The following is a 286,880-nucleotide window of genomic DNA, read 5'->3' on the forward strand; positions in this document are numbered from 1 at the left end:
GTCACATTTATGGTCCCAATAGGATTTTGAGCAGGGAGCGTAACTACAGAAGAAACAGACCCTGGAGGTATAGGGGCCCCATGAGACCCTAATTACCTGTCATTCAGGTGAGCAAGTTAGGATGCACCATGGGGTGTAATACCTGTGCACAGGGCAGGCTATTTGCTATCTGCTTTGTAACCGCTCTCCTACACAACAAACTCTTTTATATATATTGTCCTATATACAGGGCCACCATCAGTGTGGAAGGGAAGCCAGTAAAGGTATCTGGAGCCTGTACCCCTTCTGCCCCCCTAAAGGTGGCCATGACATCAATGGGATATTGTTAGTCGTTGATGAGAAGCTGTTGATGAGAACCTGGTATTTTTAGAAACATTTTGGGAGAAAACCATTCAAGGGCTCATTTATGGGGTTTTTTCCCCACAATGCAATAGTGTGTGCATCCAACAACATCAAGATCACTCTATTAAAATCACCAGACATCATGTCTCTCTACATGCAGAATTTGTGCAAAAGGCAGTTATTTTGTTAGATTTTGTTTGTACTGAAATCAGTTATTTGAGTGAGCTCTAATATATCTGATAGGCAAAAGGAGCTCTCACATAACTGATTCTAGTACAAACAAAATCTAACAAAATAACTGCCTTTTGCACAAATCCTGCATGTAGAGAGACATGAGACATTAATAGACTGAGCTCTAATACATCTTCTAGGCAAAAGGAGCCCCCCCCCTATAAGATATATTGGATGTAACTGTCAGTGAATATCTGACACCCAACTGCTGCATGAAGAGAGAATGAAGAGAAACAGATGATGAGAGAGGAATAGTGAAGATAAACTTGATTATTTCAGTATGAGGAAGCTTATATTTAATTTTCGTTTTAGTGATAGTTGCCCCTTTTTTAAGGGAAGTGCATGCAAATACAATTATATGGCTTAGATCTTTGATAAAAAATACGCATATTTGTCTCTTCAAAAGAAACTATAGAAACATGGGAATGGGTGCGGCTGTATAGGAGGCTGCTGGAAGCTGGACAGACGGAAACAGAACCGGCCCATTATTCACAATCGACAAGTTCAGCTTCATTTAGAGAAGGTAAAACCTTTGGAAAGGCCGACATTTCCCATTCACTCATCAGCTAAACACCCTGGGGAACCTACTAGTCAGTGTGGGGACTGGGGAGAGACCAGCTGCTCAAGATTCTGCCCAAAAACATTCTCTTATCATTTCATCCTGATTGTCCCATGTACATGTCCTTAAATATTGTCAGAAATGAAGTTTGGGGAGTAATGGAAGTGTTGGAATGAGTGACAGCCGATGAACTAGGGCTACGGGATTCTTTGCATTGGATTTTCTTCCGTTTATTTCCCAGTACTCTGTAAAGAGGCCCGGTGTGGCCACTGAGTGTGCAGCCTTAGGAGTCACCCAGTCCAGCGCTATGACTTTATTTCATAAGCAGCATCATAAATGGCTACAGTCATAACTAGTAGAACCTTTCATCTCTTCTGTCTAACATTGAGGAGGAACATCTCTGCAGGGAATTATGTTGTACAGGTATGGGACCTGTTATCCACAATGCTTGGGACCTGGGGCCAGTGTCGGACTGGGACACCAGGGGCCCACCCTAAAATCTTACACCAGGGGCCCACCAAAGAACCATAGACCAGGGGCCCACTCTCAGCACTATTGTTATTCTTCTCCTCACTCAACCTCTATTCTCCTAGTCTTTATTCTTCACATAATATAATCTATTATTCCATCTATTTAACCTCTTTGTTCTCAAAGAAATAGAAAATAGCCATGAAATCGGCCAAATCTTTAGCAGCTCCAGGACCCCCTGACACCTGGGCCCACCGGGAGTTTTCCTGGAATCCCAAGATTCTTTAGGGAACCTCAAACATGGAGAAGAAAGATCTGGTTTGAATATCCCGTCTGGTTCTGCTCTTGTTTCCTCTTCCCATACCCCTTACTATTATTCTGGAATGACAAATGATCTTTCTACTTATCCTGAAACATAAGCATTACCTGTACAGGTATAGGATCCGCATGGGGCTTTCCGGTTAACGGATCTTTCTGTAATTTAGATCCCCATACCTTAAGTCTACTAGAAAATCATATAAACATGAAATAAAGCCAATAGGCTGGTTTTGCCTCCAATAAGGATTCATTATATCTTAGTTGGGATCAAGTACAAGTGACTGTTTTATTATTACAGGTATGGGACCTGTTATCCAGAATGCTCAGGACCTGTGGTTTTCCAGATAACGGATCTTTCCATAATTTGAATCTCCATACCATAAATCTACTAGAAAATCATATAAACATGAAATAAAGCCAACAGGCTGGTTTTGCTTCCAATAAGGATTAATTATATCTTAGTTCGGATCAAGTACAAGCGACTGTTTTATTATTATTATTACAGGTATAGGACCTGTTATCCAGAATGCTCGGGACCTGGGGCTTTCTGAATAATGGATCTTTCCATAATTTGGATTTTCATACCTTGGTCTACTAGAAAATCATTAAATAATGCCAATAGGCTGGTTTTGCCTCCAATAAGGATTAATTATATTTTAGTTGGGATCAAGTACAAGTTACTGTTTTATTATTACACAGAAAAAGGAAACCGGTTTTACAAATTTCCGATTATTTGGATAAAATGAGTCTATGGGAGACGGCCTTTGTGTAATTCGAAACCTTCTGGATAACGGTTTCTGGATAACGGATCCTATACCTGTACAGGTAGAAAGATCATTCCAGATTAAAAGTAAGGGATATGGGAAGAGGAAACAAGAGCAGAACCAGACGGGATATTCAAACCAGATCTTCTTTCTCATGTTTGAGGTTCCCTAAAGAATCTTGTGGGACTTAGTAACAGACAGTTTTGGTGATCAGGTCAGATTATTATTGCTGAGCCCCATATCAGCAGGGTTCAGATTCGGCCAATATTTATTGAAACTGTAGATGAATTAGGGCCTCATGGTGCCCCTTAGTGATGTGCGGGTCGGGTTTTACCCTCCCACAACCCGCGCCCGCCCACCAGGGGCGCTCCGCCAATGAGGCGAGCTGAGCCGCTCGCCTCAGGCGGCAGCACCAGACAGGATTCCAGGGGCGGCAAAAAGCCACTCCTGCACCTTTAAGAGCCGAATTTCCGGTTTTTAAACCGGAAATTCGGCTGCGCTATTGCGAGAGAGCGCAATTGCGCTCTCCGCAATCGTGTTCCTGCCTCCCCTCGCAGACAGGTAAGTCGGTGCGGGGGGCGGCATTGCAGGAGCCGCCTCAGGCGGCTCCTTCCCCAGAAACGGCGCTGCCGCCCACATCCGACTTCCGGGTTCCCACCCCGCCGATGATGTCACAAAAGGGGCGGGGCGAGCAGGGGCGCGGCTATAAAGCCGGAAGTTGGAAGCTGGCATTTGAAGGTGGCGGGCGAGGAGAGCAGGAGAAGAGCTCAATCCGCACCCGCCTGCAGTGCACGATTTTGTGGGTGTCCCAGAGGCAGTGTGGTCCTAGCACCCGACAACATACAATTTTTTGCTGCCCTAGACCCGGGCCTATGTGGCCTCACCACAAATCCAGGCCTGGCCACCTGCGAAGAGGAGCGCGAGGTCAGCCTGAACCCACCTGAACCGCGGGTATTGGGCCGGCCCACCCATCACTAGTGCCCCTATATCTATAGCCGCAGGGTCTTCCTTCCTCTATAGTTACACCTAGGGTTGCCACCTTCTGCTGTGGAGACCGGGCAGGGGGCGTGGCTGTGGCCTTGATGTGGATGGGCGGGGAGATGTCATTAGGAGGCGTGGCTATGACACGGCAATTGGCCAACCACCCTGTCAATCATGGGGAATCCTGCCCTGTTTTCCTAATTTGGAAAACTGTGCAGGATGTTTTGACCCGGGCAGCCCTTCGTATTAACAGTCTAGGTGAGCACCCTAATTACGCCCCTGGGGTTGAGGCTACTGTGGGTTTATTTATAACACAGAAGCCATAACAGCTCAGTGTTTATTTACAATAAATAGCACTGGCCTCACCATTCTGCTGAATCACGGGACACAACTCAAAATAAAACCCCCACACTCACGGGAAAAGGCATCTGCCTAGCAACTAAACGTCCTGGATTTTAATTGGTCCAGGATCCAGCCAATATAATAAAATTGTAAGGAAAAAAAAACAGCAGAAATCAGGCCGGGCCTCGGAAGGTTACACTCCAACCAACAAAACACATGAAAAAGGATGTAAAAATAATAGCAATAGTCTCCTGTACTGGGAACATAAGAGTCAGAGAGAAGCCTATTTATAAGTCTGCAGCGTTTCCAAAAATATCTAGTTTCCCCTTTTAGAATTCATTTTACATTTAACCTTTCAATTAAAATTTAGAGAGACTGATATTCTGAAACAATTTGCAATTGGTTTTCATTTTTTTTATTATATGTCTTTTTTTCTCTCCTATTCATATTCCAGTCTGTTATTCAAATCAGTGCATGGTTGCTAGGGGAATTTGGACCCTAGTAACCAGACTGCTGAAACTGCAAACTGGAGAGCAATTGGTTTTCATTTTTTTTATTATTTATGGTTTTTGAGTTATTTAGTTTTATATTCAGCAGCTCTCCAGTTTCAGCAGTCTGGTTGCTAGGGTCCTGATTCCCCTAGCAACCATGCAGTGATTTGAATAAGAGACTGGAATATGAATAGGAGAGGCCTGAATAGAAATATGAAAGATTTCAGCAGGTATCTGGTTGCTAAGGTCCAAATCCCCCTAGTAACCATGCACTGATGTGAATAAGAGACTGGAATATGAATAGGAGAGGCCTGAATAGAAAGATGAAAGATTTCAGCAGGTATCTGGTTGCTAAGGTCCAAATCCCCCTAGTAACCATGCACTGATGTGAATAAGAGACTGGAATATGAATAGGAGAGGCCTGAATGGAAAGAGGAGGAATAAAAAGTAACAATAACAATACATTTGTAGCCTTACAGAGCATTTGTTTTTTAGATGGGGTCAGCGACCCCCATTGGAAAGCTGGAAAGAATCAGAAGATAAATAGTTTTATCATATAAAAAAGTAAAAAATTAAGGCTAATGGATAAGATGCTCGGAATGTGCCATTAAACGTGTAACCCTCCCTGATCACAACTAATTGTTGATTGGAAACGTAAAGGGGTTGTTCACCTCTCAGATAACTGTCAGTAGGATGTACAGAGGGATATTCTGAGATAATTTGCAATTGGTTTTCATTTTTTATTATTTGTGGTTTTTGACTTATTTAGCTTTTTATTCAGCAGATCTTCAATCTGCATTTTAAGCAATCTGGTTGCTGGGGTGCAAATTCCCATAGCAACCGTGCATTGATTTGAACATGAATAGGAGAGGTCTGAATAGAAAGGTGAGTAATAAAAAGTAGCAATAACAATAAATATGTAGCCTTACAGAACATTTGTTTTTTAGATGGGGTCAATGACCCCCATTTGAAAGCTGGAAAGAGTCAGAAGAAAAGGGTAAATAACTAAAAAACAATACAAAATAAATATTGAAAACCATTTGAAAAGTTGATTAGAATTTGTCATTCTACAACATACTAAAAGTTACCTTAAAGGTGAACCACCCCTTTAATTAACACGTGACGCTCCAATAAGACCGTCCTACAATAGCGCCGCAATCACATGACGAGCCGTAATCATGTGATCCAGAACACGCCGTCACGCGGCCTTCTCCGTACTGATTGGCTAATTACCTGTCAGCGAGGGCTGTAAATGGGCGGGGCGCCGCTGATAAAAGTGGAGTCGATCGAGGAGCTGTCAGACTCGCACAGACCGGGCAGCGGGTGAGTTCACGTCTCTAGTGTTTGTGGGTCGGACGCTGCTCGGATTCATTGCTGTAGGGACAGAGGGTCGGACTGTGCCTTTTTGTCTGTTCCTTTGTGGCCCCTTTCTCTCATTCTGACTCTGTCTCTGCCCATTGTTCTGTAGGGAGGCGAGTGGGCGAGTTACTGGGGAACCTGCTCCCCCTGATACACGAGTCACGTGTCAGCCCTTTCATTTAACTCTTATTATCTCACCAACTGCCTCATTTGCAGCAATGTTTCCATAGCTCTTTATTTTCTTTCTTGGTTTTTTTAAATTTGCCTTATTCTGACTCTCTTTCCAGCTTTCAAATGGGGGGTCTCTGACCCCATCTAAAAAATCAAGGCTCTGTAAGGCAACACGTACTGTTGTTGCTACTTTTTATTCCTCTTACTTTTCATATTCCAGTCTCTTATTCAAATCAATGCATGGTTGCTAGGGGAATTTGGGCCTTAGCAACCAGATACCTGCTGAAATCTTTCATCTTTCTATTCAGGCCTCTCCTATTCATATTCCAGCCTCTTATTTTTAGGGATGCACCGAATCCGCTATTTTGGATTCGGCCGAACCCCCGAATCCTTTGTGATAGATTCGGCCGAATACCGAACCGAATCCGAACCCTAATGTTGGAAGGGGGAAAAATGTTACTTCCTTGTTTTGCGACAAAGTTACGTGATTTCCTGCCCCACCCCTAATTTGCATATGCAAATTAGGATTGGATTCGGCCGGGCAGAAGGATTCAGCCGAATCCTGCTGAAAAAGGCCGAATCCTGGATTTGGTGCATCCCTACCTGTTTTAATCAATGTATGGTTACTAGAGGAATTTGGACCTTAGCAACCAGATACCTGCTGAAATCTTTCATCTTTCTATTCAGGCCTCTCCTATTCATATTCCAGTCTCTCCAGTCTCTTATTCAAATCAATGCATGGTTGCTAGGGGAATTTGGATCATAGCAACCAGCTTGCTGGAACTGCATTAACCCAAGAATGAATGTCAAGGTGATGCAGCTTGAGCTGGGCAGGAGGGGAGTACATTAATGGCACTGCCAAAACCATCCAATTTCAGAAGGCTGCATAAATTTCACTCTGAAGAATCTCAATTTTTTTTTTTTTTGATGAGAACCTGATGAAGGATCAGTGAATCTGTTGTGCAGAAAAAACAAACACTGAATATTTTTTGTGGTTCTCCAGAGTGAAGTTTATACAGACTAAGGCTATGGATCACTGAGTGGGCCGGACTGGCAACCTGTCCCATAGACAGTCCCTATTATAATGGGTTACTGGAGGACTATTTGGGCCTCTTTGTACTGGGAATGCCTCAGTCCAATGAGGGGTTAACAGGGACGTGTTGCAGTTTGTCATTCTGATTCTCGTCGCTTCCTCCTCTAGCGACAGTCACATGACTGATTTCTAACCCCCTCCTGCTGTTAAAGGAGCCACAGCCCAGCGGCAGGTTTACAACTGTATTATTCTAATTTGTACATTTCTCTGCACTGCTGCTGCGACTCCAACTAATTGTAGCAAATGCCTGGCCTGCTCCTTCACAGCTTCTCTTTGCTGCTTTCTGCTACTTTCTCTCCAAGTCAGAACTGGAAAGTGTCAGGCTGATCAGCTTCACTTATAATTAACTGAACCGTTTAACCCTTTGTTCCAGTTTTGATTTTCGGGGCTCTTCTCAAGTTTTGGGGTGTGGGGTTCTATATCGGCAGGTGCAACTTGCTGCCCCTCTTGTAGTTATTGCAGCTCCTGATCCGTCTCCCTGCAGAGGTTTTTCTCACCCTGTTCTGTCCCGCTTTCACCCGTTTTCCACTCCCTCAGCCGTGTTGCAGTTGGTCCTTCCCCTCTAGTGGCGCTTTGCTGTGATTGGGCTGGTGCTTGTGTTGTGAGCTGCTCTGTGTTCATAACAAAGCTTTTATTTTTCTCTAAATACCGGCCTGTCCCTGGCAGTGTCTCAGATCTGCTTCTCCTTCACAAACATTAAAGGGCAAGCTACACCAGTCTGGGGCTTTAGTTTTCCCATTACTCTCTTCTGCTTTCAATTCCTTCAGCCCTGTGTCTGGTTGCTATGGGCAGTGGCACCCCCCTGTGGAGGGCTGAAGGACAACATTAAAAATAAGACCAACTGCAATTTTATTGTGCTAGTTGTCTACATCATGCTAACGCTGGCTGTGCTTTTTTCTTTTTTTTTTTGGATAGTCTTTGAATTTAGCATTCCTATTCTGAAACTTCCAGCAATAAAAAAAACATAAAAATAAAAAAGCTTCAGGGTCACTGACCCCAGCAACCAAAAAAAAAATGCATTGGCTGTATAGTTTGAGACCGACTGCAATAATTTCTTGGTGTGTTAGACTTTTTAAGTTAAACACTTTAAGGTTTTAATGGTTTTCTGCTCTGGATTGTCCGTGTTTGGGCTAAAGTTCACGTTGGTGGCAATTCTTGCCAAAATGGGATTTGGGTGAATGAAGCTGCACTGGCGGCTTGTTGGGCTGCTGTGATGGTTGCCGAATTAGCATTATGTGCTGGTTGCCATTAGACCCTTTAAAGGAATAGTTCAGTGTGAAAATAAAAACTGGGTAAATAGGCTGTGCAAAATAAAAACTCTTTCCAATATAGTTAGTGAAAAATGTAATATATAAAGGCTGGAGTTACTGGATGTCTAATAAAACAGCCAGAATCCAACATTCTGCTTTTCAGCTCTCTAACTCTGAGTTAGTCAGTGAATATAAGGGGGGCCACATGGGACATAACTGTTCAGTGAGTTTGCAATTGATCCTCAGCATTCAGCTCAGATTCAAAAGCAACAGAAATGACCCATGTGGCCCCCCCTCAGGTCTCTGATTGGTTACTGCCTGGTAGCCAGGGCAACCAGTCAGTGTAAACCAAGAGAGCTGAAAATCAGGAAGTAGTGATCTGACTTGTTATACATCAAATCACTCCAGCCTTTATACATTACATTTTTGGCTAAATAACTATATTAGAAACGTTTTTTATTTTGCACAGCCTATTTATTTACCCAGTTTTTATTTTTACACTGAACAATTCTTTTAAACGGCCGTGTTCTGCCCAGTTGGCTGAATAATGGGCTTGTCCCATAACTGGGGAGAGGGGAGGAATTAATGGGGCACCAGACAGTGACTCGGGGTCCACGTGTTGCAGTTGGTCCTTCCCCTCTAGTCGCTCTTCACGGTGATTGGGCTGGTGCTTTTTTTTCCATAAAAGGTGGCAACCCTACTCGGGGTGCAGGTGCTGAGCAATAGGTGACTTCCTGTATGTTGTGTGTCAGGTGACTTCCTGTATGTAGTGTGTGTCAGGCTTGCAGGTTCTGCACTGGGACGGGATCAAATGTGACTCGGTGCTGAATGTTCTGTTATTGCCAAATACCTGATATTTTATTGGTTCCTGGAAGCTGTATGAAAGCCAGCGGCTGAGGTTGAATTATTGCTGCTGGAGCCCTTGGGGGTTGTCCAACTGGCCCTTATCAAACTGCCACATTTTCCTTTGAGTTGCAGTAAGGGCTGTAGTGCAGGTCTGTCACGGGAGGAATATGAATCCGTTGCTGTCGGTGCAATTGTGAGACGTCTGCTGATACTCCGGCTGCTGGGTGGGAACCTCTTGCTGGTTTTGGGGAGCCCCTAATGAGCGGATAGTCTTGTTACTAGCCAGGCTTTCTGTACTTCTTCCTGATGCAGAAACTGTTCCTCCACACTGATATAAATAAATACCCGTTACTACTGCTGTGATCCACACTCACTTACTCTACTCTCATTATTAACCCTTCAATATCTGCTGCTCCCCCCCAGGATGGCTGCAGCTTGGTTTCTCCTGCTTGTGATCTCAACTGTCAGTGCCACTCTGTGCCCGGATGGCAGCGCTTGTGGGGAGAAGAGTCTGTGCTGTGAGAGGCCAGGAGAGGAGAAGGGGTACAGCTGTTGCCCTGAGGCAGAGGTAGGTATCGGGGAGCCTGAGGGGGACACAGTGAAGGGTCCAACATTTGGTTAATCCCTCAGGTGATGGTTTTCCATACTAGTAGCCTAGAATTGCTGCAGTTGAGCTGAACTATAACCATTTCTCTAGGTCGTGTCTCACTCGCTTCCCATGATGCTCTCCCAGACCTCCTGCTTTGGGCCCTCCAGTTGTCCTGATGAATATTCCTGTGTGGAGACTCCTCAAGGGGGAAGCGCTTGTTGTCCATTGACTGAGGTGAGTGTTGCTCATGGATACAGAGCCAATGAGGAGACTCCTCAAGGGGGAAGCGCTTGTCCATTGGCTGAAGTGAGTGTTCCTCATGGATATGGAGCCAATGGGGAGACTCCTCAAGGGGGGAGCGCTTGTTGTCCATTGGCTGAGGTGAGCGTTGCTTATGGATATGGAGCCAATGAGGAAACTCAAGGGGAAGCGGTGAGTGTCCAGTGTCATTGGCTCCTTATCCATGAGCAACAGTTGCTAATAAAGGAACAAACATGAGTTTGGAGATCTCGTGTTTCAGCCTAAAATTCAGTTTGTGGCCTAGATAATAAGGGGCTCCTCAAGCTTCAGTATAAAGCCCCCACTATATCCTTATCCTGCTGAGACATTCCCAGTGATGTGTAACTATGCATGGAATCCTTAGCAACGGATTCAGACCCCAGTAAAAAATTTATAAAAACATCACCTCCAAACTGTAATATATTTTATGTCGTTTGGGGGTGAGGAGTATATTATCCAGCTTGGTCCTCTGTGGTGGTAGAGATCTAGAGATATATATATTATACAGTTAGATTGGTCCTTAAGTAACAGAATGTAACTTAATGATCTGTTTTATTGTTTAGGGTAAATCTTGCCAAGACGGCCATCACTGCTGCTCCTCGGGTTCCTATTGCTCAGACGACGGACACTACTGTATCCCAGGTGGGACATCTCTCACTTTTTAACTTCTTCTGTTTTCTGTTTTGTTGCCTCTTCCTCACACTTTGGTTGTTTCCAGCCTCTAACCAGTCGGCCGTCGTCTGTCCGGATGGAAGATCTGAATGTCCCGCTCTCACCAGCTGCTGCCTGATGTCTGACATGTCCTCCTGGGGGTGCTGCCCAATGCCAGAGGTATAGAGGGGGGTAGATCTAGATACAGATCTCTAACCTGTAGTCTCGGATATTAAATGCCACCATTCTGCAGGCAGTTTGCTGTGAGGATCACGTACATTGCTGTCCTCATGACTCTCAGTGTGACGTCACACAAGGCCGCTGTGTCTCCAGACAGGACCACGTCCCCTGGATGAACAAACTCCCTGCCCGTGTGCGGTTGGTCGGCTTTGGTAAGTTCTGCCAACCATTGGCTCAGGGTCACCCTTTAGTTTAATGTAAGGGAATGGGGGAGCTGGAATGTTTCTCTGCAGTGCTGAACTTGTCCGTCACGTGTAGGAGATGAAGAACGATTGGTTCCTTGTCCTGATGGCACTTCCTGTCCAGACGGCTCCACCTGCTGTGAAAAAGTTGACCACACGTATGGCTGCTGCTCCATCTTGTCTGTAAGGATTTCCTCCTCCCTCCATTATAAATGTACACAGGGCTCGGCATTTACCCATAGATGGGCCTATTCCAAGCAACTGTCATTATTTTGTCATCTGCTGCTGTCTCTGCTCCCCCCCCCCCAAGAGAAAATATCATGGTCTAAAATCCTAACGTCTCAACCTTTTAGTTTGTAGGGCCCTCTAAACCTGTTTTACTCTGCAAACCCCTGTGTTATCCACCATTTATTCCCGGTTTGTTATAACAAAAGTAAAGCACTGCGTATCTTGTCAGCGCTATATAAATAAATGATTATCTTAACCCTAATCTGTCGGCTACCCATGCCCCTTTGAAAGGCTTGTACCCCCTTCCTCTGTTCTTGATTGATTTATAGAATATTTTACAGGCAGTCTGCTGCTCCGATCATCTTCACTGCTGCCCTGGTGGTACCACGTGTGACCTGGTCCATAAGAAATGTGTGTCCCGAAATGGAGAGGGCCCCTTGTTGCGACAGATGCCAGCTATCCAGCAGGATTGTAAGTCTGGGTGATGTTTGGAAGCTGCAGGTCATTGAGAATGGCCACCTGTTTAGGGGTACATGGCTGACGTGTGCTCCCTGTGTCTCAGCAGCCAATCTGGTTCCCTGTGATGTCGCCACCACTTGCCCAAATAACAACACCTGCTGCCGCCTGGCATCTGGGAAGTGGGGCTGCTGCCCTATAGAGAAGGTACAAAGCATTGAAATTTTTTTTGGGGGGGGGGGGGAAGTTGGCAGCTTTTCCATTTGCAGTAGCTGTAAAAGTGACTTGTGCAGTTTAAAGGAGAAAAAGCTACTGCAGCAGTTTATTGCCAATAGATTAGCCACAATAGTACAAACTATAACACTATATTCTGTAGAATGCTTTACCATACCGGAGTTAAAAGCCCTAGAAGTTGTTTTAGGATAGCAGCTGCCATATTAGCTTGGTGTGACATCACTTCCTGCTTGAGTCTCTTCCCTGCTCACTCATAGCTCTGGGCTCAGATTACAGCAGGGAGGGAGAGAGGAGCAAACTGAGCATGCTCAAGCCCTAGCCCTGGAGGTTTAAGCTGAAAACAGGAAGTCTGATACAGAAGCCCATGAGTACACAATAGAAGGAAAAATGTGCTGTTTCTGTTGCCGGGACTCGTGAGCACCTTGTCTTTATTTGCAATTGGGAGGAAAGACGTGTGTAGTCTGTCACTTACAAAGGCTTTGTCTCTGAAATGTTTCTCTTCCCTCTCCAGGCCGTGTGCTGCAATGACCATAAACACTGCTGTCCTGAAGGCTATACCTGCAGCCTGGGCAAATGCTCCAGAGAGGAACACTCCATCCCTTGGCTCCTCAAAACTCCAGCTCTGACCCATAAAGGTGGGTTGATCTTTCCAAGCTGTAGGTTTAAATCTAAACTTGAATGACTGCACACGGTGCATATCTGTGGGGTTCCACCTCGGGATAGTGTTGGTAGATCCGGTGTTGGGAGTCTGTAGAGGGGACTTGGGGGTTACGTTTCAATGGTATAGAATGCGACTACTAATGGAACCTTCCACTTAAAGGGGTCACAGGCTGATGTAACTATACAACTCCAGGGGTCACAGGCTGGTGTAACTATGCAACTCCGGGGGGGGGGCTTGGTTATGTTTGGTATAGCGAGCAGCTGGAGCGACTACTAATGGAACCCTCCACTTAAGAGGTCACAGGCTGATGGAACTCCCGTTCAGAAGAAACTTGATAGTGTGGAAGGCATCCTCAGAAATGGAGTAGGGGAACCGAAATTTGTATAAAATGGTAAATCTTTATTGCTCCATATTAAAACACAACATATGAGCAGGCAGGGGAACCAGCTTAACGCATTTCATGACTGTCGCTTCATCAGAAGCTTAAGCGCCCCCTACAGGTACAAAGCATATAAAACTACTCCAATATAATATGCATATTGGGTTAAGACCAAGAGTCACTAGACATATGTAAGTTTATAAACCCTCATTACATTATTTGAAGTAAATTATAATAGTAATAATAAGGCAGCAGGTTTAAACAGAGTACAACAAAAATGGCAAAAATGAAAGAATTGAAATGGTAATATGGTGAATGGATATAAGTAAATATATACAAGTTAATTAAACGTATTTACAAATTCGTTGAATTGAGTAAATTAGGTACATCTAACTAAATATCTAGGAACATGAATAATTGCATGTTTAAAATAAATATCAAATACATGATTACGATGCATCAAAACTCATGTTCCTAAAGTCTTTTTAAATATTTCTTAAGAGTTCATATCGGAAGACCCTATGTTCATTTATTTCTGACTTTAGGTTCTTGAAAGGCCCTGTATTAGTTTCTGACTAGGTACCTTAATCAAGACACTGTATTTATACATTAAATGCCAAAACATGTTAGAAACCAAAAAAGAAACCAGAAATAAAAAAAAAACAAATGACTGAAGGTGGAAATAGTCTATTCTTCCAAAATGTAGATAATTTTGTCTCTATCTATTTATTCAGTCTGATTATTGACCAGTGAAACAACTCAACTCCCTCTCTCTGTTCAAACCATGAGGAACTTTAGTGTCTAATGTATAGATCCAAAATGCCTCTTCTCTCAGAAGAGAGACCTCCATATCCCCCTTTCGAATATTGGACACGGCTCTGTTGATTTGAAAGAATATCCCAATTCACCTGTGTGATTACGCAGCAAATGTTTGGCTACAGCTGAACTAGTGTCTCGTCTAGAGACACAGTTTAAATGTTCAGATATGCGTTTTAGGACTGGTCTATTGGTCTTACCTACATATTGAAATGCACATATGCAGGTGATCAAATAAATGATGGATTTAGTGCCACCGTTGGCGTAAAAATTGATTTATTGGAACTCCCGTGTAGCTTTTAGCAGTTGTATTTATTCACATGGACTGGTGGTGTAGTTGGGTCAGTAGTATGGACTAAACTTGAGAGGAACTGTCACATATCGGTTTTCTGTTCTCACTTTCTTCTTCCATGTTACTTTGTGTCTGTAGCCGGAGATGTAAAGTGTGACGACATGTACAGCTGCCCAGATGGACAAACCTGCTGTCTCTTGGCATCCGGGGACTGGGCGTGTTGCCCTATAGCGCAGGTATGAACTTGTCTGGTTTGGAACCAACCTATAGATCTCCCTCCCTCTGGGGAAACTGTCATATTTCCTTGTCTCCCTCTAACCAGGCAGTGTGTTGTGATGACCATGAGCACTGCTGCCCCCCTGGATACACCTGCTCTGAGGGAGACTGCCAGAAGGGGGCGCTCTCCATCCCGTGGCTCAGCAAGACTCCAGCTCTGAAACAGGAGGGTAAGTGCTGAAATCTGAGGGACACGGGGTACAGAGGTCACCTTAGTGTTGCAAAGCACAAGACCATTTTTTTTTATAGGAAATGTTCCATTCTAGATGTTCTGATGGGGAGTTTCATTTGTTTTTCTTTATATACGGATTTCCTACCATCTCCCCGTCCTGATCTACAGCCGGAGATGTAAAGTGTGACGACATGTACAGCTGCCCAGATGGACAAACCTGCTGTCTCTTGGCATCCGGGGACTGGGGGTGTTGCCCTATAGCGCAGGTGTGATAACTTGGCATCTTATATTGGTCTTTAGTGTCCACTTCATGACTGTCCTTCACAAACATTCATTTTCTTGTCTCCCTGTTTCAGGCAGTGTGTTGTGATGACCATGAGCACTGCTGCCCCCCTGGATACACCTGCTCTGGATCACAGTGTATGAGTGGGGGGCTCTCCATCCCCTGGCTCAGCAAGACTCCATCTCTGAAACAAGAAGGTAAGTGTAGAAGGGGGTGATGGTAGGACCAGGTCTAGCAACACTTCACTTTGGCTCCTGCCTGGAAAAGCATTGACAGTTTAAACCTTCAAGCCTTGTATCCTATAGCAGTATGGAGTACGTTGGTCATTTATAGTACAGATTACTTATAAAGCACCCACACCAATCTTACTGGCCATTATGCAGTTGGTCTGGTTCACATTGCTGGAGCTTTAACTAAAAGATGTAACTCTTTGCAATGTTCCACCAACACCACCTACGTCTAACTGTCACCTATTTCCCCATCCAGATGGTAATTGCTTGTCTCCTCCTTCTACAGAGAAAAATAGTGCAGTGAGCTGAGCTCTGAGTTAATGTAAAGCCCCTAGAATCCTGGCCTTAAAGACATTATGGACTGGCCTGACCCACAGGAGCATGTGAAGGCAACTTACAGACCTTGACATTAACTGTAAGCTCTGTGTGCAGTCTAGAGAGACATTGGTAGAATGTGGCAGCCAATCCCTTCTTGTAGCAATGGCCCTGTAACAATTTGAGTAACACTCCTCCTGACCATGTCTTTGCAGGTACCACAGTGAAATGCGACGACTCTTTCTCCTGTAATGACGGACAAACCTGCTGTCGCATGCAGTCTGGGGTGTGGGGATGCTGCCCTATAGCGCAGGTAGGAGCTGCCATTACCCTACAGAGGGAACTTTGTATTTATGAGGCTCGTACTGAACAGATCAAAGGCCTCTTCTTTGTCCTGATTGGGCCGGCTCTGTCCATAGGAACATTCTGACTGCAGATGGTTGTAGTGGTCTCCTAAATGGCTGCACACATTGTGCTTTAACATCCAAAATCTGGGTGACCCTAAAGGGAGTTGAGGCATATTCTCAAACTAAGCTATTGGGCTCCTTTTTGTCTTGTGAGACCCAAACAGTCCTAATCCTATTGGTGCTGCCAGAAGTGTGATCTAGACTGCTCCTCTGTGGCTACTGAGCCCCCTGACTCATCTTCTGCTTTTTGGCACCTGCCATGTTCCCCTGTAGGCCGTGTGCTGCTCGGATCACTGGCACTGCTGCCCCCAGGGCTTTACCTGTGATACACGTGGCACCTGTGTGCTGGGCCGGCTCAATCTCCCGGGGCTCATGAAGGTCCTGGCTCTGTCCTCTGATGGCAACTGGTGTGACGAAAGCCACTCTTGCCCATCTGGTACCACCTGTTGCCCTGGAGAAGGGGGAGGCTGGAGTTGTTGCCCACTGCAGGAGGTAAGTAAAGGTGTTGCTGTTTCTCTCGTTCTTGTTTAATCCAGTAGACCTTTCACACATTAAGGGGTTGAATTTGAATTTGATTAATCACATATGGTTTTTTTAATGGTCAAAACTGTCATTTGACTATGGGTTGTTTTTTTTGTTTTTTTTTCTTCCAATGATTTTTTTTTTTTTTTTTTTAAAAACTTGATTTATTCTTCTCTGGCTCTTTTAAGAACCTAAAAGCTGCTGAATTGCTGTGTAAATCAATGGGAGAGGTCCAGGGATAACTTGAGTTTGCAGTTTTTAAAAACCCACATTAATTTAACCTTTAATAAATGTGCCTAGAAGTCCCTGAGACTGAATCTTGTGTCACTTCCAGGCGGTTTGTTGCTCTGATCATCAGCACTGCTGTCCCACTGGCTACACCTGTAACTTGGCTGCTGGTACTTGTGACTTGCCCCCCCAAAAAGCTGCAAAGATTTCCCCCAGTGGAACCTCAGCTCAGAGACTGGATTATGTCTGGTGTGATGCTCAGACTTATTGCTCTGATGGACAGACGTGTTGTCGAGGACTTGGAGGCGCCTGGAACTGTTGTGTTTACACTTGGGTGAGTGACGGGCTCTAGATTCTGGGTGAGTGGCGGGCTCTAGATTCTGGGTGAGTGGCGGGCTCTAGATTCTGGGTGAGTGGCGGGCTCTAGATTCTGGGTGAGTGGCGGGCTCTAGACTCTGGGTGAGTGACGGGCTCTAGACTCTGGGTGAGTGACGGGCTCTAGACTCTGGGCAGTGAATAGAATCTATTCCTTATTGTAATGTCTCCTACAGGGTGTGTGCTGCCCAGACATGGTGCACTGCTGTCCCTATGGATACGTGTGTCTGCAACACGGAGCATCATGTGGCCGATCAGGAAGCCCTCGCTGGGACGGAAAACTCTCTCCTCTCCTATGAACGGACGAAGCAGTTGCACTCTATTGTTACTTCTAATGTCATCCTTGTAAAACACTGGAATAAAATCATGTTTTATATATTTAAATACAAATGCCTGTTGGGGGGGTTATGCTCTTCCAAAAAGCCTCTTGTGGGCAGGGCTCAGTTGGCTCTACATTATACTTGAGACATACAGACATTATACTAACTATATACATGGTTTAGAGGCCTTATGTATGGCACTTTTACTAAAAACTAGATTTCCTGCCGATTTGTATTTCTCTAGTTGAGCAATGATGGCTGCTCCTACAGATCTGGATACTTATGTGCCAATGGCAGTTGGTATTTTCCCTGTGAATAGGCAGTTTAGGACCTGTTATCCCATTAGGAGCAAATGCCTGACTCAAGCTTCCTCCCTGTGCTGTATCCATAGCAACCATTGGGGGGGGGGGGTCTCTGCAACCAACCAGCAGGTGTTTTTATGATTATTGTTGTGGTTCATTGTATTGATTCTATGGCGGTGACAAGCTCTTGAGGTGTTGGTCCTTGCACAAGTGCTTGTTGCTGCTGCTCGGGTAAGTCCTCACTCAGGTAAGTGCAGCTGCCCTATGGAGCCAAGGTTGGGCCACTAGCAGACAGGACTTGGTTAGCCAAAAAAATAAAATGTATTTAGTCTCTGATTTTTTTTTTTTTGAGAGAGAGAGAGAGATTTACTTTCTAAGGAGAGATGGTGCCTATAGTAACAGTGGGATAATAGTCTCTGGGAAGGGAGTGTGACTGTGGGATAGCAGGTATAGTAGGGAGAGATGGTGTCTATAGTAACAGTGGATAATAGTCTCTGGGAAGGGAGTGTGACTGTGGGATAGCAGGTATAGTAAGGAGAGATGGTGCCTATAGTAACAGTGGGATAATAGTCTCTGGGAAGGGAGTGTGACTGTGGGATAGCAGGTATAGTAGGGAGAGATGGTGTCTATAGTAACAGTGGATAATAGTCTCTGGGAAGGGAGTGTGACTGTGGGATAGCAAATATAGTAGGGAGAGATGGTGTCTATAGTAACAGTGGATAATAGTCTCTGGGAAGGGAGTGTGACTGTGGGATAGCAGGTATAGTAAGGAGAGATGGTGCCTATAGTAACAGTGGGATAATAGTCTCTGGGAAGGGAGTGTGACTGTGGGATAGCAGATATAGTAGGGAGAGATGGTGTCTATAGTAACAGTGGGATAATAGTGTCTGGGAAGGGAGTGTGACTGTGGGATAGCAGGTATAGTAGTGAGAGATGGTGCCTATAGTAACAGTGGATAATAGTCTCTGGGAAGGGAGTGTGACTGTGGGATAGCAGGTATAGTAGGGAGAGATGGTGCCTATAGTAACAGTGGATAATAGTCTCTGGGAAGGAGTGTGACTGTGGGATAGCAGATATAGTAGGGAGAGATGGTGTCTATAGTAACAGTGGGATAATAGTGTCTGGGAAGGGAGTGTGACTGTGGGATAGCAGGTATAGTAGGGAGAGATGGTGCCTATAGTAACAGTGGATAATAGTCTCTGGGAAGGGAGTGTGACTGTGGGATAGCAGGTGAAAAATCGGGCAGACAGCGATTAGACAGGTAGAAAAAGCCCATAGGGAGCCCTTAATTCACTTTATTATTAATTAGAACAGACTTAACTGCACACACAATGACACTTTGCTCGGCACAGAAATTTTGTGAGCAGCGAATTCTCAACACATTTATCATTTTGTTCCTGAGCTCAGGTTCATAAACGAACCTTTAAGAACAAAAGAATGAGTTGTCTCGGGGTTACAGACAATGTTTCAGTCGTAAGTTTCCTCTTTGCTCTTATTTCGCAACAGTGATTGTTAAAAATAAACAGAGAGAGAAACTGGTGCGCGTTTCGTAACCTTGGAGTGTGCTCCGTAACCGCAGTCTGTAGTCACATCAAGTTCATGTGGAATGAGCACAAGTGGAATATTATATATAAGATGTGCAATATACTTGCAAAGGCACAGTCTTCATTTCCCATCGATTAACACTGGAAGATTGGGAACAAAAGACAAGAAAGGCTTAGGCCGCTGTTTGCACATGCAGATTTCAGTGCAAAAATATTTGCTCAGTGCATTCCAGGCCATTACTCCAGCCTAGGGCACATATAGTCCATGATAAATATTTGGACACAAAAGTCAAACTGAATATTATATGTTTCTGTCTGGCTGAAAAGTAAGGGTGTGAGATCTATAAGGATGAGGAGGCACAATAAAGAAATGGTGGTTGACTTGTTGGTGAACCTTCCAGATGGACTTTAGGAAAATACCACTACTGACTTCTATAACTTGGAAAAATGAAAAGGAATAGAGTGTTCTGCTGGTGCTGTTTGTTCTCTTGGAAGAGAGTAAAACACATTAGGTGGATAGGAAGCATAGAGATGTAGACTGGAGGCCTCCAGTTGGAGTTGGCAGTTTAGCAGCCTGTGTATCTGGTCTTTGGAAGGTCCTGAGAATGAATTTCTGGCTGAAAATGAAGCGAATATGGATCGGGCAGGACCACGTGGGCACATTGATACTGTTCTCTCCAAAAAGGACTCTGTAGGTCCCACTTATGATCCATTTTTTGACCAAAAGATCGGATGAAATCGGGTAAAGCTCGGCTTGTTTGGTGTCCTTGCCAAATAAGTGGATCTTACCATTAATGGGCGGCATTCTATAAGGATAACATCCTATTCCTTGGAAACTGGGCACACAGATTGTAACCAAAAACTGACTGCTATTATGGTTAGTCCTGCTTCTCCTTGAGTTATGTTGCCAATCTCACCTGAGGTACCTCAGGGCTGACAGTTGTTCCTGACAGTAATTTAACTGCAGGTATAAATAGTAACCAATAAAACCACTGTGATGAGCCATGAGCAGTAGTCACCTGTCACTTGCCAGGAACTAAGATTTTGACCTCAATGCAAATAAAATTTAACTGAGTAGAACATTCCCAATTGTCCCTATTTGAAAGGTGTGAATAATTGGGAATGGGAGTGATGAAGCTACATTTCCGACTGTGACGGAGATTCCAGGCAGCTGTGTAATAGAACATGAGTCACATCGGGATCATTGAGCCTCTGAATGTAGGGCTTGTGGCACACAACTACCTGGAAGGGACCTTTTATTGTTTCCTATTACTAGGATGTAGAAAACAATACATCACACTTAACAGCTACATGTTCTTCCTGTGTGGAATATGCCTCAGGGGTTCTAGAGTTTTTATAGACTTGTGAGTTACCTGTGGGAGAGTACAGAGGTATCCCTCCACAGCCCAGAATAACAAAGAACTGCTCTTATAGCCAAGCGGGTGGCTCTGCCCTCAAGGCCAGGTTACAAGTGACCAAGATTAGCTTGAGAACAAAATCCATCCAAGTCAGGAGGGTTCACAGGGGAATCTGCATACACAGATTTTTATTCTCTCTCACTTTCATATATACAGGTACCAGGGATACCTATATAGCATCATCTCACAATAAAAATATACTAGAGAACCCCTTATCCATCACACACAGATATCATGGATTCCCTGTCTCACACCTCCCAACACACAGATACCAGGGATCCCTACCTTTTATGTACTCCTAATACCTGGATAGGGTTGCCACCTGGCCTGTATTTTACTGGCTTGGCCGGTAAAAATGATGGTTGATCCCAATGTTATTATGAGGGAAAAAAGATAAATATATAGGAAGGGCAGTATTTTTTTCCAGAAAATGTGGCAACCCTATACATGAAGAAATAAGACTCATTCTATTTTATGGGGCTACCAAGTTCGACCTCTGTCCCTATGCCGATACACTTTTTGGTCTCTGTGCCAGTGCCAATGGGGTAATAACTCTACTAACGATCCATAGCTTAAGCTTTGTAGCAATTAGATCAATTGGAATCTAGAATTGCTCAGGCTATCACTTAGGGGGGTCTTAACTTGATCCTTTCTTTTGAGCCAAGGGCCTAATAATCACATCGTTCTGATATATATGGCCAGTTTTACTTGTAAAATTGAAAACCATAAATCCAAACCTGAGGACAGTTGTTCCCATCTTGTTCAGTCTCATCACTGGAATGATGATGGCTTCTGAGAAGCAGTACTTGTGTGTTAAGTATGGACACATCTCGGATGTGGTTAGTCCATTCATAGGGCATTAACATTTCCAATCTCTTAATAAACCTATAAAACAACAATAAGATGTGCCTATTAGCGTTTTGTGGGTGTATGTAATTGGTTGACTCCTTACCCAAACAGAAAGTAGACATGTCTAGGAAAGAGCACATTCTGTTATGACGACCTTGGCACAAGTGAATTCTCAGAACGGGTTTAACGTCTCCACGAGCAGCTGCGAGCAATGAAACGGAGACCTAAGATACCTCTAGTAGGAAAGGCAGGGGCTTTCTTATAAAGCCTTGGGGGTTTTCCAAATGTTTCTCAACACTTTTGTTATTTGGATTCTGGAGAATGTGTGCTTCTAGTACTTTTACTTTTGGTATAGCAATAAAAAAAAGTCAAGATAACTAGGAGTACCAAGGAGAATGCTGTATATCTATTCTATCCATAATATGCACTTTTAACTCCACAGATTGCCAGTCCGGGCCTGACTGGGTGCACTACCTCCTGAGGTGCAGGATCCTTATAGTGGAATCTTTTGCCCCTTCAGTCTATTCTGAAGCTGGCTTGTGCGGAGTTGTGTTTGAAGGTTTGGTACCTACAGTACATTGATGATATTCTATTTATATGGAAGTGAATTTAAGTGAAGAACCATCAGGTATGGGATCCTTTACCCAGACGCCAGTTAACCAGAAAGCTTTGAAACATGGGAAGAACATCTGCCACATTTTTAGCAGACACTTTATTTTTTTATACTGATCCTAACGAAAATCCATGTTGGTGGTAAAACAATCCTATTGGGTTTATTTCATGTTTACATTATTTTTAGAAGGTTGATTATCTGGAAAATGCCAGGTCTCCAGCATTCTCGATAACAGAGCTTTTTTTTTTTTAAAAGGGAAGCTAGATAAAGGTGTACAGCATAATAAGCCTTACTAAAAATGTAGTGAAATTTTGGTCATACGTTAGTCCGTTTTATGGATATACACAAAGTACATTTATTTAGTGGCAAACAGACAATACCATGTTCAGTAGGGGGGGACAAGCCTGACAATTCTACATTCTAATTCAGTTGCAGGTATCAAGGGAATAAATCCCCAGGGTAGATGCAGTAAATCTATGTCATGGCCGTTGAAAGGCAATTGTGCTTTTAATTATTTTTCCCATATAGGACTAATGTAACTAAGTGCTAAAAATAAAAACACTTAATTTTTCAATTACATTTTTTAATTTAATGCACCTTCACCAAGCAGACCCGCAGACCTTATGGAACTCTTTTAAAATCCTCATCGTTTACAACAAGGTTTACAGTTTGTGACATCACAGCAAAGTATATGACCTCACCTTTCCTATGTGTGTACATTTTATAGATGATTCATGTCCCTTGTGTATTATAAGTGTTTTTACAAAATGTTACATGTGTTGTGTAAAACAGGCATAACCAGCTTTTACTATGTGATATGCCGTCTTTTATTTTCTTTTTCTTTCAAAGGAAGGTGGAAGTATCATCCTACCGTCGACCTTTCCAGCCAGGAACCAACTTGCAGAACACAACAGAAACAATTGTGATGATTGTATGTAGTTTGCAATCCATTCAGTCACATGCCGTACATTAAACCCTACATGATGTAATATTACAACAGCATTTGGCCTCTGACCTTCATAAGGCACAAAGCGTTTTTGGGTTTCTGGTTTCAACAAGTCAACATAGGCAGCATGTGACGTGCATGGTGTTCTGGGTGATTCGTTACTATACTGGGTTTCCATGCCCCTTCTACAGCTTCTGACTACCGAAAAGCCTGTTAATGATTCATTGCAGTCCTAGATTTCTGTGTGCAGGTTATTTGCCCTTTAAATATAAACTGAGCTCAAAGATTAACAGGTTCAAGCCCTCCAGACCTTCATTTGCTGAATCACAACTCCCAGAATCCTCGGCCAGCTGACAGGTGGATTTTTTTTTTTTTTAATATTTTACATACCTGTTATAATAAACCAGAACAGTTAGAGGTAAAAAGAAACACAAAAATGATGTGCTGTCACTGTGGATTATGAAAGAGGAAGCATAAATATAAATAAAGGAATTTCTAGAAATGAGTCATACACAGGAACTTCTGTGTCGTTACATAAAATACTGTTAGGTCATCATGCTGGTTTTCTAAAACAAAAAAAAAAATTCCAAAATATGATTTCTTCCTGTTTTTTTAAAGAAATCTCTACCAGCTCTGCACTGATTTGAAGTGCTTTGTGTTTACTAAGTTTCTCACAATTGTTTCCTGTGAAGTATGGCCAACTTTAGGGATTCAGCAGAGAGCTTCCTCCTGTTCCCCCATGGGGCCCAAAGCAATAACTGGGGATCAATAATGCTTATTATCATGTAGCTTTTTCAGAGCACTCCTGAGTGCATATCCCCAATGGAGTCAGTTAACTCTTACCCTATTAACCTGCTTGTTTATTTTTGGAGTGAGGTCAAGTTTTATTCTAGGACCCCAGCATCACAAAGCGGCAGCGTTAAGCAGGTACGATGCTCCCCAATTTGTTATGCTTACATTTATTTATGGTATGTTTTGCCCACTGCAGGAAGAAAGTAAGAAAAAGATTTATGAAATAAAAACCATTAAGCATCATTAATTGCAACTTCTCTTCTATAAAAGACTGATACATTTACATACAAGTACTCACAGACAGTAAGCATAGCAACCCTTTCTCTCCTTCCAATAAAGGCCATTATACATCTGATTCCTCTCCTTTTTGACAGAAGTCCAGAATTAGGAAGGAACAATATGGATATTGAGCAATACCAAATCAGCATTCCGCATGAATGTGTATTGTGCCGTTGTGTTTGTCACACTGCTCGCTATTGTCTGTATTGTGTGCTTAAGTATAGAAGACTGAACAAAACTTCCTGTGGGTCTAGAATCCCATCTATACCGAATCACATACCGGGGAATGAAAAATTATTTTATTCCAAAAAATAGTGACACCTCGAAACAAGGTGTCACGTTTAGAGCAGAGCGCCAAAATTATTTATATAATGTTTACATACGTTATATGTTCTAGATGCATAATAAAATACAATTTATTCCTTCCAGGTTGTGCATTTTGCCATTCTACTAGAATAAAATAATAAAAACTGAGTCCAGGCAGTTGTAGCAGTTATGGACGTCTCCTGACTAAAGCTGACCATAGATGTTGAGATTTTTAAAAGTTCCGATCGTCATTGTAAGACCACGATTATCTCGGAACGATCGAACGAATTGTCCATCAACTAAAAAGACCAATTTGCCAGGAAAACAAAGGGGAGCTGCCTGCTTGGCCCTGCAAACATAGATACATTGCACTGGGACCGATAAAGATTTTTTAACCTGGCCGATCAATTTCCTGACCGATGTCGGCAGAAAAATCGTAAGATGTATGGTTGTTTGAATTCCACTAACTTCACGATAATTTTGAAGGATTGGTTGGACTTCGGTAAAATCGGTTGTTTGGCAAGAAAAATCTTTGCGTCTATGGGGAGCTTTACTCATGCATGCAAATGACCTGTTACTTGTAGAGTCTGGGTTAAAAATTAATCCCAATATAAAAAAATGGCTAGGGGGTATGCTTAAGAAAGTGCAAATAAAGTTGCATTCTTTCCCTAAGTGCAATTAGCTTATCAGGCTCAATGGCTGATTGAGGATAATGGGAGTAAAACAACTCCAGTTTGGTGATTTCTACTTTCTGCCATATACCAAACATCTTCCATTGCCTAAAATGTTTCAGAATGTCTCATTTTGTAGAGGGGCATAACTGGGCCACAAAGCAACATTTTGGTGCCCACCCATAAATGAATGAAACCAGCATGAGCCCCATTCAAGCCCCAACAGGGACAATCAGATTAGAATGTGCATCCTGCATACTGTAGTCGGAATCCCTGCAGGGCGCTCTAAACCCTGCAGCTTCCAGTGGCTACAGGCTCTGCTCTCTATTATTATGCATCCACCATCGTATGCAGGTTGGGAAGAGGATTTTGTTGTTTGGGTCAAATTACTGAAAATAAAGCTAAACATTCAGTATAGAAGAACGTCTGAGACTTGAAATGACTTTTGTGATGTGTAGATATTTTAGTTGGAGTGTAAAAAGAGTTTGGACCTAAATCACTGTAATGTGCATTGAAAAGATGGAGAATCTACAACAATACACCTTTACGTAGGTTTCTATTATAGGAAATCTGATGTCCAACCAGCAGGACTGGCAATGTTTAACTGCAGCCTTTCACTAGCAAACAGAACTAAGTCAACGCTTTTGTTTATTACATTGTACTTGTGATTCTATTTGCCGGCTTGGTGGTTGCTAGCTAATGGAAGGCAGTGGAATTTGTAGATTTTTTTTCTAAGCACAAGAGAGTGGCCATTAGCGACTGCGACCACTGTCAGTTCCTTTGGTATTCCTTACAAGTTTATTACCTGACAAGAGTGACAAATGGTAGCTGGCAGTTATTCCAGGAGATGTGCACTGGTATTGTCATTCAAAAATCCACTTCCCAGGCTTTCACACAAGCCAGCGTTCCAGCATTGATCAAAGTCATGAGGAGTCTCCAAACTGTGTCAAACTACAATGTAAAGAGAGAGAGAGAGAGAAACACAGGAACATCAGATCAGAAACATGTTCTTGTTCTTGGTCACACTTACTGAATACAGGAACAATTGCACCATTCCTAAGTGCTATAAAAGTCCATAAAGGCAATGTAGCACATGGTAGTTTCAAGCCTTTTGCTGAACCCTTTTGGGGCAGTTTTGCCGCCCCTGGTGTCAAGAAGTTGGCTATTTCCCCCTGTGTCATTGCTTTGATTGTCAAGTCATGGTACAAAGTGGGCCACAACTTCCTAAAATGAATCATTTGTCAAAAAAATCAGTGTAAAAAAATGGTTAAATCAGAAATCAGTCAAGCTTGTGTATCACAAGCCGTTTAGAGGAAAAGGGTTGGAGATGACTTTATTCTTCTGTAATAATACTATACTATAAACTTTATTGTATGTGTCTGTTGGTTGAGACCTTTGGTATAGGTGGTTAACTGGGTTGCCTGTCTAGGGTTCAGGATTTAGTGCCAGTTTTTCCAGTAAATAGAGATTTGACCGCTCTAGACTCAGCTCCATGAAGTTCTGTGTGTACAGCCACCAGCATCCCCACTGTAGTATAGATCCAATCAGCAGTTAAAATAGGCGGCACTCCGGATCAATTAGAAGAGGTTTATTGCAACAAGAGGGCTAACAGTATCGCCTTTCGGAAAAAAAGGCTCCCTTAATCATGGGATAATTAATCATAAGGCGATGTTGTTAACCCTCTTGTTGCAATAAACCTCTTCTAATTTATCCGGAGTACCGCCTGATTGAATTGTTGATTGGATCCAGTTTTTCCAGTGTTGTGTCGTTTAATATCATTTAGTAAAATACTGCACAACAAAGGCCCAGCTAGTGATACTTACTTGCCACGTGTCTGATGTCGGACTTGGCCATTTGCAGATTATGTCCAGAAATCCTATATTTCTTTGTGTGGAAGTTATTCTGGGGCCGACCGATGTGAAGATCCCATTTAAATTATCTTCCCACGTAGTGTGGCTCTGGAAACCTCAACGTAGGCAACATTATACCAGTCTGCTGGCTGATTGAACTGATTTTAATGGTGGATTTGGCTCCTTCAGGGTCAGTGCAGGCCCGGACTGGCCGCGGGTTCAGGCAAATGGCAGAAGGGCTGCTGTAAGATGCCAAAGACACTCACTATTTATTGGGGCTGTTTGGGCCTCTGGAAAGTGAAATGCCGGGGCCTGTTTTGACTCCCAGTCCAGGTGTGCGTTTCGGGCACCGCTAGATTCCAATACAGGCCTGTTGTTTCCACACAAGACAGACTTCTGTCAGGCAATTGACACCACCATTTTAAGTTGCTATTTGCAGACACAAAGCAGTAAGTAAATATGTGTGTGTTGTTTTACTATCACAGCAGTTACCTCACAATTACACAAGGAGCAAATGCATCTCAAAGTAGGATTGTTTATGGTTAGGCCTGTAAAATTGATGCCAATGTTATTAATAGCATTTCCAATTGAAGTACAGTCCGCTGGGCCAGACAAAGAAGCCTAAAAGCCCTGTTGACTGAAAGCTAACCAGTTCAGACACTCTTAACAAAAGTGACTGGCTAAAACATAACTTTTAATAAATATATTAAAACCATAACACACACCACCAACGTGCTGAGTAAAAACAACAAGACTCCATGGTGTCAGTAATGAAGTCTGGGAAAAGTGTCCCTAAAAACAAATTAAAACCAGGCTATAGGTAGAACGGTGCAAAGCACAAATCCAACTGTCTCAATTGACAGTGTGCTAGTTGCAAGCAGTTTAGAGTAATGGATGCCAGTCGCAATCCCAGAATCCTCCCTTCCACAAGTTCCCCAGGCCAATTTTTCCTACCTAGCTACGTAGGGAGCAAGTGGGAGCTAATCGCCCACCGTCCACCTATGCCAAAAGCCCGACGCGTTTCGCCGTTTGCGCGGCTTCCTCAGGGGCATTAATAAAATGTTATTAATAGAAAAGAAAGGCAAGAATATAGGAAGGCCGGTATTTTTTTCTAAAAAGGTGGCAACTGTATTTCATTCATTGCCATTCATTCAGGCAAGACTACACAAAGCTCAGGAATAGTGACGTTGTTGTTCTTACAGGTTCCCACACAAAATGGCGCCTTCCCTCACATTCTCTTTTAAGTATCATGTTTCATTATGGGCCGCCAAAACGTTGAGACTAGGTTAAGTGTTTATTATTCTCAATTGTATTAATGTGGAAACGTGACAGATTCAGGGCTTCCCAAGCCTCATTGTTGTTGTTATTAGAAAAGCGATCGATTCTGAGGTAAAACCGACGCTACTGGGCGGAAACGCCTGCGCGATTAGGCCGGCCTCGTGACGTCTGCAGGATAGGCGTGGCTCTGTCCCTGTACTACACCGAGCTAATGACGTCAGGGGGACTACCCCTCCGGAACTCCCGGCAGAAAACTTGTGGGCGGGGTCGGCGTGACGTCACGGGCAAGTTAAATGGCTTAGCAAGAACCTGGGCTTCGTATAAGCGCAACGTAGCGGCGATCTGTGTGGATTTATTTCGTGTTATTTCGCCGGCGCCCGAGTTGGATCGGCCATGGGGAACCTTTTCACGAGGATCATGAGCATTTTCGGCAACCAGGGTGAGTCTCTCCCTCTCTCTCCTTTATCTGCTGCTCATTTACCTCTCCGGGTGTGTCTGATTGTTACTGAGCAGCAGCTTCTGGGGACACCCTGCACCCTCCTGGGAGTTGCAAGAAGGGTGCTGGGAGTTGCAAGAAGGGATCAGGGGCTGCTGGGAGTTGCAGAAGGTGTTCAGGGGCTGCTTGGAGTTGCAGGAGGGGAGCAGGGGCTTCTGGGAGTTACAGAAGGGGATCGGGGGCTGCTGGGAGTTGCAGAAGGGGATCGGGGCTGCTGGGAGTTGCAGAAGGGGATCGGGGGCTGCTGGGAGTTGCAGAAGAGGATCGGGGGCTGCTGGGAGTTGCAGAAGGGCATTAGGGGCTGCTGGGAGTTGCAGAAGGGCATTATGGGCTGCTGGGAGTTGCACAAGGGGTTGCTGGGAGTTGCAGGGTCTGCTGGGAGTTGTAGTGGGTGAGGAGGGGTGTTAGTCCACTTTCCCTCCCCGTTTTCCTTTCCTAGTGTCCCCCCCCCCATCTCCTTTTCTTGGACTGCTGCCCCCCCCCCTCTCCCCCCAGCTGCCCATTTCCCCAATCCCAAGTGCCGGCCCTTCCCTCGTTCCCTGCTGCTCCTGGGCTCCTGGGAGAGGCTACTCCGTTCCATGTTGTTGCTGCTGCTGCCGCAGGGGCTTTTGTTCTGCACTGCTGGGTGGGACTGAGTCTCCTCAGTACTGGGGGTCGGACTCTTTATGGACATATTTCACATTCCTTTATTCCCACATCTATTGAAACCCACAGGCGCCTCAGAGAGAAGTTCTTTCTGGATCCAGTAAACTCTGTAGCTCAGGCTGCTGGGAGTTGTAGTTAAACTGCAGCCCATGAACCGGACTTGTTTGGGGACTTGCCATGTGGAATCCTAAATAATTCCGGGGGCTCCTTTAAGATTGGGGGGGGGGGGCTGCATTGTGACTGCTCTGAGCAATGACCAATTGCAACACTATTAGAGGGTGTAGTGCGAATACTGGGGTGCAACAGGCTCACCCATAGGGAACGTGCCGGAGTTCTTGCGCCCCTGAATCTGGCTGGGCCATTATTATTATTATTATTATTATTATTATTATTGCCTAGTTATACAGATACACCTCTGCTGTGCTCCATTGTAGTCGTTGGATGTCATATTCTTTGCATCTTTTCAGTTGGTCTTTTTTAAAATCGTTTTTCATTATTTTATTTGCCTTACTCTTCTGTCTCTTCAAATGGGGGTCAGCAAACCCGGAGTCTCCGAGGCAACAACTTGTGTTGTTCTTCCTACTTGTCATTAGGGTCGTCGCCTTTTCCTTTAATTTCGGTTACATTAAAGGGGTGGTTCATCTTTGAGTTAACGTTTTAGTATGTTATAGAAAGGCCAACTTTTCAATTGGTCTTCGTTATTAATATTTTATAGTTCTTTCATCGTTTGCCTTTTTCTTCTTACTCTTTCCATCGTTCAAATGGGGGTCACTGACCCCATCTGAAAAGCAAGTGCTCTTTAAAGCTACACATTTATTGTTATTGTTACTTTTCATTACTTATGTTTCTATTCAGGCCTCTCCTATTCATATTCCAGTCTCTTATTCACATCAGTGCATGGTTGCTAGGGGAATTTGGACCTTAGCAACCAGATTTGTGAAATTGCAAACTGGAGAGCTGCTGAATAAAAAGCTAAATAAGTCAAAAACCACAAATAATAAAAAATTAAAACCAATTACAAATTGTCTCAGAATATCCCTCTCTACATCATATTAACAGTTCATTTAAAGTTGAACAAGCCCTTTAAGTGCAGTTTATACCGACCAGGTATTCATTGAGTTTTAGCCCTTCTTCTATTTAAGCTTCTACTTCCTTGTTTGAATCACTGCCTGGTTGCTAGGGTAAATTGGGCCTTGGCAACCAGGTCGCTACTGAACTTCCAAACTGCTGGGCAAAATGCTCAATCATCATAATGATTGATATTATTTCCAATTGGTCTTTAATATATCTATATATCTATCTATCTAATATATATGTTAGAGTATCACTGTCTGCATCCTGGGGTTCAGGGGTGTGGCTATATGTGACTGTTGGGGGGGTAGCACCCTAAGATCCAGGGCTCAGTCCAGTTGGACTGAAGTTGGAGATGAAGGTTAATTGGGGAGATACATGACCAGTGAACCCCTACTTCAAGTTTTTCTCCATTCCTATACATAAAACCCTGCATTAGAGTGTAAGCTCAGTTGGCTAAAGACCTTATAGAGGGGATTTAGCACTAGACGGTGCAGCTGCAGCCACTGTTGGGTTCCGTTGATATTTACCACTTTAAAACTGATTGCAAGCAGTGCGGTTCCCATTCACACATTGTATTTCCTCTTTATTGCCTTGTGCTGCGCCGCTGCTGCTGTTGGTGCCATCGCTCCAGTTCTGACTCCCTCTTCTTTTACTTTCCAGAGCACAAGGTTATCATTGTGGGACTGGACAATGCTGGGAAGACCACTATCCTTTATCAATTGTGAGTATTCCCGACCCCCCCCCCACTCCGACAGATGGTCTGGGAAGCGGCAGAATGGGGGGGGCTTTTAAAAAGACAAAGGCATTGTTTGTTTTAGTACATGAGAGTGTGATAAATAGGTCAGTGGGGTTATGAATGTCGTTTGTTGGCTCTGCTGAGAATGGGCTTTGTTATGGGGGGTTCATTGTTATGGGGGGTTCATTGTTATGGGGGGGTTCATTGTTATGGGGGGAAGTGGGGTGCCAGGCTGTGATTGGCCGTGAGTGAATGTGAATCTCCCCTGCAGCCTCATGAATGAAGTTGTGCATACGGCCCCGACCATTGGAAGTAACGTGGAGGAGATCATTTCCAGGAACACCCACTTCCTCATGTGGGATATCGGGGGGCAGGAGACCCTCAGGGCCACTTGGAACAGTTACTACTCCAATACTGAGGTGAGAAGAATGGGGGGGGCGTTTAACATAAACTCAAATTTAAGGAAAAGTTTCCAAAAAGTGTATTTGCACTGCTGGTTCTGACTCTGACCAATGTAGCAGAAGTCTGGATTCAGATGCATGGATTGTGCCTGGTGTTAAAGTTAGAACCCCCAGTGCAGAGCAAAGAACAGGATTGATACTGCTTTCAATAAAGATCACATGTGCAAATACCTCTTTAAAAAGGAAGGAGTATTTCCAAAACTACCCCCCCCCCCTGCCTTGTAATGGTCACAGTTAGGGATGGGCGAACTTGACCCGTTTCGCCAAAAATTCGCCGCCGGCGAAATGTCGCAGACGCCCATTAAAGTCTATGGGCGTCAAAAAAAATTTTGACGTGTGGCGAAATTGTTTGGACGCACGTCTTTTTTTTTTTTTTTTGACGCATGCCGCCATACAAGTCTATGGGCATCATTTTTCCAGCGAAACGAGCCGAAAAAATTCGCCCATCCCTAGTCACAGTCCTATTTCTGTGTTTAGAGGCGCAGCCCCCGTTGGCTGTTTTGCAAAATAAATCGCCAGCAGCGAATCCACCGCGTGACCCGACAACGCTCTTCATCCTGCCACTATTGGGAACAGCCAGTGCAATGTGGGTGCAGAATTGGGGGTTCTGACTCTTGACTCCCCTTCTTTATTTCTTTCAGTTTGTCATATTGGTGATAGACAGCACTGATCGTGAGCGACTGCCCGAGACCCGGGAGGAGTTGTACAGGATGCTGGCGCATGAGGTGAGCGCTACTTCTTGTCTGATGCTGCCCACGATAACCTTCTTCCATGGCAAGTCTTCCTCACCCCCAACCTGTATATGTTTGTGCCGCAGGAACTAAAAGACGCAGCAATATTGATATTCGCCAACAAACAAGATGTAAAGGACTCCATGACGGCGTCCGAAATCTCCTCTTCCCTGGCACTTGGCGCCATCCGAGATCGAGCTTGGCATATCCAGGGCTGCTGTGCCCTTACAGGAGAAGGGTGAGTCCCATCAAACATTTATCAGTCTACAGGCTCTTGGGTCTACAGGCTCTTGGGTCTACAGGCTCTTGGGTCTACAGGCTCTTGGGTCTACAGGCTCTTGGGTCTACAGGCTCTTTGGCCTTGGGTCTATAAGGTCGTCTACAGGCTCTTGGGTCTATAGGGCCTTGGGTCTGCAGGCTCTTGGGTCTATAGGCTCTTGGGTCTATAGGCTCTTGGGTCTATAGGCTCTTGGGTCTATAGGCTCTTGGGTCTACAGGCTCTTGGGTCTACAGGCTCTTTGGCCTTGGGTCTATAAGGTCGTCTACAGGCTCTTGGGTCTATAGGGTCTTGGGTCTATAGGGCCTTGGGTCTGCAGGCTCTTGGGTATGCAGGCTCTTGGGTCTGCAGGCTCTTGGGTCTGCAGGCTCTTGGGTCTGTAAGGTCTTGGGTCTGTAAGGTCTTGGGTCTGTAAGGTCTTGGGTCTGTAAGGTCTTGGGTCTGCAGGCTCTTGGGTCTGCAGGCTCTTGGGTCTGCAGGGTCTTGGGTCTGCAGGGTCTTGGGTCTGCAGGCTCTTGGGTCTGTAAGGTCTTGGGTCTACAGGGTCTTGGCTCTCCAGGTGCAATTCAGGAGGAGGTGCCGTTTGCTCACATTAATAGTAAATATTGCTTCTCCCTCTCTTTCTCCAGGTTACCGGCAGGACTCGATTGGTTAAAATCTCGGGTCACGGCCAACTGACGCCTCCGAAAGGACCTTTATTTATTTCATCAGCGTCGGACACTTTTTTTTATACCGAAGTATTTTTTTAACATCTCAAACTTTTATACAGAAGATCAATATTTTTTGTTGTGGAATGCGCTGTTTCTGCCTCAAGTGGGCGGAGCCTCCTAACGTGCTGGAAAGAACCGACTTACTCATGAAACGTTTCGGTTCTGTTCCACTTCATATTTTCCGCTGACTCGAGCGAGAAGAATTTCCTGCGGAAGACCAACTGCAAGCACGTTATGGTTACGGCTTTGCCTCCATCCGCATCAACATTCTGGGCCTCTGTCTCCGTGGAACACTAGTACTAATGAAATCTGAACGGGTCGGGATATCCACGGGAGTTTCCTATTGGTATGGGGGGTGTCGTATACATATCTTTGTGTTCTTCTCTGTTACATTTCACAAAGTAGGCGGGTCTAAAGTATTGTTCTAATGCTTGCACTCTACACAGCAAGCAACATGGCATCTCCCACCTCCATCTATTAATGCAACTCTCATTCTGTACATACTTTATGGTTCATGGATGGGACACCCTACCTCAAAAGTGTTTTACCCACGTGATTCTCTACATCCCCTTTCACTTCCCTATGAAGTTCTCTATAGGAGAAGAATCTTCCCAAAATCTGCAAGCAAAAAGCATTTCACTTCCTAATTTGTGCCAAAGTCCTCAGAAATTTTCTATTTATGTTTTGATGTGAATTCTGTAAGGGGTTCTTATGGGCAAAGAGCAACACTTGGTTATATTAACTTACCCTTTAAACTGTCACACCGCTCCTGCACCGACTACCTCACTTCCACGTATAGTCCCGCCTCCCGCTGGCATGCTCTGGGCTCTCTCTTAATCTGTCCCCTTTAAAGTTGATATATTTGTTTTAAAATGTATTTAATGTCAATTCCCATCCGTCTAACGACCCTCCTGGTTTTATACTGTGTATATAATAAGCTCTAGATCCCCTTCAACGGTCTATTTATATTTTTATAGCTTTAGCTTTGCCTTTTCCTCAACCAGCTATAGCCTGGCATCCGCATGGGTGTTCGAGCGCTGCCAGGAATCAAAATGGTGCTACTTGCGTCGTGCGAGAGGATCTGGCGAGATTCGCCTGTTCTCTTTCTACTTTTTAATCGCCAATGTAAATAAAGTGTCGATAGTGTTGGCTGCGCGGTGGCGAGATTTTTAGTTGTCAATAATAAAATTGTGTTTGTTTTTTTTATTTTTAAAAAGTCGCGTCTGTGTCTTTAAGGGTGCAGGTGCTTGTTATGCACCCGGGGAAAAGGGAAGTGGTTGGTGAGGGTGCTGGGTGCAGGTCATGTGACCGGATGCAGCTGTGCCAAAAGCTAAAGGGTAACTGCCGGCCAAAAACTGTCAGGCTGTGATCCTATGAAAGTCTGCACCCTTTCTATTTCACTTTAGCTACACAGGCTGGATCTATTATCCGTAATTCTTTTACAGATCATGGATCTTTCTGTAATTTGGATCCCCACCTTCTATTTCAGTTTAACTACAAGGTTAATGGATTTTTTATCCAGAAAGCTTTGGACCTGGGTTTTCCAGATAATGGATCTTTCTGTAATTGGGATCCCCATCTTCCTATTTCAGTTTAGCTTCAAGGGTATAGGATCTTTTATCCAGAAAGCTTTGGACCTCGGTTTTCCAGATTATGGATCTTTCTGTAATTGGGATCCCCACCTTTCTATTTCACTTTAGCTATACAGGCTGAATCTATTATCGGTAATTATTTTACAGATAATGGATCTTTCTGTAATTTGGATCCCCACCTTCTATTTCAGTTTAACTACAAGGGTATAGGATCTTTTTATCCAGAAAGCTTGGGACCTGGGGTTTTCCAGATCATGGATTTTTCTGTAATTGGGATCTCCACCTTCCTATTTCAGTTTAGCTACAAGGGTATAGGATCTTTTATCCAGAAAGCTTGGGACCTGGGGTTTTCCAGATAATGGATCTTTATGTAATTTGGATCCCCATCTTCCTATTTCAATTTAGCTACAAGTGTATAGGATCTTTTATCCAGAAAGCTTCGGACCTGGGTTTTCCAGATCATGGATTTTTCTGTAATTGGGATCTCCACCTTCCTATTTCAATTTAGCTACAAGGGTATAGGATCTTTTATCCAGAAAGCTTGGGACCTGGGGTTTTCCAGATAATGGATGTTTCTGTAATTTGGATCCCCATCTTCCTATTTCAATTTAGCTACAAGGGTATAGGATCTTTTATCCAGAAAGCTTCGGACCTGGGTTTTCTGGATTATGGATCTTTCTGTAATTGGGATCCCCACCTTTCTATTTCAGTTTAGCTACAAGGGTATGGGATATTTTATCCAAAAACATTGGGACCTGGGGTTTTCCGGATCATGGATCTTTCTGTAAGTTGGATCCCCAACTTCCTATTTCAGTTTAGCTACAAGGGTATATGATCTTTTATCCAGAAACCTTGGGACCTTGGGTTTTCCAGATAATGGATCTTTCTGTAAATTGGATCTCCACCTTCCTATTTCAGTTTATCTACATCCCTTGGATTTTTAATCCAGAATGCTCTGGACATGGGGTTTTCTGTATAATGGATCTTTATACCATGAAATACAAGTTATTGTTTTATTGATACATAAATTTTATAGATTACAATGAATTGCTTAAAGTAAACTCTCTGTGTGTGATGACTCTCCTGTAATTCGGAGCTTTCTGGATAAAGGGTTTCTGCAGAACCTGGTTTGGATCATATGATTTCAGTAGAACTAAGTGGCGTGTAAGACCTGAAAACAAAAGTAAAATTGCTCAGAGCACTTTTCTGCAGTTTTTCTCTCGATTATTTTTAAACTACTACAGGTATAGGATCCGTTTTCCGGAAACCCATTATCCAGAAAGCTCAGAATTGCAGAAAGGCCGTCTCCCATAGACTACTTTGTAATCAAATAATCCAAATTTTGAAATATAATTTCCTTTTTCTGTGTAATAATAAAACAGTCACTTGTACTTGATCCCAACTAAGATATAATTAATCCTTATTGGAAGCTAAACCAGCCTATTGGGTTTATTTCATGTTTATATGATTTTCAAGTAGGTATAAAGATCCAAATTACAGAAAAGTCTGTTATCTGGAAAACCTCAGGTCCCAAGCATTCTGGATAACAGGTCCCATACCTGTATAATAATGAATTTGCAACAACTGCGCCACCTGCTGTTCATTTTGGCAAACTGGCCTGAAAATGAATTTAGTGAGAAAAGGAGCGTCGGCTCCTGCTTTGAACTATTATAACAACAATTTCTGCTGAAGGTTTATTCTAAGTACAATATATACTGTATATCCATGGGGGTTGGTTGTCACTAAAGCTGACAATTCAATCCCTGTGTTGGGGCGAAACATTTTTGCTGATCCCACAATGCCTTTCACACTCCTGTTATATTTACAGAACAAGCAAACGGAGTGTTGGCCGGGGACGAGTGATTGTTGAATGTGGTGCCTGTAGTCAGAACCAGCAGTGCAGAGAATAGCAAATCACAAGTTCATTCAGCTCAATGGCAGGTTTGAATTTGCACCTTATAAATAAATAAAACAAGTGGGATAAGATCTTTATTATACAGATATGTACAGAGTATTTACAGGCGGGTCGGAGCACTTCTAGTCGGACCCGAGAATATAAACCAATTCCTTCCTGCAGAAATAGAGCGAGAGGGTTAGTGTGGCCTTGAATGTGTTTATAGTACAGTGTGGGGCTACAATGGATCATTACTTCTGCACTTACAGATCATCTCCCCGTGGTGTCGGGCGCAGCACATATTTGGGGAGCACATCGGTCCCCTAGAGACAGAAGAAGATTCAGTGAGGGGATGAGAGTCATGTTCCCAATCAGGTTGTACAATCACGACTTCAACAGATCAGATCTCGTGCAATTGGACCTGGATCAGCCAATAGGGCTACTGGGTTGGACTGGGCCAGTGAGACACTGGGAAAGAACCTGGTGGGCCACAGACCCGGGTGCTGCACCTATACCTGCACCCTGGCCTCAATTGTGGCTGCAACAAGATCAAAGAAGGAGGGACCCACTCAATCAGGGATTCGGCCTTTTTCAGCAGGATTCGGATTTGGGCGAATCCTTCTACCCGGCCCAACCGAATCCTAATTTGCATATTTAGGGGCGGGGAGGTAACTTTTAGTATGTTATACAATGGCTAATTCTAAACAACCTTTCAATTGGTCTTCATCATTTATTTGTTGAAGTTTTGAGATGATTTCCCTTCTTCTTCTCTGACTCTTTCCAGCTTTCAAGATGGGGGTCACTGACCCCATCTAAAAAAACAAATGCATTGTAAGGCTACAAATGTATTATTATTGCTACTTTTCATTCCTCATCTTTCTATTCTCCTATTCATATTCCAGTCTCTTTTTCAAATCACTGCATGGTTGCTAGGGGAATTTGGACCCTAGTTACCAGATTGTAAGGTAAGGTATGGTATGAAGATCCAAATTACGGAAAGATCTGTTATCCGGAAAACCCAGGTCCCGAGCATTCTGGATAACAGGTCCCGTACCTGTATTGTATCCGGTCCCATCGACACCTTCTCTCTCCCAATGTCCAGGTTAAAGGAAGAAAATATGAACTAAATAAATAAACAAATAAAAGAAATGGCGAATACTCCGAAGAACGAGGAAGTAAAAACAGCGGTTGTTCTGTTATACCAATTCCCGAAGTTTCCTCGTAAGACAACTTCGGAAAACGAAGGGATGCGAGTGATTTACATTGTAGCCGGCGGGAAGGAAGTTCGGGGGGGAGATTAGTCGCCTCGAAGAAGAAGTGATTTGTCAACGGGCGACTAGTCTCCCCGAATCTGAGCAGGTGTCTATGCCCGGAGTATTCTGTTCTTTGTACCCTGTTTAAGGGTCAGGCCACACTGGGCGTTTTGGGGAGATTTGGTCGCCTGGCGACCACTTTGGGCGACTTCGGAAAATGAATTGCCACGTGTGATTAGCGCCGACGTTTTTTCATTTTATCCGACGCAGAGGGAGGGAAGGCGCTTAGGGAGATTGGTCGCCGCAAAAACAAGCCGATTAGTCGCCAGGCGACCAAATCTCCCCAAAACGCCCAGTGTGACCGACCCTTATGCCCCAGGGGCAGCAGGTTCCCCATTTAGATGAATTACCAGGGACTGTCTCTATAAATGAAGATCCCTGGTTTGGGCAACAATGAAGAATTGTATGTAAGAACACATTATGCACAATGGCACCACATAACGGGTCCTGTTCCTCCAGAAATCAAATATATGATAAAAAGGGAATTTTAGAATTTTCTGTTGACACTTGTGTGAGTTGTGGGGGGACGTGTCGCAGGGTACGAGGGTCAGAACTGAAGTGTTCATGGCAGGGAATAGGCAGAGGGGTTAGGTAAGTGCCACTGGTGTCTCTGGCAATGGATCTCAGGCCGTGTTAATACAATGTGTGTGTGTTGCGCCATTTACATTGAATAATTCGTGTCCCTGTGCAACTCCATGCATGCTTGGCCCGTGCTCTTTATGCATGAGATGCCTCTGTACTATAGAGACGTTCCACTGGGAGTCTGGGGGTGATGCTCTGCAGAAAGAGGGTGCGAGGGGATCTCAGGCGGTGTCAGGGAAGTGCAATATCCACATCTCATCAATATTCCAATAAATGATACCACCGCTGATAAACAGGGGGCGCCACCACCAAACACAAAGTCAAAACTCTTTGCAGCCCTATTGCTGGAACAATCAACGTTGTCTCCCCCGTCTTGGCTCTTGTTGGGCTCTACTGAGTGCCAGCGGCACTGCACATGCTCAGTGGGCTTTGGGCGGCTGTCATAGAAGCGGACGCTATTGGGCTGATTGGGAAATTCTGATTCCGCGGGATGAACTGATTTCTGAGCTGCCACATAATGGGAATCTGGATGAGTCACTAATTGTAGCCACACAATTAACACAGCGGCTGATGTCACAGATCTTGCGCCGATTATTCAAAGTGAGAAGATAAATGTCTAATTATATAGCAATCGCCAAATGCAGGTTGGGACGCAACATGTTGCATTTCACCTGCGTTTGGCGCATACATGCGTCTGTGTGAGTACAGCCCCCTTCAGCCCCCTTCAAAATAATTGAGTGCGTCTACTCCTGCGCTCCCCTGCGGCTGACGCATGGTCAGATTCGGGGAGATTTTTCGCCCGATGACAAATCTACCCGAAATGCCTTCCCAGCACTCGGAGCGCTACGTTTTCCAAACTCGCCCGAAGTTTCTTCAAGAGGAAGCTTCAGAAAACAAAGAGCTCCGAGTACCATCCCGCCAGCAATTTACATTCTAGCCGGCGGGAAGGCAGTTCAGGAAGATGAGTCGCACCGAGGAAGAGGAGATTTGTCTCCGGGCAACTAATCTCCCCGAATGTGACCGTGTGTCTCTGCCCTTACACTCCAGTTTGGGGGATACAAAACAATGACGAATAGGTCAGACGTGCCCCTTATTCACATCAGCTGAGAATGGAGATGACATTTGTTAAATATATTTACTCAGGGGCCGGGTTTTCTTTCATTTGTGCAGAACAGACTCATTTTCCAACTTGCTTGGGCTCTCCAGGCAGTTCAACATCAATAATGAACTCTTCCTTATCTGTAAGCCAAAGACACCGACCAAAGGCCTATTTCTTTTGCTGGTGCTGCACACGGGTGATTGTAGCCAGGGAGTCCACCTGTTCTTGCGAGCCGTTGCCATACTAGAGAACGGAGCATTTAGTCCCCTGTTCAAATGGCTACAAACCTGCCGTAAAGCAATGCAACTAATGCCATGAGATTCATTAAAGGCACAAAGCAGCCAGAATAAACCCACAGCATGGCAGCTGGAAAAGGTAAGGGTTAATAAGAGAACAATAACAAAGATCACCACTAGATGGCAGCGCCCCAGTGTGGCTTGGGCAATTCTATTTGCTTCTTCCAAACTGGATTCACCTCCTTCAGATGCCCAGGGAGGGAACAGGACATAACCCCCTATTCTAAAATCAGCCCCTCTGCCCCAAAGGGAGGGCTCTGAGACGGGGAAGTTGCCTATAGCACAAGGGGTCGCAGGAGTGAGTTGTAGTTGGAGAAGTGACTTGATAGGGGATCATGCTCTGGGTGTCTGTCCTTCTTCTGTCCGTTAACTCTCTCTCACAGGGGACAGATGGGATCTGGGACCCCTCACTGAAACCAGGTAAGACCCTGTTACCTTTGCTTCTCATCTGGAGCATTTATTCTCTTTCTGCCGCTACCTGCACTGCTATACACGACTGTAACCCTCGTATGTGCATCAGACTGCTCAGCTGTGACAGGGGGAATGTGGCGGCCACTGCAGATACATTTGTTCTTATTTGGCCTTAGGTTCCCAAGACACGGGCTAAACTGGGGCCCCTTGCCTGTAGCTGGTGGGGAGACGGGATTGAAAATGGGGGACCCTGCTTGTTTAATCCCAAAGCTTGATGAGCAGGTTTCTGCCCTTACAGGGATTGTTCCCCTTTAAATGATCTGTTAGTAGGATGTACAGAGGGATATTCTGAGACAATTTGCAATTGGTTTTCATTTTTTATTATTTGTGGTTTTTGACTTATTGAACTTTTTATTCAGCAGTTTGCAATTTCAGCCGTCTGGTTGGTAGGGTCCAAATTCCCCTAGCAACCATGCACTGATGTGAATAAGAGACTGGAATATGAATAGGAGAGGCCTGAATAGAAAGAGGAGCAATATTAATACGTTTGCAGCCTTACACAGCGTTTGTATCTTTAGATGGGGGTCAGTGATTTGAAAACTGAAAAGAGGCAGAAGGCAAATAATTAAAAAAAACTATAGAAAAAAACGAGCATACTGAAATTTAACTTAAAAGTGAAAATACATTTGTTTTTAAAGGGATCCTGTCATCGGAAAACATGTTTTTTTCAAAACGCATCAGTTAATAGTGCTACTCCAGCAGAATTCTGCACTGAAATCCATTTCTCAAAGAGCAAACAGATTTTTTTATTTTGAAATCTGACATGGGGTTAGACATATTGTCAATTTCCCAGCTGCCCCCAATCATGTGACTTGTGCCTGCACTTTAGGAGAGAAATAGTTTCTGGCAGGCTGCTGTTTTTCCTTCTCAATGTAACTGAATGTGTCTCAGTGGGACCTGGATTTTACTATTGAGTGTTGTTCTTAGATCTACCAGGCAGCTGTTATCTTGTGTTAGAGAGCTGCTATCTGGTTACCTTCCCATTGTTCTGTTGTTTGGCTGCTGGGGGGGAAAGGGAGGGGGCGATATCACTCAAACCTGCAGTACAGCAGTAAAGAGTGATTGAAGTTTATCAGAGCACAAGTCACATGACTGGGGGCAGCCGGGAAATTGACAATATGTCTAGCCCCATGTCAGGTTTCAAAATTAAATATAAAAAAATCTGTTTGGTCTTTTGAGAAATGGATTCACTGCAGAATTCTGCTGGAGCAGCACTATTAACTGATTCATTTTGAAAAAAATTTTTTTCCCATGACAGTATCCCTTTAAGTGGGGTCAGTGACCCCCATTTGAAAACTGGAAAGAGTCTAATTACCCTAAGACCGAGTGGGACTGAAGGGATGTGGGTATTTTCTGTATAAATGACATTTCTCCCCTCTCTGCTGCTTTTGTGCAAATGGGTTTTTATTTGGTAACAGGATCCGGAAAGTGATTTAATTGTATGTGTCCCCCACAAACCCACAATCCCCTCTACCAAAAAAGGGAATGCGCACCGTACAAGGAAATGACATTTTCCTTTATTTTTTGAACCATAGACAGAGATATTGTAAAATGTGCAATTTGTGTCTTTATATCGTTTATTTGTCAGCTACGTTGTTTGCGATTGAATTTCACTTTCACCCTAGTGAACAAGGAAAGTGGTTTGACGGACAGACCGGACAATCCAACGTCTCCTTTTTTTCCCCCAAACTGTCCCTTAAACCACTGCCTGGTTGCTAGGGTGAACTGAATCCCAGCAACCGGGATTTAATCCCAACCTGGAGGGCTGGAAAGCCAAATGACAATTAATTTGGCACGGGCAGAGAATAAAAAGGATACATTAGGGTTAAACCTTTTGTCAGGGGTGATCCTGGCTTATTGCATAAATAAGTTTATAAAAAGACAGAAATTCGGCTCTTAAAGTTACAAGAGGCGGCTTTTTGCTAAGCTGGCCACTGGCTGCTAACTGCCACCTGAGTCAAGGTTCTCATTTTGCCCCATGGAAGGAGCTGCCCTGCCCTTTGCGTGTGTCTTGCATCCAACAATATATTGATTATATAATATTTTCAGGTCCTGGTGCCCTTAAGCAAAGAAGATGGGAGAGGCACATTATGAGGTCACAGCGTGACATCAAGGGGCACAACGGCACCCACGTCAGTCAGGACATGGGTGGCGACAGCTTATCTATTGACACCCTGCCGGATAACCAGACTCAAGTCGTAGTGAGTATATGGGTTGATTTGGATTAATTGTGGAACTAGGGGAGTTTGCTTTAATGACTACGGTTAAGGTCCATGTTGCCTCTTGTAGAGCAGCTACATCACTGTCAGGTTGGGTTTTATACAAGCCAATCCCTGCCCCACCCAGGAGTGATGTCACAATAGAATTGACATCTGCATCAACAAGAAATATTAGCCAGGGACCCCCTTCTGATACCCCCTTCATGCATTCCAACACACACCTTCATTTTTATTTATTTGTAGGAAGGTATTGACTTTGAACCTGAATCTGCCCAACCCATAGGTTTCAAGTTGACCACTGGTGTCCAACATCAGTTTCGGGACTGGCCCACCGTGGAAACCAGGAAACTCCCAGTGGGCCCAGTGGCCTCTTGCTTTTAGCCATTTGGCCTATTTCATGGTCATTGCCTATTTCTATAAGGGGCTTGATAATGGAAGACTAGAATATAGTGAGCAGATATAAAAGAAAAGGAGAATAAAGAGGTTGAGTGAGGAGAGGAGGAATAATAGTTTGGAATGTGGGCCCATAGTCTAAGGTTTTCTGTTGGGCCCCAGTCGGACAGTGTCCACCATATGTAAAGACGTTTGGCTGCTTCATCATTGGAAACAAAAGTTCCTGTTCCTAAAATGGACTTTAAAATGGATTTTACTCTTCAACTTCATTGTAACAAGTTGATTCAGCTCATATGGCAGTCAGTCGGCAGTTAGTCGCCATTGAGTCTTTGCCCGTCGGGCGAATAGTTTCGTTTTAAGTGAACGAGGCATTTAAATCACCATTTTCCAAGTGCCGAGCTTTGGTTTGTGGACGTAACACTCATCCCTCCGCAAGACGTATTACTGCTAAGCATTAACTAACGTAAACAAATATGTCCTGCAAACCTAAATGTCTCCATTTATGGGAAGAACAAGTTCCAGAAAACGCTGAAGTAAGAATAAAAGATTGGGTGATCCTTTTCAGATTTATGTTACTTTTCCATTGTTTCTGTGAGCTCAGACATGAATGTTGTGTGAAAGCTGATGGATATCATACTCACTTGCAAATAATTCTCTTGAAGGCTTCCACTGGAGCTAGGCTCCATTTCTCCTTAAAGGGATTCTGTCATGGTTTTTATGGTCTAGTTTTTATTTCTAGTTTTAGTTTTTATTGGCCTGCTCATGTGCTTTCACAAAAAGCCAGCACTTCATGGCGGAACTGCTTTCTGAGAGGCTATTGCTTCTCCTACTCAATGTAACTGAAGGAGTCACAGTGGGACTTGGTATTGTTATTCTTATATCTGCCGGGGAGCTGTTATCTTGTGTTAGGGAGCTGTTATCTGGTTACCTTCCCATTGTTCTGTTGTTAGGCTGTTGGGAAGAAAGGGAGAGGGTGATATCAGTCCAACTTGCAGTACAGCAGTAAAGAGTGACTGAAGTTTATCAGAGCACAAGTCACATGACTGGGGGCATCTGGGAAACTGACAATATGTCTAGCCCCATGTCAGATTTCAAAATTAAATATAAAAAATTCTGTTTGCTCTTTTGAAAAATGGATTTAATCACCAAGACATGGTGGAAATGGTGGGGAGATATTCACATGCTGAAATAATGGACTGTTATTTGTCTATAGGAGGACAGTTACAGTTACTACACATCCAGGGTGTTCGGCCCGTCGGAACATGGTGGAATGGATCTGTGGGTCGATTTCCAGCAGGAGAAGGGCAATAAGGCCAGAGTACATGGAATCCTCTCCAACACTCACAGGCAAGCTTCGGTGAGACCTCCTCTGTGCCAGGACACACAATGACCCCCTTAAAGACTAAACCTTATCTTTGCGTGAGTCTAAAGTGATCAGAACTCTGACACGTGGTGTCGTATGGTCCAACCTATTCAACTCTGGATGGCAGATATGGAAACATATAGAACAGGCTTATATGAGAGCACGTGGCAGGATCCCTAGTTCAGGCCAAAGCTCTGGATTGGTTCTTCTTTAGATGTTGATAATTAAATCGGACAGGGCGTAAGATGTGCTGCTAGTTTGCAAAGGCATTTTGTGATGTATCCTTCCCAGGCAGAGTTTGATTTATTGATCACTGGCCAACTCTGGTTGAGAGCTTGAGATCTTACATCTCTCTCCGGATGCGCAGTCATCTCCATTGATTGACTTTGATTGATGTTGTTTTATGCTTTTTCCTATGAAACCATCACCTGAGCCAAGGGTTCTTTCTCTTCTCCACCGGCTGAAGGTTTTTTTTTATTTTCTATTTGGTGCTGTCACCTCTATGTGTTATGAAGCCATAAGGTTTCCTAGAATTCTTAAACCACTACAATTCCACGGTTTCCAAAGAAAGACTTATCCCATGTCTGCTTAACTGGACTGATCAAATTCCTGTGCTTTCCACCAGAGATATTGGACTACAGTCCTACAATTCCTTTGTTTTGTGTGTGGCCAAAGCCTGTAGATCAGCTAATAGTGAACTAATGTTCCTAACTAAAAAACTGCTGACCCTATGTTTGGGCTGTCCTGTTCTGGGCTTCTAGACTTTTGTCCTGAACTAGACTTCTATAATTCTGTCCAGTAATAGACTTCTAAATTTCAGTCCTGTGCTAGACTTCTGTCCTGTACTAGACTTCTGTCCTGAACTAGACTTCTATAATTCTGTCCAGTACTAGACTTCTAGACTTCTGTCCTGTACTAGACTTCTGTCCTGAACTAGACTTCTATAATTCTGTCCTGTACTAGACTTCTAGACTTCTGTCCTGTACTAGACTTCTGTCCTGAACTAGACTACTATAATTCTGTCCTGTACTAGACTTCTAGACTTCTGTCCTGTACTAGAAATCTAGACTTCTGTCCTGAACTAGACTACTATAAATCTGTCCTGTACTAGACATCTAGACTTCTGTCCTGTACTAGACTTCTGTCCTGTACTAGGCTTCTAGACCTCTGTCCTGTACTAGACTTCTAGCCTTCTGTCCTGAACTAGACTACTATAATATTGTCCAGTACTAGGCTTGTAGACTTCTGTCCTGAACTAGACTTCTATAATTCTGTCCAGTACTAGACTTCTAGACTTCTGTCCTGCACTAGACTTTTAGACTTCTGTCCTGTTCTAGATTTCTAATATATATCATAGTTGTGTGCAGTAACACTATAAGGAATAAAGTGGAATAATCCGCCTATCTCTGCTGTATCCATACCCATGGCTTTGGTATGCTGTACATAATATATAAGGTCTTATATAATGTTTTCACTTCTACCTACCCCCATGCTCTCTAATTTTCTGTTGTCTCATTTGTCTCCTTTACATCTGGTGCTCAATGTCCCTTCTAACCTCTTCTTTCATTTGCTCTTCTACATTCTTCTTTCTCTAGATTTATGCACAAACTTTACAGTATGACTTGGCCTTTCTTTGCTTTCTGTGTTTTATGACCCCCAAATGCTTTCTCTTCTTTACTCACAGAGACTGGTCCTGTCGTTTGATTTCCCATTCTATGGGCACCCGTTACGTCAGGTCACAGTGGCTACAGGAGGTGAGTCTGAGACCCAGGGGGAGAGACCTTACAGGTCATGTTAGAAAATCATAACTAAAATATCCCAGGTTTGTTTATTTGCCCTTCTTACTTTACAATGGGTCAATAGGTTCTCAAACTGTCAGGGTGGTGGGCTGGGGCTCAGTCTGTAGTGTAATTAGAGTTGAAATCATATACCCTATAGAGCACTGATCCCCAACCAGTAGCTCATGAGTAACATGTTGTTCTCCAACCCATTTGATGTTGCTCCCAGTGGCCTCAAAGCAGGAGCTTATTATTGAATTCCAGGCTTGGAGGCAAGTTTTGGTTGCATAAAAAACATGCATATCTTTTTGGACTACTAAAAATAATCTCTGTGTGTCCTGCAACTTCATGGTTCATATTCCATATTCAGGGTCAAACTGGCCTGCCACAGGATCTCTTGGTGGGACCAGGTCATAATGGGTCCTAGTCTAGTATAATTTCCATCAGTCTTTTCTTATATTGACTATAAACCTATAGGACCTCAATACCATTTGGCACTGTCTCCATTTGATTGTTATGTGACTGGGTCCTGGAGATCAGGTCAGTAAGACTATTTCTTTCCTTGACCCCAGAAATGATTTTGTAAAAGGTTCTGAAACAATTAGCATGTGAACTTGTGTCCCATACAGGGTTTATCTTCATGGGCAATGTCCTTTATCGCATGCTAACAGCAACACAGTATGTGGCCCCCCTAATGGCAAACTTTAACCCCAGTTACTCCAAAAATTCTACAATCAGCTACCGAGACAACGGTAAGTGTATTCCTATACATTCAATGGAGCGATCGCATACATTCAAACTGATGTCTATGAATGTGACCCACAGGCACGTCGTTCGTTGTTCAGTGGGACAAGGTCCCCCTACATGAGAAGGAAGATGCCGGAGGATTCACGTTCCAGACTGCCCTGCACAAAGATGGCCGCATTGTGTTTGGGTACAAAGAGGTGAGAGTCTAATCAATGGCCAACACAACCCTGTTTCCCATCACTAACCTCATACTTCTCATCCATGCCTGAAAACCGTTCCATGCCCAAACTAACTGATGCCATTTGCCGGATTCAAAGCCCTTTTACTGTGCAATTAATTAATTAGCTATCATGCCTGGTGCCAAGGAACGAGGGCTGTTCATTTTGCTGCACATTACTCACCAGGGTCGGATACTGGCACTGCTTATTACACCGACCCCCTTGTAGCAGGAGCTGTTCTGCACCACTACAACTGCCTCCAATGTCTGCCATTCATAGTCAAGGAGATTTATAGCCTTATCATCTGCAGGCCTTTTAGTGGAAAGAGAACTTTTTATATTGAATACATGCAGCCCACTCCATAAAGGAGATTATATTATAAACGCAGAGCAATTTATTCCACCGCTTCATTAGAAAAGCACTGCGTCTAGGCACAAAGAAGTCACATAAGGTCTAAGAGATAAATGCATCCCTTCTGTACTGCGACTTTAGATGCTTGTGCTATAGAAATAATATGACTTTTTGCTCCTTGTTTAGATCCCTCTGCCGGTCCAGAACATTAGTTCTGCTCAGCACCCGGTGAAAGCCGGTCTCTCGGATGCTTTTATGGTAGTGAACAATAGCCCTGATGTTCCAGGTAGGGAATGGATTAGGGAGAGGTTCAACTATGCAATTATGGAGAGGAGTGACCCTTTACTTCCTAAATGGGTTCTCAATGGACCTCATGGACTTCATTTTAGTGGTTTTAGAGGTTTCAGAAACCATTTTACACATGAACCCTTCTTGGAAGGTGCTTGTTTTGTAGAGCTTTGTGGTCTTCCCGATCCCCTTAAAGAATAAAGAAACATTTCATTTTAAAATCCCTACTTGATAGAGAGGTACGTCATTTTGAGGGGCCTGTTAACATTGGTTCTAGGGAGTTCAGGTAAATGTTTGTATGGGGATAATAAGTGGGAGTACAGTTGAAAGTCTATTTGTTCTTCTGATGATCTGTAAATGTATTAATCTTGGTCTCCTGTTCACAGAATCCAGAAGAAGGGCCATTTACGAGTATCACAAGGTGCAGCTGGACATGAGCAGGATCCGTAGCCGAACTGCCGTGGAATTCATCCCTTTACCAAGTAATATAAAAGCACTGAAAATCACAGTAGTCAAGACAGGGATGAATATCCAGGTTGCCAGTTTGGACCTACGTTGAACCATTAAACCTCACCATCCCAAGCAGCCATAGGCTTTCCTTAAGACTAGGGTTTTGTGATGGTTCTGTGAAAGAGTCAAGGTGGAATTCTTATGTTTAGATGCTTAGGCGATGGAAGGGAATTCTCAGAAAGGATCTATAGTTTACTGGTGGGGCCCACACAAACCAGAAGTAACTGAAAAATATAAACTTGGATGACAGATTCTTAACCTTCCTGATAGGGAAAAGGAAAACAGTACCTCCTGCTGTTTAAGGTGGGTCCCCATGGTCCTTGTCAGTGTTGGACTGGGATGTCCCTGGCTCACTAGGGTTGCCATCTCAAGGATCCACTGCCACCACCTTAGATGCACTACCTTACCAAAGACTACTGGCGCCCAAAGCAGATGAAATTGTTTTATGATCAGAGATAAATATGTTTTATCTTCTAACCTTTCACAGCTTGCCTGCAGCAGACCTCTTGTGAGCAATGTGTGAGCTCCGTCCCAAATCTCAACTGCAGTTGGTGCCATGTATTAAACCGGTAAGTCATTCCTTCCTTATCTTCACAACTGTTTGGTCATGGAACTCCTTAGTAAACTGGGCCACTAGAATCAGACCTGAAGGATTGTTGATATAGTTCCATGAGGAGCTCCACACTAGGAAAGAGGTGGTGTAACATTTTATCACCAATGGCATCTCCAATGCAGTAATCTCCAATTTATTTGATGTTGTGGGCAGATTGTATGAAATACCCCATTTTTATGGACTGGATTTTATGGAAATAATGTTGTCACAAAAAATCCTTCAAGTCAGTGGAGAACCTGTATAGGTCGGGGGCCTTAAAAATACCTTAGAAGGCACCATCCAGCCCATGAGCCTCCAGACAGTCCTGCATTTCAGCGATCCAATTGAGAACCTGTTCTGATGCAGGTGAAAAGAGAAGGAATTCCAGCCATGAGAAATCTATTAGGTGCGATGGATGGGTGGAAGCCACAAATAGGTCATTTTGAGGAGAGCAGAGAGACATGAAGGTATGGAGAGATAAGGGTTGAGATGTATGGAGATGCAATTGACTGAAGTGATAGGAAAGAAACGATTTATAGGTGATACACTGAATAATGGGCAGTCGTAAGGAATTTAAGCAGATTTTGCTTAATTTTGGAGAAAATACCAGTTGCATAGTTTAGGATGAACAGTAAAAAAATGCATTTCTATGAGTTTACTGATACCAAGAAAATGCGTGTTTTGTTAGTACAACCCTAAAGAGCCCTGGAATCCCTATTCATTGAACTTAAAGAATACATGGCATATTTCTAATTATTTCTTTATAATCAGCTTTGAAAAACTTTTGTTCATTTTTTCCAAAGACAACAGCCTTCCAAGAGATGTAATGGATTTTGCCCGGGTATTGAGTGGAAAGTGTTTAATAAAATGGACCAGATGAAAGAGAAATGAAAACAGGGGCCGGTGGGGTTTCCTGAAATTACATTTTGGGAAAAGCAGGACAGAAAAGCAACATTAGGAAAATTAGAGAAATGTGGTTTTGTTGAATCTGGGATCTGTCCTTGGTTCTTTGCAGTTGGTGCTTAAATATAAAAAACCTTTAAAACAGCTTCAGAGCCTCAGATATTAGATCCATATGTTAATCTCGCTTATTACGCGGTTTCATTCCTTTATCTGCAGATGTTCTAGTGGAATTGATCGCTACCGACAGGACTGGCTCACATACGGTTGTGCTCAACAGGTGAGGACTTGCCAAGCACAAAAGAATATGAACTTTGTTTCTTTATTGACATGACAATATCATTCCATCAAGAAGTGAGTTGAAACCAAAATTACGTTCATTTACTGTCAGAATAATTATGTTTCGTTTTTCATTATTTCCCACAAGTCCCAGTCCACGTCCTGTGAGGTTTTTTCTGACTCTTATACTCCGACCAATGGATCCCTTCTACCCACCTCCTCAGCAGGGGATCAATGGACTCCAACACCCTCAGCTTTTTCCGAGCTTCTAACTACTGAAGGTAGGCACACATAGAGAGGATCCAGGCACCTGCTTGTTTTTAAGAAGGAAGGGGGCAGTATAAAGGTTTTTAGCTTTAGATGTTGTGATTGCTCCTTTTGAAAAAAAGAAATAAAGGTAGAGCTAAAAGGTGGCATTTTAAGATGAATCTATAGAGTAGACAGATATATTCTAAATGTCTCCATACATGACCATATTCAATGAGTGGTCTGGACCTGATTTGGTCACTCATACTGGGCCAAATCGAGCTGATCGGATGGTTGACATAAGGCCATCAATTGGATTATCCATTGGGGCCTGTGAAGCATTGGCACGGTCCAATTAATTTCTTTGATGTTGTGGGCAGATTTTATGAAATACCCTATTTTTATGGACTGGATTTTATGGAAATAATGTTGACACAAAAAATCATTCAAGTCAGTGGAGAACCTGTACAGTTCGGGGCCTTAAAAATACCTTAGAAGGCCACATCCAGGCATTGAGCCTAGGCAACCTGACCACCAATATCATCCCCTAATGATTAGGCAGTGGGGGACTGTCCATAGCACTTGAGGGCCTGGACATGGGGTACACAGTGATGGACCTATGTGACTGATATCTGGACATGCCTGGGTGGGATTGTGGGTGCTATGCATGTGCCTCTTTTGTCTATCCCTAGTTCTGCTCATTCTATGTAGACCTGTTGGATATGTGCCAGATTTTATCCAGATATCAGTTGGGTAGGCCCATCACTAGGCCCAATGCATGGGCAGATAAGCACAGAAAGAAACAGTCAGAAACCCATGATCTCCTACTGTTCATCTATCATTAGTCACTTTGCAGGGCTGTATTGAATCTTTTTTGAATCTTGATTTTTTCTTTTGCAGATGACACTAAATTGACTCCGTGCTTTGGAGAAGGTGAGTGCAGGATTTCGTCTGGGATGAAGCTTTCCAGTACATAGAATTAAACTCGGCTTTCTTATTCCAGATTTGCAACCGGAGATCCCCAAGCAGCCTTCAGGGACCATTGTGGGCATTGTACTGGCAGTGCTCCTCATCGCTGTTATCATTCTGGCTGTGATTTACATCAGCCGTCACTCAGGCAAACAAGGGCGAAATTGCTGTGCCCAGGTGAGAACAACATGGCAATGGAAGACTCTTCTGAGACACAAAGGGGAGGTAAATTCAAAAATCCTACACAAGCACTTGGCACAGTGACATGACTTCTATGTATCACAACTGAAATGTGTTGTTGTTGTGCTCTCCGGTGCCGTTCATTATAGTGTATGTGGTGCGGAAAGCTGAGGTTCTCCATGGCATGGGTGCCAGCAATGTGAAAGCTAATTCTTATTTTTGCATGTGCTGCCCATGTATGTGGTCACCCAGGACAGACTCCCCCAGACTGGTATTTGGCTGAAAATCAGACAGATATTTATTGGGCAGTTTGAATATCCCATTGGGATTGGGATCCAGCTGTGAATCCTCATGATATTGGCGTCAACAATCAAATCAGCCTGATTTGGCCCTGTGCGTGGGTGACCAAATTGGGCAAAGATCCAGATCTTTAAGTGTATGGACTTTACATTCCAGAGATAAGGTTCCATTTCATAACTCCTTCTTTCCAACTATAAAAACTTAAGAGCCTCCTGTCTTATAAGTTTCTTCCCTCAGAGCAGCACAACTTTTAAATTCTGGTGAGTAACGTACTACCCGCCTCCAAATTTGCTCCAGGTCTGGAAACCCACAGCAACTTCTCAGATATTGGCCTTCAAGAAGAAGATGAGCAAATGGTACCTTCTGATTAGTTGCTGTGGGTAAATAGAACTGGCGGATATTTTGCACCTAATTACATTACCCCCTTCTCATCTCACACGTTCCCCTGACTTGTGAATAAATCTACATTCCTACTGCCATTTGTCTAAGGTCAGAAATTGCAGAAAAGCATGTTCTGTAACCTGAAATTGTACTTTTAGGTTTTATATTGACTATAAATGTTTAAGAAACATGGTCATAACTTGTATTTTGTTTGCAGTATCGTCCCCACCAGTGGGCAACAATGAAGTTCCAAAATCACAGCCCGGCTATATACAGGGAGATGGAATCCTCACCAGGACTTGAGAAGGATAACTTTATGGAAACAGAGCCATAAGATAATTTAATCTATGTACAGGATGGAAGGCAGGTCCCCCTACTAAGGGAATCTCACCAAATCCCTGTAGTGAGCCGAGCTTCACAAGAAGACTTATCCTGGGCCACTCTCAGGCCTGTATTGTTCCACTCTCCATTTCCACTGGAGGAAAGTTGAAGTGATCTATGACACTACAGGGGATTCCAGTCAACCTTGAGGACATCTCAAGAACACCCATCTGTAAAAAAGTCAACATTAATCCTGCTTATCATTCTACACCAAGCAAGAACTGCAACACTTGGACAACCAGAAGTCCAGAAGGCATTTTAGTTCACCAATATGAACTTACTCCTAAGCAATGACAGATGAGAGTACTGAAGTTCAATCATTAGAGGCTGGAGGATACTACATTTTAATAATAGTCTTAATAACTAGGGACTAGAGGACCCAGACTGAACTGGATTTCAACAACAGCCATCTGCCAAATATTTTTCCCAAGCTAGAGGTCTGACTTAGCTCCATTTCAGCATCAGTCGGCAATACATTTCACCTTAGCTTCTGATATCTTAGAGAACCTCACCAAGGGTCTTCTGAAAAGTACGGGCATGGGACCTGTTATCCAGAATGCTCTGGACCTGGTGTTTTCCGGATAAGATCTCCATACCTTAAGGCTTAAGTCTACTAAGAAAGCATTTAAATATTAATTAAACACAACAGGATTTTTTTGGCAACCATAAAGACGAATTATATTTTAGTTGGGATCAAGAACAAGCTACTGTTTTATTATTACAATGAAAAAGGAAATTCATTTTTTTTATTTGAAGTATCTGATTAAAATGGAGTCTTCCTGTTTCATGATGGGTTTCTGGATAACAGACATGTATTCTTAAATTGCATTGACCAGGGTAAGCTGCATTTGACCAACAGGCGTCAGGCAAATATCTCAGCAATACAGAATAAAGTGTTCTGCTTCCAAGAATGTACTTTCCATTCCTTGTATAACGAAGCCTCTTCTTACCATAAGTTATGTAGATGAATTTGTTTTATTAAGAGATATCTATAAATGATCTTTCCAAGAAGTGACCGGTGTTTAGTTTGGTCAATGAAATTTAAGGTACCAAAAAAAAAATGTGTACACTATATAGAGGTTGGCACCCCTATTGGCTTCCCAAGAAAGATGCCTGGAGACCATAGGTGGAGGATAATGAGGATTTAGGGATTTCCTATAAAGACCAACTTCTATGCCGGTAACTTGACCTCTAGTGGGTACCCTACATAGGACAGGACCTTGATTTATATTGCTAAATCCCTGTAAACATTGGCAGCAACCTACTTGCTCTATGGTGCATCCCAAGTATCATCCACCATTGTTTTTTTAAGAGACATTATTATTGATATAGACTATGGATTTTAAATATTTGAAACTATTAAAATATTAAAAGTGCTACAATATATGACCAAGCCCTACTCAAGGATATTTGTAGTAATTAGAGCCAAGTTTGGCTGCAACAAATAAATGGATGACATGGAATGGAGTATTGGTATAGTGGTCATTTTCCTAAACTCTTAGACACCGGGCAAGGGACAGTATCTCAAGTGGGTGTTCGAAGGCTGCACCACCCTGGCTTTCTTCTTGTGGCTTTAGGAGAGAGACGCATCAGGCACTAGTTCATATTAGAAAAGGTAAGTGCTGCTCACTCTGTGAATGACTGATAATGAGCATAAACCTCAAAACAAGTTCCATTGAACCACTTCCACCGAGTGAGTCCTAGTAGGCAATAAAGTTTAAAAAGAAATAAAGTCCATTAGTCACACAGTGAGGTCATTTTCAAGCTGTTGGCTATTGGGGGACTTTAATCATCTGAATTTAGGAGACAGTCACAGGAGAAGCAACATATGGGATTGCAGTCCTTTTCCAGCAAGGGGCCTATCTCAGGTTGCACAGGAATGCAGGCAAATTGTTTTTCTGCTTTATTACCAATCTCGAATGCTCTCAAGGGTAGAACACTGTTATATGGCAACTGGCGGGATTGTTGGGAGGGTGTCCATGATGTGCTCTCCCAAAGAGACTTGGGCACCAGGAACCGTAGATTTTTATAGAAATACACCAACTATATAAGGACATAACATCACAAATCTCATTTAAAATGGATATTACTCACACCATAGGTTTCCCAAAAAGTGAGCTAACTTCTACCTGCTTGAGTACGTGGGACACAACTCCATGTTAAGCTCAATAGAGTACCAAGTAGCTGTCTGTCTAACACTCCTAGAGTGTCCTGTAACATGTGCTCTACTGCCAGAAGCTTTATCCCATTCAAAGAATGTAAAAATAAGCACCTGCTTTGAGGCCGCTGGGAACAACATCTATGGGGTTGGAGATCAATATGTTGCTTTTGAGCCACTGGTTGAGGAACACTGCCTTATTGATATCTTCTTACTGAGGCCTCCTACCTCAGGCTCTCCAGTAGCATCAATCTCCTCCATAGAGTGGAGTCCAAAGAGATAATATCATGTGCCACATCCCCTAATAAAGACTATGCAGCCCTTCTAACTGGATTTCTAGATGTCCCCCTGAATTGTCAACTGTTCTGACAACGTTTTACTGAACCGTCTATGCTAGACACAAAATAAGCCAACCCAACATTAGACTTAAGGATCTCTTAGACCAGTGGGGCAAATATTCTTCTATATTGCACAGGAGACAGTTACATGTTGGTGCCGTCCATCTGTAAAGTGCATCCAAGTGGCTTTAACTTCACTATTAAACCAATATTTGAAAGGTAATATTTTCATGCACACAGATGATTATGCTCCCTGCTGAAGCCCAATCTATTGTCTAAGTTTCCTTCTCCTGTTGTCAAAAACATTGCATGACTTAGGGACAGGCCTCATAAGAAAATACAGGCACTGGATGATGTTTATGTTTGGAGAAGAGACACATGGAAATTCTGAAGCAGACTATTGCAGGCCTCAGAAACTTCCTTTAGGATTTTGGAACCAGCTCCAACAGCTCATGAGGCACAAGATATGAAAGTGAGGATTGTACACAAGAGCAGGAAAATAGCTGTAAACAATCCAAAACAAGTGATGATATAATCAAAGGCAAGTGGAGAAACACATTGCAATGGTGCCAAGAAACAACTAAAGCGGAAGCCTTGCCTCAGTAGCGTTTCCTTTTATTTAATAAAACATATGGGTAGCGAGTCTTATACATGTGTATTTATTGATGTATCTAACCCAGGGATCCCCAACCTTTTGAAGCCGTGAGCAACATTCAGAAGTAAAAGGAGTTGGAGAGCAACACTAGCATGAAAAATATTCTTGGGGTGCCAAATAAGTGCTGGTTTGCCCCATGTGGATTGTCAACCTACATTGTGACTCTAGTTGGCAGTACACCTGGTTTTTATGAAACCAAACTTGCCTCCAAGCCTGGAATTCAATAATAAGCCCCTGCTTTGAGACCACTGGGAGCAACATCCAAGGGGTTGGAGAGCAACATGTTACTCACGAGCTACTGGTTGGGGATAGAGGATGCCAAACTTCAGTATCTGGGGGCCCAGGATTAATTAATGAGATTTAAAACAAGTTTTGTTTAAACGGTCAACCTCTGGCTATGTTGGGGGCCCTACAATTAATCATCTAGTTACACCACATTCTACCAGGCAACAAGATCATTAGAATAATTACTTTCAGAACCAATAACTATAAATAAAGTCCTGAAACATATGTTCCGTCCCATGCTATATCCTATACCGTCCTACGCAACATTCTGTTTTATCATTTTTAGAATGTAAGCTCTTGTTTGAGCATCTCCTCATATAATATTCAGACCATGTGTTAAAGGCTTTAGTGCTGATACGGTTAATACATGAGAATGCTCTTGCAACTGCCAGCAGTCTTCTGATATCCACACGCCAAATAATGCTCTCAGAAACATGGAATCCTAATTAATTTGGAATTGGGTCAGGACGGGCAGTTAAATGTTCCTTTGCAACTGGCCTAAATTACTGAAGATTATTTTTTTTTCTCTCTTTTTTAGTCGTGTTTTGGAAACCTTGACAGCGGAGTGGTGCCTGTGTCAGCTGTGGAAATAAAACCCTGCTTTTAAGGGAAAAAGGGCTGTTTTGTTATATTTAACTGATCCTTTTATTTGGAAAAATGGCAAATAGCAGGGTGGAATGGGCTATTACTGTAAGTAGTAAAACAAAGTGTAAACAAGATAGTGATTTAGGTCTATAGGGAGAGTCCATAATACTGACTCTGTGCCAGACGGAACCATTTAGAATTAATGGATCAGTGGAATGAAGAAATGAGATGGGCTCCATCTGTTCTGTTACTTCTACTCCAGTTAAAACAACAAATGCTTCACCGCTCGTTCATGTGGCTTCAACTAAGTGGTGGAGAATTCATCAGCCTGGTAATACCATCTGGGGTTCAAGTGACTGGAGGTGCAAGTGGGTATGGAATAACAAGAATCCAATCATCACGGTGCCATAAAACCCATTAGGTGTTCGAGTTCCATAACTGGAGATATTAACTGTTGTGAAACTGCTTAAGATGTTAGAACAGAATTGTATATGAGTATGGCGGTGCCCTATACCAGGCCTCTGGTGCCACCACCATTGCTCTTCAACTTAGCTCCGAGTTTGTCTAAATGTAGATGACTCTAAGCAAAGTTCTTGGATGTGCTATATTCAATTCCAGATTCTAAATCTTAGACTGTTCTAATATTTTCCTGACCTGGGTCTGATTTGATTACAGTCTGGTGTAACCCTTTTGGATAGCTTTGTTCCTGCCTGTTTCTGCTCCAGAAGGCCTCATGGTCCTGAGACACAGATGGTCCTATGTTCAAAACTACCCATATAAACCAGAATCCCTTTAAGGTCAGAGGGGGCAATTGCTCAATCTGCACTAGTGATGCCGACCAACCTCAGACCACATTAGGGCTGCTGCCTCAGGCAGTACTAACACTTTCACAAGCATAAAAGCTTAAGGCTGTCTTACTCAGCTAAATCAGCTGTGCAACAGTGCCCTATGGTCTGACACTACAATCTGCACCTAATAAAACCCCAGCGAGAAGTGCAGAGACATTTGTCCAGGCACAGGTGCTCCATGCATGAGCCCTAAGTCTCCATTGCTGCACATAGACCGACATGTAAGCACTGGAAGGTGCAACCATTATGTTATGTCAGGAGCAATGTCCCCTTACCGTCTGCCCCAGGTCAACCCATCCGTGCATTTCCTCGGCCGTCTTTATGTGTCATATTCCAAAAACTTCATTGCCTGGCCTTCTTGTGTCATTTATTATGCAAAAAAACTAAAATATTTGTAACTGTCACGCACATGGCCTGGAAAAAAAAGATAAATTGCATCCCTTCCACATTAACGGTGCCTACGGTGTCCTTTTTTGTGCTTGTGGTTTTGCTGAAGTTCTCAGAGAAGCAGCATCTTCCAAGATTTCATGGGTAAATGAGGTTCAACCAACCCATTTTGAGGCCTTTCCAAACTGCCTTCGCTCCTCTGAATATTGTTCACAGCTGTGTGTTCGAAGGCAAAGCAAGATTCTTGTTCTAATTTTTCTTCTCTTGAGGCTCATCGGAGAATTTTTTGTAAACAACATAAAATGGAAAAAGCGTAGCCTCTGTTCTTGCTGTTCTAGTGATCTGTGTTTTGGAGCACAACGAGATAAGTATATACAAAGTGAAGCATAACAAAGAGGGGTAGAGGGTTTCTCTTTAAAATTTAAACATAAATCTCTGCTTCCACTTTAGGCTTCATCCTAAATCCTGTTGGCCTTCATTCAGCAACAACAGAATTGAACCAAAGCCTGGAATATTTCCCAATATTTATCTTTTTTAGAAGTGCTGGAAGAGCTGTTGCATTGTAGTACCATTTGGGCAGGGTTATTTGTACGTGTTTATTCCAGGATGGGCTTGATACTACCTGTGTCATGCAAATCATATCTCACTATTGCAAAGGGAGGAGAACCGTATTGTGTTCCTGACTTTCTCAAGCTGCTTAAAGGGATCCTGTCATCGGAAAACATGTTTTTTCAAAACACATCAGTTAATAGTGCTGCTCCAGCAGACTTCTGCACTGAAATCCATTTCTCAAAAGAGCAAACAGATTTTTTTATATTCAATTTTGAAATCTGACATGGGGCTAGACATTTTGTCAATTTCCCAGCTGCCCCTGGTCATGTGACTTGTGCCTGCACTTTAGGAGAGAAATGCTTTCTGGCAGGCTGCTGTTTTTCCTTCTCAATGTAACTGAATGTGTCTCACTGGGACATGGGTTTTTACTATTGAGTGTTGTTCTTAGATCTACCAGGCAGCTGTTATCTTGTGTTAGGGAGCTGTTATCTGGTTACCTTCCCATTGTTCTGTTGTTAGGCTGCTGGGGGGGGTGATATCAGTACAACTTGCAGTACAGCAGTAAAGAGTGATTGAAGTTTATCAGAGCACAAGTCACATGACCCGGGCAGCTGGGAAATTGACAACATGTCTAGCCCCATGTCAGATTTCAAAATTGAATATAAAAAAATCTGTTTGCTCTTTTGAGAAATGGATTTCAGTGCAGAATTCTGCGGGAGCAGCACTATTAACTGATTCATTTTGAAAAAATTTTTTTTTCCCATGACAGTATCCCTTTAAGTTCAACACCAAGAAATTGCAAAGGCTGATTGTCCTAAAATGCACCCGCAGCTGCAAGGAAAATGAGAATAGCGATATAAGTACTATGACCTAAAGTACTACAGCACTAAGACCATATGCTTTTAATTATCTGTCTCTTTAGCATCAACATTGCAATAACCCACAGTCATAGTTTATATCTGTCCTGAAGGATAACCGTCCACAATTAAGGGCTAAACTCCACGAGTGCTTTTGTAGGAAGGTGTTGGATCGACAAAACGCATCCAACAAGTCTGATGGTGTTGCATGGTTCAGAATATAATGGGACTCATCAGATATAATGCGACTGTCGGATGTAAACGCTGCGTGCCGCGTCTTCATCCGACAAGAAAAGAACGGATGGTGTCGGAAAGACTTTTTTTTCTCATAGAAATATATTGATTGTAGGATGTAAAAAAGAACTCCATCCGACTTTATCTGATCCGACTTTACATTGTAGTCGAGGGGGATCAGATTTTGTAGCATTGTACAAAATCTCGTGCTGTTGCGCGGTGTTGCATTGTTTGCACAGAGGATCAAATCTGACCCACAAAATCTGATGAAAAGAGCTGGTGGAGTTTTACGTTAAAATAAAATTGCTCAGTGTGCTCTTCTGAGAACTCTTGCGACCTACAATTAGTATTTAGCTCTGTTTTCCAAGATATTCACAGTTTTAGGGTAGGACTACGCCGGCGTTTTCTGTGCAATCCGACGCGCTGCGCACAAACGCAGGCGGCAAATCGCATGCAACGGAAATAAGGTAAGCGAATGCATTGTCGGAAGGTGTCGTATCGTTGATCCGAAGCGACTGTCGGATACAGACGCAGCAATTTGACGCCTGCATTTCGGATTGGACAGAAAACGCCTGTGTAGTCCTGTGTAGTCCTACCCTAACTCTACCTGTTGTTTGAATCGGCCGGCTGAAGTTAGTGAGCAGAGAAGAGTCATCTGATGTTTATTTGGTCAGATCTAAGCAAAGCAATCATTTATTTTTCTCCCCTTTAAAGTTTTTATAGCTAAAGGACAGGCAGTTCAACGTTCTGCATCAAACATCCTGGTTAAAAAAAGTGGACCAAAATAAAACAAAATCTGTTCATAATTTCCCTTTGTGCAAATACATCTGACCTGATTTAGCTCCATTTATTCTTCATTTCTTTTTGTACCAATATACACAACTCCTTGTTGTTTTATTTGCTAAACCAGGGTAAATTGCAGAAACTATTTTTTAGATCACTTTGGGGTTATTCACTAAATTTTTCAGTTTTTTCTTTAAAAACTTGAATTTTTAGAGATTTATTAAACCCCGATGCTGCAAAAAAGTCAGAATCTGAAAATCCACTGAAGTTGTATATAAGCCAATAGAAGTCCATATACTTTTTGGAAGTTTCTGTGGTCTGTGCTGAAATCCAGAAAGTTTGGTCTTTTTGGGGAAAAAGCCAGAAAAAAAAATCAAGCAATTCGGGAAAAAACTCGCATGAGTTGGGTTTTTGCTCGATTTTATCTAGTTTTTCCCCAATTTATTAAATTGTGCTTTTTAAATAATAAATGAGGTTTAATTGGAGATTCTAGTTTGGTCTGACTTTGTTTTAATTAAAAAATAATAAAAATTCTAATTTTGATAAATATTCCCCTAAGTGCTGGAATAACATCTAGTTAAAGCAGCGTCTGTAAATCTGTTGTTTGCTGCCACATAGCGGAGATGTAGGAAAGAACCAGAGAATTAAGAAAAAAAAAGCAAAAAAGGAAAAGAAAGAAGCACCTGGGCTGCTGGAAGGACTGTGAGAACAATGATCTTGGGGCACATTGATTAGAGATTGAATTGGGGTATCCAGAAGGAAACACGTAACGTTACACGCGTGTGCATAATGAGCAAAATGGAAGATTGACTTGTGTGTATGAGTGAACATGGGCAGCTTCCTTAGCGTACATTTTAATATATATATATATTGTTTCCCCCAGTCGGAGTGTGAGCTATTTATCATTAGGTGCCCTACATGTATGTTCAATCATCTGCACACGGAGGGCAAGTCCGGACAGAAATTCATTTCAAGTAAACTGAGGCCCAAACACCCGTCCCCCATGTAGTTGTGGTTCAACCAGAGAATCAGTCATTGGCAGTTCAACTCAGAACCCTCCATAAACACATCTAAGCAGATTTCTTAAGTATAAGGATTTTAAAAATGAAAAAAATGTGGGTTATAACTCTTTGCAGAGCTTACAAAGAGAGACCGTTAAGGATTAGATTGTCAGCCCTTGGATCGTGACAAATGGCAGAGGGCGGGAGCATATCTGTGGCTGCAGGGGGGCCCAGGAGGTATAGGGGCCCCATGAGGCCCTTATTTTTATACAATTTCAATAAATATTGGTAAAACAGATCAGCCTACAGACATTTTGGGGGCCTGAAAATAATTTGATGTGGGGCCCAGTAATATGTAGTTATGCCACTGGCAGAGGGGCGCCTGTAAGATGCCACAGACTAGTCACTAGTTATTGGGCCTGTGAGCGGCAGTTTGAGCCTCTGTGTATGTGAAATGTCACGGCCAGGGGGGTAACTATAGAGGAAGCAGACACTGCGGCTGCAGGGGGGCCCCACTAGGTATAGGGGCCCCACATGACTCTAATTCATACACAGTTTCAATAAACATTAAAAAAACAGGTACAACCGCTAGAAATTTTGGAGGCCTCAAAAATAATTTGCTGTGGGGCCCAATAATATCTACTTATACCACTGCTCACGGCCTATTCAGAATCCCAGTCCGTTTCTGGTGGAAGTCTCATCCAACACTAATACTAGTGGTGCCCTTCTCCTAGAGACATCAACTTACAGCGGCATGGAGAAGCAGGAGGAACCAGATAGACCAGGAGAAACCAGGAGGAACCAAGAGAAACCAGGAGAAACCAGAGAAACCAGGAAGAACCAAGAGAAACCAGGAGAAACCAGGAGGAAACAGAAGAAGCCAGGAGGAACCAGGAAAAACCAGGAGAAATCTGGAGGAACCAGAGCAACCATGAGGAGCCAGAGAAACCAGGAGGAACCAGAGAAACTAGGAAAAAACAGGAGAAACCCTGGGGAATGGAGGGAGGCTCTTGGAGGGACCCCATGATCTAAAATGATTTGACAACTATTGTCTCACCAATATTTCCAGTCAGCTACAAACAGATGAGACCAAGTGCTGATATAAGGGGCTCGGGTGGTTCAGGGCCAAACTGATAGTGGAAAGCAGACAGTTATGGCAGAGGGCCGATTTTGTGGAACCATAATTCTTATTAATAATGTCGGCCTTGGCCCGAGGTAATATTTTACCAGCTCAACATATAGACCTGAAACAGCAGCAACTGTAAACACTGCAGATAAAATCATGGGAGTTCACAGACTGGAAAAGGGACCCCCTGACAGACTTTGCACTTTATCTGTAGCCCCTCTATAAACACTGGACTCTGCCTGATTCACTCGAAGCAAATGGCTGCTGACTGCTCCTTCAGATGAAGTCTCTCCAATTTGCCTCAGAGGGGGAAAAATTCCTTCCTGACTCCAAGATGCAATGGGACCAGTCCCTGGATCAACTTGTACTATGAGCTCTCTCCCATATCCCTGTATTCCCTCACTTGCTAAACACCATCCAACCCCTTCTTATACCTATCTAATGTATCAGACTGTACCCCTGATTCACTTCCCAGCTCTCCCTGTAACACCCCTTTCCTCTAATCTCATTGGCTCCCTCCTGTCTGCTGGGAGGAGCTACTGGTGAATAAAGCATCCGACCCTTCCTTGTACCTATCTAATGTATCAGCCTGTACCACTGATTCACTTCCCAGCTCTCCCTGTAACACCCCTTTCCCTCCTCTAATCTCATTGGCTCCCTCCTGTCTGCTGGGAGGAGCTACTGGTGAATAAAGCATCCGACCCTTCCTTATAACTATCTAATGTATCAGCCTGTACCACTGATTCAGGGAGACAATTCCACATCTTCACAGCTCTCACTGTAACAAACCCCTTCCCAATATTTAGCTGGAACCTCTTTTCTTCTAATCGGAATGGGTGACCTTGTGTCAGCTGGAAAGACCTACTGGTAAATAAATCATTAGAGAGATTATTATATGATTCCCTTATATATTTATACATAGTTATCATATCACCCCTTAAGCGCCTCTTCTCCAGAGTGAACATCCCCAATTTGGCCAGTCTTTCCTCATAGCTAAGATTTTCTCTTTACCAGCTTAGTTGCCCTTCTCTGTCCCCTCTCTAATACAATAATGTCCTGTTTGAGTGATGGAGACAAAACTGTAGGGCATATTCTAGATGGGGCCTTACCAGTGCTCTATACAGTGGGACCCCCTCCTCCCGTGACTCTCTGCCCCATTTAATACAAGTCAAGACCTTATTTGCCCTTGATGCTGCTGACTGGCATTGCTTGTTACAGACAAGTTTATCATCTACAAGGACTCCAAGCTCCGTCTCCATTATGGATTTGCCTAGTGCAGTCCCATTAAGGGTATAAGTGGATATTGTTACATCCCAGGTGCAGGACTTTACATTTATCAACATTGAATCTCATTTGCCACTTAGCTGCCCAGATTGCCAGTTAGTCAAGATCCTGTTGCAAGTGCCACATCCTGGATGGAATTAATTGGGCTGATAGTTTTGTGTCATCTGCAAACACTGATACATTACTTACAACACCCTCCCCTAAGTCATTAATGAACAAGTTAAATAAGTGGCCCCAATACTGAGCCCTGAGGGACCCCACTAAGAACCTTACTCCAAGTAGAGAATGTCCCATTAACAACCACCCTCTGTACCTGATCCTGTAGCCAGTTTCCTATCCATGTGCAAACGACTTCATTAAGCCCAACAGACCTTAGTTTAGAAGCAGTCGTTTGTGGGGCACAGTATCAAACACTTTGGCAAAATCCAAATAGATCTACTGCCCCCCCACTGTCCAGCATCTTACTTACCTCATCATAAAAAGCAATGAAATGAGTCTGACATGACCTATCCTTCATAAAGCCATGCTGATTGCGGCTCATAAAGAGGGATAAGAAGTAGCCATTACAATACATTTGTAGCCTTATGGAGCATTTCTCTTTTTAGATGGGGGTCAGTGACAAACTCAAAAGCGTCAGCGAAAGGCAGATAATTATATATATAAAAAAACAAAAACAAACGATAAAAAAGGCCAATTGAAAAGTTGCTTAGAATAAGCTACTAAAAGTGAGCCACCCCTTCAAGGAGACATTTAAATTCAAAGGCAAAATGCTGTCACGACGACTCCTTTCTTAAAGGACAACTCTTTTATTTAAAGCGACGACTGACATTGTTAAAACAAAAATTCAACACTTGTTATCATAGAATACGTTGCCGACTACAGGATTCTAATGCATTTGCCACAACATGTAAGAGAAGAAATGTATCACAAGGTTTGGCCGCCATCTTGTTGTGCTCCCCTGATGTCCCAATGCATCGCACGGACATCTCCTGCTCTTCCGCACTTCACAGATCCTTCTCCCGGGTTTGAAATTTCTCATTCCGACCCCTTTACGTTGTCATTTCATGTTTCAGGTGCTGCTCGATTTCCGTCTGTTTGGAAAACAAAGAAAAACATGAATCGGGACCAGCGCCAGGCCAAACCATAAGGGCACCCAAGAAAATTACTATCCCCGATCGCTCCCTTACAGACCCCACGATCCACCCCAATCCAGCACTGTGGTCAACTAACCAACCATGGACCCACCCCCACTGTCCAGCCCCAGATACGGCCACTGCACCCCTATCATTTTATAGCTCCATTGAGAGGGAGACAAAATGTTCTTCAGCAACAATCTTCTACAGACAGAATGGCAGAACTTAAAGGGATACTGTCATGGGAAAAATAAACATTTTTTCAAATGAATCAGTTAATAGTGCTGCTCCAGCAGAATTCTGCACTGAAATTCATTTATCAAAAGAAAAAACAGATTTTTTTATATTGAATTTTGAAATCTGACATGGGGCTAGACATATTGTCAGTTTCCCAGCTGCCCCAAGTCATGTGATTTGTGCTCTGATAAACTTCAATCTCTCTTTACTGCTGTACTGCAAGTTGGACTGATATCCCCCCAACAGACCAATGGGAAGGTAACCAGATAACAGCTCCCTAACACAAGATAACAGCTGCCTGGTAGATCTAAGAACAACACTCAATAGTAAAATCCAGGTCCCACTGAGACACATTAAGTTACATTGAGAAGGAAAAACAGCAGCCTGCCAGAAAGCAGTTCTCTCCTAAAGTGCAGGCACAAGTCACATGACTGGGGGCAGCTGGGAAACTGACAATATGTCTAGCCTCATTTCAGATATCAAAATTGAATATAAAAAAAACTGTTCGCTCTTTTGAGAAATGGATGTCGGTGCAGACTTCTGCTGGAGTAGCACTATTAACTGATGGGTTTTGAAAAAAACATGTTTTCCGATGACAGGATCCCTTTAAGTAACTTACACAGGAGGCATCTCTGGAAGTTTTATTGCTTGGTGTGACAAGATAGAACTGAGCAGAGGAGCATCCGAAAACGCTTCCTGCATCAGCCCAAGCAGAACAGCAGGTGGCACTTGAGGTACACGTTCATGACATGTTTGACTGCTAATAATGTGGAAATAAAGGAAATTAAATAATGCATAAGTGCTAAGCAGAGCAGGTCCTGTTCCATTCCTACTTACATTGCATTTACCCCAGCCCTTCCTCTTATGAGCAGGACTTTACTCCACCGATCAGTTGCACCTTTTCTCCTCCAGCTTTAATAATACATATATTTAGCATGTTTATTTGCCCTGCAGGAGCTACAGGATTGTCAGAACTGGGCCAAGAATTCTTATTTACCATCTCCCTGGCCCGTTCCCTAGAGCTACCACTCTGCATCCCATGGAGAAATAGAACATTTGGGTCACCGGATTTCTCCGTACCCATTAGACAACCCCATTAAAGTAGAATGAAAGGGCTCCTAACCACAGCATGAATATATATATATATTGTAAAGCGGAGGAGTCAGAGAACCGGTTTAGCCTGCAGCATTCCATATCCGACTATGCTGCTAAATTTAAATGGCTTTTCAGAGGATGCTGGGAGCTGTAGTTCAGCCTTGGACTATAACGTAGACAATTTGGGCAGGTTAAATGGAGAGTAATTATTCCTTATAATAAACGAGTGATAATATCATTATGAATATGTGTCAGTGGTAATACTGAGAATAGGAAGAACAATTCCAAGGCTGCAGATACACAGACATATAGATATAAATATAGAGATATATATAGATATAAATATAGAGATATAGATACAGTAGAATCAGATAAAAGACCGACTGTCTGTCTAAGGTTAAAGAGAAGGGACATGAAGTCTCTATAAGGGACATCTCTTAGTTTCATTGAATGGAAAACAAAGGACCCACCTGTGATGAAGGGTTAATGCCTCACAATATGTAGATGATGTAGGAGAGCAGGACGAGGCCTATAATGGCAAAGAACATCAGGAGGAAAATGTCCAGCATCTTGTGGCCTTGGGAAGCTGAGGGACCGATGGGCTTTGGGTGATGGAAGGGGGGTGTTGGGATGTGATTGAAGCAGAAAGGAGAAGGGGAGGGAAGAAGCAGCTGCTGTCACTCTCCTACTGCCCCTCCTCCCGTCTCTCCATGAAAGAACCAATGTGAATGGCTCGGGGGCACTACAATGAGACGCTGCTGCTGCAGAGGTGGCAATGTACAACAACTGCCTGTTTATAGCATCACCCACACTCACTAACAACCACCCACCCACAGACCCACACTGCCACCCACACACGCTCCCACACTCACTCCCACCCACAGACCCACGCTCCCAACCCACCCAACCACACTCCCACCCACGCTTCCAACCCACCCAACCACACTCCCAACCCACCCACCTTTTCATATTGCAGTATCTCATTCAAATCACTGCTGCATGGTTGCTGGGGTAAATAAGACCCATAGCAACCAGATAGCTGCTGAAATAGCCAACTCCTGAACAAAAAAAGCTAAATAACTGGAAAAGGGCAAAAATGAAGATCAACTGCAAATTGTCTCAGAATATCAACGTTCATATGAAGTATTCATGTGGAGGTGACCCCTTTAATATAAGTGGCTCAAACACTACTTTCTACACCAGTGATCCCCAACCAGTTGCCCTAAGTAACATGTTGCTCCCCAAGCCCTTGGATGTTGCTCCCAGTGGCCTCAAAGCAGGGGCTTATTTTTGAATTCCAGGCTTGGAGGAAAGTTTTAATTGCATAAAAACTAAGTATAGTGCCAAGTAAAGCCTCCTATAGGCTGCCAGTCCACATAGGGGCTACCAAATAGCCAATCACAGCCCTTATTTGGCACCTCAGGAACATTTTTCATGTTTGTGTTGCTCCCCAACTTTTTACATTTGAATGTGGCTCACGGTTGGGGACCCCTGCTCTACACAGAGGGAACATTGACATTTCAGGGGTATTTCCAGCTTCCTAATAATTACGGATGCGCCAAATCCACGAATCCTTCGTGAAAGATTTGGCCGAAAACCAAACTGAATCCAAATTTGCATATGCAGGAAAGGAAAAAGTGGAAAAATTCTTCTTTTGTGACATGATTTCCCTACCCGCCCCTAATTTACAAAATAGTATTCAGATTCAGTTCGGTCAGGCACAAGGATTCAGCCAACTCTGAATCCAGCTCAAAAAGGGCGAAACCGTGATTTTGTGCATCTCTAATATCAAAAATGAAATCGGAACACGCCGTTCTTCTGCCCAGACGCACCCTTAATAAACTTCCTGGAATAAAGTAGGCTTTCCATTGCAAGTTAAAGCGAGTATAAGACATTAATGGTCTTTTTCCGATGGTCTTAAAGTTATTTGCAAATGTACAACTGAAAGCAGCTTCGGCCCGGCTGTTAATATTCTATGCACTATCGGTCCTGACTCTTGAAACAATGTAGCAGAAGGCAGTGGATTTGCAGCCTTAGAAGAAAAGGGGCGTCCGCTTTATTGTATCGAGAGTAGGGATGCACCGAATCCACTTTTTTGGATTCGGCCGAACCCCCGAATCCTTCGTGAAAGATTCGGCCGAATACCGAACCCGAATTTGCATATGCAAATTAGGGGCGGGAAGGGGAAAACATTGTATACTTCCTTGTTCTCTGACAAAAAGTCACGCAATTTCCCTCCCCGCTCCTAATTTGCATATGCAAATTAGGATTCGGCCGAATCCGAATCCTGCTGAAAAAGGCCGAAGCCTGGCCGAATCCCGAACCGAATCCTGGATTCGGTGCATCCCTAATCGAGAGTCAGAACCCCAGGTCTTTTCATTGCCTTTTAAATCGATTCCATCCACCAACATTTTAAACCTCCCTGATGGGGTACAATGTATGTATGAGGGAATGAGCAGCCAAAAGGAACACACAGACTGCACAGATTAAAAATTAGATTTTTATTTAAATTTGAGTAACCGAGTAAGCGTTTCTTGGTAGCGCATGATTGAGATTTTTTTTTCCCCATGTTTAAGTGGCTGATTATAGGCCCAAGCAATTAATACAAAGGCTTTCCAGCTGGGGGAGGAAAGATTTTTATAAAATAAACGTAAAAAGGCAAAGGAAGAGCGCGGGGAGGAGAGCGATTGGTGGGTACGGCCCCAAAAACACAGTAACGTTTTCTCCCCTTTCCTGGTGAGGACAAAGTGCATTGATTGAGGAAACAGCAGAGGATGAAATGTTTGGTCCAGTGGGTTTGGGATCCGACGTTGCTCCTATGGAATTGTCTTTACTCCGGCCCCTGGTCCCTGTGGTTTACGGGTACATTAGGGGGGGTTCTGCTGCTCCGTTAAGGAATGTTTTAAGTTTTGGAAAGGATCATGTGATGTCCACATCTTTCTACTCTTCATTGTGCTTTGGCTATTGCCAATCACTTGTGCTTCCTAAAGAGATCTCAGCCCTCTCCTACTACATATCAGCACTTGCCAATCCCCTCGTTCCACTGTCTAAGCTCCTGCAACTCCCAGCAGGCACACGCGGCTTCACTGCAACTCCCAGCAGGCACACGCTGCCTTTGGACAATACTGGGAGGAGTAGTTCAGCAACAACCGGCGACAGATCTAAGCATATTCCCTTCAGCATGGATTTAGAACAGAACAATGTTGTTAGATAGAAAGAAAGCGGTCTATACGTTTCAGAGGGGCACTTCTGCTCAATACAGGCCAAGAGCTAACGCTCGGGTTGTTCAAATCATTAAGGGGCCGATTCACTAAGGGTCGAATATCGAGGGTTAATTAACCCTCGATATTCAACTAGGAATTAAAATCCTTCACATCGAAGTCGAAGGATTTAGCGCAGATAGTTCGATCGAAGGATAATTCCTTCGATCGAGCGATTAAATCCTTCGAATCGAACAATTCGAAGGATTTAAATGCAACGATCGAAGGAATATCCTTTGATCAAAAAAAGTTAGCCAAGCCTATGGGGACCTTCCCCATAGGCTAACATTGACTTCGGTAGCTTTTAGATGGCGAACTAGGGGGTCGAAGTTTTTTTTAAAGAGACAGTACTTCGACTATCGAATGGTCGAATAGCCGAACGATTTTTACTTCGAATCCTTCGATTCGAAGTCGAAGGTCGAAGTAGCCCATTCGATGGTCGAAGTAGCCCAAAAAAAACTTCGAAATTCAAAGTTTTTTACCTTCGAATCCTTCACTCGAAGTTAGTGAATCGGCCCCTAAGTATTTTCTCAAAAATGTACATTTTTAACCCTTGCTGTATTGAGAAGTAGCAAATGGCCGTGCTGTATCCAGACATGCAACATAAGGAAATGAGTTTAAAAAACAAAAAACACATCTTTAAAAACGGATGCCCTATTTATTGACCATTTAGGTTCCACAAAGCACGGTTTAGGTTGCCTGTGAATAAGCAACATGGCCGCTCCAGGTACTGCTCACACCTGAAATGTTATGCCCAATAAACATTGCCCTCATTGTATATATACTACAAAAGGGGGATTTCTTTCCCCATACCAACTGCATGCTGGGGAATAAGCATAAGCAATACGTATGCCATGGCTAGTGCCAGCCGGAGAGAGTTGCATGGGCAAATGTTAGTTTAGGAGCTGGGAAGAAATTGGCACATTGAAACTGCAACACGTAAGGCATCTGCAAGGGTAGCGAAGTACAAGAGCCGTCTGCACCACGGCATAAGCCTATGGCTCTTGTAAATAGCCAACAAGCACTTTGGGCTGCCTAAACGTTAGGCAATGCATTGGCACAGTTTAGGCAAACGGCACAGCTACCGATCATAGACAGGACTTTCTGCACAATAAGTGTTGCCTGGAGCAGCTGAAAGGACCCCGGAGCTTGCAATCTCTGACATGGAGCGGCTGCTGGAACGGTTGGTGAGACTGGAGCCCTAATAATGTCATGGAGGCTTCCAGCATGAGGAGATGGAGGGTGCGGAGCAAAGTGTAAAACTACGGACATCAACCCCAACTGTTTAACAACAACAACACAAAAAAAAGGTGCGTCATTTTACACCCTCGCATTTTTTTTTTTTTAAGTAATAACAAAAATGGGAGAGAAATATATATATAAAATATACAGAGGGGAAAAATCTCCAATGTAAAAATATTAGAATTAAATCTGTTTTTCTTATGCCGTTTACTAATTAACTACTCTATCTACCTACCTATATATAGTTTTTTTTTTTTCCTTTTTTTAATGTTTTGGTGTTGATGTAAATGTCATTGAGTGGCGCATGCCATGACAGGGACTCACAGCCAGACCATCGCCTGATTGGCTGAGCAAGAGTGATTGACACGCGGTGGGACGACGCCCATTTTAATCATAATCAATTTAATTGAAACCGCTAATCACGTGTGGTTTCTGCTGATGGATTGTAGCAATACCCTCCTGCTTCTATTACTCTTCAGCTTTGATTGCGCTGTAGAGTCACAGCAAGGTCATCACAGCTTTTCTGAATACTAAAAATCCTAAATCTTCTTCTGGTAAATAGAACAAAGTGTTATTAACCCCGATCAAGGGGAGATTGAAAAACAAGGATAAAAATATGTAGAAAGAGTATCCAGGAGTGGGAAATAAAACCTTTACATTGAGCCGCTGCCTGAATAGACTTCTGGCTTGAAAGGATGGAAAAGGGATTGACGCGTCTGAAATGACATAAGAATATCAGGTTCCTTTGCCTTCACTTTATGGTGATCTAGTTTTATTATATATAATAAATGTTCTTTATTATATATAATATTCAATTTCAGTGCAAAGCGCTAATGGAGAAATGTCATTATAGGAATGGAGAAACTGCTGTGGGAACAGAGATATTTCCCAACTGAATCCCGTCAGAAAACAGATTGAAGCGAGAGGTAATCAGCCGCTCTACAGCCAATGGGGCAGCAGAGAGGATGAGGAGATTGCCGAAATACAGAGATGGAGCCCATCCTTCCCAAAATACGCAGGAGAGGGCTGCACTGGAATGCTTGATGATTTTGGGATGAGGCCGGCTCTTCAGGTCAGATGGCTTCCACGTAATTTGCAGGAAGCATTCCCGTGTCCCCCGTGCGTTCCACGGTCCCGTACATCCAGCCGTCGTCAATCTGCTGAACGTTTAAGATGGTGTCGCCATCTTGGAAAGACACCTCGTCTTCATCGGCTGCATTGTAGTCGTACACAGCTCTGTATCGCTTCTGAGGAGGAACAAAAGGATAAGTGAGTGATGGATTGAGCAACGGGATACAGTATTCTTACTACTGGTGCGAAAACTGCACTCACTCCTCCTCCTCCTCCTCCTGCTGCTGCTGCTGCTGCTGGGGCACTGCGTTGGGACGACACAGGAGCAGCAGGTTCCTGGTAGCCATACTTTGGTTGTGGTTGATGCTGCGGATAGGCTAAAGGAGGACAAACAACAGAGAGGTAGAGATGAGTGTGCATCACTTGCAATATAACATCATAATATAGCATCATTTGATTACTGTATATACTCGAGTATAAGCCGAGTGTTTCAGCCCCCAAAATATGCTGAAAAACTCTACCTCGGCTTATACTCGGGTCAAGCGCAAAAATGGTCGCTGGCGTCCAAGAATGGTCGCCGGCATCCAAAAACGAGCTGCCGGCACCTCCAATGGGAGCAGAAACCCTCAATTTTTTGATTGAAACTTACCAGAAGCTGCTGCATTTCTCACCCTAGGCTTATACTCGAGTTAATAAGTTTTCCCAGTTTTTGGAGGTAAAATTAGGTACCTCGGCTTATACTCGGGACGGCTTATACTCGAATATAAACGGTAATACACAGCTATCTGGTTAGAGGTAGAGTCCTGCACTGAACCAATTTATGAGACCCGGACCCGACCCGCATATTTACCCACTTTGATCCGCTACCCAACCCCAACCGGCAACTGCCTTATCCGTAAACCGACCCCTAACCCTTAAAAATGATGTTGCTGCAAACTAGAAGTGATGGGCGGGGACAGAAAAAAGGTTTGTAAAATTTTAAAAGGAGTAAAATTTTAGACAATTATGACATCAGATAAGAAATTTAGAGGAGACCCGCAACTATACTCGCACCTGAAAATCCTACCCTCATCCAGCAGGGTACCAGCTTTTTTTGTGGATAACCCACGGGTACCCGACCGGCTGCAGGACTCTAGTTGGAGGCTCAAATGGATAGACTGTATGTTCTCTGGCCTGATTGGCTGTTACATATTCATAACTGAATTTGCTGCTTTATGGGTCGTCACAGCCCACGGCCAAATGAAAAGGATCTTTTTGCAATGGGAATGTCTCATGCTCGGGATATTGCTTCTTTGTCAAACAGGAAGGAAGCTCCCAATGGTTTTTAAACGCAAAAGGGCAGATAAATTAGGCCCACTTTGCAGAATATCCTTGGCACAAAAACAAATGTGCTCTTAAAGAGCATCATATTATCTTGAATATTTTAGGCAGAAGAAAACAGAAAGCAATAGACATTGGAGAAAATAAACAGCTGCAGAATATGATCAACAAGAGGTCACTCCGAGGAGCATATAAATCAGTAAACACAGATCCAATCCTAAAATTAGAGAGAGAAACATAATTCCTCTGCAGAGACACCGACACACGTTTATATCAAGTCTTGTGCCTAAATAACCAGCGTCAAGCACTAACAGCTGCCCATATGCTTTCCAATTCTGCTGCTTAGTTTCTATGACAACCCGATTACCAGAATACATCTGGCCCTGAATAATTACATTAAAAAGGCTGAAACCCCTGATCAGAAACAGTTATTGCAAAACAAAAAAAAGGCACTTTAGTGTCCAGAGGAAAGAGGCTAAACATGTTGATTGCCACTGGGGGGCAGTGCTCTCCATAAACTTCCATTGACCCAAAGTTCACAGGGTAATGGTGGCCATAGACACACAGATCCGATCGTACGAATCGAGGATTCGTACGATTTTTGGATCGTGTGGGGCGTGTGCCGACATCTTTCGTCCGGCGGAGATCGGTCGTTTGGTTGATTTTGACCCGACCGATCCCGCTGGAGCCCATTGCGCATCGTAATCGGATCGTTCGGCCATATGGCCGAACAATCAGATTACCCCCGATATAGCCATGCTCGTTAATGACATATCGGGGGAAAGATCCGCTTGTTTGGCGATGTGGCCAAACGAGCGGATCTTTGCGTCTATGGCCACCATTAGTCTCCAATTTAGAAGATAATGTCTGACCCTCATAAAGCTCCTCTCTCTCTAGTCCAGTGATCCCCAACAAGTGGCTCCAGTGGCCTTAAAGCAGGTGCTAATTTTTGAATTCCTGATTTGGAGTCAAGTTTGGTTGCATAAAAATCACATGTACTGCCAGAGTCTCCCATGTGGCTGCCAGTCCACATAGGGGCTACCAAATAGCCAATCACAACCCTTATTTGTCATCCCCAGGGACCCTTTTCATGCTTGTGTTGCTCTCCAACTCTTTTTATATTTGAATGTTGCTCACGGGTATAAAAGGTTGGGGATCTCTGCTCTAGTCTCAGGTGATGCATCTGAAACGTATTTCTTCTGTTGACAATGATACCTGCCTATATGGTTTTGGAGCTTCTGAAGGAAACCCACACAGGCATTGGGGAGATCCATACAAACTCCTTGCAGATAGTGCCCAGGCCAAACTCAGGAGCCTAAGTGTTAACCCCTGAGCCATTGTGCTGCCCAAACTTGAACATCAGAGCCTTTGCCAAAAAAAGGCTGAAACATGGACCTTTAAAAGAGGACAACTTAAAACCTCTGTCAAATTTAAAGAAGACCCCAACTGAAAACTGCACCTCAAATGAATGATACTGAAGAGGCTAGGAGTAGTAATGTGAATTCCAAGGTCATCTTGGAGACACAAAGCGTGGCCAACCGGTATTTATTTGTATAAATGGAAATGTCAGAAGAGAAAAGCGTCTCTCGAATGTTGCAGTTACCTGAGCTACTGGCTGGGGGTTGGTGCTGCTGAGAACTCTGTGAAGGTCTGCGGTAATTGGCACCATCATCGGATCCTCGACGGTCAAAATCATCACCATCCACCAATGGGTTCCCCATCCGGCTCTTATCAAATTCTTCATGATATTTAATCTGTATGGAACAGAAACAAAGGAAAAGTGAAGGAGCTAGAATAAAAATTCAAAGAAAATCACTGAGGGCTCCAGTCTGTTCTGACCCACCTGTTTATAAGATAACCCTTGCTTGTGTATGAGAAGAGCTCTCCAACTCTTGTAAGAGGACATAGGACAGCAAGATATTTCTTGTAATTGTGGCAAACCCATATATCAGCACATTAAAAGTTAAATTAAAGGTGAACTACCGCTTTAAAGGAGAAGGAAATCTACAGAGGCAAACTATTGCCAATAGATTAGCCACTATAACACTATATTTATACTGTAGAATACTTTACCATACCTGACTAAATAGCTATAGAAGCTCTCTCTGTTTGTTTAGGATAGCAGCTGCCATATTAGCTTGGTGTGACATCACTTCCTGCCCGAGTCTCTCCCTACTCACTCATAGCTCTGGGCTCAGATTACAGCAGGGAGGCAATGAGGCAGAAAGAAGAATGCTCAAACTCAAGCCCTGAAGGTTTAGCTGAAAGAAAAAAGTCTGATACAGAAGCCTATGTGTACACAATAGAAAGAGAAATGTTGTGTTTCGACAGAGGAGTCTATATATATATATATAGTATATATTTATAGTATATATAGACAGCATGGCCCTCCTGTGGTTACTCTCTACTTGACACCTTTAATAATGGGTCTCCCTGCAGCCCAATCTATATATCCTCTAGACACGTCACCCTTACACAAGCTTTTCTCTCTATGTTCCCATTGAATGATTGTTAATAGCATATCAGGGAAAGATCCGCTCTCGATTTACTTGTGGCCCTGACAGTTTAAACAGATGTAACTGAAATACTCACATTGCTGATCTGATCCTGGGTTTTCTTGATCCTTTGCAGTTCAGGGGTGTCGGCCACTACACTGAATCCCTTGCCCTTATTCTTTTCAAAGTCTTCCTTGTAACGGACCTGGTGATAGCCGGGCAGGAACAGATTCACAATTAGCAATCACGTAAAGTAATAATTTAAGTAATAATTGCTTTTTGATACGTTTGCAATAACCTTGACACATAATTTCCCCAGCACTGTAAAAATATACCGAGCTGAGGATAAAGTATTTAATATAAATATATTCAAAGCACAATATGATCCTCTGCCCTGTGTTCCATAATTGCACCATTTCTACTCACTGTTTGGCCTTGCCTGTAGGACCAGCGGATCTACAGCTGATGGAATAAGAACTGAAGGGTACACAGATAGTGGAGCTCATTTATAAACACAGGGCAGATTTGCACCTGGGCAGTAACCCATGGCAACCAGAGGTTTTCCTTCATTGCTCAACTTGCAGGTGGCTGAGAAAAGCCATTGGTTGCTATGGGTTATTGCTCTGTGTTTGTAAATGAGCCTCACTGTACATTGTTCTTTGGATTATCCACAGTTAAATCCAAGTCTTGAAGCAGAGTAAATCTTGCTCTCTGTGTTGTCTATAATGCACATTTCTCAAATGTCCTTTTATATGCAAGCTGTAACAAGCAGTGGCTATTGTTTATAGTGGAAGGACAGTTATATTACTGTGGTCATCATCCTTCCCTACCAAGGTTCTAGTCTGCCTGCTATTAAAATTCTAAATGCACAGCCACATATCATGCCACCCCTAGGTCTGCTCCCACCCACCCCTATAGGCACTTCCAGGCCTGCTCCAAGTCCTTAGTAAGACCCCTATAGTGTTCCCCTGTGATCATGTCCAATAGTGTAGGGTTATGTTGTGCCCCCTGATTCCCCTGAAGCCTTCCAGCCTGCCAACCAGTGGCACCATATTGCTTAGAAAATCAGATATACCCATGTATGTGCCAAAACACATAGAAAAACGCCAAGAATAGAATATTTTGTGAGCAGCAAGCTCATTACCTGGCTCTGTAGCTCACTTTGCTGTTTTAGGCGAAGGTTTTCTGGGGTGTCGGCCACTGTGGTGAAAGACTGCTTGGGGTAATGCCTAAAATTGAAAAGTACAGGAATAATAAATGTTGTGGTCTCTGGAAAAAAAAAATCTACATTTCCACCAGTCAGAAAAGAAAGGACAACATCACTTCTGCTACTGCTTTACTACGCTGCAGTAAAAGCATTCGATGGCTTCAAAACCAAGGGCCGGGAGATCAGCCATCCTTGAAATGTGAACAATTCTTCGGTCTCCTAAACATTATCATTATTTACGTACAAGGTATGCGGTGCTGTACAATCCTTCTGGAACAAATTGGCTCTTACAATAGGATTAGATCTTGCCTCATGCTAGCAAGTGCTTGGGTATAGGTAGAAGATGTTGCCAACAGTTTCTATTACGGATGCACCGAATCCAGGATTCGGTTCGGGATTCAGCCAGGATTCGGCCTTTTTAAGCAGGATTTGGATTCGGCCGAATCCTTCTTCCCGGCTGAACCGAATCCAAATTTGCATATGCTAATTAGGGGCAGGGAGGGAAATCATGTTACTTTTTGGTCACAAAACAAGGAAGTTAAAAATATTTTCCCCTTCCCATCGCCGAATCTTTGGCGAAGGATTTGGAGGTTCGGCTGAATTCAAAATAGTGGTGCATCCCTAGTTTCTTTGACTTATTTCTCTCTAGATTTGCTTCATAGGCTGGTGATCATTGGGCCCCTGGTTGTTAGTAGCACCAATAACCATAACATTGAATTTACTGCATTTTACTTGCCTTTAGAATCTAATCAAATAGTAGAAGATAATGGGATAAAATCCCTTTCAATCCCTGCAATTCACTAGGGGAGGAAAGTAATGCTGCACTGCTGAAAACACACATGTATCCCATCCAAAGCCAGCACATGATCACGTACCCCCCGTCAGGGGACAGTTGCAGTGTGGTAGGTGCAGAGACACCCCATTACTTGCATGTGTGTGTGAGGGGGTAACAGAGAGCAGCAAGAACTGCAAGCAAGTTAGTGCTTCACTTTCAAGGCCTCAGTATGAGAGCAGTTCCTTTGTGACCACAACTATATCCTCTCCAGACTTTTATGCCTATTTATAGGCAATTGTGCACAGTGGTGCTTAGTCACTGCAGTTTGTCACAACCACAAACTATAGGCATCCTGTGAGCAACACAAGCAGGTAGCGACAGAAATATGGCTGCACATAGAATGTCAAGGGCCACTGACCATTAATATAGTTCAAAAAACAGTACTTCTGGTGTGTATATAAATATATATTTGTGTATTACATGAGACATCTGGCAGAATGCCACGGCTCACTATAATATACACAACACCAAATGTGAATAGATTAGAGGAGGGCTGCAACCTGCATTTGTAGGAATTTTATGACCCGTCTTGTTACACCCCACTTGCTCACTTTGAGGGGTGCCTGTTGCATGGGAGATACTTGCAGTCAAGTTTAGCTGTAGTTTATGGAGCTGTCACTGATAGGAATGCAGGCCCATGACCTGAGCTTTAGGGTCAGAGCACACAGATTCCGAACTGCCTTCCTGACGGCTAAAATATAAATTGTTTGTTTTCCAAAGTCGCCCCAAGTTGCCTGATGGGGAAACTTTGGGCGAATTCGGAAACGAGTGCCATCCCGCCAGCGATTTACATTTTAGCCGTCAGGAAGGCAGTTTGGGGAGATTAGCCGCCCCGAAGTAGAGGAGATTTGTCGCCGGGTGACTAATCTCCCCAAATCTGCCAGTGTGCCCTGACCCTTAGGATGTAGCAAAAAAATTTGTAGCAGCCTTAAGGCATGGGGATCCATATTATGTAAGTTCCTGTATCTGGAAAACCCAACCATAGGTGAGGAAAGGGGAAGTAAAGTAGTGCAGGTAAATGGCTTGACATAAGGAGGGAGCACAGATTACAGACAGGGATGTGGCAATGGAACAGAGGAAAGGTGGCCATAGACGCACTGATGACATCTTACAACACAAATTTTTGTATGATATTCAGTGCGTGTATGGTGGGAGACAAGCCGACCGATAATGACAGAAGACTTGGATATCGGTCGGCTCGTTGATCGGACTGGCCGGAAAATTTGATCAGGCGCCTTTGAAGGCCACCGAACATGGGCCACTGTTAGTGCTGAATCATCAGATACAGGTAGAATTCTATTGTTTCTATATGTCTATCTGACCATTCAGCTCTGCACGTGTGTATTGAAACCAACAAAGAAAGATCTTTTCCAGGAAAGAGCGTAATTGTAAGGTCTATGGGCACCTTAAAGGAGAAGGAAACTAAGTCAGCTTTATCAGAAAGGTCCATCTAAATATACCAGTAAACCCTCAAAGTAATGCTGCTCTGAGTCCCCTGACAAAAGAAACAGCACATTTCTTTCCTTCTATTGTGTACTCATGGGCTTCTGTATCAGACTAACTGTTTTCAGCTTAAACCTCATTGCCCTGGGCTTGAGCATGCTCAGTTTGTTCCTCTACCCCCAACCCTCCCTTCTCTACTGTAATCTGAGCCCAGAGCAGGGAGAGACTCAGGCAGGAAGTGATGTCACACCACATTAATACTGCAGCTCCTATTCTAAACAAACAGAGAGTTTCTAGAGCTTTTTACTCAGGTATGGTAAAACATTCTACAGAATAAATATAGCGTTCTAGCTTGCACTATTGCAGCGACTCTATTGGCAATAAAATGCCTCTGTAGCTTTCCTTCTCCTTTAAGTGGAAGCAAGAGATGCTAAGAAACTGTGCATAAATAAGGAAAGTGGAACAGATGATAGATTGATAGAGGGGGCACCATGAATCTGAAAGGAACTATGTATGCCTGGAAGCCATGGACACTTGCCATGCTCTTTCCTTTTAGGGCCTGCAAACGTTCTACAGGTCTCAGCCAGGACAATTGGGTGACCCGGGAGCGGATAGTGACCCGAATAAACTGTGAGAGAGAGAGATGTCATGTCATGTTTGTGGAATGTCCGGAATCTGTCGCTTCATTAGCCTCTCCGCCCTGGTTTCCTTTCCTTACAAAGTCCCAGCAGAAAGCAAAGAAAAGTCACCCCAGCCTCGTTAATACGACTGAAGCGGCAGACTGGTTAGGCAAGTGGCTCTGGCACAAAAGACCAGTAAGAGCAGCAAATGAATTTACATAAAGCTTATACTGTACATGTAAACATCTTGTATTCAAAGCAGAAATCCTGTTTTTTGTATCGGAGAGGGTTCGCACCAGTTATGTCTAAAGAAAAGCTCCGCCCACTACATACTATTATAGTCTTTTATTCATACTACCGTGTCCTGCTGTGACTGGCCCTTTAAGAATAGAATTGGTATTTTACACCAGCGAGCTCTTCCGTTCCCTCCTACACACACCTCAGTGGTCTGCAGAGATATCACAAGGCAAACTGCTGCCTACACTACTCCTGACTCGTGTGTGTGTGTGTGTGTGTGTGTGTGTGTGTGTGTGTGTGTGTGTGTGTGTGTGTGTGTGTGTGTGTGTGTGTGTGTGTGTGTGTGTGTGTGTGTGTGTGTGTGTGTGTGTGTGTGTGCGCGTGTGCGCACACACACTCGAACTGCAATTAGAGTATTTTTGCTGCCTCTTTCCTCACCTACAAAAAAAAAAGCTTGAAACAATAATGAGTATTGTTGGCTTTAGAATTTTTTAAAGGGAAAGTACTGGCTTTTTTGGACTTTTCTCAGCAAGCAGAACTCTAGGGCGAAGTGAGAAGGTTAAATTAGCAGTCTCTTGTTTTCCCACAGGGCCTGTCTAATGGTGGCAATACACGAGAAGATTAAAACTGCGGATATTTCTCCTTTAAACTGATTCGGCAGTTTATCTGCCTGTGTGTGGGGGTCTCCCCGATCAATATCAGGCTAAAAATTGGCCAGATATCGATCAAGCAGGTTTGGTTTTTCCTGAAACAGAGGATCTCATTGGCTAGTTGATGCGGTCCTACAACATATCGACTGCCATTTGCTTCACTGTAATCCGAACGCTTGGCCCTAGGGCCGAATGACTGGATTAACCAGATATCACCCTGCCTTCGGTGGGCATTTCGGGTTAAGATCCACTCGTTCGGCAACCTAACCAAACAAGTGGATCTTATCATGTATGGCCACCTTAAGAGTGAAGTTGTCTCATACTTGTACAATGCAGTGACCGTTTGGGCCTCCAGGGCACAAGAGAAGACCTGGAATCCAGGGTCCAGTCTCACATCAATTTAATGTATATATTATAGGTGGAAACAAAGGAATGCTGAAGACTGCCTTTGGCTGGGGTGTGTCTGTAGATACTCCAGTCCTCTGACAATCCAAACATTACAAGAGACACAAACTGAACCTCTTTCAAAAAAAAAAAATAAAGGGTAAAAAGTGGATTTAAAAAAAAAAAAAAAAAGTAATCTCAAAAATGCCTTATGCATTTCATAGCCCAAATGGCATTTGGTCAAAGCCTGTTACAACTACGTTAAATAAATGGTATTTAAAGGGAAACTAACCAATGAAAGGGGAAAAAAATCATTACTAATCAGAAATGCTAGACCAACCAAAAATACTGGATTTGAATGAAGGGCGGCAGTAAGTCCGTGTGCTAGTAAAACATATTATGGGGCAGAGACACTGGCTAATGTGACAGTTTGTACTTACGCATTGCAGTATGGTTTTTTGTCATATCCCTTGTAGTTCTTCATGTTCAGAGTCATCTTGCAGATCTCACAGTGGAAGCATGCTTTGTGCCAGAACTAAAAAGGAACAGATACAGGTCAAACCTCTGCTAGAAATAGTGAACAGTTGTCTAAGATTAGGAGAAGTAACAACAACAACGCATGTTACTATATACACCAAATAAAAGGGGGATACTACCCATTGTATAAAGTAACCGGTGCCTTAAGTGAAGAGGCAGCCACTGAGATAGATACCCCCATGTGACTTTCCTTTATCTCTCTTTATGTCCCTCAAACAGCATGAGGTCTTCAAAAGTATTATTTCAATTTGTGGGTATTTGTCATGTCTGAGCATGCCCAGTACAGAACTTCTTAAAGGGGAACTCGCGAAAATGAAAATTTAATATCAGCTTTAGTATACTGAAATATAAAATCAAATATTCTGTACTGTTTCTGAAATAATAAAGTTCATCATCACTATTTCTCGTCATTCTCTCTTCATGCAGCAGTTGGGTGTCAGATATTCACTGACAGTTAGATCCAATATATCTTATAGGGGGTACAAACAAAATAACTGCCTTTTGCACAAATCCTGCATGTAGAGAGACATGATGTCTGGTGAGTTTAATAGAGTGAGCTCTAATACATCTTCTAGGCAAAAGGAGCCCCCCTATAAGATATATTGGATGTAACTGTCAGTGAATATCTGACACCCAACTGCTGCATGAAGAGAGAATGAAGAGAAACAGATGCTGAGAGGGATAGGGATGATGAACTTTATTATTTCAGAAATGATGCAGAATATTTATTTGACTATATTTACAAATTTTCTTATTTCAGTATGCTGAAGCTTCATTTAAAGTTCCCCTTTAAGCAGTTTTAGTAAAGCGCATGCACGCAGCCTCAATAGCTGAATGGTACGACTGGAACACGAGGGTGGCGGTGTATCATCAAACAGTGGGCCAGTCTGCTGGTGTTTTGAAGAAGAGGAGAAGTCGCTAGCAACGTATGTTGTACTAAATACTAAACACTACAGAACAGTGGGACTGAAAGCACTTTTATTTTACAATAAAGCCCACCCTTCCTTGGACCCTCTGGAAGAAGAAGTCAATGAAATGGTCTCCTTTAGTTAAAAACCCTGGTCTAATGAATTACCCCTTATCAGTAAACCGTGATCTTTACACTCTCCTGATTGCAGAGGGTGGAGGAAGCAGCAGCGACAACAAAATGATCAGAGAAAATAGATTTTATTAAAAGAATAAGGCTTATTTATTTAGATCATGTTGAACACAGGTACATCATCATCATCATTTATTTATATAGCGCTGTATATATTGCTCCTTTATCTGTCTCTGCCTGAAGCTTTCCGGCTTCGGCTGAATAATGAGCATGGAAAGTCCCCCTCAGTTCCCTATCGTGCAGCATGTTTTTGAGGAGAACTCCTGGCTCCTCTCCCCAAGTTAAAATTCACAATAGAGGCCAGGAAGGCTTGGGGAGACGATTATAGCTTATCCCAAACAGGCTAGATAACATTGGGCTTATTAAGGAGTCCCTGTTCATGGCTCAGGAATATAAATTAGGCCTAGACGTATCTTCTCAAGCTTGGCCTTTGGCAGTGTCAGACTGGGAAGCCAGGGGCCCAGCAGAAAACCTTAGAGTGTGGGGCCACCAGAAAACCAACTGTGGGGCCACCAGTAAACCTTAAGGTGGCCATAGACGCACAGATAATATCGTACAAAACGAATTTTCGTCCGATATTCGTTGCGTGTATGGTGGAAAAAGAGCCGACCGATATCGGCAGAAGACTTGGATATCGGTCGGCTCGTCGATCGGGCTGGATGGAAAACTTTGATCGGGTGCCTTTGAAGGGACCCAAACATCGGCCATTGTTAGTGCTGAATCGTCAGATACAGGTAGAAATCTATTGTTTCTTCCGTATATCTACCTGTATATCTGACATTCAGCTCTACACGTGTGTATTGAAACGAATGGTCTTTCTATGGCCACCTTTAGACTGTGGGGCCACCAGCAAACCTTCGACTGTGGGGCCACCAGCAAACCTTCGACTGTGGGGCCACCAGCAAACCTTAGACTGTGGGGCCACCAGAAAACCTTAGATAGTGAGTATACTTTCCAAACTATTATTCATCCTCTCTTCACTCAACCTCTTTATTCTCCTAGTACTGGGAGTTTTCGTGGTATCCCGGTGGGCCAGTCCGACACTGGCCTTTGGAATGTAAAGCACAAAATTGTTACAGGTACGGAAACTTATCTAGAAAGCTCGAGACCTGGGGTTTTCCGGATAACGGATGTTTCTGAAAGTCATGAAAACATAAAGCCAATAGGCTGGTTTTGCCTCCAATAAGGATTATTTAAATATTAGTTGGGATCAAGTACAAGTGACTGTTTTATTATTACACAGAAAAGGGAAATCAGTTTTAAAAATTTGGATTATTTAATTATAACGGAGTCTACGGGAGACAGCCTTTCCATTATTTGGAGATTTCTGGATAACGGGTTTCCGGATAATGGATCCTTACAAACACCCGCACGCTCAGCGTGCACAAGCATTTACAGTCATTTACACCTCAGCGTGGCAATTGGCGTGAGCTTACCAACAAACACAGTATTCCGTCCTAACACTATAAACTGACAGTTAGAATCCACTGGGACTGGCCGGCCTTTTATCATTGTGAGCAGCAAAACAGAAGTGCAGAGTATCACCTGCAAAAGAATGAATCCCCGACAAACGGATTTGCATAAACGAGTTTAACTGAAGATTCCTTGGGAATCTGCTCTAACTTGGGGGACACAATGATAGAATTAGCTGGAGGAGGCCGTTCTACTGACATGAGATCAGAGGAAATTGCAGGAAGGTAATTTGGGGGCTTGAGACTGTAAATGGTCGGTGGAAGTTATGTCACCAGTTGGAAGAGAATTCACAAAGGGAAAGGATGAGTAGGAAGGTAAAATAATACCATTCATTACACAAACCTTCTTTTCAAAGGCAACAGATACTAAAATACCTGCCAGACATGCGGCATTGTGGATGATCCCGGCCCTGTCATTACATTTTTAAGCTCTTCAGCAAAAACACGGGTCTGTTCATTAAAGGGATACTGTCATGGGAAAACGCATCAGATAATAGTGCTGCTCCAGCAGAATTCAGCACTGAAATCCGTTTTTCAAAAGAGCAAACAGATTTTTTTATATTTAATTTTGAAATCTCACATGGGGCTAGACATATTGTCAGTTTCCCAGCTGCCCCCAGTCATGTGACTTGTGCTCTGATAAACTTCAGTCACTCTTTACTGTGATATCACCCCCCAGCAGCCTAACAACAGAACAATGGGAAGGTAACCAGATAGCAGCTCCCTAACACAAGATAACAGCGGCTCCATAACACAAGAACAACACTCAATAGTAAAATCCAGGTCCCACTGAGACCCATTCAGTTACATTGAGTAGGAGAAACAACAGCCTGCCAGAAAGCAGTTCCATCCTAAAGTGCTGGCTCTTTCTGAAATCACATGACCAGGCAAAATGAGCTGAGATACACCTACACACCAATATTACAACTAAATACACTTGTTGGTTCAGGAATGACATTTTATATTGTACAGTGAATTATTGGCAGCATAAACAGTGTCATTTAGAAATAAAAACGACACCATAAAAATCATGACAGAATCCTTTTAAGCTGTTTAGCAAGAACACGGGTCATTTCATTACAGATAAACAGACAACTTCCTTTGCTTTTCTCACATACTAAGTCACTCCTCCCAACACAACCTCCTGCTCAGATAGAGGCACAAATGAGACTGTCCCAGGGGCTAAAGCCACATGGGCAATATATACCTTGACTAGCACTACAGTGGATAAGAAAATGATCATGGCAAATGGAAGGGCGGCAGAATACTGGTGCCAAATGGAGAAAGAAGATGCACGACCAACATCAACTTGTTTCAAGCTGCCCAAACCCGGACTGCCATGAAGTCCACACTACACTGCAGTATCCTAGTGAATAGAATGGCACAGGATGGGTTACGTCAACTGTTCTCAAGTTGTAGAGCGGTTAGAAGACAAAAACATTCTTATCATGTACCTTTCAGCTGCCCAAACACCTAAAGATCTGCTCGTTTGGCAAGGGCAACAAAAAATGAGGATCTTTCCCCAATCTGCCCATCTTGAGCTGATCACAACTACAGTAAATTCAGGAGAACCATGTCAATGACCAAAGCTGTCCTCACCCCGAGAGGATTGATATCTGCCCAATTTTCAAAGATATCAGTTCGGCAGGCCCCATACTAGGGCCGATGGAAATACTTTTCTGCAGCAATAGATCTAATTAAGCGAATATCTGACATTGTCCTGTATCCATTTAAAGAGGCAGTTCAGTTGGTTTCAGATAGTTCCCCAGAAATAAAGATTTTTTTTTTTTCCAATTACTTTCTATTTGTTACCATTTTTCTAATATTGAAGTGTAAAGTTTTGCAGCTCTGGGAGGGGTCGCCGACTCTTTAGCGGTTTTAAATGGATACATTTAGTGGATACATTTGTTATCTTTGTCCCTGCTAAGCAAAATCCATGAGCTTCATTAAAGGCAGCTGTTAGAATGGATACAATAGTTGCTTATATTTATTACACAGAGAAATATATCAACTAACTGTATCAACTAAATGTAGCAAATAGTAAGTTTATATTATGATCATGACCTGCCAGACTCAAACACCGGATACAGGAACTAGAGTCCTGCGCGGGTCCACTTTTTGGAACCCATACCCGATCCGTACCTGCAATCCGCAACCCGGACCCACATTCTTACCCACTTGGACCCGCTACCCGACCCGGAAGTACGTTATCCGCAACCCGGACCTGCTGTCCATCAAGAATCAGGAAGTGCCGTCATCGGAAGTAGGCGTGATCAGAAAAAAAGGAGTAAAAATCGTTATTGAGACGACCCGCGACCCACAAACCTGCGTCTTTACCCACAACCCGCAGCGTACCGCAGGTTTTAGCGGGTAACCCGTGGGTACCTGACCCGCTGCAGGACTCTAACAGGAACATTAAACTTTAACCTTCAATTTTGGGAAACCAGTAAAAAATAAATGCAACGGAAAAAAAGCCTTTGTTTATGGAGAACAACCTGAAAACAACTGAACTGAAAAAAAAAGTGTTTGGAAGGTGAATTCCCCTTTAAGATACAAAGTCAGAGACCTTTTCTTTCCAGCAAAGGGATAGAATGTCAAAGTGCTTTTAGGCTATTTCTTTAGGGCCACGTGCTTTATAGATTCACTAAAATACTCTCCAACTACAACAAAAGAAGGGAACTAAAAGCTGCACTGGCTATTCGTGAGTACAACACAATAGAATAATATTGCTGCATCGTGGTATTTATCTGACTTTTAAATAGCCGTTTAAAAGGGGGCACAAAACTAATCTTATTGGCATGTCCCTGTATATATTCTGTGGATATCTATGATCCAAGTGTCTATTTATTGTGCCCATTATTTTTAATCATGGTTGGACTGGGACCTGAGGTTAGCCCCCCTATTATGATCCGAACATTGGCCCACATACATATCCAGTGTAGGCCATTCTTTATAAAATCCAAGCAAGAAAATCAGTTGTTCAGCTTAGTGTTCCAATCTAAAATCAACTTGTGTAGGCACGTGTTCTCATTGAAGGGTGTAGGAGCTTGCGGTCCTCCCCGCGCCGAGGGTTTATTTTCAGGGTGTCTCATTTGGCACTCCAATTCAAACACTCCTTTATCTCTCTATAGGAATGCGGCTGCTCCGCGTGACTTTTTCTAACTACGGCTAAGCCGATTAAAAGAAAACCTGCCTTTTCACAAATTATCAGTTATTATCGGAACGGCTATTTATTGTTTCTAAATGTTCATGTTGTACAATTATCACTAGTGATGGTGCAGAACAGTAAGTGCCTCCAGCTGTCTCTGGTCTAGGTAAGTGCAAGAGACAACAAGATTAGGCGAGACACAACCTGTCTGAAATTGGGAAACCACAAAACAATACACCCCTATGTGCCATCAGCCTTATACCAAGGAATTGCCCTGAATAGATGCTGCCATGCTGCTTATTTCTTGGTAGTTAACCGACTATTTAGCTCCAGAAATGATCAGCAATTCAACAGGTTTCAGATCAGACTGGTTGATTTCTGACCAGAAGGTGCTACTAGTTGAACTATCAAACTGCCAGGCAGCTGCTTACCTTGCACACCATGTGACCTGACTAAATGCCAGTATCCCAACTTTGGTCACATGGAAACTGCATGTGAAGCAATGTCCGTGTGCGATCTGGGTTTTATTTTTTATTAATAAATAAACATAGAAAAGGGCATTACATGTATGGGACCTGTTATCCAGAATGCTTGGGACCTGGGGTTTTCCATAATTTGGATCTTCATGCCTTGAGTCCTAGTACTAGAAAATCATGAATATATGAAATAAAGCCAATAGGCTGGTTTTGTCTCCAATAAGGATTAATTATATCTTAGTTTGGATCAAGTACAAGCTACTGTTTTACAGGTATGGGACCTGTTATCCAGAATGCTCGAGACCTGGGGTTTTTCAGATATACGTCATTTGGGTCTTTATATCTTAAGTCTACTAGAAAATCATATAAACATAAAATAAACCCAATAGGCTGGTTCTGCTTCCAATAAGGATTAATTATATCTTCGTTGGGATCAAGTACAAGCGACTGTTTTATTATTACACAGAAAAAGGAAATCATTTTTAAAGATGTGAATTATTTGATTATAATGGAGTCTATGGGAGATGGCCTTTCCGTAATTCGAAGCTTTCTGGAAAACGGGTTTCCGGATAACCGGCCCCATACCTGTACAAGCTAAACATTGAGCCCAGCACAAAGAAATTCATCATCAATGTTCATTTAGCTGGTTCTGACTCTGGAAACTACTTAGCAAAGATCAGCTCTCCTCTGGACAAGACTCCATGTTCCACAATGACTTGCAGGCTTCTGAACGGGTCTTTTTATCGGCTGGCTACTGCTACACAGTTGTTTTAGCCAGAACCAGCAGTGCAGAAAGGGGAGAGACATACGGCTATCACTTGTAGTTACAAATAACCTTAAAACCATGGGAAACGTGTGCAAAATATGCATTGAAAAGTTGCTTAGAATTATGATGTTTTGTTAGACTGTACAACCCCGTTATTAATTATTCATCCCTAACCATAAACATTGTAAAACTATTCTGTGTATGGGTCACCCAGCATAAAGGAGTACATTGCTCAGTATGCTTGTAACGTCAATTTAATGCAAAACAATACCTAAAAACGGGAATATTTTATCCCCTAAGACAGGGAACCCAAACCTTTTGAACCTGTGAGCAACATTCAGAACCAAAAGGAGTTGGGGAGCAACACTAGCATGAAAAATGTTCCCGGGGTGCCAAATAAGTGCTGTGATTGGCCATTTGATAGCCCCTATGTGGATTATCAACCTACATTTAGGCTCTGTTTGGCAGTACATATTTTTTATGCACCAAAATTTGCCTGGAATTCAAAAATAATCTCCTGCTTTGATGCCACTGGGAGCAACATCCAAGGGTTAGACCAGTGATCCCCAACCAGTAGCTCGTGAGTAACATGTTACTGTTGCTCTCAGTGGCCTCAAAGCAGGTGATTATTTTTTAAGTATAGTGCCAAGTATTGTAGACTGCCAGTCCACATAGGGGCTACCAAATAGCCAATCACAGCCCTTATTTGGCACCCAAGGGACTTTTTCATGCTTGTGTTGCTCCCCAACTCTTATTTCATTTGAACATGGCTCATGGGTAAAAAAGGTTGGGGACCACTGAGTTAGAGAGCAACATGTTACTCATGAGCTACTGGTTGGGGATCACTTTACTAGTGGATAGTTTTCAGGTCCTATTGAGTATGGAGTCAGATGTAGGGTTGAGAGCCCATAATGAGAAGTGGCTAAACCAGATATAATTCATTCAATCGATTCAGCAAATAGAAAAAGGAGCAGTCGCTGACCACCACCACCACCAGGTTAGAGAGAGTGTGTGAGGAGTAATACACACTACTACTACTACTACTAGACTACTAATAAAAGTAGCAGGGGAAAAGAAGAAACCACAATGAAGGAAGTTGGTGTTGTGACAGTTGCTGTGCTGGCAGAGAGCTCCAGCTCTTGCTCCATCTATAGCAATCTCCACTCAAAAAAGGGGTTGTAGCAAGACTCAAGGAAGTAGAAAAGAAGGCAGGTTGGAGCGGAAGGAAAAGGCCTGTGAATGGTCACACTAGAGAGGAAGCAATGGGGAGTGATAGGGCCCGACATGCTGGAAAGAACCAGCGCCTCCTCCTACATGTTTCTTCTGATGCTCCTCATGTCTTCTGGGATACGTACAAGGGAACTGGCAACGAAAGGAACCAACTGTATAATTATAGGGATACGTATTTTGGTAACCACAGGCACTACATACATACTGACAGCACAGACACACACACACACACAGACACACACAGAAACACAGAGGCACACACGGGCACTACATACATACTGACAGCACACACACACAGACACAGACACACACACAGAGACACACACACAGAGACACACACACACACACACAGACACACACACACACAGCCATTGAGTGGAACGGAAGCCGGCCACAAAAGGAGACCATTTAGAAGAAGAGGAGGGGGAGAGAGTTTCTATCAAGATTTTTAAGCCCTGGGAAAATGAACTTCAGGGGTCAAACTCGGGCAGGGTGGGGTCTCTCCGCACTATTAACCATTTCCTCTATCTGCAGCTCTTAAGCTTCCACCCCCATTTGGTTAAATTAAAACTATTTTACATGCACATTGCTGCTCTAAATGCAGATTTTTTTTTACTTTTCCTGACCAATCGGAGATGTCGGCATTCCTCGGCTTTTGACCTGCCCAAGAACGTTGTGTGTGGCTGGTGGTGTTTGGAGAAGGAGGGGATTCCAGAGCTTGGAGAGACACAAGAGGGAGGCGAGGAGTTAATGTTGGGAAAATAAAGCTGTGCAGTAGTAGATGCCAGGACTCATGGACTTCCGCATACATGGCGGATAGAATGGGAGGGGGGCAGTAGGAATGCAGGGTAAATATACACTCCGTTTTACACTCCAGCTCCGGCTGCAACAAGGCACAGACATGGGCGACACCCGCCAGAATGGGCACATTACAATACTAAGGGGACAATAAAGTGCAGAGAGGTGGGATTCAAACACAACCTCCCCGAAATGATTCTTCATGTGCAGCTCCTGTGTAATAATCCAATGCTTCATGGGAAGTAATACAGACAGCTGTGTGCTTGGGACTAGGAATGATATCTCATATATATCTCATATACATCTCATATATATCTCATATACATCTCATATATCTCATATAAGAGCCATTCGTTTACAAGGCAGAACTAATGTAGTGGGTGTTGCTTTAGGGTTAATGTCTCCCCAATAACACAAGTGCTACCCCTTTTCACAGTTGCTGGCTAAATAAATGTGGCGTATTCAGAGGAGCTCTTCTATATCAGCCAAACAGTATCGTCCATCCAACAGACATGACAGTAAAGGCATCAGGGAGCCTGAATTACTCTATGAACTGCAATGGGAATTTAAGCAGCAGCAGCAGTGCGAGTGGGTAGTGACTGGGCATGACATTCCCACCAGCACATCACAACACTATTAGATATATATATATATATGTGTGTGACAATCTATTTAGGATAATATATATATATATATACAGCATGTATAGCACTGACAGTCAACACTTTGCTGCACCATTGGGTGTTACTTATGCGACGTTACATGGACTGATCACTGACATTAGTTAGAGCTGCGACTTCCCCAACTTTAACACAAACAATATCCTCTGTCTGACGAAGGGGCCAGGCCCCCCAAATGTTACACCTGACCTGAATACAATTGCTGGGGTTTAACCTGCTTAAATAGACTCAGTATCTGTTTTCCTTCCCCAACTTTAACACATCGCAGCGAGTCATGTAACAGCATCCCATTCCCCTGTGAGGAGAAGGAATGTGGGAATCTCTAAGGAATGTGGGAGTCTGTAAGGAATGTGGGAGTCTGTAAGGAATGTGGGAATCTCTAAGGAATGTGGGAGTCTGTAAGGAATGTGGGAGTCTGTAAGGAATGTGGGAGTCTGTAAGGAATGTGGGAGTCTGTAGGGAATGTGGGAGTCTGTAAGGAATGTGGGAGTCTGTAAGGAATGTGGGAGTCTGTAAGGAATGTGGGAGTCTGTAAGGAATGTGGGAGTCTGTAAGGAATGTGGGAGTCTGTAAGGAATGTGGGAGTCTGTAAGGAATGTGGGAGTCTGTAAGGAATGTGGGAGTCTGTAGGGAATGTGGGAGTCTGTAAGGAATGTGGGAGTCTGTAGGGAAAAGGAATGTGGGAATCTGTGAGGAGAAGGAAAGGCAATAGAGATGATGTGAATATGACAAGTTGTTACATTTGTGCAGCACAGTTTGTAGGAAGGAATATTTCAGGAGTTTTGTGGCTGAATCTGGGGATTATATTTGGACCCAATACTTACACTGAAATACATAATGTGCATAATGCAGCCAGGATGCCTATGCTGGGAGTTGTAGGAGGGATGCTGGGAGTTGTAGGGGGATGCTTATGCTGGGAGTTGTAGTAGGGATGCTGGGAGTTGTAGGAGGGATGCTGGGAGTTGTAGGGGGATGCTTATGCTGGGAGTTGTAGTAGGGATGCTGGGAGTTGTAGGAGGGATGCTGGGAGTTGTAGGAGGGATGCTGGGAGTTGTAGGAGGGATGCTGGGAGTTTTAGGGGGATGCTGATGCTGGGAGTTGTAGGAGGGATGCTGGGAGTTGTAGGAGGGATGCTGGGAGTTGTAGGAGGGATGCTGGGAGTTGTAGGAGGGAGGCTGGGAGTTGTAGGGGGTGCTGGGAGTTGTAGGAGGGAGGCTGGGAGTTGTAGTGGGGATACTGGGAGTTGTAGGAGGGATGCTGGGAGTTGTAGGGGATGCTTATGCTGGGAGTTGTAGGAGGGAGGCTGGGAGTTGTAGGGGGTGCTGGGAGTTGTAGGGGGATGCTGGGAGTTGTAGTGGGGATGCTGGGAGTTGTAGTGGGGATGCTGGGAGTTGTAGCGGGATGCTGGGAGTTGTAGTGCAAGTGATATGTTTGGGGCAGGTGCAAGTAGAGTAAATGAGTGACTGTCAGTGCTTAGGTGTATATAGGTGTATATGGATGTATATAGGTGTATATATGTGTATATAGGTGTATATATGTGTATATAGGTGTATATAGGTGTATATAGGTGTATATAGGTGTATATAACTGTATGTTGTGTTCAATGTCTCATTGGTGATAGGGGGGTGTAGAGGAGAATGAGAGAGGAGAGAGGTACAAGGGGCAGGTGAGAGACACTAGTGTCAGCAGGTGAGACGTGTGTGGGGTCGGCGACACTGGCTGTGGGCGCATTGGTCCCATTACCTTATCCAGACAGTTGACTTTCTCGGTGGGATACACAATCTTGCCGCAGCGGCCGCAGCTCGGGTTCATGTTGCCGGTGAGTGTGTGACAGAAGCAGGAGGATGTTCAGCTCTCCCAGGCGACCCCTGTCCGTCTCTCGCTCCGGGTCGCCGCTGTCTCTCAGTCTCTCGGCCGCGCTGCTGTCGGGTGACAAACACACAGGAGGGGCGGAGGCCGCGGGGACGCGCGGGGCACGGAGAGAACGGGGCGGGGCCTAGCGGGAGCGCGCGCACATTGTCACTGAGGCGGGAGCGCGCCTCGATACTCAGCGGGTGAATTACGGCCTTTTACTGAGGCGCAAAAGAAATCTATTTATGTTATAATTTATACACCGTCTGGCGCAGGCAACACGCCCACGTCCGAGCACGTTGCCTTGGTAACGCTTCAATACCGTAGAGCCTCGGCCACAGAGTAGTGAATGGGCCGGATGCGCGCACAGCGCCCTCTCCTGGTGCCACGTAGGCGCGTCCGTACGCAAATGTGCGTGAGCGTTCTCTATGTAATACGAGGGAAACTAAGGCTAGAACTAAGTAAAAGTATCAGTATGGCCTGTAGGCGGCTACTTTCTATTAGAGACACTACGGCAGGCCGTCTAGAAGCGAGCGGGGGTATAGCTCAGTGGTAGAGCATTCGACTGCAGATCGAGAGGTCCCTGGTTCAAATCCGGGTGCCCCCTTCACATGTTTTGTTTTCCGGTTCTTGTCACGTGACTGTATTTCCTCCCCCTTCCACATGGATTATTCCTTTCCATAAAACATGTTCCTTCCCGGTCTATTTTGTCACTATAAGAAATCAAGCTCCTTCCACAGGGAGTCCCCCAGGGCCCTGACTCCTCCCACCTCCCACAGGAATGTTCCATGTTTAATATATAAGGGGGGGAGGCAACGGAATGGTTCCACTTTATAAAAGTAGAACAGATGTGGGGGGGTATAGCTCAGTGGTAGAGCATTCGACTGCAGATCGAGAGGTCCCTGGTTCAAATCCGGGTGCCCCCTTCGACTGTTTTCTTGTTTCAAGGGAATGAGCCGTATTTCTCCTCATAATATTGTTCAGTTGGGCTCCATGAACAGAGTGGGACTGAGGGGCCACCAGGCTGCTGTCTCAGAGCCCCACTACAACCCACCTTTAGAACCTACAACCCACATTCAGAACCCTCGCACACACCCCGCCCTCGCACACACACCTTCAGAACCTAGAACCCGCCCCGCGCACACACCTTCAGAACCCGCCCCTGCGCACACACACCCCGCCCCGTGCACACCTTCAGAACCCGCCCCCGCACACACACCTTCAGAACCCACCCCCGCACACACACCTTCAGAACCCGCCCCCGCACACACACCTTCAGAACCCACCCCCGCACACACACCTTCAGAACCTGCCCCCGCACACACACCTTCAGAACCTGCCCCCGCGCACACACCTTTAGAACCCACCCCCGCGCACACACCTTCAGAACCCGCCCCCGCACACACACCTTCAGAACCCGCCCCGCGCACACACCTTCAGAACCCGCCCCTGCGCACACACACCCCGCCCCCGTGCACACCTTCAGAACCCGCCCCCGCACACACACCTTCAGAACCCACCCCCGCACACACACCTTCAGAACCCGCCCCCGCACACACACCTTCAGAACCCACCCCCGCACACACACCTTCAGAACCTGCCCCCGCACACACACCTTCAGAACCTGCCCCCGCACACACACCTTCAGAACCCACCCCCGCGCACGCACCTTCAGACCCACCCCCACATATAAACCCTTTCAGAACCCACCCCCGCGCACACACCTGTATTTTGATGCAACCAGCCTGGAGAGGGAAGATGACGGCAGGAACAACTGACTTGGTCAGGGAGCAGGTCTGGGCCCATGAGGTTTTTTCCCAGTGTTCCACCATCCCAGTCCGACCCTGGTTGTATTTTAATGATGACACACTCTGCCTATTTTGCCCCCACCCTGTTGCACTCACTGCTTCTCTCCCCTATTACCCCCAGGCATGAGCCTCTTCTGCTAAACCCTACATCCATTCCTGCATGCCCCCCAGCCCAAATAATGTCCTTACCCTCAGTACGAGGGTCAGACTGGGCCGGCAGGACACCAAGAAAAATCCTGGTGGGCCCCGGAACTAAATAGAACCTAAAGCAACCACAGCCCTTTAGCCGGGGAGATCTGTGCCTCCCAAAATGCCCCATTAGCTCCCCATCTTCTTTTCTGCTGATTCAATACATGTGAGCCCTCTGTCTCTGGAGTCCCAAGTTTGGGCAATTCAGGTGCCTGAAGTAGAATGTCAGTGCAAAATCTTTATACTACTGCCCCACACCCATAGGGAAGATTGTTTTGCACATTTCGACCATCAGTCAGAACACCCAGGATACTCGGGACCAGGGGCTTTCTGGCTAAGAGGTCTTTCTGTAATTTAGATCTCTGTTCCTTAAATCTACTAAAAAAGAATTTCAACATTAATGAAACCCAATAGTATTGCTTTACCTCCAATAGGATTCATTATATCTTATGTTTTATTATTACACAGAAAAAGGAAATTATTTTCAAAAATGTGAATTATTTGATGAAAATATAGTCAGTGGAAGAGGACCTTTGCGTAACTCTGAGCTTTTTGGATGATGAATTTCCTGATCATGGATGGTATACCTCAATACACTAAGCAAATGTGCTTTGCTGGATTATTAGTAAATATTGTATATTTGTCACTAGGCAAGTTCTCCTGTGCAAGGTGGGAGGCAGCTGTTGCTAAGGCCGGGCTGGTCTCCATAGACCTTTCCAGACACACACTCTTGTCTTGTACTTAAGGCTTGAAATACATTTAACAATCTGTTTGAAGAAAAATACAACCAGGCTAAAAAAGAAAAAAAAAAACAACACAAGGCTTTTGTTTTGACAGAAGCTTCGACGCTGATACACAATCGGGCTGATTCCAAACACTCCACCTCCATAAAACATGCAAATTGCGTGAAGAATGTTCTACAACTGCTCCCAAAAATCACAATGTATAAAATTAGACATGGCAGTGATTTTGTTCTTCCTTTCCGTGCCATTACAGGCAAATCCTATGAATAAAATTCACTAAAGCCTCCGCTTACATCCACGGTGTAAATATGATGCCCCTCATCTCTGTCTCATGCTCATTCCTACTGTCCAGTTAATCGGATTCATGGAAGATTCAGTGGCAATTCTGGGATATTGACAGTTTGTACTTGGGATTCACGGAATCCACGATTAGGTTAAATCCTAACACGTTTCAAGTGGAGGCCCCTGGGCCTGATGTGGCCGTTCAGGAAATTGTTCAAGAGCTCCATGGATGATGTTGTGTAGACTTTAGCCCTGTATCCAACGAACGATCTTATATTGAAATCTTCCGACCTGGGCTTCTGATGAAGTGGCCATGAAACGCGTTAAGCGGGCAGCCCAAATTAGAGGCATTTTGGATTTTTTATTTTTAAATACTGGCTTCCTTGGTGCTACGTTTTTTGCACAAAGTCTGATATGAATTTGCTGCTTGGGATCACGGTGGACGTTTAGTACAATGGAGCCAGTTTCTGTCCAGTAAGTGCCCCCACTGAAATATTCTTTACTGGACTCTAATCTTCTGACCTGCCACTAACCATTCAGATTAAAAAAAGTAGTAAAAGAACAAATCAGACGATGTTCTGGCTGTGACATCAATCGTAGCAAAGTGACATACCTCCCAACATTTTGGAAGTAAAAAGAGGGACAAAAAAATTTTCTCCGCACGTAGCGCAGCAATTGTTTGACCCCACCCCTTTCTGTGGCCACACCCCCTAATTACCATGTTTGTTTTACAAAATTTGGCAGGTTATGAAAGTTTGAAAATATTTCTCCTTATCTAAACTGTGTTTCTGTGTCTCAAAATTGTTAGAAAGTATCTTAGTTGCACCTGTTAGCTGTTCTGGGCTCTCTGCTAAAAGCCAATTAAGTGAGAAACTTTGTTTCTTTTTCTGGCTGTTCAGTGCAGAGAAAAGAGGGACTTTCCAGTACAAATGAGGGACTGCGGGTTGAGCTGTCCAAAGAGGGACTGTCCCTCCGAAAAAGGGACAGTTGGGAGGTATGAAGTTAAGTCCGACAAATAGAAGTGACAGTCACCCATTGAGATCATCACAAAGGCAATACATGCAGAGAAATTATCGTTAGCCAACCGAAATCTTCCAACCTGTCCAATTGACTAAACAACGATATCCATGGCCTGAAAAATGTCAGGGCGAGCCACACGCGGTCTGAAAATCGTATGAAACTTCGGTTGGTACAACTACATCTTTGCATCGATGGCCAGCTGAACATCATTTTATCCCAACCTGGAAATCCAGTATGTGGGGTAATGGCCCAACACACTGACAGTTGGAACTGTATATAAAATGCATTTGTTTGAATGACATATAATGTCAGATTTATCTTGGTCACATGTAATTGTTAAATTACCGACGGGTTCTGTTCCTGTTAGTTGTGCAACTTACTGTACATCCTTCCTGTAATGTTCTGTGACACCCAGGCAGCCATAATGTAGATCCCATCTCTGATCATCTGTCTGATAAGTCCGGGCTTGTTCTCTCTTTTGCAGCACTACAGCAAATTAACACAGTGGGCAGAAGGGCAGGGGCGTCTGGGTAACTTATGATGCCACAGGTTGATATCAGTTGCCTTCTGCCCCACTGCCTGGAGAATTTTACATAGATGCCAAGGGGGTCATACCCCCCCAAAAACATCTCTTTCCTCTCAATATTGACTGTTCCTGAACCCCACTCCTCTCACTCTCTTCCTCAGCACCTCTTTTGCTGCTCCAGGGGGAGGTGGGATTCGTCAGTGTAGCACCTTCTATGTTTCTGGTAGAGAGAAGACAGGCAGGGATCTGGAAACAACTTGATTTTCTGTTTTTTCAGCATAAGAGCAAGGGGACAGCTCTATGGGTGAAGACACACAAGTAGTAGCAGCTACTTATTACAGCTACAAAATAGACAATAGTGGTAATTGGCTTTGCTAAGACGCTACATGTGTTTTAGTAGAGGCAATTCTCAATATTGTCTATGGCAGGGCATTTTGTAGCCATAAAAATAGCTGCTACTAGTAGTTCTGTGTGTCTTCACCCTAAGTGCAGAGACACACGTGGAGATTCGGGCCCAGCGACAAATCGTCTGTTCTTCGGGCGACTAATCTCCCTGCAATGCCTTCCCACCGGCTAGAATCTATATCGCCGGCAGGATGGCACTCGGAGCGCTTCGTTTTCCGAAGTCGGCTGAAGTTTCCATGTGAGGCAACTTGGGGCGACTTCAGAAAACGAAGCAATCCAAGTACCATCCCGCCGGCGATATAGATTCTAGCCGGCAGCTATTTTTTATGGCTACAAAATGCCCTGCCATAGACAACACTGAGATTTGACTCTACTAAAACATGTGTAGCGTCTCAGCAAAGCCAATTACCACTATTGTCTATTTTGTAACTGTAATAAGTAGCTGCTACTACTTGTGTGTCTTCACCATTAGAGCTGTCCCCATTGCTCATGCTGAAAAGACAGAAAATCAGGTAGTTTCCAGATCCCTGCCTTCCATTTCTCTAACAGAACCCGAAAAAGGTGCTACACTGACGTATCCCACCTCCCGCTGGAGCAGCAAAAGAGGTGCTGGGGAAGAGTGTCTCTGCCCTTAAGGTGACACTTGATACATTCAGGCCCGGATTTGCGGCAAGGCCGCATAGGCCCGGGCCTAGGGCGGCAAAAAATAGGGGCGGCATGCCGCCCAGCCGCATTATGGGGATGTGTGCGTCCCCACGCAATTACAGCAGCTGCGCCAGCGTTTTTTCGCCGGCGCACTGGGAAGGGGAGGTGAGGTGGGCGCTAGGACCGCGCGGCCGCCTGGTCAGACTGCGCGGCCTAGGGGCGCCCGACATTGAAATCCGGCGCTGGATACATTCTCCATCTTTTATTCCCACCTTTCCAGTTCTTCTTTCTTATCTTCTCTCTCTCTCTCTCTCTCTCTATATATATTAGGGATGCACCGAAACCACTATTTTGGATTTGGCCGAACCCCCGAATCCTTCGTGAAAGATTTGGCCGAATACCAAACCGAATCCTAATTTGCATATGCAAATTAGGGGTGGGAAGGGGAAAATATTTTTTACTTCCTTGTTTTGTGACAAAAAGTCACCCAATTTTACTCCCCACCCCTAATTTGTATATGCAAATTAGAATTCAGATTCGGTTTGGCTGGGCAGAAGGATTCGGCCGAACCGAATCCTGCTGAAAAAGCCCGAATCCTGGCCTAATCCCGAACCGAATCCTGGATTCGGTGCATCCCTAATATATATATACAGTATTTGCATCTTCTGCCTTTTTATCCCCAAACCATTCTTTATCAATATGTAGATTATGATAGAGTTAAGATGAACTAATTGTGTTAATGGGCAGTTTATTACTACCATGCAAAGTGCCAATACTCATGCAACAAAGTCCTATGATGAAACTGCTGCAGAGAAACAAAGGCTGGAGTTGCAGAGACGGGAAATTCTGACTCAGGAAAAATCCGCTGCGACTCTCCGCACGGGTCAACGCTCAGAATCGCCTTTGTTCAGAGTCAGTCTTTCTCTCTATTGTGAGTGGACGATTTCTGCGATTGTCACCGCATCAAACCACAGCAGAGCCTGTTAATAACGACAAGAATAAAGCGTTAGCTGGGTGGTAGTACTTCAGGCACAAGATGATTTTAGTTATTTAGTTCAAAGGGAAATAAAAGCTAATTTTGCTCTTATGTAAAGGGGAAGATCATGGATTTAGCACAAGCCTAGTTTTAGCGTAACCAAACTTTACAAAAAATACTGACGCATTTCAGATATTAATAGGAACGTGTCAGTGTCATTTGACCAAGCAGGCAAGTATTTTGGGCCTACCACCAGCCAACAGTTAAGAAAAAGGCCAGTAATGCACTTAAAGTGATACTGAAATGTTGCATTTAAATACTGGAACGTTTTGCTTCCTCGCAGCTGATTCTATAATGCAGTCAAGATAATGGTTCCTCAGTTTTCCTGACAATATTCTGTTCAATGTTTTTGTTTTGCTGGATATTATAGAACTCACATCCATATTGTTCCTGACTGACGATCAGACTTCCTGTTTCTTGGCTCAGATCTCCTGCTGTATTTACCTCTGCTTCCTTTTCAGCAACCGAGAACTGGAACATCTGAAGCTTTTAGCATTTCCCTGTGTTTGGTAATTGGCTTGTGGCCTGTACCTACACTAGTGATCACAGGGCAGCCATCAGGGGGGGATAGGGGGGAGAGTTGTAGGGGGCCCCGAGGGTAAGTGGGGCCCTGCTACGCCACACTTACTTGATTAGCCGGGCCCCCCATCTTTGTGAGAGCTGCTGACTTCGGGAAGGCATGGATGTTTAAGGGGCCCTGGCCACCAATTTTCTTATAATGTGTGGTGGGGGGGGGGTTCTAGCCACCAATATTTTTTAATGGAGGGGCCCTGGCCACAAATGTTTTTTTATGGGGGGCCCTGACCACCAATATCTTTTTATTAACATGTGGGAACCCTAGCCACCAATATTTATTTTGTTTTTTTACTGTGTGGTGGGGGGCGGACCTGTGGGTTGGGGAGGGCAGACCTGTAAGTGGGGCTTGCGGTGGGCGCAGCTCAGGGGGCCCAGGAAATTTTGTCGTATGGGGCCCTGCGATTTCTGATGGCGGTCCTGAGTGATCATACTGGGAGGTGGAAGAAGGAATCAGGCTAGACATATAAAAGTTCAAAGTCGGAAGCCGGCATTTGTAAGGTCGTGGGGGGGGGGGAGAGCAGTCAAAAGCTCAACCCGTGCCCGTGACCCGAAAAGGGGGGGTGTGAGGTCGGCTCGAACCCTTGGGTATTGGGCCCGCACATCACTATCAAACAGCCATACACAGGCCATTATAAAGCAACAGTCTATGGCAGCTTAATGCAGCCCCCAGTTTCCAGATGGCCAGTCTGGGCAGGGTTGCCAGGTCTTGTTTTTCAAAACCAGCCAAAGTCGGCTACAAAACCAGCCCCAAAATTAGCCAAGAGGCACATCAAAAGTAGCCAAAAAATAGCACAATATGCGCAGTTAAAAAAAGTCTAAAAAGTAAATGAATATATATGTGAATATACGCCATTTTAAAATTGTCTGTTTTGCAAATTTTTTGATGATGTAAAATGGGACAGATTCGCCCGTCCCCAGGGTAATTACAGAGGGGGCCCAGGAGGTATAGGGGCCCCATTAGGGCAATTTCAATAAATATTGGTAAAACAGCTGAACCTCTAGACATTTTGGTGGCCAGAAGACTTTTGCCCCAAAATTGTCTGAAATTGAGGAAAGTCACTGGAAAATGTGAGAATGTTTAAGAGTGACAGGAGACTGGGGTACAGAGACCCAAATCTGGTAATTTCAGACTTCTACACAAGTCAGTCCCATTGCATGCTGGGTATTGTAGTTTCCATTCAACTTGGCAAATTGTTACACAAAAACAACATTACCCAAAATGCATTGGGAGACACAGGCTTGGCAACAAAAAACTTTGGCTGATTTCTAAACAAACCAGCCAAAGGCTCAAAAAGTAGCCCAAATCTGTCCCTTGGCTAGTTTGTACTTTCAAAACCAGCCTGGCCTTTAAATTAGGAAAACTGCCAACCTGGAAACCCTGAGTCTGGGCAGGTCGTACCCTTTCATGTGTGAATTTCATATAAAATATCACTTACTTAGATGTAACCGTCACCCTGATGGATAATGAACTGGAGACGAATTCAGCTCATGACCAATAGAAAAGAAGGTTTTATTGTCATTTATCAGCCAGAGGCGACCAAGGGAGAGAAGAGAGAATGAAAAGAAAATGAAGCGAGAATGAAAAGAGAATGAAGAGAGAGTGAAGAGAGAATAAAGAGTGAAGAGAGAGAGTGAAGAGAGAATAAGAAGAGTGAAGAGAGAATAAAGAAAGAATAAAGAGAGTGAAGAGAGAGTGAAGAGAATGAAAGAGAGTGAAGAGAGAATAAAGAGAGTGAAGAGAGAATAAAGAGAGTGAAGAGAGAATAAAGAGAGTGAAGAGAGAATAAAGAGAGTGAAGAGAGAATAAAGAGAGTGAAGAGAGAATAAAGAGAGTGAAGAGAGTGAAGAGAGAATAAAGAGAGTGAAGAGAGAGTGAAGAGAATAAAGAGAGTGAAGAGAGTAAAGAGAGTGAAGAGAGAATAAAGAGAGTGAAGAGAGAATAAAGAGAGTGAAGAGAGAGTGAAGAGAATAAAGAGAGTGAAGAGAATAAAGAGAGTGAAGAGAGTAAAGAGAGTGAAGAGAGAATAAAGGGAGTGAAGAGAATGAAGAGAGTGAAGAGAGAGTGAAGAGAATGAAGAGAGAATAAAGAGAGAATGAAGAGAGTGAAGAGAGAATGAAGAGTGAAGGGAGAGAATGAAGAGAGAATAAAGAGAATGAAGAGAGAGAATGAAGAGAGAGTGAAGAGAGGATAAAGAGAATGAAGAGAGAATAAAGAGAGAGAATAAAGAGAATGAAGAGAGAGTGAAGAGAGAGAATGAAGAGAGAATAAAGAGAATGAAAAGAGAAGAGAATGAAGAGAGTGAAGAGAGAATGAAGAGTGAAGGGAGAAGGGAGAGAATGAAGAGAGGATAAAAAGAGTGTATGAAGAGAGAATGAAGAGAGAGTGTTTATAGAGGAATATAGTAGAGAGAGGAATTATGGGGAAAGTATTTGAGAAGTAAATAATAGAAATAACAGGAAATAAAAGAGAAGACAAGTGAGAGGGACTGGGACTGTCACTTATTATTTCACTACAAACAAACTCATTACAACTGTTTCTAACGCTCTGGCTTTTTTGTACAAAAACTGAAATATTGGGAAAATGATAAATAAAACGATCCCAACCTTTTCCTTATTGTAACTGACAGACTTTCTACTTTCTATAGGTGATAACGTCACAAGTAGCCATTAGCTTCACGCCACGCCTCCCATTTCCTGGTCACGTGGCTGCGCCGTCCAACGTACGGCACGTCCAATCAGACTGACGATATCACGTGGTGCCGCCCCCCTGTCTCCCTCCCTTGCTCAACTGGCTGCTATATCCCGGCATCCCTTGCGCCCGCCTCTTTCTCTTTCCGGTAACCAAGATGTCTAAGAGAGGTGAGGGCTGAGCGCTCGTGACTTAAATCCGTCGTCATCTGCCGCTTTGTTCGCGTTGCCGATGGCTGAAATGATGTGAGGCCTCTTTCTGTTCCCCACTCTCTCCCCTCGTGTCCATATGAGCGATAGTGGGAAGTGTGGGAGCTGCGGGGAAACCTTAAATGTCCCGGGAATCTCTTGCTGATCCTCTGAGGGGAAGCCATGTTTTATCTACCGTCACTTTTCTCTTACATTCATTGTCTCTGCTAATTCTCTGCTTATTCTCTGCTAATTCTGATCTCTCACTAATGTCAGACTGTGTGACTGGGCTACAGTGACTTTATATTGACTTGTGTATTATATATATGTGTTATAGTGTGTGTAATGTGTATATAATTGTGTGTGTGTGTGTGTATGTATATATATGAAGTTTATGTATTATAAGGTGCTGTCAGTGCATGCCATTTTTCTGTTGCCCCCTCTCCTACTCTGTTGCCCCACTTTACCTCCTCTATACCTCCGTTGCCCCATCTATGCCCCCTCTGTGCCTCCGTTGCCCCCTCTATGCCTCCGTTGCCCCCCTCTGTGCCTCCGTTGCCCCCTCTATGCCTCCGTTGCCCCCTCTCTATGCCTCCGTTGCCCCTGAAGGGTTACGAGGTTGTGACAAGCAGAGGGCAGTGTCACACAGTAGTTAAGGGGTGCCATATTTATATATATATTATACATTTATTCAGCGCACTCCCCACTAACAGTAAAGGTCGGTGATCACCAAAGAATCACATCGTCCAACTGTAGAAACAGTCGATTTTGACAAATGTGAACAGTGTTTATTCGTCTCAATCTGTAAATGTTTCAATCCACACGGGACCGACATCACGGGACAGTTTTGTCTCTCTATTAACTGTTGCTTGGAGGCACCACTGGGCTTTAAATGCTGCTCGGCGCTAATTCAACGTTTATTCTCTTGATTTTTACTTTAGTGGTGACACCGGGGCTCAAATACTGGGGCTGGTTATTGTACTTGTGTAAAAACTGCCCATTGCTACTAAATCTCCCATGAGCTTTTATCCCTTGTGTCCTATAGTTTTACTTACTGATCATTGTACTTTGCTCTCAGGAGTATATGCTGCTCTCTTTTATGTGTGTGTGTGTGTGTGCGTGTGTGTGTGTGTGTATATATATATATATATATATATAATAATGAGCGAGAAAACTTTGAGGGATTACTGGTGTATTTATATAGATCTTTCTGATACAACTTATTTACATTTAGCTTTTTCCTCCTCCTGCTTTCCCTGAGTGTGTAAAGTGTAGAAACAAATCCCTCTTCTCAAAGCACTTGCAGTGTCTGCCCCGTGGCACCATGAGTTGTCGTGGAAGAGGAGAGAAAGACATGACTTTTGGGTGAAGAGGCAGCGACATGTGCTGTTCTACTTCAATCAGTCATGTGACACTTTATACATTCTCTTTCTCTTCAAATATTTTTGAAGGGTTCTGATATTGTTTTCATTCACTAACTCGGCTTTGTCGCCTTTAGGACGCGGAGGTTCATCCGGTGCGAAGTTTCGCATCTCCCTTGGTCTCCCCGTGGGAGCCGTCATTAACTGCGCTGACAACACAGGTAAGGGCTGCAGTGCAATATTTCTCTTCATTGTATCTTTAAAGGACAAGTAAACCTTCAAAATAAGTGAGTGTAAAATTGACGAGGGTTTTATTCTAAGCACTTTTGTCACTTGCATCATTTTTTTTTTTTTTTTATTCCAAGATATTAAGGGATGTTTGTACCCGCTGATCAGTTTCTGACCACCAAGCAGCCAATGAAGTTGTCAGGAGAAAGAAAGCGGCTGATGTTCTTCTGCTTAGGAATAAAATTAGAAACCTTTCTCACATCTTTCCTAAGCAGAAGAACATCAGCCTCTTTCTTTCTCCTTCCTTGACTACTTGCTGGTCAGAAAATGAACAGCAGCTGGAGCTCTTGGAACAATTCATATTCTCTTAATAACTTGGAATAAAAAATAATGGATGTAAATTACAAAAGTGCTTAGAATAGCCCCCTCATCAGTTTTACATTCACTTGTTTTAAAGGTATTCTGTGTTTTCCTGCTTTTACAGTAGCACTGCTACTTCTTTTTTAACTTGATAACATCATTAAGTCTTTCAAACCACCATACGGCCAGATTGGACAATTTAGCTTCGTCTCTTCTATTAAGCGTTGCTTGGAGGCACCACTGGGCTTTAAATGCTGCTCGGCGCTAATTCAACGTTTATTCTCTTGATTTTTACTTTAGTGGTGACACCGGGGCTCAGATAGCCACACTGGGAAAGTGCAGTATCCGCCAATCAGCAATTTGCTTTCATGTGTCTGTGGCAAGTTAGAAGCTGAACGAAAATCCCTGATTGGTTGTTATGGGTTATAGTACCTGTGTAAAAATTGCCCATTGCTACTAAATTTCCTCTGTGTCCAAAGTACTCTGGCTCAGTGAAAGCAAAATTATTTTAATGAACAAGAAAGAACATTAGGAATTTTGTTTCTTGTTCTTTAAAGCAGAATGAAGGCTACAGAAGCAGTTTATTACCAATAGATCAGCCACAACAGTGCAAGCTATAAGACTATATTATGCAGAATTCTTTACAATACCTGAGTAAACCGCTCTAGAAGCTCTGTTTCTTTAGGATAGCAGCTGCCATATTACCTTGGTGTGACATAATTTCCTGCTCACTCATAGCACTGGGCTGAGATTACAGCAGGGAGGGGAGGGAGAGGAGCAAACTGAGCATGCTCAAGCCCTAGCCCTGGAGGTTTAAGCTGAAAACAGTTAGTCTGATACAGAAGCCCATGAGTACACAATAGAAGGAAAGAAATGTGCTGTTTGACAGAGGACTCAGAGCAGCATTACTTTGAGGGGTTACTGGTGTATTTATATAGATCTTTCTGATAATGCTGACTTACTTTTAGCCTTTCCTTCTTCCGCTTTCCCTGAGTGTGTAAAGTGTAGAAACAAATCCCTCTTCTCAAAGCACTTGCAGTGTCTGCCCCGTGGCACCATGAGTTGTCGTGGAAGAGGAGAGAAAGACATGACTTTTGGGTGAAGAGGCAGCGACATGTGCTGTTCTACTTCAATCAGTCATGTGACACTTTATACATTCTCTTTCTCTTCAAATATTTTCCCCCAGTGTTTTATATATGGTTGGTGTTTGGTGGGGAAATATATTCTGTTCCGTGCAGTGTCTCCATATTGACTGCAGTTCCCCTTTACTAGAACAAAGTTACGTGAACAAAATAAGTGGTTGGTGCTTTTAAAGCAAGGAGCTTACTATTCAAAGGATAGTGAGTTCTGTTTTTGTTTTTATTTACACAATCACAAATAACCTGCATTGCTGAGTACGTGGTGCAGCCTTTGCTAATGGGCCTAATGGTGTCCCCCCCTTCTAGGTGGAAAGAACTTGTACATCATCTCTGTGAAAGGCATCAAGGGACGTCTGAACAGACTGCCGGCCGCTGGGGTTGGAGACATGGTGATGGCCACAGTGAAGAAAGGAAAACCTGAACTGAGGAAGAAGGGTAAGTGGCCTGTACACAATCATTACACGGAGCATTTTGCCTTAAACTGTAACATTTCCTGAAACATTACTGCATCACAGCCCATAAAGCCTGTCTGCAACTGTGGATTAGCTTTCCTTCTATTACTAACTTCATCTATGGTTAAAGGAGAACTAAAGCCGAACTAAAGAAGTAGCTAGAAATGTTGTACATGATGTTTTGTGCTTCTGTACCAGCCCAAGGCAACCACAGCCCTTTAGCAGTAAAGATCTGTGTCTCCAAAGATGCCCCAGTAGCTCCCCATCTTCTTTTCTGCTGATTCACTGATTCACATGCTCTGTGCTGCTGTCACTTACTGAGCTTAGGGAGCCACTCACAATATACAGTACACATAGAATAGAAATGTCACAATATAAGGCTGATTAGTAATTAATACACATAATTACTACATGGCAGCACAGAAACCAGTGCAATTAGCATCAGAATTGAATAATCAGCAAACCTGTAGCATCAGCTTATATTACAGCCAGGGAAGCTCATTTTCTGCTGGATAATTAGTGACGAGCCCTAAGCTTAGCTTCTCAACAGCCAATCAGAGCCCACTGAGCAAACAATCCCTCTTCTCAAAGCACTTGCAGTGTCTGCCCCGTGGCACCATGAGTTGTCGTGGAAGAGGAGAGAAAGACATGACTTTTGGGTGAAGAGGCAGCGACATGTGCTGTTCTACTTCAATCAGTCATGTGACAAGTGGATCTCTTCTTATTGGCTCTCCTTTGATGGGGGTCCCAAATCCTTGCCTTTTGCAGGAGAGACGAGTTCAGACGGCCTATGGTCTATTCAGAGTTTCTTTGGCTACAAACATCTGCTTCAGCCTCCACTAACTGTCAGTTTGTTCTTATCTGCAGTGCATCCGGCAGTGGTTATACGGCAACGGAAGTCGTACCGGAGAAAAGACGGGGTGTTCCTGTATTTTGAAGACAATGCGGGGGTGATAGTGAACAACAAGGGGGAGATGAAAGGTAAGAGATTTAGTTGTATGTAAAGGTACTTTCTAACTGCCATGATGTGTGGATGGAGGTAACTGACAGTGAAAAATGAACCCACCAGAGAACTGTGTATAAAATTGCACCAAATTAGGGTGTTTCCCTTACTGACTGAATTGCTTGGTGTTTGATCACATTGAGAATATTCAGCTGGAGTAGTGAATAAATGGGGCTCCCTGCTTAAACCGACCCCTCTTCTCAAACCGACCCCTCTTCTCAAACCGACCCCTCTTCTCAAAGCACTTGCAGTGTCTGCCCCGTGGCACCATGAGTTGTCGTGGAAGAGGAGAGAAAGACATGACTTTTGGGTGAAGAGGCAGCGACATGTGCTGTTCTACTTCAATCAGTCATGTGACAAGTGGATCTCTTCTTATTGGCTCTCCTTTGATGGGGGTCCCAAATCCTTGGCCTTTCCAGGAGAGACGATTTTAGATGTGGGAATGTCCAGATGTTTCTACAAATCTTAAACTTGCTGTTAAAATGATGATTCACAAAGCAGAATGTAGTATTCATAAATATTTACTAGGGATGCACCGAATCCAGGATTCGGTTCGGGATTCTGTCTTTTTGAGCAGGATTTGGATTCGGCCGAATCCTTGTGCCTGGCCGAATCTTAATTTGCATATGTAAATTAGGGACGAGTAGGGAAATCACGTGACTTCTCGCCACAAGATTTTTTTCCACTCTTCTTTTCTGCCCCTAATTTGCATATGCAAATTAGGATCCGGTGCGGTATTCAGCCGAATCTTTCAACAAGGATTCGGCTGAATCCAAAATAGTGGATTCGGTGCATCCCTAATATTTAACCCTTTTAATTCCAATGAGTGAGTGCAGGAGCCATATATTCTAAAATATTGATCTGGGCCACACCAGTGTGTTCTCATAGCAACACACAGCCTAGAATCTAGGCATAAGAGCTGACCATCAGCACTAAAAGGGAATATCCCATGTTTAGTAATGGGGCTGCAAGACTTAGAAAGGAAAGACATTTCCAAGGGAGATTTCAGTAGTTTTGCCACAAGAATGTAAATTAAAACGTTTTTTTCTCTCTGCTTCAGGCTCGGCTATCACAGGCCCTGTGGCAAAGGAATGCGCCGATCTGTGGCCCAGGATTGCGTCCAACGCAGGCAGCATCGCATGAACACCTCCTCCCTTGTAAAAATAAAAAAGATGTAACAAACACGGGAGTCTGCTGGTCGTGATTTGGGTTCATTTTGAAGGTCAAACCTTAAAGGAAAAACAAAACTCTTGCCCTGACTCAATGGAAGAAATTCACAGTCCGACTGTTCTGGGAATCTCCATGGTAACACTGTGCCTTTACAAGCTGGGGTAGGACAATGTTCCGTTGAGGTCCCAGTATCAGAGGGTCCCCCTATACAGTATTTTCAGTTCCTGAGACCAAATCCTTCCATTAAATGTCGCTTGTGTAGGAAAGTCCGACTGCCCCCGACTCCATCTCATCCGACTCCCCTCAAGGCCCAATACATGAGCCCTGGTACCCCCCAGTGTGTGGGTTGGGGAATAGGGTCAGTAGCCTGGTTTACACTTTCTGGGTCTACGGCAGTTGGACATTGTGGGGGTCATTTATCAACACTGGGCAAATTTGCCCATGGGCAGTTACCTATAGCAACCAATCAGTAATTAGCTTTATAAAGCCAGCTGCAAGTAGAACAATGAAAGCAGCAATTTGGTTGCCATGGGTTACTGCCCAGTGTTGATAAATGACCCCCTGTGCGTATGTATTGGCAGACCCTGGGGGCTCGACTGATAAATACTGAGTGACACCTGGTAAATATGTGCCATTATGTGGAAGATAACACCCCTCCCCCTCATTAAATTGATTGTTTGGTTATTAGTGATTTACAACAATTGACGAAGATACACTGGAGTAAATGCCCCCATTGTGAATTCTACTAAGTGTAGAGATGCAGTGGATTCGGGCAAATCCTTCGTGAAAGATTGGGCAAGAACTGAATCCAAATCCTAATTTGCATATGTAAATTAGAGATGGGAAAGGAAAAAGTGGAAACATTTTTTTTACTTGTTTTGTGACCGTCATGCGATTTCCCTCCCCACCCGGAATTTACATATGCAAAACAGGGTTTGGCTGAATCCTGGATTTGGCGCATCCCTAACTGAGTGACACTCGCCATTGTGATGTGGCAAATAGAGAAAAGTAAAGCTGATGAGAGCAGGGCGCAGCACAAGATGATGGAAGGAATGGGAGCTGCCATAGAGCAGGCAGAAGATAGTGAGTTGCACCTCTATTACTTCTCTTTGCCCCCAGTCTGGCTGTGGTACCACAATTGTGTGCTCACGTGTCTGGTCATTAAGTCTGGTCTGCACTACTAGTCAATCTTTGCGGCAGCGCACTCCGGACCTCACAGGAAAACCACCGAGCCCAAGGTCTGATGCACCAGAGACCTTTGATCTGGTCAAGTTTGTGAATAAGGAGAAACTGAGAAGGGGCTGCCTGAGAACAGACCTTTATCTTGGATGGACCCAATCCTAGTCTACTACTAGCCCAATACTAGTTTAAGGCTAGCCCAATACTAGTTTAAGACTAGGCCAATACTAGTTTAATACTAGCCCAATGCCAATACTAGTCCAAGCCATGGACCTTCAAACCCTAGAGACCTTTGATCTGGTCAAGTTTGTGAATAAGGAGAAACAAAAGGGGCTGCCTGAGAACAGACCTTTATCTTGGATGGACCCAATACTAGTCTACTACTAGCCCAATACTAGTTTAAGACTAGCCCAATGCCAATACTAGTCCAAGCCATGGACCTTCAAACCCTAGAGTCCTTTGATCTGGTCAAGTTTGTGAATAAGGAGAAACAGAGAAGGGGCTGCCTGAGAACAGACCTTTATCTTGGATGGACCCAATCCTAGTCTACTACTAGCCCAATACTAGTTTAAGACTAGCCCAATACTAGTTTAAGGCTAGCCCAATACTAGTTTAAGACTAGGCCAATACTAGTTTAATACTAGTCCAATGCCAATACTAGTCCAAGCCATGGACCTTCAAACCCTAGAGACCTTTGATCTGGTCAAGTTTGTGAATAAGGAGAAACAAAAGGGGCTGCCTGAGAATAGACCTTTATCTTGGATGGATCCAATACTAGTTTAATACTAGACCAATACTAGTCCAAGCCATGGACCTTCAAACCCTAGAGACCTTTGATCTGGCCAAGTTTGTGAATAAGGAGATTGATTGGAACATCCCAATAGCCAATGAGAAGCTGTTCAGCAGGATGCAGATAATGTTGTCATTCAGCCGGCAGGGGAAAAAAAGGAAATTTGTTTTGCAGCGCTACCATCTCACTTTACTTTCCCAGTGTTCTCTTGTTAGACTTGTACAGAAGCATCAAATCTGAATATTTACTGTACGTCACATGTAATAGTCTAAATGTAACAACAGAAATATCCATGTGCTAATGTGTTTCTTTTAAAAGACATATAGGATAAGTGAAAAAAGCCTAATTGTGTAGCCAATTATAAGTAATATATGGTGTCGCTTTTACATTATTATCTTTCAAAATAGCCCCTTTATTAGAGCTCCCTATAGATGTTCTCTGGTCCCTGTTTCAAATGAGGGGTGGGCGTGTCTAGGAGGGGACAGCCAATCACAGCCCTGCAGTCACACAAGCACAGACAGGCTTCAGTTCCCTATCAGGTCCTGCTAGCTGCTGATTGGTTCCTGTCCTACAGTGCAGTGAGCTGAGTGCACAGCCTGGGAATTCAGGGAGTAGCAAGTGGAAGAGAAGGGAGGGATTATTAGGGGTTTTGCAGAAATATTCAATAAATCAGCCAGAAAAGCTCAATTCTTCTATATCTAAATGAGTATAATGCACTGGTACATTCTTATTTTTTTAAACAATTGTCAAGTCCTTTATAAGGATTAAAGGCAAACATTTTAAGTATAAAAGAGAATCCTTTAATAAAAAATTAAATTGTGTGAACAAAGTAAAAGCCGAGTAAATACACACAGTGTGAGATCAGCACCATTTCATGGAGGAATGACAGAAAGAACTTTGAGGATATTTCATGAAATCCAAGAGGAAAGCTCCTCCCACCAGCAGGATCAGTGGCCACATGAAGGGCTAATGAAAGCCGTGTTAGTGATCCAGGCTCAGCACCAAATATAAAGCCTCTCTGCATCTTCCCCACTGTTAAAACTAGGGATGGACCGAATCCACGATTTTGGATTTGGCCGAATACCGAACCGAATCCTAATTTGCATATGGTTTTGTACAAATTCAGATCCTGCTGAAAAGGCCGAATCCCGGACTGAATCCTGGATTTAGTAGATCCCTAGTTAAAAGGGACAGATTCTGCCCGGTTATTGCGATTGGATAGAGTATAAAATCCCAGTTAAAAAACAAAGTATTTAAACATCTCGTTGCAGCAAACGATACATTTTTGATCGATTTCTCGCCTGTTGCACTCGAAGGAGAACGAGTTTTGTGAGTCGGAAACAAAGGGGAAATTCCAGGGACTTTGGGCAATTTACTGTGTCACAGCGAGAGGGAGAAAGAAGGGGATTAAATGGTTCCCTTGTTCTCTCTGGAGGAGATAAAGAAACGTCCGTGAGTCATTATAGGAGCCACGTTTAATTGCTGGAGGCCACGGACGAATGAGAATTCATCGTTTCATAAAGTTCCTTTCCAGGGCGGCAGACGTACGTTGGATCCCGTGAATGTTTCGTTTGACTCGATCCTCGACTGATGACGAGGCCGCGCTCTCGAGCTTCATTTGACTGCGGGACAGACGGATACAGAAACCAAACCGTTAACAAAAAGTCCCTGAATTTAGCCAAAAACATCGTTTTCCAGGGAGGTGCTGCGATTCCGTCTCATTTTGCACCACAAATAAATAACTTGGAAAGTGGAGACAGGATATAAGTGGTCGTTACTGAATAGAATGATCCATTAATATTTATTCTTTTCATTAAATACAGGTGTGGGATCCGTTATCGGGAACTCGTTATCCAGAATTTCTGTCTCCCACAGACTCCATGATAATCAAATAATACAAATTTTTAAAAATGATTTCCTTTTTCTGTGTAATAATAAAACAGTCGCTTGTACTTGATCCCAACTAAGATATAATTAATCCTTATTGGAAGCAAAACCAGCCTATTGGCTTTATTTCATGTTTATATGATTTTCTAGTAGACTTAAAGGGATACTGTCATGGGAAAAAAAATTTTTTTCAAAATGAGTCAGTTAATAGAGCTGCTCCAGCAGAATTCTGCACTGAAATCCATTTCTCAAAAGAACAAACAGATTTTTTTATATTCAATTTTGAAATCTGACATGGGGCTAGACATTTTGTCAATTTCCCAGCTGCCCCCAGTCATGTGACTTGTGCTCTGATAAACTTCAATCTCTCTTTACTGCTGTACTGCAAGTTGGACTGATATCCCCCCAACAGACCAATGGGAAGGTAACCAGATAACAGCTCCCTAACACAAGATAACAGCTGCCTGGTAGATCTAAGAACAACACTCAATAGTAAAATCCAGGTCCCACTGAGACACATTCAGTTACATTGAGAAGGAAAAACAGCAGCCTGCCAGAAAGCATTTCTCTCCTGAAGTGCAGGCACGAGTCACATGACTGGGGGCAGCTGGGAAACTGACAATATGTCTAGCCCCATGTCAGATTTCAAATTTGAATATAAAAAAATCAGTTTGCTCTTTTGAGAAATGGATTTCAGTGCAGAATTCTGCTGGAGCAGCACTATTAACTGATTCATTTTGAAAAAAAATTTTTTTCCCATGACAGTATCCCTTTAAGGCAATGAGATCCAAATTACGGAAATGGTCAAACCCCAGGTCCGGAGCATTCCGGATAACAGGTCCCATACCTGTATCTAATATGTTTCAGTATAAAGCAATAGCAGATCTTTATTCTAGTTTACCGTTACCCCCTTTCCCCTGTAATAAGAAGAGCGAATATGAACAAAGGCTACGGGATCAGTAGTATCCCGACTGCAACAACAGGAGAAGCGGAATTGGATGAACTGCCTTCGCTCACTGCTGCTTTGAAGAACCAACAGGTGAAATAAAAGTGTCACAACTACAACCAATAGACATTTTAAAGGAGAAGTGGCAAATGTTAGGGCACCCCAAGGATTGTAATGAGCCAATACCCCGGGCTGGTGCTCCAGTTACCAGAAAACTGCTGCAGTCGGGAGATTTGTGAGCGAGGGATTCTCTTCCTTCTTCAAAATCCAGCAGTCGCACATGTGCATTAAAGTGAAATCAGTTTTTATGTTGTTGTTAAAGTCCAGGGTTTAACTCTACTGCACACGTGCACAAAGCAAGAGGGTTGCCCACTAGCGAGTGTCACTGGCCCAGGGTATCAGGTAAAACATTAGAATCCCTGACATTCCCTTGGATTGGAACTGGATTGGTCTAATACAAGTCCACTCAGGATACACTGCAGCTAAGTGCAATGTGTTTGAACAAGACAACAATATGTTGGTGCAAGTGTTTTACTCCCAGATGGATCTCTAGTATTGTAAAGAATAAGCAAGAAGTGCTACTTGGGCTCATTTATAAACACTGGGCAGTAACTCAGAACAACCAATAAAATCTGAGCTCAACCTGCAACTGGCGCTTTTTCATTGTTATTTTTAAGCAGAAATTAGTTGCTCCTAAACCTGAGGTTTCTTTGTGTTAGAAGGTTTTTGAGATTCCATAAAGGTCAAATATATTCTGTTTTATTCCTTACTGTATAAACTTGCTCTCCTTCGGTCTGTCCTTCTCCTCCTCCTGATAGAACCTTCTGACATTGCGCTCTCTTTCCTTCTCCCGCTGTTGGGCATCTTCCATCATCTCCTGCCTCCGCCGTTCAAGCTCCTCAGCTGAGAGTTTCCTTAGGGAGGAGATAAAGCAGAACTGAGACTGCGCCCCAAACCACTCAATACACGGGCACAGGAGGGGCATGAAGCCTGGCACTTGCCCTTCAACACAAGGCGCCTTTTTCCCCATTATATCTAGGGATACACTGAATCCAGGATTCGGTTCAGGATTCGGCCAGGTTTCGGACTTTCTCAGCAGGATTTGGATTCGGCCGAATCCTTCTGCCTTGGCGGAACCGAATTTGCATATGCAAGTTAGGGGCGGGGAGGGAAATCGTGTGACTTTTTGTCACAAATCAAGGAAGTAAAAAATGTTTTCCCCTTCCCACCCGGTTCGGATTCGGTTCTCGGTCATAAAGGATTTGGGGGTTTGGCCGAATCCAAAATAGTGGATTCGGTGCATTCCTAATTATATCCCTGTATTTAGTGAGCATCATAGGGATTAATCCAGCTTCACAGGGAAACAAGCAGTAGTCTCAGTAGCTCCTCCACTAGAATTACCTTACTCAGAACATATACATTTTTTTTATATATATATATATATATATATATATATATATATATATATATATATATATATATATATATATATATATATATATATATATATATATATATATATATATATACATATATATATATATATAAAATGTGTATTTTTTAGACAAAGTTAATGTTCCACTACAACAAGGGACATATATTTAGTTTAATATTTATGGGGCTCCAGCTGCTTTAAACTCCAGCCTATAACATCTGAGAGCACATGGGAGTTGCAGTTCACGAGAGGAACATATATGCGATGAGTAATATAAATGGAGTCTCTGCTACAGTTTGGTGCAAAGCTCTTACTTGGTATAACCCGAAGGCCGCTGTCTCCTGTACGGCTCTTGTTTCTGTGGGGAGGGGCTCCTTTTCCGGCCTCCGTATGAGCCCCCCGTCTTAGACCTGCGTGGGGAAATGACAAAAGATAAAGTGTCACTTTATTAGAAAACGCGGCTCTTGTTGTCTCGAGTTCAGCCAGAGAGATCAAAATCAACTGAGCAGTCTCCAACTTTCTTTGTGGTCCCAATATGTGACTGCACCTCTCAGGGATCAACACAAAACATTTTTCTTTTCCCTGGGAGACTCGGCCGAGTCGAGAAAAATGTGCCGAATGCAGGAGTTGTTTTGGGAATTGAGCAAATGAAATCACTGATTCCAAGATTCAGATTTGGCTGAAACTTTTGTGTTTAGTAGAGTCAAATCTGAAGCCGTGATGTCTGGGCAGTCTGGCCAAACCTTTATTTCTGTTGCTATTGGGATAAAAGTTAGGGATGCACCAAAAAAACTATTTTGGATTCAGCCGAACCCCCGAATCCTTTGCGAAAGATTTGTCCGAATACCGAACCGAATCCTAATTCGCATATGCAAATTAGGAGTGGCAGGGGAAAATATTTTTTTCACGCAAGTTCCCTCCCCGTCCCTAATTTGCATATGCTGGGCAGAAGGATTCGGCTGAATGCGAACCCTGCTGAAAAAAACCAAATCTGGAACCGAATGCTGGATTCAGTGCATCCCTAATAAACGGGTTGTCAGAGGATTTAGTACTCGGTGTATCATCACTAGTACAGATATTTCCCTGCAGGTTTTGCACAGCAGCCGACAGATATTTATAATGTGCCCTGTGCCGGGTAGTTGGATACTTGCCCCTTGTTGTCACGGTGGGGGCTCTGGGAATGTGCCCGGGCTCTGTCCTTATGTGTGTGGCCTCCTCTGCTGACTTGTCCATGATCTCTGACCTGTGAGACAAGTAACACTGCTCCGTGACAATTATGTGGCAACCTCCGATCCTTGCCCCTTGTTCCCAGCATGCTTCACTAAACCCTGAAAGTTCTTTTAGTCTGGCAGCTCTTGGCTTAATTTATTGAATATCAAGGAAAGTTTGTCAGTAGAGGATACTCGTTACTTACCCGGATACTCTCTGAGCTGCTTGGTGCAAATAGCAATGAAGGCCGATTTATTCCCAGTCAAACCTACTACTACTTGTCCTCCTGCTCATCATCCTCCTACTTATCCTCATTCTCCTCTTCCTCCTCCACCTCGTCCTTCTCCTCAACCTCCTCCTCAACCTTCTCCTCCTCCACCTCCACCTCGTCCTTCTCCTCAACCTCCTCCTTCACCTCATCCTCCTCCTCAACCTCATCCTTCTCCTCAACCTCCTCCTTCACCTTCTCCTCCTCAACCTTGCCCTTCTCCTCAACCTCATCCTTCTCCTCATCCTCCTCCTCCCCCTTATCCTCATTCCTCCTCCCCCCTGTACATCCCCAGCGTATGAGCAAGTCCAGCAACTGGAGGTAAGTGACCTGGAGGCCGTATCCAGACTCCCTGTGTCGAGCTTGGGGGGAAGGAGAACGTTTGCGTTGCTTGTGAGACCTGAGGGGAGAGAATACGACCGACATTAATAAAAGTAAATAAAGAGGAAACAAATGAGTAGAAGGGTTGAGATTATCTGTGTAATAGTTTTATAGTGGCAGGACCAATCAAAACGTTGTTTTATTGGGAGCTGCAGTCAATAAACCAATTATGTTTAACCCCTTAGCAGATGTATCAAATGTTGTGGAGTCATTTCTGTGTGAGAACCATTAGATGGCACTAAATTAACCCTTCTCTCGTCTGAAGCTTTGAACTCTGAACTGTGCCATAAAGGCATTTGGATTTCACAGCATTTCTCACCCACCTCTTCTCTTTAGCAGCAAATTCCCTCTGGCCTAACACAGTATCCAGCCCAGCAACCCTCATACTCACCTTCCTCACACTTCTCTTCTTTCACATCAGACTCCTTATTCCTCCCAAAAATCCTCACTCCGCCTCTCTTCTTACCTTCCCAACCATTATCACTGTAACCATTTCTTATGTTGTCCAAATATTCTTCTCGTCTAACCCTTCTCCATATACCAAATACTCCTGTCTGATGATTAAGGGGTAACTTTGCAGTTTCTACAACCATCAACCCCTCCAGGAATTCCTTAGTGCCCAATGTTTTCCTTTCTAGAATCCATAATGTCTCCCAGTCCATTGTGTTTTCTCTAGTTGAACCCTAAAGCCCTACCTATTCCTGCAATGGTCTTCCTCTTCATCACCGCTGTCCTCCTCACTGCTGGACTCTGCCCTTCTCTCCTTTCTCCGCTTCTTTTTCTCCTTCTTCTTCTTCTTGCTCTTTTGCTCCAGGCTGTTCTGCAGCTGTGAGTTTAAAGAGTCGGAGAAGTCAGGGTTCCGTTGCCTTTACTTAAAGGATATTTTTGAATTCAGGCAAGTTTATTGAGAAGTCAGCACAAGCTACGTTTACGAATTCACAGGAAGATTGAAAGTGAATCCAGTTTATCAAGAAGTCTTGTCCAGTACAGAGTTAGAGCAGTCCCAGTACTAAAAGGATATTTAATGCTAATTAAAGCCTTGCTAATTAAGAGAAGCCAAAACTTATATAAATATTGTTTCTATGCAGCAGAGATAAAGTCATTTAAGTAGAAGCAGAATCCGCTCACCATTTCTCTAATCTTCTTCATCTTCACAGGATTTTTCAGAACTTCTCTCTTTTTCTCATCTTCTCTCTTCCTGTAAAATTCAAAGTGCAACCAAGACGACAAGTCATTACATTTTATGCAGCGACTCGGACTAATGCTCCCGGGCTGATTTGTGAAGGTTGTTCTGCTTCTTTACTGGATTGAGACCAAAGCTTCAGCTCAACTGGATCTAATGCAGCTTCATCGGACGTAGCACTTACTCAAACACAAACTGAGACAATCCTGGGTTTAAGGGTCAGGACACACAGGCGGATTCAGGAAGATTAGTTGCCCCGGCAACAAATCTCTTCTTCGGGGTGACAATCTCCCCAAACTGCCTTCCCGGGATGGCACTCGCGGCACTTCGCTTTCCGAAGTTGCCTTGGGAGGAAACCGGAAAACGAATCGCTCCGAATGCCATCCTGCCGGCAATTCCATTCTAGCCGACGGGAAGGCAATTAGGGGAGATTAGTCGCACCGAAGAAGAGGAGATTTGTTGCTGGGCTACTAATTTCCACAAATCTGAGCGTGTGCCCTGACCCTTTAGCAGCTCTGGGAGGGGGTCGCCGACCCTATAAACTGTTCTAAATTGATACCTTTAGTTGATACATTTCTTATCTTTGTCCCTGCTGAGCAGAATCCCTGAGATTCATTAAAGGCAGCTGTTAGAATTGATACAATACTTGCTAATACTCCAGAGATGCTGCTGAGAAATGTATCAACTAAATGTTGCAACTTAACGTATCAAATAATTGTAGCAACTAAATGTAGCAACTACTTGTAGCAACTAAATGTAGCAGCTAAATGTAGCAACTGATTGTAGCAACTATGGGTTAGTTCACACAAGGAGATTCGGGGAAATTTTGTCGCCTGGCGACTATTCGCCTCTTCTTCTGGGCGACAATCTCCCCGAACTTCCTCCTTGTGTCTTCCCATCCGCTATAATGAAAAGTCGCCTGCGCTAAAGCATACGCGGCGCTGCGTTTTCAGAAGTCGCCCGAAGTTCGAAGACACGAGGAGGTAGTTCGGGGAGATCATCACCCAGAAGAAGAGGCGAATAGTCGCCAGGCGACAAAATCTCCCCGAATCTCCTTGTGTGAACTAACCCTGAGGGTAGGGGCACACGGCGCGATTTCGCCGCGATTCTGCGCTAAGCGAGTTGTCGCTGCGTTTTTTAAGCCGAAATAGCTTTGCTAACTTTGGCGCTGGCGTCAATGCAAATCGCGGCGAAATCGCTGCGCTAATTCACACGCGGCGATTCGTTTTCTATTGTCGTCCGAAGTTGCCTCGCTGGGCGTTTCCGGGCGACAGTAGAAAAAGAATCGCCGCGTGTAAATTAGCGCAGCAATTTCGCCGCGATTTGCATTGACGCCAGCGCCAAAGTTAGCAAAGCTATTTCGGCTTAAAAAACGCAGCGACAACTCGCCCAGCGCAGAATCGCGGCGAAATCGCGCCGTGTGCCCCTAGCCTTAATGTAGTAACTGATTGCAGCATCTAATTGCAGCAACTAATTGTACCAACTAAATGTAGTAACTAAATGTAGCAAATTGTAACAGTTCAGATGCTCCTGGATCACTGAGCTGCCAGACTGAGACACCAGAGACACAAATATTAAACTTAAATTTTTGGAGAAAGGTAAGAAAATAAATAATGGAAAGTAATTGAAAAAAAGACTTTGTTGTTTTCAGATTGTTCACCATAAGCAAAGTGTTTGGAAGGCGATCAATGCCTTTAATGTAAAGTTGAACTACACGTTTAGACTTGTAATGTTGTGACCGGAGAACAAGAATTACCGGATCATGAAGAGCGGATCCTCACGGATCTTGTTGGCCATGTCTAGGGTGGAATTGGCTCCGGCTGCTGAGAATATGGAGCCGGGGAGGAGTCCGGTCTCAGAGGAGGGGCCGCTCTCGGGGTCCTTCATTTTATCCAGGATGTATTTGTCCACGGGTCTCCCCAGCAGATATTCCTCGCGATTCACTGCACCCCCCGGGCCTTGGTACATCCAGTCCAGTTTATCATCTTTTTTCCTGAGAAGAACAAAGAACACGGCTCACCCAATGGGTCACTGCCCGAACAAAATGAAAGCATCGTTGGGTTTCCATCTTACTTAACCGCGCCCGTGTCCTCGGCGTATCGCTGCATCTCCTCCCTCGCTCGCTCCTCCCGCAGCTCTTTCTGTAGCTCCTCGATCTTCTTCCTCTCGGCCTCATGTTTCTGTTCCGCTTTCCACACCTTCTCCACGTTACGGAGGGTCTGGGGGTGCCAGCTCTTCTTCAGGTTCTGACCAGGGACAGGCGGAGAAACAAAGTCAGTAGGAGCCAATGAGACAGAGACATAATCCAGTAATAATCCAGTATGTGCTGCAGTCATGGGTTTCAAAGGGTTTGTTCCCCTTTAAATTAACTGTTAGTACGATGTACAGAGGGACATTCTGAGACACTTTGCAATTGGTTTTCATTTTTTATTATTTGTGGTTTTTGACTTATTTAGCTTTTTATTCAGCAGCTCTCCAGTTTGTAATTCAGCCGTCTGGTTGCTAAGGTCCAAATTCCCCTAGCAACCATGCACCGATTTGAATAAGTGACGAGAATATAAATTGGAGAGGGACTGAACAGAAGACAAGTGATAAAAAGTAATAATTATAAAGTGCCACCTTACAAAGCATTTGTTTTTTTGTTTTTTTTAGATGGGGTCAGTGACTCTTGTTTGAAAGCGACAAATCAAAAACTACAAAAAAATAAACAGGGATGCACCCAATCCAGGATTCAGTTCGAGATTCAGCCAGGATTCGGCCAAACAGAATCGGAATCCTAATTTGCATATGCAAATTAGGGACAGGGAGGGAAATCATGTGCCTTTTTGTCACAAAACAAGGAAGTAAAATCTGTTTTTCCCTTCCCACCCCTAATTTGAATATAGAAATTAGGATTCAGAATTTGGCCGAATCTTTTGTGAAGGATTTGGGAGTTTGGCCAAATCCAAAGTAGTGGATTTGGTGCATCCATAATAAATAATGAAGACCAATTGAAAAGTTGCTTAGAATAGGGATGGACCGAATCAGGATTCGTTTCGGGATTTGGTCTTTTTTCAGCAGGATTCGGACGAATCTTTCTGCCCTGCAGAACACAGCAAGGCAACACTGCATTATATTTTTTATTACCTTAAAAAAACTTTCATTTTTTCCTTTAAAAGGTGAGCCACCCCATATGTTATAGAAAAGCTGATTATTTGCAGTATTTCAATTGGTTTTCATTTATTATTCTTTTTTAATTCTTGCGGAATCAAATGATTTGCTTATTTTCCTGACTCTTTCCAGTCCTAATTGAGGGTTAGGGGTTGCAGGGAGTTGCAGGATAAAGACGCCGCTACACTCCTGCCACTGGATCGCTCTATAGGTCGGGAGAAACCTATGAAGGAAATCTAGAGAGTTAAAGGGGTGGGTTCACCTTTATGTTAACTTTTAGTATGTTATAGACTGGCCAATTCCTAGCAACTTTTCCATTGTTTTTTATTTATATAGTTTTTGCCTTCTTCTTCTGACTCTTTCCAGCTTTCCAATGGGGGGGGGGTCACTGACCCCATCTAAAAAAACAAATGCTCTGTAAGGGCAGAGACACACGCTCAGATTCAGGGAGATTTAATCGTCTGGCAACAAATCGCCTCTTCTTCGGGCAACTAATCTCCCCAAACTGCCTCCCGTCTGCTAGAATCTAAATCACCGGCGGGATGTGATTTGTTTTCCGAAGTCGCCCGAAGTTTCCTCGTGAGGCAACCAGACTGCCATCCCGCTGGTGATTTACATTCTAACCGGCAGGAGGCAGTTTGGGGAGATTAGTCGCCCGAATGAAGAGCCGATTTGTTTCCAGGCGACTAATCTCCCCGAATCTTCATGTGTGTCTCTGCCCCAAGGCTACAAATGTATTGTTATTGCTACTTTTTATTCCTCATCTTTCTATTCAGGCCTCTCCTATTCATATTCCAGTCTCTTATTCAAATCAGTGCATGGTTGCTAGGGGAATTTGGGCCTTAGCAACCAGATACCTGCTGAAATCTTTCATCTTTCTATTCAGGCCTCTCCTATTCATATTCCTGTCTCTTATTCAAATCAATGCATGGTTGCTAGGGGAATTTGGGCCTTAGCAACAACATAGCTGCTGAAATCTTTCATCTTTCTATTCAGGCCTCTCCTATTCATATTCCAGTCTCTTATTCAAATCAGTGCATGGTTGCTAGGGGGATTTGGACCTTAGCAACCAGACTGCTGAAATTACAAACTGGAGAGCTGCTGAATAAAAAGGGGGTCACTGACCCATCTAAATAAACAATTGCTGTGCAAGGCTACAAACTAATTATTATTGCATCTCCTATTCATACTCCAGTCTCTGATACAGCTCAATGCATGGTTGCTAGGGGAATTTGAAGCCTAGCAACCAAATGGTTGACATTACAAACTAGGGAGCTGCTGAATAAATAGCTAAATAAGTAAAAAACCACAAATACTAACAAATGAAAAGCAATTACAAATGGTCTCAGAATCCCCCTCTGTACATGAGACTGACAATTAATTTAAAGGGGAACAAAAAGCAGAAAGAATAAAGAATAAAACATAAAGCGTCAGACAATCGGTCTGTACAGGAGACTTGACAGTGGAGTCTAATAATAAGTAAGTGAAGGAGACTGCGCAGACTCAGTGTATGTCCCGGTTATACAGATATATAAGTCTATATTGTGACCCCGTTATACTTTACCAGATCTCCCCCTCCCATGGCTCCAGCGACTCTTTATCCCTCAGTCCCTCTCGCCTCTCCAGTCAGCATCAAACTAAACGGCGCGCTGTTGGGGACGTCATCACGCTGCGCCCGGAAGAAAAGGACATCAAAATGAGGCTTGGAACCCCCAATGGGATCACGTGGGATTTAAAGGGACTTCTTAAGCAGCAGCAATGACATTGACATTGACATGAAGTGGGCGATAGGGGCTCATTGTTGGACAGTAATAAGGAGATGCTGATGTGTAATACAATTGGGCAAAGAAGATGTTAAAAATAAAACAAAACATGTGAGGGGGCACCCGGATTTGAACCAGGGACCTCTCGATCTGCAGTCGAATGCTCTACCACTGAGCTATACCCCCTCTGCTGGATTTGCGCTGCTCTTACCCTCGTGTAATAAATGTAAGTGTCACATATTAGTTTATCTGACTGAGGTGTCACAGACATTCCTACAGTCACTCATCATCTGTGTCATTAGCCCAAAATTCCAACTTCTTATTCACAGACTCACTGCTTCTCTATTCACACACATACTGTATTTATTATAGTGTTTTCATATGAGAGAGATATTATATATATATATATATATGTGTATGTTTTCTCTACAGGGTTCATTTGACTTACTTTAACCAATACTTAACCTCAAATAATGTCAATATTATAAAGAAATGACTATTTATGTTTTTAATCTGCCACTTTAATCCCAGTTGCCCCTCTCTGTCCCGTCTCACTGATTCTCCTCTACATCCTGATACTCACTAATATAATCAAATATTCTACTCCCCCCCACTCCTAATCTTATTCTATCCCCCAGTTCCTTTAAATCAATCAGCTGAGTGATATAATAACATTTCCTAAATATCCTAATCCCTCAACCCCCAATTCCTCTTCTCCATCCCCCCAGTTCCCATTCCTTTCCGCCCCAATTCCCCTCCATTCCCCCTTTGCTCCTTTCCCCTTCTTATCCCCCCAATTTACCTCCTTTCCCCCAATTCCCCCTCTCCACCCCCCCAGTTCCCATTCCTTTCCACCCCAATTCCCCTCCATCCCCCCCTTTGCTCCTTTCCTCCCAATTCCCCTCCTTTCCCCCAATTTCCCTCCTTTCCCCCAATACCCCTCTGTTCCCCCATTACTCCGTTCCCCATATTTCCCCTCCTTTCCCACCAATTTCCCTCCTTTCCCCCCAATTCCCCTTCTCCATCCCCCCAGTTCCCATTCCTTTCCACCCCAATTCCCCCCTTTGCTCCTTTCCCCCCAATTTTCCTCCTTTTCCCCAATTTCCCTCCCTTCCCCCTAATACCCCTCCGTTCCCCCTTTAATCCTTTCCCCCAATTCCCCTCCTTTCCCCCAATTCCCCTCCTTTCACCCAATACCCCTCCATTCCCCCGTTCCCCATATTTCCCCCCAATTCCCCTCCTTTCCCCCAATTCCCCTCCTTTCCCCAATTCCCCTCCTTTCCCCCAATTCCCCTCCTTTCCCCAATTCCCCTCCTTTCCCCAATTTCCCTCCGTTCCCCCTTTACTCCTTTCCCCCCAATTCCCCTCCTTTCTCCCCAATTTCCCTCCTTTCCCCCAATACCCCTCCATTCCCCCTTTACTCCTTTCCCCAATTCCCCTCCTTTCCCCCAACAAAAAAGAAGTGACTGAAAGAAGTAAAATAACGAGGAGCAGTGGGAGTGACTGACAGAAGAGATGAGAGAATAATCATTTCTCTGTATGAAACCCAATAATAAGGCAGTGAGTAAACAGTTGCTATGGTGACCAGGTGACTATATGGAGACTACGGGGTCCCGGTGGGATCACAATCTCTTCCCTGAGGCAGATCCCAGTCACTGTCCGTCAGTGTGGGAGATAGGGGAGGAGATGTGTCAGTATAAGAGTCAGTATTAGTGTCGGTATAAGAGTCAGTACATGAGGGGAAGTCACACACGTTGTTCCAGTGAGAAGAGAAGGAGCCTGTGGAGCCGCCTGTCACTCAGGGACCTGTCACTTTGCTCTGGGACGTACCATTACACTGCGGCTGGCGGGGGAGCTCACCCTCCTCCCTTGTGTCACTGCTTTTATCAGACCCGGTTGTGGCTTCCACTAATTACTCGGAGGCCTCCCCCTAATGTAGCGCAGACCAGTTCCACCTCCAAACGCCCCTTGCCCTTCTCCCCCCGCACTCGCGCGCCCCCGTGTTAGTTGTGAGGTGCCGCCGCCCGCCCCGCCTCTCTGCTGGCCGCCATCTTGCCCGGATCTGGGGGCCGGACCGGAACCACTGGAGCGAGACTTGCGCTGCACCGGGAGGAACCGACGGACCTTCACCATCAGGAGCGACAGCCGAACGGACTGGGCGCAGTGTTGTGGATTAGCGGCTGCTCCGGGGCCTGTGAGAGGGAAAGCGGCGGCGGTTGGGAGAGGAGAGGCCGGGGGACCGGGGGTATGAGCGGCTGCTGACAGAGGCCGGTTCCCCGGGAGGGAGGGAAGCGCGAGAGTGAAGGGCCGGCAGCAGCGGAGGGATCTCGGGAGAACGTCATGGCCTCGAACGGCGGCGGCGGCGCAATTTCCATCATTGGCAGCGCCAGTAAAACTAAAACCAAGAAGAAACATTTCGTGTGTCAGAAAGTGAAGTTGTTCCGCGCCAGTGAGCCGCTCCTCAGTGTCCTCATGTGGGGGGTCAACCATACGGTGAGGGGCAGCCGCCTGGCAATATAATCCCTCTGATCCTCCAATCCCTGTACCTCTTAATCTGCCCCTCCAATCCCTGTGCCCCTTCCAACTGCCCCTCCAATCCCTGTGCCTCTTAATCTGCCCCTCCAATCCCTGTGCCCCTTCCAACTGCCCCTCCAATCCCTGTGCCCCTTCCAACTGCCCCTCCAATCCCTGTGCCTCTTCCTCTGCCCCTCCAATCCCTGTGCCTCTTCCTCTGATCCTCCAATCCCTGTGCCCCTTCCAACTGCCCCTCCAATCCCTGTGCCTCTTAATCTGCCCCTCCAATCCCTGTGTCCCTTCCAACTTCCCCTCCAATCCCTGTGCCTCTTAATCTGCCCCTCCAATCCCTGTGCCCCTTCCAACTGCCCCTCCAATCCCTGTGCCTCTTCCTCTGCCCCTCCAATCCCTGTGCCCCTTCCAACTGCCCCTCCAATCCCTGTGCCTCTTCCTCTGCCCCTCCAATCCCTGTGCCTCTTCCTCTGATCCTCCAATCCCTGTGCCTCTTCCTCTGCCCCTCCAATCCCTGTGCCTCTTCCTCTGATCCTCCAATCCCTGTGCCCCTTCCAACTGCCCCTCCAATCCCTGTGCCTCTTAATCTGCCCCTCCAATCCCTGTGCCTCTTCCTCTGCCCCTCCAATCCCTGTGCCTCTTCCTCTGATCCTCCAATCCCTGTGCCCCTTCCAACTGCCCCTCCAATCCCTGTGCCTCTTAATCTGCCCCTCCAATCCCTGTGTCCCTTCCAATTTCCCCTCCAATCCCTGTGCCTCTTAATCTGCCCCTCCAATCCCTGTGCCCCTTCCAACTGCCCCTCCAATCCCTGTGCCTCTTCCTCTGCCCCTCCAATCCCTGTGCCCCTTCCAACTGCCCCTCCAATCCCTGTGCCTCTTCCTCTGCCCCTCCAATCCCTGTGCCTCTTCCTCTGATCCTCCAATCCCTGTGCCTCTTCCTCTGCCCCTCCAATCCCTGTGCCTCTTCCTCTGATCCTCCAATCCCTGTGCCCCTTCCAACTGCCCCTCCAATCCCTGTGCCTCTTAATCTGCCCCTCCAATCCCTGTGCCCCTTCCAACTGCCCCTCCAATCCCTGTGCCTCTTAATCTGCCCCTCCAATCCCTGTGCCTCTTCCTCTGCCCCTCCAATCCCTGTGCCTCTTCCTCTGATCCTCCAATCCCTGTGCCTCTTAATCTGCTCCTCCAATCCCTGTGCCCCTTCCAACTGCCCCTCCAATCCCTGTGCCTCTTCCTCTGCCCCTCCAATCCCTGTGCCCCTTCCAACTGCCCCTCCAATCCCTGTGCCTCTTCCTCTGCCCCTCCAATCCCTGTGCCTCTTCCTCTGATCCTCCAATCCCTGTGCCCCTTCCAACTGCCCCTCCAATCCCTGTGCCTCTTAATCTGCCCCTCCAATCCCTGTGCCCCTTCCAACTGCCCCTCCAATCCCTGTGCCTCTTAATCTGCCCCTCCAATCCCTGTGCCCCTTGCAACTGCCCCTCCAATCCCTGTGCCCCTTCCAACTGCTCCTCCAATCCCTGTGCCTCTTAATCTGCTCCTCCAATCCCTGTGCCCCTTCCAACTGCCCCTCCAATCCCTGTGCCTCTTAATCTGCCCCTCCAATCCCTGTGCCCCTTCCAACTGCCCCTCCAATCCCTGTGCCCCTTCCAACTGCCCCTCCAATCCCTGTGCCCCTTCCAACTGCCCCTCCAATCCCTGTGCCCCTTCAACTAACCCCTTCCAGATGCCCCTCCAATCCCTGTTCAGTAGAAGTAAATGAATTTCATGGAGACATTTGGGGGGTGTTTGTTGTACTGCGCCACTGACATACCACCTCTACATTTCCTAATTGCCTCCTTAACCTGGATCATTAAGACCCCCACCCCCTTGTATGGCTTGATTTAAGTGATTAAGTTACCCTTTATTAAGACTTATTATCCTTTAATGCTTATTAATAAGCTTTATGTTCATCAATTCTCCACTTTGAGGTTTCAGCACCTCACTGGTTGCTAGGGTTGCAGTTACCCTAGTAACAAGGCAGTGCTTTGAGTGAGAGACTGGGAGATAAATCAGAAAGGGCCTGAATAGAAAAATAAAGAATAAAAGGTAACAGTAAAATTGTTGCCTCGCTGAGCAATAGGTAACGGTTGTCAGGGTCAGTGACCCCCCATTTGAAAGATGGAAACAGTCAGATGAGGCAAAACTATTAAAAATAACTAGCAATAGACAAAACTGCTAACATAATTAACTTAAAGGGGTGTCTGCACCCCCTGCTCAGTATAAAAGCTGAAAATGAAACGTATTTCCAGTTGGTGAAGAACGAGAGAGCTACGTCCCATGATGCTTTGCTTCATTCATTTCAGGTCAATGAGTTGAGCAATGTCCCCGCTCCTGTCATGCTGATGCCGGATGACTTTAAAGCCTACAGTAAAATTAAAGTGGACAATCACCTTTTCAACAAGTAAGTTAGAAGAGCAGGGGGTCCATTGGTTGCTAAGCAACCTGCATCCTGAATGAGGTGCAGATAAAGATGCTGCTATAGAGACGGGCTCTGACTCCCCAATAATCCAGGGCAGGAGGGATGTAAGGAAGAAAGCGATGCTGATGGGAAATAAATCCCTTCTCTGTACCTGAGGGGGGACAGTAAGTGATGACTAGGGCACTTCTTGGATCTGCTTAAAGGGGAACTATCTCGAAAATGAAAATTTAATATAAGCTTCCTCATACTGAAATAAGAGACTTCTAAATACAATCAAATTAAAAATTCGGCATCATTTCTAAAATAATCAAGTTTATCTTCACTATTCCTCTCTCAGCATCTGTTTCTCTTCATTCTGTCTTCATGTCTCTCTACATGCAGAATTTGTGCAAAAGGCAGTTATTTTGTTAGATTTATTCAAGCACAGGATACCCGGTAGATAACATAAGTTCTGAAGAATCCCATTGTATACTACAGAGCTTATCTGTTATCTACTGTGTATCCTGTGCTTGAATGGCTGCCCCCATGGCTACACAGCAGCTTGTTTATATAAATTATAGTAGTACTTATCTGTTATCTACTGTGTATCCTGTGCTTGAATGGCTGCCCCCATGGCTACACAGCAGCTTGTTTATATAAACTATAGTAGTACTTATCTGTTATCTACTGTGTATCCTGTGCTTGAATGGCTGCCCCATGGCTACACAACAGCTTGTTTATATAAACTATAGTAGTACTTATGTTATCTACTGTGTATCCTGTGCTTGAATGGCTGCCCCCACAGCAACATGTTTATATGAACTATAGTAGGGATTCTGTGCACAAATTTTTTGGTGTTACTGTTTCTTTAATCCTACATATAAACCGCTGCCAGGAGAACATAGCTTATAACATGATCAGATAACCAGGCCTTTAATAAAATCGAATTTTTCGAATGAATTTTAATGAAGACTGTCCTGATGAAGCCTAACCACCCCCTTATCCGTAGGGAGAACCTGCCAAGCCGTTTCAAGTTCAAGGAGTACTGTCCCATGGTCTTCCGAAACCTGCGAGAGAGGTTTGGAATCGATGATCAGGATTACCAGGTGCGTGAGACCAATTGCAACTCTGCCATAGACTCCAATTATACAGCAGAACTAAAGCTAAAATTGCCGGGAGGGATGGCAGTCTCTCCAGTGATTCCACTTGTTCTCCTTCTACCCGAGACTGGAATCACACCGGGATTTCTTGCTTTAGTTCTCCTTTACTGAATTATTGATATTCACTCCGTAGCTGGGATTTTCAAGCAGCTTTGGGGTTTCTTTTACGATAAGATCTCTCTAAGATATCTATCTGCCTTTTAGAACTCATTGACCCGCAGCGCTCCAGTAAACAGCGAGAATCAAGGGCGGTTTGGCTCGCGTTTCCTCACCACTTACGATCGTCGGTTCGTCATTAAAACAATATCCAGCGAGGATGTGGCAGAGATGCACAATATCCTAAAGAAATACCACCAGGTAGGTGCTCGCCTCCCAGAGATATAGGGATGCACCGAATCTGGATTTGGTTCGGTATTCGGCCATTTTCAACAGGATTCGGATTTGGCCGAATCCTTGTGCCTGGCTGAACCGAATCCAAATTCTTCAAATCATGTGACTTTTCGTCACAAAACAAGGAAGTAAAGATTTTAGCCGTGCACGAAAATAACCTTTGCCTTCTCTTGCACTCAAGTTTATAGTGGAGTGCCATGGAAATACTCTGCTGCCTCAGTTCCTGGGGATGTACAGACTCACTGTGGATGGAGTGGAGACCTACATGATTGTCACCAGAAATGTATTCAGTCATCGACTTGGGGTTCATCGCAAGTACGACCTGAAGGTAACAATGTATAAATATCTGGGGAGCAGACCGCTTAGACTGTCTAAAGGACAAGGAAACCCACCCCCTTCCCATATAACTGAGCTTTAAACACAGAGTAGCATAGGACTGGCCGTGTCATATGATGCAGCTCTGCATTTAAAGGGATTATGTCATGATTTTTATGGTGCAGTTTTTATTTCTAAATTAGTTTACACTGCAAATAATTCACTCTGCAATATAAAATGTCATTCCTGAAGCAGCAAGTGTATTTAGTTGTAATATTGGTGTGTAGGTGCATCTCAGCTCATTTTGCCTGGTCATGTGATTTCAGAAAGAGCCAGCACTTTAGGATGGAACTGCTTTCTGGCAGCCTGTTGTTTCTCCTACTCAATGTAACTGAATGTGTCTCAGTGGGACCTGGATTTTACTATTGAGTGTTGTTCTTAGATCTACCAGGCAGCTGTTATCTTGTGTTAGGGAGCTGCTGTTTGGTTACCTTCCCCTTGTTCTGTTGTTAGGCTGCAGGGGGGAAAGGGAGGGGGTGATATCACTCAAATTTGCAGTAAAGAGTGATTGAAGTTTATCAGAGCACAAGTCACATGACTGGGGGCAGCTGGAAAACTGACAATATGTCTAGCCCCATGTCCGATTTCAAAATAAAATCTAAAAAAATCTGTTTAAGTACAGAGGTCTGCTGGAGCAGCACTATTAACTGATTCACTTTGAATTTTTTTTTTTCTTCCCCATGACAGTATCCCTTTAACGTACGGGAGAAGGAGACTGCACTGGGAAATCCCTTTTTGCAATTGGGAAGGGACCTCTGGGATTGTTTGTTTTTGTGTGTGTGTGTCTACTAATTTGGGGAAAAAACTTTTTTTTTTAGGCCACCAACAACATGGTGGGAAATGCTTCAAGCTCCCTTATATTTATCCTTTTTTCCCTCCTCTACAGGGCTCCACAGTGTCTAGAGAAGCCAGCGGCAAAGAAAAGGTGAGCTCAGATGCACATCATATTAATTGTAAGCCACAATACTATTTATACATCCAGTGCAGGCTTGTTAACGAGTGTATACACTGAAAAAGAATACTTATTTGCTGCAACATAAACCCTGAGATCTGCCTTAGTACCCGTATTAAATGATCATTCCATGTGCAGCGCATTGCTCGATGCTATTTCTGAGCTGTTGCATAAAACTTACAGGCCAAGGACCTGCCTACGTTTAAAGATAACGATTTTCTGAACGAGGGGCAGAAGCTGCACGTTGGGGAGGAGAACAAGAAGATGTTCCTGGAGAAGTTAAAGCGAGATGTGGAGGTAAGAACGCTGCAGATCATATAGGTTATAGGGATGCACTGAATCCAGGATTAGGCCGATCCGAATTTGCATATGTAAATTAGCGGCGGGGAGGGAAATTGTCAGAAAATAAGGAAGTAAAAAATGGTTTCCCTTTCCCACCCCTAATTTCATTATGTGAATTAGGATTCGGTATTTGGCTGAATCTTTCGTGAAGGATTCGGGTGTTCGGCCGAATCCAAAATAGTGGATTCAGTGCATCCCTAATAGAATATATATAAGGAAACAGAGCAGGTATGCAGCATGGGGTGCATTTACTTTCACACAAGAGCCCCTGTCTGAATCAACGGCCAATTGCTCTTTACCCTGAGAACCTCTTTCTAAAAATGTTTATTCTCCTCCCCTTAGTTTTTGTCTGTGCTGAAGATAATGGATTACAGCCTGTTAGTTGGGCTGCATGATGTGGACCGGGCAGAGCAAGAAGAGATGGAGGTGGAAGAGAGGGCAGAAGAGGAGGAGTGTGAGGACAGCTCAGGGAACCCCATCTGCTCCTACGGAACCCCCCCGGACAGTCCTGGAAATCTTCTCAACTTTCCACGGTTCTTTGGACCTGGAGAGTTTGACCCGTCCGTGGATGTGTATGCGATGAAGAGCCATGACAGTGAGTTGCACAGGGATGGAGAATTGTCTAGAAATCCTTGTTTGTGTAATAAAGTGAGTTGTACAGGGATGGAGAATTGTCTGAAAAGCTTTGTACTGCCGGGCCTTATAATCACCCAGGGAATTGTAGGCGGGTGTTTAAAAGTGACCGCCTTTAGCTACGACATATAGTGAACTGGGTGGCTTTGCTGCGGTGGCCACTGTAGTATTAAATTGGCAAAGAGGAAGGGACAAGATCTGTTTGATATCATTTAGCATTTGTTTTTCCTTTCTCGCCTCAGAGGTTACTGGTTATTATGTATTATCATTTGCAGATGCTCCCAAGAAGGAAGTGTATTTCATGGCCATTATAGACATTCTTACTCCCTACGATGCCAAGAAGAAAGCTGCACACGCCGCCAAAACTGTAAAGCACGGGGTAAGCTTGAGCCCGGCTCGTACAAATCCAACCCCCGGCCCCCGGGAAATCTCAATTCAGACCTACCTTGTGTAGCCGACTACTCTCTCTCACTCTTTCCTTTTTGTTTCCCATAAACGATCAGTGACCAGGAACTACTTCTGTTTCCATTTCCCCATTGCAGGCTGGAGCAGAAATCTCCACGGTGAATCCGGAGCAGTATTCCAAACGCTTCATCGAGTTTATGTCCAACATCCTCATGTAGCGCCGTCCTCTGCACTCCTCCTTCCTCCTCTTCCTCACACCCTTTTGCCCGGAGAGATTAGCCTGACGCCTTGAGCCGGAGTGTGAGAGTCTGCATGAGTGTGAATGAACTGCATGTCCTGTTTCTAGCAACTCCCGGTATCCTGGGAAGGATCTCGTTACTTACCCCTTCTGCATTTTTACATGATTTTAATATTGAAAGTAAAGGTCATTCTGATGGGTCAAATTAGTTTATAAATTAGAGTGCAGTCAGTACTTAGTGCCCTGTTGCTGAACTATAATTTACTGGGTCCTCCAACTGCCAGTCCCTTACATGGAGGATTTTGAGTGTTGTAGTTCAGCAAGGATTTCAGACAAATTGTCCCCTTACATTTTTGTAGTTCAAGTATTCACCACCACATATCACCCTTACCCCCTCAAAATAATATCTGCCATCCGGGGAGATCCAGAGATCAAATATTGAGAAATATCATAGAAAATATACATAGCAGTATAGTCAATGTCTGGATACAAATGTTTCATATTTTACTTGTATTATTAAAGGGGTTTTTCACCTTTAAGTTCCATTTTAGTATTATACAATGGCCAATTCCAAGAAACTTTTCAATTGGTCTTCATTATTTATTTTTTAAATTATTTTCCTTCTTTTAAATGGGGGATCACTGACCCCATCTAAAAAAAACGAATGCTCTGAGAGGCTACAAATACATTGTTATTGCTTATTTTTATTACTCATGTTTCTATTCGGACCCTCACCTATTTATATTCCAGTCTCTTATATATATCAATGCATGGTTGCTAGGGTTATTTGAACCCTACCAACCCGATTGCTGAAATTGCAAACTGGAGAGTAGGGATGCATGGAATCCACTATTTTGGATTAGGCCGAACACCCGAATCCTTTGCGAAAGATTTGGCTGAATAGCGAACTGAATCCAAATCCTAATTTGCATATGTAAATTAGGGGTGGGAAGATGAAAACATTTTTTACTTCCTTGTTTTATGACAAAGGCAAGCAATTTCCTTCCCCACCCCCAATTTGCATATGCAAATTAGAATTCGGTTCAGCTGGGCAGAAGGATTCGGCCAAATCTGAATCCTGCTGAAAAAGGCCGTATCCTGGCCGAATCCCGAACCGAATCCTGGATTCAGTGCATCCCTACTGGAGAGCTTCTGAATAAAAAGCTAAATAACTAAAAAAAAACACAAATGAAAATGCAAATTGTCTCAGAATATCCCTCTCTACATCATACTGACAGTTAACTCCCAGGTGAACAACCCCTTTAAGGTTTCTAGAAGGGCAATGCTTATCCAAATCACCCAATAAGTGATTAATATTGCCATTTACATGTCCTTGAACTTCATGCAGTAACTTCAGTAAATCCAGTGCACTTTTTGGGGAGATTATTTCACCTTAACATTGGTTCCAACCTTGATCTTTAATAAGTCTTTAGATTCCTTGGACAGGAGTCCATAGGTCACCTCTGAATATAATACAGATAAATGAAAGCCTGTGTTTTGTGAAAGAGCTTAAAGGGATACTGTTATGGGGGAAAAAAAAAAAAATCAAAACACATCAGTTAATAGTGCTGCTCCAGCAGAATTCTGCACTGAAATCCATTTCTCAAAAGAGCAAACTGATTTTTTTATATTCAATTTTGAAATCTGACATGGGGCTAGACATATTGTCAATTTCCCAGCTGCCCCAAGTCATGTGAATTGTGCTCTGATAAACTTCAGTCACTCTTTACTGCTGTACTGCAAGTTGGAGTGATATCACCCCCTCCCCCCCCCCCCCCCAGCAGCCAAACAAAAGAACAATGGGAAGGTAACCAGATAGCAGCTCCCTAACACAAGATAACAGCTGCCTGGTAGATCTAAGAACAACACTCAATAGTAAAATCCAGGTCCCACTGAGACACATTCAGTTACACTGAGAAGGAAAACAGCAGCATCTTCTAAAGTGCAGGCACAAGTCACATGACCAGGGGCAGCTGGGAAATTGACAAAATGTCTAGCCCCATGTCAGATTTCAAAATTGAATATAAAAACATCTGTTTGCTCTTTTGAGAAATGGATTTCAGTGCAGAATTCTGCTGGAGTAGCACTATTAACTGATGCGTTTTTAAAAAAAAACATGTTTTCCGATGACAGGATCCCTTTAAATGTGACAGGAAAGGGTGACCGAGCCAATAGGATAAAAAAAATAGTGTCACTGTCCAAATATTTATGGAACAGACTGTTTTCTACACTGACAAGCTGGCTGGATTTTAGAAAATGTAAAACACTGCCAACAACATATTCCTTCTATAAATCATCCCCCAGCAGAGAAGGTCCCAACCGTACAGGCACCCGTTGTGTTTAACCCATCACTCCCCCTAGCGGAAGGCTGCAGAATAGCGAATTGTATAAAAGGAAGCAGTTTTTCCTGTCCCAGGTCTTTAATGTAAAGTGTTCTGTAATCTGTTTACATATAAGGTAGCATTCTGTTACAAATGCTCATTGATTAGACAGTATTGTTTTATTAACATGATGCTAAATTGTTTTTTTTTTTTTATTTGTAAGAAAAAAGGGATTTTTATGCATTTTTTTTATGTTTAAATCTCTTAGGTCATCTTTTACTTTGGAACTTGTATGTATTTAAGAAATATTAATCATTGTATATCTGGTTGTCAGTTTTCATTTTTTAAATAATGATGTGAGCATTAACCATTGGTCCTCCCCACCTTTATCCTTACAACATGTGGGGGGATGGGGATGCACCGAAGCCGGGATTCAGATTCAGCTGAACCAAATCTGAATCCTAATTTGTATATGCAAATTAGGAGCGGGCAGGGAAATCGTGTGATATCGTCACGCGTAAAAAATGTTATCCCCTTCCCACCCCTAATTTGCATATGCAAATTAGGATCCGGTATTCGGCCGAATCTTTTGCGAAGGATTCGGCCCAAATCCAAAATGGTGGATTTGATGCATCCCTAGAAGAATATGCCCCTGCAATAACCATGGGGGATTAAGCGGGGGATATCTGGACACCACAGTGGTATTGGTGTCTTGTGTTGGCAGTGAACAGGTTAATATTTCCAGAGATGATCATTTTGCCATGTCTCCTAACACCCCCCCCCCTTCAAAAAATGTACAATTTAATAAAGTGAGTGATATTGTTTTTCCTCTCTCTGCAGCTTTGTTCTACAGGGTAGATAATATAGAAGGAATACACAGCACTTTCCAGTTTTTCTTCTACTTATTTAAAGGGTAAATGGAAGACAAACACTAGGCATTCAGAGAAGATTTGTTTTTTTTTAATAAAAAGAAAAAAAAATGATATGACAGAGGCAGAATCCAGGGGCAGAGAGTTAGTCCATACGAGCCTTTAGTGTCCGTGTGGTTATTTTATCTTTCTCTCTGTAAAAAGTACAGGTCATTTAGTCCCATGAATTAATCAGTAAATATTTAGCTTACTTCCCCTTTAAATGAAAAGGAAAGTTGAAATCAGTTGGCAAGGTAGCAAATGTCAGGCAATTCCCAGTCATTATCACTTACCTGATAACCCTGGGCAAGTGCTCCTGTTAGCAAGAAAAATCCCCAGCCTGGGGTACTCGTGGGGCGTTCCTCTGCTCTTCTTTGCTCCGGGCCCCAAGCACAGTAAAGTGAGAGGATGAACTTTAAGCAAAAGCCGCCTCTTTCACTTTACTGCACATGTGTAAGCCTGGGGCAACAGGAGTAGGAAAAAATACTGCCTCTTGGTGCACCTATAGAAGTACCCCAGCCTGGTGCAGTTTTCTGTTAACTGGGGTATCACTTAAAGGGGTTGTTCACCTTCCAACACTTTTTTTTTCCAGTTCAGTTGGTTTCAGACAGTTCACCAGAAATAAAGACTTTTTCCAATTACTTTTTATTTTCTAATAGTGAAGTGTAAGTTTCATTTTTCACCTTCTAAAGTGCCGACCCTGTTAAATATTCAAAATTGATTCACATTTAGTTGATATAGTTCTTTGGCTCTGCTGAGCAGAATCCCTGAGTTTTAGTGATGTGCAGGTCGGGTAACACCTGACCCTAACCCGCCCGAGCCAGACTTCCTACCACTTTAAGGTTGGCGCCACCCCGCCGATGATGTCACAAAAGGGGCGGGGCAGGAGGCACATGTCTTTAAAAAATCAAGTAGGAAGCCGGCAGTTCCTGGTGGCGGAGGGGAGGGCAGGAAGAAGAGCTCAACCCGCACCCAACATTAACCTTAGATTTTGAAAAAAAATTGTAAATAAAAAATGGAAAGTAATTTAAAAAAAGTCTTTATTTCTGGGGAACAATCTGCAAACAATTGAACTGATAAAAGTGTTTGGAAGGTGAACATCCCTATTAAAATCACTGGGACTGCCTAACATTAGGGCACATTGATTATAACTTTCCCTTCTGCAGACATGCATTAATATATACCCATAGGTGCTAAAATGAGATCTAAGTCAATTAGATATAAATGTGGAAAAATCTTTGCACACAATCATCCTGACTGATGACGAGTTAGACAAATGATTTCATGTTCCCTACATCTCCAATGATTCCATTCCCTCTGACTGAATGAGGCACATATACAATATTAACATTGCAGCAGAACCGGACGTTATTCCATTAGCTGCTCTTTAACGAATAACATATTCCCCCGTGTGACCCCAAATAGAATATTGGCCTCATATGGAGCAAGTATTTGTGTGCTACTTACATCACATGTACGACCACTCCCATACCCGACACTGCGTCTCTATCCACTGCGTTGAGCATGGCTTGAGAGATTGTTTCAAACAAGTCTTCTGGCTCCTTTTAGAGACAAGAAATGAATCCTTGTGAAGATAAACGTCTCCCCACACACTGGCCCAAATAGCAAAGCTGCTTCATCCCTCCCAAACCTTGGGCACAGTTATGTTTCAGCACCAGAAACAAACCCTGGAATATTCTGAGCTCTCAGGCTGTACTACTATTATGCCGCTGCATGCATTCCTTTTATACACAGCAAGAACCAGTAGGGGTTACTCGCTGCAGAACATCTGCCTGCACAATATATCGCCTATTAAATAAGAAATGCAGACGTCTCTGTACAGCAATGGAACTCAAGCCAATACTCACCATATCTGGTTCCCACAAGGACTCACACATTCCATACATCTGCTCCGAGCACGTTCCGCTCACCACAAAGTCTTCAGTCTCCATGGGGCATCCAATCAGATCCAGAGAACAAATGAAAGGCTGAAAGGTTTTGGGGTCCAAGCCGGCAATTACAGGTTCTATGTAGTAAGGGCCAAACCTAGTGAATATAAAGATCAGTAAAATACAAATGGCCTAGTTCAGTACATTTGTTGCTCCAGAGTAGACTTTATTTAAAGATACAATACTTCTGTAGCCGTCTAAAATAAACGAAATTCTAGCATATTAAAAAAATTCCTTAGCAACTTTTCAGTTGGTCTTCATTTTCTACACCTTTAAAAATTATTTGCGGCCTTCTGCCTCAATCAGCTGTTAAATGGAGGGGGGGGGAGTCACTGACCCTGGCAGCCGCACAACTATTGCTCTGTGATGCTCTAATGTTTGTGATACTTTCTATTCAATCCCTCTCCTTATCATCGTCCAGTCTCTCAGTCAAGCTACGGCCTGGTTGTTCACAGACAAGCAAACAGTAAGGCTCTTGAGTTGGTGAAACCCTAATGGGCAGCTAATGGCTCTTTAACTCCCAGCATCCCACTCATGGATGAGGAATGATAACGTTTTTTTATCTGAACTAAAGACATTTGAGCAAACGTGGGACCATAAGACAGGCACAAACCCAAAAGGTCTAAGGAACTTCCGGTTCATAAGGAAGAGGGCGTCTCATAAAACACAGGTGAGCCACAAATGTTACTACAGTTATCGGATCTATTATCCAGAATGCTCAGGACCTGGGGTTTTCCAGAGAACAGATCTTTCCATAATTTGAATCTTCATACCTTAAGTCTACTAGAAAATCACCCAAACATTAAATAAACTCAAAAGGCTAGTTTTACCTCCAATAGTTACATAGTTAAATTGGGTTGAAAAAAGACAAAGTCCATCAAGTCCAACCCCTCCAAATGAAAACCCAGCCCCATACACACACCCCTCCCTACTGTCACATAAATGATATATACCCATATCTATACTAACTATAGAGCTTAGTATCACAATAGCCTTTGTATTATGTCTGTCCAAAAAATCATCCAAGTCCCTCTTATAGTCATTAACTGAAGTGCATTCCAGAACCTCACTGATTAATTATATTTCAGTTGGGATCAAGTACAATTCCACAGAAATCAAGTACTATTACACAGAAAAAGCGAATCGTTTTTAAAAATTTTTAAAAATTTAAAAATTTGGATAAAACGGAGTCTATGGGAGTCTATGGGAGACGGCCTTTCCGTAATTCGGAGCTTTGTGGATAACTGGTTTCCATAGCTGTACTGGACGTTCCTTACCTTCTCTCATACAAGAGATTAGCCACCATGCTCATGAAGGTCTTGGGCTTAATCTGACGTCCTTCCTTCAGCTCATAGAGGTTGAGTCGGAACTTCAAGCGCTGGGCCCTGGTTGATATATATTGGGCGAAAGAAAACGACACCCATTAAAGTTTTGTTCTACACAAGGCCTCCCATTGCATGCTGAGCTGTAAATATCACTGCTCCCCTAATATCTGCACCCCCACTTACACAGTCTGAACATCTGTAGCCAGGCCAGCCAATCCAATGTACAAGCGCTCCCCCATAGGGAAGATCTTCTGAAAGTCGGTGGTTACCATCTGTGCCTGTACCCCGAAACGTCGGTCTGCAGCAATGGCCACACAGTCTTTCCCTTTCATGGCCATGATGGCCCCACCATTATACGACATAATCGACTGATCAGGAGAGAAAGAACAAAAAAAAAAAAAGGTATCATATAGCCAGAAAATACAGAGTTTTAGTCACTGAGACCCCCAATACTTTTAGAACTTCCTATTCTTTGTGATCTACGTCTACTTACCATTCAGTATCTTAAATATGCACCATTCTATCTAGTAACACACAGTAGAGTCCTGCACGGAACCAATTCCGAATTTTCGCATTTTCAGCCCGCGACCTGAACCGCAACCCCCATATTTAGCCACTTTGATCCGCTACCTGACCCGAACCCGCAACTGCCTTATCCGCATCCCGACCCGCCAACCACCATCAAACAGGAAGTGACAGTGTTGCAAACCGGAAGTGACGTCAAAAGTGAGACGGGACAGAAACAAGTTTCGTAAAACTTAAAAAGGGGTAAGTTTTACGATGAGACCTGCGACCCCTGAAAATCCTCCCTTCATTCCGCAGGGTGCACGTTTTTTTGCAGGTAACCGACCTGCTGCAGGACTCTAACACATGGCTTCACTCTAGGACCCTCAGATATGGCATTTGCTTAAAGGGATTGTTCACCTTCCAAACACTTTTTTCAGTTCAGTTGCGTTCAGATTGTTCCCCAGAAATAAAGACTTTTTTCAATTACTTTCCATTATTTCTTTTTTAACGTTTTTTTATACAAGATCTAAGTTTAAAGTTCCTGTCTCTGGTGTTTGAGTCTGGCAGCTCAGTGATCCAGAACATCTGAACAGTTACAATTTGCTACAAGTTGCTACAATTAATTGATCCATTTCTCAGCAGCATCTCTGGAGTATTAGCAACTATTGTATCAATTCTAACAGCTGCCTGTAATGAAACTCAGGGATTCTGCTCAGGGACAAAGATAAGAAATGTATCAACTAAATGTATCAATTTAGAACAGTTTTACAGGGTCGGTGACCCCCCTTCCCAGAGCTGCTTTAGAAGGTAAAAAAATAATTACATTTTACACTTAAATATTAGAAAAACAGTCTCAAATTGAAAGTAATTGGAAAAAAGTCGTTATTTCTGGTGATCTATCGGAAAACGACTAGTTGTTTGAAGGTGAACTACCGCTTTAACTCCTGGTTGTTACTTTTTAAATAATGTAGCAAAAGCCTGTGTCCTCCTGGAAAACAAGTCTGTTCGTTACGTTACACCAGGGCAGACAATAGAATGGGGCAGAAAAATACAAATAACTTAAAACCCATAGAAAATGTGTAATGAATGTATATTGTAAAGTTGCTTAGAATTAGGTTTTCTTTTATTAGGCAAAACATTTTTTTTGGGACAGTCCTTTAAGGAAGGTCCCGGCTTGTCAGCAACATGATTGGCCATCAATGGTCACGTTCCTGATTGTCATGTATCTCCACCAGTCAGGTTGCTGGAAACTGTAGAAGGGTTTCCTAAGCATCGGTGTTGCAGTTGGTCAGGTGCCAAGTCTAGAGACCCGACAGCATAAAATAAACATTAGATTTCCATTGCTTTGGGACACTTTCATGGTTTGGGTTACTGTTCCGTTTAAAGCAAATCTATTATTGGCATTTACATCAATACAGTCTCTGTGTCACACACACATTTATAGTTACAGGTATTTGTGTGCTGTTTGAGTCTGTGTGGTATTTGTGTGGTATTTGTGTGGTGCTTGTGTGGTATTTGTGTGGTGTTGGTATGGCATTTGTGTGATGTTTGTTTGATACAGAGCCGGACAGTCACACATCCCTCTAGTTGTAACTCGCTTCCCTAACCCCCCAAATATCCCTCACTCACACCCCAATTCCCACCCGCCCAGTCTCACCATGTTGGCGACGCTTCTCTGCCTCCCTCACGATACAAAACCGAAAGCAGCAGCCGGTTCCTTCAACGCTGAAGAACTCGATAAGCCCCTCTACGGCGCTGATTGGTGGCAACACAACAGAAACCGCTTGCTAATTGGCTACTGTCTTCCTTCCCTCTGCAGTGATTGGTCGGCTGCCCTGAAGTTGGGAAACGGAGATGGAAATGCGCAGTCATGGGGAGGCGCTAGGCATGGCGGGATGCGGGAGGACTATAGAGAATTGCGTTGCATGATGGGATAGTGGAGGATTGAGTGATGTAAAAAAAGGTACCATTGCTTTTCAGATCCTGTTTGTACTTGTAATTTACTCACAACTGATTTTATTGAAACCTACTTGCAACGCCCCTGCTATTTTTGTAAATCTTTTTGCTGACTGACTCTGTGACTGACTGACTGACTTAGTGACTGACTGACTGACTGACTGACTGACTGACTGAGTGACTCTGTGACTGACTGACTCTGTGACTGACTGAGTGACTGACTGAGTGACTGACTGACTGACTGACTCTGTGACTGACTCTGTGACTGAGTGACTGAATATGTGACTGACTGACTGACTGACTCTGTGACTGACTGACTGAGTGAGTGACTGACTGAGTGAGTGACTGACTGACTGACTCTGTGACTGACTGACTGAGTGAGTGACTGACTGACTGAGTGACTGAATATGTGACTGACTGACTGACTCTGTGACTGACTGACTGACTGAGTGACTCTGTGACTGACTGAGTGACTCTGTGACTGACTGAGTGAGTGACTCTGTGACTGACTGAGTGACTCTGTGACTGACTGACTGAGTGACTGACTGACTGAGTGACTGAATATGTGACTGACTGACTGACTGAGTGAGTGACTGACTGACTGAGTGACTGAATATGTGACTGACTGACTGACTCTGTGACTGACTGACTGAGTGAGTGACTGACTGACTGACTGACTGACTGAGTGACTCTGTGACTGACTGACTGAGTGACTGACTCTGTGACTGACTGACTGAGTGACTGACTGACTGAGTGACTGAATATGTGACTGACTGACTGACTCTGTGACTGACTGACTGAGTGAGTGACTGACTGACTGAGTGACTGAATATGTGACTGACTGACTGACTCTGTGACTGACTGACTGAGTGACTCTGTGACTGACTGAGTGAGTGACTCTGTGACTGACTGACTGAGTGACTCTGTGACTGACTGACTGAGTGACTCTGTGACTGACTGACTGAGTGACTGACTGACTGAGTGACTGAATATGTGACTGACTGACTGAGTGAGTGACTGACTGACTGAGTGACTGAATATGTGACTGACTGACTGACTCTGTGACTGACTGACTGAGTGAGTGACTGACTGACTGACTGACTGACTGAGTGACTCTGTGACTGACTGACTGAGTGACTGACTCTGTGACTGACTGACTGAGTGACTGACTGACTGACTGAGTGACTGAATATGTGACTGACTGACTGACTCTGTGACTGACTGACTGAGTGAGTGACTGACTGACTGAGTGACTGAATATGTGACTGACTGACTGACTCTGTGACTGACTGACTGAGTGAGTGACTGACTGACTGACTGAGTGACTGACTGACTCTGTGACTGACTGACCGAGTGACTCTGTGACTGACTCTGTGACTGACTGACTGACTGAGTGACTGAATATGTGACTGACTGACTCTGTGACTGACTGACTCTGTGACTGACTGACTGAGTGAGTGACTGACTGACTGACTGAGTGACTGAATATGTGACTGACTGACTCTGTGACTGACTGACTGAATATGTGACTGACTGACTGACTCTGTGACTGACTGACTGACTGAGTGACTCTGTGACTGACTGACTGAGTGACTCTGTGACTGACTGACTGAGTGACTGACTCTGTGGCTGACTGACTGAGTGAGTGACTGACTGAGTGACTGACTGACTGACTGAGTGACTGACTGACTGACTGAGTGACTGAATATGTGACTGACTGACTGACTGAGTGACTCTGTGACTGACTGACCGAGTGAGTGACTGAGTGAGTGACTGAGTGACTAACTGAGTGACCGACTGACTGAGTGACTGACTTAGTGACTGACTGACTGAGTGACTTGACTGAGTGAGTGACTGATTTAGCAACTGACTGAGTGACTGACTTAGCAACTGACTGAGTGAGTGCTGCTGGAGTGTGATGGGTTGGTATGTCTGAGCAGTATGTAGGGAGACTTACCCTGCCACTCCACACCAAATCTAAAGCTCATTGCTACAATTATACCTGGTTGGGGGTTTGCCAAATATTAGGAAGATCTAATAATAACCCTCCCAATATTATAATCTTTTACCTGAAACTCTGAGCCAACGCTCCTGTCAGACAATGGCACGAGTCAGGGGGATTTGTGCAAAAGTTCTTTTGCCTCCATTGTACCATCTGGTGAGAATTGCAAGTGCCAGTCTGATTGTTCCACCACTAGGTGCCCAAAACATACCTGTCCAACCTTCCAGAATTCCTGGCAAATGCAAAAGTAGTCGCTGGACAAATGCCTGGTAGGGGAATGCTGAGTGCACAGCCTGGGAATTCAGGGAGCAGGAAGTGGAAGAGAAGGATTATTCTCAGAAATATTCAGAAATATTCAATAAATCAGACTGAAACACTACTTTTTTTAAGCACAACTTGCCACGGAGAAAGAAACAAAGAAATTGTATAAAGAATAAAGGACTCACAGTGGTGGTGGATGGAGCACAACAGAAATTAAAAACGGTATGGACAATGGCCGAGAGAGCTTCACCATAAGAACGACAAATGTAATCAACAAGTAGTGCAAACCACTGGACATATCAGACATCACGTAGGATCCCCAAGAAGAGATGCAGAGACTTGAGAATTTAAAAAAAGGAAAAACTTTTATTGATTTAGTGTGGACACAAGTGTGAGGGCAGCAGAGTGGCCGGCAGAGTAGCGTTGTACACAGAGCAGCACGTCACGTGGAACTTCACGCAGAGCACTGTGGAACATCAAGCCGTGCCACGTATTACATCTGTGTCATGCAGAGCACATCACACAATGTTCTGCACAACCGCCCCCCCACTCACGACAACGCCACCAACCTGACAATTGTGGGAAGACATTGGACCAGCGGAGCCAGAAGTACAGATGTGGTTACGCAGGCTCGGTGAATATACACGAGTAGATATTTTACTAACAAATATATCTATGTGCGTGCATATACATATATATAAATATATATATACAGACACATATCACACACAGGATTGGGGCTGAGGTATAACATGTCCGGGAGACATGACTCCCTTAAGGAAGCTTAATATTTAACCCCCTATATGCCATAGCCTGGCCAGGATATTTCTCTGCATGCAAAGGAGAGGACTCACGGCAGTGCTCATCAGGCTGATCTGGCAGTGAGAGGGTTAACAAGACTTTAAATTGCACATTCGTTATTTAGTGATATGGTCTCTTCCTTGTTTGTGTCGGCTCTTCACACTGCTACTCGTCCGAGGGTATTTCTGCCTCCCCCAGACAGCCGCCACAATACAAGGTAGCGAGGACCTCAGTGTATCTTTTGTCCATTGCAACGTTTCTGGTAGGGATGCAGCGAATCCACTATTTTGGATTCGGCCGAATCCTATGTGAAAGATTTGGCTGAATACTGACCCGAATCCGGTGGGAAGGGGAAAACATTTTTTTACTTTAACAAAAAGTCACGCGATTTCCCTCTCTTCCCCTAATTTGCATATGCAAAATTAGGATTCGAATTTGGTTCCGCCGGGCAGAAGAATTCAGCTGAATCCTGCTAAAAAAGGCCTGGCAGAACCGAATCCTGGATTCGGTGCATCCCTAGTTTCTGGAAGGCCGGTTTCTCCTTTTCCCAGGAAGATCAGATTTCCTTCCCATGGGCGACACAGCAGGAGATATTTCCCAACCTGACAGAGAACAGAAGCAGGACAACTCAATCAGGCACAAGAAGGGCTCCTCCAACCCAACTTCATGGAGAGGAGGAGGCAAGAAATAATAATAATAATAAGTAGAATAATACAGCACACAGTGCCACTATCTTCAAGATTCTCCATGTCACTGTACAGTGCAGAGAGTCCTAACGTTCCGAATCTAGTTGAAAAGTGTCGTACGTCCATTATCGGTGTTATTCCAGTTTCTTATGTTGTAGTCAGTGATCATAACACAGTGTTGTGCGTTCACTATGGGTATGCAGATGCTCAGCATCTTATACAATGCATAATAAATGTATAGAGATACTCGGCATCATTATACCGTGCAATGTTAGATAGAAAAGTAGTATTTTACAGTGTGGTGTGTTCACTATAGGCCTATAGACAAAGGCAGAGTGTTGTGATATTATTTATTACTTGGTACCCATTCCAACGTGTATATATCTAACCAGATTGTGTTCTACTTTGTCTTGTGTTTTTAATCAGTGTCTAGTTTTAGTGTCGCACCTCACTGGGCCATGACTGGGACTTTCTCATGTAGGATAAAAACACCTTTACTTTAGATCTTGCTGTTCTCCAGGTGGGAGTCTATGTGTTTGATTAGAACATCATCTGGGTACCCGACGGGAAAGGCCAGCTGGCAAAGAGGGCAGCTTCTTACTTCCGAATCCACCGTTTCCATCAGCAGCTGTAGAAAAAGGTATAATAAGACTTTTAGTAGGGAGAATAGTACAGAATGAGATTTTAAATACTGAGGAGAAGGCAAAGAGGGCCCAAGCTAGATATGAGGATAGAAAGACTTCTTATTATACAAAGGACTAAGACTACAGTAGTAGTTCTCACATTGATAGATGGCCAGGATTGTGCATGCTCTGCCCGTGAATATGATGCCGACATCCTCCTGCTGCCAATGTCTGGGATGGGAAACCCTGCACAAAAAGATGCACAGCGTACTGTTCCAGTTTCAGGGCTAGGAGGTGATGGGGGGCTCCATTCCTCTTCATCGGAGGACTGCTGCGAAGCATCCTGGAAACAATTGAGTGCTGGGGGGCTGCCTGCATAGCATTCATTGTAGGAACGCTGCTTGGGCAAGGTAGCAGTGCCAGTGGCCATCCACAGGGATCGAGGTGCTCGTGGGTACAGGGTAGCCTCACTGATCTCCGAGTAGCTCCGGCGGGCCTGGAAAGAGGCCTTCACCTCATGGGTTGCCGGCTTGGGATATGAAACATCAGTTGGTCCAGGGGAAGGACAAGAGATTGGGACAGGAGACCGTCGTGATGGAGAAGATGGTGGCACTGGGGAGCGTCGCTGGTGGGCTGGAGATTGAGGCACTGGGGACCTCCGCTGATGGATTGGAGATGGGCACTGGGGAGCAGGAGAGCGCCGCTGGGAAGAAGGGGAGTGCCGCATAGAGGAAGGGGAATGTCGCAGGGGACAAGGAGGGTGATGATGTGGAGGTGAATGCCTCTGACCTGAAAAAATGTTCAGAATAAAGAAACCGAGATTACACTGCAGTAAAGTAATACACATAAAGCCTTGTACAGCTATACACAGCAACATGTTTCCAAATACAATCTCTCTCGTGTTTCCTGTTAGTGATCAGTGGATCTGATATTATTCAAGAATAATAAACACAAGTGTCCATCGCTTTGTATAAATTGAGCTATATAAATATCCATTCACATACGTGCTGCAACTTGTTATTATGCATTAGGGTCATTTTGAACCTTTCTGCTTGTGTAGGACAATTGCAGCCATTCACTTCTATCACCTTCACAAGGATTGGGCCACTATTACTACTACTACTGTTTCTTCTGCTCAAATATATCCCTGACTGACGAACATAAAATCTATAAGTATTTGAACCCAGTCACTTGGAAGTTCATTTCTTTGGTTAAAAGGTACCAGTAAGACCTGTGAATTTTGCTTCTATTGGCTGCATGATCCTACCTGCTTGTTCCTCCAGCAGTGTCCTCAGGAACCGACTCTGTAAAGCAGCGAGGTCTCTAAGACGGTACAACTCCTCTGTGAGTTCAGTGTAAGCCAGAGCTAGATTCACCCTAGTAGTAGGAGACAGGAAGATAGAACATTTACACACTGGCAATAGGCCTGCTACTAGTCTACTAAAACTAAAGGGGTAATAAAATGCATACTATTCAAATTTGTAATATAAAAAAGGGTAATTATTGATGGCACTATCATTCTACTGTATCTAATAGAATTAAGTCAAAGGCAACTGGACAGTCAAGAGTTTTTCCTTGAAAACGTTTCACCCCTGAGTGGCTTCTTAAGTTCAACAGAAGTGGTAGGGACTTCCCCGGCATTTAAACCCTTGAGGTAGTAAAGTCACAGATATCCAATCACAATGGTTCCATTGAACGTCAGTAAAGGTGGCCATAGACGCACAGGTAATATCGTTTGAAATGAATTGTCATACAATATTCGATGCGTGTATGGTACCGATATTGGCAGAAGACTTGGATATCGGTCGGCTCATCGATCGGGCTGGACGGCAAATTTTGATCTGGTGCCTTTGAAGGAACAAAAAACACCGGCCATTGTTAGTGCTGAATCATCAGATACAGGTAGAATTCTATTGTTTCTATATGTATATCTGACCATTCAGCTCTACACGTGTGTATTGAAACCAACCATCTTTCTTGGAAACATCTTTTCCAAGAAAAATAGTAATTGTTACATCTATGATCACCTTAAGGTGTTGGCTGAAACTCACAGACTTCTTGTATTATGTGTACGGGTACTAGACACCACTTTTGGAGGTACATAGACAAGGTGGTTGTGCTGGGATACTGAGATAGAACGTTCCATTATGGACAGGGGCGAATCTGGGCTGGTGGGGCCCAGGTTTTTTCCCGGTAGCCCGCCGGCCCAGTCCGACCCTGATTGTGGATGAAATATGGGAAATTTTAACAGTTTGCGCTTGTTTAGTAAACAAGAACTCTGTAGTTTTTGCTTCCCTTTCATTGGCTGTAAGTTACCATTCCACTGAATACAAACATTGCTTGCAGGAGAGAATTTTAGGGACCACTGTGTAATCTATGGCAATATCACAATATCCTTTCCAAGAAAAATGGCAGGTAAATGACTTACTGGTCATCCCCAACTTCCTTCAGCCAGGCCATCTCCCTCTGGGTCTGTCCAGTGACCAGCTCCTGCATTAACAACAACAAAGACTCAGGTCAGACTAACTAGCAGTGTAATAGGGCTCCATCTACTGCTTCTCCTCTCCGGAATTGTTATTCCGTTACCCGGAAACCCGTTATCTAGCTCTTGATTACGGAAAGCCAGTCTCCCATAGACTTCATTTTATCCAGGCAAATCCAGATTTTAAAAAAGAATTTCCTTTTTTTCTGTAATAATAAAACAGTCGCTTGTACTTGATCCAACTAAGATATAATTAACCCCTATTGGAAGCAAAACCAGCCTATTGGCTTTATTTCATGTTTACGTGATTTTCTAGTAGACTTAAGGTATGAAGATCCAAATTACAGAAAGATCCGTTATCCAGAAAGCCCCAGATCCAGAGCATTCTGGATAACATGTCCCATTCCCGTAGTTTGTATCTTATTTAACCCTTTAAGTGTCAGCTACCATAGCTGCTCTGTGAACAGCTAATTGCAGGGCTATACACATATATAGATATAAATATATATATGGCACATTACAGCAGTTCCTACAGTTTCAGTGGCATTTGATAACATACTTGTATTTTTTATACTGATGAATTGTGCTTCCCAATTGCTTGAGAGGTTGAGGCTGCAGTGAATAAAATAAGCCAAGCTTTCCTGACACACTTGTTTTGTCTGTGAGCACAAATATCAGTGGGAGAGTTGCTAATGGCCTGATATCTGGGTCACTAAGGCTTCCTTATGGGCAACCTGCTGTTTATCATATGAATAGTATTAGCACATGAAAAACGAAGAGTAAGGGGGTTATTTATTAAATTCTGAATGCCAAAAACCCAAAAAATTCATGTTTTGTTTTTACTATAAATTCAGAATTTTTAGTGGAAAAAAAAAACCACACATTTTTTGGGATTTATTATGCTGACTGGCCCGGCTGGACACCGGGAAAAACCCAGTGGGCCCCCTCTCGCAATCTCCTAAAACTAATTTGCGGCGTAGCGCCATTCAGCATGCGTGGCACACGGATCGGTTTGCTCATGCGCAGCGTCGCAGTAGGGGGTCCCTGGACAGCAGTCCCGGTGGGCCCCGGTCCCCCCAGTCCGACCCTGTACCCCAAGGATGGAAAAAGAATCCGAAAATCTGGCATCTCACAACTGCCGAGGTTATATGTAAGTCAATGGGAGAACGCCCGAAGATATCCGCTGGGTTTCGTGCAATAGTCCTAAGATTCCGTGGTTTTCGGGCAAAAATCATGAAAAATCTGAGTTTTCGGGTGGAAAATCCATGAAAATGGTACGATTTGTTTTTTCGTGATTTTTTCCGCACAGAGAATTTTCTGGAAAATGTATTGATAAATAAGGGGAGAAACCTGTGCGGATTTGGTCAGAGTAGTTTTCAGAAAATTCAGAAAATAATGAGACAAATTCGGACTTTGATGAATGGGCCTCCCTGTGTAGAACTAAGGGGATTATTTATCAAAGTCCGAATTTATCTCAACATTTCCAGCCACAAACTCCGATCTAATCCGCACAGGTTTTTTTCGGCGTATTTATTAGTAGATTTTCCCAGAAAATTTGCTTTGCGGGGAAAAAAAAAACAAATTTTTCACATTTTTTTGGGATTTTTCACGTGAAAACTCAGATTTCGTAGGCTTTTTGCCTGAAAACTTTGGGGTATTGCACAAAACCCAGCGCACATCAAAAAGTCATTGGGATTTCTCCCATTGACTTATATACAACCTTGACAGGTCTGAGATGCCGGATTTTCTGATTCTGAGTTTTTCCATCCTCAGGGTATAATAAATCCTGAAGAATTCGTGATTTTTTAAAAAGTCCGATTTTATACCAAAAAAAATCACACATTTTTTGGGATTTTTGCTTTCGGAGTTTAGTAAATAACTAAGGATGCACGAAATCCACTGTTTTGGATTCGGCCGAACCCCCGAATCTTTCGCAAAAGGTTCGGCTGAATACTGAATCTGACTTTGGATATGTAAATTAGGGGTGGGAAGGGGAAAACATTTTTTCCCTCCCCGTCCCAAATTTGCATATGCAAATTAGGATTCGGATTTGGTTCAGCGGCAGAAGGATTAGGCTGAATCCTACTGAAAAAAGCCGAATCCTGAATTCGGTGCATCCCTATAAATAACCCCCTAAGTCTTCTACGAGGCTCTGGTTAATTTTTGGGGAGAGGTCAGGAGCAAGAGGTTTGTATCAATGAGCTGTAGGTTCCCATAGGTACCAGTACCACTGCTTTCAGCAGAATACTTAGAGTTATCCCATTACTACTTTCATGCTTAGTGGCCTGAGCCCCCCATCATTTATTGTCCAGTAATCCTGGTTATCCTGATTGCATTTCACTCTCAGCTAAAACATTGTTTATATTTAACCCGTCCTTGTTTTGCTTCCCGGATTTGCAGCCAGGAAGGAAGGGCGGGGAGGTCTGGATATTGTTCATAACATTTTCTTACACAAGGAACATTCCTGAAATGTTAAGGTAAAGAGTGCGTATTCTTTATGTGAATCCCGGACAGTCTAACTATATCACTGGGTCTATGTGACTCTCCGGCTGTCAGAAAGTAGCTTTTGTGTTTGATAAAGGAAGGCAAATAGTGTCTCTTTTATAGCAATTTGCAGCTGTCTCATACAAGCGCATGGGAAATAAAGAGGAGCTGTCACTTAGCGCTTCCTGAACCCCGGAGAGGAGACCCAGTTATGTACGAAAAGCTGAAAGGATGAGGGTCAGTTCCTGTTCTGTTTCCAAATATCAAATCAAGCCCTGGCTCTCACACAAGCTGAATGAATTCATTAGGAACCTTTCCAGAAGAGGCCTATGGAATGACAGCCAGGGCACCTGGGAGCTTTCTAATGCCCAGAACGGAAGAACTTGGAAACGATATTACAGAATATGTAGATCACATCACAATACCCATCACCTCTCACACTTCACAAATAGTCTGAAAACGACAGAATTCCAGAACCGATGGGATGCCAGGCTGAGGAACATCTTGCTTGTAAACCATAGTGTAACTAAATCTACATGAGCTGCGTGGTCTTTATCTGGTGTCACCAACATGGTTCTATGTTCAGTCCCATGTACCATATATGGACCCAATGTGAGGCAGCTCAGAGACGTTCCAATGGGAGAAGAGCACATACAGAAAGAATGATGAGGATGATGAGTAACAGCATGCATACCCCATGGAATCAGAACATAATGCAAGGGTAATAACATGAAGTAGGAGGTAATGTCAGGAACATGCACTTCTGCACCGGCTGTTGGGTCTAATCCAGTTGGCTATGGATTGACTGGAAGTGAGTGGTAGGTACAGAGGAGGTTGTCTGTAGTGAAGGATAGTAACACAATCATGGGAGACTTGTGTTCTTCTGACCTGGTCCCGGGCCTCCTGTAGCTGCTTCAGTTCTTCCTCCAGACGCAGCACATCTTCCTTTAGTTGTTTTTCTCTGTGTTGTGCATTTTGCAGATCCCTCCGCGCTTCCTCCAGTTCATCATCTCGCCTCTGTGCCCCGATTTCCCGCTGCAGGTCTAGGCTACGGGGGGCTTGCCAGTTCATGGCATGATCAAGCACTAGTGAAAGGAATAGGGTGAGAGCCATCTCAGTAACGCCCTAATGCTTCTGTTCCTACTGATAGTCTGGCTCAACACAGCCTTCTCTAACTTTTAACTTCAGTAAGTCTTCTGTAGGCCATGGACTTCTATGCTATTAATTGAAAATACATTTAAAGGAGAACTAAACCCTATAAATGAATATGGCTAAAATGGCATATTTTCTATAGTGAACTTATTGCACGAGGCTAAGGTTTGAGCTTGTCAATAGCAGCAATGATCCAGGACTTCAAACTTGTCACAGGGGGTCACCATCTTGGAAAGTGTCTGTGACACTCACATGCTCAGTGGGCTCTGATTGGCTGTTGAGAAGCTAAGCTTAGGGCTCGTCACTAATTATCCAGCAGAAAATGAGCTTCCCTGGCTGTAATATAAGCTGATGCTACAGGTTTGCTGATTATTCAATTCTGATGCTAATTGCACTGGTTTCTGTACTGCCATGTAGTAATTATGTGTATTAATTACTAATCAGCCTGATATTGTGACATTTCTATTCTATGTGTACTGTATATTGTGAGTGGGTCCCTAAGCTCAGTAAGTGACAGCAGCACAGAGCATGTGCAGTGAATCAGCAGAAAAGAAGATGGGGAGCTACTGGGGCATCTTTGGAGACACAGATCTTTACTGCTAAAGGGCTGTGGTTGCCTTGGGCTGGTACAGAGGCACAAAACATCATGTACAACATTTCTACCTACTTCTTTAGTTAGGCTTTAGTTCTCCTTTAATAAGTAAGTAGATAAGTAGAGGCAGGATATTAAACATATCTAATCAATTTAGGAAATCAAATAATCATACAAAAGCCTCATGAAAAGTTTGTGCAAATCTCTCATGACCGTTAACCAGCTATATTGGTTTATATATTGGCAATATGAGCTACAATCTTTGTAAAACTGTAACAATACATTGTAGACCCTAAGGAACAAGAAAAGATGGATAATCGGTGCTCACCGTGTGACATGTTGTGGCCGTGATGAAGCGACAGATACTGCATGTCTGGATCAGTTAGGGCCGAGCCAGGGAAAGGATGAGGCTCTGTGCACATCTGTAACTGCTGCTCCAGAGACTGGATGTGGGCCACATGGGTCAGAACCAAACCTTTCTGGAAAAGAGTAAAAGACTCACTTGTACCTTGCGACATTATATACACTCACCATCCCTCTGGTAAACTGGTAATCTCCCCGTTATGCTCTGATATACTCCGTGAGTCACACACACTAGAGGTTAGTAGCACAAAAATAAGGTTTATAAACTCACATGGGAAATACCATGAACTTATGACAAAAGTGTCATATTTAATGTTGTTCCTCATCCACTTACCAACACCCTGGACACACTCATATTGCTACATTTACTCTGAATTATAACCCAATGTTGTGCCGACTCTAGTTTAACATTTCCGCTTCTTTTGTGATTTCCCATTATTGAAGGGTTGGTAATGTATGGATTTGGTCAGCGGAGGATTGGAAAGTATGGAGCCGATTAAAAATGTGTCCTTTACACTAATTCATAGGAATCCAGTTCTCTCTATTATTGTTTATTTGTATGTCACCAGTCCATTCTCCACTATCCTCCCATGGCTGCTTGATAAGTCCCCTTCTTCCTATGTGGTAGCCTGACCTGAAAACAAAGATACATATGGTTTTGATCCTCGCACACAAGGCTAAACAGAGATGCCTGGTGCACACAGGTGGATGTCCGGCCACCGCCCAATGGTACCTCAAGCAAAAAAATCCAATGGCACACTGGTCTAATTCAATACCTTAAGTGTTTATTGCGGAGTGCGGTGCAACGTTTTGGGGCAGACCCCTTTGTCAAGCATTTTTTTGCTAAAACCAAAGATCCTAGAGAAGGTCCCCAATCTTTTCTACCAGATGTAAAAGGAGTTGGGGAGCAACACAAGCATGAAAAATGTTCCTGGAGGTGCCAAATAAGTGCTGTGATTGACCATTTAGTAGCCTCTATGAAGACTGACAGTCTACAGGGGCCTCTGTCTGACAGTATTCAACCAAAACTTGCCTCCAAGCCTGGAATTCAAAAATAAGAACCTGTTTGGAGGCTATGGGGAGCAACATCCAAGGGGTGAGAGAGTAACATGTTGCTCACGAGCCACTGGTTGGAGACCACTGCCCTAGAAAGACAGCATTCAGTCCACATGTATAAGTAGGTCTCTCACCAACAACTACCTGCATCTCTTACCATTTCACTCAGCTCCTCCTGTAACTCGCCTCGCTCTGCACACATTTTCTCACATGTTCGGACCATCTCTTCTATCTTCTCCTCATTCTCCTGACACTTTTGAAGCTGCAAAAGTAAAGTAAAGAAGAGGCAACCCATAAAAGAAATGGATTCAAGCAGAGATAGAGGCCCGGCTGCTCAGCTCTTTACTTCAGGAGCTGGAACGTGGAACCAATTAATTGGGTAGTGGTTGGAGACTGTGGACAGTCAAAGGAGACTGTGCCCTAGAGCTAACAGTTAAAAATGCCTGTGAGGATTTATAACTCTGACTGGTGAGTTGGCCTACACCCTTGTGTTGGACCTTCTTACCTCGTGTTGTGAGGTCTTTGTCCTCAACAGTGAATCTTCTTTGGAGTCATAAGGTGAGAAGTTCTGATCATCATCAAATTCTGATATAATGGGATACTGGGGACAAGGGGAAAGAAAAGACAAAGCTGAATACTATGTGACACTTTGAATGGTGACCATTGAGATGCGTCCATAGACAGTTTGATGGACTGATTATTCACTGGCATTGGGCGGATGAGTGAATAACTGGGAAGTTAACCTTAAAGAAAAACTAAACTCTAAAAAAATGACATAAAAATGCTGTATTTTATTTTATATATTAATGATTCAAGCGTTCAAAATTATCCACAAGATCTTAGATCTTATTACAGCATTTTTTGTGTCCGTGGCACTGCACATGCTCAGTGTGTTCTAGGCCAGAAGCTGAGCACATGGGTTATTGTAAGTCATTGAAATATTAAAAGGGGAGGTTACATCTGTCATAGAGGCTACTATTTCATCACCCAGAACTAAATAATAAGTAATGTTAATACTCTATTTGTTTAGGGGGGCTAAAAGTTTAGGGGAGTCCTAAATTGAGTTTGCTGTAGGACCAACAACTTCTAGTAAAGTCCTGTAATAAACTGTAACATTCTCTGCTGAGAGTGTTTTACCCACTGAATTGAATGCGAATAGGAAGAAGCTTTTATTAAAATTGGACCAGATGAGCTTTTCTCTTCCTTTACAATCTCGTCAACTGCAAGTGAAGGATTATTTTGTATGGTGTGGCCATACAAAACAGCTGTTGACTGGTATTGAATAAAATGTAAAAAAAGGTCAATTGTTATGGATATTCTTTTGCTATAGTAATGAAGATCCCTCCTATATGAGTCATAAACGGAAAGTTGCGGCTGCCTGTTTGTACATGAAAGTAGAGATTTGTGTTTTTTTGTCCTTTTTGCATGAATGCACTGTTTGTGTCTAGCAAGGTGTTGCCAACAGATTGTTCACTTTCCTACCATCCATCATCGGGACAATGCTTTCTCCAAACATAATCAGGGTAATAAAGCAGTAACGTTCTCTTCCGAGAAATATTTGAATTGGCAGTAAAGGTGGCCATATACGGGTGAGATTAGGCCGACAATATCAGTCCTTTAGACCAATTCTGCAGCTTATCTGCCCACGTGTTGGGCTTCCAATGGGTCCCCCCGATCGATATCAGGCCACAAATTGGGCAGATATCGATCGGGCAAGTTTGATTTTTTCCTTCAATCCAGGACCTACGACCCGTCGACGCCCATTACGCCCAAACATTCGCATTAACTGGATATTACCCTGCCATAAGTGGGCATATGGGGTTAAGATCCCCTTGTTTGTCGACTTTGCCAAATGAGCATATATAATAGTGTATGGCCACCTTTTAAGGTGGTCATACATGGGCCGATAAAAGCTGCAGATGGACTGAGTTGGCAGCTTATTGGCCCGTGTGTGGGGCCCTCCCTTGATGTGGTCCTGAGATTCGACTGCTTCTATTCCTATCATTATAATTCAACTGTTGGGCCCTAGGGCCCACGATCAGATCAGCCCGATATCAACCAGCTCAGGGTGGCCATATCAGGGAGAGATCCGCCCGCCATCTGTCAGGATATTGATCGGCAGGTCAAAAAATCTTTGTGGGTCCCAGTGCAATGTATCTATGTTTGCAGGGCCAAGCAGGCAGCTCCCCTTTGTTTTCCTGGCAAATTGGTCTTTTTAGTTGATGGTAAATTCGTACAATCGTTCCGAGAAAATCGTGGTCTCACGATGAGGATCGCATCTTTTAAAAATCTCAACATCTATGGCCAGCTTTAAGATGGCCATAGACACACAGATCCTATCGTACGAATCGAGGATTCGTAATATTTTTGGATCGTGTGTGGCGTGTGCCGACATCTTTCGTCCGGCGGAGATCGGTCGTTTGGTTGATTGGTCAGGTTTGATTTTGACCCGACTGAGCCCATGTTTTTAACGATTTCCAATAAATGAAGATTTTAAGATTCAGTGACCGACATGCTCCGCAATTTTTTGGTTTGTTCCGACTGAGCCCATGGCACATCATAATCGGATCGTTCGGCCATACGGCCAAACAATCAGATTACCCCCGATATAGCCATGCTCATTAATGGCATATCGGGGAAAGATATTTTTGGATCTTTGTGTCTATGGCCACCTTTAAGGTGACCATAGACACAGACCGTGTCGGCAGCTTATTGGCCCGTGTATGGGGCCCCCCCGACGGGCTTCACCGATCGAGATCTGGCCGAAAGTCAGCCAGATCTCGATCGGATGGGACAAAAAATCCCGTCGGATCGCGGCCGCATCTATTCGTTGATGCGGTCCCGCGATCCGACCGCTCGTTAGGCATCGTTAGGATCCGATCTTTGGGCCCTAGGTCCCACGATCGGATCAGCCCAATATTGCCCACCTTAAGGTGGGCATATCGGAGGGAGTCGCCAAACGAGCGGATCTCTCCATGTATGGCCACCTTTAGGCAGTAACATTTGCTTTGGAGAAATATTTGAGTTGTCAGTAAAGGTGGCCAGAGGGAGATTAAAGCTACAGATATCAGTCCTTTAGACCAATTTGGCAGCTTATCTGCCCGTGTGTGGGGGCTTCCGACGGTCTCCCCAATCGATATCTGGCCAATTTTTGATGGTTGGGCAGGTTTGAATTTTCCTGCTATTGACGACCGTAATGGCTAGTTGATGTGGTCCTAAAACTGTCGGTGCCTGTTGCTATTATTCCAATCCAATTGTTGGGCCCTAGGAATTCAGATTAACCCAATATCGCCCTGCCTTTGGTGGGCATATAGGGGATATATTGTGATGTCATATAGTGTATATATATAGTGTATGGCAGATCAGTTCCATACTACACAAATAACTGAGCAATTAGTATTGGATTCAAGAGAAGGAGAAACCTTAAAGGATTTTTCTTTGTTTCTGACATGCAGCCCCTGACCCACAAGACGTTCCACAGGGAGCCATTAGCATTAGTGAAGAATGTGAAAGAGACGTATAGAACATTCTTTGAGAACAGACACAGATTTTGGGTCAGCCAATCCCAGTACAGTTCTCAGGGGTTTAATATTATAGCTATACATAGATTTGCTATTTATACCCAAAGATGTACATGTGGGTTGTTTTTTTTTTCAGGAATGATAAAAGAGAGATTTAGCAAAACCTGGAAAAAGTTTCTCACCCAGGATTATTTTTTCCAGAGAAGCAGAAACGAAGGAGCAAATGTGACCGGTGGACTCGGGCCTCATGACTCTCCTTTAGTTAGTGGGCCGCCATTAGAGTCCTGCAGCGGGTAACCGCGGGCAATGACAGCACTTCCTGTTTGTTGATGGTCAGCGGGTGGCGGATCGGGTTGCAGATAAGGCACTTGCAGGTAGTGTTGCCACCTGGCTGGTATTTACCGGCCTAGCCGGTAAAACAACAGCCAAGGCCGGGGCGAGTATTACAAATTTACCGGCAATGTAGCTGCCGGTAAATATGTAATACATCAAACAAATGCCCGTGGCCTGCCCCCAACCTTTTTGCTGCTGGCTTGAGTCCAATTGCGCACTGTGGCCCGCCCCCTTTGACGTCACGATCGGCCCAGCCAATCACGCGCCATGGATCCACCCCCTTAATTGTCGCGGCCCGCCCCTTTGCAGCCAGGGCCCGCCCTTTTATTCCCGCCCCCTCCACCGGCTGGTAGAGATTTTTTTAAAAGGTGGCAACCCTACGTGCAGGTCAGGTCGAGTAGCGGGTAAGAATGCAGCTTGCGGGTCCGGATCGGTTTTTAAAAACTGGTTCCGTGCAGGACTCTACCCTGGGCCCGGGGACTGATCACATATTCGGGGGATATGATCCCATATCTGCCCTGGGCCAATCCATTCCCTGATACAGGATTCCAAACCAGTCCTGGTCCTGAATGAGCCTCGGTTTTAGGGTTGACACCTTTTCTGGAAAAAAATACTGGCCTTCTTATATGCTTATCTTTTTTCCCTATTAATAACATTGGGAACAACCATCATTTTTACTGGCCGGGCCAGTAAAATAGCGGCCAGGTGGCAACCCTACTCTGTTTACATGATGCCACTGCCTGTGTTGTTCTCAGACTCAGATGCCTTTCCTCCCCGTTTGCTCTGCAATATACACTGGGCTTTCTCGTCACCTTTCTGCCCACCACAAGTATTTTGCACAGTAGGTGGGTGGATCCATTCCAGCTTTGCAGCGCCAGAAAGCAGCCGCACACAGATAAGCCCCAGATCCAGCTGTCTGAGTGGGCTTTGTGGCTTCCCAAGCAAATAAATCCGCTTAACCAACAGCACTGCATATTGTTAGAGATATTATAAAGCTCATGATTTGAATGCTCATTATACATTATAACGGGATAAGACAGAGGTCTGAGGAGCAGACAGGCAGGGTTCCTATACGGATCTGCTTTATGGAGGAAGAGAAAAAGATGGAGAGGGAAGGGTAACAGCAGTGTCATTTCTCTGCTCCTCTCAGTTCTCCTACAGCAAATAGAGCAGGAATAGAGAATTGTACCAGTGGGAGGTGCAGTTCAGTGGAAGGGGAGCCCAGTCTGAAGGAAAGTTTATGTGTGAACGTTTAGTAAACCTACAATACCTGCAACATCTGCAACATCTGTTATATATTTGTTATATATCTGTAATTATTATTAGTATTAACATGTATTTATATAGCGCCAACATATTGCGTAGCACTGTGCTAATATATTTGTTCTATATCTGTTCTACATCACTTACCCTCTAAATACCCTCTATACCTGCTTCATACCTGTCTTGTTTCATCCTCCTCCTCCTCATGAATCTATAGCTCCACAAGTTATTCATTTCTTTACAATTATTAATTACAATCATTTAACAATGTTTTGTCATAAGTACTTCTTACCATATCTATTACTCTATATTCACACCTTGTTCTATAGAATATGCTCTGCACCCGATACCTAGAACCCCCAGTATTAGGGTTAGTTCTACCCTCTATAGCAGAGGTCCCCAACCTTTTTTACTCGTGAGCCACATTTAAATGTAAAAAAGAGTTGGAGAGCAACACAAACATGAAAAAGTCCATGGGGATGCCAAATAAGGGCTGTGATTGGCTATTTGGTCGCCCCTAGGTGTACTGGCAGCCTAAAGGAGGGTCCGTTTGGCAGTACACCTGGTTTTTATGCAACCAAAACTTGCCTCCAAGCCAGAAATTCCAAAATAAGTGCCTGCTTTGAGGCCACTGGGAGCAACATCCAAGGGGTTGGAGAGCAACATGTTGCTCGCGAGCTACTGGTTGGGGACCACTGCTCTATAGTATATTCTCTGCACTCGATACCCAGAACCCCCAGTACTACCCCCTATAGTATATGCTCTGCACCTGATACCTAGAACCCCCAGTACTACCCATTATAGTATATTCTCTGCACCAGATACCTAGAACCCCCAGTATTTCCCCCTATAGTATATTCTCTGCACCCGATACCTAGAACCCCCAGTATTTCCCCTTATAGTATATTCTCTGCACTCGATACCCAGAACCCCCAGTACTACCCTCTATAGTATATTCTCTGCACCCGATACCCAGAACCCCCAGTATTAACCTCTATAGTATATTCTCTGCACCTGATACCTAGAACCCCCAGTATTAACCTCTATAGTATATTCCCTGCACCCGATACCCAGTATATTCTCTGCACTCGATACCCAGAACCCCCAGTACTACCCCCTATAGTATATTCTCTGCACTCGATACCCAGAACCCCCAGTACTACCCTCTATAGTATATTCTCTGCACCCGATACCCAGAACCCCCAGTATTCCCCCCTATAGTATATTCTCTGCACCCGATATCTAGAACCCCCAGTACTACCCTCTATAGTATTTTGTCTGCACCCGATACCCAGAACCCCCAGTACTACCCCATATAGTATATTCTCTGCACCCGATACCTAGAACCCCCAGTATTAGGGTTAGTACTACCCCCTATAGTATATTCTCTGCACCCGATACCCAGAACCCCCAGTACTACCCCTATAGTATATTCTCTGCGACCGATACCTAGAACCCCCAGTAGTACCCCCTATAGTATATTCTCATTTCGCAGTTCACTCTCCTGTGTCTATAACTGCTTTAAAGCAAAATGTAAATCCAAACATATTTTTTCCCTAAGAAGTTGTTGTAAGCAACTCTGCAACACTTTACATTGTTACTAGTAGACATCTCTGTTGTTGAAAGCTTGATCTCTCTGCTACATTGTTTCAAGAGGCAGAACCAGCAGTTCAGAAACAAGCCAATTTCAATAGCAGTTGTATTAACCAGTGAAAACATTGAATGAATGTGTATTAGAAAGTTGCTTCGGAATGAGGCAGATTTTTTAGTTTTAGGTTTGTAAATATTAAATACAGGAACTGTGAGTTAAAAACTACCCTGCACCAATGCCAATATTCTTACACTTAAATAACACATTGTCCTATTATTAGGAGTTATTATTAGGATTATTATTAGGATTATTAGGGTGCCATTTGCACTGTAGATCATGACTGCCGATCCTCTGCATTTTCTGCTCTTCGAATACAGAAGCACCCACTTAAAGGGATACTGTCATGGGAGAAAAATTTTTTCAAAATGAATCAATTAATAGTGCTGCTCCAGCAGAATTCTGCACTGAAATCCATTTCTCAAAAGAGCAAACAGATTTTTTTATATTCAATTTTGAAATCTGACATGGGGCTAGACATATTGTCAATTTCCCAGCTGCCCCTGGTCATGTGACTTGTGCCAGCACTTTAGGAGAGAAATGCTTTCTGGCAGGCTGCTGTTTTTCCTTCTCAATGTAACTGAATGTGTCTCAGTGGGACCTGGATTTTACTATTGAGCGTTGTTCTTAGATCTACCAGGCAACTGTTATCTTGTGTTAGGGAGCTGCTATCTGGTTACCTTCCCATTGTTCTGTTGTTTGGCTGCTGGGGGGGAAAAGGGAGGGGGTGATATCACTCCAACTTGCAGTACAGCAGTAAAGAGTGACTGAAGTTTATCAGAGCACAAGTCACATGACTTGGGGAGCTGGGAAATTGACAATATGTCTAGCCCCATGTCAGATTTCAAAATTGAATATAAAAAATCTGTTTGCTCTTTTGAGAAATGGATTTCAGTGCAGAATTCTGCTGGAGCAGCACTATTAACTGATTCATTTTGAATTTTTTTTTTTTCCCATGACAGTATCTCTTTAAAGGCACATTTATCAAGGGTGGAATTTCCAATTCATGTGAGTTTTTTTTTAAACTCCCCTAAACTAGTCGAAATTCATTAATAAAATAGTTTTTTTTTTTAAACGACCGGAAAACTTGAATCGAATTCGATAAAGCTTTGAATTTTTGATTCTTTGAACAAACTTGAATGTCAGGAAGGCCGCAAATCGATCCCTCTCCTATTGACTTAAACAGCAATTCGGCAGGTTTCAGGTGGCGAGTAGTCAACTTCGAATTCTTAAAGGGGCAGAGTATGATACATCGTGATATTGGAATTCAATTTTTTGAATCGAGTTGGGATAACTCTGTAGTCGAATTTGACAGTTTTGACCACAACAAAAATGTGCAAATTGGAATTGGTTATCGTGGATCGTATCAAAGTATCACAGTCCTATCCCTACTTTTGTACCACAGGGCTAGCAATCGGTACGTATCATGTGCTCTCACCTTGACTTCATAGACTTTGAGTTTCCTCCGTAGCGCGGCGTTCTCTCTCTCCAGCGAGCTCAGACGCTCCTTGATGTCGCCGTAGGCGGTGATTAGGGCAAAGTGAGAGGCCGAGCACATGTCTCCGGACTGGTCAGTGTTGGGACTGTCCACCCAGTCCTCCTCCTCCTCATCGTCGTCCTGCACAAAGGTCTCTTGGGCAATGATACTGATGTCATCGCCGAATACTGAGTCCATGACCAGGCGCAGGGGGAGGAACCAGCCAATGTGGGTCCCTCTGCGCTCGGCAACCTGTGGGGACGGCAGTTTTCCTCCGGACGTTTCCCTCAAACAAGAACAAGGACAAGGCAAGAGCTTAGATTAGTCCCAGTGGATATTGTTTCTTGTGTGTGAGTTCCTGCAGTCAGATGCAGAAGGATCAGCAGAAGGATCAGCAGGGTCTTATTGCAGCAGTAAAGGCTGAAGGCCTCTGTCTAACCCTGAGCTGCAACAGACATTGAGATGTGCACAGAAGCTGACACTTCTCCTATTTCCCATCCCCACGTCTCTGGGTGTTAAATTCAGCCTCTCTCCCTCAATCGCTTCGCTCAGCCACTTGCCTTGTTATGATGAGCTCTGGCTGATATTGTCCTGCTGTATCACCAGCCTCCCTCCTCCTCCTCCTCTTCCCAGAGCCCCCCTCTCCTCCATTCAGTCCGTCACACAGTGACATCACTTCCTGTGAATCACAACTTCAGGGGCTGCCGAGTGCACAGCACAAATCCCAAGGAACATCATTATTCCTCTTATTTCATGGGCCCCACACATCCCAATATAAATACACTAATGTATCAGGGATGGACTGAATGCTGTAATGATGCCTGGAATCTGCTACATTGATTCAAGGGATAGGACCAGCAGTGCACAATAGGAATTATTAACATTTATTAATATAGCGCAAGCATAAAGTAAATGTGTATATACAACTAAATCACATTAATTACATAATGTAAATACCGTTATTTACATAAACATTTGGACAAACAACTTCCCTCTCCAGTTTTCGTTCTGTAAATTAACACAACTAATTCCAAATTAAACAACTCAGATGCAGCCTTCCTATATATTTATCTTTATTCCCTATTAATAACATTGGGATCACTGACCTTCCTATATATTTATCTTTATTCCCTATTAATAACATTGGGATCACTGACCTTCCTATATATTTATCTTTATTCCCTATTAATAACATTGGGATCACTGACCTTCCTATATATTTATCTTTATTCCCTATTAATAACATTGGGATCACTGACCTTCCTATATATTTATCTTTATTCCCTATTAATAACATTGGGATCACTGGCCTTCCTATATATTTATCTTTATTCCCTATTAATAACATTGGGATCACTGACCTTCCTATATATTTATCTTTATTCCTATTAATAACATTGGGATCACTGACCTTCCTATATTTATCCCTATTAATAACATTGGGATCACTGACCTTCCTATATATTTATCTTTATTCCCTATTAATAACATTGGGATCACTGACCTTCCTATATATTTATCTTTATTCCCTATTAATAACATTGGGATCACTGACCTTCCTATATATTTATCTTTATTCCCTATTAATAACATTGGGATCACTGACCTTCCTATATATTTATCTTTATTCCCTATAATAACATTGGGGATCACTGACCTTCCTATATATTTATCTTTATTCCCTATTAATAACATTGGGATCACTGACCGTTCCTATTATATCCCTTAAATGGATCCCTTTTATTCCCTATTAATAACATTGGGATCACTGGCCTTCCTATATATTTATCTTATTCCCTATTAATAACATTGGGATCATTCACTGACCTTCCTATATATTTATCTTTATTCCCTATTAATAACATTGGGATCACTGGCCTTCCTATATATTTATCTTTATTCCCTATTAATAACATTGTGATCACTGACCTTCCTATATATTTATCTTTATTCCCTATTAATAACATTGGGATCACTGGCCTTCCTATATATTTATCTTTATTCCCTATTAATAACATTGGGATCACTGCCTTCCTATATATTTATCTTTATTCCCTATTAATAACATTGGGATCACTGACCTTCCTATATATTTATCTTATTCCCTATTAATAACATTGGGATCACTGACCTTCCTATATATTTATCTTTATTCCCTATTAATAACATTGGGATCACTGACCTTCCTATATATTTATCTTTATTCCTATTAATAACATTGGATCACTGACCTTCCTATATATTTATCTTTATTCCCTATTAATAACATTGGGATCACTGACCTTCCTATATATTTATCTTTATTCCCTATTAATAACATTGGGATCACTGGCCTTCCTATATATTATCTTTATTCCCTATTAATAACATTGGGATCATATCACTGACCTTCCTATATATTTATCTTTATTCCCTATTAATAACATTGGGATCACTGGCCTTCCTATATATTTATCTTTATTCCCTATTAATAACATTGGGATCACTGACCTTCCTATAATATTTATCTTTATTCCCTATTAATAACATTGGGATCACTGGACCTTTCCTATATATTTATCTTTATTCCTATTAATAACATTGGGATCACTGACCTTCCTATATATTATCTTATTCCCTATTAATAACATTTGGATCACTGACCTTCCTATTATATTTATTCTTTTATTTCCCCTATTAATAACATTGGGATCACTGGCCTTCCCTATATATTATCTTATTCCCTATTAATAACATTGGGATCACTGACCTTCCTATATATTTATCTTTATTCCTATTAATAACATTTGGATCACTGACCTTCCTATATATTATCTTTATTCCCTATTAATAACATTGGATCACTGACCTTCCTATATATTTATCTTATTCCCTATTATAACATTGGATCACTGACCTTCCTATATATTTATCTTTATCCCTATTAATAACATTGGGATCACTGACCTTCCTATATATTTATCTTTTATTCCCTATTAATAACATTGGATCACTGGCCTTCTATATATTTATCTTTATTCCCTATTAATAACATTGGATCATCACTGACCTTCCTATATATTTACTTTTATTCCCTATTAATAACATTGGGATCACTGGCCTTCCTATATATTTATCTTTATTCCCTATTAATAACATTGGGATCACTTGACCTTCCTATATATTTATCTTTATTCCCTTAATAAATGGATCCACTGTGGAATCACGTGACCTTTCCTATATAATTTATCTTTATTCCCTATTAATAACATTGGGATCACTGACCTTCCTATATATTTATCTTTATTCCCTATTAATAACATTGGGATCACTGACCTTCCTATATATTTTATCTTTATTCCCTATTAATAACAATTGGATCACTGACCTTCCTATATATTTATCTTTATTCCCTATTAATAACATTGGGATCACTGACCTTCCTATATCTTTATCTTTATTCCCTATTAATAACATTGGGATCACTGGCCTTCCTATATATTTATCTTTATTCCCTATTAATAACATTGGGATCACTGACCTTCCTATATATTTATCTTTATTCCCGCTATTAATAACATTGGGATCACTGACCTTCCTATATATTTATCTTTATTCCCTATTAATAACATTGGGATCACTGACCTTCCTATATATTTATCTTTATTCCCTATTAATAAACATTGGGATCACTGACCTCCTTTTTTTCCCTATAATAATTGGATCATGACTTCCTATATATTTATCTTTTCCCTATTAATAACATTGGATCACTGACCTCCTATATATTTATCTTTATTCCCTATTAATAACATTGGGATCCTGACCTTCCTATATATTATCTTTATTCCCTATTAATAACATTGGGATCACTGGCCTTCCTATATATTTATCTTTATTCCCTATTAATAACATTGGGATCACTGGACCTTCCTATATATTTATCTTTATTCCCTATTAATAACATTGGGAATCACTGACCTTCCTATATATTTATCTTTATTCCCTATTAATAACATTGTGATCACTGACCTTCCTATATATTTTCTTTATTCCCTATTAATAACATTGGGATCACTGGCCCTTCCTATATATTTATCTTTATTCCCTATTAATAACATTGGGATCACTGACCTTCCCTATATATTTATCTTTATTCCCTATTAATAACATTGGGATCACTGACCTTCCTATATATTTATCTTTATTCCCTATTAATAACATTGGGATCACTGACCTTCCTATATTTAATTCTTTATTCCTATTAATAACATTGGGGAATCACTGACCTTCCTATATATTTATCTTATTCCCTATTAATAACATTGGGATCACTGACCTTCCTATATATTTATCTTTATTCCCTATTAATAACATTGGGATCACTGACCTTCCTATATTATTTATCTTTATTCCCTATTAATAACATTGGGATCACTGACCTTCCTATATATTTATCTTTATTCCTATTAATAACATTGGATCACTGACCTTCCTATATATTTATCTTTATTCCCTATTAATAACATTGGGATCACTGACCTTCCTATATATTTTATCTTTATTCCCTATTAATAACATTGGGATCACTGGCCTTCCTATATATTTATCTTTATTCCCTATTAATAACATTGTGAATCACTGACCTTCCTTATATATTTATCTTTATTCCCTATTAATAACATTGGGATCCCACTGGCCTTCCTATATATTTATCTTTATTCCCTATTAATAACATTGGGATCACTGACCTTCCTATATATTTATCTTTATTCCCTATTAATAACATTGGGATCACTGACCTTCCTATATATTTATCTTTATTCCCTATTAATAACATTGGGATCACTGACCTTCCTATATATTTATCTTTATTCCTATTAATAACATTGGGATCACTGACCTTCCTATATATTTATCTTTATTCCCTATTAATAACATTGGGATCACTGACCTTCCTATATATTTATCTTTATTCCCTATTAATAACATTGGGATCACTGACCTTCCTATATATTTATCTTTATTCCCTATTAATAACATTGGGATCACTGACCTTCCTATATATTTATCTTTATTCCCTATTAATAACATTGGGATCACTGGCCTTCCTATATATTTATCTTTATTCCCTATTAATAACATTGGGATCATATCACTGACCTTCCTATATATTTATCTTTATTCCCTATTAATAACATTGGGATCACTGGCCTTCCTATATATTTATCTTTATTCCTATTAATAACATTGTGATCACTGACCTTCCTATATATTTATCTTTATTCCCTATTAATAACATTGGGATCACTGCCTCCTATATATTTATCTTTATTCCCTATTAATAACATTGGGATCACTGACCTTCCTATATATTTATCTTATTCCCTATAATAACATTGGGATCACTGACCCTTCCTATATATTTATCTTTATTCCCTATTAATAACATTGGGATCACTGACCTTCCTATATATTTATCTTTATTCCCTATTAATAACATTGGGATCACTGACCTTCCTATATATTTATCTTTATTCCCTATTAATAACATTGGGATCACTGACCTTCCTATATATTTATCTTTATTCCCTATTAATAACATTGGGGATCACTGACCTTCCTATATATTTATCTTTATTCCTATTAATAACTTGGGATCACTGACCTTCCTATATATTTATCTTTATTCCTATTAATAACATTGGCATCACTGACCTTCCTATATATTTATCTTTATTCCCTATTAATAACATTGGGATCACTGGCCTTCCTATATAATTTATCTTTATTCCCTATTAATAACATTGGTCATATCACTGACCTTCCTATATATTTATCTTTATTCCCTATTAATAACATTGGGATCACTGGCCTTCCTATATATTATCTTTATTCCCTATTAATAACATTGTGATCACTGACCTTCCTATATATTTATCTTTATTCCCTATTAATAACATTGGGATCACTGCCTTCCTATATATTTATCTTTATTCCCTATTAATAACATTGGGATCACTGACCTTCCTATATTTATCTTTATTCCTATTAATAACATTGGGATCACTGACCTTCCTATATATTTATCTTTATTCCCTATTAATAACATTGGGATCACTGACCTTCCTATATATTTATCTTTATTCCCTATTAATAACATTGGGATCACTGACCTTCCTATATATTTATCTTTATTCCCTATTAATAACATTGGGATCACTGACCTTCCTATATATTTATCTTTATTCCCTATTAATAACATTGGGATCACTGGCCTTCCTATATATTTATCTTTATTCCCTATTAATAACATTGGGATCATATCACTGACCTTCCTATATATTTATCTTTATTCCCTATTAATAACATTGGGATCACTGACCTTCCTATATATTTATCTTTATTCCCTATTAATAACATTGTGATCACTGGCCTTCCTATATATTTTTTATACCTTTGTGAATCCCTAATTTGCATCTCAAATTAAAAATGGCGTCATCGATGAACGTTAAAAAATGTCACATGACTTGCAGTGTTTCCTTGCTGGTCCCAAATTGAATTGTGGATCTGGTGCGCCGCCAGCCAGTGGCTGGTCAGCTATTGGTTGACTGTTTCTCCTTGTATCCCAGCAGCCAATGACTTTGCAGCTATTTCTAGTCTCAGTATCTGGACTGTAACTCTCAGCATCCAATGGCAGCCACCCCCTCCCTTAAGGCTGGAACTACACGATGCGTCTTCGAGAGTCGTGTTGTATGCACGCTGCGACAAGGTCCGACATTTCTAATACTTTATTTTCGTCGCATCCGTTTCCTCTCATCGCGCCGGATCTGATGAAGACGCATCGTGTAGTTCCAGCCTTAAGTCTACTAGAAAATCATATAAACATGAAATAAAGCCAATAGGCTGGTTTTGCCTCCAATAAGGATTAATTATATCTTAGTTGGGATCAAGTACAAGCGACTGTTTTATTATTACACAGAAAAAGGAATATGGATTGGGATCAAGTACAAGGCACAGGTATGGGACCTGTTATCCAGAATGCTCAGGACCTGGGGGTTTTCGGATAATAGATCTTTCTGTAATTTGGATCTTCATACCTTAAGTCTACAAGAAAATGATGTAAACTTTAAATAAACTCAATAGGCTGGTTTTGCCTCCAATAAGGATCAATTATATCTTAGTTGGGATCAAGTACAAGCGACTGTTTTATTATTACAGGTATGGGACCTTTTATCCAGAATGCTCAGGACCTGGGGTTTTCTGGATTATCTTTCCATAACTTGAATCTTTATTCCTTAAATTTACTAGAAAATCATATAAACATGAAATAAAGCCAATAGGCTGGTTTTGCTTCCAATAAGGATTAATTATATCTTAGTTGGGATCAAGTACAAGCGACTGTTTTATTATTACACAGAAAAAGGAATATGGATTATGTGTATAAAATGGAGTCTATAGGAGACGGCCTTTGCATAAGTCGGAGCTTTCTGGATAATGGATCCCATACCTGTATTGTATCCCTTATGTTAAGAAAACATACCCTTTTACCTAATTAACACAGGCCCTGGCATTTCATGGGCCCAATAAATAGTGAGTAAATGGCAACTTACAGCCTGAAGCCACAAACTGCCAGTCACGGGCCTGTTGTTTACATCTATAGCTTGAGCCGCCATTTTGTGCTGATCTGCCTCACTCACTAATCACCTGACAGGAAATGATGCAGGCTCTCACTGTAAGAGGAAAAGACAGAGCTCTGTGCAGTCATTGGCTGGTGTAAGCTAGCATGTTTGTGTGCTCTGAGTTAGTGTGTGAGCACGCGCTTCAGTCTCTCAGGGTGTCACACAGTAATGGCTTCCCTGTGCCACATTAAGACAACGCACCGTACACTATATTTAAACCCGGATTTCAGACTTTCCTGGACTTTATTTTGTTTTTCACAGTCCCTTCATGTTCTGATGCATTTCCAGAATTGGACACTACTCTTTTAGTATGTCATAGAATGGCTAATTCTAAGCAACTTTTCCATTGCCCTTCACGTTTTCTTTCTTTCTTATCGTTTTTAAAATGATTTGCCTTCTTCTGGCTCTTTCCAGCTTTCAAATGGGGGTCACTGACCCCCATCTATAAACACCCAGGAAGGCTACAAATGTATTGTTATTGCTACTTCTTTTATTCCTCCTCTTTTCAGACCGACCCCTATTCATATACCAGTCTCTTATTCAAATGAGTGCAAGGTTTCTAGGGGAATTTGGATCCTAGCAACCAGATTACTGAAATTGCAAATTGAAGAGGTAAATAAGTCAAAAACCACAAATAATAAAAAGCAACAGCAGATTATCTCAGAATATCCCTCTGTTCATCCTACTGACAGTTAACTGAAAGGTGAACAACTCCTTAAGTGCAGCGACAAACGGGCAGATTAGTCGCCCACCTTCCCGCCGGCGATTTTCATTCGACCCGGCACTCTGATCACTTAATTTTACGAAGTTTCCTCGTGAGGCAACTTTGGGGAAACGAATCGCACCGTGTGCCATCCCTCCGTCGATTTTCATTCTAGCCGGCGGGAAGGCAGTTTGGGGAGATTAGTCCCACCCCGACTAATCTCCTCGAATCTGACCCTTAATATGAGTAGACAGAAGGGCCTTTCACTATACAAACCAACAGGCAGAGGACAGACTTTGCTGAACAAATCCCCCTTGTTATTTAGTTCAACGCGCTCCAAGCAGAGAACTGCAGGCCAGTAGCTCCACTGACTTGTATGACAAATAATAATGTGCTCCTTGAAGGTGTGGCCTGTGATAAATCAACCCCTAAAGTGTAGGGATGCACCAAATCCACTATTCTGGATTCAGCTGAATCCCCAAATTCTTTGAGAAAGAAAATATGCAAATTAGGAAAAAGTGGAAACATTTTTTGACAAAAAAAAAAAAGATTCACCTAATTTCCCTTCCTGCCCTTAATTTTCATATGCAAATTAGGACTCGGACTGGCAAGGCACAAAGATTCGGCAGAATCCTGGATTCGATGCATCCCTAATAATATGAAACTGGGCTCATCTTCAGCAGAACTTTTGTTGGACTCTTGTATGAAAGGTCTAAAGGTGCAACACGGCCCTGATGAAAAGGTAGTTCATAGAGACGCGCGTCCTACACGCAGTCACCACACGCGAGTTCGTTTCTATCACTGGGTCACTGTTTATTCTCCTCGCAGTCTGCACATGAAACAACGGAGTGGAAGCACCAGGACCACCGAGTCCACCAGTAGAAGCGCCGGGCAGCATCGGTTACTGGCAAAGATGGCGGCCACGTCCAATTTACTGGATTAAAAAGAGGACGACTCAAAAATCAATGCTGCCCAAGTCATGCGGCTGCCAATAAACAATGGTACAACGGCCAAGATTTTTATCCTTTAATTGATTAATTGCTGTTGCTATGGAGGAGCCGTTGCTATGGGGACTTCCAGGACGACACACAGCTCTGTACTCTTTAAGAAGATTCAAAAATGAATGAACGCATTTGGCAAGTCTCTATCCCCTCTGAGAAGGGACCCCAATTTCTTCTTGCAGGGCTATGTTATTGCAACCACTGTACAAGACATTGGATGGGGGGCCCCCAAGCACTTTTTGTTAGAATCTGCAACCTATTAAATTCAGTGTCCTTCACACTAGATCCCATGAGACGACATATTCAGGGCATATTACACCGGCACCGATATTTTGCACTTCAAGCCAAACTGGTGAGAACTGAACCCCCAAAACATACGGTTTAGAAGACTGGCCAGTCCACAGCGGGTCAAGGGCACACCCAGAAAAGTACAACACCCCAGTTATGATCCTACTTCGCTCTCAAACTGGTCCACCCACTTACATTATGAAATTGCATGAATATTCCACCCCCGCTTGAGAGGGGTGAAGATTTTAGCCAACATTAAAGGGATACGGTCATGGGAAAATGTTAATAGTGCTGCTCCAGCAGAATTCTGCATTGAAATCAGTTTCTCAAAAGAGCAAACGGATGTTTTTCTATTTAATTTTGAAATCTGACATGAGGCTAGACATATTGTCCATTTCCCAGGGGCTCCCAGTCATGTGACTTGTGCTCTGATAAACTTCAGTCACTCTTTACTGCAAGTTGGAGTCACCGCCTCCCTTTCTCCCCCAGCAGCCTAACAGAACAATGGGAATCTAGTATAGGTAAATCTAAAATTCCAGTTGTTTTGAGATTTACCTATACTAGATATACCATGACCTGGATGAATGAAAATCTTCATAGTTAGAACAATGGGAAGGTAACCAGATAGCAGCTCCCTAACACAAGATAACAGCTGCCTGGTAGATCTAAGAACAGCACTCAATAGTAAAATCCAGGTCCCACTGAGACACATTCAGTTACATTGAGTAGGAGAAACAACAGCCTGCCAGAAAGCAGTTCCATCCTAAAGTGCTGGCTCTTTCTGAAATCACATGACCAGGCAAAATGAGCTGAGATGCACCTACACACCAATATTACAACTAAATACACTTGCTGCTTCAGGAATGACATTTTATATTGTACAGTCAATTATTTGCAGTGTTAGTGTAATTATGACAGAATCCCTTTAAAGAAAAAAAAAAAAAAGATTGGGTGGGTCATCACCAATATCATGAAGAACACAAGATGGAGGGCTGGGGATGTTTGACACCATTTTATTTATCTTTAACTGCAGTGAAAAAATAGAACCTTGTACAAGTGCCATGGTCCAACGCGCATCCAGTCTGTATCTAGAATATACTTAGAAACTTCTCTTTTAAACTATGATTTTTTTTTTTTTTTTGCAATTTTTTTTTTGCAATTTTTTTTTAAGTTTAAGTGCAGTAGGAGATGGAAATATCACATGTCAGTGAAATAAAAGTCAGCGTAGCTCTGGCACAGAGTCACTGTTTGTTTGTAACCATTTTACAGCTTAGAGGAGGCCACTGTAGCGAACTGCATAGCGAGAAACGCACCCCCCGCAGAGCAAAGCTCCGCAAGGCCCCGTCAGTGCAGAAAATTAAATTCACATTCCAGACTTGAAGGATTTGATTCTTTGGCACATTAAAAGGGACAGGGCTCGTAAGGAGGCATTTCGATGCTATTCGTCACCCTCGTATGCAAATTATACCCTTTACATTTAGCAACGGTTTAAAAACGTTAGTAAAAAGGGTGAGAGGCCCTCGCTCCAAGACAAGTTTTTTTTCAACTTCTTTCTAATCCTTTTGCAGTTAAACAAAAGGAAGTAAATGCCAAAGGCAGCTTCGCTCGCTACTTTACTATTGGACATCCACATGAGGGGTTTTCCTTGCTGAACTTTCCTGCCATAGGTTCCTGAATCCCTCATTAAATAACGGAGGCCTGTGGCAGGAGAAGTGCCAAGAGCTACACTAGAGAAGAAGACCTTCTATTTGTAGGAGCCTTGCTCTGTGCATCTGGTGAAAGGATCGCTTGGTTCCTCTACATCGGCCCAGATGCACGGAGAGCAATGGATCCGGATCCGAATAGACTGCAAATGAAGCCGTTGTGTAGACACTGCTGTACCTCTGCACTCACACACACTCACGCTGAGAATCCTTCCGCTTGGGGGCCCCCCTGCTCTCTGGGTGTGCACAAGTGACAAGGGGCACCCACATTCTTAGGTTGTGGAAAAAAAAAAAAGTGGAAAGTAGTTAAAGGGGCAGATGTTAAGGAAATAAAATAAAAAGTTATACTAGTCACTTCTGTTCTGCCCCAGCCACAAGGCAGTGAAAGCAGACGGCAGTAAGTGGAGGTCCACTGTGCTCGCTCCTCGAGGGGCCACACAATGTTATGGCTCTCCCTTGCGCTCTCCCAGGAAGTCTGCTCTTCTCACAGCACTGCTGTGGTTGCATCATCCATGCGCTATGTTTGAAGCCTCACTCACTCATCCTCTCATTCCCAAACATTCACGTATCCGCTCATACTCCTCACTTCCGGGATATAATTTTGTTTTCAAATAGATTGGAGATTTCCAGTGGGATTTTCGGGGCTCCGTACAGCCGGCGAGGTCTAAGGAAGAAGAGAGGAGGGTTAGGAACAGATATTCAAGCGGTTAAAGCATAAGTAAACCTTTTTAATGTAAGTAAATGTAAAATTGATGAGAAATGTACATTCATTAAGGATTTATTTTTAATTCCAACAGATACGTGTACTGTTAATATGAATGAATTTTGTTACAACAGCGCCACCTGCTGGTCTGACCACCAAGTAGTCAATGTTCTTCTGCCTAAAGGTGGCCATAGACTAAAAGGTGGCGACAGAGCGGATCTTTCCCCGATATGCCACTAACGGCATGGCTATATCGGGGTTAATTCGAACGATCAAATTACGATGCGCCAAGGGGCTCCGATGGGTCAGTCTATTAAAAATCAAACCTTCCCGATCGAGATTGTGGCCAGATATCGATGGGGAAGACCCGTCTGAAGCCCCCATACACGGGCAGATAAAGCTGCTGATATGGGTTGTTTGGACCGATTTGACAGCTTATCTGCCCGTGTATGGCCACCTTTAGAATAAAATTAGAAACCTTTCTCACATCTTTCCTAAGCAGAAGAACATCAGCCTCTTTCTTTCTCCTGACAACTTCCTTGACTACTTGCTGGTCAGACTGGTGGGAAACTGACCAGCAGGTGGCGCTGTTGTAACAAAATTCATTCATATTAACAGTACATGTATCCCTTAATATCTTGGAATTAAAAATAAATAATGAATGTACATTACAAAAGTGCTTAGAATAGTCCCCTCATCGATTTTACACTCACTTATTTATAAGGTTTACTTATCCTTTAATTACACAGGGTCACTAAACACTTGACAATTCTTACCAGGCTTGGTTTTTCAGCTTCCTCAGTTCCTTGGTCGCCCAGGTAGCAAGTGTTTTTGTCTTGTTTGTCTTCGATCTCCTCCCCTCTGTAAGCAGCTCATGGATCATAGGTCGAGCCTCTACCAACTTCAGGACGTCCTTTCCAAAGGCCGTGCACAAGTCTCTGTTAAAGGCAAACAAAAACCCTCACAAGTCTGATTTACCATCCTCTGATGTCACAAAGATTCCCACAATCTTTCAAGACTGGTTAATGAGACATTTTGTTACAGTTACAATTATTCCCCCCCACGGGCGACAAAACTTCCGTTGTTTTTTTCCACTGACCAACATGTAATTGGCATTGGTGAAATACACAGGGCTAAGTTGCCCTTTGCTAGTTTCGAAGGAAAGTCTAGTATGGATGTTCATTTACAGAAATGGTAATCTTGTCAAAGGAGTTGTCCTTCATGTTTTATGGGCAGTTTAGGCAAAATGTGAAAGTAATTTAATACCATGATTTGGTGCAACAAGTTTGCTCTCACAAGGTCAATGAGAAACGTTTGACCCTTTACATGATGTTGTAAAACGACTTATAATGGACAAGGAATGTTGGGAGCATTTCATGTAAAAATTGGTGAACAGCATCTTCTACAAGTCATATTGTTGTACAGGTATGGAACCTGTTATTCAGAATCCTTGGGACATGGGCTTATCTGAATAAAAGGTCTATCCGTAATTCGGACCTCCACACCTTTAATCCACTAAAATATAATTTAAAACATTAAGCCCAATAGGATTGCTGCGACACCAATAACCATTAATGATATCTTTGTTAGGGTCAAGAACAAGGTACGGCTTTATTATTACAGACAAAAAGGAAATTTCTGTTTACGAATGAGAATTTTTTTGATTAAAATAGATTCTATGGGAGGCAGCCTCTCTAATTATGAGCTTCCTGGATCCCACACCAGTAGTCCAATATAAATGGAGTCAACATCTATTATACATAAGACCGGTTTAAAGGAGAAGGAAAGGTTAAAACTAAGTAAGCCTTATCAGAAAGGTCCATCTAAATATACCAGTAAACCCCCAAAGTAATGTTGCTCTGAGTCCCTGTCAAAAGAAACAGCACATTTCTTTCCATCTATTGTGTACTCATGGGCTTCTGTATCAGACTTCCTGTTTTCAGCTTAAACCTCCAGGGCTAGGGCTTGAGCATGCTCAGTTTGTTCCTCTCCCCCCATCCCTCCCTTCTCTACTGTAATCTGAGCCCAGAGCAGGGAGAGACTCAACATGGTGTGACATCACTTCCTGCCTAATACTGCAGCTCCTATTCTAAACAAACAGAGTTTCTAGATCTTTTTACTCGGGTATGGCAAAACATTCTACAGAATAAATATAGCATTCTAGCTTGCACTATTGCAGCTAATCTATTGGCAATAAAATGCCTCAGTAGCTTTCCTTCTCCTTTAATGGTTTGAATATGCACTAACTTTCGAATGAATGTGCAGTAGATGATGAGGACGACTTACCCTATAAGACCAGCTCCGCAGGCCACCACACTATCTGTATGATCCTCATCACCCGCAATGTGATCAATAAAGGACAGGATGAATTCTACACGAGGCTGCACCAACATCACATCGGCTGTAAGAGAGGTTACCGTGACCCCCTGTGCCATGAACAGCAGCAGAACATACAAAACTACGACTGCTACATAACTTGCAATAGACACAAATGCAAGAGACAGCCCACAGCGTGGTCAGAGCAAAATAGAATGCTCCTCAAAAAACATAATGGTTGGGAAATGTACCATTTATTTACCTATGCAATAAGAACTAAAGAATAAAAGGAAGATTTAGACCATTGTTTTCACATGTTGCTTTAAAGCTGGTGCTTTTGATGCACAACATTGTGCCAGTGACCCCAAGCAAACAAGAACTCTCCCAACTGTTACCACACAATTACTCACCAGACTTCCAGCTTCTCAGATATCCAGGCTGCCCCAATATGTACAAAAAAATGGCTCCTTGGTGCTGCCATGCAACTCATCAGTTACCGACTAGAGCCTGTTTGGCAATACTTACGGTGGACATTTTCTTGGTCTCCCTTGAGCCCCTGGATTATTCCTGTATAGGCTTCTATGCAGCCCTCTCGCAGCTCATTTAGATAATCCACCATATCGTAATCTGACTGCAGGGGAAGAGACACAGAGGGTTGGGGAGAGTCACTCCTCGAACCCATAACAGACACAGTTTTAAAGTGTTATGGTTTGGAGGAAGTTACAAATACAGGGAGGGAAAGGATTTTCTATTCTGTGAATGGAGTGTTGTATAAAGCGGCCGCTTGTTCTACTGCTCTGGACTGTGGAGAGAACTGTTGCCGCCGCTCAGATGTTTTCATGGAACAGCGTTACTTACCTTGTCTACCTGAGCTTGTGATGCTTGCTGCAGTGTATTAAGCACAACATCGAGGTATTTCTTGAACTCCCCTCCAATGGCCAGAGCAACATCCCCAAACACAGAGAGGATCTGAGGCTTCACGGAGCGGTGAACGTTTTCATTCTGGTAACAGACCACAGCAAAATCAACATTAAAGTGATACTAAAAAACTACTTTCTAAAATATGAACGAAGATTTAAAGTTACCTATAGGTCATGTTTGTTACTTGAAGTTCCTAAACCTGACTGTCCCTACTCAGCCTGTCAGTTAAAGTTTCTAATGCGACGGACTTCTGCTGCACAAATATGGCAGCCCCCTCATAGAGAAACATGGGACAGGTAATGTACAAGCATCTTGCAAATACTTTATGGCAAAATTATAAGTAGCATGCCAAGTCAATTTTATTATAGATGTAACTGCCCCCAGTCATGTGACTTGTGCTCTGATAAACTTCAGTCTCTCTTTACTGCTGTACTGCAAGTTGGAGTAATATCACCCCTCCCCAGCAGCCTAACAACAGAACAATGGGAAGGTAACCAGATAGCAGCTCCCTAACACAAGATAACAGCTGCCTGGTAGATCTAAGAACAGCACTCAATAGTAAAATCCAGGTCCCACTGAGACACATTCAGTTACATTGAGTAAGAGAAACAACAGCCTGCCAGAAAGCAGTTCCATCCTAAAGTGCTGGCTCTTTCTGAAATCACATGACCAGGCAAAATGACCTGAGATGCACCTACACACCAATATTACAATTAAATACACTTGCTGCTTCAGGAATGACATTTTATATTGCACAGTGAATTATTTGCAGTGTAAACAGTGTTTAGAAATAAAAACGACATCATAAAAATCATGACAGTATCCCTTTAATACGCATTCATGAAATGACAACTACATGAGCTTTCTAACAATATCCTTCTGTGCTCCTAGTTGCAAAGTATGGTCAAACAAAACGTTCCCATCATGGTGGTTCATTTCCCAAGGTTTACTTGTCAATATTAAAGGAGAAGGAAAGCTACGGAGGCATTTTATTGCCAATAGATTAGCTGCACTAGTGCAAGCTAGAACGCTATATTTATTCTGTACAATGTTTTTCCATACCTGTGTAAAAAGCACTAGAAACTCTGTTTAGAATAGGAGCTGCAGTATTAATGTGGTGTGACATCACTTCCTGCCTGAGTCTCTCCCTGCTCTGGGCTCAGATTACAGTAGAGAAAGGAGGGGGAGGGAGGAGAGAGGAACAAACTGAGCATGCTCAAGCCCTGGAGGTTTAAGCTGAAAACAGTTAGTCTGATACAGAAGCCCATGAGTACACAATAGAAGGAAAGAAATGCAGTGTTTCTTTTAACAGGGACTCAGAGCAACATTACTTTGGGGGTTTACTGGTATATTTATATAGACCTTTCTGATAAGGCTTACTTAGTTTTAACCTTTCCTTCTCCTTTAAAAGAATTGCAATGGCTGTATACTCTGGTATTAATTCACAATTTCATCATTCCCGTCACCGATACTTACGCCCAAATTCTCTAGTAGAAACTGCATCATTTCATCGCAGAATGGCAAGATGTTGGATTGTAGAGCACGGCACAGGTCACCAACAAGTCCAACAGCAGCGAGACACACCTGGGAAAAGGAATAGGGTTTACAGAAGCCTGTTCTTACACAAATACTAAAACAACTGCTACGGTTGATGGGTCAGCAATGCAAATACAAGAAAGGGGCACTAAAAGTCTAATGTGACACAAACATCCAAAAATGCTAGAGATCGATATCTTCCTACAGTCTGCAAGGAGTCTTCAGTAATTCATAATCAACAGAACATGTATTCTGTGTGGTGCATGAACTTGTCATCCACAGACTCCAGCAACCAGACATTTCCAGGACTTCACAGAGAACACAAGGACTAGAAGAAAGTTATATTCTTTGCCATTTGATCTCTGTTTAGATTAGAAATGCAATAAAAAGCCACAACTTTAGCACAAGAGCTTTGGATGGGAGAAAAGATATTACACTGCTAATGGCAAGTTCTGAGTTTCAAAACAGGCTCTGGCATTTCAATAGACAGATGCCCAATAAATAGTGTCGGTCCATGGCATCTTACAGCAGCCTCTGGCTACATTGTAAATGCCAGTCCGGCTCTAGGTAGGAGAAGAAAAAAAAAAACACCATCTTACCTGATACTCTGCATAATTTTTTAGTCCAATGGTCAGGAATGGTTTAAATGCTTCCATGTACTTGAGGAATTCTGCTCCAAGCACTAAAAAAAAAAAAAGACAGGAACACAAAGCCCATACTTAATGAAACATTTAGAACAAGTCATTGTGCCATTTGTTTAGTGTTATACGTTCTAAATAAATTGATTCTGCTGAGAATTTTACTTTAGAATAAACCCTGTTGCCTTGGGTGAGAATTTGTGCCGTACTTTGCAATGCTGTACAAAATGGTGCCCAAGAGCTGCCCCGTGGATTTGCAAAGCATCTATCCTTAAAACATGGATTTAATGAGACCACATGAGACACCATTACCTTCCACTAGGGTACTGACTGCCATGAGGGCATCTTCCTGTACCCCCCCTGAACCTGCAGTGCTCTGGAACATGCGCAGCAATGAGGCCATCACAACATCCGATATCTGTAGGGCATCTTGGTGTTGAACCTTCCTCAGCACATTCTACAGAAAACCAAAGACATAAGGAATGCAATTACATTAATTGGGACAATATCAGTCATTTATCACCACTTGAAAACAAAAAAAATAAACCAAAGATTTCTAGTTAAATTGTTGGAACCACATGCAGTTTAATCTATGGTTTTGTCCATGAAAACTAATCGGGTCTCGTTCACATCTTCAAAGATGTTGGATTTATATGGGAGTGAGTTGCATGAAACTAAATACAGTGCAGAGCGTTTACACCTTTTAAAAACAGGGCATAAAGAACCTTATTAAATCAAGGACTGACATCCTGTTAGAATGGATACACTTGTTGCTAATGTTGCAAAGATACTGCGGATAAATGTATCGACTAATGTAGCCACTAAATGTAACAAAACTAACAGTTCACAATCTGCTCACTGAGCTGCCCGACTAGAACAGCAGAGACAGGGATATTAAAGGGGTTCTTCACCTTTGAGTAAAGTTTTAGTAGGATGTAGGGAGCGATATTCTTAGACAATTTGCAATTGGTTTTCATTTTTTATTATTTGCGGTTTTTAAGTTCGTTTTTTTTATTCAGCAGCTCTCCGGTTTGCAGTGTCAGCAATCTGGTTGCTAGGGTCGAACTTAACTTAGCAACCATGCATTGATTTGAATGAGAATATGAGATTAATAGGGGAGAGTCGGAACAGAAAGATGAGTAATAAAAAGTAGCAATAACAACATTTATAGCTTTACAAAGGATTTGTTTTTAGATGAGGTCAGTGACCCCATTTTGAAAGCTAGAAAGTAAGGAGAAGGCAAATCATTCATAAACTATAAAAAAAAATGAAGACCAATTGAAAAGTTGCTTAGAATGTTTCATTCTAGAACATACTAAAAGTTAACGTGAAGGTGAACCACCCCTTTCAACTTCCATTTGGGAAAAACAATAAAAAATGGATAGAAACTGAATTATTTCTGGTGAACAACCTGAAAACAACTCAACTGAAAACGGTGTTTGGAAGGTGAACAACCCCTTTAAAGAATCTTAACACTGAAAAAACAGGATTTTTGATACTCACCGTTAAATCTGTTTCTCTGTGGTCGATAGGGGGACACAGGGACTATGGGGTTAAGCTCCACCCTCCAGGAGGCAGGACACTTATTCAAATGAAAAAAGGGGCGTGCCAGTACTGTGGCTTAACCCCAGGCTAGAGCCAATGTATTCAGTTGGTACCAAAGACCTGCTAACCAAAGAACATAAGTAATGCTCATAAAAATATATTAACGGCAGAACAGATAACTCAGGAAGAAATTCCACACAGACCAACATGGTCAAACTCGCATAGGGCGGGAAGCCCTGTGTCCCCCTATCGACCACAGAGAAACAGATTTAACGGTGAGTATCAAAAATCCTGTTTTCTCTGTTGTCTCAAGGGGGACACAGGGACTATGGGGACATAACAAAGCAGTCCCAGAACAGCAGGGTGGGAGCGAGAGAAAAGACACATTATTGCACCACAGAGTGCAACACCTTGCGGCCAAAAGCGGCTTCCGCAGAGGAAAACGTGTCAATTTTGTAAAATTTTGTGAAGGTGTGAACGGAGGACCAGGTAGCCGCTCTGCAGATCTGGTCCAAAGAAGCCGAGTTGCGCCAAGCCCAGGAGGCTCCCACCGACCTCGTGGAATGGGCTCGGACGCCCTCCGGCGGAGATTTACCTTTGGCTAGGTAAGCCTGACGAATGGTCTCCCGTAACCATCGAGCAATGGAGGTCTTGGATGCTGCCAGACCGCGGCGGGCCCCAGAGGGCAGTACGAAAAGATTCTGAGACAGTCGAAAATCCTTGGATCTCCGAATATACCAGCGAAGAGCCCGGACAACGTCCAGACCATGAAGTCTGCGTTCCTTGTCGTTCTTGGGATCCGGGCAGAGTGAGGGTAGAACGATCTCCTGATTTATGTGGAAGGATGAAACCACCTTAGGCAGAAAGGACGGTAAGGTGCGGAGCACCGCTTTGTCTTTGTGGAAGACGAGGAAGGCAGGATCGCAGGATAAGGCACCGAGTTCAGACACTCTCCGAGTTGATGATATTGCCACGAGGAAGACAACTTTCCAGGTAAGCCATTGTTCAGAGACAGTCCCGAGAGGTTCGAAGGGGGGATCCAAGAGAGCATCCAAAACAGTATTCAGGTCCCAGCCGGGGACTGGTGGACGGAATGGAGGACTGATGTGTGCTACACCCTGCAGAAAGTGCGGACGGAATCATCCAGAGCCAAACGGTGTTGGAACAAGACAGATAGAGCAGAAACTTGAACTTTCAAGGAACTGAGCTTCAGGCCCAACTGCAGACCCCGTTGGAGAAAAGACAGCACTCTAGGGATGTTACAGGCCGTGAAGGAAAAGGGGCTGGAGATGGGAATGGCGGTGTCGTTGCACCAATTCCAATAGTTGCGCCAAACTCTGTGATAAGCTTTAGACGAAGTGGGATTGCGTGATTGCAGCATAGTAGCAATGACATCCTCCGCTATTCCCTGTCGTTGCCAGATGGCCGCCTCAATAGCCAACCCGTCAAAACGAAGAGGCCCGGGTTGTGGTGGGAGATGGGACCCTGGCGGAGCAGATCGTGCCTGAGGGCTAAGCGAACGGGCGGTGCTATGGACATGTCCCGGAGATCCGAGAACCACGTTCTTCTGGGCCAGAATGGAGCTATGACAATGACTGACAGGGGACCGCTTGATCTTCTTTAGCACCCGCGGTAACATGGGAAGAGGCGGGAAGATGTAGGCCAGGTCGAACAGCCAACGTTGTGTCATGGCGTCGACTCCTGCAGCGAGAGGATCCCGGGAGCGGGCGAAGAAAGTGTTGACTTTGCGGTTGTTCCTGGAGGCCATCAGGTCGATTTGCGGATGCCCCCAACGACGAACGAGATCCGCAAAGGTTTCCGGGTGAAGCTCCCATTCCCCTGGGTCCAGGAGATTGCGGCTGAGGAAGTCTGCCCTGGTGTTGTCGACTCCCGGGATGTGAATGGCGGACAGCCTTGCCGCATTGGATTCTGCCCAACTTAGAATTTGCTGAACTTCCGCTAGCGCTGCTCTGCTGCGGGTTCCTCCCTGACGGTTTATGTATGCGACTGTGGTGGAGTTGTCGCTTTGGACTCTTATCGCTTTGGCCTGGAGAAGAGAGGACCAGTGAAGGACCGCCAACTTTACGGCGCGGAGTTCTAGGATGTTGATAGAGAGTTTGGACTCCGCGGGAGACCACAGACCTTGTGCGGACAGGGAGTTGAATGTTGCTCCCCACCCCAGGAGACTGGCGTCGGTCGTGAGAACCGTCCAATCCGGTGTGGCCCAGGATTGACCCCTGGAAAGATTGCTCTTGGTGGAGGGTAGGAGAGTCATCTTCTGAAGGAGAGATCCGCCCTTCCAGGCAGCTAGAATGTTGGCTTGAAGGGGGCGTAGGTGAAGTTGAGCAAAGGGTACCGCCTCTATGGTGGACACCATGGATCCCAGGACTTTCATGGCCAGATGAACAGTAGGAGACTGAGAGTGCAGAAGAAGTTTGGAAAGAAAACGTATCTTCTCCTGTTTGTCGAGTGGGAGAAAGACCCGTTGTGTCAGAGTATTGAACTCGAGACCCAGGAAGGTCATCTGATGACTGGGAACAAGGATGGATTTCTTCCAGTTGATCGTCCAACCGAATTCTTGTAGAAGGACAATCGCTCGACGGAGATCCTCTTCGCTCCTCTCTGCTGTGCTGGCCTTGAGGAGCAGATCGTCCAGATAAGGGGTCACCGAAATCCCCTGAAGCCGCAATGCCGCAGCCGTCACCGCCATGAGTTTGGTGAACACCCTGGGGGCTGATGTGAGACCGAAGGGGAGAGCCACAAACTGGAAGTGACGATTCTTGAAGGCGAATCTCAGGAACCGATGATGAGGAGGCCAAATGGGGACGTGAAGGTAAGCATCCTTGATGTCTAGAGACATCAGAAATTCCCTCGACTCCATGCCCCGAATGACTGATCGCAGGGTTTCCATTTTGAAGCGAACTGAGCGGATGTACTTGTTGAGGAATTTCAGGTCCAGAACTGGCCTGAATGATCCGTCCTTCTTGGGAACAAGGAAGAGGTTGGAGTAGAAACCGGAGAAGGTCTCTGATGGGGGTACCGGGACGATCACCCCACTTTGCTCCATCTTGTTGATGCAATCCAGAAAGGCCTGGGCCTTGGTGGGACTGGTTGGAATTCTGGACATGAGGAATTTTCTTGGGGGAAGGGACGAAAAATCGAGATGATAACCCTCTGTGATGATCTCGTTGACCCAGGCGTCTGAGGAGTGTCGACTCCACACCTCCCGGAATTGCAGAAGTCTTCCCCCTATGGATTGCTGCGATTCCGGAGGGGGTGGCCCGTCAGCCTGATACGGGCTTGTCGGAGGAAGATTTGTTCTGGAATTTTGAATTCTTCCAATTTGGGCGTCCCTTGTCAGAAGGTTTGGCTCGAAAATTGGAGCGTCGAGGCGGACTGTATCTTCGTGAAGATCGAGCAGATTGGCCTCGAAAAAATTTTCTTTGACGAAAGGACTGAGTAGATCTAGCTTTAGCTTGTGGGAGGAATGTGCTCTTTCCCCCAGTGGCTTGGGAAATAATTTTCTCGAGTTCCTCACCGAATAGTCTCTGTCCCTTAAAGGGTATAGAAGTTAGGGACTTCTTAGAACTGAGGTCAGCAGACCAATTCTTCAGCCAGAGGGTTCGCCTAGCGGCTACTGATAGAGCTGAAGTCCGTGCTGTGATCTGCGCGGTGTCCAGTGTGGTTTCGGACAGATAGGCCGATGCCTCAGCTATGGATTGAACAGATGAGACGAGGTCTACTCTAGGAACACCCTCCTGAATATCCGTAAGGAGGGAGTCAGCCCATGCTTGAATCGCCCTGGCTACCCAGGCCGACGCTAGAACTGGACGCAGGGTAGAACCTGCTGACGAGTAAACGGCTTTGAGAAAACCTTCGAGACGTCTGTCGGATGAGTCTTTGAATGCAGCCGCGTCTGTCACTGGAAGTGTAGTTGATTTTGACAAACGAGAGACAGGAGCATCGACTGTAGGGGGCATAGACCATTTGTCCACCAAATCCTTGGAGAAGGGATAGGATTTGGAGAATTTACGAGTGGCTTGAAATTTTCGTTCCGGAAAATTCCACTCTTCTTGTATGATAGCTAAGAGCTGATCGTGAGATGGGAAACAAACCGAGGATTTGTGTTGTCTTTTGAACAAGCTGGAAGTTTGCGCCTGTTCCTTTGACTGAGAAACTTTTAACACCTCAGTAACACCTTTGATGATATGTTCGATATCGTGTTGAACATCGTGGCCTTTAGCCTCATCCTCAAGTTCCTCTTCATCCTCCGACGACACCTCTGAGGGGAGAAGTTCGCCCTCTGAATGGGAGGAATCCCCTCCCACAGTTGAACCATCAGAGGGAGTGTGGGTCCCTGTGCGTGGTCTGGAAGGCTCTGGTCTCTTGCGTTTTCCGCTGGACTTATGCCCCAGTCTGGTCAAGGCTTTACCCAAATTATCTGCGAGGGCAGGTAGATTTTGCAGGGAGGCCAGAGACTGTGAGAGTTGCAGAGCCCACAGAGGAGCAGGGGGTTCTGAAGATGGCCCGGCTGCGTTGTCTTGAGGAGTGTCGTCTCCTGATGGGGGGCCCGATAGTTCTGTGTGAGGGAGGTGAGAGCCCCCTGAACCAGGTACAACAGAAGCTCCCTTGGAGCAAGATCTGCAAAGGGGTTCCCCCTGTCCCCCTGGGATTTTGGATTGGCAATTCTTGCAGGCAAAATAGGTGATTTGTCCTGCTGTTGCTGGTGCTCTGCCCCCCCCCCGCCCTGGGGAATAGTCCCCCAGACTTACCTTCTGCCATAAGCAGTGTCTGTGGTACCTGCTGAATAACTGGCTGTGTGCACTGGAGTAAAGTAGCTTTGTCCCCAAAAGTATAGGCTGCTGCAAGGGCAATGCGCTGCAAAAACGGACTCTGTAGAGGCACTAGAGAGAAGGATGCGCTCAATAGTTACTAAAGGGAAGGAGAGAAGCGTGTTGAGGAGCGCAAAATGGCCGCCGCAATGGAAAGGGCGCGAGATGCAGCATGAGAGAGAGGCTTGGAACGCGGTTCCGCCCCCTCCTCACCCATGCGTTCCAGGGGAAGCGCGCTGAAGCGCTAATGGCGCCAACAGTAAGGAGACGCCTAAACAGTACCCCTGGAGCAGCGTGTTCCTAGAAGATAAACCTTCCCCACATGCAGCACAACAGCCAGAGCAGAAATAGATTGGGTAGGGGGGAGAGCAACCACAGCGTGAGGTAAAAGTAGCCTTTATACTCACATGCAGCCACACTGTAAGGCCCTCTGCTCCCCCTCAAGGAGTGCAGGCATGCCTAACCGAGTCTGTTATAGCCTATGGGCCAGGGAATGACTCCAGTGGGCCTCCCACGGAGGGGGTGTACACAACAGATACAGGTAACCCTGATTGTGGTAGCACCCCTGTCTACTTGAAGCTTGAAAACTTGGAGCTTGCAGGTTGTCCATCCTCCTAGTAAGCAGGACACTTAAAAACTGAATACATTGGCTCTAGCCTGGGGTTAAGCCACAGTACTGGCACGCCCCTTTTTTCATTTGAATAAGTGTCCTGCCTCCTGGAGGGTGGAGCTTAACCCCATAGTCCCTGTGTCCCCCTTGAGACAACAGAGAAATGAAAGTTAATTTTTTCTGCACTGTTAAAACTGGTGTTTGCGCTTCAGAAACAATACTATACGTTAAGGGCAGACACATATGCAAAGATTCGGGGAGATTTAGTCGCCCATTGACAAAACGCCTCTTTTTCGGTGACTAATCTCTCCGAAAAGCCTTCCCGCTGGCTAGAATCTAAATCACCGTCGGGATGGCTTCGTTCTCCTAAGTCACCTTGTGAGGCAATGATATATGAAAATGGTTTGATTTCTGGTGTCAGTATCTCTTAAGTTTAAAAAAAAAATTATCTTTAATCCAAACGAAGAATGAACTTTTGTTAAATTGACTCTACGGGAGATGTACTTCATGGATTCAGCGCTTTCTGCATAACAGGTTTCTAGGTAAGGGATCCAATATTTGTAAACTCAATGGGATAAAGATTAGAATAACTCCAGCCTAACTTACATTGAATTAGTTCTTACCTGAAGGGTAGCGCAGAGCAGGGACTGCAAGTCATTGAATTGGATTCTATCTGAAGTGCTCTGTATGTGGGACTGTGAAGAGAAAGGAGGGTGGAATTTAGAACATATCTACTGGCTACAAAACCAACTAGTCTCACGCAGCAGATGCTTTCAACTCCTACCTCCATCTGAAGTACTTGCTGCAGCCGCTCCATTATTACTAGAGTGGTTTTCTGTACTGCGGGGTAGCAGTCCTTGGCACTGTTCTTAACTATCTCCATTAGAGCTTCATAGGCAGCACTTCGCAGGTTGTTTTGATGTCCATCAGGCCTGAGATGGAGAGATTAATACGCAGTTACAAATTTGAAATACAAAATGGATCCTTAATGATTCCATAAGCCTCCTTTTAGGATCATTACATGGGACAGTGATCTGAAAATATGTAGATAAAATATGGAATGCAGATATGGCAAGTTTTTGGTGCCTTCAGAGAGTCATAATCAACACAGGAGTTTCTGTGTGGTGCATGAACTAGTCATCCTCAGACAAGCGCAAGTGCATCCTATACATTATTGCAGAATGTGGTGTAAAGGATCTAACCTAAACACTGGATATCTTTAGCCATACTATCAGTGGGCCTGCTTTTTGCTCTCCAAAATAAAAACAGAACAGCTACCACCCACCTGTCCGTTGTCTCAAGCAGTTTCTGTACAATCACCTCAAACGAAGAGGACAGGCAGTATGAAGATGGCTCCTCCTGATCATCAGCTACATCAGCAGCTTCATAAGCAGCCTCAGCTAAACTAGAGAAAGCCTGAAAGAGCAAAAATCCAAATTCTCTAAATCTACCTTTACACCTCATGAAATATTCCCCCATATGCTGAATCAAAGACTTAGCAACCCTCTGGTCTTACCCAGCAGACATTTGATGCAACTCTAGGTTCTGCTCCAAGGCCTTCGATGAGACACTGAAGAAGAGGCGCCAAGTACACGTCATTGATGGCGGCTTCAGGTAACAGCTCACATATTCGCCCCACTGTCCAGGCTGTAGTGTCTCTCACAACTACACTGGGGTCCTTCATTAGCTCAATGAGAGTAGGCATTGCCTGTTGAAAACAGATGGGCAATGTTACATCCACCTAATCTGAAGAGCTGTGACTTAAACAGCCAAGGCCTATGCCAACCAAGTGTCAAAACTTGATCTAGACCCTAGATCTAACAATTAGTTGTATTTAACGGTGTGATTCCCCATGGAGTTAAGAAAAGAGCTCCAAAAAGTCTGGCTAGTGGAAGAGAGAAACCCCTCCCAGGAGACAAGAGTGTCTTGAGTGAGCCCCAGAGAGGATTCTGGGACTTGTGTCCAGTGAAAGCAGCGAGTGCTGGAAACATGAGTTTATTTGAACACCAGTGAGGGTGTTAGAGCAAGACTATTATTTCCTTTGTGCATCAAGTGTGCTGAAGATTGTTTTGTGCCAAATAAAAGCCAGCCAAGCTGCATTTAAATGTTAAAGGTTGTGTCAGTCTCCATTTCTATGCTGTGGCTATGATTTGCGCTACCTGAAGGTTACAATATATCTATCTATATATATCTATCTCATCAAATTACTTGGTCACCATGTCTTCAGAGAGTCATAATCAACACAGAGTATTCTGAGTGGTGCATGAACAAGTCATCCTCAGACAGTTGAAACACTAAAAAGCTAACAGGCCGAAAAGAAGTTCGGGCTCCTTACCTGAATAACAAGAGGCTTTAACTGACATGACTCTGGCCCTTCCAGAATGCAGCCAAATGCCATGACTGCTGCATCTCTGTAACGCCAGTCTGGATTTTTTATGTGCTCTTTAATAAATGGCAGCACATGGGGGACAATGTCATCCTCGCAGCAGGTTGCAAGAAGCATGAGACACACACCAGCAGCTTTACAAGGGTTCCAGTCATCGTCATCATCATTTTCATCCTAAAAAACATAGTAATGGTTTGGTATTGGCCTTGTCTGATCTATTTCAAAGTGGTTTCCTTTATTAAAAAAAAAATCAGTCACAGCACAATCTGTTACCTGTTTTGTGAGCGTTTGTGTCAGAATAGGAACCAAGTACTGCAAAGCCCCTTTAGCATAGAATTTGCTTGTGTGCTCTGGAGGCCTCCCTTGTTCCGCTGCCTGTTATGAAAATTGCAAAATGATGTCAATAGCACTGCAGTCACTTCACATCTTAATCTTACTAATCACAGTAACCTAGAGTTAAAAAATAGTTACCTCTGATGCCTCAATAGCCAGGTCCATTTCTTCATCACAGACATTGGACCAAAACTCAATACCTTGCAGAGCAACTTCATCGATCTCATTCTTCATTGCCTCTACAGTGATCTTTGAGATGCAGGAGGGAAAAAAAAAAAAATAAGTCGGTGGAAGACAAAACAACACCCACCTAGAAAATGCATTCTTCAGTATAAACTTACTGCAAACAGTGCAGGACCCATGTAGGTTTCCATGTATTGATAATACAGAGACATAATCTTAACCAGGTTTTGCAGTGCAGCCACTCGCACCTGTAACAGGAAGGAAAGAATAACTGTCCCAGGGAGCCATTAAAAAAAAATAAATACATTTTACACAGAGTTTAGTTCTATGCCATAGAGAAAGGCATTGCTGAAACAGACCGACTCTTACAGGACTAGGATGAATGCACAATAAAAACAAGACATTTTTCATTATAAATACAATGTACATCATTTAATCAGTTATTGATGCTTCTAAATCCTTCTAAGATACCACTACCGTATATACTCTAGTATAAGCCGAGTTTTTCAGCCCCCAAAATATGCTGAAAAACTCTACCTCGGCTTATACTCGGGTCAAGCGCAAAAACGGCCGCCGGCGCCTAAGAATAGTCGCCGGCGTCCAAGAATAGTCTCCAAGAATATTCGCCGGCATCCAAAAACGAGACGCAGGCACCTCCAATGGAAGCAGAAACCCTCAATTTTTTGATTGAAACTTACCAGAGGCTGCTGCATTTCTCACCCTAGGCTTATACTCGAGTCAATAAGCTTTCCCAGTTTTTGGAGGTAAAATTAGGTACCTCGGCTTATACTCGAGTATATACGGTAATTAGGATTTAAAGTTTCTATACTGCTTACATGTTCCAATCCTTTTTTCTTAACTGTAAATACTTACCCTGGTGTCAGGACACTGAGTAGCTTCGCAGACCACTTGCATAATATAGTGCCTTTCAGACTGAAAACAAAGCAATAAAAATTTTATTTTTGTGAAATTCATAGTAAAAACTATCAACTGGCATGCATTTAACTCAGGAGGTGAGCACCAGCTTTTTTAGGGCTAATGCCTAAGATGTTCCTTAGAGCAACCATTTTTTTATGCTGTTGGCATCACCCTTTTCAAAAAAGCTCCAGGGGACAGATTAATTTGCATCTGCTGCTGGAAATGTACAATAAACTGCTGAATAAGGCTGTGACTTTAGGTCGATAAAGGGACATGAACATGTCGATTGAGACTTCTGAATTTGTTTACAGACCCAAACAAATGGTGCCGGCTCAGCAATTACACACATTCTACACATTCCCAGGCATCAGGTTTGATAACCAACAAGCTACACATAAAGGAAGAATCTTCAGTAACCCTGGCTCTCCTATGTGAAGGATTTGACATGTGCTGCACATCTATCACGGGACATGCGTATTACCTCTTTGTCAAAGTTGGCTTTGGTAAATTCCAGGGAGTTAAGAAGAGCATTGGTGGCTGCCAGTCTAACATTGTTGCTCGGCTCCTCCTTTCTCATGCCCTGTATAATGGCAGTCAAGATCTCGTTTGACTTGTGCTGGAGCTGTTCTGGGTCCTAACCGAAATGAAAGAAAGCAAATTAGTGGAATATTTCTACAAATGCAGTCTACGGATATAAATCAAAGCGTATAGATTGCAGAATCCATGGACCTATTGTCTCTGATTACTTTTTAACATAGATAAGGTGACTTTATACTGAAAGGGATGGTTCACTTTTAATATTTAAATATTTGTTTATTTTTAATAGTTTGTGAATTATTTGCCTTCTTCAGAGTCTTTCCAGCTTTCAAATGGGGGTCACTGACCCCATCTAAAAAACAAACGCTCAGGAAGGCTACAAATTTATTGTAATTGCTACTTTTTATTACTTATTCTTTCTATTCTGACAATCTCCTATTCATATTCCAGTCTCATTCACCTTAATGCAGGATTGCTAGGGTAATTTGGGCCCTAGCAACCAGATGGCTAAAACTGCTGCTTAATAAGCTAAATAAACCACAAATGATAAAAAATGAAAGCCATTTAGAAATTGTCCCAGAATATCCCTCTCTACATCATACTTAAAGGAGAAGGAAAGCTACGGAGGCATTTTATTGCCAATAGATTAGCTGCAGTAGAGCAAGCTAGAATGCTATATTTACTCTGTAGAATGTTTTACCATACCGGAGTAAAAAGCTCTAGAAACTCTCTGTTTGTTTAGAATAGGAGCTGCAGTATTAACATGGTGTGACATCACTTCCTGCCTGAGTCTCTCCCTGCTCTGGGCTCAGATTACAGTAGAGAAGGGAGGGGGAACAGGAGCAAACTGAGCATGCTCAAGCCCAGGACAATGAGGTTTTAGCTGAAGGCAGGAAGTCCGATACAGAAGCCCATGAGTACACAATAGAAGGAAAGAAATGCAGTGTTTCTTTTGACAGGGGACTCAGAGCAACATTACTTTGGGGGTTTACTGGTATATTTAGATGGACCTTTCTGATAAGGCTTACTTAGTTTTAACCTTTCCTTCTCCTTTAAAGGTGAACAACCCCTTTAATGAAGTATATAAGCCGCAGCATGAATTTATAGAAATAGGGACCACACTCACTATGTCCTGACAGATGTATCCTATGGCTTCCAATGTGGATTCCTTCATGTGCTCTGTGCTGTTGGGGTCGGTGACATTGGCAACCAGCTGCGGTATTAGTTGAGGCCATTGGTTTACGGTTATCTCCGCACATGCTATGCCCGCAACACACTGTGATGCTGAACTTGGCCTGTAGCTCTCGGTGCCCAGTGTTCGTAGAACCTAAAAATAAAGGTCATACATAGCATTCAAACAGAGCAACAATCCACATAGAATATGATCTAAAAATCGTTTTACACGTGAAAACAGATGCGAGACATATACAACTTAAAGTATTGTTTCTAGGACAAAGTAGAGTATATATATTATATTGGTTGGGCTATAAATATCTTACATAAGTTTTGATTTCTCCACGGGCACTGGCATCTATTGCTAGCCATCGCTGCTGATACTGAGCTTTCACATCGGGATCTTTCGACGTCAGGGAGTTCTTGATCTGTAATCCGGCTGCAACTCTGGCCACCTGACTGTTTGCAGGGTTTGCGAGCACTTTCGAGAGCTCCACCACAAATGTAGGCTGAAAAGACGACAATAAATACTCGTAAGGCTTTAGGATATCAGTCCTAATAACTGCTATGTCTTTTGATTGACCAAAAACATCTGCCCAACATTCAAAATAAGCCCCGTCACTTAACCTACACAAACAGCCGTCGTCTGGCTCAAGAACATCTTACAACAGCCACTCGGCAGACACTAAAAGCAATTGCCGTCTTGTCTCCAGAATTCTTCTTGGCATATGAATGACATCTCTACGGGTCCACTCCATCAGCCAAACTATTTTGCCACTCAAGTAAGAAGTCTGGCTATAGAGCACAGATCAGATAACTGCAAATATTGACCCAGTTTTAGGGCCACTATTTTGGATTCAGCCGAACCCCCGAATCCTTTGCGAAAGATTCGGCCGATACCGAACCGAATTTGTATATGAAAATTAGGGGTGGAAAGGGGAAAATATTTTTTACTTCCTTGTTTTGTGACAAAAAGTCACACGCCCTCCCACCCCTAATTTGCAAATGCAAATTAGGATTTGGTTCGGCTGGGCAGAAGGATTCAGCCAAATCCCGAACCGAATCCTGGATTCGGTGCATCCCTACCCAGTTTACAGAACTTTAGTCTCAAATCCCTACCTTTAACCCAACACTTAACTTTTCATAGCCAATTATATGGGACGAACATTTAAAAATGTGTGTGTTTGGCAGATCTGTGCCTGATTTGGCTTCCCTCATGCTGGGCAAAAACTGATCAAGGGCCAATGATTCAATTAATACTTGTGACCTAAAGGTGGCCATAGACTCCAAGATCCGCTCGTTTGGCGATCTTACCCCGATATGCCACTAAACGGCATGGCTATATCGGGGGTAATTTGAACGATCGAATTACGATGCGCCAAGCGGCTCTGACGGGTAAAAATCCAACCTTCCCGATCAATATCGTGGCCAGATATCGATCTGGAAGACCCGTCGGAAGCCCCCCATACACGGGCAGATAAGCTGTCAAATTGGTCCAAACGACTGATATCGGCAGCTTTATCTGCCCGTGTATGGCCACCATAAGGAAACCACATCATCATCATGCTGGTCAATTTTTAGAAAAAATTCAGTTGGGTAGATCTCACAGAACTCCCCTTGACAAAGGCTTATTTTTTACGGTTTTCCCAAAATTGAAGATTAATGTGTGTGTCTCTATTGTTTCAGTCTGGCAGTTCAGTGATCAAGGAGCAGGTTACAATTTGCTACATTTAGTGGTGACATTTATTTGCTACAATTAGTATCTATTGATTAGTATCTATGGAATATCAGCAACTATTGTATCAAGTCTAACAGCTGCCTTTAATGACACTGAAGGATTCCATTCAGCAGGGACAAACGTAACAAATGCATCAACTAAATGTATCAATTTTGGAAAGTAAAAAAAAAAAAGTCAAGCCACTGCCCCTCCCAGAGCTGCTTTAGAAGCCGAAAAATGACACTTATAATTCATTAGAAAAATGGTCACACATAGAAAATAATTGGGAAAAAAAAAAAAAAAAAGTATTTCTGGTGAACTGTCTGAAACCAATTGAACTGAAAGTGAACAGCCCCTTTAAAGAAGAACTAAACCTTTAAAGGAAAAAAAACCCTACATAGACCTCCCCCCCGCCTAGCTGCTACCCCTGGAAATGCCCCAAACTATTTACTTAAGACTCGGTGCAGATTCAGGTTTTTTTTAATTAAGGGTTGAATTGTCCTTTGGTTATGAGGGGTCTATGCTGGGAAGACTCATGAGATCAAATAGCTTAAAGTGATACGGACGCTAAAAAACTACTTTTTAAAATATGAATGTTCATTAAAAGTGACCTATAGGTCCAGATATAAAAATTCTGATGTGAACTACACCTGTCAGACGCTTCAGTCATCCAACGAGGTCAAATTTAACAGTATCAAATAGGGAGCATCGAATCCAGGATTCGGCATGGGTTTTGGCCTTTTCCAGCAGGATTCAGATTCGGCCAAATCCTTCTGCCTGGCCAAAACGAATTTACATATCCAAATTAGGGGCGGGGAGGGAAATCCCATGACTTGTCACAAAACAAGGAAGTAATAAATGTTTTCACCTTCCCACCCCTAATTTGCATATGCAAACTATTCCCCTAATGTCACTTTGCATATGCAAATTAGGATTCGGTCCGGTATTTGGCCGAATCTTTAGTGAAGGATTCGGTGCATCCCTAGTATCAAGACTTATTTTTCTTTCCCCTCATTGAAATCCACTAAATGGCAGATACATGAACAAAATACACCGTCCTGCTTATCATTATAGTTAGGGGGCTCTGATTTCGTAGGATCCTACAAAGTCTCATTCGTTTGCCTGACAAGATCAGATAAAAAAAAAAAACGCACCCGCTAAACCCGAACAAATCAGGTTCAACCCTTAAAGGAGAAGTAAACCCCTCGTTAAAAACAAAACAAAAAGACGTACCTCCAGGGGCGTAACTATAGAGGAAGCAGACCCTGCGGCTGCAGGGGGGCCCAGGAGGTATAGGGGAACCACGAGGCCCTAATTCATATACAACTTCAATAAATATTGGAGAAACAAGTCAACCTCTAAACATTTTGGGGGCCTGAAAAATAATTTGCTGTGGGGCCCAGTAATATCTAGTTACGCCACTGCGTATCTCCCACCCCACAGAGCGGGCAAATGCCCTTAACTCTTTACTTATCCATCAGAGCAGATTGACGGTATCAGAGTTCACGGCAGCCATCTTCTTCTCTTAGGTCTTTATCGGGAATTAAGTTCCGTATCGGCGCATGAGCAGTTGGCGCAGTCTTGTGGGTTTTGTTAACTGCGCATGCGCCGAAGTCATGGAAATTACTGAAGCGCCAGACGACGACTCGATGAAGGAGGAACAAGATGGCTGCCGTGAACACCGAAGCCATGAATCTGCACCGAGGGGTAAGTCGAAAGTTCAGGGCATTTGCCTGGGGTAGACACTAGGCTGGGGCAGTCTATGTAGGGTAGGGGTTTTTTAAAAAAGTGGTTGACTTCTCCTTTAAAAGGCTGTTGCAGTGAGTAGGCCGTCGGGGAGCCATTGTCTCGCTCTCGTACTAAACTGACCAAAAACTTGCAATTGCGCCAGGTTGTAAACTTAAACTAAGCTCAGCATTAAAATGTGAGTTTGTGGAGCAAGGAAATGAAGAAGATGTGGGAAGAGAAGCCAGTGGGGTTATAGGAGGCCATTTATTAGAAGACAACAAGGAGAATGAGGCCCAGACTGGCAGTAAAAACAGGCCCTGACATTGCAACATAAATAACAGGCCCAATAAATAGTGACTGTCTGTGGCAATATAGAAAAAATAAAGAAGCAAAAGATTAGTGAGTAATGTAAAGGAAGAGGCAAATGTGCCAGAAGAGGCCTTTCAGTAATGGAGGAATGTCCATGAGGTACTTCATTAGCCCCTTCCACTGAACTGTGCAACGCAACGTGCTTTAACACCGCCCCCCGCGCCGCTCCCTCAACTCGCTCTCTCATTGGACGGATGACACCCGGCTAACTGGCTCTCCGCCTCCCCATTGGCTGACGCACCGCGGCGGGCAGGTTAGGCTGCGCCAGTCTTGGCGGTTTCACTGAGGCTATTTGAGGCGGGATACGCGCATTTTCAGCCCCAGCAATTGCTCCGTGCGATGTGGGGAAGGGAATCGTGTCTATATCAGACGTTTATCCAAAGTAAAACCCAACCTGCACCTCCCCTTGTGTAGTGGCACTTCTAATCCTTTACTTCTTGTCAGTGTCACTGTTTTCTGCCTCTTCTCTACGGGAACCGGCGTGGCCAAAATAAGTCTGCGCGCGCCTGTCATGGAGCCACCCTTACCGGCTTCCGTCACAAGCTCAACTTATATTTCTTACCAGATTTTCGACTGCCGCTTGTTCCAGGAACTTCTGCGCCGCCTCCAACTCATTGCGGTCTAAGGGAAAAGAAAGATAGAGACCGGGGGGGTCAGGGCCCTGACGTTCTATCTGGGGAGCCCAATATATTTCCCCTCGTTATCCCGCTCAATAATAACCCCAATAACCAGGCGTCCGTACCCGGGGACACGGTCTTCTCGAGGATGGTGACGAGCTCCATGCGGGCGGTGCCGGGTCTCACAGCTCAGACGGGCAGCCGGAGGGAGCGAGCGTGGCGCGGAGGGATTCGAGCGCGCTTATGTCAGAAGGAAGAAGAAGGCGGATGAGGAGGTGTGGCTCCTCTGCGCACGGATATCTGCCGGATCTAGTTGTACGTCCCGGAAACCTATTGGTTGACGGGGAAGACTTTGCTTCGACTGTGGAGAGCCGCTAAGGATTCTGGGTGCATCCTGATAGGGCGAGCCAAGTGAAGGGCGGGTCCGTTAGCGAAGTCCTCGCACTGTGTGGAGCAGTGTGTATATATTTATATATGTGTATATATATATAGCGTTCCCTTTTGGAGCCTCACGTCACTTTGCCAAGGAGAAGCTGTAGTTTCATTGGAAACTCGCATTCCCTTCAATAGGCCAACGCTGTAGCCAAAGCTTCCCCTCGCGAGGCATTGTGGGTGTTGTAGTTCTGACTGAATAAAGGAGCCTCATGTTTAGTCACTCAGGGACTTGTTCACTTGGGATTGTAGTGGTACCAGAAGCTTGTCAGGAGCACAAATGTCACACAACTTTAAGGCTGGGCCTAAGGGAGCAGAGGCCACTCAATGTGGGGATTATTAGCACTTTTGTCCCTGACTTCTCCTCTGGTGGATTTTTCCTGCCGCAGTTAACGCAGCCCCTGCTTTTCAATTAGAGTTGTCACCTGGATCTTGTGTATTACAGACCTGGCCCCTAATAGTGATGCTTCATCCCAATGTTATTAATTAGGGGAAAAAGATATATAGGAAGGCTGGTATTTTGTTTCTCCAGGAAAGGTGGCGACCCTGTTATACAGCAGACCCTGCAGTCACTGGGGGCCTAGAGCATGGGGTCTGCTGTATCATAGTCCCTCTCCCCAACCCGACTTTTACCTTCAAAATAACATTGTGATCTAGTTCTGCGAGGGGCAACAGCTCGGGAGAGGACGACTACTGAAACAGGACCCCCCTCAGTAGATGTTTTGCCCGGGGGCTACCAAGGGACACCACTAAATAACTGCTCACCTGTAAGAGGCCTTCCAGCATGTAACAAATAACATCTGTAGTTTATACAACAGGATTTTCTGTACTTATCTGTTATCTACTGTGTATCCTGTGCTTGAATGGCTGCCCCATGGCTACACAGCAGCTTGTTTATATAAACTATAGTAGTACTTATCTGTTATCTACTGTGTATCCTGTGCTTGAATGGCTGCCCCCATGGCTACACAGCAGCTTGTTTATATCAACTATAGTAGTACTGACCTGTTATCTACTGTGTATCCTGTGCTTGAATGGCTGCCCCCATGGCTACAGAGCAGCTTGTTTATATAAACTATAGTAGTACGTATCTGTTATCTACTGAGTATCCTGTGCTTAAATGGCTGCCCCCATGGCTACACAGCAGCTTGTTTATATAAACTATAGTAGTACTTATCTGTTATCTACTGTGTATCCTGTGCTTGAATGGCTGCCCCCATGGCTACACAGCAGCTTGTTTATATGAACTATAGTAGTACTTATCTGTTATCTACTGTGTATCCTGTGCTTGAATGGCTGCCCCCATGGCTACACAGCAGCTTGTTTATATGAACTATAGTAGTACTTATCTGTTATCTACTGTGTATCCTGTGCTTGAATGGCTGCCCCCAAGGCTACACAGCAGCTTGTTTATATAAACTATAGTAGTACTTATGAATGGCTGCACAGCAGCTAAAGCATTTGAAAGGTGTAGGAAAAAATTAGCTAAAGATCAAACTTTTAAACACAAACATTTTTGGTTTTTTTATTAACGCTGACTTTTTTTAAATTTTTTTTGTTTTTTGTAATGTAAAACAATAGCACGAGAGAGAGAACTCAGGTAAGCAAGTCTGATAACCAAGGCTATGTCTGTTAGACTGCACAATTCCTGCCCACGGACTAACCTAACGTTTCATCTGGGAACTGGTGTAACTAGTTGAGTTGAGGAACAAGTTAACGTTTGCACGGTGTCCCTCCAGCAGAGGAGAGAGATGTACAGAAAGGAGACCCGGACAGTACCACTGGGCACGCGTTTCATGTACTGCTGGGGGGAGAACGGTCCAGGCCACTGCAAGGTACAGAGGGGGTTGGAAATGTGGGTTAAAGGGGTGGTTCACCTTTAAGGTAACTTTTATTGTGTTATAGAATGACAAATTCTAAGCAGCTTTTCATTATTTTTTTTATAGTTTTATAGTTATTTGCCTTTTTCTTCTCTTTGTAGCTTTCAAATGGGCGTCGCTGACCCCTTCTAAAAAAAACAAAAACAAATGCTCTATAAGGCTACAACTGTATTGTTACTTTTTATTTCTCATCTTTCTATCCAGGCCTCTCCTATTCATATTCCAGTCTCTTATTCATATCCAATGCATGGTTGCTAAGGGGATTCGGACCCTAGCAACCAGATAGCTGAAATCTTTCCTCTTTCTATTCAGGCCTCTCCTATTCATATTCCAGTCTCTTATTCATATCCAATGCATGGTTGCTAAGGGGATTTGGACCCTAGCAACTAGATAACAGCTGAAATCTTTCTATTCAGGCCACTCCTATTCATATTCCAGTCTTATTCAAATCAGCGCATGGTTGCTAGAGGAATTTGGACCCTAGTAACCATATACCTGCTGAAATCTTTCATCTTTCTATTCAGGCCTCTCCTATTCATATTCCAGTCTCTTATTCAAATCAGTGCGAGGTTGCTAGGGAAATTTGAATCCTAGTTATCAGATTGCTCAAGATGCAAACTGGGGAGCTGCTGAATAAAAAACCTTCTATAATATAAAATTAAAACCATTTTTGACAGTTATCTCAAAGGTGAACACCCCTTTAAGTGTAAGTACACACTTCTGCTGCCCCTCACGTTAAACTCTATGTCCAAAGTAAAGGGAAAGATAAAACTCCAGGACAAACACAACAGCATATGATTCGATTTAGGACACGGGCAACAATAAAGATTAGGAGGGAAGAGAGTGTCTCCTTAGTAAAGACAAAGGGAAGCCAACAATCCTGTTACTTAGTTAAAGCAAATAACTGTTATAACCGCTCCAGTTACAGCCCCTTTACCTGCAAATAATCCTCTGCGCTTGTGTCTGGAACCTTTAACTTACAGAGCTCTCACAGTTCCTTTGTTTATGGGCCGGCTAGTAAAGTGACAGTTGTGAAACACAGCTGTCGGCTGCTTCTTTAGGAAGCCTGAGCAATTCAATACATTCCCTAAGGAGTTGACTGGGGGCCGAGCAGGTGCCGAATGGAGGGGGCTCACTTTTAGCACCCACTCACCTGGCGGGGAGAGGAATATGGGGGAGATTTCAGGAAAGCTAGGTACTGAGCCTCCAATGATGGAAGCCTCGGGTGGAGCCTGTTGGGGTGGAGAGATGAGTGTGCACAATCACACAGTGGAGGAAGAGGCCTTGCGCTGAACTAGATAATGGTGGATGGCTTCTGCATCACGTTTCAGCCAGTCAGCATTCAGCAGAATATTCTCACAGCACTGCTGCACCGTGCGCTCTACAGAGGGAGCTGGATGGGCATCAAAAAATGCCTGCAAAACAAAAATACTGTGAGAAAACGTGGAGAGATCGTGAACGGGCAACACATTTAAGGATCTTAAAGGGATACTGTCATGGGAAAAATAAACATTTTTTCAAATGAATCAGTTAATAGTGCTGCTCCAGCAGAATTCTGCACTGAAATCCATTTCTCAAAAGAGCAAACTGATTTTTTTTTTTATATTCAATTTTGAAATCTGACATGGGGCTAGACATATTGTCAGTTACCCATCTGCCCCCAGTCATGTGACTTGATGAACTTCAGTCACTCTTTACTGCTGTACAACAAATTGGAGTGATATCACCCCTTTCCCCCCAGCAGCCTAACAACAGAACAATGGGAAGGTAACCAGATAGCAGCTCCCTAACACAAGATAACAGCTGCCTGGTAGATCTGAGAACAGCAATCAATAGTAAAATCCAGGTCCCACTGAGACACATTCAGTTACATTAAAGGGATACTGTCATGGGAAAAAAAAAAAATTTCAAAATGAATCAGTTAATAGTGCTGCTCCAGCAGAATTCTGAACTGAAATCCATTTCTCAAAAGAGCAAACAGATTTTTTTATATTAAATTTTGAAATCTGACATGGGGCTAGACATATTGTCAATTTCCCAGCTGCCCCTGGTCATGTGACTTGTGCTCTGATAAACTTCAATCACTCTTTACTGCTGTACTGCAAGTTGGAGTGATATCACCCCCTCCCTTTTCCCCCCAGCAGCCAAACAAAAGAACAATGGGAAGGTAACCAGATAACAGCTCCCTAACACAAGATAAAAGCTGCCTGGTAGATCTAAGAACAACACTCAATAGTAAAATCCCATGTCTCACTGAGACACATTCAGTTACATTGAGAAGGAAAAACAGCAGCCTGCCAGAAAGCATTTCTCTCCTGAAGTGCAGGCACACGTCACATGACTTGGGGCAGCTGGGAAATTGACAAAATGTCTAGCCCCATGTCAGATTTTAAAATCAAATATAAAAAAATCTGTTTGCTCATTTGAGAAATGGATTTCAGCGCAGAATTCTGCTGGAACAGCACTATTAACTGATTCATTTTGAAAAAAATTTTTTTCCCATGACAGTATCCCTTTAAGTAGGAGAAATAACAGCCTGTCAGAAAGCAGTTCCATCCTAAAGTGCTGGCACAAGTCACATGACTGGGGGCAGCTAGGAAACTGACAACATGAGTAGCCCCATGTCAGATTTCAAAATTAAATATAAAAAAAAATCTGTTTGCTCTTTTGAGAAACGGATTTCAGTGCAGAATTCTGCTGGAGCAGCACTATTAACTGATGTGTTTTAAATAAAACATGTTTTCCCATGACAGTATCCCTTTAAATACAACATACAGTTAGAGACTGATGTTTCAAAGTTTCTTACCAAACTCCAGTCTTACCTTAATCTCTGCTGCCATTTTATCACTTGCAAAACCATCCAAAGAAAGCTAAAAGCAGAAGAGCAAACTTCAATCAACACAGGACAACAGGTATTTTACTTTCACCAATGAAATTGTTGTTTACTACATATTGTACACCAAATAAACACACAACACTATTCAGGCCCTCTCCTATTCATATTCCAGTCTCTTATTCAATACAATGCATGGTTGCTAAGGTAATTTGGATCTTAGCAACCAGATTGCTGAAGTTGCAAACTGGACAGCTGCGGAATAAAAAGTGAAATAACAAAAATAAAACACACAATGAAAAAAAATTAAAACCAAATTTCAGAATATCACTCTACATCATACTAAAAGTTAATTTAAAGGAGAAGTAAACCCTAAGTGGCTAAAAATGTCTTTATATAGTGAACCTATTGCACAAAGTTTGAGCTTGTCAATAGCAGCAATGATCCAGGACTTCAAACTTGTCACAGGGGGTCACCATCTTGGAAAGTGTCTGTGACACTCACATGCTCAGTGGGCTCTGATTGGCTGTTGAGAAGCTAAGCTTAGGGCTCGTCACTAATTATCCAGCAGAAAATGAGCTTCCCTGGCTGTAATATAAGCTGATGCTACAGGTTTGCTGATTATTCAATTCTGATGCTAATTGCACTGGTTTCTGTGCTGCCATGTAGTAATTATGTGTATTAATTACTAATCAGCCTTATATTGTGACATTTCTATTCTATGTGTACTGTATATTGTGAGTGGGTCCCTAAGCTCAGTAAGTGACAGCAGCACAGAGCATGTGCAGTGAATCAGCAGAAAAGAAGATGGGGAGCTACTGGGGCATCTTTGGAGACACAGATCTTTACTGCTAAAGGGCTGTGGTTGCCTTGGGCTGGTACAGAAGCACAAAACATCATGTACAACATTTCTACCGACTTCTTTAGTTAGGCTTTAGTTCTGCTTCAAAGGTGAACAATCTCTTTAAAGCTATACCTTTATGAGCCTAGAGATGAGGAAGCCTCCTTGATACCGGTTATGCAGTTCCTCCCAATTATCTTTCACAAAGTTCCAGGCACATTTTCTTCCAAGTTTACTGCCACCTGCCACTCCTCCAATGACAGACACTGTGTCCTGGGGACGAACATCTTCCTGGACAGGTGAAAATACAGAAATGCCATCATTTAAGTGCGGCTGTAGTGGTACAGACAGCAAAACTACGTTATTCTGTTAATCCATGCACACTTTAAAGGGATACTGTCATGGGGAAACATGTTTTTTTTCTTTTCAAAACACATCATTTAATAGAGCTGCTCCAGCAGAATTCTGCACTGAAATCCATTTCTCAAAAAAGCAAACAGATTTTTTTATATTCAATTTTGAAATCTGACATGGGACTAGACATATGGTCAGTTTCCCAGTTGCCCTAGTCATGTGATTTGTGCCTGCACTTTAGGATGGAACTACTTTCTGGCAGGCTGTTATTTCTCCTACTCAATGTAACTGAATGTGTCTCAGTGGGACCTGGATTTTACTATTGAGTGCTGTTCTTAGATCTACCAGGCAGCTGTTATCTTGTGTTAGGAAGCTGTTTCTGGTTACCTTCCCATTAGGGATGCACTGAATCCAGGATTCGGTTCGGGACTCGGCCTTTTCAGCAGGATTCGGATTCGGCTGAATCCTTCTGCCCGGCCAAACCGAATCCTAATTTCAAATTACGGACGGGGAGGGAAACGCGACACAAAACAAGGAAGTAAAAAATGTTTTCCCCTTCCCACCACTAATTTGCATATGCAAATTAGGATTCGGTATTCGGCCAAATCTTTCACAAAGGATTCGGGGGTTCGGCCGAATCCAAAATAGTGGATTCGGTGCATCCCTAATTCCTATTGTTCTGTTGTTAGGCTGCTGGGGAGAGAAAGGGAGGGGGTGATATCACTCCAACTTGCAGTACAGCAGTAAAGAGAGACTGAAGTTTATCAGAGCACAAGTCACATGACTGGGGGCAGCTGGGAAACTGACAATATGTCTAGCCCCATGTCAGATTTCAAAATGAAATCTAAAAAAAATCTGTGCTCTTTTGAGAAACAGATTTCAGTGCAGAATTCTGCAGGAGCAGCACTATTAACTGATGGGTTTTGAAAAAAAACACGATTTCCCGTGACAGTATCCCTTTAAAGTATTAAAACTCTTTGCTCCTACAATAAAAAAAAATCAGAAACCTCGGCATCAGCAGCCAAGGCAAACTACAAACGTGTCCCTTCTAGTTTGCTGCCCTGTAATTATCAGTTTTAATGTTTCCTCCTTCTGTGAGCTCTTGACATGGCTTTTCAGCAATTAAGACTTTCTCCTGCAAATTTAAAGGGGGTCCTCCGTCCAAAAACAATTTGTAATGCAACTCTAATTTTATGCAACATTCCAATATACAGTGATTCCATATTTTCACTGATTTTAAAGCTATATTTTTATTTTATTGTACTTTAGAACAATTATCTGTCAGGCCCTTTTCCCTCTATATTTCTGATATATTCTCACCATTTTTTTTTTAAAATGATGTCCATTGCTGCTAAATCTTACCGACAGTGAGAAGCTCAACACCTTCTCCATCAGCTCCTGTTCCGCGATGGCTCCCAAAACTCGTTCAATGCGGTTTCTCTCCTCCTGCATGTCGGCTTGTTTGTGGAGCTGCAGTGAGAGACACACACACTGCCTGTTATAGATGAGAATCCAAAGGGGACTCACTGCAGAGAAGGAGAGTCTACAACTTGGAATCTATTGACTTTAGAACTTTCAAATCACTGTGGAATGATGCCGAGTGCCTTTATTTATACACAAGACTGACTTTCTCAGGAGGAGAGTGTTAACATTTTCATCTGAGGAAAATTCTTCCACTGGCTTCACCCGTGTCCTATTTTGCTTTTGAGGATCATTTTGCTTTTGAGGAAATACAAGCTATGCACTAAGCACAATATAATCTAATAGACAGAGTCATCATTTCTGTTATACAAAAGAAATATTGTGCATTGCACCATTTGTTGGTATCAGGGAAAGTGGCTCAACTTGCACCCTTTCTAGAGTTAGAGGTTGTCACTGAATTATTGTGGTATCAGCATTCCTTTAGAATTGTAATTGTACTTGCCCTTTAAGAAAAGAAAAGAGTTCTTTGAAAATGTACTTTTATATTTTCCAGATATTAGCAGATTTTTTTTTAAACCGTGCCCCCTTCTATTTATTTCAGCCAACCAGACAAAGCCAGAAGAAAATAAGTGAGAAGTCTTTTGATGTTGCACTGCTCAATAATTTTCTGAGCAAAACACAGGACTTTCCTATTCTCACAAATCTTATTTTTATGCCTACTATGGTGAAAATGAACATCCTGTATTTGTGACTGTTTTTCTAATATTAAAGGGTTTGTTCACCTTAAAGGACCAGTAACAGCAACAAAAAAAAAGTTTTTAAACATTCGTTAGTATGCTACAAAATAAGACACCAACACATATTAAACTTTAAAGTCGCTAAGTCTTTATTAAGAAACAACTTACCAAAACTTCCTCTTCAGAAAAGGCGATCGGCGATCCATCATGCAGCACTCCATTTCTCCTCCCTGCCTAGCTTATAGGAGATAGCCAGGGAGAAGAAATTGAGCGCTGCACGATGGATCGCCGCCCTGTCACCGTTTCTGAAGAGGAGTTTCGGGAAATGATTTCTTAATAAAGACTTAGCGATTTTAAAGTTTAATATGTGTTGGCGTCTTTTTTTCGTAGCATACTTACGTTTTTTTTTGAGAATTTTTTTGCTGTTACTGGTCCTTTAAAGGGAGTGATTCACCTTTAGGATGTTATAGAATGGCCAACTCTAAGCAACTTTTCCATTGATCATTATTTATTTTCTATAGTTGTTTAATTATTTGCCTTTATCTTCTGACTTTCTAGCTTTTAAAAGGGGGTCACTGACCCCATCTAAAAACAAACACTCTGTAAGGCTACAAATGTATTGTTATTGTTACTGTTTATTCCTCCTCTTTCTATTCAGGCCTCTCCTATTCATATTCCAGTCTCTTATTCAAATCAATGCATGGTTGCTAGTGGGATTTGGACCCTAGCAACCAGATAACAGCTGAAATCTTTCTATTCAGGCCTCTCCTATTCATATTCCAGTCTCTTATTCAAATCAATGCATGGTTGCTAGGGGAATTTGGACTCTAGCAACCAGATGGAAGAAATTGCAAACTGGAGAGCTGCTGAATAAAAAGCTAAATAACTCAAATATAATAAAAAATGAAAACCAATTGCAAGTTGTCTCAGAATATCCCTCTGTACATCATACTAACAGTTAATTTAAAGGTGAACAACCCCTTTATAGCACTTTTTTTTCCAGTTCAGTTGGTTTCAGGCAGTTCACCAGAAATAAATACTGCTCCCCTTGTAGCTCTGGGGGGGGGGGGGGTTGGCTACTCTTCTAAATTGATAAGTTTAGTTGATACATTGATTGAGTTTCATTACAGGCAGCTGTTAGAATTGATACAACAGTTGCTGTTGAGAAACGTATCAACTAAATGTAGCAAATTGTAACAGTTCAGATGCTCCTGGGAGACTGAGTTGCCGGACAAACATTAGAGAAATGAACATCAAACTTTAAACTTAAATTTTGGGAAAACGATAAAAAATAAAAGCTGGAAAGCAACTGAAAAAAGTCTTTATTTATGGTGAAAGGAGACATTCTGTGTAAAAAATAAGAACATTATACTCATTTAGATATAGAAGAATTGAGCTTTTCAGGCTGATTTATTGAATATTTCTGCAAAAACCCCTAATAATCCCTCCCTTCTCTTCCACTTGCTGCTCCCTGAATTCCCAGGCTGTGCCCTCAGCTCACTGCACTGTAGGACAGGAACCAATCAGCAGCTAGCAGGACCTGATAGGGAACAGAAGCCTGTCTGTGCTTGTGTGACTGCAGCGCTGTGATTGGCTGTCCCCTCCTAGACACGCCCACCCCTCATTTGAAAAAGGGACCAGTGAAACATCTATAGGGAGCTCTAATAAAGGGACTATTTTTAAAGAGAATATTAATTTTTAGCAACATGTAAAAGCAATACCATATATTACTCATAATTGCCTACACAATTGGAGTTTTTTCATTAATCCTGTATGTCTCCTTGAGCAATCTGAAAACCACTGAACTGAAAAAATTGTTTGGAAGGTTAACAATCCCTTTAACTGGTCTATTGGTCGGGGTACACAGAAGTTTTTTTTTCTGGTGTCAAAGAATTTATGGGGGGGGGGTGAACCTATACACAAGTTTCTATGTACGTTTCTATATACAGTAAAAATCACTGACCTTCATCATGGTCTCCAAGGTTGAACTATCCCCATGTTTCAGAACGGTCACATAAACCTATAACAAAGATTAAAAGATTTTTCTAAAGCTCTAGAAAGAGAAGCGAGCGTATTGGATATTAACGACAGGAGACCACTGACCGGGCTCCGCAGATCAGCACTCAAAGCATTCCGTCCCTCTACATGTTCCTTGAACCGTCGCCTGGCTTCTTCAAGAGTCGGTTGGTGGCCAGCCTTCCCCAGCTTTCCTAAGACAAGACCCCTAAGGAGAGCATCTAAGTGCCCTAAAAAAAGGAAGCAAGAAAAATTAGGAAATTATCAGGGGGTCTGCCTAGCGTGAGGCATGCTAGCAATTAGACATTTCCCAACCACCCTCTTTTTGACAATACTATGTCCAACAGATTCTTACAAAATAAAACAGTTTTGCAACTATGCAAAATGCAACTTTGCTATGAATAAAATAAGTTGATAAAATAAAATCATACAAATGATGATAAGTGGCCCACCTTCTCCAGGTTTGGGATCCCAGCCCAGGCGTTGGCCAATTGGGGAAAAGACATCCCTGACAAAGCACTGTATTTCCTCATGGAAGTCTGTGTGGGAGAGCAGTGTTGAAAGGATCCCCAGGTTGCAGCTCAGGTCGCTCCACACAGTGTAATTAGGCTCATTTACAAATGCCTCCATAACTTTCAGGACCTCAACTGTATTGATCATGCCTGCTCGAGCCTACAAGACAAAGATCAACATTTCAGTTTGCAAAAAGCTTTCTTCCCTCTTCAGAACATCTTTAATAGCATCAGTGCATTATACTTTGCACAAACTACAAGCTACAAGCTTTACACTCACCAGAGAGAAGAGGTCGTTCTGTAAACCAAGCCTGTCAACGGGCTGTAAAGAGAGGTCTTGTATGCCAGGTAAAAGGCTCTCCAACATCTCAGTACTATATCGAGTGCGGTAAAAACCCACTGTGCCAGGATTCAACTATAAGCAACAAAGTAAAACAGTAGTAAAAATAAAATTTAATATAAAACGTTCACCACCTTTAAGACTTTTTTTCCCAATAAAGCATCTCGTGATCGCTACCAAAACTTTCTCACCTTCACCCACTGGTGTGGCTTAACTCCTTCCAGTACCACAGTCATCTCTGGCTTATCCATCAGAATTTTCACTGTTGCAGATGCTGGCGACTCACTGGTGCAGATGCTAATTGGTACCATCCATTGGTAGCTGTCATCAACTGAGAAGGGCAATACTTTTATATAAATATCAGAAATCGGCTGCTATAAGAAATCACGGGGCCCACACAACAAAATTATCTGGGCCCCCCTCGCCACCCCTCCCTCACCCATCAGTATGAAGGCCACACAAGACACAAGCGTTAAAACATTAAGTGACCCCCTGCAAGTTAAAAAAAAAAAAAAGAACTTTGGTGCTCAGGGCCCCCTACATGTTTTGGTGGTAAGGGCCCTCTACAAGTGGCCAAGGACCACCTACAAGTTATTTATAAAAAAAAAACAAACAAAAAAAAAAAACAACTGGCCAGGGCCCCTACACATTATTTGTAAAATAAACAATTGGCCAGGGCCCCTACAAGTTATTTAAAAAAAAAAAAAGCATTAGTGGTCAGGGCCCCTACAAGTTATTAAAAAAAATAATTAAAAGTTACAAGTTAAAAGAAAACCGGTATCTTCGGTTTCCTGTGCTGATTCGCCAATGAAATTTAAGTCCCGGTAAAGCCGCATGTCGATTGGATAAAGTAGAGGGGTGGTTTTACCGGGACTTGCACTTCATGGCGAATCAGAGCACAGGAAGCAAGGGCAGTCATCGGAGCTCCACCCAGCCCTCCCTTCCGAAGTCTGCAGCTCACTGATGGTAGGGGCCCGGCTATGCAAGTAAGTGCAGCACGGCTGGGCCCCCTTAGCTCCCCAAACCATACTGGCCCGGTGCAACAGTACCCCCTGTCCCCCCCCCCCCCGATGGATCCTTACAGTGGAGCCCTCTTCCACCAGCCATACTAATAAGCCTGGATCAATCACAAACACAGGTTTGTAAGGAGAGGCTGATGGAGGAAGCAGAAGACGAGGGGGTAGTTAGCAACGTGATTGTAAAACACAGTATGTGTTCTTTTTTTTTTTCTTATATCAGATTATAGGTAATGCAATTGCACCCTTACTTCACAATTATTGCTGATACACAGTATTTTTTTGCTTACCTATACAAGCTTACATTAGTATCTAAAGAACTCAAGGCACAAGAGTGATGGGCTGGACAACCCCCTCAACAGTTTGCTTGATGAAATGAGAAACTAACAGAATAAGCAGATATTGCGTCAGCAATGTACAGCTATACTCAATATAACCTTTTCATAGCTTTTTACTTAAGCTTATTACATGATAGGCATACAGTCAAAATTTAGCACAGTACTTCATTGTGAAAGGTTGTTTTTTAACCAACAAAAGTTGCTTTCAGATTTGAAATGCCTGAAAAAGCTTGAGCCCAACATTGCTGGCCATCCGAGAATTCCTCATGTCCAAGTGCACTCCGTTTTCCTTAAATAATGAATGTACTTTTATCAGCTAGAATAGTTTTCCCAACAAACGGACAGTTCTTACTGTTCTGAGCTCCACTGGCACAAAATTTCTTCTGGGAAAGCTTCAGGACAACAGAATCTTCACTCTACAAGATAAGTGGCACAGGTAACATATATTACATCTAATATTACACTTAATCATTGCTCCTGCTTCCTGGAACTATATTTGCAATAGGAATTTAAAGAAAAAAAAACATTTACCTCCTGGGATTCAACACAGATAATAGGGAAGCCCATCTGTTTGGTCCAGGTGCTCATTACTGCAGCAATAGGTTTCCCACTGGCTTGTTCCAATGATTCCCAGAGATCCTCTACAGAGAGAAAGAGTACTGGCTAAACTTTATGCATAAACAGAGGAATCCACAAATATACAGTGAGTTGGACATAGATTGTGTAATCGGACATAGCTGGGAAAAGACAATGGGGGTCGCGTACCTGTGGCAGCATTCTTCTCCTGGAATTTGGTGAGGTACTGATTCATGCCCTTGCGAAAATCCTGCAGAAAAAGGTAGGTGTCAGCGCTTGCAGGCAGTTACTGCAACAGTGATAAAAGAACAACCCTTAATTAACTACATATCAAATCCATGACATTTTTTTCATCACGAGATTGTAATACTAGCCATATTTGTAATTTACACATGTTTTTACATTTAATTTAAACGTAAAATGTACAGAAAAGTTCTAATAAATTTTGCAATTTACATATTTTTCATTTCAAGAATAACGTGTACTGTAAACGGATATTAAAGGGGAACTATCACGAAAATTAAAATTTAGTATAAGCTTTGGCATACTTAAATACAATCAATTTAATATTCTGTACTGTTTCTGAAATCAAGTTTATCTTCACTATTCCTCTCTCAGCATCTGTTTCTCTTCATTCTGTCTTCATGCAGCAGTTGGGTGTCAGATATTCATTGACAGTTAGATCCAATATATCTTATAGGGGGGCTCCTTTTGCCTAGGAGATGTATTAGAGCTCACTCTATTAAACTCACCAGACATCATGTCTCTCTACATGCAGGATTTGTGCAAAAGGCAGTTATTTTGTTAGATTTTGTTTGTACTGGAATCCATTATTTGAGTGAGAATAAAGGTGGTCATACACTATTAGATCCGGTAGTTTGGCGAGGTTGGGTGCTATCGGGCGAATTCGAACGTTTGGCCCTATATCCTGTATCGGCAGCTTTAATCTGCCCGTGTAGGAACACCTTTACAATAGGATAAATGTAACTATTTTTCATATTTGAAAATATATAATAATACACAAAAGCCATGAATATCCTGTAAATTATATCCTTATAAACGGTGAGTTCTGATGTCATCAGTTATAAACGGTGAGTTCTGATGTAATTTCTGTCACATGACTCACTGAAACTTGTGTATTATAATAAATAAAGTACCCCCAGTTGCAAAATATGAGGATATTAGAAGTTACCTTGGAGTTCCATGACCTGTATAAAAACACTCGGCCTTCAGCCTCGTGTTTTTATATGGTCATGAAACTCCTCGGTAACTAATAATATCCTTATATTTTACAAGAGGGGGTACTTTATTCAATGTGTGTGTGTGTGTGTGTGTGTGTGTGTGTGTGTGTGTGTGTGTATGTATGTATATATATATATATATATATATATATATATATATATATACACACACACAGTTGATGTCTTTAAGAAAGAAGTGCATTATTTACCTCATCCCCAATATAATCATGTAGCATGCGGATGACAGAGGCCCCCTTGCTATAGGATATAGCATCAAAAATCTCATCAACTTCAGATGGGTGGCCTACATTGACCTAAATGGGGAAGAAAATACGTATGTTTTTAGTATAGGGTCAGTATTTGATCCAACAAAATTGAATCCTATGAAATAACTGTAAAGCCTTAATTCTTTATTACTCGGTGAGTGAGAATGTGGAAGCTGTAGTTCAGCATCAAACTGTCAACTGCAAATGTAAGATTACCAGCGGAGGAATCAAATTAAAAAATACCTCAATGGGATGGCTGTTTTCTAGTGCATCGAGTTCCTGTGCACGGGTATAGTCGGCAGAGACAAACTGCGTCCAGATGTCATACTCTGGAAAACAATGGTCTACGCAAAGGTACTCTATCCAAGAAGCAAAGCCTTCATTCAGCCATAGGTGGGTCCACCATTCCTGTCCAGACAAAATGTACACAAGGGATAAGCAAAGAAAGAAAAACCTTCACCCCACAGGTGCTCTTAAGATTTGTAGCAGCTGTTAAAAGCAGTGTACAATGCAAAGTGTTTAGATGTACCATGGTGACTAGGTTCCCAAACCATTGATGTGCCAGTTCATGTCCCACAACTAATGCCACCCACTGGCGAGAAGAAGAGCAGGAGTTCTTGGGGTCAATCAGCAAAGCAGTCTCCCTAAGGGAGAATAAAGACACAATCTCAGCTAATAACATCACCAGGAAACACAAGGCTCACATGAGAAGATAATACAGATTGAGAGCACACACCTGTAGGTGACCAAGCCCCAGTTTTCCATGGCTCCTGTGAAAAACAGAAAAAAAAATGAGAAAAGGAAAAGCCACCTCGAAAGGGTTTCCCGCTCAACAAAAGCAGTTAGTGGGAACATTACCAGCTGCAAAGTCTGCAATGGCGATAAGGTCAATCTTGGGGAGGGGGTAGGGTACGTTGAAGTAATCCTTGTAAAAAGGCAGGGTTTTAGCAGCAACCTAAATAAGGGAAGATATATACGTTAGGAGGCCTACCAAGATCTATTTTAAGAAACTAACATTTTTGTTAGGGTTTCATTATCTTGAGAGAAAATGAATTATTAAGGGAGAAGCAAAGAGCAAACCAAATGATTGTGCAATATACTGTAGCTTTATGCTTATACCTCCAAGGCAAACTTCCCCTGTTCTGCTTTTCCAACAGGTGTATAAACACGGACCAAAACTCCGTCAGCAGACCTTGTTTCTACAAAATCATACTCCCCCACGACGAAGGCTACAAGGTATGTAGACGTGATAGGTGTGCGTGCAAATTTCACCTCCACTAGGTTCTCATCATCTGGGTATGGCTTTCTATCAATCAAGTTCTACAGAAGAAGAAAAAAAAATATACAACAATGTCAATAAGTAAAAGGGTAAGAAAAAAAAAAATCTATAAAGGCAGGACCCTATGAACCCTACATAGTTGTGCCTTGTGTAACGGACTTCTAACGATTGAATAACATCTTACGGTGGTTAAAGTTTAATTGAAAACCATGTACATGGATATTTGATAATTACTGAATTTTAATATGACATTTCTGAAAAGTTTCTTATACTCCATATGCCTAGATACAACTATAAAACTATTACTCCACCCAAGTACGATACACCTCTGCAAAGGGTTTAAAAAAAAAAAACCTAATACTAATGAATGCTATAATCCTAATTCAATATATAAGCAAATAACGTCATCTCCTTACAGTTATGATGAAAGCATATTGAGAATTAGAGTGCTAACAAATACCTACCATATTAGACAAAGCCACTCTATCCTTAGGTACAATTAAGATGACATCAAAAGTGGCCTTTATAGCAGGTTCGTCCCAGCATGGAAAGGCTCTGCGTGCATCTGTCGCCTGGTAAAACAAGGTTTTCGGACAAATTTTAAGCAGCTATTCAGCTAAACATTAAAAAAAGAAGTGCATGAATAAATGTGGGAACAATACACGTGGATCCAATAAATATTTAGAAGTAGGGATGCACCAAATCCAGGATTCGGTCATGATTCTGCCTTTTTCAGCAGGATTCGGCCGAACCGAATCTGAATCCTAATTTGCATATGCAAATTTGGGATGAGGAAGTAAAAAATGTTTCCCCTTCTCACCCCTCATTTGCATAGGCAAATTTGGATTCGGTTCGGTCAAATCTTTCACGAAGGATTCGTGGGTTCGGCCGAATACCTATTTAGAAGCCTTCTTTTTCTTACCTCAAATTGAGTAACGGCTGCATATCGCACCACTCCGGCGGTAGTTGTGTATTTGCTGCGGTAGAAACCTTTCATCTTATCATTCAGCTCCCCAACAAAATCAATCTTTAGCATCCCCGCACCTAGTACAGCAAAGACACAGACAAAAAAAAGAAATTGAATGAACACCGGCTGTAGAGAAATGTTAAAAAGACCCGACATGACCCTAACACTGGCATTGCAGTTCATGCATTTAGGCAACATGCAGTAGTACTCCTAAAAGCACACATACATGGTTACATTTCGGCATGCGGTTGTAAAGAGAAATGTCTCACTGGATTGAGAAAGGAATTCTGACAATAAGTGGAATGTTTTTTTTCTTTACAATCCGTGCAGTAGTGATCAAGGTTACAGTTTATGGACTGATTCCACCCGCAACAGTTTCTCTGGTGCATCATATACGGAGGAGAAGCTGCAGGTATGTGGCCAAGGTTAAACAGAACACTTCTTACCCTTCTGTAAAGTGCTGGGAAAGGACAGAGTAACCTTTTCATCTTCATTCTGGTAGTTGAACCCAGTGGCATGAACTTCTGTGACAACAGGAGGAAAGCAACATAAATTAGTATTACCAGTGGGGGGGAAAAAACATGCACCCAAAAAAACATTTCTCTCTATATTTTTGGCATATACACATTTTCTTAAAGGAGAAGGAAAGGCTAAAAGTAAGTAATCTTTATCAGAAAGGTCTATATAAATACACCAGTAAAGCCTCAAAGTAATGCTGCTCTGAGTCTCTGTCAAAAGAAACAGCACATTTCTTTCCTTCTATTGTGTACTCATGGGCTTCTGTATCAGACTAACTGTTTTCAGCTTAAACCTCCAGGGCTAGGGCTTGAGCATGCTCAGTTTGCTCCTCTCTCCCTCCCTGCTGTAATCTGAGCCCAGAGCTATGAGTGAGCAGGGAGAGACTCAGGCAGGAAGTGATGTCAAACCAAGCTAATATGGCAGCTGCTATCCGAAACAAACAGGTATTCAGGTATGGTAAAGCATTTTACAGAATACATATAGGGGCAAATTCACTATGCGCCGAAGCGCCCAACGCTAGCGTCAATTCGCTAGTGTTGGCCATTTTCGTTACTTCGCAAATTCACTAACGGACGCTGGCATAACTTCGCACCCTTACGCCTGGCGAATTTGCGCAACGGACGTAACTACGCAAATTCACTAACGCGCGCAGTGTACTGAACGCTACCTTTTACGCTAGACTTCATTTGCCACCTCAGACCAGGCGAAGCGCAATAGAGTAGATAGGGATTGCTTCAAAAAAAGTGAATTTTTTTTCTAAGTCCCAAAAAACGCTGGCGTTTTTTCTATATTATGGGTGATAGGCTGAAAACATTTTTGGGGTTCCCCTCCTTCCCCCCTACATTTCCTGACTCATGGCAACTTAACTATACAGTGGGCACATGTGTAGGGCAAAATAAAAATTTTATTTGATGTTTTGAAGGTTTTTCCCAGCCATTTGTAGTGCTGCTACATATTCCTCCATTGAAATTTGGAACCGTATGCAAATTAACCGTCGCTAGCGTAACTTCGCTTCACTTAGCAAATCAAGGCTAGCGCAACGTCACAATCTTACGTTACCCCTGATCGCAACTTTGGATTTTAGTGAATTTGCGGAGCACTGGCGCAACTACGAATCTTCGTGAATGTCCCACATAGTGTTATAGCTTGCACTATTGTGGCTAATCTATTGGCAATAAACTGCTTCGGTAGCTTTCCTTCTCCTTTAATGGAATATTTGTAACTAGCACTACAGTGTATACACACAGCAAATAGCTTTTATATGTAGATAACATGCCCTTTACAGTTTACCTTGTTGGGTCTCAGAAAAAGTACAGTAACTTTACAGACGCGTAAGCAATTTCAAATGGAGAATAACACAATAACGCAACACATTGCAAAAGAAAAAGCCCAGGCTGTCGCAAAATTCAGTGAATTATTGGAAATATGTCAAAAGCAAATTGTTGACTGGTCTGAAACTTAAAGGGATACTGTCATGGGAAAATCTGTCATATTGTCAATTTCCCAGCTGCCCCAAGTCATGCGACTTGTGCTCTGATAAACTTCAGTCACTCTTTACTGCTGTACTGCAAGTTGGACTGATATCACCCCCTCCCTTTTCCCCCCAGCAGCCAAACAACAGAACAATGGGAAGATAACCAGATAGCAGCTCCCTAACACAAGATAACAGCTGCCTGGTAGATCTAAGAACAACACTCAATAGTAAAATCCAGGTCCCACTGAGACACATTCAGTTACATTGAGAAGGAAAAACAGCAGCCTGCCAGAAAGCATTTCTCTCCTAAAGTGCAGGCACAAGTCACATGACCAGGGGCAGCTGGGAAATTGGCAATATGTCTAGCCCCATGTCAGATTTCAAAATGTAATATAAAAAAATCTGTTTGCTCTTTTGAGAAACGGATTTCAGTGCAGAATTCTGCTGGAGTAGCACTATTAACTGATGTGTTTTGGAAAAAAACATGTTTTCCGATGACAGAATCCCTTTAAGAGATGACTGACCTCATACCTGGCTTCAAAACACATACAAAATGGCACCAGAACAAAAAAAAAAAGTTCTCTAGCAGACTCAAGCAGAGACGCAGTAAGACATTAAAACAAAACTAGGATCAGAAGTAATATCTTGGCCAGATGCTTGTGTAGAACTACCCTCCAGGGATGTAAACACCTCTGCTAACGATGCAGGCCTCGACTAACGATAAAGAGCACATTTAAAGCTGAACACATCAACCTTGTATAGAAACGAACGTTCTCTGGCCTACTTCTGTGGAAGAATGCCTTGTGAAGCTAATATTACGAAAACCCCAAAACAGCTGCTTTCAACGTAAAAAGCAATAGCTGTTTCCTCCCAGAATGCCTGTATTGTCAAATAACTCATGAAAAACACCCCCGAGTGCTTATAATTTAAAGCACTTACAGTGCACACTTATTTTTGCAGTTGGCATGAGAGCAACTTAAATGGAGACATCCAAATATTAACCCTAGTGAGCAGGTAGGGCTCCAAATAAACTTATAAATGAGTTACTTTTATTTTTAGGGATGCACCGAAACCACTATTTGGGATTCGGCCGAATCCCCGAATCCTTAGTGAACGATTCGGCCGAATACCGAACCCAAATCCTAATTTGCATATGCAAATTAGGGGCAGGAAAAGAAAAAGTGGAAAAAATTCTTCTTTTGTGACGAAAAGTCACGTTATTTCCCTACCTGCCCCTAATTTACATATGCAAACTAGGATTCGGTTCGGCTGGGCACAAGGAATCCTTCTCAAAAAGGCCGAATCCTGAACTGAATCCTGGATTCGGGGGATCCCTAATTATTTTAGCCTACGGGACCACTAGACTAGGACACACGGGCATTAGAAAAGGATGTGAAAAGTTATATAAATGCATAACATACAGAGAAGGGCACAAAACATCAAATTATTCTTTCCGGCTCCCCATTACATGCCACTAGCCTTCACTACACTGTAAAGACAGCAGGAGGCCTTAAAGGAGAACTAAACCCTAAAAATAAATGTTTTTATATATTCTATATAGTGAACCTATTGCACGAGGCTAAAGTTTGAGTTTGTCAATAGCAGCAATGATCCAGGACTTCAAACTTGTCACAGGGGGTCACCATCTTGGAAAGTGTCTGTGACACTCACATGCTCAGTGGGCTCTGATTGGCTGTTGAGAAGCTAAGCTTAGGGCTCGTCACTAATTATCCAGCAGCAGAAAATGAGCTTCCCTGGCTGTAATATAAGCTGATGCTACAGGTTTGCTGATTATTCAATTCTGATGCTAATTGCACTGGTTTCTGTGCTGCCATGTAGTAATTATGTGTATTAATTACTAATCAGCCTTATATTGTGACATTTCTATTCTATGTGTACTGTATATTGTGAGTGGCTCCCTAAGCTCAGTAAGTGACAGCAGCACAGAGCATGTGAATCAGTGAATCAGCAGAAAAGAAGATGGGGAGCTACTGGGGCATCTTTGGAGACACAGATCTTCACTGCTAAAGGGCTGTGGTTGCCTTGGGCTGGTACAGAAGCACAAAACACCATGTACAACATTTCTAGCTATTTCTTTAGTTAGGCTTTAGTTCTCCTTTAATCCATGTATGCTGCAGCACTGGCTTTAGAACAGGGGGATTAGCACAGCACTGCTAGACGGAGGGGGGGATATGGACCATGGGGCACTGCTATTAAAGAAAAAAAGGCCAAAAGACCTTTGGAGCGAGAGCCCCCTCAATACAGATATAAAACAGAAAAGGAGCAGTGTAGAGCCCTGGCAGAAAAAGAAATAAAAGCAGCAGCTTCCCAGCATTACAAGTTATAAATTGTACTGTAATGTTGGCAGAACCAGCAAATCGTGATTAGTGTCATTTCCCAGAGCCTGGGCAGAATAGAAGAATGTGTAAGGTTTATGATGCTCTCTCCTGTGCACCACTGGCCATATAGAGACACCTAATATCAGCTTCAACTTTAGAAAAATACTAGCATTACTCATTTAAAATAAAAAAAATTTAAAAAAAAACAAAAAAACAATCACCTCCCTTTGGCACAAACAATATAAATCCATCTTAATTCTGCTTTGTGGCACGGCCTCAGATCTCCATTAAAGCATTTGTCTCCTGAACAACCCGGAGCACTAATGATGTTATCAGAAGTATTTTATATCCTGAGTAACTCTCAGTGAGCAATGAAAGCCTGAAATAAGTACATCTGGATTACACAATTGCTTGTGTGTGTGTGTGTGAGAAATAAATACATCTGGATTACACAATTGCTTGTATGTGTGTGTGTGAGAAATAAATACATCTGGATTACACAATTGCTTGTGTATGTGTGTGTGAGAAATAAATACATCTGGATTACACAATTGCTTGTATGTGTGTGTGTGAGAAATAAATACATCTGGATTACACAATTGCTTGTATGTGTGTGTGTGAGAAATAAATACATCTGGATTACACAATTGCTTGTGTATGTGTGTGTGAGAAATAAATACATCTGGATTACACAATTGCTCTGTGTATGAATGAAATAAATACATGTGTGAGAAATAAATACATCTGGATTACACAATTGCTTGTATGTGTGTGTGTGAGAAATAAATACATCTGGATTACACAATTTGCTTGTATGTGTGTGTGTGAGAAATACAATACATCTGGATTACAACAATTGCTTGTAATGTGTGTGTGGAGAAATAGAATACATCTGGATTACACATATTGCCTTGATCTGATGTGATGTGTGAGAAATAAATACATCTGATTACACAATTGCTTGTGTGTGAGTGGTATGTGAGAAATAATACATCATGGATTACACATCTGCTCTGTATGTGTGTGTGTGAGAATAAATACATCTGGATTTACACAATTGCTTGTATGTGTGTGTTGAGAAATAAATACATCTGGATTACACAATTGTCTTGTCGTATGTTGTGTGTGAGAAATAATACATCTGGGATTACAAATTGCGCGCGTGTGTGTGCTGTTGGTGAGAAATAAAATACATCTGTTACACAAGCTTGTTGTGATGTGTGTGAGAAATAAAACATCTGGACTTACACAATTGCTGTGTATGTGTGTGTGTGTGTGAGAAATAAATAATCTGGATGATTACGACAATTCCTTGTGGTGTGAGAAATAAATACATCTGGATTACACAATTGCTTGTTGTGTGTGTGTGAGAATAAATACATCTGGATTACAACAATACTGTGTGTTGTGAGAAATAAATTACATGATTAACACAATTTCTTGTGTGTGTGTGTGAGAAAATAAATACATCTGATTACACAATGCTGTGTGTGTGTGTGAGAAATAAATACATCTGGATTACACAATTGCTTTGTATGTGTGTGTGATGTGTGAAAATAAATAACATCTGGATTACACATTGCTTTGTATGTGTGTGTGTGTGAGAAATAAACTACATCTGGATTACACAATTGCTTGTGTGTGTGTGAGAAATAAATACATCTGGATTACACAATTGCTTGTATGTGTGTGTGTGTGAGAAATAAATACATCTGGATTACACAATTGCTTGTGTGTGTGTGTGTGTGTGTGAGAAATAAATAATCTGGATTACACAATTCTGTGTATGTTGTGTGTGTGTGTGTGAGAAATAAATACATCTGGATTACACAATTTGCTTGTATGTGTGTGTGAGAAATAAATACATCTGGATTACACAATTGCTTGTGTGTGTGAGAAATAAATACATCTGGATTACACAATTGCTTGTATGTGTGTGTGTGAGAAATAAAATACATCTGGATTACACAATTGCGCGTGTGGTGTGTTGTGTGAGAAATAAATACATCTGGATTACACAATTGCGCGCGTGTGTGTGTGTGTGAGAAATAAATACATCTGGATTACACAATTGCTTGTATGTGTGTGTGTGAGAAATAAATACATCTGGATTACACAATTGCTTGTATGTGTGTGTGTGAGAAATAAATACATCTGGATTACACAATTGCTTGTATGTGTGTGTGTGAGAAATAAATACATCTGGATTACACAATTGCTTGTTGTGGTGTGAAAATACATCTGGATTACACAATTGCGTGGTGTGTGTGTGAGAAATAAATACATCTGGATTACACAATTGCTTGTATGTGTGTGTGTGAGAAATAAATACATCTGGATTACACAATTGCTTGTATGTGTGTGTGTGAGAAATAAATACATCTGGATTACACAATTGCGCGCGTGTGTGTGTGTGTGAGAAATAAATACATCTGGATTACACAATTGCTTGTATGTGTGTGTGTGAGAAATAAATACATCTGGATTACACAATTGCTTGTATGTGTGTGTGTGAGAAATAAATACATCTGGATTACACAATTGCGCGCGTGTGTGTGTGTGTGAGAAATAAATACATCTGGATTACACAATTGCTTGTATGTGTGTGTGTGAGAAATAAATACATCTGGATTACACAATTGCTTGTATGTGTGTGTGTGAGAAATAAATACATCTGGATTACACAATTGCGCGCGTGTGTGTGTGTGGAGAAATAAATACATCTGGATTACACAATTGCTTGTATGTGTGTGTGTTGAGAAAATAAATACATCTGGATTACACAATTGCTTGTATGTGTGTGTGTGAGAAATAATACATCTGGATTACACAATTGCTTGTATGTGGTGTGTGTGAGAAATAAATACATCTGGATTACACAATGTGCCGCGTGTGTGTGTGTGTGAGAAATAAATACATCTGGATTACACAATTGCTTGTATGTGTGTGTGTGAGAAATAAATACATCTGGATTACACAATTGCTTGTATGTGTGTGTGTGAGAAATAAATACATCTGGATTACACAATTGCGCGCGTGTGTGTGTGTGAGAAATAAATACATCTGGATTACACAATTGCTTGTATGTGTGTGTGTGAGAAATAAATACATCTGGATTACACAATTGCTTGTATGTGTGTGTGTGAGAAATAAATACATCTGGATTACACAATTGCTTGGTATTGTGTGTGTGAGAAATAAATACATCTGGATTACACAATTGCGGCGCCGATAAATACACTGAGGATTACACAATTGCTTGTATGTGTGTGTGTGTGAGAAATAAATACATCTGGATTACACAATTGCTTGTATGTGTGTGTTGAGAAATAAATACATCTGGATTACACAATTGCGCGCGTGTGTGTGTGAGAAATAAATACAGCTGGATTACACAATGCTGTAATGTGTGTGTGAGAAAAATACATCTGGATTAACACAATGCTTGATCGTGTGTGTGAAAATAAATACATTGGATACACAATTGCGCCGTGTGTGCGGAGAAATAAATACATCTGGATTACACAATTGCTTGTTATGTTGTGTTGTGTGAGAAATAAATACATCTGGATTACACAATTGCGCGCGTGTGTGTGTGGTGTGAGAAATAAATACATCTGGATTACACAATTGCTTGCATGTGTGTGTGTGAGAAATAAATACATCTGGATTACACAATTGCTTGTATGTGTGTGTGTGAGAAATAAATACATCTGGATTACACAATTGCGCGTGTGTGTGTGTGTGAGAAATAAATACATCTGGATTACACAATTGCTTGTATGTGTGTGTGTGTGAGAAATAAATACATCTGGATTACACAATTGCTTGTATGTGTGTGTGTGAGAAATAAATACATCTGGATTACACAATTGCGCGCGTGTGTGTGTGTGTGAGAAATAAATACATCTGGATTACACAATTGCTTGTATGTGTGTGTGTGAGAAATAAATACATCTGGATTACACAATTGCTTGTGTATGTGTGTGTGTGTGTGAGAAATAAATACATCTGGATTACACAATTTCTTGTGTGTGTGAGAAATAAATACATCTGGATTACACAATTGCTTGTATGTGTGTGTGTGTGTGAGAAATAAATACATCTGGATTACACAATTGCTTGTATGTGTGTGTGTGAGAAATTAATACATCTGGATTACAGAATTGCTTGTATGTGTGTGTGTGTGAGAAATAAATACATCTGGATTACACAATTGCTTGTATGTGTGTGTGTGTGAGAAATAAATACATATGGATTACACAATTGCGCGCGTGTGTGTGTGCGTGTATACACACATACACACACTTCATTCATTACCCACTATGTTTTTCCTAAAAGCAAATATTGTGGATAAAACCAAACATGTTACATATTATTTAATAACAAAGTCAACAATGTATCAATATATGTATATTTATAACACAAAACGTTATTAAATGACAGCTTTAGGAGCAAATCCCAGCATCCCTGGGGAAAGAGTATTAGCTTGCTCACATCACATCTAAGAAAAATATCTGAGAACAACTCTTCATACACGGTTTGCCATTTTAGCTACACTAGGGGGCAAATTTACTTATGGTCGAATATCAAGGGTTAATTAACCCTCGATATTCAACTTGGATGTTGCTCCCAGTGGCCTTTAACTTGGAGGCAAGTTTGCATAAAAAACTGATTTATGGAGGCTCTAATGGAACCCAGGAACTTTTTTCATGCTTGTGTTGCTCCCCAACTCTTTTTACATTTGAATGTGGCTGACGGGTAAAAAAGATGGAGGACCCCTGCTCTAGAACAATGAGTGTGTCATAAAGCAAGGTTGACATGTGGAGCACCTACGCTACAAATAATATACTGCATAACTGTGTCTGCTTCTAAGACTGATTCTGATTAAAAGAAGCACAATACCTATTCTTAGCAGGCACGGCACCCTTCCTAGCACCCATCCCACATTATTCCCACTTCTCTGCCAGTCTCCTCACCTTCGTCACCCTCAGGAGCATAAGAAGCCGTAATGATATCGATGTCTGCACAATTCATCACAATCTGGTTGGTGGCATTTTTCACCTGGGGGGGGAAACAGACACATTTCAGCTACACTGGGATATACAAACAGCAATCACATTTGCGTAATTAACACCAAGTCATTTTACAGCCCTGGTTTTCCTAAAAATGCCTACTACCTCACAATATTGCAGTGTATTACAGCCACCTAAAAAAAAAAAGTCAACTCATTTAAATAAATTATATGCTGTTTTTGTAATTCAGGTTGTGAAAAAACGCACTCAAATGTACACACGGTAGGGAATGTATTGACATACTTATAAAGCTATGCAGTTTTGGCATATGGCTGGCAGGATATAAAATTAAGTGTAATAAGGTGTCAGAGTGATTAAAAGCAGGTTAAAAATTGGCTTGAGCGCTGCTACTGCTTATGGCAGAAACGGTTTATCCTCTAAACTTGTTCTACTGACTTCAAGCTGTGTAAAAATATAATTTTTTAATGTTTATTTGTCAAATAAGTCTATAATTAAAGAGAAATAACTACCCCTTTTGCCATGAGCATAACACAATGAATAAACACAATCTGATTTGTCAAAAATAGATATTGAGGGAAGTCCAACGCAACACTTCACAATGGAACAAGGTATGGGGGGGGGGGGGTTGCATGACACTGTGAGCCTAAAGGTGGCCATACATGGGCAGCTTTTTTACTTCCAAACGACCCCTTCCAGAACGGTGAATGATCTGCTCAACATGATCGCTCGCAAAATTGCTCGGATGAGTTTAAAGGAGAAGGAAAGCTACAGAGGCATTTTATTGCCAATAGATTAGCTGCAGTAGAGCAAGCTAGAATGCTATATTTATTGTGTAGAATGTTTTACCATACCTGAGTAAAAAGCTCTAGAAACTCTCTCTATGTTTAGGATAGGAGATGCTGTATTAATGTGGTGTGACATCACTTCCTGCCTGAGTCTCTCCCTGCTCTGGGCTCAGATTACAGTAGAGAAGGGAGGGGTGGGGGAAGAGGAACAAACTGAGCATGCTCTTGCCCAGGGCAATGAGGTTTAAGCTGAAGGCAGGAAGTCTCATACAGAAGCCCATGAGTACACAATAGAAGGAAAGAAATGTGCTGTTTCTTTTGACAGGGGACTCAGAGCAGCATTACTTTGGGAGTTTACTGGTATATTTAGATGGACCTTTCTGATAAGGCTTACTTAGTTTTAACCTTTCCTTCTCCTTTAAAAATGTTGGCTGTTCAGGGGTAAAACCAGGCAGTGGGTGTGAATTACAGACATTTGTCGTAGAACGATCATTAAACGATAGGATTGTTCATTGTTCAATGATAAAAGCATGTCTGTGTATGGCCACCTTAAGGGGTGAGCCTAGGGTTTTAGGCTGGGAACTGTCCTACAGTAATAAAAAAATATATATATATAAAGATGGCAACAAATATAATACTTTTTACATTGTTATATTTAAATATAAACAAATCAGGAGTGTGTATGGGAAGTATATAACAGCTTGGTACACATGGCAGGGCAATAAAAAAAAAAAAAAAAGCTTATATATGCATTTTACAGGAAATAAACTGTACATGAGAAGGATGCACCAAACAGTAACATACAAGCTAATTCAAATATAATGTACGGTTGGCCCACACAGGTAAAGTTTGTGTTTTTGCTTCAGAAACACGAATACAATTCACATAAATAAGCCGATGTAACTATTAAAGTTGAAATAGGGCTAAACAGCACAGGAACCTAGGGATGCACAGAATCCACTATTTTGGATTCGGCCAAACCCCTGAATCATTAGTGAAAGATTCGGCCGAATCACGAACCAAATCCTAATTTGCATATGCAAATTAGGGGTGGGAAGGGGAAAAACATTTTTACTTCCTTGTTTTGTGACAAAAATTCACGCGATTTCCCTCCCCGCCCCTAATTTGCATATGCAAATTATGATTCGGATTCGGTTCGGCCAGGCAGAAGGATTCGGCAGAACCCAAATCCTGCTGAAGAAGGCAGAATCCTGTCCGAATCCTGGATTCGGTGCATCCCTACAGGAAACTTTGCTCCGTAAAACACAATGGGTTTATTTCTTACACATTCTAAACCCACTGAAAGTTTACAGAGCTTATCTGCTGTGCTTTTGCTCCTTTCTCAAATCGAACGGCTGACCCCGTGGATGCGCAGGTTGATTATATACATTTTACTGGAGTTTCGGACAGAAATTTGTAGACCACGTTTTTAAATAATCTATTTTTCTGATGAAGAACTACAGATTTTTAAGGCTCGCAGAGTATGAAAAGAACCAGAAGACAAACACCTGTCACCTACAAAAGCCACATTATCATGTACATTTTGTACAACTGCAATCAGGGATCACAAAGTAGTTGTACCATAGGCCAAAAACTGCCGAATATGCACAAGTGACCAACTTTGTGCGTCCGAAGCCAGAGGAGCGACTTTCTCAGGGTACTAAATAAACACAGGAAACTTACAAAAAAACCTGAGAATTGCAGGATACCTTATGAAGGGACTGATATCCAACTGACTGTACTACACAATGCAATTGGTACACAACTTCTCTGTTACACCAGAAAGGGCAAGGGTTGTGAGGTGCATTAAGGTGCATGGGAAGGTAAAGTGACATACCTCCCAACATTTTGGAAGTAAAAAGAGGGACAAAAATATTTTTCCCGCACGTAGCACAACATTTTTTGGCCACACCCCTTTCTGTGGCCACACCCCCTAATTACCATGTTTGTTTTACCAAATTTGGCAGGTTATGAAAGTTTGAAAATATTTCTCCTTATCTAAACTGTGTTTTTGTGTCTCAAAATTGTTACAAAGTATCTTATTTGCACCTGTTAGCTGTTCTGGGCTCTCTGCTAAAAGCCAATTAAGTGAGAAACTTTGTTTCTTTTTCTGGCTGTTCAGTGCAGAGAAAAGAGGGACTTTCCAGTACAAATGAGGGACTGCGGGTTGAGCTGTCAAAAGAGGGACTGTCCCTCCGAAAAAGGGACAGTTGGGAGGTATGAGGTGAAGAAGAAAGGAAGCCAGTACAGAAGTCTGACGACAGATAAAACTGCTGATTACAAACCTCATAATAATGAAAGAAATGTGGTATGAATGCAGATAGACATAGTAGAAAGAGCTGGAATAGCCAGCTGCTGTGTGTGCATGCTTCACGTCTAGTTGCAGATAATGCAGAAAGAATGTCAGGTCAGCAAGCCAAGAGCAGAACTGCACTGCATCATTACATGTGCGGCTCTGCATATAAAGACAGCTTAAGCATTTTGGCTTTATTAGCCAGAACTAAAGCATTCGATTTCCTTACATTAATGTTAAAAAAAAAATCCTCCGTTTATCTTCAGACTGCAAGAAATCACATTACGTCTTGGAATGCTACGATGCAGCCCCTCCTAGATGGCTGCAATATTAGGGCAAACGTGTGTCTGGAAGCGCAAACGCTTTGTCTGATAAGCATAAGTACTTTTGGGTAAATACTGCACAGCTGATTGGCAAACTGGTGCCTGGAATTATATAGTCGTTGGAAAGTAAGATGCACAAGTTTACCCCCAAATTTTTAATTTGCTGCACAAGTGAGCCGTTTTACTTAAATTAAAGGCAAAGTGCCCCGAAACTGCACATGAATGAGGTTTCTTTTATTTATTCACACGGTTACATGGTGACATCCAGGGAAGTAACTGACCTGATCCAGTAACATAGCACCCAATGGAACTTATGTCATGTAGGTTTTTTTTTTTTGCTTTAAGGAGAAGGAAAAAGGTCTTTTTACTTGGGGGCCAAAAGTTAGCCACCCCAAAGTGATAACATTTACTTACCTGAAACCTCGGCCCGGAGCACTTATTATTAGGAGAAAACTGCACCTGTCCAGGATTCTACCAGCGAACACCATGGCGCAATTGTCTTCTGGCTTCTTTTTTCTCACGGCTGCGCACGCACAGTAGAGCGATAAAACCGAACTTCAAAGGAGAATTCAACCCTTTAGCAAAAAAACCTGGTACCCCCGCCCACTTAGACCCCCCTCCCTTCTCTCACAGCCTAACTGCCCCCCCCCCCCGGGAAATGCCCCTAACTTTTTACTTACCCTTCGGTGCAGATTCAGGCATCAGAGTTCACCGCAGCCATCTTCCGGGTCTTCGTGTCTTCTTCCGGCGCTTCGGCATTTCTCTCCATTTCAGCGCATGCGCAGTTGACTCAAACTGCGCATGAGCCGATTCACCGGTCTCCGTCTCAGCTAACCGAAGACCTGGAAGATGGCTGCGTGGAACTCCGATGCCTGAATCTGTGCCGAGGGGTAAGTAAAAAATTAGGGGCATTTACCCAGGGCGGCAGTTAGGCAGGGGGGAGGGACGTCTACGTTGGGTGGGGGGGTGTAGGGTTTTTTTTGCTAAAGGGTTGAATTCTGCTTTAATGAAAAAGCCATTAATTCGTTCCAATGCACATGCCCTGGTAAATTTGAAGAAAGAAGCAGTTAGATAGCTCCGTGGTGCTCGCTGGAAGAATCCCGGGAAGGTGCAGTTTTGTCCTAATAGGAGCACCAGCCCGGGGGTTTCAGGTAAGTAAATAACTTTTGGCATCCACAAGTAAAAAGACCTTTCCTTCTGTTCGGGCAAAATATCCTTAAGAAGCACATATGATAGAAAATATGATTCCTTCGCTGCTCATTGATGAGGAAAATAATTGAATTTTTTCAGAAATGCCAAGTGCTGCGCCATGCATAGGCACATGCATGCACTAGAGCCAGGACACTTGCTCATTCTGCAGTTATCCCAACATCAATGCCCGGGCTCCGGCACCAAAAGCACAGTTTTAGCCCCAAGCACTGTATGCATAATGAGAGAACGTAATGGAAACCCATGCGATTTTTGAATGACACTACACAAAACTTAAACATACTTAATGTTACAGTTACACAAAGTATTCCGTGATGGGATGATTGCTGCACATAGATCTGCATGCATGAAATCTGTCCTATCCAAAAAGGTCTCACTGGGTCTACAGATAAATGTTGTAAAATTATTCACACGGACATTTTCATCAAGTTCATTAAAATATAAGAGTGTGTTCTTATGAAATGCATATTACTTAATAATAGACTGCTTCCAAGAAAACAACAAAATATTTATTGTCACCACAGGTGTGCCCCATCTGTCCTGACTCACTGCCAAAATAATCCAAGAAATTATTGAATTTTAAACAGCTCCAAGCAGTATGTTTAAACTGCAGTGTGTTTAACACAAATTGTTTAACACATTGCAGTTTAAAAATACTGCTAGGAGCTGTTTAAGATTCAATTATTTCTTGGATTCCATAACTTAAGGTGTAACACGGACACCTGAATCTGCAGCCATAAGAAGCTAAGAACTGCGATCTGAATCCGAATAACCTCTTTTCTGGGATCCAGGCCTTTTTTTTGGGGGTCTAACATTTGGCTAGTCACTGCCCACAATTCAGATGTATAAAGTCTTCAATAGTTTCAGGGGGGTACAATTAATATTTACCCCCTAAATTTTAGGAAGGAACCCGATCACACCTCCTTTAGCAGAAATGAAAACTTCTAAATCTAAGAAACTTGAACTTTTTCCTCTCATGTGCCTCCTTGGCAGGACTACATCTCCAACACAGTTTCTCGAAATTCGGATACTATGGTATCGGCAAAATTCGGAAATGATGGTTGAATTTGATGCCTGCTTTAGATCTCTGTATTTAGATGAAATGTCCAAGCTCTCTGAATTTCCACACAAGCTGTTGGACTTTAGCTTCTGTGATTTACCAATATTGAGTTGGTTATCAGTTTGTGTGTCCATTCTGTCTGTGCACAGACTCATGAGGAGAAACCTTGAACCAGAACCAGGCTCGGGTCACATCCTAATTCAGACCATTAAGGTTCAGTTCAGCCCAAAAAGTCATTTCACTTTAAAGCTCTAAACAATGAACACGTTGCCCTTAAACATGATTACGTTTTGGTTTCGGTTTGGTGTTGGGTGCATCTCTTTTTCCAATCCTGCACGAGTATTATGCAGAGCAAGTACCGTAGTTCTGATCTGAATTAACATTCACCATTTCCCATGAGCCCTAGCATTTAGTTCTAGCCCAGGCTTCTTGAAATAGTTTTCAAAACTAAATACTAGGTGCGAGATAGATGATTAGAATTGGCACGTAATGCTGTCATTTCACTCACATGACTCTGTTTATAATAATGTACCCTTCTGTTTTAAAACGGGAAGATATAGAAGTCACCTCGGAGATCCATGACCTGCGTAACAGCAGTTTGGGTTTGTGCCTTTACTAGTCGCAGGATTCCTTGGTGACTTCTAATATCCTTATATTTTACAATAGGGGGGTACATTTTTCTGTACATAATCTTAATTTTACCCTGCACATAATAATGAGACAACTGAATTTTGATTTGAACAGAGACCACATAATAAAATATTTATGAGATGTATTTATTTAGCTCAGCTCAGATGTATTTATTTAGCTCAATTCATTGTGGCAACCAGGAAAAACAAAAAGCTTAATATGCAACACTAAAGAATATTCACAAAGCAAAGCACTCTGACCTCTGCAAAGTAAACATTCTTCATGGCAAACTTGGTTTTCAACTTTATACAATTATGAGAAATGTGTGATGCATAGGATCTGGGTAATGAGATGATGTGTTGATGGAAGGCTTGTGATTCACAACTTCGAGCCTAAGGGCTTGTTTGCATTCGTTTCTTGCAGGAAAGGCAATGTGACTATAGGAAAAACCCCAGTTAACTGGGGACTGACAATAAAATGCCCCAAAAAGCGGCAGATTACGGACTCAGACTAGCAAGGCCCTGCGAGACTAAAGAAACAGGAATACAAAATGTTTTTAGCCGTTATTTTTGTTTTCATCCCAATAAGTAACAGGTCTGTGGCGCTATTTATTTAAGCTTTATGTAGGGCATTAAGTAGGTGCAGATAATAGGGTGCTGAAATAAAACTATAACCCCAAAGGTGTAATATGGCCCATGAGCCTTCTTGCCATAAGGGGTCCCATTAGAATGCAATATTACAGACTGACTTTCCCACTAGAAAGTGAAAGTGATAGTGATAGAGCCCAATAATAAGCAGAAGCTGGAAAGCTCTGATCACAACTGTCTGCCATGTCACTACCCGTCTCCACAGAGTGAGTATCTTCACTAAAAAGTCTTTCTCCAGCTGGCTCCTACTAGAGATGCACTCAATCTGTTTCATTAAGGGTTTGGATTCAGTTTTTCTTAAAGTGGACCTGTCACTTACACATAAAAAGTGGCCTAATGAAAGTCCATAGCAAATTAAAGATGAAACAAACATTTTTTTCATTCAACGTCCATACTTGTTATAATGGTGTTTAAATATCTGAGCTGTCAATCAAATATCTGCCCCACCTCTTTGCCTGAGGCATAGAGGAGGGGCATTCAATTACTTTCACTTTCCATTCAGCACTTACTATGTGTCACTGCACTTCTCACGTTTCCCCTTCCCTCCTCAGGCTCTAGAATTATGTAGGGCACTGCACATAGACATTAGATTCCCCATTCTGGTGAAACATATTCTCCCAACATCTCACCTTGTAGCTTGTGACATGTATTCAACACAAGAGAGAACCTACCTTAGCAACAACTGCAGGATCAAATGTTGCCCAATATTTGTTGCGGTGTGTCTTCCGTGAAACACTTACATTTTTTTTGGTGTTCCTGTTCCTTTAATTCTTGTCTGGGCATGCACAGTCATATACATAATTGTATCTGGGTGTATCGACACACACACGCCTCTGTCTGATGAAAGTGTATGGGTATAGTTATGGTGCGTGTGTGTGGATATATCCCCATATTGATCAGGCCCGAGCATTCCAGATAAGGGATCTTTCCATTATTTGGATCTTCATACCTTAAGTCTACTAGAAAATCATATAAACATGAAATAAAGCCAATAGTCTGGTTTTGCTTCCAATAAGGATTAATTATATCTTAGTTGGGATCAAGTACAGGTGACTGTTTTATTATTAGTACACAGAAAAAGGAAATTATTTTTAAAAATGTAGATTATTTGAATAAAATGGAGTCTATGGGAGACCGCTTTTCTGTCATTCAGAGCTTTCTGGATAACAGGATTCCAGTCTGAACTTCTTATTCGAGGTGCAAGGTCAAAAAATACGTACAGTTTTGCAGGTAGACCAGAACCCTCTAGAAGATAAATAAAACTATTTATTCACATACCATTTGTGGCCAACGTTTTGGCCCTCATTAGGACCTTTATCAAGGATGCTTTGACATGGTACGTGAATAGATATTTTTGAACTTCTCTAGAGTGTGCTGGTCCTGCCCGCAAAACAGACTCCGTTAGAGCAACGGATTGTAATAAACAAACTAAAGATCATTCCTTTATTTTGCTTTTTAAAATCATCCTGGTCATGGAACTCCTTTGTGAGTTAGAATATCCTTATGATACAGAAAAGAAATGAATATCTTGTAAATTATATAGTGAATAAAGTACCCCCTCTTGTAAATTATAAGGATATTAAAAGTTACAGAGGAGTTTCATGACCACTTCGGCTGAGTGTTTTTATACAGATCATGGAACTCCGAGGTAACTCCTAATATCCTCATATTTTGCAACTGGGAGTACTTTATTTATTATAATACATAAGTTTCAGTGACTCACCGTTTATAAGGATATAATTTACAAGGTATTCATGGCTTTTGTGTATTATATAGTGAATAAAGTACCCCCTCTTTTAAAATATAAGGATATTATGAGTTACCGAGGAGTTTCATGACCATATAAAAGTACAAGGCCGACTGTTTTTATACAGGTCATGGAACTCCGAGGTAACTTCTAATATCCTCATATTTTACAACTGGGGGTACTTTATTTATTATAATACACAAGTTTCAGTGAGTCATGTGACAGAAATGACATCAGAACTCCCCGTTTATAACTGATGACATCACAACTCCCCGATTATAAGGATATCATTTACAAGGTATTCATGGCTTTTGTGTGAATAGTGATGTAATTTTTGTCACGACTGACTAAAACGTGTGTATTATAATAAATAAAGTACCCCTTGTTGGAAAATATGACGATATTAGAAGTTACCTCGGAGTTCCATGACCTTCGGCCCCATGCTTTTATATGGTCATGTAACTCCTCAGTGAATTATAATCTCTTTATAATACACAAAAGCCATGAATATCTTGTAAATTGTATCCTTATAAACGGTGAGTTCTGATGTCATCAGTTATAAACGGTGAGTTCTGATGTCATTTCAGTCACATGACTCACTGAAACTTGTGTATTATAATAAAAAAAGTACCCCCAGTTGTAAAATATGAGGATATTAGAAGTAACCTCGGAGTTCCATGACCTGTATAAAAACACTTGGCCTTTGGCCTCGTACTTTTATATGGTCATGAAACTCCTCGGTAACTTATAATATCCTTATATTTTACAAGAGGGGGTACTTTATTCACTATATATTTTACAATAGTAGGAAATGTATATTTATATATATATATATATATATATATATATATATATATATATATATATATATATATATATATATATAGAGAGAGAGAGAGAGAGACACATACACACATACCTGTCATGCAGATACCTCTGAATAACTGCAAGGCCGTCTCTCATAGAATCCATTATAGTAATTAATGCATCGAATACAGTATTTGGGATAAGGCCGAATCCTTGGTGAAAGATTTGGCGCAATACCGAACTGAATCCTAATTGGCATATGCAGGAAAGGAAAAGGTGGAAAAAAATTATTTTGTGGCGAAAAGTCACGTGATTTCCCTACCCGCCCCTAATTTACATATGCAAATTCGGATTCAGTTTGGCCGGGCATGAGGATTCGGCTAAATCCTGACCAAATCCCGAACCAAACCCTGGATTCAGTGCATCCCTATAGCAAAATGATAGAAAAATGTAAATGATTGTGTAATAATAAAACAGTCGCTTGTACTTGATCCCAACTAATTAATCCTTATTGGAAGCAAAACCAGCCAATTGGCTTTATTTCACGATTTTCTAGTAGACTTACGGTATGGAGATCCAAATTACGGAAAGATCCATTATCTGGAGCATTCTGGATAACAGGTCCCATAGCTGTACATGAGAGAGAGACTCTGCACTCTATTTACCAGACTGGTGCCTGTGAGAGAAACCAGACAGCACTAGTCAATCTCTGCCTCCTCTCAATGTCTCAGCAGTTGCCCCATTGGCTCCCAGTAGCCTCATTACCTGGACACTGGCCTCCAGTTTCCCCTCGAAGGTAAAGTCTATGAGGTCAGGCTTGATACAGAGTCCGTAGTTGACGGGCCGCACGTCAGTCGGGAGCCGCTCAAAAGGTCTGCGATCTGTCATGGCGACTGGAGGGAGAGCGGCGCTGAGCTGCCGGCTACACACAGATACACACGGAGGAAGGGACAGGAGAAGACGGGACGTGTGAGGAGAACAGGGAGCGAGCCGAGCTCTAACCTCCCAGTGCCCACAGATTGACTGACTGACTGGACTGAAGGGGGGCGGTGTCGCGCTCTAAACGTCACTACGTCCACCAGCCAACTGCGCCGCACCACGCCCACCGCCGCCGAGCGACAGGATTCCCTCTGCGCAAAATACGCCTCTCTTTCCTAACGCCACGCCCACCAGCCTCATAGTAACAGAATCCACGTGACTATTCGGAGCGCCTGTCACGGGACGCTCGTCTGAAGATTCCACTGGGTGGGCTGGAAGCGAGCCACGTGATTAAAGTTGCCGCCTTTTTCCTTCCGTCTCCACAGGTGAATGGGCTTCAAATAAAAAAAAAAAGCTGGAAGCGCGAAAACACCTCAGGCGTCACTCAGTGTGGCTGTTGTGCAGAATGACGTGAGCAGTGTGAGGCCTGTTTGACAGGAGTAAGCACCTTGCAGACGTTTTGCTGTTTAAGAGCTCTCAGGAGGCGTCATAATGTTGCTATATGTTTATAAAGATGAAATGAAGTGTAGGGCTACACTGTGCCTTGTAGTCAGGGCTGCCATCATGGGGGCACAGGTGGTACTGGGCCTGAAGGGGAGTCCGGCTATAGTTTTAGAAATTGCCAGCCCCCCTTCACAGCGCCAAAGCTGTGCCGACTCTCCTGAATCCCGAAAAGCCGAAGTGTCGAAAAGACCCAAAGTCACGAAGGGAGCCGAAGTCCTGAATAGGAGAAAAGACCAGAAGTTACAAAAACAGCTGAAGTTGAAGTCCAAAAGCGGCGGAAACACTGAAGTCACGAAAATAGCCGAAGTTGAAGTGACGAAAAAACCTGAAGTCAAGAAAACAGCCGAAGTTGAAATCCCGAAGCGGCAAACAGATCTGAAGCCACAAAAACAGCCGGAGTTGAAGTCCTGAAGCAGCGAAAAGACTCAAAGGCGCGAAGGGAGCAGAAATTAAAGCCCTGAATCAGCGAAAAGACCAGAAGTTACAAAAACAGCTGAAGTTGAAGTCCCGAAGCAGAGAAAAGACCCAAAGTCACGAAAACAGCCGAAGTTGAAGGCCCGCAGGGGGCGAAAACACAGAAGTGACGAAAACAGCCAAAGTTGATGTCCCAAAGCGACGAAAAAACCTGAAGTCAAGAAAACAGCCGAAGTCAAAATCCCAAAGCGGCAAAAAGATCTGAAGTCACAAAAACAGCCAGAGTTGAAGTCCCGAAGCAGCCAAAAAGACTCGAAGTCACGAAGGGAGCCGAAATTAAAGCCCTGAATCGGCGAAAAGAAGTTACAAAAACAGCTGAAGTTGAAGTCCCGAAGCGGCGAAAAGACCCGAAGTCACGAAAACAGCCTAAGTTGAAGGCCCGCAGAGGCGAAAACCCAGAAGTGACGAAAACAGCTGAAGTTGATGTCCCGAAGTGACGAAAAAACCTGAAGTCAAGAAAACAGCCGAAGTCAAAATCCCGAAGCGGCAAAAAAGATCTGAAGTCACAAACACAGCCAGAGTCAAAGTCCCGAAGCAGCAAAAAGACCCAAAGTCACTAAAGTTGAAGTCCCGAAGCGGCAAAAAGGCCCTAAGTTACAAAAACAGACAAAGTTGAAGTCCCAAAGCGGCAAAAAAGACCCGAAGTTACGAAAATAGCCGAAGTTGAAGTCCCAAAGCGGTGAAAACACCCAAAGTCAAGAAGTTGAAGTCCTGAAGCGGAAAAAAGACCCAAGGTCACGACAGGAGCTGAAAATTGAAGTCCTGAAGCGGCAAAAAGACTCGAAGTCACGAAAGGAGGCAAAGTTGAAGTCCTGAAGCCAGAAGTTCAGTTCTACTGAACAACTATATGTGCTTTTTAATTTTTTTAATCCCCTGGCCACCAATGTATTATTTTAATACTCTATTGGCCCCTGCCACCAATGTTTTTTTTCAAAAATATTTTCTGGGGCCCCAATTTTTTTTAACTTTAAAGGGGCCCTTGTGCCAATGTTTTTTTTAAAAAAAAATTTATGGGGGGCCCTGGTGCCAATGTTTTTTTTTAACTTAACTTATATTTAAATTATAACTTATTAAACCAGAAATTTGGCTCTTCTAGTGCAAAGATTGCAATTGCATGACCCTAATCTGTGCAACAACTAACCGCTGGGGGGTGGCATCGCAGGAGCCTCCTCAGACAACAAGGGGCACAGAATCGCCACTGTCCCTACCAAAATTTGAGTCATCAAATGCGGTAAACAAATTTGGCAGAGCCCCTGTTCTGCCCAAACCACTGGCTGTTAGAAAAGTCCTTTTTGGGTCCATGATGCAGCACTGTCCTGCAAACAAACATGGCCGCTGGGAGTGATTTTGTAACTCAGTATTCCAAGGCAATAAAATACCAGACATGGCCGGAGGGGGGGAAGATTTACTGGCAATTATAATGATTTGTCATTCCCAATGGTTCCATCTTGCAACTATCTTCAATTTCCACTCCCATCTTTCCTTGGAGCCCATAGAAACTGTTCTACCTGCTAAATATTTGCCTGAGCCGCCAGTTTATGTCACTGGAGCTCAGTGTCAGACTGGGACACCAGGGGCCCACCCAAAAACCTTAGACCAGGGTCCCACTCTCAGTACTATTATTCTTTTCTCTTCTCACTCAACCTCTATTCTCTTAGTCTCTCTTTTAGCAGCAAGAGGATCCTCTGACACCTTTTTTAGAAGAAAATGCCAGACTTCCTATATATTTATATTTTTTCCCTATTAATAACTTTAGGGTGAATCATCATTTTTACTGGCCAGGCCGGTAAAACACCGACCAGGTGGTAACCCTAGCCCCCTGGGAGTTTTTCTTGGTATCCTGGTGGGCCGTTCCGACACTGCTGGTCATCCTTAGTTCCTAGGAGGCCCAGCATCCAAATTCACACATTTTCATTTAATTTGATTTCAGACCAACGCATCATAACCAGCAGGCAATTACAAATATTGGACCTGTTATCCAGAATGCTTGAGACCTAGGGTAAATTGCTGAAATTTATATCTCCATACCTTAAGTCTGCTAAAAATAATTGAAACATTAAAGCAACCCAGTAGGATTGTTTTGCTTCTTATATAGATTAGTTATATCTTAGTTGGGATCAAGCACAAGGTACTGTTTTATTAATACAGAGAAAACGAAAATCATTTTTAAAAATTAGAATTATTTGGTAAAAATGGAGGCTGTGGGAGATTGCCTTCCTGTAATTCACAGTTTCGGGGTGTCCGTATAAGGCATCCTGTACCCAGATCCCGTGTTTTGTGTAAATTTGTAATCCCTCAGTGGTTATGCCCCCGCCCCAATTACCACCCAAACGAAGCTGTCTAACTGTGCCTACTTGCCCAATATTAACCTGATCTGGCCCAGCTACTTCACATCTCCATCCCTATCTAGTACATTGTCTATGCAAGCCAGTATATCCACCAGCAAAAGGTAGAAACACTAAGCTACCCTCTTACAAAGTTTCAGAGTCGTGCCTTAAACCCAAGAGATGGCTTATATAATGCTAGAACCCATATGGGAATAAGTCACTGACATTATTCTGCCAAAATGTACTTATGTTCTTCTTATTACTTCTGCATGCCATGGCCAATACATAAATGATGAATCAAAACCATTCACAGACTGTAATGTGACCTATTGTCTCCTGCCATGATTCCACCATCCAATCCCAGTCTCACTTTGCATGGGTAGCCGTGCACTGACTTCCTCCCAAAGGTGTTTCTATACAGTATTTTAGTCCAAAGTGGCATCTCGCTGTATAAATTAGATTCTATTTGGAGACCAGCTGAGAAGTGTCAGGCAGATTAGTTAATTAACTAAAAGCACAGTGCTAATTAATGTTTTTTTTTTGATTTTCATTTTAAATAACTGGATGATTATTCACAGTAATAGCCATACTACTAATGTCCTGTCTGTTGGCATTAATAGTGTCATCATTTTCTATTTTACAATAGCAACCAGGAGGACACAAGGCACACGAGAAAGATACCAAGAAAGGCAGCTGGACACGTTTACAAGGTAGAAAATGTTATATGCCATTATACCACAAATATCAATTATCACAGAGACAAAACAAAAGAAAACCCTAATTTATTTTAAGGATGTTCCATTTTCAACAGTGGTATATAAGCATAAGGCCAAGGCACCTACTGGCTTTCATTCATTAATCACATGGTGTTGCTATTGTGCAACAGTCTCATGAAAATAATTCACATATTAAAGGTTGTATTTCATTGTTCTGCAGTTATAATCATAAAAGGCCGTGATAATTATATATATATATATATATATATATATATATATAGTTCATGAATAGAAAGCACTCACGGCACAATTTTCATAAAAGTTAGAAGCCCTACTACATTGGTGAGCACCCGGCCCTTACTGATCTGAATGGTGCGTGCAGATACACGGAAGTATATAAATATAATAGAAAGTATTTTAGGAGCACCCATGGCTACATTTTCTCACAAATTCCCCCTCATCTATGCGTTTCGGTTCTCCTTGAACTCGTCGTCAGGATGGAGAACCCGAAACGCGTAGATGAGGGGGAATTTGTGAGAATTTAAATAAAGTCACTTGAAATATACCCGTGAGTGCGCCTCTATTACCTATAACAATGAGGATATATATATATATATATATTTATCAGTATATAACACTTTTGGAATGGATAGTCCTCATTTAAAAAATAAAGAGTTTCCCCTCATATGACCACACAACTAACTTTTTATTTTATATAGCTGTGCTCGTGCATGGCTAATATTTATTAAATGGCATACAGGGTTTTTGTGAGTTCAGCAGTTTTGCACACTGCAGCCCAATTCAAATAACCCCTATGCCTAAACTAGAGACTAGTTTGAATCCTATATTCAACCCTAGGCACAGGCTTAGCTAAGCCAAGGTATAACAGGATTGTGATGGACAAGGAGTAAGGGTTGGCTTGACTCATACATCGCTCTCATCCTGCCCTTTTACAGACATTCTGACACAATCTCTGGGCTGAGGTCTGTAGGGGCAAGCTGTTGGTGTTTCACCCCATGCACAGTGGGTGACGCCATGTACAAAGGCCCTGCGGAAGCTCCGAGATGTTAAGTTATAAAGCAGTGGGGTGAGGCAAGTACTAAGATAGTAAAAGCAGTTGGTTATGGGCTGTAGAGTGATGTACGAGCGATAATAATTCTCTGTCCACTGATCTTTACTCCTCAGGACAGTCATGAGACGTCGGGCCTGGAAGGGAAGCCAACACACAGCTAGAGCTCCAACAATGCACCCTGTAGGAAGGCAAAAGAGATGGATTTAGTTATAGCTATGCTATGGTAAGTGCAAGGTGTAAGTGTGGGGCTAGACCTCTGTAAGTGAGAGCCCAGGGGTGGTTAAACCTGAATTTGAGTTAGGGTGAGATTGGGGTGGTTTAGACTTTAGACTTACTTATTTGCTCCATTATATAAGGTCATAGTCATACACACGAATCTTCAAATCGCCCTTATATATCCAATGTTGGATTACTATGTGACTGCTATGCCTGTGCAGTTCTAAGTCGCCAGAGAATAGTGACCAAATCAGTTGTTTAGTAACGGTTTCTGTTTTGGCTTATCAACTAATGTATGATCACCCCAGATCGGCTTGACTGGTCAAATTGCTCTTCACAGGGCTGATATTGATTAGAGCGTATGAAATATTGATGTGTGTGTGTTTGCTCAGCATAATTGCTATTAAAAGGAATAATAAAGACAATCTGTGTCAACAGAATTCATAGGTACTCATAGACATATGTCAATAAATCTCATGTCTGCATAGAAGTAAACTCAGTCAGTGGCATGCATCTGATTGAATTATATATCAGCAGCCCCACAGCATGAATTAGACTTGGTACACCTACATTCCAGTAGCACTTGCATGTCACTGGGAAGTTACTAGCAACTCAGCGTTGCTAGGTTTAGGCTAGTACAGGCAGAGAAAGAGAAACTAGTCTCTGAATAAACAGTGAATCCCAGCTCTTTTCTGAAATACTTTACAAAATATTTTGCTGAATACTGTGGTGAATAAAAATCCTAATTTTCATATTAAGTCAGAAAGCCAAGGAAAGTAAAACCTGAAAAATCTGGGTTTAAGGTAAAGGGGAAATTGATACCCCCATGGTCCTTATTTAGTCAGGACTGTTTCAAATCACAGAACTCAATTGGCTTAGTGTGTATAGTTTTGGGGGAGACCATAGCAGGATAGGAGATAAATTGTCTGAACTTTTCATTTTTTGTTCTTGCCATAGATGGAAATCCAAGGCCTTCTGCCATTTGTAACAGAGCAATCTGCAACTTGTGCCTGGGGGTATCAACACTGTACACTGTAGTATTCCTCTCTACAGTAAGACCAGATCATAAAAGGACACATTTACATTGATTTTTAGTATGGCATAGATGGACTGATTCTAATCAATTGTTTGGTCTTCATTATTTATTCTGTATCTTTCTTTTCTGGGGTTTTCCAGCCCGCAGATGAAAATGCTGTCAGAATGTTGACCCCGGCAACTGCAAATTTACGGTTATAGAATTTCCATTACTATAAAAATCCTTTTTATTCACTTATTTAGCCAAGAATCCTGGAATGATGTTAGAAAGGTTTCGTTTTATTGCTAGGGTGCAATAAACACTTATCACATCACTTAAAAGTAAGTCGATCTTAGTGCCTCTTAACAAATCAAACAAAGGGATTTCTGTGCAAACACTCCCGAGCACTTACCCAGCATCCTTGCATTCTGCTTGCGTGCTGTCATCATCTGCCCACTGCAAAATCTTCCTAGGAGCTGTACAGAGCCACCTGGGCCTGCAACTTCCAGGTCTTGATTGGCACTACCTTGCAAAGCCCTCCTCATTCTCCAGCATGTTATCCCCACTACAGATAACACTCCTAAGTAGGTTAGAAATGATGCCCAGATGCTGGCTGCAAAAAGACCTTTGCGTGAGTTAAGTGGGGTACACACCCACAGTTCAGGGTGCTGATCATCCACATCCTCTGCATAAACATCTTCCAAGCCCATGGTAAAGACAACTGGAAGCCCAGCCAGCAATGATATCAACCAAATTAAACAAAGGCGCAAACGAACTCCTGAAGACTGACGCAGATGAATGCTGAGTGGCCGACAAGTAGCGTGGTGCCTTTCACAGCTCAGAGACAACACATTAAAGATGGCTGCATAGCAGAGAACTTCCCAAAGGTAATAGAAACCACAACAACCAATGTTACCCAAAGGCCATGGGAAGGGGCTCCAGATGCTTCCATACAGTTCTGCTGGTATTCCCAATACCAGTTGGAGAAGATCACAAGATGCCAGGCTGCACATGTGGTGACTAAGAGAGGCCTGGATGCCTCGTCTACGGCGTAATCCCCATAGTACCCTTATTACCAGAACATTTCCTAGAATGCCAGCACAAAGTAGCAACATGTAGGTCAGGGATATCGAAGACTTAGCATAAATGCTGAGCCTGACTGGTGCCTCTGGGGGTTTGGTGGAGACAGTGGGCATTGAGCTTGTTGGGGATGCCATTGGCACTGCACCTAATTCTATGCCTCTAGGTCTTCTGAGAATAAAGATATCCTGATAATGTATGTTTACTCAAGGTATATACCACTGTAAGCAAAATCCTTGGTTTGTCTTTTCCAGTTCCGGTTTCTGCTATGTATAACTTCTTGGAAGTTTGTTTCAGTCCATCCCAGTGTGTTCAGCTTCTGGTCAGTCCATGGGATTTCTGGTGAGTGTGTTTCTTCTTGGTCAGTCTGTTGTCATATGGTGCCAGTATAGTCTCTCTCGTCTGATATCTGGAAGACAGTTTCTCTGAACATTGTCATTAAGCCAATGTCCTCTTTTTAGTCTTAACTCTTAGCTGGAAATTCTGTGAGATCATTTCGGAATCTTCATTTAGTTAGTGGTGCTTTCTCAGTCAGTATATCTCTCCATACCATGCTCCGCAATTGCTGTTGCCAATATCTTTTATCTTTCTTTAGTCTCTCTGTGGTGTGAACTTTCAGTCATTCCCATTTCTTTTATTCTCTGCTTCTCTCCTATGTGACACCTTCAAGCCCTCCCATTTCCCAGATTAGGGTGTTGCAGGACGTCCTTGCAGAATGGAGATGTCCGGGTGGTCAGAGGCCCCAGTGCAAGAGGCTGCAATTGATTTGCGACTTCGACAGCTCCCTCCTAATGTTTATGTTTTCTCTTATATCTAAAACAAGAAGCGAGAGCAGCTCTAAGAGGTCTTCAGAAGATCCTCACAAAGACTGTACTCAACAAATCAGACTAATCTAATGGTTTCAGATAGAAGCAATTATAGGTATAATATATATTCACATGCATTCAGCTCATAGAACTCCAGGAGGCTCCTTCTTTTCTTTATCAAAAAAGCTGTGTATTCTATCATTACACTGACCCATTGTATTGCAAACTATAGAAATCTGAATTATTAGCTACAGTTTTTATTAAACAGATATGTAGATAACAGCATGCACCCTTACTATGTGGCTAATGCTGCACAGCCGCAAACTGAGCAGTTGTCCCTAATGATCATCTCTCATCATATACATTCTGTCCTGTAGAAATAAAATGATTTCAGCTTATTGTGTAGGCACAGAGAGTCAGCGAGGCATGGCCACAGTTCGGAAGCAGTTAAATAAATGACTGTGCTTGGAAACAGGGTGATTGCACTGTAATCTTTTTGGCTTTGTTAGCAGGCTCATTACATGAAGCAGCCTGTGTTATATCTGCCCGAGTGTCCTTTAATCTGTGCTGCACATGATGTCATGCACTAAACATCCCTGACAGTGTGCTAGTGCAACTTGCTATCCCAACACATTTAAAAACAGCCGCTAGATGCTTGGGGGCAGATTTACTAAAGTGCGAAGTGACTAACGCTGGCAAAGATTCGCCAGCGTTACAGCTTTCAGGCACTTCGCCAATTTACTACCGGGCGCAGGCGTAACTTTGCTAGCGGTGATTCACACTCTATTATCAGGTGAATTTTGAATGGATGTTACTCAACAAATTCATTAAGATGCGGATTTTACTGAATGTTACCTCTTTCGACAGACTTGCCTTTGCCAGCTCAGACCAGGTCTGAAGTGCATTGGAGTGGCATCGATCTTCCTCAATCTTCTGTTACTTACATCATATTTTTAGTGGAAAAAGTTTCTAAGTCCCAAAAAACGCTGTCGTCTTGTGATATTCTGCAAAAGTCCTTAAAATTTTTTTTTGGGTAACCGTGTTTCCCCATACATTTTTTTAACATATGGTACATAAACTATGCAGTGGGCTTATGTGTAGGGCATTATAACAACTCTATTGTCTTTATTAAGGTTCCCTGGACTTGTGTAATGTAAGTATTTGCTGCAACATATACGTCCATTCAACTTTATAATTACAGTTAGCCTGAGCGAAGACCTCTAAGGAAGTTGAGCTAGGCATTATTGAACGCTAGCGCATCTTCACTTTGATTGCCGATGTAACGCTAGTGAGCGAATTTCGCCTGGAGAAGTTTTGCTTTGGCTGCGAAGCCGTCGCTGGTGAATTTTCGCTGCTTAGTAAATTTACCCCTTGGGGTCTATAGTATATCATGTGCAATTTGCCGATACACAGCAGGCAAGGCTATACCAGGAGCTGCTAATCAATAAATAATGCATTGCATATATTTCTTGTCTAGGTATATGATGATATTGCTTTAATATTCTTTAATGACCCAATTTTTTTTTTCGTGTACACCCCGAATGTCACCTTCCTTTTTGGGTCATTGCTTCACAACTAATGTGCACTTAAAGTCATATAGTACTGTTCTTATTTCTTGTGTAATATTCATAGTTAACGCTATATAAAAACATTTCCATCGGTCGAGGAATAGCTAGGGCAGCATATAACAATTTCAGCAATTTGATTGCTAGGGTCCAATTTCCCCTAGCAACCATGCAATGATTTTAGTAAGAGACAGGAATATGAATAGGAGAGGCCTAAACAGAAAGAGGAGGAATAAAAAGTAGTGATAACAATACATTTGAAGACTTACAGAGCATTTGTTTTTAGATAAAGCCAATTGAAATGCTGCTTAGAATTAGCCATTCTAGTGCATTACACAACCCTTGATAGGAGATGGCCTTTGCGTAATTTGGAACTTTCTGGATAACGGGTTTCCGGATAACAGATCCCATACTTGTAGTAGCTTTATTGCCTGCCCTGGTAACAAGTGGGGCTTTGCCTGTCCGCATAGTGAGTGTGTTGATAATACTTCATAAAATGCTGTATGTTTTTATATCCCCTGTATACATGTTATGAGATAAGACTGTGAAAATGACTGAATATAATAATATCTATTCCAAATGATTGGTACAGGAACTGCCTGGTAGATCTAAGAACAGCACTCAATAGTAAAATCCAGGTCCCACTGAGACACATTCAGTTACATTGAGTAGGAGAAACAACAGCCTGCCAGAAAGCAGTTCCATCCTAAAGTGCTGGCTCTTTCTGAAAGCTTGTTGTATGTGGTAGAGTGAATTATTTTCATTATAAACAGTGTAATTTAGAGATAAAAACTACACCATAAAAATCATGGCAGAATCCTTTTAAATAAGAAAGCAAAGAAATAGCAGAGGAGGAGAAAGCAATGGTAGAGCGAAAGAGAGAGATAGCAGGCAAGAGGGTATTATCAGATTCTATGACTTTAGAGTAATATAATGTATTTTTCCAAGTGGAGACAGAGGAGGAGGCAAGTTCATTTCCTTCACACCTGATCCATCAGTTTGTAAGTGGGGTCCTTTAAGAGGCTTCTTACCATTTACTGTAACAAACGTGGGGTAATGGTTTGTGTTGTTTCTGGGAGTCCAGTGTGTCTAAATATTTATTCCAAATATAATAAAATAAGGAACCTTTGTCTTTTAGTGCCATGACCTGCTGGAGTTACACATGTAACATTTTAATGAACGGCACCATGTGACAACTAGATAAAGTTTGCCTTATCCATATGCCAGTTTACTTACAATTCTTCCCCTGCAGGAATGAGCTTCAATCCTCTGCCCAGCCCGGATGGCAGCACCTGTTTTAGTTTTGCCTCACGAGGACCAAAAAGAGATACTTTACACCGTCAGCCGGTATGAGCAATGGATGACATGATAAAAAAAAGCACAAAAAGCTGGAGTGGTTATTTGTGATGTTGAGAGATAAGATTTATAACAGTTCCCCCTATTATTCTCTCTGGCATATTTGACCCCTATATTCCTCCTGATGGAGATGACCTCCTGTCCTCACTCTCCGAGGAAGGTCTAATTCAGAGAACTCAGCAGCTGAAACAGACTGCGGCTTCTCAGCTGGCGTAAGTCCTGCTATGGATCAATAAAGTCTTTCATGGAAAATTGTGGAGGAAGATAAATAAAACGGTCTAGCTTGTGGCTGTCCAACTGGAGGCCTGTGGGCTATATGTGACCCTCCAAGAGAATTTTATGACCCAACATAGCCATTATTTTTAGGGATACACGGAATCCAGGATTCGGTTCGGCTTTTTTCAGCAGGATTCATGGTGAATCCCTATGGAACATGGAAAATGCATGGCAAAATTGCTCCTTCTTGGGCACCCCCCAAAGAGCCCATTGTAAAGGTATTTAAAGGAAAGAGCTTGGGTTTGACATTGGAACCACAATATGTTTCATACATCTTTTTTTTTTCTTCTCGTATTGCAGACTGTACTACTACCAGGACCACAGCTGAAGCCGTATCAGGAGTTGGATGATATCAGCTTTCAAAAGACAGAACCTGTCCCCAAGTATTGGTACAAATAGTACTGCACCTCCAGGCCCGGACTGGCAATCTGTGGGTTCTGGCAAATGCCAGAGGGGCTGCTATAAGGTCACATAGAAAGTCACTATTTAGTGGGCTGGTGGGGGCTGTTTGGGCCTCTATGTACCTGAAATACCAGGGCCTATTTTAATTCTCAGTCCGGACCTGTGCACCTCCTCCCTTGGAAGCAGCTTAAACTCCCAGAATTCTCCTAAGGAGCCACTAAAGGAATAAAAGCAAAAGCAACATTGGACTTCAATAACATACTTTTTCTTCTTCTCCATTCAAATGCAGATTTCTAGCTTGTTAAAAGTCATTGAACTGAATACAATGCTAAGTAAATCTGGCATGTATGGATGGTGCAGTGCACTAACTAGGCCAGAGAAATTGGAAGCAGGTGTGTTTAACCATCAGTAAAAAATCTCTAAATCCATTTATATAGAGTCATAGATCAACGGTAGCCAGAAAACTCAGGTTGAGTAGATAAAAATAATATCAATGTGGCGTTTTGTAATAAAACGTTAAATGTGCCCAGGTCTGGTCAGAATAAATTCCATCTACAGAGTGGTTGCTATGGGTTACTAGCCCTCCTTGTAATTGTGGGTCCCCTCGGAGTAATTGTGCTTGTTACAAGTCAGGTTTTTAGCACATGCTGTGCTGTTATTGAGTGGAGGTGATGGTAACATATTACCGAATGACACTGGCAACCATTTAAGTGTACAAATATTTTATTGTCTCTGTTCGGCATTAGAATTGTTCACAAATCTGAAGGCAAACCGTATAAAGAGATAGGATCATTTTATTTTGATGAGCTCTTACCACAGACAAAGGATGCGTTTCAACCTGTAACTTCCTATTCATTTCTGACTGTAAAGTAATTTCAGCGAAATAACTTTATTTCTCAACATATTTACCTATCATTATTAGAGTTATTTATTCCCCTTGTAAAATGCAATATACTTGATTTATGTGCATATTATATCACCCTATAAACTTTCTGTATTGTTCTCAGAAAGCACCCTAAAAACCCACATATTTACATTTGCCTTTTTTCTGCAGCACTCCGTTTAGTGATAGGGGTTTAGTTATTTAAAGTCCCAGGGGCAGACCTCTGCTTTCCTGGTGTTGGCCTGGTTCTCAGTGGGCTTCTCTTGAACATCCCAAGGGCAAATATCTGCCAGCTTGCCAGTGTCTTGGCCCCCTCCTGCGGCTGTACTTTGCTCAATGTGCCCTTGTTGGTTGGAGACAGAAAATGTCAGCTCTCTAGTGCAACCAGAGCTTTGTTCCCTCAGAGAGTGCTGCCAGCGCTTGGTGTGTTGCACAGACGTTGCTGGAGAGTACAGGTCACCAATCCGGCCTTCACTTTTGCTTAAGATTTTTGATAATGGCTGTGTATCCTCGCTGGACAAGCTGCAAAGAGAATTCTGCTTACTCTGTGACTTGTACATTCTGCCCTGGCATGGCTTGTTGGTCTGAGGGGACATCTTAGGACAACATTCTCCTGACTCTTTGTTTGCTGGCTCCCAAGTGTGGCTTTGGGACTGGCTCATAACTGCGGGTGTCCCTTCTGAATCTAGACTCTCCCAAGGACATATTTCCCCCCTATGTGCCTCCAAATCCAAGCTATCTGAAGTCTTAGACTTGACTGGGCCTGCATTAAACGTTTTACTTTGTGACTGACTGATTGTACCAGGAGAACCTCCTGACTCTTCACTTTCCCATGGACAGATTGCATCCCTCTGCCTACCCAGCTCCTCTAATTTTATTGCCAGACTCCGCCCACTGATGCCCCCCAAAGGCACACTTTCCACATCACTAGTTTCCCATGGGCAAATCTCTGATCTCAGCTTTTCCTCTTTTGCATCTTCCCAGGGACAAATTTGTTCCTTCAAGCTCACTGATTTCTTGGCTTTCCAATCTTCTATTTTTGGATCTTTTACCTGTCCCACTTCCCATGGACATATGTCTGCTTTCTGACTTCTCTGTTCTCTCTCCCATTCACCCTCATTCTGTTCCTTTACCCCCTTGGTACTTGGGGTGTGGAAGGATAGGCTGCTCCCTGACTGACTGAGAAGACCTCCGGGGCCCTCACTGTCTGTACTTTCCCATGGGCATATTTCGCTTCTTCTACTTTCTACACTGTTGGATTTGTGTGGAACATTCTCCATGCTCTCCCAGGGGCAGACTGCCTCTCTCAACTGGCTCATCCTTTCCAGCTTTCTGATAGGTGTAGCCTCCTTGGTGATTTGACTTGGAGAAGCCGTCTCCTCTTTACTGTTGTTGGATTTGTATGCTACCTGCCGGGGAGGGGTACGCAATGATCCTTCCTCTGGCAAATTTAGAGCAACTGGTTTTTGATTCTTATAATCGCCATCATTCGATTCTGTCTCCCATGGGCAAATTTCTTCCATCTTGTGCTTTAAGGGGCTACCTTCTGCACTGGCATGCTGTTTGCCCTTATCCTTCAGCTCTTTCACTTTAAATGCTCTGACTGCCAAGACTAGGCTTTTCAGGGTGCCCTTATGGAGTGGTTTTAAGGTATCTGCACAGTCTGCTTTGTTGTCTCTGCTTTTTAGGCTTGGTGCCTTTGTTTTCAGCTCATCTGAAGCTAATGAACCTGTGCCAGGTTTTACTGAAATGGAGCAAGGATCATCTGGGTCTTGTTTAGTGGTGGCACCTTGTGAATGCCCATATTCACTTCCATCATTGCTTGGGCTCTTGATTTCCTCACCACCTCCCACACTATGGTGCTTACTACTACTTATATCACCTTTTTTCTTTGAAATATGTGTCTTTTCTGAACTGTGTGAACTGTCTAAGCTACTGCATTTACCAGGAGCATAGGTTACATGTTTCTGAGAACGACTTTCAGTTGGTGGAGGGAGCTCTTGCACTTCCCAAGGGCAAACCTCTGCTTTGTCAAAGCTGCCACCTAGAAGGGGGTTCCTGCTTCCTTCCATGGTCCGTTCTATCTCGGCAGCTCCAACTAGTGGACCCTTGGCGTTGCCCATCACACTGTGGGATTTTTGAAGGGGACCAGGACATATACTGAGTGGAGCTTTATCAGCCAGTAGGTTGTGGGCACTAAGGGACTTACAGACCAGGGGGGCATGGCATAGAGAGTCTCCACGAGAACGCATGGAGACATTCCTGGCCAGATTCCTTCTCATTAGAGAATCCCGTAGTGAGGCATCTCGGGTTGAATTCTCCAGGCGCGGGGAGGGTTGTCCAGCATCCTTGGATTCCTGCATATGGTCATATGTGCTGTGTGACTTACGTAAAGAAAGTACCCTCTGTCGCAGTGACTCTTCCCGCGACTTAACACTGCCGCCATCTTGCTGCTTCTGCCGCTGAACCCTGCCGGAGCCAGGGGAACCCTCTTTATCCTCTCGGGCACTCTGTCGGTTTGCAGAATCTGGGGTTTCCGTGATGCGTCTCATGATGGAGCGGCCAATGCCTCGGCGGGAGCTACGTTTTTTCTGGAGGTGAGGATTATTTATGGTCATCTTTTTGGTTTTGTGTACTTCTAGTTGTGCATAGAGTTTTTTCAACTCATCCTGCGAATGGAAAACATTGAAAATAAAAATACCCATGTGAACATTGTGTTTCTCACATTGATTTTAGAGACTAAAGTTGCAAACATTTATATGGGTGACCGTTTCCAAGACAAAGGTGAAATGTAGATGTAAGTATTTACATGCTTTGATTTAAATCTTATAAAGGAAGCCCTCTATAATATCTTTTAAGCAGGGTCATTTGGACCATGGGCCTGCAGTTATTTTACAAGACGATATTATGGCCCAATGGCTAAAGTTGGACTAGGCTTCTTAGGGCTCAACAGAGACCCTGCCATTGAGAGCTCACTCTCACAGATATTACATATAGACGGTGCTAAATATATTAGATTTCATATAAGTCTGTGATGGAAATAAGAAAGGGCTGTTGGGAACTGTTATTGGCTGAGGCCCAACTGGAGATGTCGCCATTAATGTAGAAGTTTGCCTTAACCTACTGGAGACATGACTTTAAACAAGCAGAATAATATTTTTCTTATATAATTCAGATTTTTTTTTTTTAACATTGGCAGTAAAGACTTCTTTGTGAGACTGGATCACCAGCAATTCTGGAAACGGACATGCAGAAGAGAGATATGCAAGGGGTGAGAGGAATGTAGTTGAAACCGTGATGGCTTCGGACTAATTCAGGTTATATTTATCTATTTTCATAGATTCAATATATATATATATAGACAATTTTGCTTAAACAGGCAAAAAGGATTTAACGGTTAAGGTGTTTTTTGCTTGTTTGTTTTTTACATACCATCGACGTTCTGCGAGTTGCATAGAAATCAAAGGCACATCATCAGATTTTTGTGCTTAAATTGTTAGTTACTCATTTCAAATAACCACTACTAGAACCACTACAATATTGTCTAAATTATAAGAAATACATGTCACTATATCATTATACACTAGAAGCTGCACACTAGATGCCCAATAAATACCTAATATACCTTTTATATACCCATGGTAATCTGTGATGGGGTAACCTCTCCTTCTCTTAATATTCCTGCAGCCTCTTCCGTTTCCCTTATCTTCCCTCTAAGGAGCTGCTGATTGGATACTAGAGCATGTGAAGGCTGCAGGAGGAAGGGCCCCCTATAAAAACATGCAGTCTCAATATATGATACCAAGTACCTAAATTATCTCCTAAACATGCTTCATCCTGGAGGAACAAAAGCCCTACTGCAGAATGGACCACTTGCATGTTCCAGCCTTCCAGGACATTTATTTACTTCACTATATTGGGGGTAAATCTGAAAAAGCACTATCCCTTGCCCTGGGTGGTTTCAGGATCCCTGAGACCACATAGCTGAGAAAGTGGGCCCTCCACGGAAGAGAAGAAACAAGGAGCTAGCGCATCGGGGTTCATAAACCTTATAGGCATGGATGAGCTATCTTAGATTCTCAGTAACCCAAGCAACATCAAGTGTAAAAGAAGACGAGTTTAGTAAGGTAATATATTACATTATCTATGAAGTGTGATTCCTACAGCTAACATGGTTGCATATTCTCACCCGGATGTCATCGGGGTCCAGGCTGTGCTCGCTCCATGCTGATGTGATACTGCTATTAAGGTTCGAGCGGGAACGTCTCAAGTCCAGCTCATCCTCGTAGACTTCAGCTGCTATCTCTTCCCGTGGTGGAACCCCTGCATGTAGAAACTAACAAATTTCCTTTCAGTATGACCTGTGTATACTCACACACATCTCCATCACCATAGAGTGGCGGTAAACTAGTGGACAGGGGTGTAATACAGAGGAATCTGGGGGCCCAGGAGGTATAGGGGCCCCACAAGACCCAAATAATGAGTGATTTCAACATATATTGCTAAAACATGACAAATCTCTGGATATGTTGCGGACCCTAAAATTTATTTGCTGTGGGGACCAGTAACATCACGTTACGCTACTTCCAGTGGACACTAACCTTCGGCACAAACAATAGGATGAGTGTCATGGTCACCGTCCCATGTGTATGGATAAAGAACAGAAGCAACGTCCAATCTGGATGAAGCGAAGGAACAATAAGAAATCTAGAGAAAAGGAGACAAAGAATCAATGAGCTTCACAGAGAGCACTATATCAACATCATCATGAAAAGTCCTATGTGCTAGTGACTACATTGTGACCTCTGCAATGGATTTCTCCACTCACCGAAGCACATGGAATGCAGCGGAGACAATCATCTCATTGTGGATTGCAATTCCCATATATCGAGGCTCATGAAATGCAGAAGGAATCGATCGGGCTCTGTAGCACAGGAAGCTTCCCCAGCAAAGAAGGAGCACCTCGGCTGAGAAAAGGGTAAATATTTTAATATATTCAAGATTTGGGTGTCACTAGTCATGTCTTTTCAGCCAGATTGTTAGGATGGAAAAGCTCATACTGGATCTATGGGCTCTGTTGATGACAGTTGGTCCAAGTCCAGGTCATTGGATATATTATGGAAGTGGTAGCGATTAAAATAAAATAAATTGGTTATTGTCTTGGGGGCCTTATTTATCAAAATCCAATTTTTCTATTTTAATTTAAAAAGTCTGACCAAACTAGAAGCCACAATTGGAGCTTATTTTATACTTAAAAAAAAGCACAATTTAATCGGATCTGGAACAAACCCGAAGAAATTGAGCGAAAGTCTGAATCATACAATTTTTCCTGAGTCTTTTCCCGAATCAGGCTTTTTCCCAGAAAGCCTGAATTTTTCTGATTTTTGCCCTAAAAGTCCAAAATAGTTGGATTTTCGGGTGAATTCCAGCGTAAACCACATAAACTTCCAGATAGTATAGGGAATTTTCCCATTGACTTATATACAACCTGGCAGGTCTGAGATGCTGGATTTTCAGATTCAGATTTTGTGCACCATTGGGCTTTCATGTTTAAGGTGAGCCAGCTGTTGTCATGGCACTCCAGCTTCCTCACAGGTATATGGATAACCCACCAAGGGGTTCTCACCTATAGACATCATGTAATCCCAGCGGTCATGGTCGCAAGTGTAAAAGACGAGGCCCTCTCGGGTTTGTGTGCGGATCACCACCAGAACGCCTCGCCGCAGGTTCTCTAGTGTTCCCAGAGTCCATCCCACCAGGAACCAAATGCAGAACAGCAGGAAGACAAACAACATGCGCAGCAAACGCATGCTGGTCAGGTAGGGGACCCGCTGAGCTGTGCGTGAGAGGAACACTTTCATGACCCTGCGGGGAATGATTATAAATAATGCCCCTTTATCTCATGCTTAAAGCCCAGCATAATGTGCAGGCGAATAAAAACATGCTGCCAAGGCTGTTATTGCTTGAAGATGATGCTCACCTGTACAGTTTTAATACAATGGTTCCATATACAATACAGAATCCCAGCAGGCGGACCCAGCGCAGCACAAAACACCGGAAAACACTGGGCTTAAAGTACAGGATGAACACCTGGAAGAGGTGCAATAACATTCTGTTAGGTCTGAGATTTTGCACAACCTGTCTAACCAATACACATAGACAACTAGGATCATGGCGGATCAGAGGTTCTTTGCCAGTGACTGAAATAAGCTGGTGGAGAATGTTCCTTGTGTTCCATGGTCCTCTATCTGGGTTTAAAGGATAAAAAGCAGGCATGCACAGAATAATTGATGGCCTTTGGGTAACTCACCGAAAAGTAGAGCAGCAGAGACCCGAAAAGGATTGTCTCAAGGAGGACGAGTCCAGATGCACGGATTCTCTGCAGGAGGAACCATCGGACAGAGTTACGGGTTCAGTGAGGACAGAAGCAGTTTAAAAGGAAAGTTATTCGAGCATTAATGTTTGGAATGACAAAGATAATGATATGAGCAACTGCCATCTGATATTCCTTTTCTCGCTCTTTTGGTTTTTAACCGAAAAAATGTAGTGGAATGTGGTTGCTGGGCTCAACACTGCTCAGCAACAACTGAAAATCAGATTCCTTCGGAGGATCATTTTTCCCTACTTAAGCGCCACATAGACGCGACGATTCTTCTTGCAGAACGACCGATTTTAGGGAAGCCCGACCGATCCTTCAAAATTATCGTGCGGTTAGTGGGATTCGAACGATCGCACATCTTGCGATTTTTCGGCCGACATCTGTCAGGAAATTGATCGGGCAGGTCAAAAAATCTTTGTCGTCCCAGTACAATCTATCTATGTTTGCAGGGCCAAGCAGCTCCCCTTTGTTTGCCTGGCAAATTGGTCTTTTTAGTTGATAGTAAAGATCGTACGATCGTTCTGAGAAGATCATGGTTTCATGATCAGGATCTTTTAAAAATCTCAACATCTATGGCCAGCTTTATGTTGCATCACTTTCTGTTAATCTGTTATTCCTACTGCATCCCGGTTGCTAGACTAAGAGGGACTCTAGCAACCAGATAATTCTTCATATTCCAGAACGCAAAAACCAACTAAACTGCTGGAAAAATAAACCCCAAACACTTACTTTGCTGTCGCGGAAGTTGTAAGACACCAGCATGCTCAGGAACACCACCAGCATCCCCGTAGCCTGCACCGACAGTACGGTAACCCGGAGGGCCCAGTCCTCCTCCACCAGGCAGGGGCTGCCATCCACGCACGTTGCACAGCCTTCACTGCATGGCCGACAAGCCACGTTAGACATCTCTGAGCCTGTGGGGCGGTCATAAGTACCATCTATAAATACTACAACTCAGTTCTTTGCCATGGGATACAGACACTTCTATACAAACACACACAAGGAAATACACTGTATATGTCTACTTCATATAATAGACATAAGTATATATACATGTACTGACACATTGGTATAATATTCAGGAGTCTATGAACTACATTTATAAAACAGATCTAGGTACATATACACATACATATATCTATATTTACACAGTGTTACATTACCCTCATGGCGTGTCCTGTAATAGCCAGGCTGGCACACGCATCGGTACCTGCCCAAGGTGGAGCCGTCGTTTTCATCCGATATGCACTGGGTGGGGGGGACACGCAGCTCAGAACATGCCAATTACATGTCACTGCCAACATTGCACATTCCAGCCACAACATAGCCATGTCTGCGCCGCATTCTTATAGGATATATATAAAGCATGGCCTTGGTATGTTCCTTGTTAAATAAGGAACCATCAAAATTATTATTTTGGGTCAGAATTTCGGATATGTTTAATATCGGGCTAATGCAGCTTTCTGTAATGTTTTCAAGATTAAATTCCCCTAGGGATGAGTGTCCCATTAATTTGAGGCCCAAGTGAGAGATATTCAACCCCTCCAATAGGTTTCCGGCAGCTCAATCACGATGCATTGCAGTCATGCTTAGTCTTTAAACTGAAAGCAAGTCCACAATTAAAAACGATTAAAAGAAAAACATTAGCCTTACTGTTCCTTTATCAGTTACTACTAAAAAAGCAATGGCGTAAGGATAGCGGAAGCAGACCCCACAGTCACAGGGGGGCCCAACGAACAGGGGGGCCCAGACTTCAGGGTCTGCTTCCTCTATAACTAACAACAAAAAACTCTCTTACCAGTAGGTGAGAAGGGGGGCAGGGAGTTGGCAGAAGGATGGGGCAGGAGGATGGGGTACAGAGTGAGCCGGTCCCCTCTGAAGATTTTTTTTGCAGGGGGCCCAACGCACTCTAGGTACGTCACTGCTAAAAAGCTTTGCAAAGTACACCTGCCCTTATGGGTTTATGTTTTAAAGGAAAACTATACCCTTCAAACAATGTAGGTCTCTATGAAAAAGATATTGCATAAAACAGCTCATATGTAAAACCCTGCTTCATGTAAATAAACCATTTTCATAATAATATACTTTTTTAGTAGGATGTACCATTGGGTAATCATAAATAGAAAACTGCCATTTTAAAAAATAAGGCCAGCCCCCTGGGATAGTAGGATTCACGGTGCACACAAACAAACCATACTTTTTAGGTCACATGAGCCAATTAACAGACAGAATTCTGTCTTTTGCTTCCACACTTTTTCCTGTTACAGATAGAAGCACATTTATCAAGGGTTGAATTTTGAGGGTTAATAACCCTTCGACCCTCTAAGTTAAATCCTTCGAATATCGAATTCGAAGGATTTAGTGCAAATCCTTCGATCGAACGAACGATTTTAAGGATTTTTCTTTGATCAAAAAAAGCTTAGAAAAGTGCTGGGGAAGGTCCCCATAGGCTAACATTGCATCTCGGTAGGTTTAAAGTGGCGAAGTATGAAGTCGAAGTATTTTTTTTAAAGAGACAGTACTTCAATTATCGAATGGTCGAATAGTCGAACGATTTTTATTTCGAATCAAAGTCGAAGGTCGTAGTAGCCTATTCGATGGTCGAAGTACCCAAAAAAATACTTCACTCGAGCTTTGTAAATGTGCCCCATAGTGTTTAGTATTTCTGGTTAGGTGATCTCTGAGGGACACACAGATCATCACAAAATGGTGGTTCAAGGCAAGAGATGTAAAAGGGCAAACATGTTTTCTTGTGACGCTTCCCTTTAAAGGAGAAGAAAAGTCATTTAGCACTTGGGGGTGCCAAATGTTAGGCACCCCCAAGTGATTGTATTTACTTACCTGAAACCCCGGGCTGGTGCTCCTATCAGCAGAAAACTGCACCGGCCCAGGTTATACCAGTGAGCACCACGGAGCCATCCTCTTCCGGTTCTTCTTTCTTCTCGCGGCTGCGCAGTAGAACGAAAAGCCGAACTTTAACTAAAAAGTCGAATTTTTCATTCTACTGCGCATGCGTCTGCCCCGGGAAACTTGAAGCAAGAAGAAGCCAGAAGAGAAGAGCTCCGTGGTGCTCACTGGTATAACCCCGGGCCGGTGCAGTTTTCTGTTGATAGGAGCACCGGTCCTGGGTTTCAGGTAAGTCGGTACATTCACTTGGAGTCACCTAACATTTGTGCTAAACGACTTTCCTTCTCCTTTAAATATGGTTCATGGTGATGACCCATCCGTGTAAAAAAGATGCCAAATCCGAGCATGAGTTCCAGTTGTGTTCATAAACGCTCAGCCCCCAAAACTGTAAATTGTTCTCTGGTGTTTAGATTTCTTGCCACTATATACAGCAAGGGGCAGCTGGGTGAGGAGACAACATACCCCATCCCTTTTGGGGGCCCCGTTTACCTGGGTACTGTTCTCATCACAGCTGTGGCTGTTTGCAAACCAAGCCGACCCTTTGGCACATTGGTCTATTCCCAAGTTCAGCAGCTGCACATCCACACGTAAGGTCCCCCTGTGATACAGAAAGTGACGGGTATTGTTCATATCAAACATGTATAACAGAATCATATCATAGGTAATTCCATAGGAAAGTCCACACTGATCTCTTTATATGAATGCAAAAGGCTTGCTTTTTGGACTTTTTTAGCTTGGGGGTCTTGTAGATTGTTTAACACCTGACACTTGAAAAGGTACACTGATAATATAGCGCACTCTAATATAGTAGGCATATGTCATACCCAATGATATTTACATGGCCCCAATCTTCAGTACTAATATAGTTTTATTTATTTATTGATCCTGAGTGGGGCCTCCTGGACCTTTGTGTAATTGATCCAGGATTCACAGAATCTTGTTCATTGCTATTTTACAGTAGCTAACTTAATATAAAATGCTTCATTCCGGGACAGAATCTGCTCCTTCCTGAATTGCTAAGAATCTACTTGTCTTGATCACTCCTTTCACAGAATCCTGTTAACTGCTATTTTACAGTAGCTAACTTAATATGAAATGCTTTTTTACAGGATTGAATCAAGCTACTTGCCTTGATTACTCCTTTCACAGAATCCTGTGCCCCACTTACATTTAATAACAATCTACCAACAATCAGCATTGTATAGAGGGAACCCAAAAGCCCCAAAAAAGTTGAGGTGAGGACCCTTGTTCTAGACTCTGGATCTCAAGCCATTTTCTGCAAGGGAATAAAGGCTGGACGTAGAGAGTTGGTGAGGGCTGCCAATTAGAAGATATGCATGTCTGCAAAGGTATAAAGGCAATAAATCTTGCAAAATCAAGTTTCGTGGATGCAGAGCTGAATAATATGCTTTAGGTCTCGAAGCCTTTAAAGGTTAAATTCATTGGACTAGCCTAATTTTTTTCAATATGTTGTTCTTCCGGGGGCTCTAAGGTTGTAACCTCAGACAAGAACACAGAGGCACTGAGAATTCACAATTCCCTTACGGCACCAGGGAGAGAAATACCAGAATAATAGGAAAGGGTAAAGCTTAGAGGAAAGGCTGCTCCATAGACTCATGAGAACTTGATCAGAATAATGGCTTGTATTGACTTCCAATAGCTCCTGCGTAACATTACACTGAATGCCATGGAAGGTTGTTTACTTGGTACCGAAAATAGAGCTATAATAAAGCTTTTAGTAGTAACTGATTATCAGGGAAGGATAAAAGGTGACAAATGCATGTGATGAGGGAGTTCTTACAATAGGAGCAACTAAAGGTCCCTTTGTCCTTCCCAAAACCAACATCTGTGGACTAAAGGTCACCATACATGGGCCTATAAAAGCTGCTGACAGACCGAGTCCGTGTGGTAGGCTTCCCCAATCGATATCTGGCCGAAAGTCGGGGAGATCTCGATTGGGCAGGTTAAAATATCCCATCCACACCTATACGTGTATGCGGTCCCGCGATCCAACCACCCATTTTGAATGCATTGTGATCCGATCGTTGGGCTCTAGGGCCCACGATCGGATCAGCCAGATATCGCCCACTTCAATGTGGGCATTTCGGGGAGAGATCCGCTCGTTCTCTGCGTCTATGGCCACGTTACGTGTGGCCCTAGAAGCTCAGTATATCTGTTTCCCACAAAGAATGTTTTATCTACATATAGATATACAGTGCATATACAAATACTGTATAGGATCTATTATGCAGAGAAAAAAACATTCTCTGATTTCTCTTGTACTTCCAATGCAGTCCTACAGTTGCATTGACTTTTCATGTGGTTTAACATCTAGTAGTGCTACGGCTAAAACAAGTGGGCTTGATATATGAAAGTAGAGATCACAGGGAGAAAGATACAAAGGTATTGATGGGTGAGAGCATGGTATATAGGATGGCAATGTTTGCAGGCAGTATATGTGGTGAGTTGAGGACCTAAAGGTACTGAAGGGTCATGGCAGGATAAAGAGGACATTATGGGGGAATATACAAGGATATAAATGTAGAACATTATGGAGATATGAAGGGCTTTATAGGAGAGGACCTTATATGAAAGGTATGATCATGTTCATAAGGGTAAAAGCTGGATTAGAGGGCAGAGACGGAGTAGGGCATGGGTAATGGTGAAGATAAGATTTGAGTGGATACTACTAAAGACTGGAGAGTTGTTGGTAATTAAAGTCAGACTATAACAGGCGTGAGAAATAGAAGAACCTTCTGGCCGTATCTAGTAAGTGAGGAGGAGTGAGACTAAGGCAGGAAAGTACTAATGCAGTTAAGCGCTGGCACCCAGGACCATCTGCTCACATTGTGCCGCCTGGAGAGATTTTTGGCTTAACAGCTGCTCAGTTTGAGGGCGGATGTGACTGATACAGACATGAGTGTGTGAGAGACTAATGTGAGGGGGAGGAAAGAGAGAGGGAAGGTGAGAGGATGGGAAGGCAACAGGGCACCAATGGTGAGTTTATAAATTAACAGTTGTTTATAAAGGCAAACAGGGGGCAGTCTATGAGCTGCTATTTTTGTATAATCACCAGATGAGTGATTCTTATATTACAGATGTTTTAATGGATGGATTGACCCAGATAATGTCATTCTCTGCAGATTAAAAACCACGCAGTATCATTGGCACAGACATTGCACATGTATCAGAGGAGGCACCTTGCTCACAAATGTCCTTTCTTTGCACAATAGTATTTTGTTATTATTACACAGCGCTTGTGAGTTACAAACATTGATTTCAATTTGCTGTAGAAATAGAAATTTGCATTGTATTCTGCCCCCCCCCTTACTGATCAATTTTGTTCCCTTCCATGGTATTTGTTGCCCACAGACATCCACCCCCACCAATATAGATGGCAGTTAGCTCACTTACTTAAACTCTGGACTTAGATCAGGCTTCAGCCCATAGAATGCTGCTGAGAGGGAGGTTATCCATCCTTGCAAAAAGTGTCCCCCCTCGCATTCCAGGAAAGGTTTGGTCCACCGCACATGGCTATGGTCTACAATGTAGCTGTCCCCTCTGCTCCATTTTGGTGTGTCAAGGCTTCGGAGGTCATTCAAAAGAATGGCTTTAGTCAAGGAGGGACTGGCATGGGAATTGTCCCATGACCCCAAGTTCCCTTTGTGCCTTCCATGGTGGAAATCAGAAGAGAGATCTTGAAGAAGAATCTCATGGCCTTTCTTTGTGGCCTGAAGAAGCAGCAGGGGCTTGGAGGACATAGGGTGTGCAGTGAGGGAAAGCAGGGCACGTCGAATGTGTGGGTGTCCACCTGCCAGACTCCTTACCAAAGCATGGTACCACTCCATGTCCTCTTTTATGCTTGACTCACGCATGTCACTGGCCTGGAAAATCATATTGAGGAAGTTGGTGGCATGGAGCAGAGAATCTCGTGGTCCCCTAAGGTGGGAAAGAACTGTCTCTGGTGGGAGTCCCTGCAGTTCAGTGAGCTCAAAACTTTTTGAACAATTGGCTTCTGAAAGCAAAATATGGTCCCCTGAGTGGAGAAAGTTTAGAGCGGCTTTGCTGCCTTCATCATCGACTGGGTCTATATCAGGGGAAGGGGACAGAGAAGTCATTGGAAAAGAGGTGGAAGAGGTAGAAGGGGGAGAAGGAAGAGAAGCATGAAGAGATGATGTGGATTCTATAGAAGGTGAAGAGTCTGCTGGGACAGAGACTGCTAAGGTAGAAACAGAGGAAGGAAACAAGGTGCTGGGTGAGTCATTTGAAGTTGTGGATGGTGGAGTGGGTGTTGGTGCTGGCATCCACTCCTTAGCATTTGTTGTCCATGAGGTGCTCTCGTTGGCATGGACTATCTGCTGGGCATGATGGCACCAGAGAAGTAACCACCACAGCACTGCCATTTCTTCTTCTGAGCGAGATTACACAAGGGATATCCTCCCTGCGAGATGTAGGATTAGACTTGGGCCCCGCAGTGATGAATATGATCCATCCATTTCACAGATGGGCCAGCTGCCAGCGAAGATATGAATAATCTACATCAGAGGAACTCTGCGATGAATCCTCCCTGTTCATGCCACCCTGCTACCATCTCCCATGTGCTCTCGCAATAAATATACTGCACACAAATGCTCTTTCCCCACTATAATCCTCTCTTTATCTCCTTTTCAGATCTCCCTTCCCAGTCTACCTCTTTAACTGCTCCTGAATCCCTCCTTTCTTTCTGTTTTTGATCTGGATATATGTGCGTCACTTAGTTCCCCAGTCTGTCGCTGGCTCTGCCCCCTGCCCTGTGCCCGCTTCTGCCTAATCCCTGCCCTCATCAATAGACCCAGGTATTCAAGAACAGAAGGGAAGATGTATGGAAAGGTTCCAGGATAAGGGAGGAGAGACTGGAAACAAGGGAGAAGCTGAGATGCGGAGGGGGGAGATTGGCAGCTGACAGTTGGTAGGCTCAGTGCAGAGCAGGGAAAGATAGAATGCCTTGTGAATTATGGGCATAGGTGTTGCCCTCTGGAAGTGTATGGGGGGTGATGCTCCTATGGGGAGTCACTGGGAAGTGCAAGTTGTGGGACAAAGTGGAAGCTCAGCAGTCAGTGCTGGTGGTGTTTCAAGATGAGCAGATGTGCACAGTGAGGAGATGAGGATGAGAAGCAGATATCCTACCCAGGCTGTGTGTGTGCGTATGTGTGAGAGTGGGTGCTAATTCTAATGGAAGAAGTGCTAGGGAAATGCAGGGAGGTTGGAATGGATTTTCCTGGGTAGGAGGGAGGCAGGCGGCAAGAGGTGGCAGTGAGAGGTGACAGTGAGTGTAGAGGTGGAGACAGCAGGCAGCCAAAGTGATGCTCAGTGAGGGTGCGGGAGATGGGGAGATGTCCTGTGCCGGATGCAAGCCGTGTGTGTGTGGTGTGAACAGGGAGTATCGGCTTCTGCTTTTTCTCCCCTGTAGAAGAGATGCAGCTTGTGTCGTCACACCCTGGATGGAGCTCCATGGCAACCGAGGATGGCAACCAAACCCTGCCCCCTCTCTCACCAGCATCAGTCTGGGTACCATGCAACTGCCGACATACATACACATATCTACATAAGTACATGGGCATGCATCAACATGTGTGCGTCTGCTAAGCAGCATTACCATAATAATAAGTACTCCACATGTCTAGGCCATTAGATAACTAGAAGCAAATCTAGGGCACTCAGACACATTTATGTAACCATCCAGAACAAAAAAAATAAATAAATAAATATATATATATATATGTAGTGAGTGTAGGACTGACCAGACCAGGGATGACTTTGATGCAGTTGGTCAGCTTGAATATATTGCAATATATGGACTGGGTGGGCATTTTTAGTTGCCTTATGCACAAAATGTTCCAAATATATGGATATGTGTGTGTGTGTGCACCCTAATTTCTTTCCCAGGCCCAGTGGCCCATAGTTATTGGTGAGTTATAGGTAAGCCCCCTAGGTTTTATATACAGATATATAAAACATTTGCTGTATTTGACCTTCAGCTGTTCTTCCACCTCGGAAGCTGGACTTTTTTTTTTTTGTGGTTCAGAAGGATAAATGTATCTAAAATGTATCCAGAATGAGCACCCCCAGTACCCAAACACCTGAAATAGATACCAAAGCTACAGTATGCTCTACATTCTATCTTCTGCATCGTGTGAATTGAAAAGTGTGCGTTTGTAGGAAAACCCTGCTGTGAATAAAACACACGTGGATACCTGCTTGACGCTACATTCAATACCTCCGCCTCTAAAAATCATATGCCATTCCAATGATTTCCCACAATATATAACACTAGAGAATGCATTGTCCCTCACAAACCCATACAATCATCAGTTGTATATAATGTTAGCTTTGACCATCACAAAGAACCAGAGATGTCCAACCAGACAGACCCAAGGACTACAAATTATCAGCAGAAAACTCATTCATCTCAGTAAAACTTGTTTATTTATTTTATGCATCTCGGTATTGGAGAGTTACACATGCAGAAGACCTGACCCACTTAGAAGTTATGGTAGAAGAAGATTTAATGCCATCAAGACAATTAGAGAATCTCATCGATAGAGGCTTGAAAGGACAGATTGACGCAGAGTAATTCTAGACAACCTGATCCACAGACATCATGATAATAAAAAAAAAAAAAAAAGGAAATGAATTGTACAATAATCCAACAGTTTGAATAAAGACAGTGGTACTGGGCTCATTGACATTCTGATAAAGAGGATCAAGGTGATGAGGTTTGACCCTGAGTGAAGTGGACAAACTGTTACAGTACTATTGATCTTGTGGTAGGCTGGAGATACGTTGGCCCGGGTGAACAGCAATAACCCCAGTCAGTTCATGTTCCGTCTCCCGCAGGCTGTGCCTATAATGGTCTTTCTGTTTGTGTCACTTCCCATTAACGTTTGTGTGAGTGGAGAGAGCGGAGGAACAGATGGTGGAGAAAGCCTGGGGAGCAAGGGATGTGCCACAGATGTGTCCATGAAGAGCCTGACATCTCTCTGTGTCTTTATCTGTAAGTTGTCTCCTCATCTCCAACACACCGAATTATTACCTTTTATTTCTCTTTTATCAGCCTTGGACAAGCCAAGACTTATCATCATCCCTTGACTCCACCAGCTCCGGTGAGGGATCCCAGCAGGAAAACAAGATCTATTTAGTATTGTCTGTCTTTGTCCTCAAGAGTGATGGGGATTAGGGCAGTTCAGGATACAGCTCTCCATTCATTGTGTCCATGCCCAGGGACTTGCAGATGCCACCTCATTGCACATAGGCCTGGATCTACATTTTCTCACGCATGGTGTGCTATTAGCCTTCAGCTTCTGTATTTTTGTGTTCCATACAAACAGGGTTTAACATTATGTTTGGAAAAGATTTCTAAGACTTTTTCTGCTTTGCATATGGCAGTGCATTCTTGGTAGTCTTCTCCATTAGTCCTAGAAATCTAATGGCCATCATCAAAAAGAAGAGACAGGTCACATGAGAGATCCTCTATTGAAGCGCTGGCTCCTCAAGGAGGACTCAGAGATACTGATGGTAGGATCCATTGTGCAGCCAGGGTCATTTTGGGGCTGTTGTGAATACTAGAGACGGCTGGCCATAGGTCTAAGCTTCATTGAAAAGAGGTGATGGAATCCAAAAAAGTCCATTAGAAATGTTAAAAGAGTGGGGAGGATCAGAAAGCTCTCATAGAGGTCTACAAGAAAGTTTTCAGGGATGGCAAGGTAGGCAAACTTTTAAATCAGGCCTGATCCCCACCATCCGTTGCCAATCTCCATGTTCAACCACGTTCCAGCATGTGGTGCAAAGCCTTCTCAGATGAGTAGAAGCTGTTACATCAGCAATGGTCATGAAATGTTGGACAGACGGGTGTCTGCATGCTTTTGTCCATGTTTGGTATTTCTGCTTCTCGTGTATTGTTTGTATGTATTCATTCATTTCATTGTATGTATTCGTTCACATTGGCTACAGCAGTGGTGTGACTTCATGACCATGGACCTGGTTCCAAAATACGAATTCAGGATCCCCAATAAACTCTGGACTCCTCCCAATAAATTTTGTTACTCTGCCCTTTCAGACCCAGATGGAGCTACTGTATGAGGCCCTTCTGACGGCCTGTACGGGCTCCACCTGTACAAGAATCAGCCAAATATCTATTGGAGGCCAGAGCCTTATTGGAGGCCAGATCTACATAGGCCTGTTGTATGATCAGATCACTGTCCCAAGGTCAGATGATTGGATTTGCCTGATTTTCCCCAATGTGTAATAATTTCTGATCACAAACACACTTCCCTACACACACACACTTCCCAAAAGATTATCACACACTGCTGTACATTCCCGTGGATATATTACGCCAGTCCTGCAAATGAACACACAGGCATCCCACACACATCTGACACTGTTGCTTCTTTACAAATCCATAATGAAATTCATAAAGGCTTCTTGCCTGGAACTGAACTACTAAGCAGCGCTGAGGTCCTGCACTTTATTGGGGCGTCGATGGGATCCGGACAACCTGGATTTTGCTCTAGGTTATGTGAATGAAATTCAGCAGCAATTCTTTATTAAGCTGCATAACAAATCCTCTTATTCAGGCCTATTTCATCCCTTTTCTAAAGAATTTCCCCCCTAGACTTTAAATGAAGCGCAACACTAGGTGGAGCTGTACTTGCAAATCTTGTGTATTACTAATGCCATTGTTTGTTATGGATGGAGAGAATAAAGGGGATATTTCATGCATAACGCCAAGACCACCTTTATTAACCTGCTCATATTTACAGACGGGTCTTCTGAGACAATGGGCAAATAAGAGGTCCTTGATTGTATAGGGTCACATATACACAGTGGTGCAGTACACGTGTTAATGATGGGCAGCCTGTAGGGATGGAGGACTGCAAGGGTTAAACTCAAGGGCCGTCCTCCAAGCATCATACCCTATACCCCTGATGGTGTGAGTGGAGGAGCTAAACTGGCCATACACAGGCCGATAAAAGCTGCCGACAGACCGAGTCGGCAGCTTATTGGCCCTCCAACGGGCTTTCCCAGTCGATATCTGGCCAAAAGTTAAAAATCCCATCGGAGCGTGGCCGCATCCGTGAGTTGATGTGGTCCTGCGATCCGACCGCCCGTTTACCCTTCGTTATGATCCGATCATTGGGCCCTATGGTCCACAATCAGATAAACATGATATCGCCCACCTCAGGGTGGGCATATTGGGGAGAGATCCGCTCATTTGGCGACATCGCCAAACGAGCGGATTTCTCAGTGTATGGCCAACTCTAGTAGGGTTGGACTGGGAAAAAAAATGGTGGGCGCTGCCGGCCCAGACCCGCTCCCTTCCCAAACCTGTCACCGTGGTCCCCGGCTTTCCTCTCCTGCCCCAGTTGACGGTTTCTGAATAAAAAAGTAGCACACGTGTGGGAGGGGGGCATGGAGGCGTTGGTCGGCTTGCAGCAGATAGGGTTGCCATCTGGCCAGTAAAACATCCACCCAGGCCAGAGCCGGTATTACAGATTTATCGGCAATGTAGTTGCCGGTAAATCTGTAATGCCCTTTAATGTAGCCATTGGCCCGCCCACCTGAGCCCTCACCCAGCCTAGAACTTACCCTTCCCTTCCCCGATCTCTGCCTTGTAGATCCCTGCTGCGGCATAGCCATGCGCCTTTTGACATCACCCACCTCTTGTGACATCATGATCCGCCTCTGGCCAGGCCAGTAAAAATTTGTGTAAAAGGTAGCAACCTTAGCGGCAGGTAGAGTTGCCACCTGGCCTGGCAGAGCATCCCACTAACTGTCACCTGCCTCCTGGCAGAATTTCTTTACTCTTAAAGTGGTAACCCTAGTGGGTGGGCAACAGACAATCCATTATTGTTCCCTTTAGATCAGTGGAATCAGCCAAGTGTCTGTTAACAATAAATAAATATAAAACATACCTCCCAACTGTCCCTTTTTATGAGGGAAAGTCCCTCTTTTGACAGCTCAACCCGCAGTCCCTCATTTTCTCAGCACTGAACAGCCAGGAAAAAAAAACAAAGTTTCTCACTTAATTGGCTTTTGGCAGAGAGCCCAGAACAGCTAACATGTGCAAATAAGATACTTTTGTAACAATTTTGAGACACAAAAACACAGTTTAGATAAAGAGAAATATTTTCAAACTTTCATAACCTGCCAAATTTTGTAAAATGAACATGGTAATTAGGGGGTGTGGTCACCGAAAGGGGCGTGGTCAAAACCGTGCGGGGGGGGGATGTTGTCCCTCTTTTTACTTCCAAAATGTTGGGAGGTGTGTAAATAAGTTCATGTCCAGAATGAGGTTAATAAATGAATGAAGAGGTGGCATATAAATTAAAAGAAATGTATAAAAAGACCCTATTTCTATAGGGAAAAAAGAGGCTTTTGATGGTGTCCATGGAAAATCACTAACCCACCAACAAAATGGCCGAGTGATCGCGCACAGAGACAAGAGTTCGTGAAGCTGCAGTGGTCACGTGGTGCGCCGTCACGCTTGGTGGGCGGCGCTTTCCAGAGCTGTCACACACACACACACACACACACAGAGACGAGAGTGACGTTGTGCAGAACCGGAAACAGGGGGCGGGCTCCGATGAGGGAGCTGCCGGAGAGCTGGGAGAGGCCGAGGCTCGGGCCGGGGCCCGCGGAGCCACCGGGGAGAACATGCGAGGGGCAGCGGCGGAGGAGGTGCTGAGCCGGTTATTAGGCTGCGGCCCTGAGGCGGCGGCTGCGAGGCCCCGGCTAATGGTGTTCCGGAACATGCCGAGGGGAGACGAGGAGGAGGAGGAAGGAGAGGCCGCAGCGGAGGCCGAGGCTGTAGTAGAAGCGCTGCCCGCGGGAGGAGGGAGGCCCGAGCCGGACGACTTGTCCAACCGACACCACAAGGACTTGGAGCTGCAGCTCGGGGCTCTGGGACTGCGCGGCTGTGAGGAGACCAGTGATGCGCTGCTGGTGCTGGAGGAGCCGCACGGGGACGAGCGGGAGGGACGCGGGGAAGCGGCAGCGCCCGACACACTCAGCCCGAGCCCCTCGGCCCCGAGCTCTAGATCCTCCTCCCTCCGACTCCGACTCTCACGAATCTTCCGCACCAAGAGCTGCGCGGGGGCCGCTGACAGGAGGGGGGAGCTCGGGGGATCCGGGGGGAGTCTCAGTGACCTGGAGCTGAGGTGAGTCCCTCCCACTGGGGACAACTAATGGGCGGGGCCTCCTGCACTGTAATAGGGGGCCCTCCTGCACCTGTGACAATAATGGGGCTCCTGCATCTCTCACTGACAATAGGGGGCCCTCCTGAACCTGTCATTGGTCATAGGGGGCCCTCCTGCACCTGTGACAATAATGGGTCCCCTGCACTTGTCATTGGTAATAGGGGACCCTCCTGCACCTGTGACAATAATTGGGGTCCCTTCTGCACCTGTCATTGATAATGGGGGGGCCCTCCTGCATCTGTAACAATAATGGGGGGTTGTATGTTCTGCAGCATTTTATTGAGATGAATCTTTTCCCTCAGCCCCTGTCCCAGCAGAGCTTACACTCTAATGACTGGATTTATTAGGCACCAGATCCCCCCTGTTTCACATTCCCAGTGTAGAATATTCATCATTAGTGCCCCCCCCCCCGCATGTCCTTTCATTCCCCCTCCAGATTCAATCAGATTGGGCTGTAGAAATACTAATAATAGTAATACTAATAATAATAATACTAATAGTAATAATGGGAGGGATTGTGTTCTTGATGGTGCAGGAATGTTACTTGTGTCAGTGAGTTTGTCTCTGGGAGGTTCATCCTGGGCCAATAAAGTCATTTGTAGTAAATAACAAAACTGAAAGTCCTTTATGATTCCCACGTCCTCTGCTGCTTCTGGTTCTGCCCAGCGAATGGGCCCAGAGTCACATTGAGGCCAAGATGAAACCAAAGTGAGGGGGTCGTATACATGTAAATCTATTGTTTCTCTGAGCCTCCACCAATTATATATCAGCAGCTTTAATATTTATATATACAAATAAACTGGGCAGAGCCATCACCAAATCTCCATTTGTGTTTTAGGGCCCACATTTCCATAGCAAATAATTCATTCTACCTGACCCCCCCACAAATAATAAAGGGAGACTTCGAATGCTTCGCATTGTATATTCATTTTTCTGTTTTTAGTGGTTATGAGCAGTCTAAAACTGCTAATATCTCATAAACCATTAAAACAGGACATTGAGGTCGATCTCAGTGGTCACTACAATAGGACATTTAGGTCATTTATAATCATGGCTGTCCCGTCACACCTAATGGTTAAAGGGCATGTAAAGGCAAAAAAATAAAATCCCATTTTTACTTTCTTTAATAAAAAAAAAAACCTATCTCCAATATACTTCAATTAAAAAATGTGTACCTTTTTTATAATAAACCTGACTGTATGCAGTGAAATTTCCCCTTCAATTTACTTGCTGTGACTGCTGCAGATAGGAAACTTCAGACAGTCCCTAACTGCTCTGCAGGAAACAATCCTACTTTCAACCAGCAGGGGGAGCCCCCCACCTTACTTCCCACAACTCGAGCAGCTTTGTTTGTTTCCCTGTAGAGCAGCCGGCGACTGTAGAGATTTGTATCCACAGACCCAGTGCAGTCTGTATATTCTGATTATTAATCAGGCTTCTGGCAGATATTATTTGACTTGTGCTGTTTTGATAATTTATGGCGATCCCTAAACAGCCCAGATCACACTGAGCATGTGCACAGTATTGGTCTTGCAAAGATGTATAACAAAGTTACAAGATGACAGCCCCCTGCGGCCAACTTTGAAAGCATAAATCATTTGTTTGATTAGGCCTCTGGTGCCTATATTCAGTATACCAAATACAGCATTTCTAGCATTATTCTATTTTAGACTTTAGTTCCCCTTTAATGCTACATTGTGCCTCTCCCATTTGAAGTGCTTTAAGTAGGGAGGTGCAGTGCATTTCTCTCCTCCCCCTGCGTGTATCATATTATAACATAGTCTTGTGTACAGAAATAACATGTTGTTATAGAGACTCACGTGTAACAGCCATGCAGCCCCTTCTCTATATACACACGGGTTTTCTTTATTCTGCTCCATGAGAATCTGCATCAGCCAAACACAAGTAAGTGGATTATAGGTGGGTTACATGATAATGGATTATAGGTGGGTTACACGCTAATGGATTATAGGTGGGTTACATGATAATGGATTATAGGTGGGTTACATGATAATATAGGTGGGTTACATGATAATGGATTATAGGTGGGTTACATGATAATATAGGTGGGTTACATGATAATGGATTATAGGTGGGTTACATGATAATGGATTATAGGTGGGTTACACGCTAATGGATTATAGGTGGGTTACACGATAATGGATTATCGGTGGGTTACACTCTAATGGATTATAGGTGGGTTACACGATAATGGATTATAGGTGGGTTACACGATAATGGATTCTAGGTGGGTTACACGCTAATGGATTATAGGTGGGTTACACGATAATGGATTATAGGTGGGTTACATGATAATATAGGTGGGTTACATGATAATGGATTATAGGTGGGTTACATGATAATGGATTATAGGTGGGTTACATGATAATGGATTATAGGTGGGTTACATGATAATATAGGTGGGTTACATGATAATGGATTATAGGTGGGTTACATGATAATATAGGTGGGTTACATGATAATGGATTATAGGTGGGTTACATGATAATGGATTATAGGTGGGTTACATGTAAATGGATTATAGGTGGGTTACATGATAATGGATTATAGGTGGGTTACACGCTAATGGATTATAGGTGGGTTACATGTAAATGGACACGATTCTTGCGCCTGGTTCCATGTGCTCCGTTAGTTGCACAGACTCTGACATGGACACGACAACTGCCTTTCAGGTTTGAAATCACTTAAACTGGTCATAGACATAATGCAGATTTACCTTCATATCCCCATCTCCAGACCTGCCACTCACCATTCAGATGAAATAAAGTAGTAAAAGAACAGATGAGCCGAAGTTCTGCCCCTGACAGTAATCGTACGATAGTTATGTCAGACAAAAGCCGGTAGCAATACAGGCAGAGATATTATCGTTAGTCAACAGAAATTTTGTAACCCGTCTGATAGTCTGAACGACCGATTGCCATGGCACGAAAAATGTCGGGACTCTCCACAGGCGGCACGAAAATCATACAAATCGAGAATTCGTACGATTATATCTGTACGTCTATGGCCAGCTTTAGACTTGGGAAATCTAGTTTCTATTGAAAGTAATATCTGACTGTCTTCTCTGCACTGCTGGCCATCACTCCTGAAACTGTAGCAGATTAAAGGGATTGTTCACTTTCAAACACTCTTTTCCGTTCAGTTGGTTTCAGATCGTTCCCCCCGGAAATAAAGATATTGCTGAGAAATGTGTCAACTAAATGTAGCAAATCTTATTCCTTTTATAACCTGTTCTTGCTGAAGTTTATGAGTTGGCTTTGTCTTGTTTCTGAAATGTCCAAAGCAAAAAAAAAAATGGGGTCGGTGGGCTGTGAAAACAATGAAAGGTACAAGTCCAATTCCTTGTAGTTGCTCTGCGCAGCAGCTCCGTTGAATAAACTTAACATCAAAGATTGAAAGGAACTCCAGTAAATTGACTGCAAAACATTTATTTCCCCTATTTATTCCAGGTAGTGGCAACACCACATGTTTCGGGTCAGAACCCTTTATGATCAAGGTTTTGTTTGTGAAATGTGTGAGCAAATGATGTTGAGCTTTTCTACTCTCGTCTTTCCACATTCTAAGAAAACCTCTTTTTTTTTTTTAAAAGTTTAACCGATTTGTTGTTTTTTTTTACTCCCTAGGAAGCCGCGATTGACCAGAACTCAAAGTGCCTTTTCTCCAGTCTCCTTCAGTCCGCTCTTCACCGGTGAGTCGATGGGAAGAAGGGGGTGTGTGATCCTGATACGTGACAAAACACGTGAAATATATTTATATTGTTGGAGACGTTAAAGCTTTACAGTGGGTCTGTCCCTTTTGTGCAGGTGAAACGGTGTCACTTGTGGACGTGGACATTTCACAGAGAGGATCGTCCTCTTCGCGGCCTCCCACTCCACCTCCACCTCCCCGCAGGAGCCTCAGCCTTTTAGGTATCTCGTTCTTCCAAAGCTTCATTCCTCTATATGGTGTGTACGCCTCGGGGAAATATTGTTTATGGTTGTCATTTACTTTCTTTTTTGATCCAGATGACATTGGTGGAATCCAGCCAGCATCTGTCCTAGTGGGACCCATGGGATCCTCTCTGCAGTCTTTCCCCCTGCCCCCGCTGCCTCCCCCACATGCTCCAGGTAAATAATCCATGTAATATGTAGCTTATCCTGTTTCTAGTGTTCACAACGCAACCCAGACCAATCACGTTTCCTTTTCTGCTCACCTTGTGTCACCAGTTTATGGAGACTGCCCAAACCTTCATAAATGTAACACAATAGCAATTTTTTAATGCCTTCCCCCCCCCCTCAAAAAACATTATAAAGCCCTTCCATTCGAATTCAGTGGAGAGGAATTCACCAGTCTTCCTTTATAAGACATGCAGTTATTTCAGGTAACCATTACAGTCACAACTATGTTCATAACCTCGACACATGCAACTGTTTTTTTTTTGTTTTTTTTTTACTTTGCAGAACTTTTACCACGTTTGGTCCAACTAAGACCAACCGAGTGTGTCCCAGTCCCACTGGTGCAGCCGCTGCAGTACCCCCTATTTAAACAGGACCCTAGTAGCTTTGCCGCCAGCCTGCGGGAGCTTGAGAAGGTATGAAGCTTAGTAGCTGCAATGTATTGGGTGCCAGGATACCCAATTCTTAACCCTGTCTATGCGTCTCTTCTCCTTGGGCCCTATTTGGATTTCTCAACTTCTGTCTCCTTAGAATCATTATTAGCATTTTGTTTACATAGTGCCAGCTTTACATTTTCTGCTTGTTTTATATGCCACAATAGTCTGACGTCTCTTCTCCTGTAGTGTGGTTGGTACTGGGGTCCAATGAATTGGGAGGACGCAGAAATGAAGCTGAAGGGGAAACCAGATGGCTCGTTTCTGGTGCGAGATAGTTCAGACCCTCGCTACATTCTGAGTCTGAGTTTCCGATCACAGGGCATCACCCACCACACGCGCATGGAGCACTACAGAGGTGAGGGCATGACAGCTATACACCCTGTTTACTGTCAGCAAAGGCTGGCTGAATTCAGCCAGTATAACAGTGGATGAGAGCCAGAAAAGATAATGGGGTGCATGTGGAAACAACAGGCGTTCCTCTGTTTTGAATTCAGCAAGATGTATTTATGTTGTTATCTTGTTTTGTGCTGCACTGGTTTGTTTCCTGTAAAACCCTGTACTATTCAATCTCCCCTCCTAGGCACATTCAGTCTCTGGTGCCACCCAAAATTTGAGGATCGTTGCCAGTCGGTAGTGGAGTTCATAAAACGTGCCATCATGCACTCGAAGAACGGGAAGTTCCTGTATTTTCTTCGCTCGCGAGTACCAGGTCAGTTTCTTAGGGAGCAAGCGTGCACAGCAAATCTCTTGTCACCTCTTACTCTCTCTTTTTTTTCTTCTTTCTCCTGGCTTTATATTTTTAATGGTAGAATCCAATGGACAGCATGCTCTTGTTGGCTGCTTCTATGTTGAATGGTGACGTCCTTACCCAAATATATATATATTACACATTTTTATATAGGGTCTTGGTCATGGAATAGTAGATAATTCATTGAATTCTCACCTACTTGGTTCTTTGTTGCATGGTGCTACAGTACGACTCCATATGCTACCTGCGTTCTTATGTTCCACAATCTGAACTGTTTTGTTCATTAGTTCACATCCTGCCCATCCTTATAAGTGACTTGCCTCCCCACAGGTCTTCCCCCAACCCCAGTACAGCTTTTGTACCCCGTTTCCCGCTTCAGCAATGTGAAGTCCCTGCAGCACTTGTGCCGCTTTCGCATCCGGCAGTTGGTTCGCATCGACCACATTCCAGAACTCCCACTGCCCAAGTGAGTATTATTTCCTTGACGTTATGCAGTCGGCACGGGATATCTGGAAATATCTGGGATAGCTTTATGTATAAAGCAACTGTCGAGAGCACGTGGAGTATTAGTGAAGAATTGGTGCAAATCGAATCTTCTATACCCTAGGTGTTCCACAGGGAATTACTGTTTGGCCTCCATCACTATGCCCGTTATCTTTTTTTTTTTGTCTTCTTATTAGTATTTCTTTAATAAATATAGTGCTGGTAGGCTTCCTGTACGCCCGTTACTCCAGGGGGCAGATGCAAAATCCTCCACCATAGCACTGATAACACTGAGAAGAATTGTTTAGTTAGCTTTGTGTCATCTGTAAGGCTTCAGTAAGCATCTGTGCAGGATACAGAACTGTGTCGATATGGATTTCAAGCAGGGAGAGAACCGCTAAAAGCCTCCTCCATATCGAGCCATTCATGGTTTCCTAATAGAACAGTGTTTGCTTGTGGCCGAGCAAGGTCAGTGTGCTTTCTTGTTTCACTTTGCAGCAAGATAAAAGAAAAGCTGAAACCGCACATTCAAAGAAACCCAACTCCATTGTAGAAGTGAATGTGCAAGAATTGTAACATGCACATATTTCCCAGGATACACGGCGTCTTGCAGAATTGCATTCTCTTTCCATTTGACCCAGGAAGTAAAAGAATATACTTCTCCAGATGCTTGTGTGATAAACGCACTTTCATATATTGTATACAAGGATATATATTGCATAGAACCCTATAATAGCAACGATCCAGGCTTTTAAAGCTGCCCATAGGAGCCCTCCATCTTAAATGCAAGGGGCATAAGCTCAGAGAAAAATATGAGGAGCTACTGGTGGTATCTTTGAGGTTCTCCTCTTCACTGTTTAAAGGATGGCGTTGGGCAGGTACAAAAGGCCAAAACATACAGTAAAGTATTTCTAGATGGATTATTTGCTGAGCTTTAGTTCTCTTTAGCCACAATGCAAAGTTAAAGGCATGATTATAATGATAGAGGCCATGCTGGGTTTTTCGCATGATATAATCAAAGTATTCCCCTGGAGACAAGTGGGCTGCACGGAGATTCAGCTGGGAGAACGGACAGAACCAGATGCCAAGCTATTTCAACTGAGAGCTCTGCTGGAAGGCGAGTGAAGGTTGTATAAATGTTTTAGATCCGAGGGGGAATAAGGACAAGTTTCTCAAAGCCCCAGAAAGGTATCTGCCCTCTGTTATTGGGAACTGGCGAGAGCTTGAAGGGCAAGTACGGTACAATAACAGTGTTGCTGATGTTTGCCATGTGCTGAAGGCTGATGTAATGCACCGATCGTCTTAGAAATATATTGTTCTTTTGATGCATCACATACTCAAAGGCCACGTCATTTTTGGTCTAAATCATCAGCCAGGGTTCAACAGGAGGGTCTTACTGACGGGCATGTGGTTTCTTAAGTTGGATAATAAAGGCTTTACCCTATCATACAGTTCACGGCTCGCAGCAACTCCCAGTCGCTGCCACCGTTATTGCGTTATGGGGGTGTGTGTGTGTGTGCAAATACAGTCTTTCCTACCGTGTAATTACCATTTTAACATTCATCTGTAATTACCAGTTAGCACTAAACAGAGCCCCTGCTAAGTGCTGTTTTTGTAGAGCTGGGAGGTCTGTGGGTTCCTCTGCGGGTGGGGGGTAGGAGCGCATCGGATACAAGCTTACAGCCTTGCAAGCCATTTGGTGCCTGTCAGAGGCAGGAACTATTTTAGCAGAACTGCATGAAGAGGGTCAGTGTTCTAAGGTCAGTGACTTGTTAGCGGGGGCTGCTTTTTCTTTGATAGCTTGCCCATGTGCTTACACTCATTGAACTGTTTTTCCTGCTTGCTGCTCGTTCATTGTTTATTATCAAACACTTACTGAAGCTTGTTCTTCTGTTATCATTCATTGTATAGTGCCATTTATTCAATTAGCGCTAGTCTGTTTATTTGATAAAGATGGGCCTCTTCTGGATGGGACCCGTATTAGGCGTCAGAGTTGGGGGTTCACGCCAGTGTAAATGCAGCTTTAGGGTGGTGGCAGACGTGGCTACTGGGGGAGATTGGTTGCCCAGAAACAAATCACTCTTCTTCGGGCAACTAAACTTCCAGCCGGCTAGAATGTAAATCAGCGGGCGGGATGGCACTCGGATCACTTTGGCTTTCTGAAGTCACCCGAAGTTTCCTCGTGAGGCAACTTCGGAAAAACAAAGTGATCAGTTTGCCATCCCACCGGCCATTCTCTAGGGGAGATTAGTCGCCCGGAGAAGAGGCGATTTGTCGCTTGGCAACTAATCTTCCCCACTAGCCACGTGTGCCACCACCCTTAGCCTAGCCAAGGTTTGCTTCAGTTAAATCATGCTTTCATGTAGAGGTCATCCCATTCCTTTAAAGAACTTGCTCCCAACTGAACCTTTTAGGGTCTGGCCCCACGGGCAGATTCGGGGAGATTAGTCGCCAGGCAACAAATCTCTTCTTCGTGGCAAATAATCTTCCCCATCTGCCTTCCGCCGGCTAAAATGAAAATCGACTGGGGGCAGGCACTCGGAGCGCTTCGTTTTCCGAAGTCACCCGAAGTTTCCTCGTGAGGCAACTTCAGAAAAACGAAGCGATCCGAGTGCCATCCCACTGGCGATTTACATTCTTGCCGACGGGAAGGCATTTAGGGGAAATTAGACCCCCGAAGAAGAGGTGATTGATTTGTCTCTGGGCGACTAATCTCCCCCAGTAGCCACGTGTGCCACCATCCCTAGCCTAAACAAGGTTTGCTTCATTTAAAAGAGATAATCATGCTTTCATGTAGAGGTCGTTCTATCCCTTTAAAAATCTTGCTCCCAACTGAACCTTTTAATCTGTATTTCACTATGTATCTATGGCCTTCTATGCACAGAAAGGCATCTCTTCTCATCACAGTATTAATCTAGTGAATACACTTCTAAGTTGAAATGCTCTTCCTTCTTTTCAGACCCCTTATCTCATATCTGCGCAAGTTCTATTACTACGACCCCCAGGAGGAGGTATACCTTTGCCTAAAGGAGGCTCGGCACGTTAACAGAATGGAGTCTGGGAGCGAGAGCTCCACGTAGCAAGGCTTCATCGTTTCCCTCTTCATAGGCCGATTCAGGTGAGCCAATCTTTTGATTCATTCATTTGTGTCGCGAGCCTTGAATTCATTGCAGAACTTGGTTTGGCCTGTAAATATGGCCCTGTTCTTAGTAGCAGACTTGACATTGTAAACGAGTCCTTTTTGATTGGCAAGAAATTCAAACACCGGACAAACTCGGCCAATCCCAGGGCAGTTCTCTCTCCGGTCGTGGATTTAAAAATGAACTATTTCTTGTGTTTGAAACGTTTATTAAAGCCGCTGGTTCTTGTTTCTGTAGGATGCAGAATGCTGAGCAAGAGAACAATGGATGACCCTGGGGATTCTTGAATAAGAGGCTGCAGTTCAAACCGGCAAGTGTGGTCCTGTTACTCCTTTAACCACATTGCCCCCCTCCCTTTCCTAGGAATAGGAATACCAAGCAAGTTGCAATTCATATGGTCACTGCTGTCTTTTTTGGTGGCTGTGGAAGCAGAAGACTTTACTTATTAAAGCCCTGGCTGCATCCTCAGTGTTTAATCCTGAAATGGAAATCATCCATCAAGAGACAAGCTCCAGGGAATTAGCCTTCTGTTCCCAAGGCCGCTCCATCATCTGGGTTTCTGTGGTATTCTACCGATTCTGTACCATTATACACTGAGCATATTCATCTCATGGACTATGGAATGGCCCCTTGAAATGAAAGGGTTCAGCCTCCTGCCCCTGGTAACACAACTGATGCTACAGACGACACTCCGTTTGTCAACCCTCTGGACATGGAAGCGAGGCCATTTCTCCAGCGTTAAACTACTGATTAGACTTGCTGTTAAGACTGCTACTGTAATGTGGGGACTTCTCTCTCCCTACGCTTTGTCTCAGATTCCTTACACCGTGGTGTTAAACTGGTCTTCTCAACACTGGAAAGGTTCCTAGTCTGTTCACTGGAGATCAAGCCAACTCCTTTAATGAACTGGTTGCAAGACAGCCGGCGTACTTGAAGAGGTTCCTGGGTGGAAAGTGGAGAGTGATGGGGAATATTTCTGCTGCCCTAAGCGGTAAAGACGTGATACCTTTCATACATTTCACAGGACAAAAAAAAAACAAAATGAGTTTCTTTTCCTCTCCAGCACAATTCTTTCCCCCATTTCCTCCCTCTCTTTTATTCTTTTGTGTATATTTTGCTCTTAATTTATTGAATAATAGTATGGGTGTAATTTATTTTCCTCTCCCCGTTCCTGCATTATTCTCCCGCTGCTTGTGTGTTTTTTTTTTAATCGATAACAAGGAAAACGGTAAAACACTGGCTTTTTTTTTTTCAGAGGGTTCCGTCCTGTGTGTGTGTTACGGCTTCTGTGCCCTCATGGAGCCCTGTGGCCAGTTTGACGTGTCCTTGAAGCTCTGTTTGTATATATTGTCTTTTAGGCATGAGTGAGGCACATTGATATGATTTTCAGTTCAAAAACATATATATATATTTTTGACTCCCTGAATATTCTTCCTTTGCAGTGGTTGAATAGGAAATAACTGCACATTGTTTTGTGTCAGTGGTCTGTCTTTCTACTTTGTCTCCTCAGCCCCTTCCCGACCCACAGAAACAAAAAGCACTCGCCCCTCTCCTCCTCACGGTGCTCCCGGGTCTGCACTTTGCTGTTGGATTTTTCAAGAGGGGGCGGAGAGTGGGTTTGAAATAAACTGTTTAGAAATAACAGCACCATGGAGTGACATGTAGTATGTTTTATTTACCTTTATCAGCCATAGCCATTCCTTCCTAGATAATTGCATTCAAACTTCATACGACAATACCTTTATCTGTCACACCACCTTTAAATAATGGATTCTGGGGCTTGTAGTCTTACTACTTTCCACGCTCGACGATACACAGACTCGACTACCGGAATCCATCAATTCAGTGGGGACCAAGGTGAGGATAGGGTTAATTGACTGCCTACCTAAGAAGATAGGATGCATAAGTGATGGATTCCTGGTGTCTGCTTTCCATGGTGGGAGGTGCATGGATTCTGTAGAAAGCAGAGGGACTTCAAGTCTCAGAATCCATCGCTTTCGGACCATTTTCTCAACTTACTTTTGGTTGTCACAGCCGGTAACCCCCCCCCCCTCACCTTATTCCATGATTCCAAGTGATGCATCATGGCATTTTGGGGTCCCACTGCCTTCTATGGGGTGCAGCGCAAACATTCTCTGGAAAACAGAGGTATAAATTGATTAGATAATTTCTAGTAGGTTGACTCAAATGATTACGTAATCCTAAATAAGTCAGATTTACACACTGGAAACTTCACACTTACCTTTCTCTTCATGCCTTCCAACAGCTCCAGGTATATAGAACTGGATATAAATTACACAGATGCATCCGCTTAAAACTATTGTCACATATAAACCGTTGGCAGAGAAAACATGATCTACTGCCTTCTGCTTCTTGCTTGGCTACATCTGCCCTCTTGTGGCATTTCGGAGTTAGAGATGGACACGGCTATGTGGATTCCTTCCTATTTGTTACGTAGGCCTCCGATTTTAAATAGTTTTTGCTGGTATTTGTTCCACGCAATTGGTGACCCCACATCGGGCAGAATAACATTGATGAGGAACACATCTGAATTCTTCATCTACTCCTGTGGTCACTGGGTATTTAAATCATGAAGCCGTTCACATAAGTCAGAGACTCCATTCCCACTACAAGACCATTGCACACTTGCCCCCTGTGCTTTCAGTTGGAACCACGGAGGTCAAAATGACTTGCCTTGAATAAGGAATGGGAAATGTTGATCACGCTACTGTTCTGTCAAGGCAAAGGCCAGACAGATATGCAGAACGTTAATTTACTTATGGAGGGAGTGCCTCTTGGTGCAACTGAGCAGAGGAACATTCGTAGACTCTTTCTGCATCAGTAACTTAAACGTTTGCCTTATTTTCCAGCTCCTCTCCTTCGCAGGGCACATTCACACTATTCACAGAGTAAAATAAATAATATATAAGTGCTCAAAGGAGCACTGGGCTGTTTTACATTGTTTTTAGAGTGGGTATGTGTCTCATTCGATTTGTATGTTCGCTGATGCCCATGCAGCACACTTGGCTCTGGACCTGAAACCCAAATGCTACCCACATTATACACCTCATGGGTCACCCATAGAAACCAATCCGCAATTAGTCACAATTCTGAACCATCTAACCATATTGGATCAGATGAACAGGCACATTCCATCCTTCCTGTGGTGCATCCGTTTGGCTGACGATAGGATTCAATGTACAGAAGTATTCATAGTTCGTTGCGGTCAGAATAAAATGTTCTGGGTAACGAAGAAACGGGCCGATTATTGTACATTCCCTCTGTGCATGTGAGCAGACTTGAACATGCCATTTCCAGGCTCTGGCTGGAGACATATATGTTATGCTCGTATGTTGGGTAATCGTACGATACTGTGCCTTTTATTCTGCTCAGAATTATTCAACGGGATCCTCCCCCCTAAATCTGAATTATGCACATTGGTAAAAGATGTCTAAAGAATTTTTCCTTCATCCGTATTCATTCATTGCACATTTACAGGGGGTTTTTAAGGTATTTGTCAGTTAAAATTTAAGCAGCCTTTGTTGTTCACAATGCTCTGACTCCTGAAACAATTTAGCAGAAGGCAGCTGATTAACAGCCCTGGGGCAAGAATGCATTTTTGCAACATTGGTTCAAGAGTCACAACCAAGACCAGAAAGGAATAAACTGAAACGGATTCAAAAGCAATTCCAAATAAGTGTAGAACTGTTGTAAGTGGGTAAAGAATGTTGATTTGAAAGTTTCTCAGTATTTCCTTATTATGTAAAGGGAGCCTTATGGGTGGAGTTCCCCTTTAAACCACTGGCGGGAAGTTTGAGCTCTCAATGCAGTGGTATGCTTGCAGTAGAGTCCTGCAGCGGGTTGGGTACCCACAGGTTACCTGCAAAAAAAGAGGGCACCCTGCGGAATGAGGGGAGGATTTTCAGGTGCAGGTATACCCGCGGGTCTCATCTAAATGTCTTATCTTATGTAATATTGTCTAGATTTTACTCCTTTTAAAGTTTTACGAAACTTGTTTCTGTCCCCGCCCACTTTGATTGTGTCACTTCCAGTTTGCAGCACCGTCACTTCCTGTTTGATGGTGGTCTGCGGGTTTGGGTCGGGTTGCGGGTCCGGGTTGGGTAGCGGATTAAAGTGGCTAAATATGTGGGTTCCGGATTTGGTCCAGGTCTTAGAAATTGGTTCCGCGCAGGACTCTACCTGGAGCTGTTGGAAGCAGTTAAATCTTAGTCATTAGTTTGATCACCACTGGAGGGCACTGTTAAACCTTTGCAGTGTGGCACAATGCATCTCACTAATTACTGGGAAATGAAGTTCGGATGACGAGAAGGCTGGGGGGGGGGGTCGAGGTCAGAGCGTAGAGACCTTAGTTTGCCCCTATATAGTTGCCTGTATACAGTATATGACAGGGGTGCAGGCACATTGATGCCCCACTTTTCATTCCCACCATTCTGCACAGGCCACAGTTTGCTATTGTTTACCCTATGCCCAGGGCAAAACAGAATTGTGACCCCCTGATCATTTAAAGGGGAAGGAAACCTAGTTGGCGCAAATACCCTCCCCCCTGGCCTACCCGTCCCGCTGGGCAAATGCCCCTAACTTGTTACTTACCCTTCTGCGCAGGTCCAGTCCAGGGAGTTGACAGACGACATCTTCTTCCATGCGATCTTCCTGCTTTGAACAGCGTTTTGGTGCATGCGCAGTAGGAGCATTTCGCCGGTACGGATCTTCTGCGCATGTGCCAAAAGTCACAATGTACTTTTGGTGCATGCGCAGTAGATTGTACCGGCAAAAAGCTCCTACTGCGCATGCGCCGTTCAAAGCAGGAAGAAGATCGCGTGGAAGAAGATGTCGTCGGTGAACTCCCTGGACTGGACCTGCGCAGAAGGGTAAGTAACAAGTTAGGGGCATTTGCCCAGCGGGACGGGTAGGCCAGGGGGGAGGAGGGAGGGTGGGCAACACACGGGAGGGTTTTTGCGCCAACTAGGTTTCCTTCCCCTTTAAACCCACTGGGGCTCATTTATAAACTTGCCGCAGGGCAGATTGGTGAGCACAGTGAATATGTTTGCCCCGCACATGGTTCCATTTATAAAGCTGAATAAGATTGTGCAAATTTTTTTCTTCACACTGCGAATGTCTATAAGAACTTATTTAATATGGCAAAAATCGGAAATTGCGAATGTTAAGTGCACACTCTGCGTTTGAAATACGCCACAACTTTGGTGGCGGGAAAAATATTCGCAAAACAGTTTTGCGAATTTAAGTTACTGTCAGCGATATTTTCTCGCACAACAACCGCGCACAGCAGGTGCACTCACGCAAACACCTGTCTCATTTGCAAAAATGTATTCTCAATGCGAATTTGCAAAAACCGGAAAGAGAGGCAGAGCAGTATATTAGTGTTCAGGAAAAAACATTGGCAATAAACCTTTTGTGACAAAATATGCGCTGCGTGAATTTTATAAATGATCCCACTGTTTATCACCCGGTCACTAATCTCTTACTCTACGTCTGTCCCCGTTGACTGTTCGAGGAAACGGGGGGGGGGTTGTAGTTCAGCTGTAGGTGTAGCGTCTCTGATCTCTTGGTCCGACAGGTATCGGTGCATTTCTCAGGCACCAGTGTCATGCTGTTATCTTGGTTGTGTGACTCCGGAAATGTTTGTGCTATTCATAAACAATTTCTGAACACACAGATGCAATTGTTCTGCACAGATACCCGGTAGGCTCGGCCTCCGACATATCCTGACCCCTTCACAATGACCTGCCCCAGATACACGACTGGAAATTCCATTAAGTGGGATTTGGTTTCCATGGCAACCCTTCCTGTCTGTGTGGATGGTGAAGTATGAATGGTGTAACGGATATGAGAGCACTCGCCTCATCCGATAGCGGCATTCCCCAGCCACACCCGTCTAGACCCCCGAAATAATCTTATCTGTCTATAATGATCAGTTTCATGTGACCTATGGCCTTAACATTTATAACTGCCCCCAGGCAGGCATCACCAATCGGACTCCTAATAAGCAGTAACGGTGGCCAAAGACGCAATATTGTATGAAACTAATTTTTATTCGATATTCCATATGTGTATGCAGTGGCGGAACTACCGGGGGAGCAGGGGGTGCAAGCGGGCCAGGGTCCGCACCCCCTCAGGGCCCCCCGGCAGTCCGTGTGCCAGCATATTCCCGGGGAGTTCCGGGTGCACGGAGGGGGTCCGGCTGCGCGTCCTGCGCCAGGGCCCGCCCCCCTCTAGTTACGTTTCTGTGTGTATGGTGGGAGACAAGCTGAAAGTCTTGGATATTGGTTGACTTGTCGATCGGGTCTGCCGGAAAATTTTAACATTGGCCGCTGTTTAGTGCTGAATGGTCAGATACAGGTAGAATTGTTTCTATATGTATATCTGACCATTCAGCTCTACACGTGTGTATTGAAACCAACGATCTTTCTTTTCCAGGAAAGATCATAATTGAAGTGTGTATGGCCACCTTAAGCCACACAATGGCCGTTCATATTCAGCATGCCCTGTATCAGGCCTAACTCAGCAGCAGACTATGCCTGCAACCTGCCACCCTTGCCATATACATTGTACTGGCACTAACCTGGGCCATACACTGATCCATCGGCAAACAATCAAATCTCCACCGAATTTAGCCACCCACCCGATGGGCTAAATTGCTCTGATCTGATCTTTGACCAGATATCGGTCAGGCAGGCTCTCTCGAGGGCCCCATTCATGAGCACCTTTGGTTGCTCAGCAGCTTTTATCGACCCGTGTGGCCAACGTTTCTCCTGCAGAACACTTTGGATATTGATGGAAAACCATCTTAATTTCAGTTTCTTTAGCTCAATAACATCCAAACGTGAACCCTTCAGGCACTTTCCGGAGCCCAATGTGCTGGGTGTGAAGGAGTTAATGGCAAGTGAGGCCTTTTCCTGTTTCGCTAATGACATTTTTTTCCCTGGATTGAGGAAACAGATTCCATTGCCTGTGACATGCGGATGTGAGTCTGACACACACTCACACACTCACACACACACACACACATATATAAACTGTATATATTCTCCATGCGGGTGAAAGCAGTCGCTTCTCTGATTTCCCATTCAGTCCCTCTCAGTGTCTCAGAGACTTAGCACCAATAATATACAATATTTCAAAGCCTGTCAGTAACTTTCAGAACATAAATGGCATTTTTGGTATCACCGGCACTACAAACCCGACCCTACAGTTCCAGTACAGGTTCAGCTGGTCCCAGAGCAATTCTGAGTATTAGAAACACTGCCATCAGCACCCGCACATTCCACACTGCTCTAGTCTATAACATTAAACTAACTCAGCAACATTACGGGACATACAACAGTCTTCTGGAACCTGTGCTCTGTCTCTCTGTGTTTCATAATTAGGAGATTCTGCCCTCACAGTGGCTTCCTGGGCACCAATATAAACTAGTAGCACCTTAGACACAGTTTTCAAGACTAGATCATGTTCCTTTGCACCCTTGTAGGTCAGCTCCCCATCGTCCGAAACTTTGGATCACTAGAGCTTTTTCAGTTGAAGCCCCACGTAGAAGTCCAACATTTGGTCATTGGTGTAACAACCCTTCAGCCATAGTTCCAAGAATTTTTAGGGCACCAACGTTTTCAACCCAACACCCATCCTAACTGGAGTTCTAGATGTATCCAGCAAAGAGGCACCCACTACCACTGCTCCAAGCCAGCCCCCATGGTTCCGGAACCCGAGATGAATACTGTGATATGTCATGCAATGGTATCCACAGAAATCAATGGTCAGGTACAGTCTACTAAATCACATTTCTAGGAAGAAACCTACTATTTCAGTGATTCATGGTGGCAACCAACCCTACCAAACACAATCAAACATCTACTATTATCATTCTAACCTCTTCTAGTCCTAAATTGGAACTGGAACCAACATGGAAAGGAGCAAGTCCGACCTCAAGGCTTTCCAGGAAAGTCAGTCCTTCCCAGGCTTCTGAGCAACATGGGAGGAAGTGATACACAGAGGAGAGAATAGAGCGGCACATATGATACGTATGAGACAGAGCCAGCATAGGTTAGTCAACCTTTAGGGACCTGCCAAAAATGTATTTATATAGTTCCAGCAAATCATGTCACGGAAAACAAATGACAAATGTGTGACATAACATGGTAAGCATCATGCTACCCACCAGGGCTTACAATCTGTAATGGAACAAGGGGAAGTCCTGCTGGTTGGAGAAATTGCTGAGATCACTGCAATTGTTGATACTACTATGAGACTACAGACTGGGGGGGGGGAGTTTAAACTTTAAGGCACCCAATGGGCCAATCAACGAGCCGACAGATATCCAAGCCTTCTGCTGATAACAGTCGGCTTGTCCTCTGCCAAACATGCACCGAATGTTGTACGAAAATGTGTTTATTACAATAATATTGGTGCGTGTATGGCCACCTTTAGACCGTAATTTGGAGGTTCCTTGCCTTTTCTTAGTACCAGAAATGTCCAGTGTAACATGTTGGGTGCCTACGCCACTACTACAACAATCATTGGCTCAAGAATCAATCAGCTCAACCACATGGAACGCATAGGATCCACTCATTTTGCAACCTGTGTATGACATTGTCTAGCTTACCTTGGCCAATCACGTTGCTGTGGCTCACCCATTGCCTCCTGCGAGTGCATCTGAGGCCTTATGTTTAGTGATGCATCTGGGCACATCCGGTGTGTATGCCAAAGTCTAGAACTCTTCCTGCCATCTCCCAATCTCTTCATTTCTCTCTTCTTGCTACAAAATCATGTCTTCTCTTCCTAAAACATTGTGTTATTTAGTTGGCCTTGTTTTATGACTAGAGTTTGATCCTAGATTTCCTCTACCTACTGTCATTATCCTACATCCAATCTGTCAGTTTCCATCTTGTCCTATAACTGGCCATACACATTACAATTTGAATTTATCTCCCGGTGAATGATCGTGAGAAAGGTCGTTTGGTAGGCCGGAAATGCAAACAGCAAAATCTGGCAGAAGGGAAGCCCCCAACTGATATTCATGGGAAAAAATTATCAGTGGGGATATTCCACCCAACATACAAGTACCGATACGTCTGTCAGTTTTTCTTTTTTCCTGCATCTTGGGTATTAAAATTTCCATTTACCTTGTGGTTGTCATCAGGAAGAGGAAACCAGTGGCCTTAACCAAACCAGTGCCCCCACCAGTGTCCCTTCTCTCTTCCCCATACTCTGCAAATTGTTGCCTCTCACGCATGAAATCATTTATGGCCCAGTTGCACTCGAGCTGCTTATTTGTGTGTGTTTGTATGGCTGCCATTAATCTCATTCTGCTCTTTCCCTCTCCTCTTCTCTTTCCCTCTTCTCTTCCACTGGGCTCATGTCATGGATTTCCCATTTACACTTGTCTCTCTGTATTTAGTTTGTCAGGTTGTCCCTCTGCTCTGGTACCAAAATCTCCCTTTACCTTGTGCCCCTCCTCAGTGTGTACAGAGATCCCTATAACTTAATTGCACCGCTGCAGTCTATTTCCCTCTGTCAGACCCCAATAGCCTCTCCCTCATGTCTCTGTCCCACCAGTCTTTATTTTCCCTCTCTCTCCCCTCAGTCTGTCAGTGTCTCTTGTCCCTCTCTCTCCCTCAGTCTGTCAGTGTCTCTTGTCCCTCTCTCTCTCCTCAGTCTGTCAGTGTCTCTTGTCCCTCTCTCTCTCCTCAGTCTGTCAGTGTCTCTTGTCCCTCTCTCTCCCTCAGTCTGTCAGTGTCTCTTGTCCCTCTCTCTCCCCTCAGTCTGTCAGTGTCTCTTGTCCCTCTCTCTCTCCTCAGTCTGTCAGTGTCTCTTGTCCCTCTCTCTCTCCTCAGTCTGTCAGTGTCTCTTGTCCCACTCTCTCTCCTCAGTCTGTCAGTGTCTCTTGTCCCTCTCTCTCCCCTCAGTCTGTCAGTGTCTCTTGTCCCTCTCTCTCTCTCAGTCTGTCAGTGTCTCTTGTCCCTCTTCCTCCCTCAGTCTGTCAGTGTCTCTTGTCCCTCTCTCTCTCCTCAGTCTGTCAGTGTCTCTTCTCCCTCTCTCTCTCCTCAGTCTGTCAGTGTCTCTTGTCCCACTCTCTCTCCTCAGTCTGTCAGTGTCTCTTGTCCCTCTCTCTCCCCTCAGTCTGTCAGTGTCTCATGTCCCTCTCTCTCCCCTCAGTCTGTCAGTGTCTCTTGTCCCTCTCTCTCCCCTCAGTCTGTCAGTGTCTCTTGTCCCTCTCTCTCTCCTCAGTCTGTCAGTGTCTCTTGTCCCTCTCTCCCTCAGTCTGTCAGTGTCTCTTGTCCCTCTCTCTCTCCTCAGTCTGTCAGTGTCTCTTGTCCCACTCTCTCTCCTCAGTCTGTCAGTGTCTCTTGTCCCTCTCTCTCTCCTCAGTCTGTCAGTGTCTCTTGTCCCTCTCTCTCCCTCAGTCTGTCAGTGTCTCTTGTCCCTCTCTCTCCTCAGTCTGTCAGTGTCTCTTGTCCCTCTCTCTCCCTCAGTCTGTCAGTGTCTCTTGTCCCTCTCTCTCCCCTCAGTCTGTCAGTGTCTCTTGTCCCTCTCTCTCTCCTCAGTCTGTCAGTGTTCTTGTCCCTCTCTCTCCCCTCAGTCTGTCAGTGTCTCTTGTCCTCTCTCTCTCTCAGTCTGTCAGTGTCTCTTGTCCCTCTCTCTCCCCTCAGTCTGTCAGTGTCTCTGTCCCTCTCTCTCTCCTCAGTCTGTCAGTGTCTCTTGTCCCTCTCTCTCTCCTCAGTCTGTCAGTGTCTCTTGTCCCTCTCTCTCCCTCAGTCTGTCAGTGTCTCTTGTCCCTCTCTCTCCCTCAGTCTGTCAGTGTCTCATGTCCCTCTCTCTCCCCTCAGTCTGTCAGTGTCTCTTGTCCCTCTCTCTCTCCTCAGTCTGTCAGTGTCTCTTGTCCCTCTCTCTCCCTCAGTCTGTCAGTTTGTCCCTCTCCTCTCCCCTCAGTCTGTCAGTGTTCGTCCTCTCTCTCCTCAGTCTGTCAGTGTCTCTTGTCCCTCTCTCTCCCCTCAGTCTGTCAGTGTCTCTTGTCCCTCTCTCTCCTCAGTCTGTCAGTGTCTCATGTCCCTCTCTCTCCCCTCAGTCTGTCAGTGTCTCTTGTCCCTCTCTCTCCCTCAGTTCTGTCAGT

The 286,880-nt window shown here is 43.2% G+C and overlaps 13 protein-coding genes, 1 long non-coding RNA gene and 5 other non-coding genes across 31 annotated transcripts; 10 read left to right on the top strand and 9 right to left on the bottom strand.

Annotated features, from left to right (window-relative positions):
• Nucleotides 1-5,703: 5,703 nt before the first annotated feature.
• LOC443608 (uncharacterized) lies at nt 5,704-17,414 on the top strand. Of its 4 annotated transcripts, none has more exons than XM_018237431.2 (18): nt 5,704-5,819; nt 9,639-9,783; nt 9,913-10,038; nt 10,647-10,725; nt 10,802-10,914; nt 10,988-11,126; nt 11,233-11,339; nt 11,726-11,855; nt 11,950-12,047; nt 12,586-12,709; nt 14,361-14,458; nt 14,545-14,668; nt 14,839-14,936; nt 15,027-15,150; nt 15,714-15,811; nt 16,179-16,397; nt 16,762-16,989; nt 17,207-17,408. In XM_018237431.2, exons 1-18 carry the CDS (start codon nt 5,749-5,751, stop codon nt 17,327-17,329), a joined length of 2,244 nt encoding a protein of 747 aa, XP_018092920.1. In that variant the 5' UTR covers nt 5,704-5,748; the 3' UTR covers nt 17,330-17,408.
• An 11,050-nt stretch (nt 17,415-28,464) lies between these two features.
• On the top strand, nt 28,465-34,544 carry arl5c.S (ADP ribosylation factor like GTPase 5C S homeolog). The gene is made up of 6 exons (XM_018238003.2): nt 28,465-28,637; nt 31,074-31,134; nt 31,421-31,568; nt 32,252-32,335; nt 32,428-32,579; nt 33,248-34,544. Exons 1-6 carry the CDS (start codon nt 28,592-28,594, stop codon nt 33,294-33,296), a joined length of 540 nt encoding a protein of 179 aa, XP_018093492.1. The 5' UTR covers nt 28,465-28,591; the 3' UTR covers nt 33,297-34,544.
• Nucleotides 34,545-39,686: 5,142 nt separating this feature from the next.
• On the top strand, nt 39,687-54,133 carry LOC108702500 (plexin domain-containing protein 1). 2 transcript variants are annotated; one of them, XM_041578614.1, is made up of 14 exons: nt 39,687-40,524; nt 42,625-42,776; nt 44,401-44,544; nt 46,235-46,304; nt 46,958-47,080; nt 47,154-47,272; nt 47,831-47,930; nt 48,319-48,414; nt 48,930-49,011; nt 50,154-50,214; nt 50,362-50,494; nt 51,360-51,392; nt 51,463-51,605; nt 52,507-54,133. In XM_041578614.1, the coding sequence occupies exons 1-14, from the start codon at nt 40,440-40,442 to the stop codon at nt 52,621-52,623; spliced, it is 1,458 nt and encodes a 485-aa protein (XP_041434548.1). In that variant the 5' UTR covers nt 39,687-40,439; the 3' UTR covers nt 52,624-54,133. The 2 variants fall into 2 exon arrangements, with proteins under 2 accessions (XP_041434548.1, XP_041434547.1); XM_041578613.1 differs by having other exon boundaries at nt 39,688-40,524; nt 51,463-51,653.
• A 10,420-nt stretch (nt 54,134-64,553) lies between these two features.
• Nucleotides 64,554-67,098, bottom strand: LOC108702501. Its single transcript, XR_001933291.2, has 2 exons — nt 66,699-67,098; nt 64,554-64,854 (listed from the first exon to the last, which is right to left on the bottom strand). It is a non-coding gene; the product is annotated as an uncharacterized LOC108702501 (long non-coding RNA).
• A 1,616-nt stretch (nt 67,099-68,714) lies between these two features.
• Nucleotides 68,715-93,347, bottom strand: LOC108702502 (LIM and SH3 domain protein 1). Of its 3 annotated transcripts, none has more exons than XM_018238007.2 (7): nt 92,942-93,347; nt 81,433-81,527; nt 76,761-76,845; nt 75,714-75,821; nt 74,725-74,875; nt 72,075-72,178; nt 68,715-71,977 (listed from the first exon to the last, which is right to left on the bottom strand). In XM_018238007.2, the coding sequence occupies exons 1-7, from the start codon at nt 93,008-93,010 to the stop codon at nt 71,804-71,806; spliced, it is 786 nt and encodes a 261-aa protein (XP_018093496.1). In that variant the 5' UTR covers nt 93,011-93,347; the 3' UTR covers nt 68,715-71,803. The 3 variants fall into 3 exon arrangements, with proteins under 3 accessions (XP_018093496.1, XP_041435155.1, XP_018093495.1); XM_041579221.1 differs by having other exon boundaries at nt 72,066-72,178; nt 92,942-93,346; XM_018238006.2 differs by having other exon boundaries at nt 72,063-72,178; nt 92,942-93,339.
• A 237-nt stretch (nt 93,348-93,584) lies between these two features.
• Nucleotides 93,585-93,656, top strand: trnac-gca. Its single transcript has one exon. It is a non-coding gene; the product is annotated as a tRNA-Cys (tRNA).
• A 247-nt stretch (nt 93,657-93,903) lies between these two features.
• On the top strand, nt 93,904-93,975 carry trnac-gca. Its single transcript has one exon. It is a non-coding gene; the product is annotated as a tRNA-Cys (tRNA).
• Nucleotides 93,976-99,398: 5,423 nt separating this feature from the next.
• Nucleotides 99,399-123,018, bottom strand: cwc25.S (CWC25 spliceosome-associated protein homolog S homeolog). 2 transcript variants are annotated; one of them, XM_041577790.1, is made up of 10 exons: nt 122,862-123,018; nt 120,221-120,393; nt 119,904-120,140; nt 118,093-118,162; nt 117,660-117,790; nt 116,914-116,983; nt 116,258-116,349; nt 115,421-115,516; nt 114,442-114,585; nt 99,399-99,647 (listed from the first exon to the last, which is right to left on the bottom strand). In XM_041577790.1, exons 1-10 carry the CDS (start codon nt 122,877-122,879, stop codon nt 99,623-99,625), a joined length of 1,056 nt encoding a protein of 351 aa, XP_041433724.1. In that variant the 5' UTR covers nt 122,880-123,018; the 3' UTR covers nt 99,399-99,622.
• Nucleotides 103,121-108,881, top strand: rpl23.S (ribosomal protein L23 S homeolog). The gene is made up of 5 exons (NM_001092452.1): nt 103,121-103,138; nt 104,655-104,738; nt 106,551-106,679; nt 107,564-107,677; nt 108,760-108,881. The coding sequence occupies exons 1-5, from the start codon at nt 103,126-103,128 to the stop codon at nt 108,840-108,842; spliced, it is 423 nt and encodes a 140-aa protein (NP_001085921.1). The 5' UTR covers nt 103,121-103,125; the 3' UTR covers nt 108,843-108,881.
• Nucleotides 107,275-107,407, top strand: LOC121399224. The gene has a single exon (XR_005964834.1). It is a non-coding gene; the product is annotated as a small nucleolar RNA SNORA21 (small nucleolar RNA).
• On the top strand, nt 107,929-108,061 carry LOC121399223. Its single transcript, XR_005964833.1, has one exon. It is a non-coding gene; the product is annotated as a small nucleolar RNA SNORA21 (small nucleolar RNA).
• A 156-nt stretch (nt 123,019-123,174) lies between the features above and the next one.
• trnac-gca lies at nt 123,175-123,246 on the bottom strand. The gene has a single exon. It is a non-coding gene; the product is annotated as a tRNA-Cys (tRNA).
• A 1,990-nt stretch (nt 123,247-125,236) lies between these two features.
• pip4k2b.S (phosphatidylinositol-5-phosphate 4-kinase, type II, beta S homeolog) lies at nt 125,237-135,657 on the top strand. Its single transcript, NM_001097129.1, is given in 10 exon segments — nt 125,237-125,553; nt 127,925-128,022; nt 129,029-129,125; nt 129,384-129,536; nt 129,751-129,897; nt 130,831-130,869; nt 131,080-131,193; nt 131,581-131,833; nt 132,147-132,250; nt 132,414-135,657. Coding segments are annotated over 10 exon segments (1,239 nt in total). The 5' UTR covers nt 125,237-125,400; the 3' UTR covers nt 132,495-135,657.
• Nucleotides 135,658-135,773: 116 nt separating this feature from the next.
• Nucleotides 135,774-141,252, bottom strand: psmb3.S (proteasome subunit beta 3 S homeolog). Its single transcript, NM_001095272.1, is given in 6 exon segments — nt 135,774-135,898; nt 137,211-137,305; nt 137,612-137,789; nt 138,970-139,077; nt 139,201-139,385; nt 141,182-141,252. Coding segments are annotated over 6 exon segments (618 nt in total). The 5' UTR covers nt 141,185-141,252; the 3' UTR covers nt 135,774-135,849.
• Nucleotides 141,253-145,566: 4,314 nt separating this feature from the next.
• Nucleotides 145,567-170,237, bottom strand: tbkbp1.S (TBK1 binding protein 1 S homeolog). 2 transcript variants are annotated; one of them, XM_041578360.1, is made up of 9 exons: nt 169,817-170,237; nt 154,488-154,583; nt 154,140-154,244; nt 152,892-153,042; nt 151,708-151,904; nt 148,282-148,343; nt 147,121-147,230; nt 146,014-146,642; nt 145,567-145,858 (listed from the first exon to the last, which is right to left on the bottom strand). In XM_041578360.1, exons 1-9 carry the CDS (start codon nt 169,877-169,879, stop codon nt 145,730-145,732), a joined length of 1,542 nt encoding a protein of 513 aa, XP_041434294.1. In that variant the 5' UTR covers nt 169,880-170,237; the 3' UTR covers nt 145,567-145,729. The 2 variants fall into 2 exon arrangements, with proteins under 2 accessions (XP_041434294.1, XP_018093497.1); XM_018238008.2 differs by lacking the exon at nt 169,817-170,237 and adding an exon at nt 162,186-162,879.
• Nucleotides 170,238-172,874: 2,637 nt separating this feature from the next.
• On the bottom strand, nt 172,875-196,984 carry kpnb1.S (karyopherin (importin) beta 1 S homeolog). 3 transcript variants are annotated; one of them, XM_018237107.2, is made up of 22 exons: nt 196,768-196,984; nt 196,588-196,646; nt 192,538-192,720; nt 192,165-192,365; nt 190,983-191,135; nt 190,457-190,516; nt 189,742-189,831; nt 189,539-189,649; nt 189,341-189,442; nt 189,017-189,241; nt 188,198-188,389; nt 187,967-188,097; nt 187,466-187,613; nt 187,305-187,376; nt 180,007-180,151; nt 179,656-179,738; nt 178,997-179,104; nt 177,458-177,601; nt 177,125-177,230; nt 176,570-176,684; nt 175,060-175,221; nt 172,875-174,244 (listed from the first exon to the last, which is right to left on the bottom strand). In XM_018237107.2, coding segments are annotated over exons 1-22 (2,631 nt in total). In that variant the 5' UTR covers nt 196,808-196,984; the 3' UTR covers nt 172,875-174,243.
• Nucleotides 196,985-199,559: 2,575 nt separating this feature from the next.
• npepps.S (aminopeptidase puromycin sensitive S homeolog) lies at nt 199,560-233,562 on the bottom strand. The gene is made up of 23 exons (XM_018238009.2): nt 233,327-233,562; nt 223,004-223,088; nt 214,139-214,216; nt 213,648-213,769; nt 213,190-213,297; nt 212,566-212,766; nt 212,305-212,401; nt 212,183-212,216; nt 211,976-212,090; nt 211,690-211,854; nt 211,390-211,494; nt 210,129-210,189; nt 209,895-210,004; nt 209,716-209,779; nt 208,201-208,340; nt 207,950-208,084; nt 207,610-207,829; nt 207,245-207,387; nt 207,105-207,161; nt 204,345-204,452; nt 202,764-202,919; nt 201,777-201,824; nt 199,560-200,369 (listed from the first exon to the last, which is right to left on the bottom strand). The coding sequence occupies exons 1-23, from the start codon at nt 233,447-233,449 to the stop codon at nt 200,217-200,219; spliced, it is 2,628 nt and encodes an 875-aa protein (XP_018093498.1). The 5' UTR covers nt 233,450-233,562; the 3' UTR covers nt 199,560-200,216.
• Nucleotides 233,563-246,053: 12,491 nt separating this feature from the next.
• Nucleotides 246,054-260,224, bottom strand: gpr179.S (G protein-coupled receptor 179 S homeolog). 2 transcript variants are annotated; one of them, XM_041578702.1, is made up of 12 exons: nt 258,932-260,224; nt 256,007-256,115; nt 253,774-253,858; nt 253,340-253,524; nt 252,542-252,610; nt 252,212-252,321; nt 251,858-252,096; nt 251,060-251,198; nt 250,833-250,938; nt 250,421-250,567; nt 249,664-249,673; nt 248,815-248,900 (listed from the first exon to the last, which is right to left on the bottom strand). In XM_041578702.1, exons 1-12 carry the CDS (start codon nt 259,918-259,920, stop codon nt 248,896-248,898), a joined length of 2,193 nt encoding a protein of 730 aa, XP_041434636.1. In that variant the 5' UTR covers nt 259,921-260,224; the 3' UTR covers nt 248,815-248,895. The 2 variants fall into 2 exon arrangements, with proteins under 2 accessions (XP_018093500.2, XP_041434636.1); XM_018238011.2 differs by lacking the exon at nt 249,664-249,673 and having other exon boundaries at nt 246,054-248,900.
• Nucleotides 260,225-266,074: 5,850 nt separating this feature from the next.
• Nucleotides 266,075-277,384, top strand: socs7.S (suppressor of cytokine signaling 7 S homeolog). Of its 2 annotated transcripts, XM_018238013.2 has the most exons (10): nt 266,079-266,715; nt 270,399-270,463; nt 270,579-270,683; nt 270,780-270,881; nt 271,215-271,345; nt 271,553-271,721; nt 271,947-272,075; nt 272,445-272,580; nt 275,557-275,715; nt 275,975-277,384. In XM_018238013.2, the coding sequence occupies exons 1-9, from the start codon at nt 266,213-266,215 to the stop codon at nt 275,675-275,677; spliced, it is 1,461 nt and encodes a 486-aa protein (XP_018093502.1). In that variant the 5' UTR covers nt 266,079-266,212; the 3' UTR covers nt 275,678-275,715; nt 275,975-277,384. The 2 variants fall into 2 exon arrangements, 1 of the variants encoding a protein (XP_018093502.1); XR_005964505.1 differs by lacking the exon at nt 272,445-272,580 and having other exon boundaries at nt 266,075-266,715.
• The last annotated feature ends 9,496 nt before the right edge of the window (nt 277,385-286,880 follow it).

Source organism: Xenopus laevis, chromosome 9_10S (genome assembly GCF_017654675.1).
Source record: "Xenopus laevis strain J_2021 chromosome 9_10S, Xenopus_laevis_v10.1, whole genome shotgun sequence".
Taxonomy (NCBI): Eukaryota; Metazoa; Chordata; class Amphibia; order Anura; family Pipidae; genus Xenopus; species Xenopus laevis.

Coding starts and splice junctions, on each gene's coding strand:
- socs7.S (XM_018238013.2), top strand. CDS start 266,213: ATGCGAGGGGCAGCGGCGGAGGAGGTGCTGAGCCGGTTATTAGGCTGC. Junction 270,684..270,779: donor CAGGAGCCTCAGCCTTTTAG/GTATCTCGTTCT, acceptor TTTTTGATCCAG/ATGACATTGGTGGAATCCAG. Junction 272,581..275,556: donor CCAGAACTCCCACTGCCCAA/GTGAGTATTATT, acceptor CCTTCTTTTCAG/ACCCCTTATCTCATATCTGC.
- LOC443608 (XM_018237431.2), top strand. CDS start 5,749: ATGGGCGGGGCGCCGCTGATAAAAGTGGAGTCGATCGAGGAGCTGTCA. Junction 11,127..11,232: donor TGTGCGGTTGGTCGGCTTTG/GTAAGTTCTGCC, acceptor CGTCACGTGTAG/GAGATGAAGAACGATTGGTT. Junction 16,398..16,761: donor GTTGTTGCCCACTGCAGGAG/GTAAGTAAAGGT, acceptor TGTCACTTCCAG/GCGGTTTGTTGCTCTGATCA.
- rpl23.S (NM_001092452.1), top strand. Junction 104,739..106,550: donor TAACTGCGCTGACAACACAG/GTAAGGGCTGCA, acceptor CCCCCCTTCTAG/GTGGAAAGAACTTGTACATC. Junction 107,678..108,759: donor CAACAAGGGGGAGATGAAAG/GTAAGAGATTTA, acceptor TCTCTGCTTCAG/GCTCGGCTATCACAGGCCCT.
- kpnb1.S (XM_018237107.2), bottom strand. CDS start 196,807: ATGGAGCTCGTCACCATCCTCGAGAAGACCGTGTCCCCGG. Junction 188,390..189,016: donor TAAAGCCTCTTGTTATTCAG/GTAAGGAGCCCG, acceptor TGTTTTCAACAG/GCAATGCCTACTCTCATTGA. Junction 175,222..176,569: donor TGCGGAGCTGGTCTTATAGG/GTAAGTCGTCCT, acceptor TGCCTTTAACAG/AGACTTGTGCACGGCCTTTG.
- cwc25.S (XM_041577790.1), bottom strand. Junction 118,163..119,903: donor GATCCGCTCTTCATGATCCG/GTAATTCTTGTT, acceptor TGAATTTTACAG/GAAGAGAGAAGATGAGAAAA. Junction 116,984..117,659: donor GAAGACCATTGCAGGAATAG/GTAGGGCTTTAG, acceptor CTCTCCCCTCAG/GTCTCACAAGCAACGCAAAC.
- npepps.S (XM_018238009.2), bottom strand. CDS start 233,449: ATGACAGATCGCAGACCTTTTGAGCGGCTCCCGACTGACGTGCGGCCC. Junction 212,217..212,304: donor CATTGCAGACTTTGCAGCTG/GTAATGTTCCCA, acceptor TGTTTTTCACAG/GAGCCATGGAAAACTGGGGC. Junction 202,920..204,344: donor TGTTGAGCTTCTCACTGTCG/GTAAGATTTAGC, acceptor TCACCTGTCCAG/GAAGATGTTCGTCCCCAGGA.
- LOC108702502 (XM_018238006.2), bottom strand. CDS start 93,010: ATGAACCCGAGCTGCGGCCGCTGCGGCAAGATTGTGTATCCCACCGAG. Junction 75,822..76,760: donor AAAGTGAGCTACAGAGCCAG/GTAATGAGCTTG, acceptor GGCTATCACCAG/GTCCGTTACAAGGAAGACTT. Junction 71,978..72,062: donor CAGGAGGAGGAGGAGGAGGA/GTGAGTGCAGTT, acceptor GTTCCTCCTCAG/AAGCGATACAGAGCTGTGTA.
- LOC108702500 (XM_041578613.1), top strand. CDS start 40,440: ATGCTCTGGGTGTCTGTCCTTCTTCTGTCCGTTAACTCTCTCTCACAG. Junction 48,415..48,929: donor GGAATTCATCCCTTTACCAA/GTAATATAAAAG, acceptor AACCTTTCACAG/CTTGCCTGCAGCAGACCTCT. Junction 50,495..51,359: donor CGAGCTTCTAACTACTGAAG/GTAGGCACACAT, acceptor TTTCTTTTGCAG/ATGACACTAAATTGACTCCG.
- tbkbp1.S (XM_018238008.2), bottom strand. CDS start 162,422: ATGGACTCAGTATTCGGCGATGACATCAGTATCATTGCCCAAGAGACC. Junction 151,905..152,891: donor CGGCCACAACATGTCACACG/GTGAGCACCGAT, acceptor TCCTTTCACTAG/TGCTTGATCATGCCATGAAC. Junction 145,859..146,013: donor AATCCTGGCCATCTATCAAT/GTGAGAACTACT, acceptor CTTTTTCTACAG/CTGCTGATGGAAACGGTGGA.
- arl5c.S (XM_018238003.2), top strand. CDS start 28,592: ATGGGGAACCTTTTCACGAGGATCATGAGCATTTTCGGCAACCAGG. Junction 31,135..31,420: donor ACCACTATCCTTTATCAATT/GTGAGTATTCCC, acceptor TCTCCCCTGCAG/CCTCATGAATGAAGTTGTGC. Junction 32,336..32,427: donor ACAGGATGCTGGCGCATGAG/GTGAGCGCTACT, acceptor TTTGTGCCGCAG/GAACTAAAAGACGCAGCAAT.
- gpr179.S (XM_018238011.2), bottom strand. CDS start 259,920: ATGGCAGTGCTGTGGTGGTTACTTCTCTGGTGCCATCATGCCCAGCAG. Junction 250,939..251,059: donor GCTGCATTCCATGTGCTTCG/GTGAGTGGAGAA, acceptor CCTTTTCTCTAG/ATTTCTTATTGTTCCTTCGC. Junction 248,901..250,420: donor TGGACCCCGATGACATCCGG/GTGAGAATATGC, acceptor TTCCATTCGCAG/GATGAGTTGAAAAAACTCTA.